Below are 274,153 nucleotides of genomic sequence, written 5' to 3' on the forward strand. Positions count from 1 at the left end.
CAACAAAAGTAACAAAAAGACAAAAATAATAACAATATTTAGCAGTGTTTTATGTTTTCTGGTCACTGGTTGCAGGACTGTACTTTGACTGATTCTAAATAAATAAATAAATATAAATAAATAAAAATGAACACAGGAATATTCCGTCGAAAAATAAATAATTACCTGCTGTGGAGAATTAAAAACACACACTGAAACTTGTGGTATTTTTAGTTGCTGTTGTTAAACTCCTCCTCGCCAGGGGGCGCTACTTGAAAGCTGGAGGGACGGCGGCTACCCGGGTAATCGAGGAAACTCGAGGGATTTTTTTTTCTCCGTAGCTAACAGTAGCTAGCCGGCTAATCTCTTGGACAACGCAGTCGTGGTTATGTTATTGTCCGCTTCAGTGTTCGTGTCTTTTTTGCTCGTTTTAATCCGGTGATTTTCTCACACGCCGTCAGCGACCAAAGGCGAGGCGGACACCGACGGACAAGTTTAAACCCACCGGAGGTTTGGCCGCTGTTGCTTTCTGTCAGGATGCTAGCGCTTGAGCGAGCCAGCTAGTTAGCAAAGCTGCTAAAGTAGCCGAATAGCAGCGCTGTCCGGATGCTCTGAGCAGCAACGCAGCGGATTTTGGGGAGTTTCTAGTCGGCCTCGCATGATGTCAAGCAACCGGCCACAGCAAAACGCTGGTGGGGCGAGTTCGGTGCCCAGCACGAGTAGCAGCAGCAGCACTGGAGGCACCGGGAACACAAACGGTGGCGGAGGCAGCAACCCCGTCATGAGTAATGGTAATAATTCTGGAAATGTTGTGCCCTCTCGGAGCCTGACAGCGGCCAGCGATGGCGTCTTGTCGGTGCCAACTTTGGCCGCCGTGCCGTCGTCCCGGGGCGGCTTTGCCTCCCTGGGCAGACCGTCTGCGACCTCGGGCAGCAGAAAGAAATCCCTCCATCAAGCACCCCTGTACAACGGCCTCTTGAATTCATACGAGGATAAAAGCAACGACTTCGTCTGGTTAGCTTCTCCTGTCATGCACATCGCAGAGTACTGGAAGCTTGCAAAAGTTTGGAGAGCTTAATTTTGACGCAGCTTTCTGTTTTGTTTTTCAGTCCCATTTGCTTCGAAATGATAGAGGAGGCACACATGACCAAGTGTGGACACAGTTTTTGGTAAGTGTGGTAAAGTTTCGTAGTTGTTGCACACATGAGATTGTTTGTTTGTTGGAAAACAATGCCACACCTGTTGAGCTGTTAAATCCCTATCTGAGCAATACAGGGCATAAAGCAACTTGTGTTTTGTGCAAGAATAAACATGCTAATTATATTAGAATCAGAATCAGCTTTAATGGCCAAGTACGTACACAACATACAACGAATTTAGTTTCTTCTGTTTGTGTCACCCTAGGAATAAGGAAAGAGAATAATGAAATAACTATAGAAAGAAGAACTGGGGGGAAATAGTTGTAATAAAAATAAATATAACGCTATATATACAGATATTTACAAGCAAGAAAGGAATATATAAACACAGTAGTGCAAAATAATTGCTACATGATGCTACAGTGCAAAAAGCAGAGAATGCTGTTCATCGTGCAAAAAGTACTGAACATATCCTTATTAGCCAGAAACTAGATCTCTTAGTTTCTCTCTTAAAAGACCAATGTCATTTGTGCATTGCATTTTCAAAAGCAATTACCGTACTCTGCAGTATTTGTGCAGTGGCGACTGACTGTTGGGCTTAAATGATCAGACTCTGCATACAGGTGGCATGTTGAACACAAAAAGTTGTTTGTGCACCAGGACTGATGTCAACCTGCAACTAATTTTAACTAATTTGCAACTATTTTGCAAATCAGTTAATTGGTGTCAGTGTTTATTTTCAGGGGGAAAAAGTCAGTCTTCACTGATTCCAACTTCCTAAATGTGACGTTTTTTCTGGTTTCTGTAAACTAAAAGTCTTTATGGGCTGGACAAAACAAGACTCTAGATGAAATCTTTCAGGGCTTTGGAAAACAATGGCATTCTTCAACATCTTCTCACATTTTATAGATCAAACAACTAATCGATTCAATGGGAAAAGATTTGAAAATAATCATTAGATGCTGCCCTCTTGTCCCTGAGCTGAAACAACAAAAATGCAGTCAAAGATGACTCGGCTTCAAAGGTTTTAGACATACAAAAGCAGTATGAAAATTGAACAGTCAGACTTGTCTGTGCTTGAAATGGCACCGTCAACACACTTACGCTATGGCTTAACTTAATTATTGGTAGCTCAGACTGTCACAGAGTTGTTTTTGTCCTCATTTCGTCATACTGCTACAGTTATTTCCACTACATTTCCATTTGTTTTCTCCCTCCTGCAGTTTCAAGTGCATCCGCCAGAGCTTGGAGGACAGCAACAGATGTCCCAAGTGTAACTACATCGTCGATAATGTGGATCAGCTCTACCCAAATTTTCTTGGTAAGTAATTGAAATCAGAAGCTTGCAGTTCATTCATTTCTGTTCTCACAAAAATAGTAATAATTGTGTTCAAACTACCGGTTCCTTTAACTGTCATGCTAAATTACAGTCGTATTATTGTAAGATTGTACTGCATTATTAAAGGAACATACTGTAAATTAGGACATGATACATAGATCCCAGTGATCATGATTATGAAACTGTTCAAGATATCATTGCTGTCTCTCATGTATTTACTACTAAAATGCCTCAACCAATGGTTCATTGCTTAACTATTGAAGTCACACTCTGGTCATGTTTCTGTCATATACTTACATAGCTTTTCCACCTCTGTCATTTACCTCTTCCCCACCACCTATTCCATCCCACCTCCCCATGTCCCAGTAAACGAACTGATCCTTAAACAGAAACAAAGGTCAGAGGAGAAGAGACTAAAGTTGGATCATCCTGTAAGTACACAACCCTGCTTTGATCTATTACCTTATTCTCTTCATGAGAAACTGACACACTTTTATCTAGATTCTCATATTGTCACTTGTAACTGAACAGTGTCTCTTATCCCCCAGAATGGGTCTCGGTGGCAGGTCTTCCAGGATGTTTTGAGTCCTGATCAGGAGAACTTGGACCTGGCAAATGTCAACCTAATGCTGGAGCTCCTGGTTCAGAAGAAGAAGCAGCTGGAGGCAGTAAGTAATTGTATTAGAAGGATTGCAATTCAGTTTTTCTGCATGCTTTGCTTGCATTTCTGCTTTTTGGATGTTAAGCTTCACCTACGATTGGGGAATATTCTTTGATAAATTGGTGTAGTTATGATCAGCTGAGTCACGGATGACTCAGAATTTGTTATAACATTGTCAAGGAGAAACATACAGAATCGCTTCCCAAATTCAAGATAGACACAGTCAGTAAATGTGTCTGTCCTACCTTTTTTGAAAGAAATCTATGCATTTTTTTCTGACCAGCTGATAAACAAAACTGTCTGTTATTAGTGAGTAAACAGCCTGATGAATTTCACTTGGGACTGGTCAAAGCTCTTTGTGGGAGGCATCAAAATTTCCTCATTGATGTTTACAATGACAATGCCCTCAAGAATTGTGTGAACTGCAGATTATGGCAAATGAATGGTAATGAGTTACATTGAAAAATGGGCAACACGATGAGTCCATTGTATCTGGAAATTGAACTCACTGAGAACTCACTGAGGACTTGAATATTTATTCTTTGTGCTTTAGACAGTCTGAAAGTTGGTGCACAGTAATCTCCTCTATCAGTATGACACATCCCCTTTTTGTTGTTTTTGTCAGACTGTGTGGTCTGAAAAGAGAAGTAAGAACCACAAGCTACCCTGTTGACTTGTGTTCTGACACATCAGCACTGTTTTGGAGTTACAGTGAGCATGAGTTATAAAATCGCTGTCAGTTTGGAACTTGAATCACGTGAGCTTCTGCTTTTCATTGCAAATTTAGTCACTACAAGTTTAGTAAGGAGCAGTGTGTCAGTTTTGTTACACTTTTCTGAAGGCACTATACAGCACTTTCAGCGTTCTCCGTGTTAAACACATGCTGTGTTTCTAGTTCTTTACTTCACACACATACAAAAACATGCAGTGGCTTGCTCTGTGTTTAGCTGTCATATAAACAGGCACACAAGCAAATCCTTGAGCCAGGAAATCAGCTGAGATTAGGCTATTACGAACATGTCTGCCAATTTGTAAATGACAGTGATTCCTCTGGGTTGTGGGGGCCTCAGTGGATTGGTCTGGTTCTGGTGTACAATCAAATTGAGATCTTCAGAGTTTGGAGGTTGGGTCAACACCTCAAGCTCTCTGTTGTGTACCTCAAGCCTTTTCCTGATTGCTGACAAGTGTATATATCAGCAGTGGTGGGACACATTTATTAGAAGCTTATTAAAAATACTTGTTTTATGTATGTCTTTATGGTAAAACAAAGAAAAAGCTGATGTAACCTTTACACATAGGCCTATTTCACCGACTCACTCCTCTTGCCATAGTTATATTCTTAAAATTACATTGGCCTGTTGTTTTATTCATGTATGTCTCTTCAATGATTGTCTCTGTTCGACCAATTAATTTGTTTCTGAGGTCAGTTCAGACAGTAGTAACTGCACAGAATGATCATAATGCAGCTCAGAAGAGTTCAGATTGTTGTGTTCACATTAACTTTAACCTTGTGGGATCTGAAACTATTTGAAGATCTGCTTCTTTAACTATGATATTGCTCATAGAACCACAATCATCAAGAGTTTTTAGGTTAGCGCACCTCAACTATGCCTTTGCAAAGCATAGACTTCACAATAGGGTGTTTACTAATGCACCAAAACAGTTCCCTCCCACCTGAGCTCTCTCATTTAGGGCCACATTCCTGCTCACTACACTCAGCCAACAAAAGGCGCCTAATACAACCACCACAACAGGGCTGGTTGATAGCTGGACTCTTCTCCTCTGTGGTTCTCCGGTGGTAAAACAAGTTACCAAACTCTGTTCGATCTGCAAAGTCCCTCTCAGTCTTTAAGAAAAGACTAATCCTATTACATCTGCACTGCCGTTATGGCACTTATCCTGGTTGTTTTCTCCTGACTAGATCCTTGCTTGTGTTTCATCTACTCTCAGATGTACATTGCTTTGCATAAAAGCGTCTGCTAAATGAATCTGTAAAATTGTATCAAGACTGATTGGTGTCTCTTTGGAGGGTAAAATCTGTTATTTCGAATTAAATTAAGTACATTGGAAACAGTCATATTCTAAGCCTCAGTGGTTCTATCTCAGTTATAGTGGGTGGAGCATGTGAGTGAAAGGGAGACACTTTTAGCAGACAGTTTCACAACTTTGACCAACCAACATTGGTCATACTGTAATGTATGTTTAGCCTTTCCTGCGAAGCCCCAGTTGGGATTTAAGTCCCATGTAGTCATAATTCTGTCAACCATGGAGCGATTTCCACACAGTCATGCTGTCACTGTAATTCTTGTTAGATGAGGCAGCAAGTGTGGTTGCTTTCAGGGCCTGTACGAACTCAGAATTTCATTAGTTTACTCAGATTTAGTGTAAAATGTTTTGCAGTTAGGGCAACAAAAGAAGGATACTCAGAAAGACCATTGAACAAGAGAAGGCTAGTCAATAAAAACAAAGGAAAAAGATCAAAAAGGTAAAAATGGAGAAATGGAGCTAAACGTGGTCAAAGATTTACAAAATAGATCAATCCAGCCACACCAGACATATAATAAAAGCACCAAAAATGCCATATCCAGTTAAGAAAAAAACACCAAGTAGAATAAAAGGAAATAGAAAATAGAACCATAAAGATAAGATATAGTATCTAGCAGTGAGACAATGCACTGGTAGGAGTTTCAGTGATGATTATGACCACATGAAGTCAAACACAACATGTGAGTCATAGAAACATATTTTTGACTACATGGATTTGCCAAATTAATGAAACAGGCAGCACACAGGTATTTCTGTTTAGAGAAAGCTCTTGTAGCATTTTTTTAAACAACTTATAAATGAATGGATTAAAAGATTTTGCCCATAACAAAAAAAGCTGACATTCACTTAACCATTAAGCTTTTTGCCATGTTAAATTGTGTGGAATGAGAAGCGAATTCTTGCACGCAGTGTCTACATTAAGCTCTGTTTGAGTTGTCCTTGAATAGTTCGAAATGCTGTCACGCTTTAGACTTTGTATGAGACGTAGCTATCCGAGTTTACAATCCACTACAGCTCAGATTTTAGCTTCTGCCATCAGTTAACCAGCGGTACATGTTGTCTTGTGGATTTTTCGTGGATTTTTTTACTTTTATTTCTAAGTTCCTTTGTAATGGTGTTCCTGTGCATTACTGTAAACCTGTTATTGTAATACACACTGTAATTAAAAAAAAGACTTGGATATAATTTGCCTCATCATCTTTTAGGGGGTAGCCCTAACAGGTTTCCTGAGTTTATGAGGACATCATGTGGCACAATTATGGTCAATAGAGACTCTTGTGTTACGTAAGTTTCTTGGCAGCATCTCCTTCAGTCTGCCACTGCCAGGTATAGCCAGGTAATATCCACTAACGCCCACGGTATTAAAGTGTGCTGCAGGCAAATTAAATGTTTATGTAAAAGGTAGCGTGAGGACAAACTTATACATGTGTCCTGACTTGACACAACAGTAGCTGAATGTGTGTCTGTGTATGTAATAATGTTGCTGTCTTGCTGTGTGTGGTTCCACCTCTGATGCTTCTGACGTGAGGCACTTGAGAAGTCATTTCAATCAGATAGTCTGGCTTTCATAGAAATGTTGTCCTGTCAGATGGTCTCTGTAAAGAGAGAAAGATTATATTTTCTAACTTTTGAGTCTAGAATCTGACAATCGAAGTTGTCTAAACTGCCAAAAGATCTTTTATTGCCTGTCTCATAGCTCCTTCCAATAACAGCATCATTTTGTATTCTGCAGGATTTTTGTTTTTCAATTAAAGCAGCAAAGTCAGGTCAAATTTCTAATTGACAATGCCATTTGCTCAAGTGTTGCTAGCACCACTCCTTGGTGATACAACCCTCCACTCCGTCAATTTCATGTCATTCCAGTTCATTTTTCTGCTACAATTTTTCTGCTTGACAGTGGCTGAATTTAGCAGCTGCTTTTATCCAAATGCAGGATATTACCAATTAATTGTCTCAGTAATGTGTGTATTCGCTTTCAGCTTTCTCCCTGTTAAACACATACTTTATTTCTAACTCTTAACTTCTCATGTATGCAAAAACATGCAGTGTCTTGCTCTGTGTTTGGCTGTCATAAACAGGCACACAAGCAAATCCTTAAGCCAGTTAATCAGCTGAGATTAGGCTATTACGAAAATATCTCTTAGTTTGTAAATGATAGTGGTTCCTCTGGGTTTTGGGGTGTGTATTCTCACTTTTCCCACATGATTTGACTTAGAACATATTTAGTTTTGCTGTTTTTATCTGATTGAACATATATTTGTTTTATTTGACAAGCATTTAGCTTAATTATGAGCTACTAATTTTTGTTGAATTTTCACTTGATTTCTAAGTGATGGAATGTAGGTGTTATTCCAGATATGCAAATCCAAAGCCTCACATAAATTTTTGACCATTGAATTGCACATGAAGTCACAGATATCCATCCATTATCTACTCAGCTTAATCCTCATTAGGATCGTGGGGTGCTGGAGTCTATCCCAGCTGACTTACGGTGAAGGCAGGGGACACCATGGACAGGTCACCAGTCCATCACAGGGCTACACATAGAAACAAACAATCACACTCACATTCAAACCTACGGACAGTTTAGAATCACCAGTTAACATCATCATGTTTTTGGACTGTGGGAGGAAGCCGGATAGCTTGGTGAAAACCCACGTATGCACAAGGAGAACATGCAAACTCCATGCAGAAAGATCCCAGGCCCAGATCGGGACGTGAACTGAGGATTTTCCAGCCATGAGGCGACAGTGCTAACCACTGATCCGCTGTGCAGCCCGTAGTCACAGATACTTTTTTTTTTTTTTTTTTAAATTTCGAAATATTGGCCTGTATGTATAGTCATTACTCATGAAGCTAAACCTTTAGCTTCATCCAAAATATATTAACAGCTTATGGTTAGGTTCGTCTCTGTGCTAAATTACTTGTCAGTAAATGTGGGAAAGATAACAGGTTTCAGTCCTTCTTTTCAGTGTCTGGGGGTGAGGCCACTCTTTGGTTTTCATTGACATTTGTTTCTTTCAGTAAATTTCTGCTTGCAAAATGACCAAATGTGAGCTTCAGTCCAAACTTTGATTTCCTTTTCGGTTCATTTTGTTATGATCGGCATTCAAAGCACGAGATACTTCTGACCACAGCTGTCAACAGTTGTCGTCTGACACCCAGAAACCCTTGTGTTTGGGATTGTTGAGCATTTTCAGGTGTCGTGATTGTGTTGTTTTGTTTCTTTTTGGAATGAAACTTTAATTAAATGCAACCGCCCTGTTCTGTGAAGCACTGCTTTAGTTTTGCAGTTCTTCAGCTTTAATGGAAATACGTTTGGAGAATATAAGGTTGTACATAAAAATCATAAATCGTGATCTTTAGAATTGCTTTAAACAGTTCCTTATCTTTGCAGAAAAGATGTCAACATTTAAAATGTTTGGCCACTGAGGGGGAAAAAAATTCTGTCCTAATGTTTTCTCAGCGGATCAACAAAAGCATTCTGTGGCTTCAGCTGTACTCATATTTGATCGTGTTTGATGTCTGTATCTCCACCAGGAATCCCAAGCAGCTCAGAGACAGATCCTCATGGAGTTTCTTAAAGAAGCCAGGAGAAACAAGAGAGAGGTACTGATGTTTTTATAGACATAAGATAAAAAATTCTCAGAAGGAGCTTTTGTACTGCTGTACAATAAGTGGTATTTGTAAAGCAAAAGACTAGAAATCAGAAAAAATGTATTAGAAAATTATGTAAAAATCTACCGTATAAAAGTACTTTTATCTGTGTTTTTTGTTTTGTCAACAGCAACTAGAGCAACTACAGAAGGAGCTCAACTTTCTTGAAGAAGACATTAAGCGCGTTGAGGTAAGTAAACTGAATTTCTCAACACCTTGCATAATGTAAAGATGCATTACCAAACCCCCATGCACATCATGTTCTCATGGGAAAAGTAGAGAGGATCGTCATGTATGTTTATGAAACCACGTTATGTTGTAAGCTACTGAATCCACTGCTCATCACAGCTTGAGATGGACAAACAAGTTATTTTGGTGTCATTTTCCAGGAAATGAGCGGGCTGTACTCTCCGATGATGGAGGCAGAGTGTACGGTGCCTAATGTTGAGGCTCCATCTCCAGCACCCAGGTAACGCTCATCTCAGAGTTCAAATAAATTCTATCTGTACAGGAAATGAGTTCATCAGCACCGAATAACATTTTCAGTATGTTTACAAAAATAGAAACTCATTCCAAGCACGGAAGTGTGCTGACTGATGAAAATGTCTTGCTTTATAAAAAACACGTTATATTTATGAAGCAACTGTGAGCTAACAGAAAAAACCTGACATATAATCAAGCCTGCATTACTGGATAGTACACCTTACTATCTGTCTGCTTGTGTGTGTGTGTTTGTTTTTTTATTGAATAGCTGTAGTAGTATTATTGAGCCAACAGACTACAGCCAACCTCCAGGATTTGGTGGAACAACACAGGTATGTCAGAGCAACATTTCTGTTTGTTTTTTTAATAACTTCAAATTCTGTTTGCCATTTTGTTAATCTTGTTAGAATTATGGAAATGCAGATCATTGTTTTCTTCACCAAGGGACTATAGGATCCCCTGCTTTTTCTAAAATCTCTTTGCATAATACATAACTTCTCCCACGTTATAGATGTTAAACAAAGGGCCTGTTAAGTTTAGCTGTAGATTTTAATGTGAACACAGAAATAATCAGGCACACTCCAAGTGAAGTTGTACGTAAGATTTGACAGAATAGATGTCCGTTTAAATTTAACCATACTCTGGGAATTGTTTGTCCAGGGAAAACGACAGACCTGGTACAACAGCACTCTGGCATCAAGAAGAAAGAGGCTGACGGCTCATTTCGAGGATCTGGAGCAGTGCTACTTCTCCAATAAAATGTCGCGCATCACAGGTATTCTTCACAGGTTGTTGTTGGTGAATGCTTAAACGTCTTTTGTTTGATATATAGCTTTGTACATATTATACATTGTCAGAGAAACTGGACTAGAGTAAGGAAAGACAATATTTCTCTTAGGATATTGTTTCCACATTTTCTTATCGTTTGGGCATCTACCACAACTGCTTGCTGTGTCAGGGCGCATATTTCCCATTTAAGGCCTTAAGTCGTAGCTCTGAGTGACACCATCCTTTGGTTTAGTGCTGCAAAGCAAACCACTGTTGAAATGTGACATGAGGCTTCTTTAACATTCAGCTGGGTTGTATATTGCCTCACATACAGTTCCCACGTATGAGTGTATTGAAGCTGTGTGTGTGGTGTTTTCAGACGAGGGCAGGAACTTGAACCAGCTGGATGATTTTATGGAGTGTTTGTCCAAGTTCACCCGCTACAACTCTGTGCGGCCCCTGGCCACCCTCTCCTACGCCAGCGACCTCTATAGCGGCTCTAGTATTGTCTCTAGGTAAGATGAAGGAATAACCTCAAACTCGCAGATCTGTTATCCATCAGGGTGTTTTGTCAGTGTCCTGCAAGTTTTCTTGATATCATATTATGACATTTTCCTTCCTTATCCTTCCTAACGTTGATCAGCACACTCACAACCTCTGACTTTATTCTCACTTGTGTTTCAGTATTGAGTTTGACCGTGACTGTGACTACTTTGCCATTGCTGGTGTTACCAAGAAAATCAAGGTGTTTGAATACGGCACTGTGATCCAGGATGCAGTGGACATCCACTACCCTGTCAACGAAATGACCTGCAATTCGAAAATCAGGTGAGGATAAGGACCTTTACCCGTAGGAACAGCACGTAAATGCATCCTGTAGGCCTCTCAGGCAATATTGCCAAATCTAAATCTTAAACTTAAGGCAAAATCTACTTGTTATGGCAAAAATCACATGCTAGCCACTAATTTTACAGCTTCACCTTTAAAGAAAAGTAAATATCTAATATTGTACTTTGACCTGGTTTGGATGTTTCCAGGTCTACACAAGGAAACATTTTCTCTGTCGTGTAGATTTGTTAAACAATGAGATGGGCAATGGGGCTGAACAGTTAATTGAAATATTATCGGCTTCAAATGTGTAAATTGTGTCACAACATACCACTGTAAATGAATCATTGTGATGCGACAGAGATGCCCCGTCCTATAAATTATATTTTTCAAACATAAGGAAACATGTTTGTACCTTAGACTTATGTTGCAGTGACAATTTCTGTCAAAATGTCCATAGTAGGATTTTTTAATACATATCCTTCAGCTGTAATGGTCAGAACAAAAATAATAGTGGATTGTGCAGTTTCTAAAGCAATGAGGAACTTAAATCTTCATGCGTAAGTGATTCCAACCTTGTTTGTTGTAGCTGTATCAGCTGGAGCAGTTATCACAAGAACCTTCTGGCCAGCAGCGACTACGAGGGTACCGTCATTCTGTGGGATGGATTCACTGGCCAGAGGTCCAAAGTCTACCAGGTGTGATGAGACTTTTAGTTCAGGCTCAGTATTTGAATTAATTATATTACGCATGTGTGTGCATGGATTGCTTAAATTAAAGTATCAACTTCCTCTGTCTTCTTTTCAGGAACATGAAAAACGGTGTTGGAGTGTTGACTTCAACCTGATGGACCCCAAGCTCTTAGCCTCTGGTTCTGATGACGCTAAAGGTAACTGAGGAACACGATGTCTGCGAAGACTACAGACATAATTAGCTTTTCTAGCTTCTATCACATCTTATTTTTATCTATGTTCAGATGGTTTTGTGCTATTTTTTTTCCTCTTTAGTGAAGCTGTGGTCAACCAATCTTGACAACTCAGTGGCCAGCATCGAAGCTAAAGCCAACGTCTGCTGTGTTAAATTCAGCCCAACCTCCAGATATCATCTGGCCTTTGGCTGTGCAGGTAAGATGAGGATGGCTTTAAAGTTTTGTTTTGTTATCTTGTTTATCTTGTCTTTGTCCTCATTTTAGCGGTAGTTGTATACACTACCAATCAAAAGTTTAGACACACTTTCTCATTTAGTGCCTTTTATTTATTTGTATTATTTTCTACATTGTATATTAATACTGAGATAATAACCTTTTTGTTCACAACATAATTCCATGTGTATTCTTTTAGTAGTTTTGATGTCTTGAGTATTAATCTACAATGTACAAAATAAATGAATAAAAACAATTGAATGAGAAAGTGTGTGTAAACTTTTGATAAAACCTTGGATTTTGGCATCTGTGTTGATGAGACTTACACACCCAAATATAACGTTGTCCCAGGACAAACACACTCCTTCATGCAGATGGTAATCCTTAATGTCACTGGCCTACCCTTGCAGGGAAATGCACCCCACCACATTGCAAAAACATTTTTTTAAAAATCAGGAACATCTTGGGGAACACGACAATCACTCAAAATGTTTGACCTCCAAACTTCCTAGACCCCATTCTGATCAAGCGTCAACAGGATGCAGTGGAACAAGTTTGATTCCCAGAGGCCCTACTGGACAACCCAGAGTACCTAAAGGATCCACTGCCAACATCCTGGTGCCAGACCCCATAGTACACCCTGATAGGCCCTCTGGTCCATGCCCAATGGTTCATTTTTGATGACATAAGGGGGACCAACACATTATTAGGCAGGTGCTCATAATGTTATCACTGATTGGTTTGTGTATAAATATATTTCACTGGCTTCAAAAGATGCTTTCAAATATATAACCAAGTGTAAGCTGGTTTAAATGTGGTAGTGCATGGTCTGACTTTTAATGCAATAAATCCATTCATTTTGTAACTTTAAAGTTCATACTGAATTCAAAAAGAGTTGAGGAATTTGTCAGCACACCCCACTTCAGAATCACAGGCAAAGAAACTTGTTTTTCTCTTATTGTGATGTATTATTATTAATGTATTCAACTCAAACCACTGCAGATTCTCCTTGTAGACTACTAAATTTCTCCTGCGGTCACCCAGACTCTGGTGGTCCAGACAAACTTCTGAAAACTTCATTTATTGCTCTCCCAACGGAGAAATAGGAATTATAAGAAATATTCAGCAGTACACAGAAATGGTCCTTTCCCGTAACTAACGTTGGATTAACAGAGGTCAAAACTAGCAGAGCAGAAACTCTGTTATCCAGTGGTGAATTGCCCTGGCTTACTAGAATTTACCCCATTCCCCTGTGTCTCTAAAGACCAAGTCCACTAAGCCTGGAAAAAGAAACCCCTCCTTGACCTTGGAGTGGTTGGTTTACTGTCTACTAAAAAACAGAGCTGATGGGGAAAACATTTCTTGTTAGAATCGCACATTTCACCAAAAGTCAACAAAGACATTGCACCATCTTTTTACCACGATTTGGTGGTTACTGGATAGACCTGACACTGAGTTGTTTTTATCTATGAAGGACATACAACAGCCCCTTTTCTTGAGTGCTTTTCATCTAAATACATGCATTTTTTTTCTCCCTTTTGCCCACAGACCACTGTGTTCACTACTATGATCTACGCAACACTAAACAGCCAATCATGGTGTTCAAAGGCCACAGGAAAGCCGTGTCATACGCCAAGTTTGTCAACGGAGAGGAGATTGTTTCCGCGTAAGTCCAGTTAGAATGATATTTAGCTGTAAGGCCTAAAAGTTTATTTCTCAGACAGTAATGCATTACATCAGAAATACTTTCTCTGCAATTTTGAATACTTAAATGTTCCAGGTACCTTTATTTTCACTTAAAAGTCATGCCACAAAGACACCATGTACTATGCATGGTACTGTCTATTTATGCTTATAATAATTTCTCGAGACAAACTGCTCTACTAGACATGACTAAGATATTCGATATTGTACGTATGTGGCTCTGTTTTTGTTTTTTCCTTCCTCAAGTCAAAATAACTCAAATTTGTGAAAAATATACTGTGGTACCAGCAAACAATATTCTACCAAGCTTTTGCTGTTACTCGAGGCGTTCAGCTGCAAGTTTGATAAAACTAAACACGCCTCAAAAGTTTCTTGTGTGTACATTTTCTTTCACTCATTATCATCTACGTTTAACAGCATGTACCCCAGGTTGTACTGAAAAAAAAATATTAGAGTACACAAGGTGAGATGCTGAATGCTGCTACACACAGGAGACAAATGAGACTGAAGCTACAGTCGCTGAGCCAATCAGTGCTGTACGCTACGTATTTTATTTCGATTAAATGTTCTTTTAATATGTTCTGATTATTATCTTTTATCTGTTTTTCTATATTATTTTTAATGTTTTTATTCTACAAAATGCTTTTACCGCTAAAATAATTAAAATAATGTAGCGGTCGCAGAGCTGGTCGCTGTGACTGAATTGTTATGCTGCACCATGGGAGTTCGAGGTGCTGGCAGTTTAAATGTCATTATTGTGGTTTATGTTAGTGTTACAGTGTTATTAGTGTTTGATGGTGTTTTTGTGGTTTAGTTAGTTTGGTTAAGTGTTATGTTGTCAGCACTGTGAGAGTGAAGTGTAGTGTGTTGGATGACTTCCTGCCACATTTTCCATCCGGCTGCTCTCTGTGTGTGTCAAAAATAAAAGCATCTGCCAGTTGCAGAGTGCATAAAAGGCAGATATCCTTTCTTCACCATCGTTCTTCAACACAGCTCACCACAATAATACTTACAAAAAAAATACCTATATACCGAAAAATCTGCGATACCAAATGCAATTTAAAAATCTGCGATACAGTGAGACTGCGAAAAGTGAGCCATGATATGGCAAGGGACCACTATACAGATGTTTTTAAACCTATTTCCAAGACGCTAGAGCGTTAACATTTCAAATCACAAATGCCCAAAAGCTTTTGACTCAGGATGCATTTGCTCTCTGTATTCTGCAGTTCGACAGACAGTCAGCTGAAGCTGTGGAACGTCAACAAACCTCACTGCCTTCGCTCCTTCAAGGGTCACATCAATGAGAAGAACTTTGTCGGCCTGGCATCCAATGGAGACTACGTCGCCTGTGGTCAGCAGTTACTTTCAATACTGTCCAAAAATAATCGGTTTTATGGCATTTCTCCACAGAAAGAAGTAATAACTAAAGAAAGAAAGAAGTAATAACTAACTTTACCTCTATAAACACCAATATGAAAGTGATTCTAATGAAATGTCCCCTTTTGTCTGCACGTGTTTACAGGCAGTGAGAACAACTCCTTGTATCTATACTACAAAGGACTTTCCAAGACTCTGTTAACATTCAAGTTTGACACAGTGAAGAGCGTCCTGGACAAGGACAAGAAGGAAGACGACACCAACGAGTTTGTTAGTGCTGTCTGCTGGAGGGCCCTGCCTGATGGAGTGAGTTTATCATTCTGATATACTGCATCAGCTACTTTCTACTATTACATTTGTGATGCTTTTGGAGACATTGAAAAGTCTTCGAGCCATAAAAAGTGTAATTCTCTTCTTTATGACTTGAGTTTCACACTGAGTAGTATTTTCACAGCACAGAATCTTCTTGGCAACTTGTAATAGTTTATAGTAACTTGTGTTTTGTTAATGATACTTTGTTTTGTTTTTTTAGGAGTCAAATGTGCTGATTGCTGCAAACAGTCAAGGAACAATCAAGGTTTGTAATTTTAAACTTAACATGCTTGTCACCACAGTCCTACTAGAGGTGCATGCTTCTTGTCATCGACTAGTATCCTGCCTGGTTGGAGCTGAATTAGTTGACAGAAAACTAATTTTTATTTGAGAACATTTTCCTTTTTTTGCTGGAAAAATGTACATTTAAATGATAATGAAATAATTGTAATCAAACTGTTAATTTTTTGCCTGTTTGCGGACAGTCAGCAAGAGCATTTGTTTTGGCCGCCACATTCTTGTTTGTCACATTGAAAGCAACAGTGTACTTTTACTAATAGAAGGATGTTTAGCACAGCTTTTAGCAGCAGGGTATCGTGATACTTCAGTAGTATACAGCGGTCCCTCGTATTGTCTCGTCTATTGCGGGGGTTACATTCCAGACCCCGCCCTCGCGTTAGACGAAAATCCGCCAAGCAGCAACCATATTTATTTTATTATTTTATTTATATATATTTTAAGGCTTTACAAACACTCCCCACACACATCGCACAACACCACAGAGCAACACTAGCTGCAGTCAGATGTCGATGTGAAACGGATTAAAAGATGCTGAACGTGTGTTTTTGTGGTTTAGTTAGCCTAGTTGATTTGGTTAAGTGTTGTATTGTCAGGACTATGAGTGTGAAGTGTGTTGGATGACTTCCTACCACATTTTCTATATTGTTCCCCTGTGTGTGTGTCAAAATAAAAGCAGCTGCCAATTGCAGAAAGTATAAAAGGCAGATATTTATTCTACAGCATTGTTCTGCAACACAGCTTGCCACAATAATAATAAATATTTTAAAATACCTTTTGACTGCAAAATCCCACGATATAGCAAAAAATCTGCGACACCAAATGCAATTTAAAAATCCACGAAAAGTAAACCGCGATATGGCGAGGGACCACTGTATTAGTATACATGCAACACTAGGCTAGCTGCCATACAATTGGGAAGAATATATTATTGTGGTGTGGGAGTGCTGTACCTTTAATTAGTTTCAGACAGGCTCGTTCTATAGACTTCAACACTAACAGTAACTAGGTTGTAGAAAACTTCCTTTTGTAGTTTCATACTTTTGTGTCTTCATTTCAGTTTTATTGGACCTTATGTAACATTAAACTTGGCTTCAGTTGTTAAATACAGCATCAAACCATTGATCATGCTCTTCTTATTGTTTATAACTCTGTGTTTCCAGCAACAGCGAGCCACAGAAAACATCACAGGTGCACCTTTTGTCTCTCTACAGGTACTCGAGCTCGTCTGAGGACTCGCCATGTCTTCAGTGGCCGTTAAAAACTACAATCAGCCTCTTTGTTCGGTGGTTCGATCCGTCTGATGCGGGGAGATTTCAGGCTGCCTGCTGAGCACCAGGAAAGCTGAAATAAACTGAATCTGTGTTATTTTTAACGAGCTACAAGTTTTTGGACGGCGGCAAAGACTCCGGACCAGTACATCTGCATAGCAGGAGAGGATATGCTGCCATTTTACAGCAACAAAATGAGGACCTAGCATGGGCACAAAATGGAACAAGAGACTTTATAAAGCAGTTTTGTTTCCTTTTCACTGAAGTTTTACCGGCTACAATAGAACACCTCTTTATGATTTTAGGTCAAATCAAAACTTGTACCTTTTTGTTTTTTTTAATTAAGCTGTTGCTCTTAAGGGTACATCCAGCCAAACGCTACTAGTGTGATGCATTTTCTCTTTGAAAGGCCAAAGCACAAGACAAAATAACATGCAAAAATGATGTCTTCTCATTAAGCTTTTAATACCCACTTGTTGTTTGTCAGCCACCTGTTTTTTTGGGTTTTTTTTACCCCCTTTATGTTTAGTTTTTATGTTTTTCAGATTGGGAGAAGCCAGTTTTAATAAATATGACTTGAATTTCATTCTGTCAAATGTATCATCAGTTCCTCTTCTGGCTTAAGAGTGCAGAATGTGAAGTAGTGTGTGTAAGGTAAGGAAGACCAATGAATTGTGGAGATGATGAGAAACTCCTCCGTGCTAATTTTTCTGTTGGAACAAATTGAGACTTGACACGTTTGTCTGTAATCACAGCTATTCTCATGTAACTTAAGGTATTGATCAGCAGTGCCACATGGAACTGGATTAATTTTTTTTTTTTTTTGAACATATGTGGGCTGTTTGTCGCTTGTTGAAAAATCAAAACCTTGCAGAATCAGTTTTAGTTCTTTTAAAGTAGCAGTGGAACTACTCTTCACATACTGTAGGTTTAAACTGTACCTTCTGAACTGAGCTACATTGTAAACTTGAGGCAAACTGCTGTCAGTTTCTGTGGAGTGGTGATCCATGACGACGCATCGACAGGGTTTGGGAAACACCACCAAGACCTGCCTATTTTATGATAACTGAGTGAGAGAGGTGTTTTGTATTTGTATAACTGAATAAATTATTTCGAAACAACTCTTCATCATATTTGTTTGTTTTTCTTAGGTGGTTTTTCATGTCCAGCACTATAATAGCATACAGTCAGTTTTGTGCTCAAAAACGGGACTTTTCATGAAAGCGGAATTTTTTTTTCATGTTTTAACTCACCCATAATCAGAGATTATTTGATCTACTTGTCTAATCTTGCAGATTCTAAATGAATGCCACAATGAGAAATAACAGTGAAAATGTGAGACTTTTATCTGTAAAAGTTCCTGACATATTGTTGTTCAAACAGTCTCAAATGGCAATGAGCGGAAAAGAAAATAGAACAAAAACAAACACACTCAAAGTGAGTCAAAGGGCAACTTTGAACAAAAATGTTTTTCAGAAAGTACTTGACATATCAAACAAAATTTCCACAGATGCTATGTTAAATTTCCACAGCTGATGAGAAAAGAACAGTTTCAAGCAAATCAGAGATGATTTTTAAAGCTTCCAGTCTTTAAGTTTAGTCTCACTTTTAACATTCCGGGTCCTTGAAGTCCATAGAGGTGGGTCCAGATTTATCACTTTTTAATGGACTTTTTCCATCATTTGTGAGCCTCAGATCTTCATCAGTACAGCGGATAGACACATGACATTTTAGGAGGAAGAACATGTCAGGGTTCTGCTGGGGACTGGCATCGGATCGGTTTTACATCTATCCAGATGTCACATCCTGAAGACAGTACAGAGTTGGACAATTTTGGATGGTTTTCGAATCATTTTGGACAGGATTTCAGGTTCTTGAGAACAATTTTTGAGTGATTTGGAGAAGTGCTGAGTCATGTTTAAAGGTTTTTGGTCATTTTTCGACAGGTTTTGATATTTTAGGGACAGTTTGTTATCATTTTGGACATTTTTTTCAGACATGTTTGACAAGTACTGGGACATTAGGGACGATTTTTGTGTGATTTTAGTCAAGTTTCATGTAACTTGACCAATTTTTACTAAGAGCAGATCCCTGATTATTTCAAATGGAATAACGCTTCTGCAATATAATTTTATTGTTGGCGAGCTCGAAGATGTGACTTTTCATGAAGGCCTCCCTAGTTTTTCATGCTTCAACTCACCAATAATGAGAGATTATTTGATGAACTTGTCTAATAGTGCAGATTTTGTAAGAATGGCATGATGAGAAATAAGAGCGAAAAATTTCATGAGATGTTGTTCAAACATGACCTTACATTTTAACATAAAAAAAACACCAAACACAAATCAGAGATGGTCGAACAGAAGACCACTCATGACTTCAGATGGAATAGCCCACATTAGACATTTTCAAATAAACTGAGTCACGTGACTTAAGGTGAAGTTTAAAAACGTGAGGGCGGAGCAGCGATTTAAAGTTCAGTGGATCACGAGTGGATGCTGCAGCAGGAGAAGAGGTGTGTAAAGTGTTGTTTCTTTGTTATTTTGCACATTTTAGAGACTGTTTTTGAGTTAATATTTAACTCTTTAATATACATCTTACAGCTTTATACTTCCATGTAACTTAGATAAAAGTTATTTAAGTAACTGATCGACTTTAAATCTGGTTTTCCTGCATTGCCTCTCATTAAACAAAGAAAAACACAATGGGTCGTTTGCCAGTTTACACGGCAACGGTTTTTTGATGAAACGCAAATGTTTGGTTGCGTTGCGGTCTCCCGTTGGCACAGAAACGGCGTTTTAGACGACCTAAAACGGAAAGTTTTGAATACGTCCTCCGAGGAGCCGGAGTTTTCTCCTAGAACGCTGCCGTCACGCTCCGCTTTGAGCATGCGCATTACACTTTTAGTCTAGTGTCCATGCGCGAACCGGACGACCACCGCAAAATGTAATGCGACCAGAAATTAACTTTAAATAACTCTCCCTTCACTTTCAAACTGGGATGCACAAAAAAGCAATGGTTTGGAAAATTTGTCTTTTTTTTGGCAAGCTAGAATTAAAAAAAAAAAAAAAACAAAACACAAAAAACATTAATAACTAAATTAAACCTTATCCGCTATTCAGAGGATTCAGTGTTGCAAATTTTGCTCTTTTTTTTAAAATATTCGAGCTAAATTAAATTTCATTTTTGTGCAATAGGAAAACCAAACGCGGGGCTGCACAGTGGTGTAGTGGTTAGCACTTTCACCTTGCAGCTAGAAGATCCCTGGTTCACGTCCCGGCTTTCCCGGGATCTTTCTGCATGGAGTTTGCATGTTCTCCCTGTGCATGCGTGGGTTTTCTCCGGGTACTCCGGCTTCCTCCCACAGTCCAAAAATATGCTGAGGTTAATTGATCATTCTAAATTGCCCGTAGGTGTGAATGTGTGAGTGATTGTCTCTGTATGTAGCCCTGTGACAGACTGGTGACCTGTCCAGGGTGTCCCCTGCCTTCACCTGAGTCAGCTGGGATAGACTCCAGCCCCCCATGACCCTAGTGAGGATTAAGCGGTGTATAGATAATGGATGGATGGACAGGAAAACCAAACGCACTCTGAAGTGACAGAAAATGTGGCCACCTGTTGCGTTCCTTTGCTAAATTGGACAGAATCCTGCTGATTAGATTAGGCTTCATTTTCAAATACTAAGAAAACAAAATAGTTTTATAAAATCGGTCGCATGTACTGCTGCAACTGCATATGGTTTTTGATAGACCATTAATTTATGAATACACTGTTTCTTATAGGTTTTTAGGTTATTTTTTTAATTTATCAGAGGTCTATGTTAGATATTTACTGCAAAATGTGATTTATTCTGTACACTGCTAGAAGAATTAATTCCTTGTGTTTTTAACATGTTTGAATAACAATAAACTGAATTGAAATTAAATGCAGTTCAGCGTCTAAGTGCAAATGAAGTAGTAAAATGCACTGAGTATATTCATCATGCTGCAGGATGAACACTTTGGTATGAACACACTAAGTACATTCACCTGCCACTTTATTAGGTACACCTGTTCAATTGCTTGTTAACACAAACAGCTCATCAGCCAATCACATGGCTGCAACTCAATGCATTTCAGCATGTAGATGTGGTCAAGACAACTTGCTGAAGTTCAAACAGAGTATCAGAATGAGGATGAAAGGGGATTTAAGTGACTTTGAATGTGGCTGGTCTGAGTGTTTCACAAACTGCTGATCTACTGGGATTTTTACACACAACCATCTTTAGGGTTTACAGCGAATGGTCTGAAAAAGAGAAAATATCCAGTGAGCAGCAGTTGTGTGGACCAGAATGCCTTGTTGATGTGAGAAGTCAGAGGAGAATTGGCAGACTGGTTGGAGATGATAGAAAGGCAACAGTAACTCAAATAACCACTGGTTACAACCAATGCAGACTTCAGTTCGCACAGCCTCATCAGAATTGGACAATAGAAGATTGGAAAAACATTGCCTGGTCTGATGAGTCTCCATTTCAGCGATGACATTCAGATGGTCACAGTTTAGCGTAAACAACATGAAAGCCTGGATCCATCCTGCCTTGCATCAACAGTTCAGGCTGGTGGTGTAGTGGTGCGGGGGGTATTTTCTTGACACACTTTGGGACCCTTAGTATCAATTGAGCACGGTTTAAACGCCACAGCCTACATGAGTATTGTTGCTAACCATGTCCATCCCTTTATGACCACAGTGGTCCATCTTCTGATGCTACTTCCAGCAGGATAATGCTCCATGTCACAAAGCTCCGATCATCTCAAACTGGTTTCTTGAACATGACAGTGAGTTCACTGAACTCCAACAGCCTCCACAGTCACCAGATCTCAATCCAATAGAACCTCTGGGATGTAGTGGAATGGGAAATTGGCATCATGGATGTGTAGCTGAAAAATCTGCAGCAACTGGGTGATATCATTTCAATATGGAGCAAAATCTCTGAGGAATGTTTCCAACACCTTGTTGAAAGTATGCCAAGAACAACTCAAATAGTTATGAAGGGCCAACCTTTTACTAGCAAAGTGTACCTAATAAAGTGGCCGGTGAGTGTATCTGAATATATCAGTTGTAGATGATAATATATAAAGATAAAATTGCATGTACGCGTAGGAAAAATGCAGCATTAATCGTATCAACAGTATTAATAGTATGAACGGTTGTCATGGTCTCACAGTGCAGCTTTCAAACTCTAGAATGAAACGGAATGATGCACAGATATCTGCACGACAACCTGTCAGTATTATTTGTTTTTTAGGGATCTTTTTCAACCAGTGCTAACTTGAGTTTTTCTTTTCAGCTGACCAGGTGGGCCTGTCCACAGTAAACCTCAGCTACACATGGCGACCTACAGGTTTGGAACCACCAGCAGTCCAAGCAGGACAGCTACAGAAGGGAGAGCACAGCCTGTAGAGGAAAGCGGTAACACTAAAGCTGTTGTTTCACAGTTTAACAGCTGAAGGTGCAGTTTTTAAAGTATTGATTGATAAGTATGCATTTGTTCTTTTCTTATTCTTTAAAGATGTAAAAGATGACGCCGATCCAAATCGACTTCTACAATGTCCTTATGACAAAAGCCACCAAATCCGGGCCAGTCGCTTTCCTTACCACATTATAAAGTGCAGGAAGGTGAGTCAACACACTGATGCTAGCAGGAGTGGGAGAAATATTATCGCTGTAACATGTGTGTGATGAAATTTGTGCTTCATCAGACCATTGTATTGCCAGTTTATTGAGTGGGTCAATGTATAATTGCGGGACTTTTTATAATATAGTTGACAGGTATCATTGACGTTTTGCTGTTTTCAGGCCTAAAATCAACATGGCCACCTATAGCCAAACATCACATGGCATTTTTACAGAAAGATTCTTCTAAATATTATATATGTAATTGAGTAAAACTGAAAATTATTTATAAAGATACTGCAGTAAAGCTGTTTATTGCTCAGTATTGCTCAATTATGTTTTATTTTGATCTCAGTCTCTTTGATTTGCTTCCATTCTTGCCTCTCTGCTCCATGTAAACACAACCTGCAGTTCAGTGGAAAGTTCACAGATTTTTTTTTGTCATGTCTGTTGGTCACAGCTGAGTCATTCATGGTTTCACAGTTGCACTGCAGACCACTGACTTTTTAGTTTTTTACAGGATTTGGAGCAAGCTGTATTTTTGGTGAATATTTAAACGAGACATGCAGATTAAAGGGGCTGCACAGTGGTGTAGTGGTTAGCACTTTCGCCTTGCAGCAAGAAGGTCCCCGGTTCGCGTCCCAGCTTTCCCGGGATCTTTCTGCATGGAGTTTGCATGTTCTCCCTGTGCATGCGTGGGTTTTCTCCGGGTACTCTGGCTTCCTCCCACAGTCCAAAAATATGCTGAGGTTAATTGATTATTCTAAATTGTCCGTAGGTGTGAATGTGTGAGTGCTTGTTTGTCTGTATATGTAGCCCTGTGACAGACTGGTGACCTGTCTAGGGTGTCCCCTGCCTTCACCTGAGTCAGCTGGGATAGACTCCAGCCCCCCCCCATGACCCTAGTGAGGATTAAGCGGTGTATAGATAATGGATGGATGGATGCAGATTAAAGTGATTTTGGTGAAATATTACAATTCTCAGCTTACATTTGTTTTTACATTTTTTTCTGATGAAACTGCGTCACACATGATTGATTCTTTCATTTGGAAAGATGAAAATCCTTTGATTCTATCAGGTTTTACAGTTTCTGGCTGGTGTCTATTTGGCAATTGCATGACTTTCAAACCCCCTGCCATGAGTTATGTTTGAAAGAATTACGGTGTTATGGTGGTTTAATTTCTTCCGATTGCTAGAATTTTTTTAGACCGTGCTTTGACCTCCACATCTTAAACATGGAAATGTTGTTTTGGTACCAAATATTTTAGGAGAGGACTTGGACTTTTCACTCCTGACAAATGTGATTTAACATAAGCAAACTTTTAGAAACTCACAAACTCTGCAAAAATCAAGACTATATACAAACTACACACTGCAACACTTTGTAAGATTAGGTTTCAGTATAGTCAGGTGTGGACAGTAGTTGTAATTCTTGCAGATTGTTGCTGGAAACTACAGTAAATTGTCACTATCTGATTTAAATTTTGACAAGGTTAAACCCCAGGATCTCTACCCACTGCCCAGCACCTAAAGTGATGACTTAGTATTGGTTTCTAGAAATCCTACTAAGACTGAGTGAAAGCTTACCTGTTGATCTCATTCCTCATTGATGCAGAATCATCCAGAACTCGCCAGTGAGCTGAAGGCCTGCCCTTTTAATGCTCGTCACCTGGTCCCCAAGCATGAGCTGGCACATCACACAGAGACCTGTGAGAACAGACCATCTGGGGACAGTCAGGATGGTGAGATTATCATATGATTGTCTCTTTCTGCATCTGAAGATTCAGAGTTGTGTGCGTTGTGGAAGCTCGGAGAGGATGAGGCAGACACAGAGACACACTGGAGACTCAGATGACTTAGATTGCGAGTAAGATTTACTGATATCAGGAGACGTGACACAAACAGAGCAGCAGTCCGTGCAAGCAACAGTTCTGAGGATTCTCTCTGATCTGTGGGTATATATTCCAGTTGGGAGAGGGGTCAGATTTAGACTATATGGAGACAACTTGTCTGCTGAGTCATGTCAGAATAGACAATATCTAACCTAAACTAGACCAGAGAGTTCTGGCATATCTTCTTACAGCATCTGCCTTTCTGAGGACCACATTAGAGTGAGATATAGTCCGAACCTGAAGATGGGCTCAGGCCTGCAGAGGTTAAAAGGGAACAGGGATCAAAGGTGGTAACCTGCCCTAACCTGTAGGACAATTTGGGATGATGTCAGCTAACAGCTGCAAGGAAATACCTTTAGAAAGGGGAAAGAGTCATTTTTCTATCACGGTGTGTCTGACGGTGATTAAGTGGAATGTTTCTCTTTTTACAGCTGGAAACTCAAATGAATGTTGTCAGTGGCATGTCCCAGTCAGTACCTGGGTAAACCCAAACATGACTGAAAACTGGGATGAAGGTATGATTGATATGTACAGCTTTTTGTCTTTGCATTTTAATTTTTGTATAGATTAAACAAACACAGAAAGATGTTGTTAAAGTGCAGATATGTTACATCTGTTTCTAGTCTTTTGCCTTAAAGGGAAGTAAATCATCTCATGTTGCATAACTGTCCCCTTAAAGTATCAATCATGTCTTGAGATTGAGACATTGAATCCACGAGAAATATTGTCACACATTTCTTTTCTTCCCAAACATACCCTAAGCCAGACCTTTACCACATGTTTTAAATGCAGTGTCTGTAAAGGTAACGGAGTATTTTGTCTTGCAGAGGTCGACAATGATGCTGCTCCGTTCGTGTGGGGTGTCGACAAGACCTTTACCCAGGAGTAAGTTGTCTGCTTTGTGTGTCTTCTCCAGCTCTCACCACTCATGTGTGTATGTTTTGTTTGCTCTTCAACTATGATTTTGTTTTTCCTCTGCAGACAAAAGTCGAAGCCCTCCAAAACACCTGCTCCTAGAGCGCCCAACACCCTCCCATGGGATGATAAGCAATAATTTGTACTGACTGCAGATCCAGATGGAAGCTTATTGTGATCTTACTATGTATATGCATGCATGGATATTTTATACTAATGTTTTTAACTTACATGGATCTCATTTTTAGACATTGGACATAGCTATATGAAATGTACACACTGACCTCATTTTGTAATGTATTTTATTATCTTACATCCTCCCTGTCATAAAAACTACATTAAAACTGTGCACATATTTTAATAAACATTTTATCTGCAGGAAGTTTGTGTTGTTGGAAATGATAATTAAATCATATACTGAAATATGAGCTGCTTGAAAAGACCACCAGTTTGGCAAAAATTTGAGACAATATAAAAGTAAAGGCACAACAATGATTCCAAAGGGCTTAATTGTAAGTAAAAGTCCAGCATTCATAGGCTTGAGGAAAAACAGACATTTATTTATGAAATGTTAAAGCAATCAAACTAAAAGTATAGCAGAAGGGCCCATTTTATTGTAATGAACAGTGTATAAATTCAATTTTTTTAGGTCAAGGTGCAAGTAATTTAAACTACTTAATATGCTGTTGGGATGTTCAGTCTTTTCATATCACAATAACCTCAATTTCACGAGGACAAGTTTGGTTCTAACCTGGTCCTGAAGACCATGTATTAGCAGTAATGATGTTTCAACATATCCTTCATAGAAATGAGCTCATCTTTAAGTGCTATCTTGTAATACCAAGGGGAAGGTGGGGTTTTGCTATAGAGTTAAGTAAAAGGAAATCTGATTTTAGAAAATTCTGGAAACAGACTGAAATATTCTTCTTGAGCTGTCTGATTATTTCACATTTTGAGAGATAAATTAGACGTAAATGGACTAAAATAACTTTATGAGGTCTTTGCATTCAGCAAATGCATCATTATTTCAAAGATCATGTTTCATGGGGTCTGTGCAGTGAGTAGCACTGTTACCTCAGCAATTTTGGTTGCTTAAATGTGTGTTACCTTTGTCCTGTATCAATTTATAATTCTTGATTTTATATTCTTTTGTAACTTTATAATCAGACCTCCCTTGAAAAAATGATTTTCATCTCAGGGTGCCTCCTGGTTGAGTAAACATTACATTTAAAAAAAGAAAAATAACCAAAGCAACGCCAGACTGATATGGAGGGATTCATTTAAATAAAATTTTGATGAAAATAAAAGTATGGCTTAACTCAAAATCACAATTTCAACATACTGTATTTATTAAAACAATATGATAGTTAATAAACACTGTTGTAATTGTGAGTTCTGAGTAATGCAAAAAAAAGGCTTTGTTACTTGTGGGGGTTTTTTTTTGTTAAAAATGTCAACGGTTTGGCTTTCTTTCTGTATTTTTACAATGCTCCTCTTCATTTGCTCATAAAAAAGGGAAGCTCAGATTTGAAATATGCAATAAGTTTATACTAAGACAAAACATGTAGTCAGTTCACAGTACAGCAGCAAATAGAGAAATGTGTTTCAGTTCGATAAATTGTTGTAACACTAGTTAAGACTGTGGTGAAGACAGAAGAAAACTGGACTGGGGCCAGACTAATTTGGAGGAATTCATTTCAAATGGAATTTTGACAAGAACATGAGTAACGATAATTCTGACTATTATCAAGTCGTTACAATGCTAATGGTATTGGACAAAGGTACACTGATCGTCACATAACTCTGCCAAGAAACGCGGTGGAGTTGTGTGACAATCGGCGTACCTTTGTCCTTCAGTGAATCTGTCTGTGCACAACATTACTCAAAAATGGGCAAACAGATTTTGATGCAATTTTCAGGGAAGGTCAGAAATGAAATGTTAAAGATTTCTGTATCATTGCGAGATAGCGGCACGCCGTCACTGTAACTATGACACCAAGTGAACGTAACGTCCGCTGTCTGCTGACGATCACATGATTGTGATCCTACTCCACCACTGCAGATGTATCCATTGGAAATGATACAAGGAGCAATTGATAGAATTGTGAGGGTGTTTCTGAATCCCATCAAGTCCTGCTGCCCGCTACATATTTAGGACACGTGATTCGGTATCCGTACATAACGTCCACATGCATAACACATGCCTGTGCTCAGCACGAGGTAATTTTGTTTGTAGGTACAGCTATATTAAATGGCCACATTCTATGTTGCCGTGATTTCTGATCATCAATAACTAGTGAAGAAATGCTGCATTTCTAAAAAAAAAAAGAAGAAAAAGCTGCATTTCTGATAATGCCATATGAACAGCCTTGGCGGAGTACTGCGCTCTCTGAGTGCTTGTCTTGTTGTATTTTTGTTTATTCCATTCAATAATATTTTGTTAATGTTGTTATATTCATGCCAGTGAAGCAGATTAAATTATATTCCATTTAAAAAATTATAATAATGACTGAAATACTTAAAGCAGTAAGTAAGACTATAAGGAAAAGCAATGATGTGAATGAGTTCTGAATTATGTTTAAAAAAATGAGCTTCATGACTTTTTTGTTGAAAAGTTTATACATATATTTATATCCATTTTTTCTCTTCTTTTTGTTTTGAATTTTTTGGTGGGAATGGGCTCCCATGTGAATTTCTGTATAGTGAGGAAGGAAAAAACTCAATAGGACACAAACACAACGCAGCGTCTGGACGCTTCTCACCACAATGGAACGATTGCTGTCATAGCGGTGGCGGACTGTTTTAGACGACGGACAACGGACAACTAGCTACTTAGCGGCCGCTGGAAACAAAACCTGGCTTCAAAGCAAATTCTCATGTTACCCAGAGAAGCCCTGGCTGTATCTGGTTCCCCGCGTAGCTAAACATCTCCTTTCAGTTTTAGACTGTCCGCTGTTTTCTTCCGGAGGCTGAGAGTTTCGCGGTGAAAATGGGAGTACCGAAATTTTACCGCTGGATATCGGAGCGCTATCCGTGTCTGAGTGAAGTTGTGAAGGAGCACCAGGTAGGAAACAGCGCTGACTGCCGTTAGCTTCACCCTTAGCGCTGCTAGCCGTTTGCTAACAGTAAGCTAAGTCTAGCGGGCCGGGGAACTTTTATTCCACGTAGCTTACTGATGTTTCCCCGGCAAGTGGACAGTTCTCTGGTTGTCAAACACATTTTACGTCATTGTTTAATCAAACACTAAGTAGACGTAACGTTATTTACCAAATTCCTGCACTATCTAGCGGGCTATTTTGGTCGTCTGCAAGCATATCTTCACATTGAACAGGTCAAAGTGAATATAGAAAGTATGTTACCACCAAGTATTTCTCCTCAGACAAGAACTTACTGAACAATAATAAACCCTTCACAGCCTGCTCGCCAAGTAACTTTATGCTCACAAGAGATGTCTAAAGGCTGCTGATAATTTACTGGTTTACATCCACTGTGCTTTACAATGTTTGAGAAGTAGTTTGAAATGCTATTATTATGTGATGGGCGTGTAGTTGAGATTACTTAACATTGTATTACTTTGTAGTTTAGGGTAGTTTACAGGCACTGAAGGGGACCCGAGTGATCTAGTTCCTTGTGTAGAAAGGAGGCTGGTATTTCAGTGTTTGAGCGGTAGTTTCATCAGCTGGACGTTGTTCAGTGTCGCTCTCATTGCGTAAGACAGCTTTGGTGTGTTTATGAAAGCAATAAAAAGACCTTTTCTTCTAGTAGCTCTGAATTAGATCACACTGGATATGGGAAATATGTTGCATGTTAGACTTTAAACACTTGAAATCATCCCGCAGGAACACTTTCAGAAACACAAAAACTATGTAGGTTCCCCTTTTTCTACATGTCTGGTGTTATGCAAAGTCTGGAGGACAAGATTGCTTTTGATGACTAACATGTACAAGTTCATCCTTACACTCATTGCAAACCACAACAATTCCAAAAACGTTTACACAGGAAGGTTTTTATTGTTAACAGATGGGTTTCAAAGAACTAAGAAATAACCAGTACTACAAATCAGTCACTTTACAGAAATATCACAGAATGTATTTTGCAATCCACACCCTCTGCCCTCTTATTAAGGTACATATGTGACATCTAATGCAAGCCAGTTCAACACCTCTGCCATGAACTCTACTTTTTTGCAACTATTACCTTTTTGGTTTTGTTTAAGTTGCCAAAAAGATGATAATTCTGTTTTATGTCAATTACTGAGGTCATAGAGGGCGTTGCAGATGTACTGGATTGCATTACAGTTGAAAGTATTCCTAATATTTTCTCCACTCTATTAACATAAATGACAAAGGTAAAAAATGTCTACAGCACACCAACAACAACAACTGAATTCAGTACTAAATATTAAGTACTCATTACCTTTGTTTATTTCAACAAAAACTGAAATCTACACGTTTCACAGAAGTAAAGATTGAATATCATTAAATTTCATATGATAAGGCACTGAGTGGTTGTGATATACACAGATAATGTATTTGTTATTTGTCTGTTTCTCACCTCAGATTCCTGAATTTGACAATCTCTATCTGGACATGAATGGCATCATCCACCAGTGCTCTCACCCAAACGACGAGGATGTCCACTTTCGCATCTCTGAGGAAAAGATTTTTGCTGACATCTTCCATTACCTGGAAGTGCTCTTCAGGATCATCAAGCCTCGCAAGGTCTTCTTCATGGCTGTGGATGGTGTGGCACCAAGAGCAAAAATGAACCAGCAGAGAGGACGCAGATTCAGGTTGAGAAGGATACATTTATTTTTGAAAGTCTGTCTGTCTGGTTTTGTTGTCAGATCGTTTTAATTATTTTTAGTATTAATAATAAATTGTTGGGCTGCCCAGTGACTCGGTAGTTAGCACTGTCGTCTTGCAGCTAGAAGGTCCTCGATTCACGTCCTGGGCTGGGCCTGGGATCTTTCTGCATGCAGTTTGCATGTTTTCCCTGTGCATGCGTGGGTTTTCTGTGGGTATTCCAGCCAGAAACCCACAATCCAAAGGTCAATTGATAATTTTAAATTGTCCGTTGGTGTGAATGTGAGTGTGCTTGTTTGTTTCTATGTGTAGCCCTGCGATAGACTGGAGATCTGGCCGAGGTGTCTCCTGCCTTCGCCCCAAGTTAGCTGGGATAGGCTCCAGCCCCCGCGACCCTAATGAGGGTTAAGCGGTGTATAGATATTGGGTGGATGGATAATAAATTGTTGTAGAAACATTTTACCCTATGAGAAATGTTGGTTAAAAAAAAAAACATTTCTGGCAGTACTTCTACATAATTGGTAAATATAGGATGTTGGCAGTAGCTTTTACCAAGCTGACCAAATTAAGAAATGGAATTTTATTAACATGCCTGCACTATTATGTTAATTCCGAACTGTAAATAATTCCACATTCTCTTTTTGTTTTCTGATTAGCGTGTCAGCTCTGCTTGCAAATATATTTATACAATGTCTGGTGGTATAACTGGAAGCCCAAGTAATATATGATTTCCTTAAAAGGTCGAATACGGCTCAAATGGACTCCCGCCAAAATCCTACATTTTCTGCTTTGGTTTAAAAGTGAAGGAATCAGCCTACAGGCAGACTGAGACTGTGAGTTTGACCTGCTGTCTTTTCTTTCTACCTGTGTGTGTGGGTGGTTGTCTGTGTGTCTAGGTCCGCCAAAGAAGCAGAGGACAAGATAAAAAAAGCTCTGGATAAAGGAGAGGTGCTTCCCACAGAGGCTCGCTTCGACTCCAACTGTATCACTCCTGGTAGGGACCATTTAAAGCATCACACAAAATGAACATCACACATTAAAACGGGTAAAAGGAAATCTTTTTCCTCTATTTTCCTTTTCTTTATTTACTGTTTTACACAATCAGTCATTACCACATTACTACAAATATGTTAACTGATTGTTTCTAGCCATTTAACATATTACAGTAGCAGACTATTCCATCCTCACAACCTGTTTGTATGCAAATATATTTGGTGGTGCAAATGAACCTTGGTGCATCCACCTGTTTGGTTCTATTCGTTTGAGTCGATGTAAAATCTATTAACTAAACTCAGTGCTGTTAGGTGATTTTAAAGTGTTGACAGTGACTAGTGTTGAATTGGTATTTTGTGTTTGCACATCTCCTGACTTGACAAACAAGTTTCAGTATGTCAGTCACTGAGGCCCTCCCTGCAGTCCAAATTACCAGTGTTTACATACTGTTGCATGTAGTATGCATACAATCAACAGTGTGGCTATAACTGACATTTGTGACACATCTTCTGCTGCTCAGACGATTGTGGATCAGGATTGCCAGAAAAAAAAATGCTGGCGCTGGCTTGCATACTGCAAAATGAGACTGGAGAAAGAAGAACATCCTGATATTTTTGGCACACTGTGTTTGACATACTATGTACTGGAACATTATATATGTTTTTCTGGCATGCTGTACAGTAAGGCTTTAGGGGTATTGGAACACACCCCCTGTTTTTGGTCCAGGCCCATTTGTTTAGTGAGTTTGATTGACAACTTTCACACTAACCAAAATAAACTGAACCAAACAGACTCAGATGTTTTGATTAGTTTAGGTTTTCTTGTTTATTGTAATCATTAACCGTTGTCAGTAAAATTACATATTTTTGACCACTGATCTGTTTTATATCATGCTGACATATCAGATGTAAACATTCCTTTCCTGTGAAAGTTGACCGCAACTCCTTCAATAACATATCCCTTTTCCAGGCACTGATTTCATGGCGAGACTTCAGGAACAGCTCAAGTATTTCGTCCACAACAAGCTCTCCAATGATAAGCTGTGGCAGAATGTCAGGGTCTATCTGTCCGGCCACGAGGTGTGTGTGTGTGTCTGTACAGCTGTTGATGTAACTGAACATTTATTCATTGATAGCATGAAGTTTTTGCCACCAATCAGTAACATTGAGATTCCATAACTGCTTAAGTCAATAATGCTTGTATTAAGTTTGTATTTATCTTCCTTATAGACACCAGGGGAGGGAGAACATAAAATCATGGAGTTTATTCGGTCTGAGAACAGCCAGCCGGGTCATGATCCCAACACCCGACATTGTCTGTATGGCCTGGATGCAGATCTGGTATGTCTGGGACTTGGATATGGAGGTACATTGTTAGTCAAACCCTCTGTGGATGCTAACTCTGTCTTTCGCTCTGTGTTGTAGATCATGTTGGGCTTAACCAGCCATGAGCCAAATTTCTCCCTGCTCAGAGAGGAAGTCCGCTTTGGAGGGAAGAAATCCCAGAAAAGGTTCTTTTCCTACTGATCATTTGAATAATTATCTTTTCCTTCTTGTTATTTGCATTCTGCCTTTTCTGTTCTGCCATTTTCTTTTGTGAAACCAGCTCTTTTCTCATTTTTCAGGATAACGGCTCCAGAGGAGACAACTTTTCACTTGCTTCACCTGTCGCTGATGAGAGAATACATAGATTATGAGTTCTCTGCTCTCAAGGTGAGACGCACGCACAGAAAAATCATGAAAACGAAAGATTTCAATGTTAACGGAATGTGTAGGTAACAGCTTTTGCCTTTGGGTGTTTTTACTTGTATATATGACATGGATTCATGGTTCCTAATATGTCTGTGGGTGTTTTTCAGAATCAGATGGGTTCTAATTATGACTTGGAGCGAGTAATAGACGACTGGATTCTAATGGGCTTCCTCGTCGGAAATGATTTCATCCCTCACCTCCCTCATCTTCACATCAATCATGATGCTTTGCCGTTGCTGTACAAGACATATATCAGTGTGCTACCCAGCCTGGGGGGTGAGCTGTACACACAGACACGAAAAAAAAAAACAGTATTTTATCACATTTTGGTTTGGTTTAAATTTAGTGTTTCAAAAGTGCGCTGTTGGTTTCAAGTATTAAATTAGTACTCGAATGGTTTTTACATGTTAAACATTATGATATAGAAATATAACCAGCATCTAAAATTTATATGATATACATTAAAAATCTAAACAGAATATTTTTTTAGGTTATCTGAATGAGAACGGCAACCTAAACCTCAGAAACTTTGAGAGATACATGGAGAAGCTTGCAGAGGTAAGACATTTATGCATATAGTATGAAATATAATCATTTTATAAATAGATCTTGCGTTAATCTGCTTAATTATAGTTGTTCTTATTATAATAGCTATTATTATTATTGCTGTTTATGTTTTATTCTCTTTTCTAAGTACAATATTTATTTATTTTTTGTTATGTGTACACAGTTATTTTTACAGACTTTTAATAAAAGGTGTGATGGCAGCATCTGTTCTAGAAAACACCAGTAATATAATCCCCATTTCCTTATTCCCTCCAGTTCGATCGGGAGCATTTTAGCGAAGTGTTTGTGGACCTGAAGTGGTTTGAGAGTAAAGTTGGTAACAAATATCTGAACGAGGCAGCTGGACTGGCAGCTGAGAAGGAAGCTGCCAGCAAAGACACCAACAAGAACGAAGTAAGGATGCAACGACTAAAAGAATCTGCATTCTTTCAAAATTTTCTTGTATAAAATATGTATTTCCTTTAATTGATGACTCCTATGTTTTGCCATGTGTGTAGCATTCAGCCCTTTCTCTGGCGGCTCTGACCTCATCAGAACAAGTGATTGGAGAAGGAAAAGGAGCAGACGAGGAGGAGGAGGAGGATGACATGTTTGAAACTGAGTTCAGACAGTACAAACGCACATACTATATGACCAAGATGGGCGTGGATGTAGTGTCTGAGTGAGTATATACACACAAGTACTCACACACACATAATAGTTACAGGATGAAGCACAGATCACAAACATTTAAGGCAACTGCTTCTATGTCTCAAACATAAAGACATCTGCAAATGCATCCTCACTTTACTTGAAGATAACCTGCAAAGGCTTCAGTGTCAAAAAGTGGCCACTGTAGTCATTAACATTCATTTTTGAGACAACTTTGTATTTGGTTGCTTCATCTGTCGGCTCTTGCAGTGAGCCAATCAATGTGTTGCTCAGCAAAACCATGCTAAATGCCTAAACAAAACCAGAAACAGTTCATTGTGTGACTGAGCAAAATTCAAACTAAAATTCTCATTTTAGTTTTTGTAATGGAGCTCCTCAGTGCTTTTATACACAACATTTTATACATCAAGAATCATTTGGAATCAGTAGAGTGGCAGTTCTAGTAAAGATTTTACTTTTAATGCTCATAGACATATCTTTGGCTGGTTGTGGTTCTCAATGTATTCACTCTCAGCAGGTCAGAGAAAGATTACTGGCCCTATTTTAATCATGCAAGGCAGTGGGTGTTGGCACAAATACTGAGTCGGTGTTTCCAAGTGCACCTGCTATTGTATTTCTTGGAGACGCAACAGCTCAGAATGACGAAGAGCTGGGTGAAGTGGAATATAGAGAATAATTAACTAACATTGTGGTAATAAACACACTGTCAGCACATTTACGTCACTGATCTTACAGTTCTGAACCGACGGAGCCGATCACAGTGATGCATGACGACGGTAGTGTCACCGATAAGGACATGTCTTCAGGAAACTGTATTGTTACAATGTGACAAGGGAACACAAATCTGCACCCAGAGGCAGGTGATACAGTTTAACCGTTGATAGAAAAATAGTTTTGTGATGCAGTTTTATTATTTCACATTGTAAACAAGTACATTAGAACAGCAGCATCTACATCATGCATTTCAAGACTTAAATATGAACTGTTCAACTCCTGTAATATAATTTCTTGCACAACAAAAGGCCAAACACACAGTTATTCTGTAGCAGCTGTGGCACACTTCCCCCTACTGTTTAAACGGTTTTATTCACATTTTAAGCATTATTGCCTTATAGATATTCATTTGCTCCAAGTATTTACTTTAATCTTGTTCTCAAATTCATCACATTAACACATTGGTGGGGACATTATGCCAGAAACAGACATGGTTCAGAGACACCTATATTTAGTATGTTCTTAGACCCAGTAATAACAGCTAAAAATAGCAACATCTCTCTTCCTCTCCTCCTACCTGTACACCATGTGCCCTCTGCCTGGCACCAGAACAGCACACAGGTGGGCAAAGTGAATTTCAAAGTCAGGAAAATCCAAGTGCTGCCACACCACAGAATTATTGCCCACATCATCACATCAATTTGCACTTCATAAGGCACCTTAAACTATGTTTTCATCCTCCATTTACAGCGAGTTTCTGGCCAAGCAAGCCAAGTGTTATGTGGAAGGTATCCAGTGGATTCTCCACTACTATTACCATGGAGTCCAGTCCTGGAGCTGGTGAGTACTGCTTTCTTTCACATCATTTATGCACTGTTCTTTGTTTCTTTTCATTCAAGGAGAGGTCAGATAGTATACTGCAGTTTTTTTTTGAGAATCCCTGGCATGTGGTGTAATGTTTGAGATGGGTAGCTTTAGTGAATGGTACAGTGTTTCAGAAACACAGCAAACCAAATCGGAAGAGTAGAATGTTGTCAAATGTCGTCAAATGTTACATTTTTTAAATCCGTCTTGAATTTTTCTGAATACATTTCTTTAGGTACTACCCCTTCCACTACGCTCCTTTCCTGTCTGACATCAGGAATATATCTGAGTTAAAGTTGACCTTTGACCTTGGAAAACCCTTCATGCCCTTCCAGCAGCTGTTGGCAGTCCTGCCTGCTGCCAGCATGGAGCTGCTGCCTGAGTGCTACAGGGTAACAAACTCATGTCCAAGTGTACACTCTGACTCACATACAGAAGATCTACGACGTGCAGATACAGTTTCTTGCAAATGTGTTTAAATTAAACTAGACCTCAACTAGAACCTAAAGCTACTCGTTTTTTGATACTATAGATAGTGTTTGGAATGCAGTAGGTCAGCTGTCATACCTGAACACATGTAGAAACATATGTAAAGACAGCTAAATTATCAAATTGTAAAAGTTGTGCAGGGTTTATACATGAATGGATGCTAATCTATTCTTTTTTTGATGTTTCAGCACCTGATGACCAGTGAAAGGTCTCCCATTATTGAGTACTACCCTCTTGACTTCAAAACTGACCTCAATGGCAAGCAGCAAGAATGGGAAGCTGTTGTGCTCATTCCTTTCATTGACGAGGTACACACGCAGACCTGGTGCAAAATAGTGCCACAGTTGCGTCACAAAAGTTGAACTCAGTAACCTTGTAACTGTGTGTATGTTTTGTGTGCATTGAACAGCGGTGCTTACTGGCCGCCATGGATCCCTGCAATGACAAGCTGACGAAAGGAGAGAAGGCCAGGAATCGTCACACAGAGTGTGCAGTCTACTCATATGACCACGAACTAGACTTCACATACACCTCCACCCTGCCTCAGCTGTTTCCTGACATCATCCACTGTCATGTCAGGTGCTGTCCAAACACACACTAATACTGCTCTGTCTGTCTTAAATGATCCTTGTTAATTCTGTGTTTAGATTGATGACACATTGAGGTGTCTTATTTTTTCTACAAACTTTTTTGTGCGCTTGTCTATGAGTCACCCAAACACGGGCAATAAAAAGCAGCTGTTATACCTGCTCAGTGCGCAATAAGCTTCACTGCAGGTTTATTGTATTGTGGTGTTTGGATGTTACAGGAAAGCAAACATCCCTATGGACGCTTGGCAAGTGCAGCTAGACCACGTCAGCAGGCGCGTCGACCGCTCGGCTCTGTACTTCTGCGGCTTCCCCACCTTGCAACACATCAGACACAAGGTGGGTGGGTGTGCATGAATGCACAGTGCAGCTGTGTTGAAAGCAAACCATTTAATACAGTTTAAATTGAATGCCTGTCGAAACCAACTTGTAAATCTGCTGAATTTCACAGTAACAGCTTGTTTTATCTCTCTGAAATGCAGTAATAAAGAAGCGATAAGTATATAAATGTAAATGTATGCAGCAGATTTTGACAATGCTTTCTCTTTGTGTCTCTCTTTCTCGGGCTCATTCACTGTGTCTAGTTTTATAAAAAGAAGAGTGGGGTGGTCGTTTTCCAGCAGAGCAGCAGAGGGGAGAACATGATGCTGGATATCCTCCATTCCCAGGACGGGGAAACGGTGAGCTTTTGTTTGTATTTATAGACCTGGTTTGAAAAAGCCTAAACAATTTATTGCTTAGACTTTTAAAAAAGAAGCCCTGCTCTATCATACCTAGAAGGTCTGGGACTGTCAATTAGAAGCCTTTAATTATCATCAGTTTCATTCACAGAAACATAAAAAAAGATCTTTTTGTGCCCACAAGTATATGTATAAGTATGCATTACCTATGTGTGTGTAGGTGTGCAGTCTATGGCATGCATGGATTGCTTTAAATGCTGTGGTGCATTTTTATACTTAAATCTATTTGTAAAAGGATCTTTAGAGACTGGGAGATATACATGTGTTTTTTACGGTTAATATTGTTGTTAACCAAGGGGAGGGTTTTAGAGACTGTGCAGGGATGGATTGGATTATAAATTATTGTAGTGCTTCAAAATATTTGAGGTGTGCTTCCAATTGTAGTCCTAATCATGCAGAAACCCATTCAAGAAATAACAGAAAAAGTAATGACTAATAGTAGCATGACTGGATCTCTACAATGGATTAGTTTTACTAGTTCTAACGTAGACCTGTTTATATCTGTGATGTACGGCTGTATTTTGTTGCCAAACAGATTTTGAACTTATTCTTGGCAGAAATCATTAAGACTTCTAAATCAGGTTTTATACTTTCAAATCGATCTGTGACAATTTCTAATATCATCTTGCATGAAATGACAGATACTTTAAAAGAAAAAATAACTTGTGGTGTCGACACTTGTCTAATTTGTCTCCTATTGCCTCCTCCTTCCTCTGCATCTTTAGATATGTGATGATGTTGCTGCACAAGTACTTGGGAATTCTGTGTTTGTCAACTGGCCCCATCTAGAGGAAGCTCGCATCATTGCAGTTTCAGATGGAGAAACCAAGTAAGAATTGCTAGTGGGCTTTTGGCAGTTGTGATGTATTGAATGTGTTTGACGGAAGTCTGCTTTTGTTTTGTCATCAAGCAAGAACTGATTACTTTTTGCCTGTGTATTAATCGTTAGTGTGTGAAGATAGCACTTTTTTAACTAATAAGAGAATAAATTAAAGGATTATGTTTTGGAAAGAAATAGATGAGTCTCACACACAGAATGTGTCTTTTTTTTTTTTTTTTTTTTTTTAACAAATGAAATTTTTTCCACTGTTTTTCAGGTTTTATCTGGAGGAACCTCCTGGTGTCCAACGAGTGTATGACAGACCGTCCACTCCTCCTCCCACCAAAGTCACCTGCCTGTCCGACAAGGAGCAGAAAGAATGGGTGAAAGATGTCCAGGGAATAACTGAATAGTAAGGCACACAAAACAATTCAACTAAAGACATGTATTAGTTAACAGAGTCAACACTGCGTATTTGTATGTATTTTCATAATTAGATTGTCTTGATTTATTGGTTTCATTTCCTTTAAAGCTGAAGGTTTCACTGTCTTGTTTTTTTTCCCAAAGTTGTCATTTTCTCTGGCTTAGTTTTAATGTTTAATGTGTATGCTTATTTACTTTTTTTTTCATTCTTTCAGTTTCTTGAAGAGGAAAGGCATCGTGGTGAATGAGACTGCAGTAGTTTTATATGGCCAGCTGCTAACAGGGAGGAAGTATGTTCCCAAAGCCAATGGGGTGGTGGAACTGGAGAAACAGTGGTCCAAACAGGTCCTCCCTTTCGCCTACCAGACCGTGGTTAAGGTACTTGCACACAAATATGACAGAAGAATGCACACACGAAACTCACAAAATCAGTTCATGGTTCAAACCTGATCACTTTGATTTGGGAAATATTGTACTCAATGGTAAAGAGCATAGTAGTATCTCACTTGCACACAGTGGAACCTAGATTTTATACTGAGCTGTTGTGTTTTCTTGCAGTGCCACCAAGCTGCAGACAATGCAGCTATGCTAAATAGGTTTAAACATTCAATTAAACTTTGCAAATGCCATCAGTATGTTTCAGTTTATCACATGATTAGTGTTACGTAAAACAAAACAGGTGTACCACATGTGATTTAGTCTCAATTATTATTAAAATGATTGTGAAACTAAGTATCTTTTATGCTTCATATTGGTATCAAAAGTCAAGATTCTAGTATTGAGACCCCACTGATACAGATGGACAATGATGTAGCCCCTATTTAGTCAATTGCACTGAGACTTTCATCACTTTATTCTGATTCTTCCCTCATCCTCTCAGGACATCAAGGCCTTCTACTCCTCTCTGACCTGCTTTAAGAGCTTAGATGAGCTCTTTCCTCCAGCAACCACTGTCTTCATGGTGGGAAACCCATACTATGGTGCCATGGGAGAGGTATGTTGTCAGTTCTCTGCTTCTGGAGAGGACACTGAAAAGGTGCTATCCTGAATGCTGTCAGAAGGAATCATCCTATGTCTTGCGTCCAAGCTGCTTTAATTTGGTTTAAACTGCAGATTTCAGAACTGATGAAAGGCGAACTGATAAAAAATGGCTTTTGGTGCTGAAGAAAAGCAAAATGTGAACTTGCACAAACAGTTGGGTCTGTGAATATCTAAAAATGTGGGCCTTTGGCTGGTTAGACTTCTAGAATAGTTGATCAAATGAGGGGAAGGTTCTCTATTAACAAGTCCTTTAGAGAGATTTTATGCCTCTTCTGTGCCAGTTGTGGTTTGAGGCAAAGGCTTGTAAGAAGACAAAATTTGGAATCCAAAATTTTCCTGAACCTTACCCTAGTAGTGCAGGGAGAGAGCGCCGGATTGGTGGCAGAAAAGCAACCAGAATGTCCATCCATCCATTATCTATACACAGCTTAAGTCGCGGGCGGCTGGAGTCTATCCCAGCTGACTCAGGGTGAAGGCAGGGGACACCCTGGACAGGTCACCAGTCCATCACAGGGCTACACATAGAGACAAACACTCACACTCACACCTATGGACAATTTTAGCGTCACCAATCAACTTCAGCATGTTTTTGGACTGAGGAAGCCGGAGAACCTAGAGAGAACATGCAAACTCCACACAGAAAGATCCCGGGAAGACCGGAACACGAACTGGGGATCTTCTAGCTGCAAGGCAAAAGTGCTGACCACTGAGCCACTGTGCAGCCCTGCAACCAGAATGCAAGGCATGGAGTATTGGTTTCCCAGTAGTTTACAAATAAATGAAAAATAGGAAATGGCATGTCGTTGCAGTTTTTAGACCTCTGTAGGTGGGCTTTACGTTATCAAGATTACTTGATCCTACAACCAAATCCGGTGAATTTAAAAAAAGATTTTGAAATTAAAGCTGCCACACAGTGAAATATAAATGTGCATTTATTTAGCCAGTATTGTCATTTATTTTAAAATAATACCATTCCTACTTTCAAATTTTCTTTACAGGTGCAAGATTCTCAAGATGTCATCAAAGACGGGCGGGTACGAGTCGTCTTCAACGTGCCGTATGAGCCACAGCTGGAGCACTTAATCCAGAATCAGCATGTGAGACACACACACTTGTGAAGTTCCTCAGTTCAGATGTCTCTTTAGTTCTGAGAATATTTTCATTTCTCCCTTCCTTTGTGTGTATTGTGTAGAAATACTGTGTGAAGTACAGTCCTGGATACGTTCTGGCCTCTCGTCTCGGCATCACCAGTTATCTCGTCTCCCGCTTCTCTGGAAGCATCTTCATTGGCAGAGGCTCTAAGAAGAAGTAAGTGTTTTTATATTTTGCTCCATTTGCTAAATAGGGTTTCAAGTTTAAGTACAGTGGTTTGACACTGCTTCATCTCTGGTCTGATCTTTCCTTCTTCTTCCAGTCCCTGTGGGGAACAAAAAGCTAACGTTGGCCTAAACTTGAAGTTCAACAAGAAGAACGAGGAGGTTCCTGGATACACGAAGAGAACGGAAAAGGAATGGCTCTACTCTGCTGCTGTTGAAGAGCTGCTAGCTGAATACCTGGACAGGTAAAAAAATAAGTCTCCTCATGTAGCATCAGGCTGCTGCTGATTGAAATCCTTATTGATGAATTATTAGGTTTGTTTAGCCTCGTTATGTTTAAAGTAGCATGTGCAATCATGCTATGAATTGTTGTACGGTGTGTATATGTGTAAAAGAGAACATGAATATCAAGACAAAAACCTCCAAAACTGATGATGTCTTTGTGTTTTCACAGGTTTTGTGAAGTATTTGATACAGTGTCCAGAAATAGTCACGATGATGTTTTCTATGAAGATGACATCTGGCCTGGAGAGGACCAGAACGGGTAAAACACAGATACATTCTCATCCAACACCAGTACTATAAAGAGCTTTAAAAGGGATTGTTTTACCAAGTGCATTGTTTCAGTGTTTAGGCTTTTTTTGTTGGTTAAGTTCAGGGATTCTGCTCTAATTATCTTATTTTTTTGATCATTATACAAACTTAAGACACTGAGTGTTTTGAACCTGGATTAGTACCATCTTGTTGTTGCTCTAAGACCTTTAGCCAAGCATGAATAATAAAGCATTTTCTCTAGCTTGACTTTTCTCTAATGAATGCTTTTTTTCATTCACAGAATAACATTTGAGAGTTTTTGTAAATGGTGAATTAATGAATGAACTTTATTTGGTCATCCCACAGGGCAGAGAAGGTGACTGAAATCACCTCATGGCTGAAAAGTCACCCAGTCAGCTCCATCAGCAGGACGTCATGTGACCTCCAAGTTCTGGACTCTGCCATTGTGGAGAGAATCGAGGATGCAGTGGACAAGGCCAAGGTGACTTGGCAAACAGCTTCAAACTACTGCATACGTCCACCAGTTCCAAACATCAGAAATAATCTCTGTGGGGCGACTCATTCACACATCTGTCTTTATACTCTCTACTTCCATCTCACTCTCATTGTCCATCTCTTAGGTTAAGAAGAGCACTAAGAAAGTCCGTGTGACAGTCAAACCTCATCTCCTCTTCAGGGTGAGAACATTTTGCCTTCATGTGTCATAACTTTATAGTTGCATGCAGTGAAATGGGCTCATTTTTCTTCTTTTACTGACTTTTTGCATACTTCCATGTTTGTGTGTAGCCGTTGGAGCAGCAGCAGGGTGTGGTTCCAGATCCAGATGCAGAATATCGACTGTTCGACAGAGTCGTCAACATCAGGGAGAGCTTCACCGTCCCACTGGGACTCAGAGGGACCATCATTGGCATCAAAGGAGGTGAGCACAGCAATTTCTTTTATCCATTGATTTCCTCGTATATTCTGCTAACATTTTAAAAGTATCTCATTTTAAAAGTAGCATAAGGTGTGTGCTTAATGTTGAGTCATTGAATGTCTTCAGCGGAGCGTGAGGCCGAGGTTCTCTATGAAGTGCTGTTTGATGAAGAATTTGCTGGAGGTCTCACCATCAGGTAATTAACAGTGCACTGAGTGAATCTGCTGTGTGATTATTATAGCTGTAGTAATTAGTGATGACAATTTCCACTTTCAGCTCAGAGCAATTTGTGATTCCTTATTAATGCAAAACTCATTTTTGTAATTTCCGTAAGTTTTAGAAGATAAAAAATGTGGACCCTTTTTTAACCTAGAGTTGTAATTGTCTTGTTCAATCCCAGTTAGACACTCCTCTAGTGCTTCTTCAAGAAAATTTACAATAGAAAACTGAAATCTATGGAAGTGCTGTGCCTTCATAAAATAAGAAGAATTTGGAAATTTTATCTTGTAATAAGGAGATAGTGTTCAGTTTGTCACATTTTATTTCACAGTCTTGTGCTACAATCCTTGTCTTCATTTTTTCCCAAGTCAAGCTACACTCAATAAAAAACAGAATATTAGAATTTTTTGGCAATTTATTTTAAGTTTAAAACTGAAATACCACACTGGCATTTGTACTCAGACCCTTCACTGTGATGAGGTTTAACACCTTGATCAGAGAAATAATATTTTCTCGTAATTGTCATGAAAACATACAGTCTCCAGTTGTTATTTGCTTTACTGAATACAGTTTTCTTCCAGAAAACTCCCCATATTGCATAAAATATATTTTTAAAAAAAACTCTAGCATAAAATATACACAGAGTGTGTGTTTGGCACAAAATAGCTTTCCAGAATTACACGTCCCTATTTGAGTAAAACCCACCTGCTCCACATCAGACTGGTTTCTGAGCAGACATCTCACATGAATCACAGTACAATTGTTTGGTCCAATACCTCACTAGGTAACACCAGAAAACTGCAACTGGTACAGAATAAAGCAGCACATGTTGCTCTTTCCTGTGGAATTCGGGCAAGCGTTTCTAAAATGCATGATAGTCTCCACTGGCTAGATGTGAAAAATAGATTGTTGTACTTATGCATGGTGTTCATTAGAAATAGAATCACAACAGAAATGCCAAATGTTTTGTATAATAACTTGTCCTTTAGTACAGAAATGTATAATTATTAAAAAAGACAAGCTGCTGGAAATTGTTTCACCTTACCTAAATCTAAACCTTTTACTCATACAAAGCAGTGAAAGAATAGAATTCACTTCCCGATTATGCAACTCAATAGAGGAACATAGTAAACTTTAAAATAAAACTAAAATATTATTACTTAGCACAAAATTTCACTTCTGAATATCCATTCGGTGTTCAATTCAATTCAATTCAATTTTCAATTCAATTCAATTCAATTCAATTCAATTTTCAATTCAATTTTATTTATATAGCGCCAATTACAGTCAAATTGTCTCGAGACGCTTTACAGAACCCATATGCCTGACGGGGGAGCAAAAGCTGGTAAAAATACAATAATCTAATAAAAATAAATTATAAACTCAAATATAGTGGCTGCAGATATTCCAATAGCAAGACAGATTCCAATTATACTGTATATATTGTGAATGTAATTAATAGTGAGGATGCAAAGTTCTATGTCTCATTGTTCAGGAGACTGAGATCATGGTTAGTTTCTGTGGTAGATCGTTCTTGATCATTATTATTGTTGGGTCATGGCATCTTTGTAGTAGAACAAAATCTATTTTTATGACGATTCAATGTGGGGGTATTGTGTGTTGTATGCTTTTTTTGGTTCAATATGAGTTGTGTATGTCATTTGTATTGTGTATGTGTATTCCTGTATGTATTGGTATGTATTGTTTGTGTAATTCTGATTTGTATGCATTATGTGTACATACTGCATTTTGGTGTTGTCACAGATGAAATTATGAAGACCCCAGGAAGAATAGCTGCTGCCTTGCAAAAGCTAATAATAATAAAAATCTGAGTGCTGTATTTCTGCTCTCTCAGATGTACGTCTCCTCGAGGCTACCGCCTCCCTCCCTGTGCTCTGATCAATCTTTCCCACGGATGCCGAGTGGACCACACCTCCCACAAACTCACCGCTATCGTCAAACCTCAGCCTGTCGCCGGCGCCAACTACAACTCACACCGTCAGCTGGCGGGACTCAACCACTCTCCTCGTTCACCCTTTGTTCCCACTCAGGTAAGAGGGAGGAGAATGCACACAATACAACCGCACAGTTTTACCAGTTTTAAATGACCAAAGGTTACTGTGTAAGGTAACCTGCCTCACCTTACCAACTTCTCTCTGCTCATCTGCAGCATAACAACAAACATGGTGTGATGAAGGCTGCATCTCAGGGCAACAGGAGTTCTCCTTCTAAAGGTCCCATCCAGAAACAACAGGGAAAGGTAGATGCAGCGTCATCGGTATTCAGCCCCTCTTCACTCCATTGTTATGTGTTTAGTACTTAATGCAGTGCAAGTTAATGACGGAGCATTGTGCACCACTCGCCAATGGGTGAAATATGTGTAACATGTTCTGTCTCTATCTCTATCCAGAGTAAAGATGAGTACAGCAGTGTGTGGCAGTCTCTGCAGAACTCTGGCCCGCCTAACAAACCTCCAGCTCACTGGCAGAATAGCGTAAGTCTCAGTGTGTGTTTTGGTACCTTTAGTGAAAGAAGTGTGACATTAACATATCTTACTGCCACCTGCTGATCAGGGACTGTATATCATGTCACCCATACTTGTGATATAAATTCAAATATTGGCCTAAACTCCACAGGGAAGCCTAATTCACAGTTTGCGTGAGTTATCCAATTAAATACGTAAAATCCTACATTTACTGTTAACTCTTGAGTCAAACTCATAGAGGACTCTGGGTAGTAACAATGCAAAATAAACCATAAACATTGTGATTTTCCAATTGTAGGAAGGAAATGCCCAACAAGGGAAGAACCAACACGGCATCAAATCTGTGAGTACACAGACACACACAGAGCATAAAACTACACCTGATTCAGCTCAACAGGTTGAGATCAGGGTGAGGCTTTCACGCAAGAACCAGAAGATTAGCAGCTTGTCAATTTGAGACAAAGAATTCTGTTGTCATGTTTTAGCATTTCATTAATGTTAGCTGCAGCCCGATATACTTACTTAGGTGTCAGTTTACAACACTGAACCCAGCAGTGAGTGCATTCAGAGCCTCTAATATTCTACAGCAGTAGCACCGATGCTCCCTACTGACAGTTTTAGTAGTGCTCCTTCAATCAAAATGCAACACATTACATACATATTTTTTCCATCTTAACTGTATTACTGATAAATGGTTTGGGAATGAATAGCCATTTTACAGAAATAAGAATGTGTTGTTTTGTTTAAAGGAAAAGTCTCAAAGTAGAATCATTTTTAGGGAAGTATTGCATTTTCATGCATGCATCAGTCCCTATACAATTTTTGTTTCATGCTAATGTTGTGTTTTATGAATGTTTCATGTTTCACGATATCAAACTTAGGTTTTACTGCAAATGTGTAGCCACACTGAGAGCAGTACTTACAAAACATGGTGTTCCTTTCTGTTTAATATCTCACCCACAAAAAATTGCATGGGTAATTTCTGTCAGAAAGAGCAGATTTTTAAAAAATGTTCCACATGAGATCACCTGTTGATTCCTCATCTGAATTGTTCTCATGCGATATTTGGGACTGTAGTTGCATAGGTGGGTCTGAATGATCTTTTTCTTTTTAAAAATCCATTGAGGTGGATGACAAAATGCATTCATGTATCCACGTCCTGTGTTTTTATGATGATGAGAGCCTTACTTTATCATTCTCTATCATTATTACACACACACACACTCCCTGCTGTTGCTTCACCCTATGTATGATAATGGTTAGCATAAAAATCTAACAAAATTTTAAAAATAGGGAGTATATTTACAAGTATCGCCGGTGCTCCTTGCTATGCAGCTTTGTAACAATGTCTCAAAAATATGGTTGAAAATTGCACCTCAGTGTTTGTAGTCTTGAGTCCTGACATCAGTGAATTTAAGGGGATTCAGGCTTTAGATGCAGGACAGATTTGTAGATGGGTTCTATCTGTGTTAATGGATACAGTCAGTTCTGTTGCTATGATTTTGGATGTATATAGATGTGTGCTGAATGTTATGTCATCGTGTGCATGACTCATATTGACCTGTGTGTGTAATTTGCAGGCTCCACCTGGTGGCATCAGACTGTTAAAGAAAAACGAAGATGCCAACTCGTTTTTCCCCTCACAGAACACAGCCAACAAGGTACACAAGCATCCAATGACCTCTAACGTCTTGTTTTCATGTTTGTTTGACCTCTCTGTTTATTTATTTTTTATTTTTTTGCTTTAAGAGTGTTAGCATTGACAATATGTAGCAGCTCCAAAGCTTTGGAACAGACTTCCCATTCTAATCAAATGTACTGCCTCCACTGATATTTACAAGAAAAACTTCAAGACCTTCATGTTTTCAATAACTTTTGGCTGCTCTTAATGATCTTTATAGTCGCGACCCTAATGAGGATTAAGTGGTGTTTAGATAATGAATGGATGGATCTTACAAGTTGCTATCCTCTTTTGCTAGTTTTAGTATTTTATTCTATTTTATTTACTTTTAGTAATAGATGTTACACGTTTTACACATATATTTCCACATACGTTACTTGCAGCCTGCCTGATAGCATATAGCACCGTGGTCACCTCAGGTTGTTTTTAAATGTGCTATATAAATAAATTTGATTGACAGTTCTACTATCTCCTTACATGTTTCTCCTACTAAGACTACGACTGAATTTGAGGACCTCATTGCCAGTTTAAAGATCTCCAAAGGTAATCAGCAAACCCCACCACCTCCTGTACCTCCACAAGCACCCGCGAACCAATCAGATGGCCCGTTGTCTCCACAGTCGTTCGCCATGGTGAGTATCCGAGGCACCGATTGGTTGAGCTGAGAAATTTTAGCAGGTTGAACACTGTGGAAGTTGTACTAGAACTACTTAACATAAAAAAAACTGTAGCTGAAGGATGTTGTTGTGTGCTGGTTGTTGCTGTAGAAGGGAACCCTGGTGCTGAAGGAGATGCTTAAGATTGACGGCACTGGATCAGGAAGCCCATCTCCCCAAGAGACAGGAAACACTACACAATCAACCGGTCAGCAGCAGAACAGGAGACGATCGTCCAAAAAACTAGGTACCAAACTGACACCACGGGAAAATTCAATGTGATCAGATTCACAAACTAGCAATGGTGTCTGTAAGTGGTTCATCACGTATGTTCTTTCTGCAGCTGCAATGATGAACACTCCCCACAACGACGCACCGATGCTACCAACACCAGCTGGGCCTGCTAAAGCCATGCTGAGTAGTAAGGTGTCAGAGCTGGCCTGTGTGTGTGTGGGGTTGGGTATGGCACCGCCGGAGTTCAGCTTCATACGCAACAGACAGGTAACACTGTGTATTAAGTTGGTCTTCGACAGCAAACACCTTTCTCATCTTGCACAACTGGCATAATAAATGTTAGTTCGCATTAATATTTGTTCCCGCAGGGTCTAGTCGTGTGTCAGGTGAAGCTTTCCAACGGGTTGATGGTTCATGGTCCACAGTGCCAATCAGAAAATGATGCCAAGGAGAAAGCAGCCTTCTTTGCCCTTCAAAGACTGGTATACACACATGTATATAAGCATTTTTGCATACACTTTTTGTAGGTTTCTGTATAAGGCATGAGCACAATTGGTCTTGTGCATAATACAATTTTAACACAGGCGGAAATACATACTTTAAATAATGCACAGAAGATTATAAGGACTATTAAAATAAAAAAGAACTAATAAAATTAAAAGAGGACATTAAAGAAAGAACAAAAAAGAACTACAAAATAGGAATCTAGGCTTAATAGACCAAAGATTGGGATGTCTCTTCCTGCTTTATGCTCATATTAAGCCAATGATGGTGGTACAGTTTTAAAATACACAATCAAGGTGCAGTTTCCTCATCAAAGTAATTTTTTCAGTGTTCCGATATCATAAATGATGTCAAACCAATCATCTGTTGTAGGTATTTTTTGGTCTGTGGCCACTTCCTAGTCATAGCGAATGATCTTCAAAATGTCAGAAAATGTTGAAAAAATGTTTTCCAAAGCCTTAGATGACGTCCTAAAATGTCTTGCTTTTTCCATAAACCAAAGATATCTAGTTTACTGTCAGAGAAAAAAGAACCCAGAAAATATTCACATTGAAGAAGCTGAAATCAGAGATTTATAAATAATTTCATATTTCTGTCCTTGTAATTCAACTACTGGTATATTGAATATGTCAGGTTTACATAAAGCAGCTGGCAAATTGTCCATAGAAACATAAAAAAGTTTTATTGACTTATCCTCTGTCTCTATCCTCCTGTTGATCTGTAGAACTCAGTGGGTTCGGGCTTCCCGCTCCCTCCTCCTATATATCCAGGAGTTGGTCAAATACGACCTCCACCCATAGGAGCCATGACCCCCGTCTTCAACCAACAAGGTCAGTGTCTTCTTTCTCAACTTGACTGTATGCAACTTAATTAAAAGTCTGTTTGCTGAGAAGACACTGCTCTTCAACATTGGTCAGCATGACTCCTCAGAAGTCTTTGCTCTTTATTTGAAAGTATTTCTAAACTTCTGGTATTTTAGTGATGTTTCTGACCAACTATATTTGTCACTTTTACTGTCTTTTTTCTGTCTTGGATCATTTGAGACATTCTTGGGAAAAAGAACCTTTTACATGCTGTGATCTCATAGATATGTTCTATGTTTATTTTTCCCAGGTGGTTTGCTGTTGCCCCCTCAGGGTTATGGTCCGGCCCCTCTGTGGGGAATGGCGCTGCCTCCTCACCACCACCAGAACCAGCCGTTCTACGGAGCAGCAGGGACCTTCCCCGGCGCCCAACGCCCTCAGCCTGCAACTACACTGCCCATCGGCTCCCACAACCAGTTCATCCCGTTACAGGTGACATTACACAAACACATGAACAGAGTGAGAATTTATATTTACTTTACTGAACACAAGGACAGTATTGAGGTACATGCACTAATATTGTACATTTTCCTCCACTACATTTATTTGATAGCTTTACTTACATTGCAGGTTTCGTTGAAGAATACAAAATGTAATCAGCGTATATATTATAATGTAATGTCTTAGATTCAAAATAAACTTTATTGATCCCTGTGGGGAGAGAGTCACAGGCTGCTCAGTAGATTAGCTGTATAACGTGGTTAAACCGACTTCGCCATCTATAGTTATAATCCAATAACATGATATAATATATGCCATTCTACGTGATGAGTACTTTTACTTTTGGTGCTTTTTGATGCTAATATAAGACAAGACAAAACTTGATTAATGCCGACAGATATTCTGGTGCTAGATATTGCTCAGAAAAAAATTAATTACATCACATGAGATAAAAAAATATTGTCACTACTTCACGGATTTTTGTCTATCGTGGGGGTTGCTTCTTTTACCTAAGTGCAATATTTGAGCATTTCTTCCACGTCTTGACTCTGCCAGGTGACTAAGAAACGAGTATCGGCCAACAAAAAGAACCAAGAAACTCGTGAGTTCTACAGCGCCGCCCAAATCGTTGCCAAGAACCAATCACAGAAAGCCCAGAGCCATCCGTCTGGCCAATCGCTAGCTCAGAGCGAACCCCAGAGCGGTAAAATGGACCAGCCACACCAACACGCCGCCAACAGCAACCCCTCCTCCTCCTCCCATCCTGGACTGCTAGACGCCGTTTCCACGACGACAGCAGCCCCGCACACACCGCCTCGACAGAACGTGCCGGCAACAGGCCACACCCCCGGCTCCGCCTCCAAGAGGAAGCACAGGAAGTTGGCGGTGAACTTCGAGGCGGCTAAAGTGTCGGAGTGATGAGCTCGTGTGTGTCTGTGTGTGTTTGTGTGAGGAGAGGGAGGTGTGTGTTGTGTTTTTAAGCTGCTGTTTTGTAGCCTGTCTCTGGTCAAAAACCTCGTCAGTGTCGCTCAACGTTTCAGAGTACAGCAGCTTCAGTCAGGAACGCAGAGCAAACTCTGGATTCTCCCAATTTTCCTCTGTCATCTGACCAAAACGCAACTCAAAAACATCAAACATACGAGACCTCCGTCGTCTCTCCGCCTCCTCAGTGGTGATCAGAGCCTGTCGTAGAGCTACATTCCCCCGAAAATGGCTTTTTAAAGCTGATGTACGACCAGTGTGAGCCCACAGGCTGCTGTACAGTTTGCTCACTGATGTGGAAGGGCAGAGTGCATTCTGGGATGCAGCCAGAGGTCTGTTTTGTTTTTCTTTCTTCTTTCTCTGGATCACATTATTAGTGCTCTCCTCAGAACAACTAGAGGAAAAAATGTTTATTGCAGCATTTTCTGTTGGTTGTTGTGGATATTCAGTAATCAGCTTTGCTATCATTGTACTCAGCCGGTCAGAACAGATGTACTGGTGGTGAACAAAGCTCAGGCTAGTGTTTAAAAGAGAAATCGAAGTATTGTATTAGCTATTAATCTTTAATTTCTCTATGAACTGGTCATCCAAATAGCAAAGATGCCTGTAAAATTCACCCACAGCCTAAACTAATGCCTTAAAATGTCTCGTTTTGTTGGAGCAACAGTCCAGAATACAGACACTTAGTTGTGAGAAGGAAAAGCATTAAAATGAAGAACAAGTTCATGGATTAATTTTCCTTTAAAAATGACTTGGGCATTTATTTAGTTGTCAGAAATAGCTGCAGATTATTTTTCATTTAGTACCGCAGCCACAGTTGTTGCTAAAACTGAATTTGTTCTCAACCTGATTATCTTAATGCTCGTGTTTTGGGACAGATATTAGCAGTGACGTTTACAGTGTTATCATAGCTGAAAAAAAGCCAAAAGCTACCAAAGTATAAGTTGTAATGAACTATTTCCTTTAGCTGCTTGAGCAGAGAGAGACTTTGAAACAGTCTTCTGACTAAATTTGCTTTACAGACTAAAAACGTCTTGTAGTGAAGAAGCGAAACACTGCCTTAAAGGTGCTTTGTCTTCATAAATATCTGTAAATATCTGTTTTAGAGAAAATCCCTAGCATGTTTAAACCAGACGGAGTAAATTAAAAGGAAGGAGGGTTGTTGTGGTATTAATTATGCAGAGATATAGGCCTTCTATTGTGACTGTTTGGATCAAAACCTATGAGTTCTATCACACCAACACTGAGGAGCTCTTTTAATGGTTCTTTTGCTTTTTGATCAGTGTTCTCCACAGCCTTTCTTTTTATTTTTATTTTTCTCTCAGAGTTTTTAGACTTTTTATGGCTCCAAAGTACAAAAGCTGAATGCACACTGCCTGCACACATGGCAGAATTATGTGGAAATAATTTGAATTTGATCTTACACACACACAAATACACACAAACACACAGCACATTTCCACTGCAGAGCTGTTCCACCAGCACATTTTCTATCCTTAAAACAACCTGATCAGTCACATTTCCTCTGTATCTCCACTGGACGTACAGAACGATTTTCACTGCCAGAGTTTCCAAAAGCATCTTTGTACGGAATCGATCAACTTTGAAAGGTTCACGTGGCCATCTGTGGTCGTGTGAAACGACCCAATGAACATTTATTTTCTGTTTCGACTCGGGCTGCAAACAACAAAAGTTGTCATTATTGATTAATTGATTCATTTTTTAATAGTAGCTTGTCCGAGGTGATCATGTCAAATGTTTTTTCCACCCAAAAAGACATTTTATTGATCAGTAATTGTAAATTATTAGGTTTTTGAATGTGGAACCAGTGAATGACACTGTTTTTTGGGAATATGGAAGCTCCTAGAATTAATATTACTGTTTGTTCTTGACGTCAGTAGAAGAGAAAAAATGCGAACAAACGATGAGAATTTTATTGATTTTTATGGATAAATTTCAAATATAGTTTGTATTTGCCAAAAGTTTTGATTCCACTGTGATACTTGTGTTGTAGTCGTACCTTAGTTGTCGATCAGTGGTGCAGGGCACAAACTGATGAGCTTCCCAAACGTATTGATCAGTTATTCTGATCAGGTGTAGACATTGATATGTGGAGATACTTATTTTTGAATCTGTAAATGCAGCCAAAAAGAAAAAAGTCTAACTTTAATCCAAAACATGCCTCTAAGATGCTTTTGGGAGCATTTTCCAAATCTTGAATTGGTGCTTTTCTGAAGACGTTTTAAATTCTGGCCTTTATTATCCACATTGACACAACACACACACTCATAATATCTTTCCATTTTAAAGATTTCTTTTTTCAAATTCTGGATTTTATTGACGCCCTTTTTATAGATGCTCTGGGGGTCTTTTGTAAGCAACCTGGCTTAATAATCTTTTCAATAATGTTTTTTGGCGATGAAAGCAGCCGTAATGTTTCCTTTGTCCTCGTTTTGAGAGACGCAGGCCGACAGCATGTTTTGCTCGTTTCTTTTTTTTTGTTTGGTTTTTAAGGCTGACACCCTGGGACTGAAGTCTACGAGGCTCTGGTGCAATAAGGGGAGGTTTTAAAACTGTTCTTTTTTTTTTGGAAATTGAAGCACACCTGTTGTAAATGTGTTGTTTTTTGGGGGGAGGGGAATGAAACAAAAGAAGTGTCTATGAAAAGATAAAGATAAATTTGCTGTTTTGATTCAGGAATGTGCTGTACAGATCCATTTAATAATAAAGGGAATCTTTTGTTACGACGTGGCTGCTTCTTTTACTCCTAGTGCTTTTGTCTGATCTTTTTTGTATTGTTTCTGTTGGGAAAAAAAGACAATTTGATCTCATGACTTTTGGAAAGAAACGCATGTTAGTAGTGTAGTTCATATGGGAGTTGGGTTCCATTTTGAGACAAATCAGTTGCCAAAGACTTTAAAGCAGTTTTACTTGCTAAATGATACCGTGTACCTATTAGAAACAGAAGCAAAATCGAATTAATCTAAATGAAAAGTTACATTCACAAACTCAGGAGTTTTGCTGCGACAAGCCCTTTAGTCTTTTATGACCAGTGGAGGCTGATGTCCTCTGGAATCACAGGAGTGCCATAATAAAATAGAAATCTGCTTTAAAAAATAAGGAAATAAATGTGTAACTATAAAGAGGAATAAATTAAAAAAATGCAAATATAAAGGTAAATTTTTTCTTTGCTTTTCCCTTTCCCCTTTTTTTCTTTTGTTTTTCCATTTTGTCATTGCTTTTTCCTTTTTTTTTTTTTGCTTTTACTTGATGGACTGAGCTGTCAATCAAATGGCTTTGGGTGGAGCTTTCTGTCGTGGCTAAAGGGAAGTGATGTCACCTTGGCGCTGAGAGGAAGTACATGTGCATGCAGTTTGCCCATAGACTGTATAATATCATTAATGATACAATCTATGCTTTAGCTTTGCTATGAGCTAGCGGGGTAAAAGCAAAGACAAAATGGAAAAACAGGGAAAAGCAAAGACAAAATTTACCTTCATATTTCCATATTTTTTTATTTTTTTATTTTAGTGTTTATTCCTCTTTATATTTACACATTTATTTCCTTATTTTTAACAGATTTATTTTTTATTTATTCTTTTATTTCTTTTTACACATTTATTTCCTTATTTTTAACAGATTTATCTTTTATTATGGCACTCCTGTGATTCCACAGTTGTCAGCTAATACAGGGAAAATATTGCTGGTTCATTTACTTCAGGATTATTTGACATTTTTAGCATTTAACATTATTCCATAATATCCTCTTATTACCAAAAATTGGCAGCAGTTGTTCGGCAAAAGTAACAAAGATTCACCGAAAGCAGGGAGAAACTATAGATATAGGAAAAGCCAAATTAAATCTACTAAAACAACAGATGGGAGCGTCAGTATTTCACCCCTTTAATAGTTTAAATAATTTAGGGACAAACTCACCTGTCAGAGTTTGTCCATTGTGGCGGCCATCTTGTACAGGAGCCACGCCTTAAAATCAGAACTTAGATGAGTCGGTGTGGTCTCAAAACTGATTGGATAATGGATGTGTGATGAAATTCAAAGTCAGTAATTCAGAAGGAAGCACAGATTTGCTGTTCATTTTGAATGAATTGAGTTCTGATGACTGATTGGATGTTGTTGGAAGAATCTTAAGAAAATCAGGTGTAGCTGCCGTTAACTGTGTCCATGCCTATCTTGAGCTTTGATCTGATTGGCCGGTTTGAACTGAGAAAGGCGGGAAATCATTCCTACATAGGTGAGCGAAGTGGGAGAGAAGCGGGGGACGGTTTGCTCTGAAGGCAGCTCAGCACCACTTTGACTTTGTTTCAGTGTTGGAAGTAATTGAATGTTTTACATTGAATTATCCCTTGATAGTTCATTTTTCTTTTAGAGACTGCGAGTGAATGGAATTTTTCTCTTGTCATAACATTTCATTCTCCACATGCCCCACCATGCTACCTCCACCTCTCCATGCAACACAGTGGTGACCAGTAGCTTCCTTCTTCATCCAGGTGAGATTTTGCACAGTTGAGAACTTCTTGGCCTTGCTGATTATGTTTTGTTCTGTGAATGTTTTGTTCTGTGACCACTGGCACTTGAAAATACTTCGAATCACCTGGTTTTATTGCCTTTCTTTTCTTGTGAGCAGCCGAGTTAACTCTCTGGTTTTAGCCATGACTTGCAATTGATTAGTAACTGGTAGAGAACTACTGGAATGATTATTTCAGTTTATAGTGTGTTCGAATGCTTTAGAACAGGGGTGTCAAACATGTGCCCCATGGGTCCTCGAGTCCTTTTCCTATTTCATTCTCTTTAAGAGTGGAAAACCCACGCAGAAATCAGCGACAGTTTGTCTTGCCATGGAGCTCCACCTTGCTCTATAATGAGAGTCAGGAGGTTCTGCATGGAGAAAAGTTTAAGAAGATCAATCATGTGTCCGGTGCTGATTTGGAGAGAGCTGGAATTTGTTCTTTTAACCACAGATGTTGTTTTCAGTGCCATACTTTATTAACTGTAGAATGTTGCGTTTCACTTCTGTGTGTTATACAGTCAGATCCGACATGTGGACGACAGTTTATGACGGGATACTGGTCATCTACTGGTGTTCCAGTTTAACTGGTGATCAGGTTAACTGGTGATAGTTTCCATCTCCAGATGTTTCCTCGCAAATTCGTCCTGACCAGACCTGGCTGTGTGTCAAATAAAGACACTAGATAAAGAAGACCGAAAAACGTTGTCATCACTACTTAATAAAGTCTATATCCATGTAAATAACATCTGCAGACAATAAAAAGAAATGTGCTGGACGCAATAAAAACACGTATTTTTATGAATGGTGAGAGGAAACGATGGAATCCAGAGATAAAATTAGAGACCACAGTCTGACTCATCATGCCACCGATCAGTCCGATAAACATCTTCACAAGGATGTAAAAAGCATTACATAAATACAACACAAACTACCTGCGTAGTTTAATCACTCAGACTGTACAGTACTGGAAGTATTCTGGTCTTCCTCTGCGACGTCTTTAAAAGTATTTTTTTGCCATTTCTATACCAGCCAGAGTTTTTAGGAAGACACAACGCACAAATGTATAGTTTGTTTTGATCAGATCGGGTCCCTTTACTTCCATTTTTATTTAATATTGTCAGCGGTTAACGTGGTCTGAAATGACGGTTAGGACGGAGGACTGAACGTGTTTTTATTGTGTTCTGAGTGACTAGTTTTGACAACGTGGTCTCAGTTTGTTCCGATGTATTTATCAGATCCAGCTGATGTTCTGCTGCGTGTTGTTCTGATGTATTTTATCAGATCCAGCTGATGTTCTGCTGCGTGTTGTTCAGATGTATTTTATCAGATCTAGCTGATGTTCTGCTGCGTGTTGTTCTGATGTATTTTATCAGATCCAGCTGATGTTCTGCTGTGTGTTGTTCTGATGTATTTTATCAGATCCAGCTGATGTTCTGCTGTGTGTTGTTCTGATGTATTTTATCAGATCCAGCTGATGTTCTGCTGCGTGTTGTTCTGATGTATTTTGTCAGATCCAGCTAATGTTCTGCTGCATGTTGTTCTGATGTATTTTATCAGATTCAGCTGATGTTCTGATGTATTTTATCAGATCCAGCTGATGTTCTGCTGTGTGTTGTTCTGATGTATTTTATCAGATCCAGCTGACATTCTGCTGGGTGTTATTCTGATGGGAGGCTGCTGAGGCTCTGAGTGTTTCTGAGAACAAACCCGAGTTAAACCTGAAGTTCTGCTCTGGATCTGTTCCACTGAACTCAGACTAACACACAGCAGTGGACGAGCTTCTATGTTGTGGGTTTTCTTGGTGAGACATTATAGTTTTGTGTCTCGCTGTTAACCAGGCAGCCTGTGTTAAGTTGTGATTATCCTCAGTTAACCTGGACATGATTCCTGAACAATCACCAGGTGTTAAACACCTGACAGGATGACAAAGATCTATGTGAATGAAGCGGGATGTTTACCAGACTGATCAGTGGCATGATGAGTCAGACTGTGGGCTCTAATTTTTTTTTTCTGGATTCCATCGTTTCGTCTCACCGTTCATAAAAATACGTGTTTTTTATTCCGCCAGCACATTTCATTTTACTGTCTGTAGGTGATATTTACATGGATATAGACTTTATTAAATAGTGATGCCGACGTTTTTGGCGAGGTTTTATTTATCTGATACTAACTGGCTATCGTCAGTTGACCTCATCATCAGTTAAACTGGAACAGGTCAGAATCGCCAGAGTTCCTTACATTTTAATACTTAAAAATATTTACTTAAAGCGATTCTGTTCACACTGAGATCATGAGCTCTCGGTGTGATGCGTCTGCTTCCTCTAAATAAGACAAACATGTCTTCGCTGTTGTCACAGTATGTGGTGCAGTTTGGGACAGAGAAGTGAAGTCAAGTCGCCACGAGTTATGACTTTGATTTCCGGTTCTGTCAGTAGCTTCCAAATGGGAAAAGGCGCTTTTTTTTTACCTTAAAATTTGTAAAAACACAGCGTTTTTTACTTTCTCTACTTTTCGTTTTTCGAATTTAATTTTTAAACGAAACAACAAAAGAAAACGATTATTTTTTTTTTCTCATTTTATTTTGAAACAGAAAAACGAATGAGCGAACCATACACCGATTCGTGTATATTTTGGCAATTGGATTTTCCGTTTTGAAACGGGTATTGAAAAACAAAAAAACGAGTGGTTATTTGATTTTCGCTTTAAAATACGAAAAATAAAATTGAAATACAAGGCGTTTTTCCTTTTCATGATCAAAAAGGGATATACGAAATAAAAGGTCCGTTTTTTCATTTTCTGAGACCGGAAGTGGTCATCAGCAAGTGTGGAGCCAAACAGAGTACTGTGCATAGACCGTATTTTTTTTCTCGTTAGTTTTCATCGTCAAAATGAGAGATCAGTTGTCCGATCTTAAAAGAAATCAATTTAGAAGTTTTTATAGAGCGTTAAAGTTTTGCGAAGCCAGGGGGCGGGACTACTTGATTGACAGTCCGGTCTGGAATGATTGACAGGTCCTGTGGAGGAGGCAGCAGAGACTCTGCTCTCCTCGTTTGGACTAACTCTGATATAATAACTGTTGGTTTATTTATCGGTGCAGCAGCAAAACATTTTCCACAGACAGTTTTCCTGCCCGTTGGCTTGTTTTAACCAGTTTTCTAACTTCGGCTGATTCTACCAGCAGACACTGAAAGGACTCTGATAGTTTGGTATGTTTATTTTCTTATTGGTGCTGCATTTAATGCACTTTATATGCAGCTTTAGTGTCAGATATAATGTGTGCCATGCACTCCAGATGTTGGTGGAGTTTGTTTCAGTGTGTGTTGACCAGAGAAGAGAGTTAGCATCCAGTGAATATTAGCTTTAATGTGAATTGGCGATGCTAACCGAGCTAGCTGACCAGTCCTGATTAGCAGCTAAATGTAGCATCAAGCTAACGATGTTTGTGTTGCTTCTTGTCAGCAGCTGAAGTGTGTTGTGCTCCTGTAATGTGGTTCATTAAGTTAATAAAACTGTGGCTGGTTGACGATAATGTAACGTTCAGGAAACGCTCTGTCTTCTGGAGTGATTTGATTGGTTATACATCACGAATAAAACTCCTTTAACTTAAAATCTGTAAACAAAACAAAAACGTATCAACGTTTTCTGTTAGAGTTTGTGTTCTTCTAAGTTTAACTCCAAGATTTTAAATACTTTCATTTACTGCAAATGAATATCTACTCCAAATGTCTCACTAATAATCATTATCAGCCTTAAAAACCCACAAAACACCCCTTTATACTCAATCACACTTAGTACAGTCTGGTTCCCCCTTCTATAAATCTGCTTGGAATCTTCCACTTCCTGTTTGTCAAAGTGGCCTTCTACCTGGACAGGTTTTGTTGGAGCTCATGCAACAAACATTTTGGGTAACTGCACTTTAATATGGATGGATGACACTGAATTACAGTCTGTTTTAATGAGACTGAGTTCAGATGTGTAGCTCTGTCATTAAATAGTAAATTATTTCTCAGCATTCACAGAGAAAAGTCTGAAATGTTTGCTAGGTTAGCGTCCCACATGTTCTTTGGCTCAGCTAAAGCTAACTCTCTCCAACTTCTGGATCTCTTGAGTTGCTTGTTGTTAAAATATCTTGCTAGAGGTGCTGAAGCTCAGAAAGTCTGAGATGTTTGTTCAAAATAAGGTCATTCTCAAGTCTTATCTGAACTGTCCTCTTTTGTTTGAACTTTCCCTAAACTTAGGAGTTAATGACAGAGCAGCACATCCAGACTCAGTCTCATTTATGTAGAGATTAAACTTCAGTGCCATTCATTGATGTTAAAGTGCCGCTTTTCAAATGTTTGTTGCACATGATCCTGACCAAACCAGTCCAGGTGGAAGACGATGTGAAGAGAAAGCTCCAGAGGATGAATATCACACATTTATGTTGGAAATAAATGTCCTTTAATTAGACATTGTCATGCAAAAGTTGGATTTCCCTTTAATCATGTTCAAATCTTTGTTGAGTGTTTTGTTGATGTTGGTTTCTAAATGTTTTTTGACACTCGGCCCCAAAGATTAAAACCTTTTATGACTCACAAGCTGCAACAATTCACACATTATCAACTATCTTTCTGACTAAACTAAGATAAAAAGTGAAAAACTTCCTGATTACTGCATCATGAATGTAAATCTTTTTGGTTTTTATGGCAGTAAACTGAATATATTTGGGTTTGACATTTTATAAACCAAAACAAGAAATGAATTACTGGAGAAAACAATCAACAGATTAATGGACAAAGAAAATGTGTTTTCCAACATATATGGCTGAATTACTCCAACATTACAAGATACATACAATTTGAATTCAGTTTTATTTATATAACGCCAATTACAGGACAAATTGTCTCAAGACACTTTATTATTCCATTTTTTGTCATATTTAAAATATGACAAAGTAAGAAATTTAAACCTCTTGACTAATCCAATTTAATATTTGGTTTTTAAGAGACTAATCGACAACTAAAATAACTTTCTCCACTAAAACTAATAAACATGAGGTCAAATAGAAGGAACAGTTTTAAATACTGCAGTCCCACGACGACAAGAATAAAGTTTCTCAACAAAAACTAAATGTGCTGATGGATTCCATTAAAGTCCTAATAAATGATAATAAAGAGTGATGCTAAAGGTTTGTGGTGCTAAAAATGTCAAAGTAAAGATATGAAGTTGAACATGTGGATGGAGGTTGATAAAAGTTGACCTTCCTTCATTTCTCTGGAGCGACTCCATGGATTTTATGGATGGTGGTTGAAGACCTGCTCTTCTAGTCATCTTCCTTCAAGTCGCTGTCAGTCCATCCTGGCTGACTTCAACATCCCTTCATGACAACTTCTTCTGCCTCAGCCCTGGTGGAAACTCCAGAAACTCGGGAAAACCCGTCGAGACTCGAAGAACTCGTGGAGACTCGAAGAACTCGTCGGGCGGGGGAAGGTGTGGTGGGTGGTGGGGGGAGGTGGGGGAGTAGAGGGGGGAGGCCGCCACCCACCTCCCCGCCTACTCTCCGCCCTGACTCCACCCAGACTCCGCCTTGGCTCCACCCATGTGGTCACTTGAGGAACTACGATGCCAAAGGGACGACGAAATCATTTCTTTTCATCTGATCTGTAGCTCAGTGAGTTAAGGATTTGCCTATGGAGCTGCAGGTCGCTGGTTCAAGACCAGACACTTCTTAAATTTTCTCAAAATTCTGACAAAGACAAAGAATGAAAAATGCCGGTGGTGGGTCTTGAACCAGCGACCTTCCAGTTGGTAGTCTATCTTCTTAACCCCCTGAGCTACTCGCTCAGATACTAATTCTTCTTTTTTTTGCGCATTTATCATCTATTTTTTGTCGTTGTCGAGGGTTTCTTTTTACTTTCTCTTTTCTCGACCGTTTTTCTCAGGAGGTTGGACTTCAGCCTTTGTGCTGGAGGGTTGAACCCTCAGTTCCAAGACTTTCCAAAGCCTCGAGACCCTCCGAGTCCTCAGGACCTGAGCTTTCAGACAGTCTGAGAGCTGAAATTTTCTAAGTCCCACAGAAGTTCTCTGTTAGACTGAACTTCCAGACAGTCCAAGGACTGATATCTTCTAGGTTCCTGAGTACTTCTCTGTTAGTTTGAACCTTCAGACAGTCTGAGGACTGAAATTTTAAAAGATTCTCAGTACTTCTCTGTTAGTTTGAACCTTTAGACAGTCTGAAGACTGAAATCTGAAAAGTTTCTTAGTACTTCTCTGTTAGTTTGAACTTTCTGGTTAACAGAAGCCTTAAAACTTGTGACCATGAGTCTTGATTTCACATTTAGACCATCCATCTGAGTTCTTGTCAGACCTTCACCTGTGGGTTTTTTAGAAACCCTCAACAAACTTTGATTCACTTCACTGAACAGTAACGTTTGTGGAGATCAGAAGGTAACATTAGTTTGATCAATGCCTTCAACTACTAGTAGACTTTATCTGGAAAGCAGTTTTCTGAAATGAGTTCTTAGTAAATCTGTCCACAATCAAACCAAGAACATAGAAAGAGGAAATGTTTGAAGAAACAACTTGATGTTTTCATTTCAGACTAGAAAACGCTTCAAGACCTTTATCTGTTTTTGCTCTTTTTGATAATTTTATTGTCTCTTCTGTTTAATTTGATCTAAAGTATAACTGGTGTATTTTCAAATGTTTTGCCTTCATTTTGATTCTTCTTAGTTTTGCTCTTTTCTCACCTTTTATTCTTTTCTGTCTGATTTGATTTCGAAATGTTTTGTCTTTTTAATGTTTAATTGTTGTTTTTTCAAATGTTTTATCGGCTTGTTTGAAAATTTTCCTTTTCTTTCCCAATGTTTAATTTTTCGATTAAATCTTTAAGGTTTTTCTTTTTAAATGTTTTACCACCTTTTAGTGTTTAATTTTCTTTTTTAATGCTTCATTGTATTTTCTGTTAAATTTCTATTTAAAGTTTTATTGTCTTTAAGATTTAATTTTGTAATTAAACATTTAATTAAATGTTTTGTCTTTTTAAAGGTTTAATTTTCTAATTAAATGTTTTGTATTTTTTTAAATGTTTAATATTCTTCTTGTTCAATTGTATTTTTTAAACATTTATCTAAAATATTTCATCTTTAATGTTTAATATTTTGTTTAACACATTTTGTTTCATTTCATAATTACATGTTTTGTATCTTCTGTTTAATTATCTAATTCAATATTTTGTTTGTTTAATAGAATTTAATTGTATTTAATGTTTAATTTTCCTTTTGAAAGTTTTATTGTATTAAATGTTTTTTTTCTTTTGATTTAATTGATTTTTTTAATGTAGTTTATTTCTTTAACCTTTTTTTATGTCAAGATTTTAGCCCCAACCTTAAAAATGAAATAAACCCTTAAATCACAATGAAAATACTTCTGTTGTCACAATCATGAGTTAGTCAATTATTCAGTTTATCATCCATCCATCCATTATCTATACACCGCTTAATCCTCACTAGGGTCGCGGGGGGGGGCTGGAGCCTATCCCAGCTGACTCGGGCGAAGGCAGGGGACACCCTAGACAGGTCGCCAGTCTGTCGCAGGGCCACATACAAAGACAAACAAGCACTCACACATTCACACCTACGGGCAATTTAGAATAATCAATTAACCTCAGCATATTTTTGGACTGTGGGAGGAAGCCGGAGTACCCGGAGAAAACCCACGCATGCACAGGGAGAACATGCAAACTCCATGCAGAAAGATCCCGGGAAAGCCGGGACGCGAACCAGGGACCTTCTTGCTGCAAGGCGAAAGTGCTAACCACTACGCCACTGTGCAGCCTTCAGTTTATCAATTCAACTTTATTTGTGTAGCACCTTTTACACAGATGACAAAACTAAACAAGCAAAGAGAAAAAACTATGCTAAAACTGTGATTAAAACTCAAAAACATTTAAAAAAAAAAAAAAAAAAAAATTTAACATGGTAATAAAATGTGTTGTGTCCAGGGGATGAAGGAAGTTTATTGAAGTCTTCTTGGGCTCACATGGGAAATCATTTAAAATATAAACTTGATATTCAGTCTAAGGAAACTGCAGAGCGACAGAAGAACCAACAATATCTCCTGTTTTCTCCTTTAATGAGTCGACTCTTCTTGTGCTTTCAGACCAAAGAACTACAGACTCTTCACAACCTGCTCAAACTCTTGGTACAGGATCTCACCACACGGGTCAAGAAGGTTTCTGTCTCATTTCTACTCTGAAGCTCACCTTCTCCTGCTCAAACTGCTGATAAATTTTTCTGCTGCTCTAAAGTCTGGTCTCCAGAACTTCCTAAAAACTCTCAAAGTCTCTTCTGCTGCAGGTTGCTTTGTAGAACTGTTCCAGAAAACCTCACTAAACCACATGGAGGGGCCTCAAGATAGTCGTTCAAATGAAACCATACAAAAACCAAACTAGCACAACCCAAACGCTAAAGTCTCCTGCAGCCTACCAGAGAACCTCTGAGAACAGAGAATCAGGACAGGAACTCTTACCTTCTGGACAACCAACGTTGGTTCTCAAAGAAGAATACAGAATGTGTCTGACCAAAAACCTCTGAAGACTCACTACAGCCAAGATAAAGACACAACTCAGCTGCAGCAAATCCACTAATCACTGCACACATTAGCACCATGTGCTAACTGTGGCTAAAGAACCACATTTATCAAGACAGCTATCCAGTACAAAACCCTAAAACACACCAAGAAACATATTAAAGACGATTTTACTGCTGGAAGCTGCAAACCAACGCCTAAAGAACAAACTAAAGAAACGGAACCAAACCCAGTTCAGTGGTGAACAGAAACAGAGGAAATGTTTGTCTGCAGCTAAATAAAGCAGGAAGACACTGAGCTGCTCAGGTGTTCCTGATAACACCAAGCAGTCACCTGGACAGCCAATAGGAACACAGCTTACTGGAAGTCCAGACGGCTGGCTTAGTGAAGGAAATTTAGTTTAAAGTTGAAGCAGAAAGTTAATAAAGAAAGTTGAAAACCACCTTCTGATCCCTGAAATCTCTGAGTTTTCACACAAAGAACACCTGAACATGTCAAACTGGTTCCATAGTAGAACCATCATTGTAAAAACGTCATAGTATGGTGTGTTGCTCAAAAAACATTACGACCCGGCTGTCTAGGGTCGCCGAAGAGCAACACAAAAACAGGACAAACGCTGGTTTCCAGGGGGTTAGGAGGGTATTTATTTGAAAGAGGAAGTTTACAACAACACAACATATGACATGTGACCTCGTCCTCGTAGGGCTCCTCCTGTAGTCTTGAGGGGACCACAGGAACATTCAGTAGCTGTTGGAGTTCTTCCTGTCAGGCTCGTGGTAGAACGGCTCTGAAGTATCTTGTACTTGTCTTATCTGGAACAATCTAACAGCCTAAACTGTTAACAGCGGTGTAAAGAAGCAAACACACAGGCATAGATTAGGACTCAAACTAGATTTATTTTAGAAAACAAATCAACTTAGAGGCATTTGTTCACACATATGGCTGAATAGGAGGCCGTCCAATCAGATTCGAGGTCTTCACTCTGTAGGTTGTTTGTTGGGTGAGACTCTTGGACCTCCATCAGCTGACGTGGATGTTTGATGGTCTTCTTCTCTAGTGCCAGATGATTCAACCATGAATTCAGCAGCTATAGACTGAAATGAAGCTCATGCTGCCGTTATTGAATTCCTGTTCCAGATCAAATGTTCAGAGCTCATCTTGAATGCAGCCGTCTGCTGTTTGGATAGTTTTTCTCATTGTAGCCTTCAATAGTCTTATGCCCTGAGGCATAGTGTTGTTGAAATTGAACAAATTTTTGTTAAGAAATTTCAGGGTTTGCAAAGACATTTCCTTAAATGTGAACATTTTCAGAATGTTCTTTTTTTGCACTAAAACAAAGGAAACATTTGGAGTTGTGGTTATTTATAGGTTTTTATGCTAAGATTTCACTGGTCCGGCCCCTTGAGTAAAAATGCAAAAAAACAAAATGGAAATGGGTAAAGTTCATCATTAACATCTCTAACACAAAGTCTTACTATCTTTTGTCACTTGTTGATTTCATTTCCAGCCAGAAGCGTATTGATCAAATAAATATTCACTAAAAGCTAAATATGGTATGAGTATGAATACTTTTGGGGTATTTGTTTCAATTCTAATCATGTAAAAGGAGCACTTCACTAAACTTAATCATGTATGAGACAGGAGAGTTCACATTAAAAAGGTTTTTGAAGCTTAAAGATGCCAATGTCACTTCTATGTCTTGTGAACTTCAGCACTATGCAAAGTCCATCCAGATTCAACTAAGAGCTGTCTGCATTCAATTGCTTAACCCTCCTGTTGTCCTCATCTACAGGCACCAAAAAATATTGTTTCCTTGTCTGGAACAAATCCAAAATTCAGCAAAAAAAATTCCCTAAATTTCTGAAAATGTGCAAAACCTTCAGGAAGAAAATTACAATAATTCCTTAAAAGTTTCCCTTAAAAGTTTTATTTAAAAAAAAAAAATCCCGCAAATTTGGCAAGAAAATTGGAAATATTTTCAAAAAATGAGTAAAAATCTTCCAAAAAAAATCCTACAAATATCTAAAATGATTACATATATATCAGTAAAACTTCTAATATTTTCTTTGAGTATTGTGAATGTTCTTAAGAAACATTTTTAACATTTCTTTTTTCCACCAGAAAATGTTCAAAGATTTCCCCAAAACGTTGAAAATGTGGACATCAGAAGTTTCACTGTGAAAATATATTTTTTTCCCACATTTTCAAACTTTTAAATGGGTCAATTTTGACCCGCAGGACGACACGAGGGTTAAAGGGCAAAGTTACTTAAATTACTGATATTTTATTCCTCATATCTCTGACATAATTCTAATGAATAAAGTTCCCATCTTTTTGTTCAATTCACTGTATAATGTCAAACTGCTAATAGCTCTGGAAGGTTTTCATGATACTGAAAGAGACACCTTTTTAAAAAAAAACACACACAAAATAAGACATTTTATTCAGTGAGCACCAGTCAGTCAGTACAAACCTTCTGTTTCCTCAGAAGCTCAAGTTTTGTTTTAACAGAAAACATCAGAATCGGACAGCAGAAACACTAACACTCGTCTTTACAGGCAGAGCTCGGCGACTAGGACTCAATCAAAGCGTGGTGAGAGAAAAACCTCGGTCATTTAGTGTGCTTCGTACAAAACCTACATCTACGGAGTAAAAAAAACAACATCTGGACAACAACAAAAACACACATATTTATATATATTTATATACATCTTTCGACTTCATCAAAATCTGAACGTGAACTCGCTGTCTTCACACTATTGCTGCTACAGTATAAATTAATGATTGATTTCAACTCTAACTCTACGCTATAAAGCAGACGTGTTAACGGTGAAACTAGTTCAAATCGCTTTATTGCAAGCAGCAGGACTAAAGTTCAGCAGATAACAGGAGAAGTTTGACATATTCTGCTGATAATTATTTGAATTTATGAGGACCCTGTTTGATAAATGTTGTAAACAAAACTGTCAGCAGGGGGCGCCATATAGCCATTTAGCCTTCAGTTTTAGGTCAAGCAGGCAGAGCTGCAGGAAGCAATAGTTTTTTATTAATTCAGCTTTTCACAATTGGTTTGATATGTAGTTAGAGAGTAGATATTAGTGGTAAATATTTTTTTGGGGGGGTAATACTGTCAGTTTTTTTGTGTGTTATTGGCGATCATAAAGAAATGGAGGTGAAGCTGTGATTGGAGTCACAGTATATCAGCTAAGATATGGCGATAAGAAATACAAAATCTGTATTATTGTTATCCGACTCAACCTGTTCTCATTAGCAGGGCATCACATACTGCTGCTTTACTTTTAAAAATGTCTTTACATGCAATTTTTTTAAAAAAAAGATCTTCAATTTTACAAAAAAAAAAGTGAAAGTGGTTTTCAACTTTTTTGAAAGAGTTCATACATTTCATGTGAGATAGAAACAGATTTCCTGAATAGGTTTGGACATTGTGAACATTTACCTTTTGTTGTCTTTGTCTCTGCACAGCATGAAACCTGATTATCAGCTAATCTGAAAGAATATGTCTGTCACGTTTTGTTTGTTTCTTCTGAGTCTCTTATGGTGCTTTTCCACTAGCACCTGCTCGGCTCGACTTTACTCGGTTTGTGATGTTTTCCATTAGGACGTAGCACCTGGTACCAGCTACTATTTTAGTACCTACTCCGCCGGGGTTCCAAGCGAGCTGAGTCCAGCTGATAATGTGACGTCTACAGAGTGCAGGCCACTGATTGGACAGGGAGTGACGACACACGACTCCTTCACGAAAACCAGTGAGTGTTTTGTGACTTCAAGAAATTTTTACATTACTTATCCCATTGGTGGCAAGCTCACTTTAAACAAACACGTATATTTTGAAAGTAACGTCGTTGTCTCCCGTATGCAGACAACAAGCTTGCTACCAACACTAACTCCATGGCCGGGCCGCCGTGCTATGACGACTCCACCCACGATGAGGTGGTACTCAGTTGTAATGGAAAACAACCTAAACCGAGTCGGGCCGAGTCGAACTGAGTAGGTGCTAGTGGAAAAGCGCCTTGAGGTTATTTTAGTGGTTGACTAACAACCGGTTTTGTTTCCAGCTCCTCCTATTCTGTTTATCACAGCCAAGTGTAATGTAGTCTACAGCGCCACCTTCTGATGACACTATGAAACTGAGGTTATTAGCTCCCAAGCTGCTAATAGTTAATAACAGGCAGTACGTGATGAGCTGAGAGTGAGACAGGGTTTCTCTGATGTTCATAAAGAGTCTAAGAAATACATCATTACATGTGTACAGTGTATCCAAATTCTTTTTTTTTTGTTATTGTCAATAAATTCCATTTTTTTAAAAACATGCCTTGCCAGCCTTCTTCTTGAAACATATGACTCTTATTTCTAGCTAGTCTTGATGCACAAGGCTCCAAAATATAACACTGTTGTGATATATATTTAAAAAAGAGGTTAAAATCCACACTAGTACTGATGACAGACAGAAAGAGGACAGTGACTTATTGGACCATACCTCTGATTTTGCAAGTTTTAGCCCATTTACAAAAAGATGTTGCATCTTTCACTGCAACCAGGTTGTTATTTTCTGCTGTTTTATTCTAGACTGGGAAAAAAACCCTGAAACACCAACTGTGACAAATGTATAGAGCACACAATGCAAAACCACTGGTATGGTGCTTTAAGTTAATCACTTCTACCATCAACAAATCCCATATTTCTCTGTAACCACAAGCTCATTGTGTTTAATGACTGGAAGTAAGTTAAGACTAGACATGGACGGATATGTGGCAGTAGATTAAACCGCAACTAAAGGAACTTAAATGTGTGTGCATTCGTCTTTCCTGCCTCTGCGTGTTAATGTGTGAGTATTTTATCTGCACGTATGACCAGAAGTGCCGTCCGTCTACGCCAACGGTGACATGTGGTCAGTGTGTGTGTATGTGCCTGCGTGTGTTTCCCATTCGTGCATCACATTTTCTACGTTCATCATGCCTGCATGTGTGTTCCTGTGTGTTCTCTCTGCCTCCTCAGTTCCTCCTTTGATGCGAGTTCCCCACGTATGTGTTCTCTATGCACAGCACGATGTAGTGGTTGGAGCAGGAGCGCACGTGTTGACCCAGCAGCCGGCCCGTCTGCAGGAGGGCGGCCTGGCCCGTCACCGCCATGTCGGCCGTCCTCCACGCCTCGCAGTAGTTAGTGGTCAGACGGATGCCCACGGTGCTGGAGCCGTGCCACACCAGCTTCTCTGGCCTGTGGGAACGAGGAGGCAGCGTCAGTGAGGGCGTCACACAATAGAATCGAATGCTTTAATTGTCATTATACACACACAATGTACAGGGTGTCCATAAAGTCTCTTTACAATTTTAAGAATTTATTACAAAGGCAGTTGATAAGATATCTTAACCAGATTTGTTTTATTGTGATCAGTGTTTACTAAAGTTTGTAATCACATTGAAATTGTGTGTTTCAGGTATCCTGTTGGTGAAAGAGGTACTGTTAAATGGATTGGAAGGGATGGACCAATTCCTTGGCCACCACATGCTGTGAATGTAGTTTGGAATATGGATGTGATCAGGGCAGGACTGCGATCAAACATGCAAAGTTTGAGACAGACTGGTGCATGCAGAGGATAATTACACAGCAGTTGATGTTTCATGGCGAAGCATCAAAATTCTGGAGGCCGCCATGGCCACAGACTTTTGTAAAACATTTTGCTAAATTTTGACTACTAATACCTGGTGTATATACTGGCCAAACTTGAGGTTTCTTGGAGTTACTCTGTATATGTTTATAGCCCTCTTGAGTTCTTTAGTGCCCTGCTCTGCTCTGCATCCACACTTCCTGTAAATATATTACATCTGTAAGTAAATCTTTTGTGTTTAAACTCTCTGTTGCTGTGTTTTCATTGTCTGCATCTGAGTCTTTGTGTCGGAACGTAACAGACAGATTAAAAGAGACGTGTTAAAGTCAAGAGCAAGCGATGAAATTCCTCCTTCTTCTTTAGACCTCGAGCTGCTTCTTTAGACTCTGTTGCTTCATAGAAAGAAGAGTGTTTCTGCGTGGAGTTGGTATATTCTTCTCTGTCTGTGTTCTCCAGCTGTTCCAGTCCGTCCACCTGCACACCTGACCAACACCTGTGCTTCACGATTTGCTGTTTGTTCGGTTTTTTTATACATTAATTTATGTCATTCTGGTAACATATCAAACACTTTTATAGGTGAAGTGTATTGCTCAATAGTGTATAAACTAGTTGGAACTGACTCCACTTAACTGTCCTTCCACATCAAATCAGAGCTAGTATTAACCTATAATACAGCTGGTAGGCACAGAGGTAAATATTTGACTGAAACTGCTATTTAAAAACATTTTTCTGACACCTCTACTCATACTGAAGTATTTGTATATTGCAGTGCTGCTTTTTTCTGGATTTGAATACTTCCTCCACCATCTCTTCTGCTGATGTAATGTCATAATCTAACACTAGTCAAGCGCATCCATCGTCTCCTGGAGTTTCCTCTCCATCTTGCGCCCAGCAATAATCTCTAAAACTGTTGGCAGATATTTGCTTTTCTTCTCGACAAAGTGAACTTAAGTGACGTGTCTTATTGTTGGGCAGCGGAATTCTTGTGTTTGTCTTTGAAGGCCTCTGATATATACTTATTGAATGTGGATCCTGTCCACCAAATACATACTGGAAAATGCTCAGGACTTTGCTGCTGTTTGTGACTTTGTGTTTATGGGATTCTTTATACTGACAGCTGTAGCATCATTATGGTTGTACTGGTCAAAATGACAGCCAGTGTATCTGAAGCTCTTTCCACTCTGCTTATATTTAACAAATCAACACTAGAACAGCTGCTGGTTATACTCCTATCTCTTTTGGTGAAAGTTATTGTCAATATGAATATGACATTTATGGACTGTAAGCTTTCTACTAGTGTGACTAAATCAGTATTTTTAGTCAGATTAGAGCTCATAGAATAACACTTTTGGAGGACTGACTTTCATAGTTGCTTCCCCTGCTTGCTCACTCCCACTCACCACGCTGAGTCAGTCATCACGTTGCGTCCGTCGAAGGAGTAGATGGGTGTAGACGGGTCAAAGATGCCTCCATTCCCAGAGAAGATGGACATCCAGCTACTGAACAACACTTCACCCTGAGAACAGCAGAGAGAGGAACAGAATTAACTTAAAAGAAGATTCCAACAGTTAGTGAGTGATAGTCTCTAACTCTGAAGCATAACAAAAACAAGGATACAAATGAAATATACCCCTATAAGGACAATCTGTGTTCTGTTTGAAGATCAATGTAAATCTCTCTTTACCCTCAGATTAACCACAGGCATGTCATTGCGGTCCGCCTTCCTCACAATGGTTGCCAGATCCTGGAGGTGTGAGGACAGGAAGGCCCTGTAGGTGGCTGTGAGCCCCATGGATCGGGCCTGCTGGTAGCACTGGAAGTCTGCCCCACGGATGCCACGCATGTCGCCTTTTAGTGGGGCGTTCAGCGCTACCAGGTGGAGCTGGAAAAGGAAGACCAGATGTGAGGAGACAACATACTCCAGCTAGAAATGACATGCTATCCATCACAGGCCCTTGTTGTGGCATTTTATGATTGGACAAATGATAAAATCAGACGAATAGGATGTGTGAATGAAATTTAGGAGCTAACGATGATAAGATTGGAATACCTAACGTGTCAGTTGAAGCTATGAATATAGTAAATAATGCTGTGGAACGCGGCAACCCAAAGGAAGGCCGTGGAGCCCATATAAGAGCGGAAGGGCATGCCTTCTGTTCATCTGCACTCTTGAATTAAAACCTAGGCTAAGTAGAAATAATGCCAACCTAGCAGAAGTAAAAAAAAAGAGGAAGTGGTCTAACTTTTGGTACAATTACATCATATACATCCTCACTGGGTCTTAAGATGATGAGTTATCACCAATCATATTCCACCATAGAGAAGGGTCTCCTTCTCTATGGTGGAATATGATAGCTGGTGCCCACCTGTCTCCCCAAGTATGAGACCGTGGGCCAAGGTCAGGTGCGACCCCTAGAGGCGAAAATCTCTGCCATTACTGGCTATCCGGTGCCTTCCACCCGTAGAGCCCTACGGCGTTTCCTCGGCATGGCAGGTTATTACAGGTGTTTCTGCCGTAATTTCTCCACAGTCGTTCGTCCGCTGACAAACTTGCTCAGCACCAAAGTTGATTTTGTGTGGTCCCCCGAGTGTCAACACGCCTTCGAAAGTGTAAAGTCTCTTCTTTGCCATGCTCCTGTCCTCTCCAGGCCGTTTAAGCTGGAGGTTGACGCCAGGTGCAGGTGGGAGCAGGTGCAGTCCTGCTACAGGAGGATGCTGCTGGAGTTGATCGCCCACTCAGTTATTTTTCCCGTAAAATCCTTAAGCACCAGCTATCATATTCCACCATAGAGAAGGAGACCCTTGCATTGTTGTTATCACTGCAGCACTTCGAAGTTTATATTGGTTCAAGTCACTGTCCTGTCGTGGTAATGACCGACCATAATCCACTTGTTTTTCTCTCTCGCATGTACAACCAACGCCTTATGCGCTGGGCGTTGATTGTGCAAGAATACAACCTTGAGATCCGTCATAAAAAGGGTACTGAACATGTGTTGGCAGATGCCCTGTCCAGGGTGTGATAAGTATAGGTGACAGTGATATTAGGATAAACATGTTGAGTGATGGTGAATCTTATTAAAAATCGATACGATTTTTAGCTTAAGAGGAGGGGTGTTACGGCCAGCGCCTCCTACCCTGTGTGTGTGTTTTAACTATATGATGGTGGCTATGCAAATAGGCCTGTGTGATCCCCACTCCCTGGTTGGACCACGACGGCAGAGGCGTGACTGCAACCAGGAGTCCTGCGATTGGTGCGGCGCTCACCAGGCTGACCAACCGGAAACTGGCAACCCTTTAAAAAGCGTTGGCAGTTTAACTGAACGGAGCAGCTGACTTCTAGCCATTCTGTGTGATCTGTGTGGCTGAGGCAAGATAGACTGTGTAGTTGGAATTGGTGTTAAAAACTGATACAGCAATATTTCATTTCACTACAGGTAGTTTTCTTTTGTCTAGTTTTCACCAGGGTTAGGGGTGCTGACTCCCATGTAGTTTTGTTTTGTGCCACTTCCCAGGTAGTGAGCCTTTTTGTTTATTTTTTTCTTTTGTCCACAGTGATTGTATTGTAGTGTAGTGTTAAGTTCTCCTTATGAGAACTCTTCTTGTGTTTTGCTGTTTTCTTTAATTTGAGCAGCACCCACCCAAACTTATAAAAATCTGAATTAAAAAGTATAAAAGTGTAAAAGTCTAAAATTATTTAAAATTTCACCTGGAATCTGCTATAGAGTTTAAGACATGTATGTGTGTGTATTAGTGCACATGCTACACTCACCCCAGGTACAGCGTTGAACGTCTGTGGCAGCACGTTGTAGCTGGGCTGATAACCTCTACTGCCCTCCTGCAGCTCCTGATCAACAAAAACACAAATTAGTATGTTTTTTTTAATTTTTCCATAAGTTCTAAATTCATGAGATGAGTAAAGGCATTTCCAGAGATGCACTTGCACCATCATTTCTCTGTTTGTGTGTTTATAGTGTGTATTTGTGAAACCTGGCTGTGGATCCTGTGTGGTCGACCCCAATCTCCAGGTCTGCTGAGAGCCTGAGATGCCTCTGAAGAAGAAGGTCCTTGATGGATCAACTCTCCGAGCTGAAAGACACAAATATGTAACAAATGGTGATATTTGGGACTTGGTCATACAGTGTATACTATAAATCACACACAACACACACCTGGATCTTGCGCCAGCCGTTGCGTGCTCTGATGTACAGCTCTCCTCCTTTCTCAGAAACATACGCTAAGGTTCCCTCAGCAGCTCGGTGAGCCTCTCTGTTGAGAGCGCTGATCGTCTTATAGGTGGTCACCTGAACACATCATCACCATCATAGCATCAGTGCTGAACCTTTGTGCCACTTTGGACAGTAACCTATGAAATCATTCAGCTATTCATCTCATAACATGAGCAGGCATTGGGTGGAGTTTCTTACCGGGTTGGAATATCCTGGTGAACCTGGCAGACCAGGAGGACCAGGGGGGCCGGGGACACTGACCACTGATGACAACACACAAAAATCACATTTAACAAACCAGCTGACCTCACCTGCACATAATTATACAGTTAGATCTATACTTTTACTTAAATGAAGCTGAGGAATATCACTTTTTTTCCTCTTTCATAGACATACCTGACCCATATGGAGGTGGAGGTCCTGGGGGCCCAGGAGGGCCGGGAGGGCCTCGGGGTCCAGGTCGTCCAAAACCAGCAGCTCCAGGCTCACCAGGAGAACCAACAGGACCTGGAGGTCCGACGATGGACTCACCTTTAGGACCCTAGAGGAACATATGAACAGACAAATTCAATGTGTCTCAATATTTCTTTTTCAAATTTGATATACCCAAAAACAAAATAAACCTCCACTAACTTATAGAATGGAATAGATACTTCAAAAAAAAATCCAACTCTGTACCAGGATCAGAATAATGTACATGATGTAGCTTAACTCACCACAAGTCCTGACCTCCCTGGAAGTCCTGGAGGACCAGGCAGGCCTGAGTCACCCTGTTCTCCCTTCTGCCCTTTGTATCCCTGATCACCCCGAGCACCCTGAGAGATCCAGAGAGAAAACAGCAAAACTCAGTCACACTGTTATTTAAGGAGTTTAGTAGCATCAAGATGATTACTTCATTTTCAATATTTAGTCTTTTGTTTCTCCCAAAATATAACGCATGTCCTAGCAAGACAATGAGAATTTCATCCAGTTTACAGCTCGGTCACTACATCTGACATGTTACGACCAAATCATGCTGTTATCACTGTCATGACGGTCATTAAACTACTTGCCATTTTCTACATCCAGCAGACACAGAGCAACTTAAGTCTGCATTTGCTGTCATGTTTCTAGCTTTCATTGTCATTTTAGCTCTGTTTTGGTCTCCAACAGCCCCTGAGGGAATTATCAGGCTGTTTAGCAGCAACTGTGTTTAGAATCTAGTTAATTCATTTTGTCTTATGGGGCTCAGCAGGGAGAGGACAGTTGGTTTTTCAGAGCTTTTTTGGCAGGAATTAGCTACTTGCTGCTATAAACAAGGCTGATGACAGTGGTAACATGGTGTAGAGCTGAACTGAACTACAGAGGTGGGTAAAATTTTCATGTGCATCTTTAACTTGATAAAAATCCACACTTTATAGCTCTAATGTACCATTTTATAAGGCTACACTTGACTCTTAACAACTTCCAGCCACTTGTCTCCTAAAAACAACGTCTTTAATTTAACAAGTCGATCGTTTTTCAGTCAAAAGTTTCTGCTTTAGAAATGTAAATTAATACTCACCACAATTCCATCTGGAAACCTGGGCGCTGAGAAGAAAAATGAAACAGCATAAATGCTATTATATTATTGTTACCATTATAAATATGAGTTGTCAAGCAAATCAGTAGCAGTAAGTGACATGTTTGTTGTTCATTCCTTACCTGGTGTCCCCGGCTCACCAGGTAATCCCTCATCTCCCTTGTCTCCTTTAGGCCCGAATGAATCTCCCCTGGTCATTGACTCCTACACACACATACAAGCTCGTTAATTTCAAATATGTGGCAACAACAATACACATCTACAGAGGTAACACAACAAAACAGCATATAGATTTAATTGCTTGTGAAAGTCAAGAAGATGGCAGGACTAAACACAAAGATGTCAAGGATAAAACATTGCTGTAAACACTGCAAAACGCCTGTTACATACAAGGGATGCGTGCTATATGCAGCAGCAAGAACAGCCTTCACACGACTGTTAAGGGAACAGGGATTTAGGTTAAAGCAGGGACATTTTACGAACGAGATTTGAGTACTTCAATTTCATTGCCAGTACCCACCTTGACAACTTCAAGCGACCGCTTAGACTAAATCCATGTAAAGAACTAATGCTATGTCGTGTTACTGCACATCGTTAGCTCCCAATAATCCCCTTTTAGTGCATTTTACCAGTCCGTTAGACTTCAGCCAAGCAGTCATCATGGTGTCCAAAGCCCACTATGTCTCCACAGAAGAAATTTCTAATAAGAGGCTGAATAGTAATACAGAACCCAAGCACCCAACACCATGAAAGAAGAGACTTTAGAATTCAGGAACCTCATTTATCTTCATAACAGCGTGTTGATCAGGGAAGGATTTATCTCACTTTAACTACAATTAAAAGAAATCTGGTTAAAATTGGAAGTGAAAGCTTACTATAGGCCACATTTTCAAAGATAGTAAAGAAGGAATTCCTTTCAGTTTGCATTTTAAATTATTTTAGCTGAAAAGTGACATGAAACCAACTCTGATCTACACACAGTATAGAGATGAGTATCAACAGCATCTGTTTGTTCTTCTCCCTGTCAGAGATTTACCCACTTCCTCTTCCCTGAGACGATGAGGAGGGAAAGGTCAGACAAGGTAAGCAGGATTCAGACTCAGACCCCCTTTGACACATGGCATTAACATTTGTTGTTAAATTGGAGATAACAGATACATAGGAACTGCAGGTAAATGTTTAAGAACTATGTGACACAAATTGATGTCTAAGTTGCTTGTGGATTGGAAATAAGAAAAAAAAGTGTTTTGTAGAGCTGCTGGTAACCTAGATGTAACCCAAGACAAATGTTAAAGCCTGATGAAATGAGGCCAGATCCACAGACACAAAGCCTTTTCAAAGACCATTAGAGGAACAAAGAGGGAGGAAATGAAGGGGAGGTGAAACAGGGGGAGGGAATGGGGTACTGTTTGTAGCCCAGGCCAGAGAGCTGCCATGCTGTGAAACCCACACACCAACAGAACCACCAGATGGCCCGATTTCCAGCTGAAACAGACCAATCAGGTGGTCCGACTCAGACTTACTCGTCCCTTTTTGCAGTGCGGTCTGGGGCGCACCGGGAACACTGTCTTTAAGATTCAAAGAAGAGCAGCGTGATCAGACTAAATGCTTCAGGTTAATCACCGATCATGTGAAAAAAGTCAAAAACTGTAGATTTTAAGTGGCGTGTAGAAACAATGTTGCTCCTAAACACTGTTTGTAAGCCAAGACAGCTACATCTGATGTGCTTTTGATTGCAGATTTTTTTCAAATTTGCTATTCTGGACTCAACAAATGATGTTATTTCAATGACATACACCTTTCAGTGTGTAATAACACCCACCAAAACTTTTAATACACCTAAATATATAAGATTGATTTTTTAAAATTGTTGAGTAGGCATTTGACAGCTTGTAATTACCTATGAATTTACCCTTATTCCCAAATAAATAAAGAACACAAATCTGGAAACTGTTTCTAAATTAAAATAGGAAGATCATTAATATTAATTCAACAAAACCTTCACATTATAGGAATATGTCTCTAGTCTTCATACCCAGATCTGCACTGATGGCCCGACTGTTTTCTGTTTATTCAACTGTGTAATAATTCGGCTACAACAGCTACTACTTAGGACTTACTAAGTATCTTTAATACTGTATTATTTTGATTTTTGAAGAACAAGCTATTTAATGTTTCAAATAAGCACACTTCTCAACAACAGATTAGTAGCAAAGGTGTCCATTAAATAACAGTTCTAATGAACAATTCCATCTTTCACAGTTTCATGTAAATGCTTCAGCAGATAAAAACTAGAAAAGCACTCAGAGAGTGCAGTACTCTGCCAAGGTCGCTCAGTCATTGTATCATTTCTGACGGATGAAATCAGTAAAAAAATCTGTGGATCCAGACTATAAGCCACATCGCTGCCAAAATCTAATCAATTTGTCCTTGTGTCATTTCTGACCTTCCTGGAAAATTTCATCCAAATCCGTTCATCTGTTTTGTGAGAAATGTTGCTAACAGTGAGACAGACAGACCAACACCGTCGCCACATAAGTAACAATCCTGGTTGAGGTCTGGCCAATGGCGGAGAGCATATGGTGTTGAATTAACAGCTTTCCATGACTCCAGAATAGCAGATTGTAACAAAAAAAATACACAAGATCTGCCTGTCTTGGTGATGCTGTAGATGCTAGTCGGTGATGTAAAGCTGTATTTTAAACACATACTAAACATCAAACGGCAGGAAAATGCAGATGTACTGTTTCCTAACCAATGCTGAACTGCCATTCTGAACCAGTGGCGTTGCCCCAGACATGATAATTTATTGAAATTCTATTATTTGGAAATATTTGAACTGTTTTCCTTATTATCCAATAATAAACCAGCCTCTGATATACTGTCATACTTACTCCATTCAGACCCAGAATTCTTCCTGAGGGTCCAGGTGGACCAGGAGGACCAGGAGGTCCCTGAGAGGAAGACAAAGTAAGAATATTTATTATGCACATTAAAGGTGGAATCCATACGTGGTGTAGACTGCGTCATTTTGTTCATGAGAGAACAAAACACATGTTGAATATCCAATCAAAGAAAAGGGCATGCATTCATGTTTTATTAAGCTGTTCTTTATGAACCTACAATGGCATATTTTTGGCCACCTAAGAGCAGCAGAAATAGACAGCACAGAACTGACTTATTATTCACTTACAAAGTTGATTTGGTGAACATGTCAGTGAACACTGCTCCATTTACTCAAGAAACAGACATGACGCCACATTAGTATTCATTTCAAGTTGTGTGTACATAAAATTTTCACCTTTTTTGTTTAATTTCCTGGCTATTACCCATGAGGTAAATGTAGCCGTCTTGCTGCTAAATCTTCCAGTGTGTTGACCAGCTAGCTTTCTAACTTTCTCTACTGCCTATCTGTCTTTCTTAGCTGTCTGATTCAGCTAGAAACAAGGCTGAGGAGAGGAGGGTTTGTGTGGTGGAAAACTGAGAAATGAGCTGAAAGATCTCTTCAGTAAAATGCTCATTTGAGCTAAAACCTGAAGGATCGGTGCTAATTACAAATAAATGTCATGTGAACCACTTTATGTAAAAATATTTGACTAAGACTATCACAGAATAGTTTGCCTGGTGGTAAAATGACTTTAATGGTCAAATGCATTGATTTAAAATATCAATCCTTTAACTGGATGATTGTGCTCTTAGCATTCACCCCTTTCTTCTTACCGGTAAGCCAACAGCATCTCCTCTGTCACCTTTCTTCCCAGGCATACCAGGTCGCCCCTGCAGATAGAGATAGAATAAAAGGACTTTTTTCTTTGCACTGACAAATATTCTTTTATTAAATGTATCTCCTACAGTGGCTTCATATATTTTTCTTATTGTCTTTTGTGTATGATCAATAAAAGCTCTCACTGGGCGCCCAGGGAAACCATATTCTCCTTTTTGTCCAGTAGGTCCAATTGGGCCCTGAAATAAACATAAACACACGTTAAATATTGTAAATAATTTGTCAAAGATGTTACCAAAAAAATAAATAGATTTGTTCAAAGTGTTTCCTTGCAGTGCTAATAAGAGATTTACCAGGTGATTGAAAGTTTGTAGATATAAACTCACCATGAGTCCAGCAGGTCCTGTGAAGCCACGATCTCCCTGTGAAATTCAAAGCAAGTAGAGCAAAGTGTGGCAGTAATGAGCATGTTTTTATAAAAAATCTTGTTTAGTATTTGATTTGTCAAGCTAAAACTACACCAATACCCTCATAAAGATCCACATTTTATGCAGTAAAAATGATAGGCAAATCAGAGATGGTCGCGCAGAAGCTCTTGTGAAAATGTAATAATCTGACGTGGAATGATCCCTGTAATTGGGACTGGCTCAGGTCTACATACATTTATATGTCATCATTGCATGACAATACCTTTGTGTCTTCTCTCTCCTTTGGTTTATATTTTGTCCTCTCTGCAGGTATTTCTTGCTGCGAAGATATACATTTCTGATCTGTGGTTACTGACCATGTCAACCTGTTTATTGTTCTCTTAAGCACTATTTCTTTTTTATGAGTCTCTGCTGTCTTGTTCTCTCTCTCCTTTACCTTCACTCCAGCTGGTTGAGGCAGATGTCTGCCCTCTCTGAGCCTGGCTCTGCCTGAGGTTTCCTCTTGTTAAAGAAGAGTTTTTCCAAAGGGATTCTTTGCATTTGTTAGGTTTCCATCTATAGTACGATACTGTAAACTCTCGCTGAGATAACTTGTGTTGTGAACTGGCACTATGTAAATAAAACAGAAGTCTTGATACACTTTTGGAGTAACCAGGACATACAGTATATGGTTCCAGTTATGGGTTCGTCACATTTGTCTTTGATCACTGCAGTAAGTGTAGGAGGAGTGTGTAAGTAGGAACCAGTATTTGTCTAGTCAGGTGTTCGACCTGGAAGAGTAAACAGTTTTCTGACAGCTGTAGCAACAGGTTGCTGTAAGAGCTGCATGTTCTGTGAGTACTTGTTTGTGGTGTATTATGAAATATGTTTGAGCTCAAGTATCCAGACGAATGACAAATGTTTACTTGCAAATAATTTTGTCTCTGACTTTGATTCACAGATAAGTTAGGATCATTAAGATGCAACATTTCAGTGGCTTTAAGTGTTGACTTAGCCTCTACAATAAAGCTATCAGCATCAATTATTCAGTGTGTAAATGACTATGGAGTGAGTTAAGGCTGAAAGATCATCTGTCTGGTACCTTCAGTCCTTTAGATCCCTGAGGGCCTCTTGGTGCAGATAAGATAGAGCCGTCAGCAGCAATCGTCACTCCTGGTTCTCCTTTTTCTCCCTGTAAGAGCATAAATAATATAAATAAGATGCATATTTTTGTACATGACAGAGGGTTTAAGCATTTTTGTCTAGATAACCAAATGTTTATTGAATGATATTTATTCCAGTGCATATTTTGCGTCACCTTAATCCCTGATGGCCCCTGGACACCTGGGAGTCCTAGGTCTCCTTTAGGTCCTCTGGGGCCCTGAGGAGGGATGAAACTATGGTCAGGCAAAGCTGAGACGTTCAGCAAAGACGGCCATGAAAATGTACATTCACATTTTTCCAGTATCCAGAAATTTTATTTAGGTGTCAATAGCTTTTGCAGTGCTTCAGGAACCTACCATGTTTAGCCCAAAGACAGCAAAAGCAAAAAGGGAAAAAAGCATGACATTGCTTTCAGATAATTGCATCTCTGTTCATATAAGCATTTACATCCAAAATTCTCTGAATTCAGTAAACTGATGGAACACAAGCTCAGCATAGAGTGGTGTAGCAAAGTGATCTTACTGGAAATCCAGCTCTGCCAGGCAAACCTTCAGGGCCCTGCAGACAGACACACAAATGGCCACATGCATGTATGCAAATGCATGCATAAGCGCACATAAAAGCGAAAGCAAAATGATTATTTATCTCATCAACTATTGATTCATGCCATGCTCATGCACAGCATCACCAAAAACAGTTGCAGCCACAATAACTCAAAAATGCAATGATAGCCAGAGATTGTGTCAAGACAAGGAGAGAGAATTACACATCCTATAATGCTGGTCCGTCATTATGTAGCTGTAGTGTACAGTATGTTTCACTGAAAGTGATGTCACAGGTGTTATCTTCTGTAATCCAATCATCATTCCTTTCTATCCTTAGAGAGGCATCAGAAACAGTCACTTTGCATTATTAGCTAAAAGCTACGCACCATCAGCCCTGGTGGTCCTCTGATCTCTGTAAAGTTGAAGATACCTTCTGTAACGTTGAGCAGCTGCAGATGGAACATATGAGGAGTAAGTTTCGGAACTTTTAGTACATATAGACATTTGTAAAAATCAGCATCTTTAGCCAACTGATTCTTTAACATTTTTTGTAGTTCACCCAATGAGTTACAAACTTTTAATTATTTTGTAAAATTATTTTTGGGGCTTTTTGCCTTTATTATATAGGACAGGAGAGAGACAGGAAACATGAGCAGAAGAGTGGGGGAATGACATACAGTAAATGGCCATGGGTCAGATTCGAACCCATGACCGCTGTGTCGGGGACTACAGCCCCCTCAGCCAGCTGAGCTATCTGGGCGCCTACACTGTTCATTTTTTAATTGTTGCACCTTTTATAGGTACAATCTGAGTTTTTGGTCATTTTTCTGTACTGTAAAAACTGTCACATCTCACATTTTTCTTGATAGGCTCCAAAACTACCACATACCATTCTGCTAAATGGCAGAAACACCATTGTTTGTTTTATATTAAGTACAACACTGTAGTGTAAGAAATTTTCCTATAAAATTATTCTTATTTTTACAGTGTTACAACTGTAGTTTACTTCAGCAGTTAATTACTGTGCAATTGATGGCAGTAGTCTACAGTAAAATATAAGGTTTGCTGTTTAATACTGTAAGTAGACTTTTCAGTAATATACTACATTTATATTGTGTTGTGACTACAATCAACGTTAACTGTAACTGCAGTTACATTTCTTCTTTTTGTCATGTTGTGTTGTTTTTTTGTTGTTTTGCGTCTGTTTTTGTCATTCAGAGCCAAATCTGTGTCATTTTGAGCCTTGTTTTTCTTTATTGTTTTGTTTATGTTTCATGTCTCATTTGTTTTGTCCACTTTGTGTCATTTTGTGTCACCTATGTCATGTGTTGCATTTTTCTTTTGTGTTTCAACTGTGTCACTTTGTCTCCTTTTATTTCTATTTTTGGCATTTTGTGTCTAGTTATTGTCGTTCTGTCTCGTTTGTGTCTTTTTTTGCCATGTTTTTTGCTCAGTTTACACCATCAGATTTTACAGCAGCCTGCTGTTAACTATCATTCTTGTTTCTGGTTCTGAAACAGCATGAGATTTTACTGTTTTTAATCGTATTTTAGTAAAAGAAAACACTACTGTTTGAGTGTGGCTGCATTTTTGCAGTTATTTATGAGAGTGTGTATTTAGATTTTTCTTTCAGCTGAATGTAATTTATGTGTGGTTTTGTGTGTTAACATACATCCTGTAGATTAACACCAGGCCCAGGAGGTCCAGGAGGCCCAGGTGGTCCTGGGATGCTGAGTCCATCAGCGCCTCGATCACCCTGCAGTACACATGATGCTGAATAATTAGTCGTTTATCAAAAAAGGATAGTAAACAGTTATTTGGAAGACACAGGAAGAAGTGTGTCATACATCTAAGATTTCAATATCTAGCATCAAGCAGTGTGGAGAAGGAAAAACAAACTGTACACTGCATGAGGCACAAATAATTTTGCTTTGGCAATCCTACCTGAGGTCCTGGACTGCCTTTTTCTCCTTTGGCCCCCTGTTTGTAAAGGGAAATACAACCGTTATAATGTGTGCTGGTAGCCACTTTCTAAAACCTATATTATACTTTAGGAAGAGATAAATGCTGACTTTCTGATGTATTATCACATTTTGAATGGAACAAAGGCATTCAGTTTAAAAAATGCTCACCAATTCACAAATAAAGAGATATCAGTGTCATACAGAGAGAGTAATATTTAATATTTTAACAAATGGCAAACCACACTGACAAATAACTTTTTAGGTTGATCTGGCAAACTTGTTAGCAAACAAACTCCTATTTTTACACTCAGCTGTTACAGAGAGACATGAGTTTTATTTGAAGTTGTATTTCACGCCAAATCTGGAGGGAAATATCCAGCTTTAGCTGCTAAATGCTCCGCTATGGTCACCAGTTAGCTGCACACTGAGCACTATCTGCTATATGATGCTGGGAAAGTTCTGTACAATGGATTTTTGCACTAACATAAGAGCAGAATTTTACATTATTCATGATGGTAAATGGTCCATGGCATTTGAATATCTGTTCACAACATCACTTGATTTCAAACATTTGGACAACCCTGTTTAGAGCCACATTACCTCCATCTAACACCTGTTACTTACCCGAGCACCCGGTAGTCCAGCAGGACCCTGAAGACCCCGTGGTCCTGGGTCACCTGCTTCACCCTGCAATCACAGACAGAGATAACACAAACGTTGCATAGAGCAAAGGTGATTACACTGTAACATGTTTAACTTGGACAGTATAGTTATATGAATTCCATTGATCGGAAATGTTTAAATAAACATATATAAACAACATTCTTTCACAAATGGAAGGAAATACTTTTCAAGGATTTTCTTCATCGTATGAGACCAGTGAGACGGTACAATGGGCATAAAAAGACTGGGAAGATAGTACAAAAAAACTCAAAATTTATTATCTGTTGGCTACAAAGAAACATGAAAAGTGCTATTTCAAAATAAATGTACCTTGACAGAGAGGCCTGGTGCTCCTGGAGCTCCATCCTCACCCTACAGAAGACACAAGGGAGCATCTTCATCAACCAAGTATTGAGAAACAATATGCAGCTCATGCAAATGCACAGTATGCATAGAGAAACCATGCATACAGTGTTATCAGCTGTTAAAAACATACTACCTTCTGTGAGCAGAATGTGTAAAATTACCACATATTCACAAATAAATTACCTGTAGTCCCTGAGGCCCAGGTGGACCCTGGAAAGCACAAAACAGAAAACATTTGCTGAATATAAAACAATGTACACAGTGCACATAAACACATACACACTTTCATACTGACCTGTGGGCCTCTGACACCAGCTCCGATCAGCATGTCGCTCTTTCCAGATCCCTCCATATCCTGAAAACAAAAAGGTTTGATGGTACACATTGGAGTGAAACGGTGTCGACCCATGTGATGAGGACAATGTCACCTTTTGCTCTTTCCTGTTCTACAGTAACTCATGATCTCCCCTCAACTCATCAGTTAAAGTGAGGCTGGAGAGTAGCCATGAGATGTAACGCAGGTGCCTGATATAAAATGGGGTCACCTCTGCAAAGAATTTGGTTCCTGGAGGTCCAGGTGGGCCAGGGGGTCCTGGACGACCTGCTGGGCCTCTCTTTCCTGGTGGACCAATAGGACCTTGAGGCCCTGGAGTTCCTTCTCCACCCACAGACCCACATTCACCCTGAACACACAAACAGGATACTATTATTAGCAACAGGTGCCTCAATAATATTTAGTAGTTTTTCTGTTTAGAACAAGAATGCTGTTTATTCTTGGGAAAGCACAAGAAGCAGATTTTATTTCCCTTACTCTTATTTGAGTACTATAAATTACCTTTGGTCCAGGTGGCCCAGGTAGCCCTTGGTCACCCTGAAGATGTAAATTTGGAACAAAGAAAGAAAATTAATTCTTGACCCAGTAATATCCTGACAAGACATTTGATCAGTACCGACAGAAGCAGTCCAAAACATGACGGAATGTGTACAGAACAGTATCAGAAAACCACCTGTAATCACTATCGTACATTAAAGTCACTAATTTGTCCTCTTCATTACAAAAAAGACCATTTAGGCCAATGACGTCCACATTTGGTAAACCATTCAGTAGGCTGACAATTAGGGATAGCTTTGCTTTGTGTATATAATCTAATGAGCTTCTCAGTTCATCTTGATGTTCATACCTTCTCTCCCACAGCTCCAGGTGGACCAGGAGTCCCATCTCTTCCTGCTGGACCCTGGACAGATGCAAGCAGAACGTACACAAATAAAGCAGTGCTAGGTCGCAGAAGCTAGTGTGAAAACTTAGCTCTGTGTTGATCCTTTAGCCAGGTAGCAACACCAAGTTTAAAGGAATAATCAAATTTCTGGCTCTTTAGTCAGCTTCCTTACATGATAATATCATCCACGCCAGTGTTGTTCTGAGTTTTCACCATGAGAATTACATTGAAACATTATAAAAAATGTGTAGACAACGTTAAGAAATTGTGTACTAGTGTAATTTTAAAGTAAGATTAATGTCATTGTATCGTGTTGTAATTTATTTCAACCTTGACAGGGCTGACTGCATATAAATGAACTAACATGTCTCCGATTTAGAGCCAAAGATTAAAACTTTGATTGCCATTCAGCTAAATATAGCAAGAAGCAGTGGTGTCAACAACCACAGAGGTGAGGAAGATTTTATCGTTTTGCCTTACCACATCACAGGAAAGCTGAAGTTTTGAAAAATTCAATGTATTCCTTTAACCAAAGCACAGCATTGTACCATTTCTGTACCATTTGTTTAGCACAAACTGACAGAAAAAAGTACTGCAGACCTGAGACGTTTTCAGAAAAATGCCAAGTTCCAAGGCACACTGAATTATGTTCTCCCATTCTGAACAAAATCTGAGCATATCAGTATGCCTTGGTGCGTTGAGAACAGCCGATATACAACAAAATACAAGAAGACAAAAACAGAGTTCTTCCTTTACCATGTTGGATGAAAGAAGCATCAGGCTCTGAGGTTATTAGTGTATGTAGATATTTGGTTTGTGGTCAGTTCCTTTCAGTTCAATCACTGGTTATCATGTAAAGTGCAACTTCAAGCTGTAATGTTTCATTTGGTAATGGCAATTGCTGAACAGAAAGTAAATGAACCACGGGGTTTATCAAGAAGCAAAGAAAGCAGTGATACCTATCACACACACATAGATACACATTCACACACACAGACTCTTCAGCCAGCAGTTAAGACAACAAGGTTGGAGGTAATGTACAGTCATTACTGCCTGAGCATTGAGGCAGTAAGCTCAGACTCATCTTCACTGCAAGTGTCACTGGTTTAATACAGAGAAAGCAAAAACTGATTTATAGTAAATTTAGACCTGTGACTGTCCCAGCATTCTATTTATTATCATGACTCTCTTCTGGATGAGCGTTGCCACCTCAATACTCTGGCTTTTGACTGTAATGCTGAATTTATTTGCTGGTTTTCAAGCAAACCAGGTAAGTATACCTCGCCTGAACCCCAAGCGGACCCGAAGTCAAGCCCAGAACCAGAACCAGAGCTGGAGTCAGAACTGAAACCAGAACTGAAACCAGATCCGAGGTCTGAGCTGAGGGCAGAGGACAATTCTGAGCTCAAACCTGAACCATCAGGTCCAGAACCACTAAACCAATCCTCAAACATCTGGAACAGAATAGAGAGGAGGAAGAGATGGTAGGAATGACAGAGAAAAAGTAGAAAAAATAACCAGGGAATAGAATAAAGAATAGTAATGGATATGAAGGAAGACATGATGGAGGATGACAGAAAACAAAAGGGAGGATAGAGGACAGACAGGTCATTGACTTAGACATACACACATACAAATCACTACAGTAGGATTTAATAAAAATATCAATAATAAAAAAGATTTAACTACATTGAGAATGACACCACATAAAATTGGTAAAGAAAAGAAGTGACAAGTCTCAGTGATCATGAAATGACAGAAAAACAACAACACTGCAACTAAAATGTGAGAAATAAACTCATAAGAAGACATTTAGTTAATTGAAAAGTCAACGTATCTACAAAAAACTAACAATGTGAAAACATGCTCAAATATCACCACTGTTATAAATAAACTGCAGATCATTGCTTCGTCTTGCATATTTTCACCATAATTTAACTTGGTTTAAGTGAAATCTAACTTACTGGTAGCCCAAGTACTCCTGGGGGTCCGTTTCTGCCTGGCATACCAGACGGTCCATCATACCCTGGAGAGAGGCTTTCTGGGGTGTCAGATGATGACATGTGGGGTCCAGGGAGACCAGGAGGTCCTGGAGGCCCTGGTGGACCAGGAGGACCCTGAAGGAAAGTGAAAGGTCATTTTTTCTACTTTGTCAGCTAAATTATATCAAACTATAATCTATTCTCTGTCTTTCTCTTACCCTAATGAGTACAGTATCACTGTCCAGGTCCTCCAATAGGGCATCTGGTCCATACTGAAACACGTGTTGAGATGTTTGTCTTTCACTCAGGTGTAATTTACATTTACTACATGCTGTTTTCATCAAAAAAGCAGCACCATCCACATAATTTGTACAAACAAAAACACAAGTGGTTAAAGCATAATCTGGTGTTACTCACAGGTACACTGCGTGATCTGGGGGGTCCAGGAGGTCCAGGGAGGCCAGGAGGTCCTGGTGAACCAACTCCTGGGTCTCCCTGTAGAGGGGAAGGCAAGAGAAAGGGGATAGGAGGTGAAGTTTCTCCTTCAACTGTACATTTACTGTAAAACTGTGAGAGGTGCAGTAAAGTTCCAAGTCTGTTCTTCTTGTGCACAAACGGAGCACACCATGACCTGCAACAGCTGCCAGCGACATCTACTGGGAGTCAGGATTCTTCAAGCTCAAAAGAATTAGCTTTACTGTCAAACTGTAACAGGGCAAGTTTTTTAAAAAGTGAGAAAGTTGGGTTATGTACATTAAACTGTACAACCATCATTTGTTAAGGTGATTTTTTTCATCCATTCCATAGACTGATATGAGAATCAGGAAGACAGTAGTTTTTTTCATTTCATTTGCATTTTTACTCCGCCAAGGAACACAGCAGAGTTATGTGGTGATCAGCGTACGTTTGTCTGTCTGTCTGTTAGCAACACTACTCAAAAACAGAATAACAGATTTGGATGAAATTTTGAGATTTTGACAGTGATGCAGCTTATAGTCTGGATCCATGGACTGGTTAAGAACTTCCGTATCATTGCAAGATAGCGGCACAGCGTCACTGTAACTATGACAACAGGTGAACGCTATATCTTTTTGTATTTAGACATGTCATCGCAGAACTTTCTTTTATCATAGCTCATGTTTGGCATAATAGTCTAGCACTTTCCATGGTTCATGAATTGCAACATGGGTGTTTTACTGTACCTTTTCTCCTTTAACTCCAACTTCTCCATTCAAACCTGGGAATCCTTGAGATCCTCTCTGACCCTGAAGGTGAAAATACAAATATAAAGTACAGCAATAACACAGAAAAATCCCTGCAAGAAAACCCCAAATAAAGTGATAATTAACTTACTGGATCTCCCTTTTCACCCTTGCTTCCCTGTGAAAAGAAACAGTGAAAGTAAAGGCTTTAGGATCCGGTTATCCAGCTCATAAAAGAATGGCGACACAAAAGCAGCTCTCTCTCTTTTACACAAACCTTCTGTCCATCTCTCCCTGGTTGTCCAGGAGATCCAGGGGTTCCTGGTGGTCCCTGTGGCCCAAATGGTCCGAGCTGAGCCTCCCCAGGTGCAAGGGTAGGGCCTGGGGGACCGGGTGGGCCAGGTGGTCCGGGATCGCCACGTTCTCCTTTTAACCCCGGCTTGACATGAGCCTGTAAATTAAAAAAAAATAAAAGTTTAAATCATTAAGATCTGTAGAGACTGTCAAGACATCCACAATTATGGTGTTCAATGCCGTTTGTTTAATTATTTATTTATTGAATCTCTTTTTTTTGTTGTTGTTTTTTTGTTTTGTTTTGGGTTTTTTTCTGTTTTATTGATGGGCAGTTAGTAGTTGGAATAACACACCACCTTACAATCTTTAATTGCAATAGCACTGCCTGTTAGTTCCTATCCGTGTTCATCCTGTTCGTCCTGTTTGTCCTGTCCAGTCTTTGTTTCCCCCACACATCACTGAGGTGTAGCACTGCCCTCCCTGGCTCATAATAGGGAATTCTAATAAAGAATGTCTGCTTAGCTTTCAGGGAGGGCCGGTGATGGTCACACACATGCACTAAATATTAAAATATTTGGCTGCAAGACTAAAATATGCATCAATCTCATATAATGTTGACACCTCTTTTGTGGAGTTAAACAATGAGAATAAATGCAGACAAAAAAAAAAAGATCTGTAGAGAAAACAAACTAATGAAACTTGTGGATAAGAGAGAAAATGAGAAGTCCATGTCTGAACTTACATCTCTGGATCGCTCTCCTGGCTCTTCAGTCCGCTGTGGCACTATAAACAACAAAAGACATAATCAAATTAATCAGATTTCCATGCCGTAACTCTGACCAAACTATAATCTGCCACTTGGCAAACATCCTGGTGGTTCAGATTCACACAGACAATAAGAAGTTGTCACTGAGATGATTTTGGTGCCTAACTGCTGTAATATACTCCATACTGTCAATTTTTTTATTGATTGACAAGGTTTTGATAATATGCTCTTTTGATGCATTATACTAATATATATACACTCTGTGTTTTTAAATTTATCTCAATAAACTTTTGTTTTTCTTCAATATAAATAAGCATAACTTGAAGCTACTACTAAAAAGATAATACAAAGATAAAAATCCTAAAAGTCCAGTTAATTACTAGGTCATGTCTGACACACATTAAATAAAGTTCATTCTGACATCTGACTAGCAGTTCTTCATTGGCGACCGTTGGAGTCACGCGACCAGAATATTCCTCAAGCTCCACCTCTGGAACCTCAGTGGGTGGAGCTCTAACGGGAACACTGTCCTCCCCCTACAAAAAAGATAAATATGAAGGTCAGTTGGTCAGTACGTATAAAAAAAGATGGCTTCTCCTGAAGTTTGCTCATCAAAGATCTATACAGCATAACAGGGAATAGTCACGAGGGAATCAAACTCCAAAACGGCTCTACTGAGTGAGTATGAATTCTGTCTGGGTTAGTCAGCTCTTCAGATTTGGTATGAGACAAGTTTCCTCTATTTATCTGTACACTCAGATTTGAGGTGTCTTTTCATGAACACACTGAAAAGCTTAAGTCAAAGCTGGAAACAAATGGACTTTCTGTGGCTCTTGAAAACTTAACTCACAAAGATTCATTCTCTGGAGACCAAGAATATGTGATAGATTTAACATAACTAGAAGTGAGACAACATCTGCTGAAGAGTACATTTAAAGTTTAAATGAGCTCCAAGTACACAGTAAATGCTGTATTGCGCAGTTAATAACAATAATATTATGTGGTCAGTACTGTTTCTCTTCTCTGTTGATAATGAAGTTCCCCAGACCCCACAAGAAACGCTGTGACTTTAACATGTAAGTTGTTCAGCTTCTGAAGAACAGTTTCCTTTGAAGCCTCAATGTCAGTTTTGATTCCGGGAGGTCAGACTGACTTCCAGTTTGTGGGAGGATGAAAGATGGAAAAGAAACACAGATATTCTTGTGCACAGGTGTTAAATGAGTAGGGGGATGACTTGGTCAGTGAGATCAAGGTCATAGATCTTGCAAACAGTAGAAACAGTTTTGTTTTTGTTTTTGTTCTTCAGTGGAAAGTGAGAACTACACATTATGTCCAATACATGGGGAATGCCCAGAGTAACAATTGCTCTTTTGGAAAAGGGATGGTGCAGTTGACTTTTGTAATTGCAATTTGTGATGCCACTGTCTCAGTGAAATGTCAGAGTCAGTTGTCTCAAATTAAATCTCACTATTTAAATCATCAGATACAAAGATTTAGATTTTTATCAGATTTTTTAATGATCTTTTTGGTAATTTGGATAAAACAACATTTCAAATGAAATTGAAGAAAAAAAGGTTAGCCTCCATGAAGATCTGTGAAGTCCCAAAGGACAAAACTATCACATCCCAAATATACAAGTCTATACTCACATACACAGTACACATACAGTACAGCTACTTATGAGCTCTGGATATACAGAAAACAATAGTCAACAGTGATTTGAAATGTAAATCCACAAGCTTCAAAGTCACCAGATTTCTTAGACATCATTTCAGGAAAATGTTTATCAAGCTCATGACATGTAGAATATATTAATGTAAATCTGTAAAAAGTGCTGTATCCAGTCACCTTTCCACTGACCTGTTTTCTCCCCTGTGTGATCTTCATGGTGTCTTCTTCTGTCTCTCTGTCATCCAGAGCATCATCTCCACTGGCGTAACCAGAGGCCTTCATCACAACAACGCATTAGATAGAGAAAACAAACATAGCAGAAATTATGTCACGCAATCCTGATGTAATGTCCCAGTTTGGCTCAGTACTGATATCAAGTGCAAACTCTCTTGAACACCAAAGTGCAAGTTGAGGTGTTTGGTTTGTCAAGAAATCCAGTAAGATTTATGTTATTTAAGTAATCTGAATATTACTGGAAATTCAAAGCAGTAAAAGTTTGTTTAATTTGGGTCACTAATAAAGAAAAAATAAGTCAAAAGTGCTAATCGGCTGTAGTTTTCAGAATACACCATATTAATTGAATGGACATGTGTGTTTCTGAGCGATCAGTTCTAACTCAGATCACTGTCCACACATTAGAATACATTCATCTTGACCACAGTTTTGACAGAACATGCTCTGTTTGATGTAGCTGTAGAAATCTGAGTCTTGGAAGTAATTACATGCATGTAAAGACATTTCATGAGCATTGGCAAACTCTGATCATCGTGCGTCTGAAATCACAGCTTGTAAAATTGTCAGTGCCTGATATTTTTAAGGAACTGTCTCATATTTTTGACTCCAGGAAGCAGAGATGCCTTGAAATAGTGTCAACATGCAGATAACGCCTGTTATATTTGTGGTGAGGTATCAAGGAAAATCCATCGATGCTTGCTGTGTGCTGTTGGAATGTGTCAGGGTGTGATCTTAGTGCTGCGTATAAGAAACCAGACAGAAATCACCATGTAGATACTGAATGAATGAAACTTAGTTGTTTTACGTGACGTTTAAGCTTGCATTCTGTAATATATTTAATTAGCATGAGTCATAATCGGTTCTTGTTTAATCTTTAACATTTTGGAATTTAAGTATTCTAATTAAAAATGTATAAATCTATTATAAAAAAATTGTATGAGGCCACGTATTTTTGTAAAAAAAAAACTATTGCTTGAATACATTAGTCAACCAGCACTTCAATGATTTGTTTTCCAATCCATCTCAACAAAGTATGTACAATTTTGCAAATTTTTATTTCTGAAGCACATATTTTCAAAAAAATTGAAAACCAGTGCAAGCGTAACCTGGTATTTTGATTCAGTGAAGTTCTTTAACCACATGGGGGTGCTGTTGATCCATGTTTTGTCACAGTATTTTGAACTAAACACTTCTGTATAGTATTAAGTAATCCTCCTCTGCTCAGTAAATGTTCTGGAAAACAAAGTACTGTGTTAATATTTGTGTCTCACATAAGGATCGTCGTCTTCACACTGCTCCTCGGCTGCTCTGGGGTCATCTTTTATGACCAGCTGCTGAATAGAACCCTAGAATGAGAGAAAGTGAGAATTCAGATTTGAAAGCTCTACCTGTCATCTAAAGGCAATGACTAGTGTATGCAATTATAATGACTCAGTTAAATGAACTGGAACAATCAGCATTCACAAGAAATGGGTAAGACGTGCATGAAATCATAGTGGTAAAAACCCTGCAGCCGTGGAGCGTAACAAAGTACATTTAAAGTACAAGAATATTTCCATTTCATGCTACTTAATATTTGCATTCCAAAGAACCAGTTCACTTTTTATCCATTATGATGGACAGTTTAAGACACAAAATAGTTGGCAGATTCTAATTTTACAAACAGTATATCAAAAATGGGGCACTTTTAGCATGTACTGTTTACTTTGGAGGATGTTTGTGTAGTATTCTGTGTATTCTGTGTAACTATTCTTACAAATTTGTACAGCATTCACATGCATCTGCTAATCTTGTGACTGATGTAGCTGCTCCACTGAGATGCAGCTACATTCAGCTTCTACTGAGGCCATTATATAAACCTGCACACTTTTTGATGTTTCATCGCTTCCTTTGTCTTGCCTGTACCTTTGCATTGTTTGTATTTATGTAGCGTGTGCTGAATGGGTCAGAAATGTCTTCAGTAAACCATTATTATTTAGAAATGATACCACTTATTAATATAAAATGAATTAATACTAGCACCTTAGATGATCAAAATGCAGCAGTGGGTCTTCTCACCCAAAACTCAACGTAGATACCACATTAAAAATGGCCTTTTCAGAATTCTTTTTCAGATTTTGATTTAAGTTCTTATATCTCTTAACTCACTAGCTGCCGACTATTTATCGTATATATTTCATAGGTATTTGGATCTCATAAATGTCCTCCAAAGCAAACATACGAAGCAAACATATGAAGATGCTGTATTCTGGTCCTCATCTCTGAAACAACCTTTCAGAGGTCAGAGAATCGGGTTCAGTAGATAGCTTGAAATGAAGCTTTAAACTGTAACTTTAAGGCTTGCACTAAGGTAACTTTTAGGTAGCTTCATGTAATTTGCTGGTGCATTTATCATTTGCATCATGGACTTTTTGTATTTTATTGCCTGATTTTTTTTATCACTATTATTTTTTATTTGATTTTGTTCTCTTTCATTAACCCTTAGATGCACAAGTGATTGGACCCTACACTCTTCCATAAGTGGGTCCAAAATGACCTGTATAAGAATCAATGTGTTTTTGTATCATTTTTGTCATTTTGGATAATAATAATAAGCATTTGTATTATTGTTTGTATTCTATTTTTATCCACACCAGAATGAGTTCATGTTTGAAATATGTTTATTTTTCCACTTTACAACAGATTTTGAACATTTTGATAATTGAAAAATAAGAATATAACACAGCAGCAATAGAAGAAAGTCTATATCCATTTTATTGACATTTTTCCACTCTTTTTCTCTAGCTGTTGCTGCTCTCTGTCTCTCCAACTTTGTGCACTGTATCACCTCCTGTATGATATTATCAGTGATAAAGAGCTTTGGGTAGTAATACAAATAATCCAATTTCTTTAAAAGCGAAAAATCTAACTTAAAATTTTAAATGGAATGATATCAAAAACATGTTTTTAGAGGAATAGCTGGAATATGAAATGATAAAAACTTTTCATTGCAAACATTTAACAAGAAAACAACCTCTCTGGGTCATTTTCGACCCAATTACACATATAAGGGTTAAGGTAAAGCACTCTGAGCTACAGTTGCTGTATGAACTATGCTAAACAAAAAAGGTTCTTCCTCATATTATTCTTACTGTTGTTGTTGTTGTTATAAATTGAATGAGGTTGCAACAGTTACATTGAGCAGCTACAACCTTTGTTTCTACTTGCTCTGTGTCCTCAAGAACATATATTTAAAGCGTGACTAACTCTGTTATTGCCTCTTTCTTTCTCTCTCTATAAGCACAGGAAACACAGGACCCCTACACACACAATGAAGTACAGTCCACTTGCTGATATCACCATAGAGACCAGATTTCCAGAGAGACACACATATATGTACACACAGAAACATGCACGACACTCACATTCCCCATATAATAGTAATGGCACTGGGTTTTATGGGAAATAGGAGGGAGATGTCCACTCCTTTGGTCAATAATCATAACATCTACAGCATTCACACACACAACACATGCTGACTGAAAAGGGCCCCATGGCATGACTGCACTCTTGTGAAGCCCAAGACAACAAATCAAGAGCACACGCACACAACAGACACACACACACACACACACACACACAGTGACCCAGATAGACACAACTGGACGTGACTGCCGCTGAGCGTGCATATATTCGGTCGTCATGCTTCAGATAACCCGTTCAGAAAGTCAGGCAACACTGAACAAAGCAGAATGAAGTGAGGATGACCACACTGTCTCACCATGGCAACCACAATTGACTACCAACTCGCATTTTTCTTTTGTGGGCATTGTTGAGGTGGAAAAGGACTGACAGTGATTCCTGTAGTAATGTCAGTGTCAAGAGCTCCTGGAGATGCTTCTACTGTAACGGCTTTCATTTATTCAGCCTGGAAGACTCTGGGTTGACATTTTACACATATTGCTTTTAATGGCAACCATGCAAACATGTTTTTGTTTTTTTTGGAAAACTGTTTTAAGTCTAACCTTACTGCACCATCATCCTTGGCATGGCAGCACACTCCGAGGCCTTGATCTAACCACAAATAAGCGATGTTGACATGTCCGACTTCCTCATCTGCTATCTATTTACTCCCCCATCCCGTCCTCCCTTCAACACCTCACCCTTCTTCCTCCCTTCTTCATCCTTTCCACTCCTTCCTCCCTTTTTACTCTCTCTGATCTTCACAAATATGTACAGAGTCAGCAAAGGTTGCAGTATCGGAACTGGTCACTGACAATAAACCCTGGCTGTATCCAGATCCAGATGATGTTAGATTTGCCTTGTAAAGCTGGCCATCATATTTCTTTTTGCTCATGCAAAGTGAAATATACTGGAAAGGCTCCATTAGCATGTGCAGGTCTCTGTAAAACTCTTTTCAGGAGAAGCTGTTCAGAAGAGGGGTTCAGGCCTATGGGTTCTCTAAAGCGTCTTGAGACAATTTGAACTGTAATTGACACTATATAAATAAAACTGTATTGAATTGAATAGAAGATCATGCCATCTTTTTTTTCCCCTAAATTATTTACCAAAATGAAATTTGCAGTAAAACTGAGATGAAAATAGTATGTTTTAGTTTCACAATCCTTCGATTAGTAATTGTAGCTGGCCCTTTCTTTAGTCTGCTCATAGTTCCAGTATTCAGCAATACTGTTTAAAGTTTTAAGCTTTAAACTGCAGCAAGTAAGCAATGAAAATGACAAGGATGTGAAGTGCTTTCATTTTAATTATGTTCTTGGCCGCTGTGTTCACTGAATTAACTTAAATCCTGCATCAAAGTATAGGCTGTATGTTTTATAATTTTCTCTGTGTTTTTACTGCCGCTGTCTGACATATCATTACCTATAACCCCGTAAAATTAAGAATGGAACATCTTAAAAACATTCACATGCAGCTTTTATACTTGCATTCATTTGCGATTCATAAATTTGTTCTTGAAAACATGGACAGCAATGTTTTTTGTTTTCTTTTTTAAACTTCTTGCTGGTGCTCTGTGCAGTCCAATGGTCAATAGCATTTGCTCAAAATAAATTGTTTCCTTAGTCTGAATGCTGGGAAGATTCCAGAGGAGACAGAGTGAGAGGAGATGATATTTCAACTCTTTTACATGCTAATGAGAGGCCAAAATGCACACAAACAAAGTCAAAAGACCAACTGCACACTAATATTGACACAAGCAGCCTCTCATTCTTCCTCCTCTTTTTTGTAGTCCACTTTTACAGAAAAAAAAACTTCATGGCATCTGCTAGATACAAAAACTACCACAGACATACTAAGTGATTTTTCCCCCCTCCACTTACCACAAACTTGTCCAGCCCCGTGCTTCCTGCATTGGCTACAAAGATGCCTGAGTTCTGTGAGAAGCTGAGCTTTTCTGGCCTCCGATGGAACGTCGTCCGTTCAGCCTCTCCACAGTCCATGTAGAGACGCACCTCGTCATGCTCCACCACCACCTGACAGGCAGCGCAAACACACACGTCACAAACATGATTCATTTCTTGTATTGTTCTGAAATTGCCTTTAAAGCACAACAGTTTAATCTGGTGTCTTTGTGCAGAGTGACTGACAAAAGGAACATTTCTGCTCTTCAAAGTCAGCTGCTCAAGGCACTTCTGTCATCAATATATGCTCCAGTCACACTACAGAGCCTGGTGTTATTAACCACTGGATAGTAGCAGACTCCATGGTCTGACTGGAGCATATCTTGATTGCAGAAGTACTTTGAACAGCTGACCTTGAAGAGTAGAAGAGGGCTGTTTGTAAATTAATCTACAAAAACTCCACTTCTACTTTGCGGTTGTCATTTTTTGAATGCATATATTGAAGAAAGAAGTCACCCAAAAAGATACACACCAGACTTTTCACACATATTACCTACAGTCAGGAGGGATCATGCTATATTTCTATTTTTATACACAACATTAAACAAACTGAATGTCTCATGTCAACAAATGTGACTTTACTATTTTGGTAGAAACCAAGAGCTTGTACTATGAATAGAACTATTCAAATGTGTGTTTTTTTGTGAGACGATTCTAATGTCAAGTCAGGAAAGAAGAACTATACAAGATGCAACCAAAATGCAACAGGTGCAAGCTTGATTGCATCAGGATTCCAAGTGACATTGCATAATCAACCTTGGGACCATTGTGTTACACGAGTTTTTGTCACCACTTGCAAGTGCGTGTTTGTAATTTCACTTTGGATCTGCAGAAGCTACACTATGTCGAAGTGTGCAAGGATCTAAATCAACAGGTATAAGAAACCCAAGCTTCATGTCAAGGACAATCACTAATGAGAAGAGTTGGGTCTACAGCTATGATCCAGAGACTAAACTGCTGTCTTTAGTGAAAGTCTCCAAGATTGAATAAGGGGATGCTTGTTCAACATTTACAATACTGTGCACTATGAATTGGTCCCCCTGGTTCAGACCATCAGCACTGAGTTCTACTGCAACATCCTGAGGCATCTGAAGCAGAAAATTCAGCACAACAGTGGGGTGTTCCATCATGACAGCCTAGTTGCTCACAGTGTGCTGAAAAGGTGCAAAATGCGCACTTTTTGGTTCCATGTAAGTTTAAGATCTGCTGAGAAAACAGGACTTACATGGAGCGTTATTGCAGGTTATTGCACTGTTATGTTTTTAGATGTTGAAAGGATTTTAGGACACAAACACAATTGCCTCTGTTGATAACAACTGGGCATAACTTCACCATTTTCAGTTTATCAGTAAGCAATTAGGCAATTAATAGCATTGCTTTTCTGATATCAGTGCCCCTCTGATTGCTGAGATTTGGTATGATACCAAATCACTATTGTACAACTGCAGATTTTTCATGTTGTTGCTGAGCATTTAGCATAAGTATATCCAATCAAAGGCTAGCATCAACAAATACTTGTCCTTGAATTTGCTGAGTAATATATGTGAGGCTTACTGTAAATCGTGCCCACTGGTCAGTCATATCTGGCACACTAAAGGCTGCAGCTTTGTGGCTGTGGGAGGCCTGCTCTTTGTCAGTGTAGTACAATAAGATGCTCTGGAGTCCTCCACGAACTGGAGTGAGGGCCAAACCCAGCTCCACCACCTTCTGACGGGCATCTGTGATGGCGAAGAGCACACCACCTCTCTGGTTAGCTGGACGCACCTGGAAGAATGGAAAGATAAAAGACATCAGATGCAACTAAAACTTGTGGCTTTGGCATCTTCCTCCTATAATGTGATCAGTGGTCACAGCAAAAGATACATATATAGAATAGCAAGACCCACAGAAGTCTCAGTATAAATGAAATGACACATTTCTTCTATGTTTGCTTTAACCAGTAAGGATTAAAGCTTGTACGAGTGTCAAGGTACATATAAAATAACCAGAAAAACATGAACTGATAATGTTGACTTGATTGATCATCAAGTTCCTAAAGGTGGCAACACATTGAGGCTTTATATTCAAGTTCATATAACTCAAAATACAATTTTAACTTTGACATAATCACAACTAAGCCTTTAAAAACTTTAATGATAGCATGAAAGAGGTTTAAAAGGTTGCAGGGTTCAACGCTGTAGTATTACCGTGGCAATGATAGCAAAGTCGCGGTAGAATGACCCTGGCACAAAGGTTTTGGTGAGTCGGCCGATGTTGGCTTCAGGCCCGAAGTTGTAGGCTGGAAAACCCTCATAGCCAGGAGTGAAGGAGACTGAAGGAGGCAGGGGTACGCCAATTAACTCTGTCAGGTCGAGATGACTTCCTGAGCCTCGCTCTGAAATAGAGAGATGGGGATAATGTAAAAACAGAAACAGAAATATATACTCCTTTCTGTGGCAATGATGCATTTTTACATTTCCATTTAGAGATGCATTTGGAGTTCATTACAGCATATGATATTTATGGCAAATGATCTGCACAGCTCCAGAAATTCAATGGGTAGAAGAAACTATAATCTTTTAATTCCACTGTTTATCCAATATCTAAATTGTTTTCCTCAATGGTGGGATAATTTAAATATTTAGCTACTGTAATTGTGTAGCTGAATTAGCTGGAGATTACACATAATGTGTGTTAATCATGTCTAAACCCCCATCCTCCCTCATCTGTCTACTACCTGTGTGCTGCTGGTTCATTCACCACATTAGAGTAAGGAGGAGATGTGCTTACAAATCACCCTGACACGGCTTTAATTTAACTTGATTTGATGTAGACTCTGCCCACGCCTCACTGCTCAATCTCATACGGACATAATCCTCCGAAACAGAAAAGCACACACAATGGCCGGCAATTAGAGTATTTAGTGTCATGTGAAGACATGGCTTCACATTCCCTTGATTCCCCACCACCATGGAGCCTGTCTCCTGTAGCGACAAACTCTCACCTCAGCATTCCAGCCACGCTCACCTCTGCTACCTATATCTCTGCCATGCACAGACACAAAAAAGATTTGCATACATTTAGGCACACATCAAACAGACATGTCACCCACATGAACACACACAAAGCCCAGACCGGACCAGACAGACCAGCATCTGGGGGTCTCTAATTCATCAGCCCGACCAACTGGAAACATACCTGATTAGAGGGTTTAGTGTGTGTGTGTGTGTGTGTGTGTGTGTGTGTGTGTGTGTGTGTGTGTGTGTGTGTGTGTGTGTGTGTGTGTGTGTGTGTGTGTGTGTGTGTGTGTGTGTGTGTGTGTGTGTGTGTGTGTGTGTGTGTGTGTGTGTGTTGTTAGTGCACCACTCACATCACTACAAGTGGACCTCTGCACAGTTATTGTTGCAAACACAGGTGGTCAGGTGGGCAAACAAAATACAGACACACACACAAACACACCAAAGCCCTCACACCTCCAGTCCAGATGTGCACTCATTAGCACTCTGTAATGACTGCAAGAAACAGACAAACTCTCCCCAGAGAGAATTAAAGTAAGAACCAGCATGTTGACCTGTGGCCAGTACATAACTTGAACTTCATTCCTGCACTGTGAGACAAAGATTTTAAAATAAAGGTCAATGTTACTGTTGGAATCTGGTCAGAGACTGACTTGGCAGCAGAGACCTGGTGGTGATTACCAGTCAGAACTTGGATGGCAGCCATTTCAAGATACAGAAAAACCAATGGTCACATTGCTGTGAAGGGTTCTCAAGGTCCAGGCTAGCCAAAAAACAAGGGGATTGAAAAAAAGGGGGAGTCAGTTGTACAGGTTTGTGAGAAAAGGGCAGCAAGCAGTCTCTCACAGTTTGAGGGAGTCAGTCCACTGTCAAAAACAGACTCACTTACAGCATGCAAATCGTGTTTTATCTTGTTATCAAACAGTTTTTTAAGAAGTGTGTTTGAGTATGCATGGTTATGTGTAATGTCAACAGGTTCAATCATGATGATGAAGTCACGGATAAATATTGCAAAACTAAAGGTATCAGCTCTACAAAGCAACTTCAAGCTAATTTTAGCTTATTTTCTGAACCTTTTCATCCCAGAAACTCTCATCAATGCTGTTCCAAGCTCTGCTTCCCTACAAGGCAGTAGAAATTGAGAAAGCTTTCAGGATGAATGGATAAACAGTGTAATAAATAAACGGTTATAATGCCTGAATTAGATGTCTTTTTTTTTTTTTTTATAAACATGCATAAGCCTCAATAGGACCATGGATGAAATGTGCTCATTCTTCCAGCAGCTGTTTGTTGACAATTACCTTAAAAAAACAATAGAATTTAATATAAATAAAGTATGTTAATCTACCAAATTGTGAATTTCATAAGGAGCTAAAGCTAAAATTACAGCTACAGCAACGTTGCATTTTTATCCTCTATCAATACCTGCAAGTGTCCAATCAATGAATGCAGCTTTAGCTAAAGAATGTTATCATCAAATGTTAAAAATTCTAAATGCAAAAATGAAAGTACAACAATAAAAATGTACTTCAAATTCAAGTTCAATGGTAATGTACTAAGCATAATTTGTTCATAAAATCTTCATTTAAATATCATTCTGTAATGTAATTTATGATACTTTTACTCAGATTCTCAGTTACTTTTCACCACACATACACTTGCATATACACAAATGTGTAATAATACTTTTAGCAGTGACTGTGGACAAATCCTATTCTAATGATTTGATTTAGATTAAATAGTGCACAAAGCAAAATGAGATTTTAAAAAAAAAATAAGTTGCCTAGATTCCTGACCTCAGTTTATTAATTATTCCATTGATTTAAAATTCCTTATTCCAATCACTGAGTTGTCATTCATTCACTAACTAAGCCAATGACAGGGACTTACACAGGTCCTAGTTAGGATTCAGGTCAACCAAACAATACTTTATCAGTTTCTGAAGTCATTTTTTTCTCTTTATTTTGCAGCCCCAATTATTTGAACCCCATATTTTTTCCCCCTCCTCCTAAACCTAATCCCCGCCACAGTGGCCACATGGATGCTTGATCAGCTTGTGCAGACTTATAAAACCAATATTACTGCCTCCCTCAGCGTTGCCACGTATAACCTTTTAAACCCACCTTGACCCTCGCATGCTACACAAAAGCTTCCCGCTGCTTGGCTCACACTTTCTCTAACTTTCTTAGAGTCTACAGGGTACGCCAGGGTAGGTAGAACTGTGTCACATACCAACACGCAGCAATAATATTAAGGGATTCTGTGCTGCCTGATGAGATGCCCTGAGACAAGGGAACAGAAAATTCAAAATGCAGCAAGTGATTTATAGACTGTCTGCTGAACCTTCTTCAGCATCACTATGGCATATTGTACAAATCATTAGTTAGTAAATGTTGTACATGTATAAAACTAAGTATTAACAGGTGCAATTCCTTTACATTTATGCTGGGCTAAAGCATTGTTTTCTCTGCAGTCATTAAACAACACACCAAGGTTGAGTGTCCTAATTAAAGCTGCACTAGTCATTTTTTTTATATCAATAATCAATAAAATGACAAATGTGAAAGCGGTCCCTTATAGACAAATCCACAGAGGTTGATTCTAGCACTTTTGCCTTTTGTTTTGATTCCTCCACCATGACTAACTTGGGTCCTTTCGCAACTTTTCCATCAACAAAACAGCTTAGAAATGCACTGCAGCTTACACCACCTGCCTACTTCTAAATTACAGCTAACAACTTGCACATTAGCTCTATCAAGTGGAAAAAACAAATAAATCAATGCAACTTTAAGCACATTTAAGAGAGATTGTGCAACCTTATTGTTACAGAATGGTCTAATACAGTCAGTTCCCAACCTTGGAGTTGATAATGATTTCTGATACACAAATTATGCATATGTGCATCCTAAAAAAAATTCTGACCTTTCTTGCTTTATTTATTGCAAAATATTGCATAGTGTGCATCAAATAGCATCACATTATTTAGTTAATTGGTCACAAGTTAGTTAGTTAAAGGGTCACAAGCCAAAAGATTTTGAACTTCTGGTCCAAACATTATAGAAATATAACTAACCTAAAGTCAAATGCTAAATATATGAAGCAATTGTAGCCAACACTGAGCTGAAATCTACCAAAGAGAGACATTGGGAAAGAATGCCTTTTAATCTCTGGACACTCACCACTCTTCCAGTGTTTCAGTGGTTTGTACTGGGACCTGCTTTTGCTGCCTCCACCTGTATTGTCCTCTGGAGGTATGATGTCAGGTTCTACAGTACTGTAACCAGGGACTGACACTCCTGAGCCTGGTGTAGTAGGAGCCAGCACAGACCCTTCTGTGCCCTCCACAGCTTCCTCCGTCACCCTGTCCTCTCCCATCCACTCTGTCCCTGTCTGCAGGGAGTCAGTAGGGCCTGAGGATGTGATGGAGGTGACAGAAGTAGCAGTGGAGGGAGGAGAAGAGGTGGTTCTAGGGTTCGCCCACAGCAAACTCCACCACTGGCATCGTACGGGAGGTGAGAGGATAAAGCAGAGCGCAAGAGAGAGGTGAAGGGCTCCCATCATCTGTCTGTGTGCACTGATGCACTCCGTTCGGTTTAACTGCAGAGGTTTGCACAGGTGCAAACAAATAGGCGAGGCAGGTGCTTGGTGTCCAGCTATGAGAGGTTTACTTGCACAGAAAGAGTCCGGCAGGGTGGAAAAGTAGTCCAGGAGATCCAGTGGCACAAAAAATATTGCTGGCCTCTCAGCGCATCTCTTAGTTTCTTCCCTTTTTCTTCTTCCTGTCCTCGTTGTTATGACCTCTCCCTTTCTACAGCAGTGCCTGTCTCCTGCTCTGTTTGTAACTCCCTGACGTCTCCACCCCCCACCCACCCACCCACCCTCGCTCCCTGTGTAATTATTGACTCCCTCTGCTCTGGAGGGGGCACTCTACAACACAGCTGACTTGATTTTCTCTCCCAGTTTTTCTCAGACAGGAAGATTAGAGAGTTTGTGAGCTGACCACTCCTCCATCCTCTTTCTTCTTTCCTCTCTCTCTCTCACTTTAGCAGAAAGGTCAAGAAGGAAGTAGCTGAAAGACCCCCTTTGGTAAAAAATGTTAATATGTCTTTATGGTGTTTTTTGTTATGATGGAAGTCATATCATGAGTGAAATAAGCAACCAGTATCATGTCTGATCATTTTTGCACTGAAACTGCAGCCTAACAATGACAGTTTCAAAAACACGGATTCGGGCTTCCAGGGTTTCAAATGAAACAAACCTAAGCCACCAATCCTGGTTGGGGCTTTATGCATCTTTTTTCTTCTTCAGAATCAGTTTCCAGTTCTAACATGCATGGTTAAATTACTCCAATATCACAGCTTGCCACTGTGTAGTATATAGTAGTTTTAACAGCGCTTGTGTAGAATTGTAGGTGAGCTGGTGTGCTTGAGTTGCAGCAAATAGGGTGGGAATAGAAGAAGGGACATGGATCCACACATTGTAAAGGAGTCAACTGTATAGCGTTGTATCGAACTCATTTTAAGTCAGGAAAAGGGTTATTTCCACAGAAAAGACCTTTAAAATGTAATTTTACTAGGTAAGATTTTTGATTGTTAATCAGTGACAGGAGAGGGTCTTTAAGAAACACACTGAGGAACTAATATCTTTGATTTTAAATTCATATATGTAGTCTGGCACTATGTGTTTAAGTTATGCATTTAATTTTGTCTAAGGTTGAAAACTACAAGATTAACTACTGTTTCGGTATATATTTTCCACTATTATAAGGGTTACAGTGTGTTTTGAGGTAAGGTTCAATACTCTACGCAGTAGAAGAAGCCTAGTCAGTACCATGATCTGAGCAATGTAACTGCATCAAGCTCCTGTGGTAACGTTAATTTTGCATCTTTTTGCAGTTCCTGCAAAAGAAATGCGTTGCACCAAGGAAGAGTTGGCCCATCTTTCTCAGCCATATAACAGTAGCCAAGCACTAAAGTCTGGATTGCACACTCAATCTCAGTGAATATAATTATTGTCAATAAGTCTAAACTTGTGTATCACTAACAAGCAAGTAGCGAAACCTGCAGTTCCTCACATGGCCACTTGAGCTTGGCCACAGAACGGAGTCAGTCTCCACAGACCTCCATGTTGTAATGTGTAACTTCACAGCAGAAATACATATATGATCAGTTTGGTACAAAAAACTGTCTTGGTCTCTGTGGCTATTTTCAATGCTCATGAAACACATACATGGGGTGATTTGTTTTATACTTGACCCATTTCAATTTTATAAAGGCCAAAACTTGAGTGTAATTAAGGGCATTGCTACTTTGGGTGACAGATGGGTGCTGTAGGAGAGTTCATGACCCAGAGATGTTTGCATGGCCTCTCTCAGCTCCACTAATGCTCCACCTCCCCTCCATCTTTAAATACAGGCTATGGTTAGTAATGACATGTTTTAAACACCTTTAAGAAAGTCTACACAGGTTGTAATAAGCCTTCATTACAAAGTTTTAAAGCTTTTTAGTGAATGCTTGGGCGCAGATTAATGTTCTGTTGAAAAATCAAGGGCAGGCGTGGTGTCTTTAAGGTTGAAATGCTTAAACAGTCTTCTTAATTGCAAGTACTGCATCAAATCAAAACCTGACTAAAGTTAAGATTTTTTTTCCGTTTGCTAAAAGTTGAATGGAGGCATTTATAAAGTGTGGGCCTTCTTCTCTGCTGCAGCTCAGTGATCATGGAGCACAGACAGGGGCCCCGTGTTGCCGATGACAAAGAGATGCCTGTTCTGTTGTATTGTGGGTCTCTAAACGTTTGGTGAGGTCCACGATGAGGGCTGGAGTGCTGCTGAAGATGGGGCATCGAGTGTTTTTTAGGCAAGTTTTAATGTGCTTCATTTAAAAACTACACTACATGAGGAAATCTCTGGTGGCAAGCTAGCTCAAATATGAGTCTTCCATCCTGTTCCATTTTAACATCAATATATTTGGGGTTGGAATGGAACCCGGACCAATTACAGGAACCCCCAAAATACATGGGTTTATAGGTGTAAGGAGATAGATGATGATGGTAGCATCGGCACTACCTGCCCAGATAATGTACAACATCAGAGAAAGAAAGGTAGAGTAAGAATCATTTGTGGTTTTTATTATTTGGATTTGCACTTAATCTGTCTTTTTTTTTTTACATGGAAATGTAAGAACAACAAAAACATGAGATCCCAGAGCTATATTCCCATCACATTTTCCCAATTGTTTTCGACAATTTGACTTAAATACTACTCTTAGATAATTCATATAATGCAGTTAAGCTTAATTATAACCCATTACATCCAAGTGGAAAACAAATGCCACCATTGGTTTATCTTGATGCTATAACTCCTGGTGTTTTGCACAACAGCAGGGCATGGAAATGCATTTATTTACATTTTCTTTTGGCCTTTGTCTGGAATGTCAGTTAATATTTGGCTACATTTGAATCAAAAGCCTGAATTTTAGTTAAGCCCATAATCACTCAATCTCAGCCACTTCTAAAAAGGCATTTTTAGGGGTTACATAAATCTCAGCTTTTCAAGCCAGGATTCAGCTGGAACAAACGATGGGGCTTTTTCCACACCAGACATTTTGACTTTTTATGCAGGAAAGTGGTAGTGCAGTAACAATGGTGAAAGTGATTCTGTTCAAAAATTGCAATGAGCCACACCAGCATGCATAATACCTGGGCCCTATAAATGAAGCAGTTGCATAGAATTCACCCATCCTTCAATGTATTATTTAAGTCAGAATGTCATCTGTAAAAAATACCTGTAGACAGTGGGTGTAGATCAGGATTACAAACTGAAGGATCATATTTAAAACAAATAAATCTGTCTTCATCACTAATGGTTTTAATATGATAATAATAATAATAATAATAATAATAATAATAATAATAATAATAATAATAATAATAATAATCTCTCTTTGGCCAATCAAACAAATAATCAAATAAACACCTAAGAACTCATCTCTTTGTATCAAAGTATTAGTTTAAATTTTTTTCACCATTAAAATAATCCCATCCACTATCACTACAAAGTCCCTGCCTCTATGTCCACCTATTTCTTCCTCACTTGCTGCAGCTCCAGCACAGCAGCTCACTTACAACTCTACACAATGGCAAGTTGTAATGTTAATTCAGCCACACATCTCAACCTGAAACAGATTCTGAACAAGAATCTGCAGGAGTTTTTTACTTGACTGCTTATTTTACTCATGTGTCTTTTAGCATATAAAAACACTATATGGACACATTTACAAGGCAAAAAACAAAAAAGACTTTCATTGGAGAGGAGTTTGTAAAAGGTGAACATCATCTAACACTGCAGCATCCATAAGGTTTTAGTTGTTTTAGTTCTGTGGCTCACAACTTTAGTGTAGAGTCAGTCTTCGTCTCTTCCATCATACCCTTAAGTTGGTTAGAAATCTGATTGGCTGATGACAATAAAAAGATCAGTCATGGCCCCAAGATTCTTAGAGGAAAGCTACTGTACAATGGTTTTGTTGTGCTTGTTGTTCAACACAAAAAAAACCCAAATCCTGTATGGATACTACTAGTGCATATCACATATTTAGCTCTTTGAGGATTGTTACTCTGCCAAGGAACACAGCAGAGTTATGTGACAATCAACATACATATGTCCGTCTGTTTGACTCTTTGCAAAATTACTCAAAAACGGACAAATGGATTTAGATGAGATTTTCAGGGAAGGTCAGAAATGACACAAAGGATCAAGTGATTAGATTTTGGCAGTGATGTGGCTTGTAGTCTGGATTCATGGATTTGTTACAGATCACTATAACTATGACAACAAGTGAACACTGAACACGTGAAGATTTCATCCATCAGAAATGATACAAAGACTGAGCAGCCTTGGCAGAGTACTGCGCTCTCTGAATGCTTTTCTTGTTTTTTAATGTGTTGCACTTCCACGTTTAACTTTCATTTCCATTGATTCCTTCTGATAACGTCCTTATCTGTTTTTGTTAGTTACAGGTACAGTGTTGATAAAATAGACCCCAAGAGAACATCTGCTGAGAGCATACTGATGCATGAACTGTTGTGGGAGAAAATGGGCAGGGTGGTCTCTAATGGAGCAGATGATGGGTTTAGGATTTAAAGAGAGGGTAAAGGATGAGGCTTGATTAGTCAGGGATGAGGGGGTGCAGAGTGGGATGGGGTGGGGATGGGTTAACGGGGTTGAGGAAGAGAGGCACTGGGGCAACCCTGACGCTTCATCACAATGAAACCTGCAGTGTTCTGCCAACAGGAGCACATATACACCACATCAGAGGTATGTACTGTATAATCATTGCCCCCTGACCCCCAAACAACCACCCATCCCTCTCTAACCCGGTTAAGCTGAGATGTTCTGACTGATGGTTAGCAATTACACACAACCAACAACAGGTTGTGTCTTTAAAGCAGTATTAATTGGTTTTGTTGTCACTTTAATGATACACCGTGAAAAATGTTAAATAACAGTGGAATACTTTGATGTTCATACACAGTGACAGTAACTGCCAAGGGACTACAGACAGAAATTAGCTTAAAGCTAACTCTGGTGCAATACATCAAATGGAAACATTTATGTTTAATATTGTACATGGTCCCTTTTTAAATAAACTGATAATAATAACTGCAGATATCTGTAATTGTGTAACAGTGTATTTGTGTGGTTTCAAAGTCAGTCGTTTGAATGACTCTTTTAAGTGAATGATAAGAACCAGTTCACAGTTGCGAGCCATTCATATATGCAAATATCCCGTGCTTTCTTCATGAGAAAGACTAATGACACCTCTGAGTCTGAGCTGTCCACAGCATTCACATCCATTCATGTAAACAGCTATATATGCAGCTAACTTAGAGGAGGAGGAGTGTGAGCGTGGCCTAAGTCCAACTGACTGAAGACTTGAACGGGGCCACATTTACTGTTTTATCAGGGAGGAGGAGATATTAGCGATGGAAAGAAAACACACAAAATGAGTCAGAGTCAATGGAAACGTAGCAGCATTTGAATGCACTTTACTGGGGACGACACACAAGGTAGAGCACAGTGCAATATCTGTCAGAAAAGCATCTCTTTCAAGTCCGGGTCAACAAACAACTACCAAGCCACCATATATCATCATATATGCATGTATGTACATAAAAAATATGAATCAAAACTCAATGGAGTATATATTGGTGGGATGTTTAAGTTTGAATTCTTTTGATCCATATCGTATGTTATAACTGCTACCAGTGATTGTTTCCTTGATAAAAACAACCCCTGGTTGATTTCTAAAATAAATGACAATGAGCCAGTCTTTTGAACGGCTCTTTAAAAGGAACGGTTCCTCAAGATCTGACTCCCTTCAAAGAGCCATAAATCCCATCTGTAGTTTCAAAACAATGAACAGAAATGTCAGTTTAAACTAAACCCAATATCAAGTTGATGAAATTACTAACATTAATATGTCAACACAACTCATCAGAACATGTCTAAAATTTAAAAGGCTTCCCTAAAATGGTAAATTACATTCTTTTTTAAAAATCTTGCAGCAATGCAATGATTGAGTGATAGGAAAAGTCCCTTGAATTGCTTTCTGGAATGTAGATGTCTTTAAGCTGTTACCTTTTTAGGGACGAATGATGTGGTGGAAAGGATGTGAAAGATTATCATCCTGACTTCACTACAGGTGTTACGGTGTCAACATGTAACAAAAAGAAAGTGGCCTCTTTCATGTGCAGCAGCTGGCAAAATGCTCCCACATTCTTATGAGTATTTTCAGACCTTTTTTTTTTCTATACATGGTGACCCCGTTTCGGGCCTCTGGATTCCAGGAAGAGTTACCCCCTCACCCTTCACCTCTCTCTCACTTCCCGCTCTACCTAGCAACCGCCCTGACAATAAACTCTAATTGGTTTACTGTCACAGCCAATCCCATGGGGGATGCTGTGAATTTATTCCCCAAAATAACTATTTTAAGTGGCTGGAGGAGACACAACAGGAATCACGAGATCAGCAGGCATGTATCCCTATGTGTCAAGACAGATTAACTCTAATGCAGTTTTAAATATTCTTTTGATGTTTTTGCTACCAAAATAAGCCGCTTTAAAACTAAGACGTGCCCTTGTTTGGTCAGGTCATTAAAAATCATAATACATTTGTGTGCTTTTGAGCATAAAAATGCCATTTAAATACAAATATTATATATGTGTGAGCATATCAGCTTATTTGTAATGTCAAAATCACAACAGAGGAAACATAAAGACACATGGCCATAAAAATCAACTGTAGCATAACTTTGTTCTCAACACTTTACTGCCACCTTGTGGGAAAAAGAAGGAAAACACAAAAACTAGAAAGAAGAATAGATGAAACCATACAATCTTTGGTACACAGACTGTATTTCTGGCTGAGATGATGAAACACATGACTTTTTAAAATTCACTGAGAATCTAAAAAAAAAATAAGATGTTAGGATTTGGTATTTCATTGGTGGAAAATAAATAGGATTACACGCTGGTATGGAGGGAATTCTTAATAAAATTATTATCACAATAACCGACAACTACCAGATACAACAGGATGATTGCGTCTGACTTGCCTCCAAAACTCCCCAAATCAGCTGTAATATTTTTAGTACAACATACTGGGGATTAAAGTGTTACAGAGAAACAAAGCAGAGAAGTTACAGTTAAAAGTCCAGTACGAGTTAAAAGTTGGTTAAAATGATAGAAATTCATCTTTTTCCACTTCAAATATCAATGCAAAACTAGAAATTGAAATGATCGCTCTGCTACTTTGTGTGCTTATAAATCCTATGTGTGTTTGTGTAGTTTCATGTGTTTGAATATACAAGGACTTTGCCAATTAGAGCGAAAGAGATTTTGGCTCACCGACCAGTGTTTTTGTGCCAGAATATCACATGAACTCATTTACTGTGGACTACAGATTCTGACAATGTGTTTGTTTTTAATGAAACAACTTCATTTCTTCTATTTTTCTGACAAAAAAAAAAAAAAACTAGAACTGGGTGAATATATAATTGAGGGACTTTTGAAGCCCATGGGATATATCCTGCATACGTTTTTATTAAAAGTAGAAAAACTAATGTTTTTTATGTTCATTATGATCATGTCTTTACAAATTCCAAAATGATTTATTATGGAAACAATCACTTATCAATAAAAAATGACTGGATATCACTAAATAACCATCTGAATTTAATAGCAACCGCCTTCTAATTAGCTAAACAATAATAAAATTAGCTTATTCAGATATTGTTCTGATTGTGTTCTTTTTATTAAGTTGAGATAATCGTGACAGATATTTCTTTTTTGGCAATATACCATGTGGTGTTTGGTTATAGGTGGCCTGAAAACAGCAAAAATGTCAACTATGATACCTGTCCACTATGTTATAAAAAGTCCCGCAATTATATATTGACCCAAATACAATTATCTTCAGACATTTTTAACTTTGCCTGACTGTCAGACATGCACAAAATTCTCTTCTCTAGTCAATATGTTATTATTTTTTGTTGTTTATACGCATGTGTATCTGTATATTTGACTATATCCCTGTAGTTTTGACTGACACACGGTTTTGACCAACCCTGAGGCAGATATCCAGGTGGGCGGGCTGTAGAGGTCAACAGAGAGGACCTGTTCTCAGGTAATGGCACACCACACATACACATTTTCAGACGCTCAAACACATGCACAGTGTAGCCGCCAGCCAAGCAGTCAATGAAGCCTGTGTTGCCAAGCTGTTTCTTTTTATGCACCTCCCCTCCTTCCCTCCATCCTCTTCCGCTCCTCCTACGATGTGTTTTCTTTTCATATTTCTAGGCTGTTTTCAACACATTTCCAAAAGAGTGGCCATATAAAAAGGCTGCTCAGACACTAAAAACTCCCACTGTCATCATGAGTGGTGACTCCTTACCCACATTAAGCTCTTATCAGTTCATTGGTGGCCAGTGGAGCCACAGAAAAGCATCAATAATATGACTAATAAAGTCCAAAAATGAACCTCGGGCTGAAAAAAGTTATTTACTAAACAAACTGCTTCAGGGAGGTACTGGATGAATTCTGTTACTGGTGCTAAATCAAGAGCAAAGACAAAATGATTATTTCCAAAGCTATTCAGTGACAGAGCATTTCGGGTTTGCAATTTCTAGCATATTTTTTAATCTAAAATGCTTCTCCAGAGCAGCTGCCTAATATTTGTGACCTCCCAGAATCATAAAATGGAAAAAAATATAGCAATCTTGGATGGATAAAAGCTGATGTTGCAAACAAAATACAAGTTTTAACAATGCATCTCAATAACAGAATGTTAGGGTGCATGTTTTTTTTTTGTCTGTCCCAATAAAGGTACAACAATGCCTCCCAAACAAGGACTTCTAAAAAGAAATACAGCTCTCACACTTCCTTAAGCTCATTTAAATCATTATTAGCCAAATTAATTGCACAAATTGCCACTAAGTTGCATATTGGAAAACAAATCACAGGTTATCTGATGTTAATTTGCACCAACATGTGTATTAATTTGAGAACAAGGAATCTGCAATATAGAGATCTTACTTGACCCAACCTGTAATTTACAACTACATCACTGAGGGGCAGCAGCACTTTCTAGCTGAGCTCCTGCTCAAAGCTAAGGTTCAGCCGTGACTGTACGAGCGTCTGTCCCTCTGATCGAATCTCTTTTTGTGTCCAGGACGGCAGGTGGGAGACTAAGAATGTCTGGAATGTGAGAGATGATGGTGGATGTGCACGTGTATAGACACAAATGGCGAAATACGCACACATTCTCACACACTTTGAACCTCTAGCTCAAGCTCTCGTATCAGCGAACACAAAGGGAAGACTACCTGCAGGCAAAAGGGCCAGCGTGGCCTGGGAATGGGTTAAAGTCTGTCTTCTGAATGAGTTCAAAGGACAGATTGTTGAAGCCAAAACACAGCAGACAGATGTGGTGGTGGCAGGAATATGGGTAGAAGCTGAGTTAATCATCATTACTCCACCAAGGAAGGCGGCGGAGTTGTTTGATGATCGGCGATGGTTTGTCTGTGTGTTTGTCTGTTAGCAACATTATTCAAAAACAGACTAATGGATTTGGATGAAATTTTCAGGGAAGGTCAGAAATGACACAAGGACCAAGTGACTATCATCTCCAAGACCTTGGTCAAGAAGATAAGCTTAAAAACTGGGTTACATTGTAAAGTTTGTTTAAATGTTTGGATCAGGAATTGACTTTCTGAGAAACGGGAGGAATTGAGGAGGAATTATAGAGCAAATAAAGAGGTTGAATGAATTCTGTGAATGTTTTTTTGTACAGTTGTAGTAGCAGCATTGGTGTATATTTAATTAACCCCTTAAACCCTAGAATATTTTGACATTTCCACCTGAAAAAACATCAAAGTATTCAGTAAGTTAGCAACTGCTCCAAAAGTGTAAGGTCAAAATGATCAACATTGCGCTACTATGGATGAATTTTGAAACACACTAAGTCTCTTTGTCCCCATCACCAGTCCAGTGTGACATCTGAACTTGTTTCGAAACTTCTCAGCTGCAACTCTACGAAATATGATGCAACAGGAATGAAGCACAACAATGCTGCATCCATTATAATCACAACAATACCAGGTGGCCTCTTCATGTCAAGCTCAGCAACCTTCTAAGACTGACAGCAGTTTGCATAAAAACAGATATATCCTGGCTCCAGCACACAGACCTCCAGGACGGAAAGGGTTTAAATACGGCTATTAAAATCTTTAGGACTATTTAATCTTAAGTGTGGGAAAAGTGGAGGCAGAGAAAAGACATGGACTGAGGGCTTCTTTAGAACAGAGGATAAGAAAAGAGAGCACTAAAGATAAAAGCAGGAGAAGAGAAAACTGGAGAAAATTGGGAGTCAGAGAGGTTATCTGGAGGAAAGTCTGACCTGAGGGTGGAATTAACCCAAAGAACTGACCTTCAAGCTCAGACTTAAAATCAACCAGAGGCATAGAAGCTACAGAAGAAAGGTTTGATTTAAGCAGTAACTTTTCTTGCATTTGAACAGAGCCATGTTTTAGTAGAGTCTTGATTGCATTGTACTGAGTGACAAATCTTGTTGTACTCTGCTGACTTGATCCTATCAGAGAAACAAATTAAAAACAAGGCCTGGATTACTGACAATAGATAACTAATGCAGAAACCCTGTACATACAGCTTCTTGTCGTATTTTATCCACTTGTTGTTCATGTAATATTGGCAGTGAACAATAGAAGTTGGCTGTCTGATTCAAAATCACAACAGGAATCTATGTGAAAGAAATGTTTGTCCAGCTTTGATATCAATTTCAAATCTGTGTGCTCGTGATGAAAGCCTCCATCGCTAAAGTTAAGATCATTTTGGATAATGACTGAGGCACACATCCAGCCAATTACATTACAGAAGTCACGAGGCCAAACTAACACAGTCTCAGTTTGAGACACAGCTGACTAGACAAATCTGGAACGAGGTCCTGGGTAGATGTAGTTTATTTAACGTTCATAATCTTAAAAGGTTTCAACCATGTTTAGGCGATCTGGATCTTACAGAGTGGACACACTGTGTGCTTTAACCAGATGACTCAAAGTTTGAAAGGCCTTGTGTTGGAAACTAAACACTATGTCCAAGTGCCCTTTAGCAAGAAGCCCTTTAAAATCAAGCTTTGTTTCTGTGTGTGACCTCTGAACTCAAAGTGGATGCCAGATATTTCTTTTACTGACATATTTATACAGACATGCTGCTATAACGAGCACATCAGGTAATCAAATCTATGAATAAGCTTATTTATGAATAACTGCACTCATTGTATTCTAGAGACAGCAGGCATTTGTGTTCAGCAAAAAAGGTCTCATAAACAGCAAATTTGTAAAACTTAAAAGTAGACATTTCAAAGTAGGTGAATGGTGGAAATTGGCCAAATGGCCAAACTTTCAATGTCAAAAGATGAAAATATGGTCATTTGCTGGATGTGTAAATAGAGACCAATTTGCTAATTTGTTTGCCATATCAGCTTTATAAGGTGGTGACCAATGTTCCCTGTAATTTTTCCTGAGTGTGAGCAAACACACAAACTCCCTGAGCGTCCCTTGGACCACTGTGAGCAACATCAGACGTGTGCACTGTGGTCACACCAGCATCACATCCATTCAAGTTACATGGTTCATTAAAAGAATCAAATTACAGCATTTACATTTCTGTTAAAACACTTTGTCAACAGGAGCCAGTTGAAGGCTGCAGTGATTTTAGTGACACTACAATGTATAAGAGTGAAGTTATTGAATATTTGTCTCTCTTTACTGTTGCAGCGGTTTTGCAAATTGCAGACGGACCCTGTTCACTCCATAGACACCAATGTTATTCCTGTAGCTTGAAAGACAGCTACTTTTGATAAAACTGGGCTTGTAGCACATTGTCTGCCTTGCAACAATGGGAAAGAGGCACCGTTTATGTTTTGACAACCTATATCTAATGAGTTATTGATGCTGGAAGTCCGAATCTGTGAATATCTTTCCAACTTTACTGAACTTGGGGCCACTACCACCTAAGGAGTGATATATTTAATTTTGAAAAAAGCATTTAGCCATACTTAAAGCTTTAAGTGCTTTATTAACATGGAACTAAAAATTTTGTATTGTTTTATTATCACAGGTTCTGTCTGAAAAGAGGTGGCATCATTTTAAACAGTGAAATCAAACTAATAAAATGTAATGAGCAACCAGTGTGAAATACTGGATTCTGCAAAAACATAAACAACTGAATGCAGAGAACTGGACAAAGAAATTCTCTACTTTTTTTCCATCTAAATCTTATCTTAACACAGTTAAGATAAGATTAATGTTATTACTTATTAACTTATTTAACATAGAGTTCTGAGTGAGTTTTTCTTTAGATAGGCAAAGGCCATTTATTGATTACATATAGGCTATTAAAGAAATTATTAAAAACTAAAAAGCATTTAAAAAAAAACAACTTAGGCATTTATTGAGTCACTAAAATAGGGTAGTCTATGGCCACATCAGCATTTCACAATTCACAACCAGATAGTGTAGGAAATCTAGCTGATCATCATGATGTCTCTCACCATATGGACTTCAGGAGATGATTAGATGATGATAAACTGTGACCTGCTGGTTGGGTTCTCTCTGTTCTCATGTTTCTTACATGTTGGTCTCCTGATGCTGCCTTACTTCAGCCAGTCCATGAGCAACAGAAAACACAGTTTGTATCCATTGCCAGGGGTTCCAGTCTTCCCACTCACGTCGGTACATTTGCAAACGTTTTTGCTTCTTTGGACGTGGTGGAGTTTCAGGTGTAGACATTTTTAAAGACGCAGGTGCAGCAGCGTCTGTAACCAGGCAACCAGAGACAGAACCATAGGACAGGACACACAGAGAAGTCTGAGGTCTATCCGCTGGACCTGGCATCGGGTCCTCTACAAAGGTCCTACGAAGATGAAATTGGCTGCCCTTAATATTTTCTGTGTTTTATTTTGTTCATGATACAGTTTTGATGAGTGTGTGACAGACGTTTATGGGACATTTTTGAAAATACGGATCAATTTGCGTCCCGTATTGAATCAATACAATTGATTGTGAAATAAAGGACGATTCCGTATTTTAAGGGACGGGTGGCATGCTCCGCATGGACACTGCAACAAGGACGCTGATTGGTTAAATGCTTTGCACTGTCTGTTGAGTCACAGGTTATCAAGATGACCGGCTGACTCGACTAATGCGACAGATGAACTTCTGACTTCGAACACACACATGCACAGCCATTACACACACACACAGTCCACTCAATGGCACAGTGTTAAGGCCTACAGCATTACTCAGATAGAGGAATGCATTGTTTGGAGTTATTAGGAGGTCAGATGTGGACATCTGCAGAGGGACAGTTTCCATTACATCAAGCGTCCGTGGCCACTGCCTTATCATCCTGTCTACTAAACACCCCCTGCCATCCTCTCACCCTTAATTCACCTCCGGAAAGCACAATTATACAAGGACACAGAGAATAAAGAGACATTAGGGTGAAGCTCAGAGATGAATGCTGAGATAAGTGGGACAGCTGAACAAAGATGTAGATACAAATTGACACCAACTGTTAAATCAATAGTCATACTGTAAATTCAAAAGGCTCATCATGCATCTACAAACATCATTAATATCAGTTTCAGATACTGATGTTTCTCGAAATTATTAAAAGCTCCTTTGAATACCGCCATTACAATATCTCTGAAAGAGCTACAAATGTTATTTACAACTGGTTCTTACTGAACTATTTACATGTCCTGCTTATGCATATATAAGTCAAAGGGCACTGAATGAGATTCTCAGCATGTGTGTGTGTCGGGTGTTTGCTCAGCTGCAACTGTCGTTCTCAGAGCTTCTCGCATGGCCTCATCTCCTCCTCCAGTACGAATGTTGATGAAACACAAGTGAGGCACAATAAAAGGGAATTCTTTTGCACGTACAGTCCTGCAGAAAGTGCCATTTCTGCCGTGAACTGTGTGGAATGAAAGACAACCTTCAGAGAAATGCAACAGGAAAATATTATCTCATGTTTGCTCCACAGTCCGCCTGGCAGAGTACCATCTATTGACAAGCTCCCACTGACTGTGCACCACAAAAATCACTATTGTTCAGAGCTGTGGAAGTGTTTAGGGCAGTGCAGTGTGGTGTTTTCCGCTCTCTGTTCTTCTTCTGTTGGTGTATCTATTGGCAGGGATGTGTGCAGGTGTAGTCAACAACACAATGGGAATCACCTTCTTGCAATTTGTTTATATGCAGAGAAGAAAAAAAAGCCATGCATGTTACAGGCTGATTTCTCTGAAAGCTTAGTTTATATAACTGGAACTAAATGCGGACTTCCCCCTTAAAAAGGATCTAGGGCATGTATCGAACAACTTCTCTATTCATGGTAGTAAGAAGCATTTTTCTAACCTTATTTAATCAAGTAAAGTCCTCCAGCCTGCATCAGGGCTTTTAGAAGAGCTGCAGAGCTGTTAAAACCTGTAAGAGGAGACTCCTGGAGGCCTTTGCAGCTAATAAATGTCCTTAACTGCAAGAAAATGCAGCTACACTGATTTGCATCTGTGTCTGTCATGGACATGTGTGCCAGGGTCTGCTTCCCATTTCTCTCCACTTGAGTCATTGGTATATCTTTATTTATAAAGCCATTCCAGACAATCTCTTAAATGGATTCTAAATCTTGGGAGGAATTAAATAAATTAACTTTCAGTATCCTAGAGCTTCTGTAAATGAGTTCATTGCTGCTTGCTTCTGTTTTCTCTTCATGTTGTTCTTCCTAAAGCTAGAGTTTGGAACTTTTAGAGATAAATAAATGTCCATTATATTAAAACACCGACCAAACAAGTTGCTAACGAAGCTGATCAGTACCATATGCATGCAAATCTCCCTGTATTTTGCAGCAGATCAGACTTTTTAATCTGCTTTCTGTGGCACCATTCCTGTGTTGGTGAGGTGATGCAGTAGCTGGTTTGCCAGAGCTGAAGAGATAATCAATCATAGCCACATAGGAAGACTGGACTACAGTAAATAGGAGCGTATAGCCAATGGCAGAAGAACCAAGAAAGCAATGAAGAAAAGTTTCTGATGATTCAGATAAAAAAAGAGCATGGAAGAAAAAAAACTGTATTAATTTAGATTTTAGTGAGGAATGAAACAGAAGTGTCATTTATTTTCAGGTATGCGCAAACAACTTCATAGGCTTTATAATGTTGGACCAATATACAGGCAGTTACATCTTTTATGACAATACAGCTTCGTAAAAAGTGATACAACAACAAAAGAGGATCAAATCTGAAGGAGATGAATGGAGATTATTTATGTGCATGTGCACAAAAAAGAAGTAAACCAAGTGATCTCATCCTTCTGTGGGTTTCATGAAATAATCAGATTGCTATAGCCTTGTTTTACACAGCTCGCTATACATCTATTCATTACCCATTTTTCACATATGTCATGAGAAAATTCACTCAGTCATCTGGAGTGCTGACAACCAAAACAGAGACTAAAGAGCTGATACTGAGCAGAATGTCCACACTGCCTCGGGGAATGATAGAAGCTAAGTGAAGGAGAAGTATCTGAGCTGACAAGTCTAATCTGAAGGTAAACAATAAACAGTCAGCAGTGGAGTGGGATGTCACAACACAGCATCTGTGAAGGAGCTGACGTGCAGAGAGAAATCTTTATACAATCAACCCAGAATGTCACATACAGCGTTAAAGAAGAAACTGTGATCTTACTTGAGTTCATGTAACTGCCTGTTCAGCATATTTTAACTGCTCAGAAACTAAACAAACTTGATGCTAATGTAGTTTTTGGTGAAACTTTTCAGTTTTTCCGTCTGATTCTCCAACCGGATTACGCATGAACTGAGAAAATGCCATATTCTTCCCCAGAATTCCACTTGGAGGTACAGCTCACAGCATCATGAAAAAGTTTTGTTTTGCTAGTAATTCAGAGTGTTGACATGCAGATTTGTCCTTAAAGGGAGAATGTGTGTGTTTATGTAACCCTCTTCGTCTGCAAACAGCAAAAATGGGCATAATTTCTGCAGCCACAGACTCCGAGTCAAATATGCAAAAGCATACCTATGTATACACACATACACACAGCAGAGGAACTGTGTACTTTCAACGTTTCCCTATAAACTTGAAGTTGTACTAGAAGTGAAAGAGTGATTGTGAAGTTGTTTGTCAGATGAGCAGTTTGTCACATAAAGTCAAAGAACATTAAAGAAAGCTGCAGACACTTGAAGGTATTTCTGTGATGTTCAGGATGCTGTTTATGGAACAGTTTTATGGACAGCTTGGTTCAATAAAACCCAGAAAAGATCTTTAAACATGAATCTATGATCCACATTTTACAGGGAATGGTTTAACAAAGGCAGTGTCCTAGTTTTTTTTGTTGACAAAATGTGGCAAGAAGTAGAATCACACTGCACACTGTTCTCTGCTCCCATAGTTTCTCAGTCTTGAAAATGTCAGTCACCATATTAATAGCTAAAGTCAAATTCTTCATTTTCACCACTTCTTGTGTGCTTTTATTGCCATCTAGTTGATATAAGCCTCAACGTTAGCTTGTGTCTAATTCTATTTGGTGTAAAAAGCAGCTGTAAAGAGCTCAATGGATGACTGCCTCTGTTATGAATGGGTTATGATGGATTTTGTAAATAAATCTGAAAGATTAGTGACAGAAGCTTCCAGGTTCATCTACTTTAATTATCAATTACATACCTCTTATAAGTCAATAATTCGTGTCTGCTTTAAAAACCTCACAAATGTCACTGATTAGTATATTGGTTGGACAAAACATACAATCTGAAGATTATTAGCAATGTATTCTACAATTATCAGATTGTTCAAGAAAAAAACTATCCGCTTAAGTGATGATAAAAGCGGGCATAGCAGTAATCATAGCAGTAAAACTGGATGACTAAAAATCTGATTTGATTTGTCATATCTTATTTTCTTATTTATGAGAAAGCAGATCAAGACATTTGTATATGACAGAGACCTCCTATTTGCTTTTAATTCCATTCCATTTTTGCCTGAACAGAATATTCTATATACTCATTTGTAGGTCAAGTAATAAAGGTATGTATTTATGACTCGGCTAACAGCAATGAAGTGCACAGAACATTAAATCTCTCCACATTTATACAAAGTATCAGATTTTCTCAGTTGATAAGACTTTCTTTGTATGCTTCATGTCCCAAAGCATAGCTGTATGAGATAGAACACATTCACAGTGATAATGACTCATAGTTTTAACCAGAAGCCATGGAAACAGTGTACCCAAACAACAACAGACAACCAGTGAAATTTCAGAGTTTGCCTTCTGAAAATCTTTACAGTAAGAGCTATAGATCTGGGTTTTCAGGTTTCAATCTAGCAGAGGCTACTGATTTCCTTCACATGTCAGTTTCTGTAACAGTACAACGTCTTTTTCTCTGAACCAAAGCACATACTGTTTTCCTCTAAAACCCTGGAACTACATCATCTGTTTGAGCATCACATCATGGAAAATATGAAAGAAAGACCATGTTCAACGGAAAGTCAAAAGACCCCAAAAGAAACACCCATTCTTATGTCTTGTTTCCATTGAGGGTTTTTTTCCCATTAAAATCCCATGGAGCTGACCGTTACACATACAGCAATGACACCTTTTACAGTTGGCCCATTGTGCCCAACTGTGTTCGAATCAAAGTCACTCTGGCTGAATGAGCACATTCCAGACAGGACGCCGCTGCAGCAAGGGCGTTCAGTCCGCTAATATACTGAAGACATTTAGGTACGGGCTCTTTCATAGAGCTCGATGTCATGCTCGCTTGCCAGGTTTCAGAGCTATAAAACACTAAAGGGCGCTGGGTGGGAGTTTTTCTTCCCATAATATCAGAGAGCAAATAAGGCCAGGAGTGGAAGTGTTTGAGAAGGTAAAACTGTTAAATATAGACAGGCAACTGCATGTGAATAAATGGAGAAAAACATGTTTTTAACTGCAGCTAACATATGGCTGTAACTGAGGATTTTAGTGGCACCAAGACTGAAATTGTCAACAGTACAATAATGCGACTTGGCTTTACTGTACAGATGAAACTCGTCAAAAACAGAGTCCTACTGGGCTCACCTCACAATCATTTATATTGGCTAAACATGGAATCCTTTCAGAGCTACTCAACCAACGGTAAATGGAAAGTGAAGGTTTCTTGAGTTCAGAGTGGTTCTTTAGAGGAGGGAGGGTTGGGGGTTGAGAAGCTGGGAGTGTGGAAAACACCCAGATGTCTAGAAAATCGAGATGCTTATAATGATGCACTCATAAAACTTAGCGCAATCTGTGCTAAATTCTAAACTGTAATCTATTGAAGATCTCAGCCCACACTTTAATAGCATTCCTGCCAAAGTCAAATTTTACTAAGTGTGAAGACTGTTTCCAAAATGCTGTCAAAGTTAGAGTTAATGAGATGGATGGTACTTAACGAGAAAGAGATTCTTGTCTGGTTCAGTGTGGTCGTAGTCTGAGAGTCCTCAGGGCTCAAACATCAGTTTTGCCAAGATAAGATTTCATACCAGATATACAACAATCACTAACAACATGAGAAACATCTGTTAATATTGTGCTGGTCCCTCTTGTGCTACCGAAACAGTTCTGACTTTTCAGGACATGGGCATGTCACCTCTGGGAGTGTTGGTATTGGATTCTTTGGGTTCTGCAGGTTGCCACCAGATCTCTTTGGATCTAGCTTGCTATGGTGCATCCCACAGATGTTTAATCGGATTGGGATCTGGGGATTTTGGAGGTGACACTTTATGCTCTTTGTTGTGTTCCTCAAGCCATTTATGAGAAGTTTTTGAGGTATGGTGAAGCACAATGTTTTTCTGGGGAAGACCATGGACATTGGGCAGAGCCGTTGGTCTGTACCAACATTTTGGTGGATGGTTCATGTCAAAGCAAAAGCCAATTAATGCTTATAGTGTACTCTCTGTGGATGTTTGCGCAGCCACACTGCAAGCGCAGCAACTGCATATGTGCCAGGAGAACAAATGGTGCTTAAAACAAGTGTTTGCTATGAGGCAGAACTGTATGAGGAGATTCTCCATCAGCATCCACACTTTTATAATTCACCATTAAAAGAGTTGGACTGCTGGACATTGGAGGTGCTTTGGTTTTTGCATTTGTTTTTATCCACGCAACCCAAAAACAGTGGGAAGTTCCAAATTCTCCAGATATCCCATGCTATAACCACCCACTGTGCTTGGCACTGCTACAGCCCCATTTATAGTCAAACTGATATATCCTGTTAAAAGCTCAAAATTGTAGCCATCACATCACTCCCGTTTTAAAAGAACTTCACTGGCTCCCAGTTCATTTTAGGATTCATTTTAAAATTTTAGTTATCACTTTTAGAGCTCTAAATGGACACTGGATTACTGATATTTTAAATTTCTACAAACCAAAACGTTCTCTGAGATCCTCAGGCCAAGGATTGCTAGTCATTCCCCATACCCGCTTTAAAACCAGAGGGGATCGAGCCTTTCAAGTAGTGGCACCAAGGCTATGGAATGCTTTGCCAATGTCTCTGCGCACTTCAGATTCTGTTGAGTCCTTTAAAAGACAGCTGAAGACCTGGCTTTTCAGTCAAGCCTTTAGCTAGGTGGTGTTGTTGTGACAATTTGTTTGTTTTCTGTGTTTGTGCTCATGGTTCTGTTACTCCTTGTTTTTCGTTGATCGATTTTACTGTGAAGCACTTTGTGAACTTCATTTCTGTGAAAAGTGCTATATAAATAAACTTTACTTACTTAAACTTTACTTACACTCTTTGAGAGATGTTCACAGGGAATGTGTTTTTCCATTTTCAACATGAGGGGCAATGCGACTGTTGGCTTAGTAATGAGTGCAAGTCCACAATCCTTAATATCCACAATGCCGGGATCCAAAGTGTCTCAGCAGAATATTGCTTTTGCATTGACATGATCAATATTATTCACTTCACCTACGAGTAGAAATGTCTTGGCTGATTGGTGCAGATCAGGTTATTTTCAGTCAACTGATGGAGCAGAAGTGTTTTAAAGGGGAAAGGATTCTAGTTAGAGCACTGGTGTGTCAGGTATGACTCTGTGGCAATGGCAAATGGATTGCATGGTTCACGGGTCATTGAAAAGGGCCTCTCAGCAGAATTTTGCTCAGAGCCCCAGGGAAGTCAGGACTGACTCAAGAACTAGTTAACCCAATACTTGGAGTACTGGTATTTTAAAGCAAGTGACTTTCCAATAATGGGGCCCATTGTATATCAATTTGGCTTTTTATCAGGCACAAAGTCACAGAACACAGTCATTAAAATGGCTGCAAGCAAGCAAGACACAGACAGACCAAAAGATGGACTGCTCAGCCAGCACATTAGCTGAAACTTTCTCTTATTTCCTGTGGTCAAACTTGGACAGGAGGTAACACAAGTTAACTTGATTGCTTCTCTTTATGTGACCAGTAGCATAGTTCCAGTTCATGCGTTCTCATCCAAGTTGTAAACACCGACACCTGCTTTGACGTTAAGAGTGAGGCAAGCTCTTTATGTAATTTGTGGGACTCTTTGCAACTTGCATAATGAGTGCCACCTGGTATACTGCCACATACTTTCCTGGAAGGAAATTTTGCAAATACATTAAATAGGCATGTGACTGAAATCAACGATTGCAGAATTGCTGACTTTGGTTGTGTTTTATAAGATTCTTGACTGGTTAAAGCATGTCACTCCAATCAAAACCACAGTTGACTCCATTAGATGGTCACAGTGCTTTCTATTTTTTGGTGATGTAGCGTCGCTTCAGATCATCACAAGAACTTACCATCAAGCCTATGGCAGTCCACAATGTCATGAGCTGTGTTAAGTGTGTGACTAATCAACAACTCAGATGAGACAACACAAATGTTTCCATAAAAGACCACACAAACGTCATTTCTCCACCCATTGTCAGAAATCATCTCCTCATACTGGATTAAACTGGCACATGATCAACTGTGCTCTCAACATCCCACTTCAAAGCTCAGTGTTAACCCTCCTCCCAGCCCAGACATCTTAAACACACTAACAGCCAGTGCAGTGCAGAGGAAGCCCATTACCATACAAACTGCACACTTCACTTCTCACCCTGGTGCAGCATTTGACTTGTCTGCCACTTCCAGCCACCTCATCGTACGCACACACTACAGATAAAGAGGGCAGAGGAAGCCCGGTATACTGCCAAACAAACAAACTATCAGTGTCCTGCAGGGCTGTATAAGAAGAACCCCACAGCGGGGAGGCACTGAATGAAAACCACAACAGCAGGCGGAGGTGTGAAAATGGAAATGGGAAGGAGGAGGAGTGGTGTTGTGGGTCTTGTAATGGCTCTGGGAAGCTGGAATGGATTCGAGTCGAGGTTCTTTTGTTGTAATTAAAGACTGTTAATGGCCAATTTTGAGGAAATTGGTAGCACAGTAATCAGTGCGTTCATTTTAAAGTCCACCGATTTAAGTTCAGAGCATTACAGTTTGGTATGGTGGGGATGGAAAGGTGTTCGGATTTTTTCATAATTAAAAAATAATGTGGGATTGGTCTATATGAACGCGTCCATGTCCACCTGTTGAAATGTCAGTATTTGAGATATATTAAGACAGACTTAAAACAGCCTTGATAACAACGAGTACACAGAAGATATGCAGGCTATAAAAGGTGCATTTTAATTTATATTTTTGTGCACATGGTGTTTTGGTGCGTAACAGTAAATGATGACAAGTCCAAATTTTCGGAGGAATACAAGATTTTGTTTTTAAAATGTAAGACAAGCAAATCTGAAGCAATGTTTAAATGCCATCTGGCTGCAGAATCTGCACTAAACATACTCACTTAACAATAGTGAATGGAGATGTTACGATGATTTTTTCTTTTTTTTTGAAAATGGGTTGAAACTTGCTCCAACTTCGCATGTGAATTCAGCCTGTGATGATTCAAACTGTGAAGAACCTCACAAAGATGAATGAAATGACCCTGACTTCGGAAGAACCAGCGGCTTACACATTATAGGTGATAACCTAGTTATGTGGAAAGCAAAACAGGCGAATCCATTCCTTATGCTTTTACACTTGTATTGTTAGTCACAGAAAGGATGATAAAAGAAACCACTATTAAAGCTCTTTAAATGCCAGAATAACAATACCTACTACAGCTCCATACACATGGCATTAGCGATACATTGCATGTTGTCTGCTTTAAACCAGTTTCCCTCAGTGCTTATGTGCAATCCAGCAATTACACACATCTAAAAAGCAGCGGAGACGCCAGATTGTAAAAGTTTATCTTTAAATAGACCGACCTTAGAAGCACATGATGGTTGGTGACGGATTTAGGTGTTAAAATACATTCGGCAAGCTTTTCCTGCTAAACTGCAGACATGACCATGAAATCTGCATCACATATATGTATCATCTGTGGGTAAATTTAAACTATTTTCAGACTTGTCCTGTGAACGTCTGAAACTGTGAACTTTGTACTGTGTACTCTGCAGAAGCTATCACATGAGGTACATCTGCAACTATGGGTCAACAATTCAGCCTTTATATTTAACTTATTCTGTGATCTACTGAAAAAAAACATTTGCACTCCACAGTCATCCATCACCATGAGTAAAGGCTAAATTTCACTCTTATAATAAAGCATCTGTTGGGTCACTGCCTTTCATTTTTTCCACTCAGTGATCCATCGCAGGAATATGTTTCCTTACAGAGAGGATTCAGATGAGGAATTGCAGCAGAATGCATCTTACCTTCTATAACCTGCAGGGCAGCAGCCAGCCAGCACAGCAGGGCGAGATGCAGGGTGAGAGACGACCTGAGGAGACACATCAGTCACAGAATGGAAGTTGCTAAAGCTCTAAGTAGACTTTGAAACATTAAAAAGAGTGACAAAAGACCATAACATGAAGTTAAAATAACTTAAACTGCTGCTGAAGTTGTGTGTGGGCTGAAAAGAAACCACAGGTCTGCTCTGAGGTGAAACTGAAATACTTTATGAAGATGTTTGTTAAAGTCAGTTATATTCCACCCTGCATTCTTTTCACACTGCAAAAGTTGATGGAATATACAGATAAAAAGTGTGTCTTACCCTTGAAACATTTTAGTGAATCAGTAAATAAAAATCCAGCTTTGGAAAGAAACTCCAAGTACATGTGTGTGTGATGAAACTGGGGCAAACTCCGTGGTCCTTCTGCCTCAGTGTGCAGACCTGAAGCCACACTGCTGCTCTCTCTCTCCCTCTCTCTCTCCCAGCACAAAGACTCTCTCAGTTCGGAGCTGAGTAGCTCTCAGGACCTACGGAGTTGGGAAATTTGACTCCCTTGAAGGAAAAAAACTCCCCCTTACTCACTCAGTAGACCTTCTCTCCTCAACTGCTACTTGAGACAATTTCCTTCCATTAATGATAACATGACGTACATCCTGGGCTATCATTTAAAGTTAAACCCTTCTATCAATTAATCAGTCTTTACTATCTGAAGTCCTTTCCAGTTTTACAAAGGAGAAAAGTGACAGGAGTGCACAGGGAGGGAATAATGCTAATCATGAAGGAGGATGGAAGAATTATAACTAGAAAATGACATAAAACATCCAGATGTGACATGCACTGGTGTGTTTGTTTATGTATCTGGTGCACTAAAATAAAGGTCTCTTCCTTTTCAAACCCACCTTGAGAGTATTCTATTCTATACTGCCAAGACATCCACAATTATGGTGCTCAGTACTGTTTGTTTAATTATTTATTTATTGAATCTCTTTTTCTTTTGTGTTGTTTTTTTTCTGTTTTATTGATGGGCAGTTAGTAGTTGGGAATAACACACCACCTTACAATCTTTAATTGCAATAGCACCGCCTGTTAGTTCCTATCCGTGTTCATCCTGTTCGTCCTGTCCAGTCTTTGTTTCCCCCACACATCACTGAGGTGTAGCACTGCCCTCCCTGGCTCATAATAGGGAATTCTAATAAAGAATGTCTGCTTAGCTTTCAGAGAGGGCCGGTGATGGTCACACACATGCACTAAATATTAAAATATTTGGCTGCAAGACTAAAATATGCATCAATCTCATACAATGTTGACACCTCTTTTGTGGAGTTAAACAATGAGAATAAATGCAGACAAAAAAAAAGAGAGAGAGTCTCAACCTGTTTATGCCATGTTCTGGTTACAATTCTTCCACTCTCCTTTATCACCTTTCCAAATACATTTAGGCTTTTTTCAGTTAATGGTGTCTACATCTATTATTCACCTAAAGTTAAGCCATTCCAAAATGCTTCTTAATGAATGAATGAAGGACCTAATGAATTCAAATAGCATGGCTGTATCTACCTGCCAGGAAGCCCCTGGGGCAAAGATTTGCTGTTGTCCCCTACAGACCCTCCCATCTCCCACCCCCTTTACAGTAAACAGGCCTCTGTAACCGCCCTGTAATCATCAAGCTTTCATTAAGAACTGTGGCCTGCAATTGGCCGTACAGTTTCTGCAACTTTCTCCTCCCTTTCTGCTATCTGCGAGCTTTAAAAATCCTGTTCACAATGGTAAATAATAACCATCTCCGGGTAGCAAGCTACTACACTGAAAGGTTTGGATTATTTGATAAGGCTGCCCTGCTAGTTTTGAAGGGTAAAACATCCATTTTAATGGCAATGCTCGCCTCCCTATGTGCAAATGTTCCATCAAAACAGCTTCCTCATCGCTATTTTGAGGGTTCTCTGTTGCTTAGCTCAACACAAGACAATGCAATTAGTTTAAAGAAATACAAACAAGCCAGAGTGTTTTTCTGTCCTGTAGCAGTGATGGTGAGGTAAAGTCAGACCATTCTACACAGCACCGAGTCAGCTAAAGAATGGTCTGGTCACATGAGACTAAAAGTTTGCTAACATTACCCACACAACAAACCTGACATAAGTTTAGTCTTACAGCTAGGATCAAAGCTCCTCTAACAATAGGAACGCATCAGGTGGTTGGATATTTCAGGAGATATCTTAGTTAATATTGCAATTTAGTGGATTAAATTTAAAGTGATTTAAACTAAAATCATATTACTATTTTCTCAGACAGCAGCAAACATTCTGCTGGAAAGGTCCGTTCATCAAAGGCAGAGCAAGATTTAAAGAACAATTTCCAAGTTCTAATTCTTTATATGACAAAAAAAAAAATATAATAAACATACATTTCAAAATGTAAAATTATAGAAAGGTCTGAAAAAGATGCAGGGTGAAGCTACCGGTTATTGTGCTGATGCTTTTTACTATGCATATCCCATTTAAAATCAAGCAAAAATGAGTGTCTTTTCTAATTCTTCAACAACATACTGCAAAGATCGCAATTATTCTGAGATTATGTTGGACCACTGGTAGCCAGGGCAGCTGTCTTTTCATTCAGAAAGGATCATGTGATAGAGGTGTGACAAATCAGGGAAGGACATGTAATGACTGATAAAACCAAATCAGGAAGCAAATGTGGGTGTCTGCATCATTGTTTCCAAAAGTCTCTTTTTCTGCCCATTCAGATTTAAATGCAAACGTGGAGTTTTCAAACTAAAACTGGATCAACAAAGCTTATAGAAGTCTCCATTTTAGAGATATTAAGCATCATAGTAGTGTGGATACTAGGCATGAATGTAGCGAAACTTATGCATCCTAAACAGAAACCTGTTATTGTGGATGTAGCTTGTGGTCTTTTCAGCAGTTTCAGTTGGTTTCTTGAAATAATGACATTTAAAATTTGTGTAACTGTCAGTGCAGTTCCACAATTGTTTTTATTACAAATTAGAGGGTTGTGTAGCCTGGTCCCTGAGTTCAGGCATGAGCAGATGATGAAATGAAATCAGGCATTTAATGAATAGCAATTATCAGATTAGTCTGTGTGGCTTCAGGCTAAATGAGTTTAACATCATTTCTGCTTTGATCTTGAATAAAGAAGACATGCCGTAAAATACTGCATAAAAGCCTTTCATAAAAGGAAGCACAGCGATATTTCACTAAGTGCACAAGTTTCAGAATTAAAATTCAACATTATCCCACACTTTCTCTCCTATGCCAACAGAAACAAAGCTTCAGGGGGTCAACAAGGGCAGTGGGAATCTGTGAAATAGTCCATGTTGTGATGTTAACACCCTACTATTAGCAGATGCTGGAATGATAATGACTCGGATGGGAAACAGAGGTACTCCCACTCCTCCTCCTGCATCCTTTCTGCAGAGTACATTCCCTTCCTAAACCTCTTGTGTTTTCCTCCTTTAGGTCTTCTTTAGGTCCATATTACTGGAATGTGAAGAACTATAAATGTCCCTCTCTGGTGACCGACACATTTTCACAGTGTTTGTGCTCAGCTCTAATAAAAAGTTAATCAAACCTTCTCAAAGCTTCTCTCCAGCGCTGGTCAGGAGGCTCGTCTCATGTTGATGATGTCCCATCAAGAGGCCCCTGCAGTTTAAAACTTCAACTTTTTTATTCTACTGCAAATATTTATTACACATATACATCATAAAGTGAATGCATAGTTTGTTTTGCACGTCCGTCATGCTGGATCGTTACTGTAGACCAGGGCTATTCAATTAAAAATTCACTGGGGCCGGATTTTCAGACTAAGAACATGAGCTGGGCCGGACGTTTTTAGCAGAAAGTGAGCAAAGTTAACCATTTAAAATAAACAAACAGATAACAAAGACACTGGATGTTTATTAACGTATTGCCACATCCAAAAGGACATAAACACAATAGAAGAGTAGTACTTAAACTAAACCTGTGCTGAAATACTGCTTCTTTAAATTTTACACTTCAAACACACAACTTCAACACATTTTGATAGGTAAATATAAGCACATGTTAAGGTGCATATGAACATAAAAACTAAGTGCAGATTAGAAACACCATCTTTTGTTTTGGTTACATCTGAAAGTGCATTAAAAAGTAACTTGCTTAACAGTAACTTTTCAGAACTTGAGACATTTTTCTTCTTTTGAAATAACAAAAAACAGAGTTTGTCCCTGTCCATATTTGGTCTCATCTGAGACAGTCACATCTTCAGTGCATATAATCAAAAAAATAAACAATGGGCACAGTGATAGTTACTATCCCTTTGAAATGAAATAAAGCTGACATCAAAGTGCATAATAAAGTGCAACTAAGTGAAATAACTGTCAAAACAAAATGTATTTCTTAAATATTAAACTTATCATAAGTGAACAAAAAATAGTCACATAAATACATAAAACTACCTTTAGTGTCTGCTACAGCACGCTGCTTTGTTGCACTTACCATGTCTCGAAGACATCTGTGGCCAGAATGTTTGACGTGTCAGACCTGTTTGATAGCAGATGTCACACTCGTCTTAACTTTATCGTCCGTTAAAACTTCATCCACGACAGCCAACATGCAGTCCTTCACAGTTTCTGAGTCTGTGAACGGCTTCTTTTTCGTGGCCCTTTCCTGAGCTGTGCAGGTCCGCTTCATTGTAGTACAGCTCCGGTTGTAAGATGCAGTCAAACTTTGAATTATAGCCGCTGTCTCATGACATCCCTCGGGAAAGTTTGTCCGAAACGCAGCATGTTTTTCAACGTGGTGTCTTCGGACATTATAATCTTTCAGCGCTGCAAAGCACTCATTGCAGAGTAAACGCATTGGTTTGGCGTTCGGACTTGGTGGTAAATAAATAAATACTTGTCAGTCCACGCAGGATTGACGGTTTTCCTCGCCGATTTGTCATTTCAGGATAGAAAAAGACATGCTGCTATTTTCGCCTGTATAGAACTGCTAATGTTAACTTTTCAAACGCGTCTCCTCAACACAATGCATTGTGGGTTAGTTGCTAAGTTACGGCAAGTGTTGCATTCAATGTTCGCAATAATGTTGGAATTTTTGTAAGAACTTGTCGTCTCGAGGGTTGCTTTCGGGACGCATGTGGCCCGCGGGCCGCTAGTTGAATAGGGCTGCTTTAGATGGTTGGAAAGGGGTCATTGGGGGGTGGGCCAGTTGTGAGGGGCCCGCGGGCCGGATGTGGCCCGCGGGCCGCCAATTGAATAGGCCCGCTGTAGACGGTACCTCTTTGCAATGTAAGTGACAAAACAGACAGACTCTAGATGGTAAAAATCTTTGGCTTTTCACGAGCTGTGTGAAGTGTTTTGCACAGTGACACTTATGGCCAGAGTGTTTTTTATGTGGATCCCGGCCAGCAGACGAGATTCATTTTGGGAAAACAATAAAGCGCCAAATTTGGATAACTGTGCTGATTGTTAAAGAGCAACGTGCACTTTAAAGTGAGCGCTGGTGGAGTACTAGTTACAGACAGTGGAGCAGAGTTGTAATTCAGACAGTGATCAGAGCATCGGACCGGTAGGTTTCTGTCGTTGTTCTGTGCGTGCTGACCCAGCTAACCGCTCTCTGGGACAAACAGGAAGCCATTTATCCTGGGCCAAGTTTCCCCACAGCTTTCTTACTGCGGCTCCAAGATTGTCTTTTGTTCTTTTGTGAGCCAAGAGACAATGATGATTTTTGGATGAAATTGATTTTTGGAAACTGAGCTCAGACCAGTTATGTAAGAGGTGACAGCAACCCGGCTCACCTCTTTTCTGGGCTGGACAAGAACGGACTCCATCTGATGAGAATTAATCACCCAAGAATATACCTAGATCACCTACACTCAGAAAACAAAGGTTAAGGTTCGCCAGAAAAACTAAGGCCACAGTTTACATCAGCCTTTTTTAGTTACGACAACGTGTAATGAAATCATGTTTAACCAGCAAATTATTAACCCTTTAAATGCCAGTTTGTTTACATGTTGCCACTGTTGATTTTTTGATCACAGTCTGGGACGCATCAGTGATTAACTCCACCGCTGATTCTGATGCGTTATTATTTTTAATGCACCGTTAGATTTAAAACTTCAAGACAAAAATGGGCTTGTAAAACATAAAACAACAAAAAAAATGCCTTAGAAATGTTGGAAATTAATGTTATTTTCCTCTTTCAATGATTAATGTATTTTAACCAACATCATTCCTGATTATAACTACTAAATATTATTTCATTTTCTGGGGATATTAACTGTTCAAATGCCAGTTTGCTTACATGATGCCAGTGTTACAATAAAGTAATCTATGGCTTTAAATAAGTGATGAAATGACAGACAGAAAAAAACAACATTGGGATAATAATAGGAGCCAGTTTTTCATGCAGTAAATTTTACCCTATTAGCTTAAAATGTTAAAAAAAAACAAACTCAACCTCAGCTCTCATCTTAAATTGGGTCAAAAAACAGGAAGAAAAATGAAATTGAGATGAGAAGAATGTAATTAGAGAAATCATAATAGTCTCCATCTGACCAACCGCTCATTCAGTCTCATTTCCTTTGCATACAGACTTCCTGCTTGGACATTTCCTGCCTTTTGTCTTTGTGTGCCTACAGATGTATGTTCCGTGTCATGATATGGGAGGCTCCTTCCACGTCTTCACAAACACTTCTGACTGTATATAAACTCATTATGGGAGTCATAGAAACACATCCTAGACCCATAAAACTCTGACTGAAAAGTAAGTATTTTGAAAAACTCAGCAAGATGTTAAACCAAACTTCCTCAGGCTGTTTTAAATGTCTAAATGAAATTTGCCACGTTTAACAACTTTGTGTTGCACATGAAGACCAAAGATTTATTCCAGTTCCACTGAGGCGATAATCCCAGATCAAAGTGGGTTACAAACCTTTCTTTTGAGTTTTTAAATAACTGAAGCTTGTTATTAGCTCTGATGAATGCAGTGACAATATATCAAGGTCACCACCTACAAAAACAACAATAACAAAAAACAATTATGCTCTAATGGCCTAAATGTGAAACAAAATACTGTACATCCATATTGTTCTCACAAGCAAACTGCTTTTCGTGCAAATGACAAGAAACAAAAGTCATTTGATGAAGTGGCAAACTGATTGTTTATGGTCAGTAACAAAGCAGGAAGAGGTGTCATGCTCTTATTCTGCAGCAAACATCTTTGGGAGTGGGATGTGATGAACATTTATATCCTGTTTCATTTTAACTGTGAAGATCTGGGACAAACAGAGATAATCCCTTAATGCTGCTTTTTGCAAATCTTGAGGCCAGTTTCTGCCTAATGTGACGCTTCATCAACCTCAAACTGTAGTTTTACTTTTTAAAAAGTTTTCTAAAATGGTGTCAAAGGACAGCAAAAGTCACTAATTTGTGCTATTTTTTTCATTTATATACGCAGAAACCAACTGTCCACATGATATTTTTAAGACATATGTCTTTATGATTAGTTCATTTACAGTGACAGAATAATAAAATAACACGATACACTACAGCATACAAGCCACACATACGAACTCCACTATATAGACCGACAAACTTTTTTTAAAAACCAATATTTCTTTTTTGATAAACAACATATAACGCATTCCACATAACTGTGTCAGCGGAAGACTAAAAAAACCTAAATTAAGTGAAAAAAATACTACATGAGCTCCATGTTGCTCAGTTTACCTCATAAACCAGACTACCACTGGCTTTTTATAAAATGAGTCAAATACAGCACAGATTAAGATTTAGCAAAATGCTACAACCACAGGAGTTGCAGTTCATCCATACAAACTGTCTTGTTTGATCAGTCTTGGCACATGGCACTTAATATTATCTATGACAACTAAAGCAATAGCCAAGACCATCTAAGTTACAAATGCAAGCAATAGTGCCACATTTGTTCACAGTAATCGCTGCATTTAGGTTTGATTAGATTACATTTTCCAAAATACATTGGCTTTAAAACACGTTCCAAAGTCAAATCTTTGTTAAATGCTGATGAAAAGTTTGACCATTGCCACTACAATAAATAAAGATACCATCCACTCTGTCTGCATTCCTCAGTGAAACCAGCGATCGGACTGTTGGCCAGAAAAACATGATAGAAAGAGTGTTCCTGTTTGGTGAAAGAATATCACCTTGAAATGTCAGAAAACAACTAGGGAAGAATATTCTCAAAAGGCAGGCACATCCGTGGCATCTGGCACTGTAAAGTCATTTCAAAGTCAAGAAGCTCCAGGAGGATGGGGGAGTAGATTCATGTGGACCCCCAGAAAGTGCAGCGAGCTCAGGCTGAGCTGCAGGCAGTGTCCCCTGTCCTTAACAGCAGCCATGGTTCTCCAAAATGTTGTGTGGCTTTTCTCCTGAAGTATGGTAGAAGGAATTTGTTCCACATGTTGGTCCCATCTTAGCATCCTGTCATCCACACCAACCCCTTCCTTCTGGTCTTCCAATGTGCGACCAGGTTTCCTCCCAGTGACCTTCCAAATGACCAGGAATCTCTTGGTGCTAGGAGTAGATAGTGATGACCTCCCGACCTCCTCCTCGAACCAGCAGGACACGGTCTAGACCTTCCATTAAAACCTCCAGGAACTCCATATCTGAGAGACACACTCTGGTTAAGGGCACACTAGACATTAAAATGTTACACAGTATGTTCAGGTGTACACATCTGGAGGGTTAGTTCTGTACAACCTTCATTTTAGTTAGTGAAGATGCCCTTTCCAATTTAACCCATACGGTTTAAACCTTTACATTTGTGTCTTCACATTGCAAACCTTGAACTACATAACTCTTTTGACAGTTAAACAAATGTGGTACTTATTTATTGGTAGTTAACTTAATGGGACTAAAAGATTTTTTGGCTTTTAAACTGTCTGCGTCCTAAATATAAGCTGCAGCTAGCCGTCGGTTAGCATAAAGATGGGAACTGGCCCAACCAACTAGTCAGCTCCTCCAATGCTCAATATTCAACATTGTATATTCAGTTTAACAAACACACAAACCCAGTCTCCAAATCACAACTTTTTTTGCACTTAGTTTTGGCACAGATTAAAGAAAATGACTGTAGAGGTGCTCAATAGTAGCCAGACTTTTTAACCTTTAGAAAGCGACAGGCTAGGTACTTCCCGGTTTCAAATCTTTATGCTAAGCTAAGCTAACTGCCTGTTTTGCTGTACCTTCATGCATAAAATACAGACATAAGAGTGGCATCCTTTTGTCCAAGTATTTCTCCAGTGTGCTAAAATTTCTTCCAGTAGCCGACTAAACAACTAAGTGACTTGTTGACAAAATGAACGGCTTTTTGCAGTGTAGCAATCATGTTCCATTGTAAAAGGATACAGTTCTCGTCCCCTTTCTTGTTCTTTGGTGGGCCTGGCATGTTGAGCAAGACCAGCTGTGAATTGTGGGATTTCTTGACCACCACCTCATTGAGCTTCACAGCTGTGTGCATCCTCCGCACGTTGGACTGGTTGCTATGTTAAATCAGAGACATTAATGAGCATTGATTGAACAAACAACATCCCATCCTGTGTAACAAAGCCCACCATAATTTTAATTACAATACTACAAATCAGCAATCTACAGGAAGCACACTATAAGTGATTATTTCTGATGATCTTGCAGGCAAATGCAGATGCATGCAGCTTCCGTACAAAACAGGAGCAACGCAAGCGTGTTTGTCATCATGCACTCTGATGTTCATGCAAACTGGACTACTTTCACACAAGCATGCCAACGGAATGATTTATACACACATGCACAGAGAGTTCATGCATATGCAAGCAAAAAGTTAGAAATTAACTTACAGATTCTCCCACTCACTACAGGAAGGGAGCAAAAAAAACAACAAATTCAACATTAGGACTAAATTGGGAGCTTATTGTCTCAAAGTCTTCACAAATGAGGGCAAGACTGATTAACAAATTGCAGTGTATTTATGCATATGGCAAAATAAGAGGATGATTCTTAGGTGGACAACTGCTGAACAAAAGAAAAAGATTAAGCAAAATCCAACTTATTGTTTAGTACCGAGTTGCATATTAACATCATGTTGGGACTTCAACAGAAGCCATGGTATGTGTATCTTTATGAAGTCTTGCAGCAGAGCAGATCTACGTACGGTTTCATATTGAACATGTCTTTGACTCCCATGCCTTCTCGTTGTTTGTTCCTCTCATTGATCAGTTTCTCTTTGGTCCAGGTCATGTGAACCCGATCTGGTGCAGCACCGACAGCTTTGTCATTCGCTGAAGAATGAGACGCCGTGTTCCTGTCGTGAATCAGCTGGGCCTAAATAAAGGAGTGTTCAGATGATTTAAAAAAAAATCTTTATCTAATACTGATCATTGCTTTACAGTAGACGGAAACATACAAATACGAAGAGATGCAAGTGGAGAATAAGTGTATGTTATGAAAGCAAGGGTGAGATCTATGATGATGGGAGTACATGCACGTTCAGACATGGACAGATGAACATCCTGCTCTGTTTTTGTGATATCTGACTCCCAAGTCACCACACTGAAATGAGCTTCGATAGAAATTAACACACATGCACAAGAATCCATAAGACTATACAATGATCCTTGGCGTCCTCAACTAAATTCATTCACCCATGTTTGAACCTCAGCTACCATTTCTGATGCTTACATTCTGTTTGTATATTTATTTGTTTTTAACTCTATGTTACCTCATTTGACAGAAATCTGTTATTTCTGACCATGTGTTAAACATAAATACCTCTTATGCATGATTAAATTAAACCTTAACTAACAAAATTGGTTAAACATATAATTTCTTTAAAATGTCAGTTTTAATCATTTCTTGGACTTTTTAACTGCATTTCTCTTTTTAAATTCAGTAATCTGGTAAGTAACTGAATTTAAATGTAGTCATTTTCAGCTGGTATGGGTAAAACATCTCTAAAAAGCTTCAGTAGAGGCAGTGAAAACTTCTGTGAAAGGTTTTGCAGTTAAACTCGAGTAACAAACATGACCAAGCCAAACGAACATCATTCAAACACCTGGATATTTCTTCTCTTACCTAGTCGCATGATAAAAAGAATTCAGAATGTATAACGTAAAATCTGTAGCATTAAATGTCACATTACTTCTCACCTAAATCAAGAAAAATGTCACTTAAAATCTTTCAAGTGATGGAAAAAAAAACTTCGTCCATGTTAACAACCATACTGCTTGTTATTGAGGTCAAAAAGTCAAACTTGCATCTTTATAAACCTGAAAAGTGCAGTTCAACCATTCTTGTACTAATAAATGGCTACTTAAATGTCATTAAGACTACTGTTGCATGATTGGGAATCTGAGGCACATTAACTCTGAAAAATTTGTCTTCCTCTAGTGGCGACTTTTGTTCTCTGCCTGCATCAGACAGTGTGAAGGGATGTGAATGGATGGAAGATGAACTCAATGAGTGGAGTTGAGGTGAAGAAGACGCCATGGAGCTTAGCTTCCAGTAACACCACTGTTTTAAGCATATTATATTTGTCAGTAATGGATTATGATGATGGCGAGGAAGGATGGCATGATAAATGGATGGAGCGGGTTGGTTGCCGTGGCTACCTCCTCCTCTGGAATGCACTGAGTGTAGAGCGGCGGGGCACACGAACACTTCTTCCTCTTTATGGAGCCGCGCGATACGTCAGTGATGCTCTGAATCTGAGTCCGTCGACACAAAATTGTTGCGGGAAGAGTTTCAAAGGTCAACAACGGCAGAACAGACGACGGGGATTAATGCTACACCTTTATCTCTGCGCTGCATGCGTGCATTATATAAGTTTTTCATCAGTTACATCTGATATATTCTAACAAAAAAGTGTTTGGGGCAGTTTTGCAGAAGTTTTTGCTCGTTTACATCAAGATCTATGTTTTAAAATGTTTGGACAAGTAAGTGTTGAGTTGTGCGTCATGGAATTCCACAGTAATGTATCAGAAAATGACAGAAATATACACAATAGGGAACAGTTTAGATCTGTATAATGCTTTGAGAAGTTGGTCATGGTGTACAGTGTGAGTAGCTATACCTCTCTTTCCCTCTCAGTGCGCGACAGCTGCATCTGTTTGAGCATCTGAGATCTCTGTTCCATCATCAGCGTCTTCTCGTAGGTGAAGGCTGAAATATCACTGTCGTGCTAGAAGGACGGACAGAACATCTGCAGATTCAGTATCAACGGGGACGGAAACATCATCATATTATGTGTTGTTAAAGTGAACAAGGAGCCAAGAAAACAGAGATTTAAAGATGGATCAGGAACTAGTAAGCGCAGACAGTCTCACCATCTCCACCACCTCCACCACTGCATCCAGGCGTAGATGGTAGAGAAACATCTGGAGATCTTTCTTCATCTGGATGGAGTTGTCATCCATCTGGGCCACGGTGAAGATTCGCATCTGGCACTTCCTCCACACCTACAGAGAGATGTATTGTTATTAGATGCAAGTGCAGGAAAACTACAAATTATCTGTGATCTTCCTCAGGAATATGTTTTATTATTTCACTGAGTGAACACTGGCAGCTTCTCCACTGAAATTCCCAGGCTACAGTTAGCAGAGTATCCCTCCTTATTTTATTTTGTGACACAAATAGAAGTTGCTTTACAGAACAAAACATGTCTTTATGTGCAAATGGTGCCAAAGATTTAAAACTGTTCTCCACAAACATGTTTTTTTTTTTCTTAAAACTGTGGAGATAAATGTCAGACCAAATAAAGCTGTGCAGGAAAGAGAAAATGTTTTTTTTCCCAGCTGAAAATACAAAAAATACATGTAATTTGAAAGTAAGAACCATACTCCTTTATGGAGATTATAAATATGTGTGTAATGCTTCGTAAAATAATTGCAAGTTACTTTTAATCATAAGTTCGAAAAATCTACTAGATTTTGTGTCATTTTACATTTGTATTGACTCTGTCCTTGCTTTTTACAGTCTAAATGTGTCTCCTTTGACTTAACTAAATAATAATGAATAAATTCACAGTTTTTATGTCACATCCCCATACTGTCTGTGCAGTGAAATGTAAAGCGACTGTTCTCAAAGCTGAGCAATCACAATAAGACATTAAAAAAACAACAACTCTTTCTAAATAATCGAAAATTAGAAAAAGGTCACAGTGTCATAAATGTTACAGAATTACAGATTTTTATACTATAATAACATTCCATTAACTAATCTAAGAGTAAAGTGAAAAGGCAGTTTAGGGAACAAACACACCTTGTGCTGACTGAGTAAGAAGGGCAGCAGCATGAGCAGTCCACCGTCGTGTACGATCCACCAGACGTCAATGGTTCCCTCCTTCAGGCGCTCCTGGTTTCCGGGGAAATGGTCGATGTTCTTCGCAACCATCAGAGCCTGATGTGCTGCCGTCGTCTCTCTCACAGTTTCTGAAGGGAAAAAGAAAGAGAAACGGGGCGATAGTGTTGAAAGTGTGAAAGTTATTTATAAAGATAATGTAGTAAACCTGCTGACATGCCATAAATCCACACTTGACTCACACACTACTTTATATTAAATAACTCAGAAAGACTTGGAATCTTGCCAGTCTTTTCTTCAGGAGGAAATGACATCATGTGGAGCAGGTCATGTGATCTGGAATTAAGACACTTCCTTGAGAGGTGTTTTTGTAATGGGGAACTTAGTGGAAAGTGATTTCTGGGACACAGATACAATTAGTTATTTTCCATATGGAATTTGATATATCGCCAAAAAAGAAATATCTGTCATGATTATCTCAACTTAATAAAAAGAACACAATCAAAACTATTTTGAATCAGCTCATTTTATTATTGTTTAGCTAATTAGAAGGTGGTTGTTATTAAATTCGGACGGTTATTTAGTTGACATTTTAGTGATATCCAGTCATTTTTTATTAATAAGTGATTGTTTCCATAATAAATAATTGTGGAATTTGTAAAGACATGAGTTTTTTTTTTACTTTTAATAAAAATGTATGCATGATGTGTCTCATGAACTTCAAAAGTCCCTCAATTATATACTGACCCAGTGATGAGCTTTTTAAACCAGGTCTGTCAGCTGTCATTCACTCTCATTGTACTTTTTCCTCTTGCACAGATAAAATCATGTCTTGCAATTTGTTATAGACGAGCCCCTATTAGGAATTAGCTTTCTAAATTAAGTAAATGTGAATAAAGTTGTGTGATTAAGGTATTCAAGGTTCTACATAAGAGTTCAGTTAGGGTTTTCTCACAAGGCTTCATTACACTTTATAACCTCTTTAATAATAGTTAATACGCCACTTACTGATGCTAATGGGTCAGTGGAAAGCCACTGACAAGAACAATGTGTGCTTTGCTTTTCTTTCAGACTAGATAACTCAAATTCCTCTGACAGACTGTTTGAGCACTTATCATCTGTAAAAAAAAAACAAAACAAAACAAAACAGCCTATGCAACCATCTATTAACTTCTCCATGGAGTTTTACTTGATGTTGACATGTACAATATTTTGAATACTTGAAATGTAGAAGGAGGAATTCAGCAAATATTTTTCCCCCCACTGTTAGTTTAGAAATGAAGATGTTTCCCCTCTCTTGTCCTGTTTAAATCATATGCTTTTAGAATAACTTGTTTGTTTGTTTGTTTCCATACAGATGTAATGCAGCAAAAATGTTGGTAAACCAAATGTCATTTGGAAGTTAATGTTATTTGTTAATAAGCAGTTTATTTGAAATTGGGTTTTGCCCTGCAGCACTTTCCAACACAGCACAGTGATCACACAGTCAAACAGAGACACTGCTCTAATTAATCAAAAAGCTGAAAATACTCAAGTTTTTGTGTTTTAGGGGGATTTTTCATGATCTGGCAACCTAAAAGTTGTCCCTGTTGATGCCGTAAAACTGATCTTGGCAAAAGATTTAGTTGTTTAATTATAGATCACACATCCTGTAACAATGTCGCCTTATCAGAATGTGAAGCTGCCTTATTGTGCGTTTGTGCTGGTGATAGCTGTGGCTAGAGGCTTTTTGTTTTTTGGGTCGCCTGTCTTGCCACCACACGCGATATCTCCTGAATGCATGAAGTGAATTTCCCCAGATTTGACACAAACGTCTACTTAGACTCAATAATGAACTTAAAAGCTAAATGCAATTCAAGATTTGTGTTCAAGGACACGTCTTTTTAGGTTTTACTGACATGGATTGCGTGTCTCAGGAACAACCAGACAGGAAAATAACATTTACGACAGCACTTCCTGTGGTCACCAAGTATCAAAAGGTGCTTTCAACTCTTTAATAAGGACGAACAGTCAACCAACTCTTATATCAGAAGCGAGGCTGATTATGATCAAACGTTTTCATGATGTTTTGATTTGTCTGAGCTATGAATTTTAAAGGACAAAAACAAAGAAGCCCTGTTGTACCATTCAGGACTGTTATTATCTCTCTGTACACATGCCTCCTATGTGAATATCATGCAAATAAATTAGACTAAATCGGTCTGAAGAAAACAAATGTCTCAAAAATTACGAATGACTGTTTAGATGGTGTAGCAGTTCCCAGTACTTGCTATGGTTTATTTGTTGAATAACTGCCCTTTGACTTCATTGAAAGATTTTAGTTTACTTGGTTTAAGGTAAAATGTTATTGGCCAATTCTCGTGTATATTTTCTGCTAAATCCCTGAATGTTAGAAAGGACCACTAGTTTGTCTTGTAGGTGTCCTTAGCACAAGTTTAAATGATGTACAGTTATGGAAATCCATGCATATTTTTTCATTATTATATTGTAACTGGCAAAGTCAGTCATTGAGGTTATATTCAGTTTCAATTTGTTGGTGTTTTGTGGTTGTTTATGGGTCATGGTGATCAACAGTATGTGAATTTGAGCACAAATTAAAACTCGTTAAATTAAATGGATGCTTTTCTTCTTCTCCTCTATTGAACAAAGATGAGAGAGAGGCCTATTCTAAATACAGGCAAATAAACCTGCCATTTATCTTTGTATACACACCGAGAAATTCCAAAAATATTCTCTGTGAAGGTCTGTCTTATTGCTTAATCTGCTTTGTCATAGACTCCAGTGTAACTCTCCTATAGTGCATTACTGTTGTTCAAGTGAGTGAACCAAAGTTTCTGGTATTTTTATACCTCAGAAGATCCTGCATGATGATATTTGCATGATGCATGAAGTTACTTTCTGAAATATTCCTTGTGAGTCCGCTTGAGGACACAAAAAGGGAGTTTTATTCTGACACCAACCAACTCACTGATAACCAGTGTAAGCTACATCTCTGCCTACTGGCGTAAAAAAAAGTGCAACACTGTTAAGACTCTTTGTCCTGGTGGAGCTTTTTCTAGTTCCTCTGGGATAAACCACCCAAAGCAGGGGAACACCTTCTGCATGTTCCACCACACAGCCCTCAGTCACCAGCACATCCAAAAGAGGAACAACTCCAGCTTTACTTATGTTTAGTAAGGGTTGGTGTTGAAATAATTAATAAACATCATCATCATTAGTTCATTAGTGTCTGTAGTTCTGAAGTAACTCATCTCATTCTCTTTCTCACAATTCGTTCATTTAATTGTTTTACTTTGACTCTTTGATTTGGTTGTTACTCAATTATTATTTGTCATTTCTAGTAGTTGTTTGGATAAATACATGTATATCAAAGGTAAACACAATATTTTGTCCTGTTTATGTCTTTTAAACAAGAAATCAGTGAGATTTAGAAGTAAAAATGACAGTCTGGGGTGGTGCATACAAGTGCATATATAAATAGTATATTATGTCTAAATGGATAAAATGATGAAGTGATGGGAGTTTATCCAAAACGCCGAATGTCATTTTAACTGTGACATCATAATGTTATGGCGAAACACTTTTATGGCCTTTATTTAATGCCATAACTCAAGAACAGAAGAGGAGATGGTGACATATTTCAGATTTTCACAGATACTGATTCAGTGACACTAATCTTTAATGCCCATTTATTAAATTCACTCAGAGTCTTCACAAATCATTTGAGATTCAGTATTTGGCGATAGTTATGCTGCAGTCTTGCAGCTAGAGTGTTGTCTGTGTAGTTTACCTATGAAGTTCCTCCGGGCTGAGGAGTCCTGGGCTTGTTTCCATCCTGCTGGCCAGGCCATCAGGACAGCATTGTGTTTCATTCCCCCCAGTCCTGCTGACTGGATTAATATGGAGAAACCGTCTCGTAGGTTGGACGACACCACCACATGGGAGAAGCCTTTGGTCCGCTCTGCAGCCATGGCGGATTTCAAACTCTGCAGGTAGAAAGTGCAGCAAAGAAAAGGTGACGTGCACACTATTGTAATTCATTTAGTCACTAAATAACATGTTGGCTGCCTGTTTTCTCTCTGCAGTTTGCATTAATGGCTTTACATGAATTGATAGTAGATCTAAGGTGAACATAAGCAGCATTAACAAATTCAAATTGATACACAGAGGAAGAAATGCTTCATTTTCAGGGTCACTTCAAAAAACAAGATCATATAACAGTAACACGTGGAAAATAGTTTGTTAAATATGTCCAGCACAGTTTTTAGATGACATGACCAAACCAATAGACCGACCTGCTCTCCAGCCTTGGCATCGTTGCCCCGGGTCATGTAGGTTCCCTCCAGGACTGAACAGACGATGGTCAGTCCTTTCCCTGCTTTGAGCTGCGTGGTGAAGGACAAGAGACGAGGATGTTTCACTTGCAGGTCTGAGTCCAGTTTACACAACACCAACACCTGAGGCCTGAAGAGAGAAAACATGTTGGTAGCATAAAAACAAACAACTGTGTGCAATATGTGCGTTAATAATTCTGATTACACAGATCCAAACTAGATGCAAGTGAAGTAGTCGGGAGCAGGAGCCGTTTTAGATTTTACACCATCTTGGTTGGATTCTGGTGTTGGTCATTATTTTGGCATTTTATTCATTGAATTCTTGACTGGCAATGAAAACAAGACTGTAAAAAAACAATTATTTTCAATCATTCAGCTATATCAGCAACTTAGAGTACAGAATATCACAAATCTGAAACACAGCTGAAGCAGAGCCCAAGATGATGTTTTCATATTGCTTGTTTTGTTCAACCAACAGCCCAACATGTTCATTTTACAGTTGTGTGAAACTGAAGTAATCTAATCCTTAAGTTTAAGAAACCAGCAAATATTTACCATTTTGTATTTTATTTAAAAGTTCATTTCCAGAAGACACTAACCTCCAGTTCTTGGTATGTGGTGGAGCTTCCTCCAGACGGATGAGAGCGTAGCGTGCTGCATTTAAGGACAGACCTCTGATCCCATCTCCCCATTCTTTCACTGCCCTGCAACAAAATGGTCCAAACTTTCACTTCTCTAACAGAATGTTGAAGAAGAAACTGACGGTCAAATGTTTATCCAGTCTCCAGGCATTTAAGAGGTTTAGCTTCCTCTACTGTCATGACAGAAATATTTGGTATTAGATGCACATCTTTGAGCACATAATTCATCAAATTTCATAGAATGTTTTTTCATTGGTAGAAGGTGATCTGAAGCTAATCTATCCATGGACAAACTGTGAGATCCAAATCTAATCTAATCTCAAATACAACAGAAGCATTTATCTTCACTCAATATTATTGTGTTCAGGGTTGACTTCTTGCTTCCAAAATAGCTATTTCAATGGTCCATCCATTTATCCATCCATTTTCTTCCACTTATCCAGGACCAGGTCGTGGAGGCATCAGGCGAAGCAGGTTATTCCAGACGTCCCTCCCCCCAGCAATGCTTTCTAGCTCTTACTGAAGGATCTCGAGGCGTTCCCAGACCAGATGAGATACATAATCTGTCCAGCGGGTTCTGGATCTACCCCAGGGTCTCCTCCCAGGCGTACGTGTTTGAAAAACCTTCAAAGGAAGTCTCCCTGGAGGCATTCGAACCAGACGTCCAAACCACCTCTACTGGCTCCTTTCCACTCGAAGAAGCAGCAGCTCTACTCCAAGCTCCCTCCGGATGTCTGAGCTTCTCACTCTATTTCTAAGGCTGAGCCCAGCCACCCTATGGAGGAAGCTCATTTCGGCCACTTGTACCCACAGTCTCATTCTTTCGGTCACTACCCAGAGCTCATGACCATAGGTGAGAGTTGGAACGTAGATGGACTGGTAAATTGAAAGCTTCACCTTGCGGCTCAGTTCCCTCTTCACCACGACGGTTCAATACAATGCCCACATTACTGCTGCTGCTGCACCAATCCACCTGTCCATCTCACGCTGCATTTTCCCATCACTCGTGAACAAGATCCTGAGATACTCATTTGCTTGGGGAAACAACTCCCCTCTAACCCGGAGGGAGCAGTCCATTGGTTTCCGTCACCAGTTTCAATGGTGCAACAACAATATGGAGGAAAATTTTCCATTTTTGCTAGGATATTGCCATTAACGGAGAGTTTAAGCAGTTCACTTACCCCCTGTATTCGATGTATTTGTAGATACAGCCAGCAATCACCACAGCAACCAGGGCATAGTACCAGGAGGAGACAAACATTAGGGAGAGACAAAGACTCATCCCCAAGAAGGACAGAGTCCTGCAGGAAGCAAACTCACAGTTCAGTTATTGCTGCCATATTAAGAGGCATAAACGTATCAAAGACATGATTTTATTGCAGTTATTTGGAGTCTGTTGTTACCAGTGATAAAACTTAAAACGAGGTCTCCAGTTGGGGGTTCGGAGCAAAGTCTGAACAGCACAGGCCAGGTTGACGAACAGATAGCACATGAGGAAAAACCTGAGCAGACAAATGATCACATCAGAACGTAGCAAAAATAGTAAGATGGTAAGAGCATGTGAAATATAAAGTCACGCTGGTTTTTATTCTTTAGTCTGCATACATGGAGAGGATGGGGGCCACATCATCCAGAGAAGCGATGAGGATTCCTATCTCACAGATCCCAACTGTCAGCAAAAGAGCCCATGTGGGTTCTCCATTAGCCTTCCCATGACCAAAGACCTGACAAATAATGAGATACAGATAACAAATGAATACATTTAAATATCTGTACAATGACTGCAATGGATTGATATTAATGTATCTAAATATTAACATATCTATGCAACAAAGAGTTCAATAATTCAAACTAATGTAATGGGTGTGCAGATGGATGCACAGCTGAATCCAGCTTGTAACTATGAATAAATCTGATGTAAATGATGATTTTTCTCATTGACACACCAACATGCAGCTAGCACAGTTGGAAAGGTGAAGTTGTGCAGTTTTATTTGATGTGCCACACCTCACTGCAATAAATACTTAAGCAAGAGCAATTCAACCAAGAAGAAGGGGTGTAAAATAGGACACAAAGTCCATCTGTCAGGCTCGACAGGTTAATCAGCCTGTTAATTCATTTATTATGGGATAATAACTGATAATCTTAACAGTCATCAAGCTATTTTTACAGTGACTTACCAAGCAGAATTTGCTGCAAGCACGCAAGTCATACATCAAAAAAAGGGGAAAAGGAACAGAAGCCAACAATGCATTTTGTGTTTGGATGAGAGTTGAAGTGAATGTAAAAGTATGGAAAAACTTCAACATAAAGAAGAGGCCAAAACTTTTAAGGCTAACCTGTAGGAATGGGATGATGCCATCCCGAGCGATGGCCTGCAAAAGCCTGGGGGCACCAGTGAGGCTCTGCAGTCCTGCCCCACAGCAGGAGAAAAACGAGCCAATCACGATCACCCACGGCGACGGCCAGGCCAGAATACCGATGACTGGGTTCTTCTTTACTGAGTAACCAAACCTGAAACACCCCCAAGCATGCATATGGATCACTGAGTGTTCTCAGCCTATACAGTATCCTAAAAACCAAACAAAATGCATTCTTGCACTATAGATAACCAGTCCTCTATTTAAAAGAACCTGCTGCCGAATATCAACATTTGCTTCTCCGCAAGTTGCAATGAACGAATGAATAAATATAATTCGAATATTCTCTTACTTGTCTCTCAGCACAACTCCCTCAATACAGGCACCAAACAGGACCACAAAGGAAATATCTGACCATGACATTAAGATGGAAAGAACAAATACAGCATGATCTGTGTCATTAGAGCACATGCAGGTGAAAATCTAACTGGCAAACTCGATCTGCAGTACAGAGTTTGGAGGATACAAATGAAAGAGGTGGTGAGAATAGCCAGTATTGTTCCTATTGGGATGGACCTCTGGGCATCTCTCAGATCACCAGACCTGTTAGAACCAGCCATTATACCTGAAAAACACACACACAGACACACATTTTACTTAGTTAAACATAAGAGAAGTATGTTTGCTAACTACTAACAACAGACATTGTTAGATAGGCTTTTTTACCTACACATTGACATTTAAGCAACATATTAAAGTCTGCTGATCAAACTATTGTGTTTTGCACTGCAAAACACTTCAGTTTGACAAAGTTATTATTATTATTGAGGCAATATTTCAATGTTTGACTCATTTACCAGTGTAAATCATGTACCTGTGACAGAAGGGAAGTAAATTCCCACCAGCAGAGTAAAGTAGGTCGTGATGTCGTTGAAGAGATAGTTCATATTTTTTTCTTCAGACGGGACCTGAGCTGCTACCGAAGACTGTTTTTGCTTCTCTATCACTGTACCAGCTGGGCCATAATCACCCCACAAGTTGTCTAACAGAAAGACAGACAGAAAAAAGCATGATCAGCCAGGTGACTGGGATCCAAGTTCTGGGAAAGAGTAAATAATTCCAAACGAAGGTCTAGGTGGATTCTCACCTTTGATAACTCCACTCAGCAGCCCTGGTATGGCCCGTATCTCTGTCAGGTTGTTTAGGGTGAAGTATTCATCACAGGTTTCATTATAGGAATATTGACCACTACAGAAGAGGCTCCAGAGCTCTGTGGGGATGGTGGTGTTCTTTATAGTGTCAGTCTTTGCACAAGTTTCAAAATTTTCATTCCTCAGTGAGCGATTCCCCAACAGACAGACACTGTGGAGGAGAGAGAGGTTAGATGGATGTTAAAGTATCTGTTCTGACTGACAGGTTTAGTTTTGAACTGAGTTTAGTTTTAGTGTTTAACATTCCACCACCATTTCACATCAAAACAAGCAATGATGTCAGCAAAACTTCCTCTTCCTCTTCACTTTCACTCACAGCTACATAGGTTGGGTACATGAGAGTCGAGAAAAATGTATCCAACTACAACCAATTATCCCAAACTTGCTAATACATTTAATGGCCCTATCAAGTCTTTTCCACTCTGCATGCGTCTGTTTCCACGATCTGTGAGACTGGAGCCGACTCATGGAAAAAGACATACAAAGACCAGAGCTGGCAGAATAAAGTGTAGCAGAGGAGAGTCTCAAAGCAGAAATTTTGTCCAATTCAAAAATAGCTAAAATCTCATTCTTATGTAAAATAAAGGATATATATGCTGTCTTTGCAAGTTATTTTTCTCAGTTAATGATCAAACAAACACCCAGCAGGTCATGGATGTCTGCTAACTTCATTTTACTGACTAACTAGTCACTTTGCTGTGGTGCAGCTAACAGCTTAAAGTGTATCAAAAAGCATTAAAAGACTATTATTTACTGTTATTCATCTGTTGGTCACTTACTTAAAGTCTGGCGGTTCGATGAGCGTCTTGATGACTCCTGCATACGTGGCCATGATGGACAGAACCACACATGACAGAAACACCAGGGCCAGTTTGTTCACATACCTGCAGAGAGAAGAGCAGCACATGTGATTCCATGTGCTGGTGGGTATGCTTATGCTTGTGCATGTTTCAGTGTGGACACTTACTTCACACCTACAAACACAACCAGCGCCATCAGGACCAGGCAGCACGTGCCGTAGACGCGCATGTTGTTGTGCATTGCTTCGCTGTTGTTTTCTTTGAACACTATTGCAGTTGGAACAATGTACGTCTGGTAGCGGGCGGACAGAAAAAAAAAACAGAGCAAAGGGCTTATTAATGTGCTACAGAAGTGACTATTGACCTTTTGTCTGAAGGTTAACCCACCAGCAGAATCTCAATGGTGCCCAGGATGTACAAGGATCCCGCAAATGTGGTTCCCAGGTACAAACACAGACCCACAGCTCCTCCAAACTCTGGACCCAAAGATCTGGAAATCATGTAGTATGAACCGCCAGCTGTAGACAAATGAAATCTCACTTAGATTACTACAGAATGGATTCCTTGGTGTTTTTATGACAGGATAATGGTATTTTCATGGGAGAAAAAACACACAGTCTGACAACAAATTAAGAGTCATGTGGGTTTAAATGGATCTCCATCAGTCATTAAGAGAAGTTTTTTAAGGAAATGTGTAAATCCTGAATCTAGATATCAACAGCTGCTTATAAACTTTGTGTTTTTCGTCACATGACACCATAAAATGAGGTTCTGTCTGGTTTCATGTACCTTTCCTCAGGTTACATACAGCGCATTATCTTCACTGAGAATGCTCCTACTCAGAATTGTTGCATTTTAATACTTTTTTAAGCGTGTACCAACCAACCAAACACCTAGATAAGTGACTGCAGACTTATGTGCATTGCCTCTATTTGTTCATTAATGCACTGGCTTTTTTGTGAATTGCTGTTGAACAAAGGTTTGTTTTTGGCTGGATGCAGCTGAAAAACATGCAGTGAATTACATATTTTACATATTTTTAAAATAATTTCTGGTCTTTCAGATCATGGCTTTTCAAATTAAAAGCAACTCAGCATTGCTCTTGAAAATGCAGCTGGAGTTGTAAGCTTATAAAAAATAAAAGCTAATAGACCAATTCATAATGTACCTGGGACGACTCCGTTGGTTGCTATGGCGCTCATTGATATGGCTGTGAGTAGAGTCTGCATGGAGAGAAACAGGAAAGATGTTCAGTTGTGGATGGAAAATGATCTATTTCAGGTAATACACAGTAATTTCACACAGTTTACATATTACTTTAGCCAAAATCATTCATGAGTGAAAAATGCTGAAATGACCTATACTGATATTTAACTGCTGATATAAAAAGATTCAGGAAATATATACCAAAACAACATTCTTTTTCAAAATTTGACTCAAATGTAAGTATATATTTTTGCTTTTAATAAACAAAAGAACACTAATTCAAGTCTGATACAAATAGACTGAACAGATGTTTGATTTGTTAAAAAAAAGATTAATAGAACACATTTAAAGCAGTCAAAATTTTCAATAATTATTTCACAAAAACATAAAAATAATTAAAAGTTTTCGAAATAAAAGCATCAACAATATTATTATGTTTTTTTTGCTTACTAATTTCTTGATTAAACAGTTGCTTGATTTAAAAAAGAAAGAAAAATATAACAAATTCAAAACAATCAGTCAATAATTACTTAACAAAATAAATAAAAATAATTCCAATTTTAGAAATAAAAGCTTCAAATTCTCACATTTGAGAGACAGAAGCCAAAAACTACTCAGCATTTTTAAAAATTAAAATGCAAATTGATTAGCAAACGGCAGCCATTTATTAGATAAAACATCGTATTTCAAAGGTTTTCTTTGTACAACCCAATAGCTGACCAGTACCACATGGGTGCAAACGCCACCAGGTAGGGAATTTCCAGTTACATTCCCCGCTAGTATGACCTTTACTGCATGTCATCCCCTACTCTCATCCCTGTTATTTTATTTCTTTATTTCATAAAATCTATAAAAGAAAAGAGCTAAACTGAAAACACAATCAGGATAAGTACCTATGCTTCATCTGCATATCTTACTACCACACTAACAGGCAAAATATTAAAACAAAGATAAATGGAATCAATTCCAGGTTTGTTTGTGTGGTTTAAAAGTTGTATCACATCCTTTCAAAAACCAACACTGCCCTATTCTGAATCAGTTAATGCCTTATTCAGAATGATCAATGATGAATTGTACGGTCATTTCAAAATATTTGGCAGAAGTAATGTATCTTCTTTTTGTGTGAAGCCATTAGAGATTTCTGAGGGAGCTAGAGAAAAGAAATCTAACAAATGGCCTTTATTCTACATTTGCAAGTGAGAATAAAAGTTAAGGATTTAAACTTTGATTGAAGTTTGCAATATACCGCTGATACTTTGTCCATAGCAGAGGTTTGATACTACAAATTAGGTCGATCCTGGGTGGTAAAATGCACATAAGTGCCAGCATCATATCTTTATTCCCCGTCATCTCTTCAGCGTAAAGGATCAGAGGGTGGCCGAGTGAGTACGTATTGTAGGAGGCTGTTGTTTGCAGATTCACATCACATGAGTGCTGAACATTTCAGTCCAAACTGCTCAAACAGTCCCTTCTCTGTTTGGCCATCTGGAGCTACTGACGTATGAACTGTGGCTGTAAATGAGATGTTAATTTTCTGCTTGTTTTGAGGTCTCTTTTTCCGAGCTCAGGCACAGAAATTATTGCTCGCCTCACCATAAATCCAGGAAGGTGCTTTAAAAGACGTCTTATTCGTTCACCATGTTGTGAAATTCTGTCAGGAACATGTCATTGTTCCTAGGGATTGTTACAGCAGGGCCAAGGGAGTCTACTACCTTGTCTGTCTATCATTTCTACTACGATTGATGGTCACATTTTGGCAAAATGTAGTGAAGTTAAGTGTTCTTCTGGTAGCTGAAGCTGTCAATTACTCACACAAATGCAGCACATGGAGACGATGGCGAAAGACCCCAGGATTCCTGCTGTACCGACAATCCAGGTGAGACGCAGAAAGAGAATCACACCCAGAATGTTCTGCATGCAGGGCAGGTAAACCCCGATAAATGTTCCCATCTGGGGGACCTGGGGATGGAAAAGCCACACATATGCACACTGGTGAGGGAGAAAGGTTTGTAAAAAAGGAACCTCAAGATGTCAGCATTTAGAGTCTGTGAGGAGAAGCTTTGATGTATATTAGAATCAGAATCAGAAATGCTTTACTTGTCCCTGAGGGGAAACTGCTTACGTTAGAGTTACTCCCGTTCAAAGTCTTAGAAAACAGGAAATACATAGACAAACAGAAGTCGAAAAACATGTCAAAAACATATAGAAATAAGCTGAAAAATATGGCCTAAAAATATAAACATAAGTAGAAAAGTATGTCCTAAAGATATAAACATAAGTAGAAAAATATGTCATAAAAATATAAACATAAGTAGAAAAATGTCATAAAGATCTAAAAAAATGATGTTGAAAATATGTCCTAAAGACATTAAAAAATAGGTAGAAAAATATATCCTAAAGATATCACCATAAGTAGAAAAATATGTACGAAAGATATAAACATGAGTAGAAAAATGTGTCCTACAGATATTAAAAAAATGTCGAAAAATATGTCCTAAAGATATCCAAAAAATTGAGAAAAATATGTCCTAAAAATATAGACATAAGTAGAGAAATATGTCCTAAAATATTTTTTAAAAATGTAGAAAAAGATGTCCCAAAGATATAAAAATAAGTGGAAAAAAATGTCCTAAAAATATAAACATAAGTATAAAAATATGTCCTAAAAATATAAACATAAGTAGAAAAATAGGTCCTAAAGATATAAAAGAAAATGTATAGAAAAATATGCCCTAAAACTATGAACTTAAGTAGAAACAGTATAAGTGTATAAATGTAAAATGTGCATTATTCTAAGAAATGGCACTGTTTTGCACAGAGATACGTAATTATTGCACATTGTTGAGAGTTAACTCAAGAAGTGAGTACTAGAATCCTTTTTCCTTAACGTGAGAGTGGACAGGCATAGAAACTGTTAAAAAAAAAAGAAAGATGACATGAAACAAATGTCCCTACATGTTTAGATTCAACCAAACATGTCCCATTTACAGTACACATAAAATCACTATCATAGATCTTGATATATTTGGACTCTTTTCATTTAGAGAGTTAAATTACAATCCATGTTCTGCCTTCAACACAACTGTACATGTCTTATTATATTATTTTTAGTAAAGCAGAATATTGTCACAACATTTTGCATGCTCTACAAATTGGACTTGTTTCCCTGCAGATAACTTTCGCTGGTGAGTATTAAACTTTGTTTTGGAAACAAAAAGTGCTTGTGAACAGAAACAGAGGAAAGATTATGCATTTTTCTAAACTACTGTATAGGAATTTCGCTCCAATTATTAGCTTCTTGTATTTGTAACAAATCTGTATTTTTGCCAATCATAGTGCTACCATTTATAATGAACTGGGAGACCCTGGAGCTGTTTCCAAGATCATTTAGATTTAAAAAAAACAAAAAAAAAACAAAAAAATGTTTTTGTGGAGATACCTAGAAAATGAATGAACGAAGTGATTGCACTGCTGAAAATGAAGCTGGTTTGCCTTCTTTGCCTTCGTTGTAATTGCGTATGGAAGCATTGTTTTTTTTAAAAATATCCTCATCCTCAAAGGAGCTTGCACAATATTGAATAAAAATAAGGGAAGAAAGCAAAAAGTTCAAATAATTATTTTGAAAATCCCTTTAATTTCACCCCTGGTGTAACTTTAGTGTCACTGTGAGCAGTGCATCTTCTATTCAAAAGCAGTAAAACAGGTAAAGTACTGTTCTTAACGCATAAAACAGCTTCAGGAGCAAAGCAACATCAATGCACTCGAGTTTCTGCGCTCTCATTGGCACTATCCAGCTTTTCTACTAACTCATCACACTGCACAAGCCTGCTGTAACACCTCTACCAGTTCCCTTCCACAGAAAACCAAAGGGTACGTACCATTTTTCGACTTACGAATGGTTTCTCCTGTGCTCTCTCCATCACACTCAGTTGTCTGTCTAAATGCTGCAAAGGGCCTGCTGTGGATCTCCACACTTCCCACATTCTCTCTCTTATGTGACACTGTCTTGCCTCTGTTTTCTCCCCCTCACTGCCTCCGCTTTATCCGCTTTATCTGCCTTGATCACTTTAGTCTCGAGCTTTAGATCTTCCTCTGTGCTCTCAGCGATCATTCAGGGGGCGTGTTCAGGAAAATATCATCAATGCTTCTACACAAAGCAACAGTTCAAGGGCCCACTGTATTTCACCCAAAGGCTCCCCCATGTTCAGAGCCAGCACTACAATAGAAGAGGCAACTGTAATCTGCAACATGTATACAACTTTTGCCACCATGAACATAATAACATTTGAGCAATGAAGTTCTGTCCTTCAAATGTATAAATGCTACATATTTTGCAGGTGGATTTCAGTGCATTTTTACACTCAGTGGTCCTTTTTTCTTGGCTGGGCAGCTTTGTCTGTTTACAGGAGTCTCATATCCAATTGTAATACTTCTAGTTTGGTGCTTATTGCTGCTACAGTGGAAAAGGATCTTGGACAAACCCTTTTTGGAAAGGAGAAGACAATCACTGTAGCCCACCTGTACAAAATTGCAATGTCTGTTTAAAACCATCTACTAGTATCTGTTCCTGTCTTGATGTAGATAAATAATAGCCAATAGGTTAGCTTTTGAGTTATTTCCCAGGTTACCAACCTATGTGTTGAGCAAAGCTGATTGGCTTCTTGCTGTAGCTTCAGAATTATTCAACAACCTTGAGGGATAACAATCATCTCATCTAATTCTGTTGTGGTATTTTAAGACTGAACAAATGATACGACTGGAAGACCTAATGTGTCAACTGAAGTCATGAATATACACTAAATAATCCTGTGGAAAGCGGCAACCCAATGGAAGCAAATGGAGCACAAATATAAGGCGATAAGACCGGAAGTGCATGACCTGTCTTCATCTGCACTTGTGAGTTGAAACCTAGGTCATTCTGAGCCAAGCAGTAACAATGCCAACCTAGCAGAGATTTTTTTTAAAAAAGAGGAGGTGGTTTAACTTTTGATACGATTACATCATATACATCCTGATTAGGTCTTAAGATGATGGGTTGTGGCTTTCCAGAACAGAAGAGGAGTGTTTAGAAGGAGTTTGCGTTGGTAACGCTTTGTGTAGCCAGCTAAAATCTCGAGATTTTGCTCATTTTTGTTCTTGCAGCCTCTGTAATGAATAAACATTATTCGCATCAGATTCTGAAGACTGCTTGAAGACTCTTTCAAACTTTTTGATGACTCCAATTTTTGATCCAGAACGGATTTTTGGCTATATGTTTGGCAAAGCTGCCTGATCATCACTGGCCCTTAGCAGGCAGACTGAGTCACAATTCTCCACAAATACTTCTGCTTCCCAACATGTTTGGAACTGATAATGCATAAACACAGTGCAAATAATCCCACACGTCAGATTTCACAGACAAGATGATATTTAAATTATACTCAGCTCGCTCTGCAGAGTTATAACACATAATTTCTGGACACAATTGTGGAAAAATGAACAGTGAAAAAAACTTTCTCTTTGTGTAGAACACTATCTGTCACAGTAAAGCTGTCTGAGGGCAGGTGAGCCAAGAACCACCTCCACTTCCCGCCTCTGGCTGGCGCTCAAACACAGCCTCCCACATCACAGAGTTCTGGACCTGGATCTCTTCTCTGGGGCTGAGGGGAAGTTCACTGTCCAGGCTGGACTCTACATCCAGCCAATTAGCAGTAAGAAGGTGCCTGGTGAAGGAGTGCAGGAGTAACACATCCTGCATAATACAGGCTCCCCAAGTTGAATTCTGCAACATCCTCGGCTGTGTCACATGAACCTCAAGTGATTAAACACGGATAAGTCAGGATGTCGACTCTTTCTTTCGTCTTGAGACGCCCTCTCTGTCTTGCTGTTTGACCCACTTCCATTTGCTCTTGGCTCAGTTCATATTCTACATCATAGCCTTTCACATGGCTTTCAGCTGCAGCCAAGTGGCGTTATCAAAGAACTTGAAACACTCAAGTCAAGTTTAGGGACGAGCAGCACCATGACAGAAGTTGTAGGAAGCCGTTGGACTAGCAGGATCCACAAATGAGACTCCTATATAAATAAGATGAAGTCTAACCTCAACGAAACCCCAAACCAATAACCAATAACTTTGACGTGAATTCATGTTATTTCTCCGCTTCACTGCAACGATCTAGCTGCTGAACTGGGACACAGCGCTGCACTGATGTAAGGAATTGTGGCTTTGCAGAAGCAAGTTTGAGAAAGACTTTGTTCATACAGATCATACTATCTGCCACGGGAGTTCACTGTGATCGTCACCATTGTTGTTTACATTCCTCCTACTGCACATGCTCAGACTGGAGAGACCAGGTCCACCATCTCCTCCCACCCTCCTCCTCCAACCCAAACTTCTACCTTCATCCTCTCAAGCTTGCCCCTCCTCCCTCCCCTACCAGCTCTGGGACCTCCATCAGTTCAGTACCACCTCACTCCTCCTTCTCTGTTCTCTGTTGTCTGTAGTCTCAGGTGTCTATGTTAACATGCTGCTGTTAGAAATTAATTTCCTATTAAGAATCAATAAAGTATATATTCTATTCTATTCATTCGAAATACAAGGTGAAATAAGTAGCCTCATCTGAGTAAGTTAATATATTAGTCTAATGATTTTTTTTCAAGCAAAATACTAGCTTTTTCAACCTGAGTATTTGATTGTTTTTTCTTCAAGAATCCATTTCTTTGGGCTTTCTCAGATAAAAACCTGTAACATAAAACCGTTATTCTGAACTCTGGGAAACTGTGGCAGGATTTTCATTATTTTTTGTCAGCAAAACAATGAATGGAGAAAATAATGAACATTACCTTAGTAACTGCAGGCCTGTTTTTGACCAGAAACTGCACATTACAAATTGCAAGCTCTAAAAGCTGCAGTGAAATAACATTTAAATTAGTAAAGATTTAATGAAATCATGTGCAATGCAGCCAAAAGGTCCTTAAACAGTAGCTGAACTAACTTCCAGTAACTTATTAGCTTGTCTAATTCTGCTCAGATTTCTAAAATTGCAGGTCTTTGCCAGTATTCAAACATTTCCTGCTTGCATTTTACATCTTAAACCTGAATGTGCTGTGTGGCAAAAAGGTGCAGAAGTGCAATAAGTCAAGTGAATACTTAGAAAATCAAACCAAATATGTCACTGAGATCTTTTTCATGTTTTAAGATGTAGTTTTGTGATTTTCCTTAGCAGTCGCCCTCATGTCATCCCATGCAGAGTGGATTTGCCACACAATAAAGACCCAGTAAGACTTTCCTGACTTTCCTCCTAATAGTCAGCAGATTACTATATGACTATTCTACTTTCAGTAAAATCCCAAAATCTACAAACGGATTCTCAGCAAATCATGAGATAACAGTCTTTCACGCAATGCCATATCTCTCTCTAACAGTACAGTCCATTCTTTGGCTATATTTATGAGCTGCTTTATCTTCTAGTGAAATCCCATCAAAGTCTACAGTGAACACTACTGAGCTGCATAAAAGCTCAAATTGTTTTCAGTTACAGCATTTTGGAGATCAAAAGATCATAGCAGGATGTAATCGTCTGTGCTGAAATACTATTTTGGATCACAATGATCTTACCAGAATTGATTTTTAGTGCAAGTGTGCTTCTTAAGAATCAGACAGGCTCAGAACACGCACACTTCCACTGACTGACAAACAGCCTCATACCATGACAGCGACCCTCCTGACTCCATCCTCGGCCTCCTCGTGCTCTCGGACGCCCTGGGTCAGGTTGGTGTAGTTGGCCAGCTTGTTGAGAAGAGATGCAACCATCGGGGTGCTGTCAATTTCTTCCTGTGGAGAGACAGAGAAAAACAATTAAAATTAAAGCTGCAAGCAGCGTTGAATGGGTTGTCGCATCCTTGCTGGTCAGTGAATCCAAGCATGTCTACCAAGTGCCGCTGCGACTGAGAGTGTATTTCGGCTTATGGCCTTTTTGATGATGCCTATCAAAACTGTCCACCGGGTGGCACTATCACTGTGAATGTATATCGGCCTAGGTGTGATATCAGGGCCGGACTGTGATCACACATGTAAAGTTTGAGGCAGATTGGAGCATGTACAGGCCAGCTACACAGCATCTCCTGTGCCATGGTGAATTGTCCAAATTCCACCACCCACCATTTCCACACACTCAACTTCTGATCACCCATGCCTGGTGTACATCCTGGCCAAATGTGAGCTCTGTCGGGGTTACCCTGTATGAGTTTATAGATTTTTAAAATGTGCAAATATTGGTCCAAAATCGTTCAAAATATGTCACATAATTCAAAATGACTGACTTCCTGTTGTGCTTTGGGCAATTACAAGTGTCGATTACATTTTTGTGCATCTTGATGAGTTACGTATGTCTACCAAATTTCATAGCTGTAGATGGCACGTCCTGATTGTTGAGCTTGTTTGAAATTTTCTAGGTGGCGCTATTGAGCCATTTTGGCTCACACCTATGCAGAAGCTTATCATTTAAAAATAAAGACATTTCTCAGTGACCTCAAATTTTTGAATGGTAGCGTATATCTAATTTGTTATAAAATCACATTTTATAGTTAAGAATAGATTTGAAGTTCTGAAAATCATATTATCAATATTTCTAATATTATCTACATTTCTGAAGGTTTGGAACCTGTGTCCATCTGATTTTATCACTTCATTATTTATAAATAATGGCCTAATATAATGGCCTAAATTTCCTATTCTATACAATAGATCATATAAATAATACACTTCTAGTGGAAAACATGAATTCGCTTTAAATATATATATTCTTTGTGAACTTCAGAAACAATTAATGTGTATAAAAATATGAACATATTTGTCTTGTCTTACCTCAAACAGGGCCATGTTCTTGCCTTCATAATAAGGCTCTCTGTCACTGTTGGAATTAATGAATGGACTGGATTCTTTGTGATTGTCGTCTCCTGTCGGGATACACAATTAAAACAACCATAAGATGCAAACCACTGATACAGCAAGATCATCACTGACTGTTGTTATGTACTATTGGTGACAACTGTGCGATAGATGAAGCTCAAACTGTTGCGTGACTAGTAAAATTTGAGCTAAATGCGGTCAAAGATAGTTTTTAGAAACAGAGACTGCAAACAAACACTAAAATGCTGTATTTTGTGGGTAAGGGTCAAAAGAGACCGACGGAGCCATGGGTTCTCAGTGGAACAATCTGCTTTTAGGAGAAGGCGCCACATGGTTTTCAGACAGGCAATGCTAATTAGCGGTTGGTAACACAGTTGTGCAATTAATATTTACAACTGTCAGAAAAAAAAAGATCAACAAGTTATTATGGTCGAATGAAACTGTTCAGTCCAGCAATGTTGTTAATGAGCTGAACAAAAACCTGTGAGGCTGCTAACATTTGCAAAAAATCCACTTCAGGAGCTAACTTTTGTCATGTGTCAATGTTATTATTGTTTTATTTTGACGTGACTTTTACTCTCGCGATATTTCTGTGACCTTTACCCTTTGGTGATGTCACTTCCTCTCTGTTCGTGCTCCGTTTTTCAGACGGTCTGTGAATCTGATAGGAACAGGTGAGTGAACAGAGCGCGCCTTCCATTTAGACCCAAGAAAAACACGTTACGAATGTGGTTTGAGGCTTGTTTTATTATTTTTGATTTATTTTGTTTAATGTGTGAATTTTATGTTGTTATCTTTTAGTTGTAGAGTACAGCAAGTTAGTGAGGACTTAGGCTAGCTGTTGAGGTGATGGTTTCTAATGTGGTACGTTTTCTTCTCCTGTTTAGAGCGGCTAGTGTGACATCTCGTGGTTTGCTGTACCAAAATTATTTCATTTTCATCAGGTATGTGAGCTCCCCCTTTTTTGTGTGTCTTGTATTTTGTTTAGTTGTTTTCATGGTTCTGTTTCAATGCTGGTATTGTGTTCTCTGTTTGATTGTTCAACACTTATGAACTATATATATATGCAATCTAAAAAATGCCGCTAGCTGGTAGAGTGACATGATTTTATGATTGGCCTGTACGTGGTTCTTTTATTGGCTGTATCCCTTTCTTCAGACAGTCTGTGAATCTGATAGGAACAGAGAGGCTAGTGTGACACCTCGTGGTTTGCCGTACCAAAATTGTTTTATTTTCATCAGGGATGGAACGGGAACAGAAATAAATTAGCTGGCGTGCAACAAAGTGGTCTCCCATCGTCATTCTCCACACACACACACACACACACACACACACACACACACACACACACACACACACACACACACACACACAACGCAGAGGAGAAAGTTAGGCCAGACCGGCTACACAAGGACCAACTGATTAGATTTTGGCAGTGATGCGGCTTATAGTCTGGAACCACGGATTTGTTATAAAGATTTCGGTATTATTGCGAGATACCGGAATGGTGTCACTGCAACTATGACTACAAGTGAACACTACGTCAGCTGCCTACTGATGATCACATGATATGCGATCTATTATCTTTACTGTATATTGCTGCCTTTATTGTATATTACAACTGTATATTATAACATGGAAAATTTCCCCTGACATGGGGAGTAAATGTTTTGACTGAGGTCCCTCTGACTACCATAAATGTCAACTTGTATGTAGTCCAGAATTTATATAATGATTTTCCACCATTTAAATTCCATACAGATGTTTATATTCAAGTATACGGATTATAAAAACATCAACATTATCATAAGTGTGGTGTGGTGGTCCGCTACAGCCAATAGCAGAGTTTTGTATTTAGAAATTGCGAAGCACAACTTGTTACATTTCTAATGATAATAATAGTAACTTTAGTCAGATGGAACTTTTTAAAAACGGAGTTCACAAAGAGCTTTACAGAGAGGCCAGTAAAAGGGGGACACTAAGAAAGACCACTGGACAACACAAGGCCAGTCAGACCAGAAAAGCAAAAAGATTTGCTAAATAAATCAGTACAAGAAACACCAATAGATACAAATAAAGTAATAAAAGAAACAGAAATTCCCTATCAATTTAAAGAAAAAGAATACATGAAAACAAGGGTGTATAGTTAATCATTCAAAAATAATTCTAAAAAATAATTGTAGTAATAATAAATGAATAAATAAATAAATCTGAATAGTTACATACAAATCTAAAAAACAAAGTATTATTTATGTTTTTTCGATTTTATACGACTCTAAAAAGTCATCTAAAACAGAATTAAATATTAAACAAAAAAGACAAATAAAACTAAAGACATTGCATAGAAGCAAGTCTATAAAAATGGGTTTTATTTTAGTAATTTAAAGAATACACTGATTTTACAGCCTCATCTCCTCAGGTAGGTTGTTCCAAAAGTCAAAGAGCCCTGATGCCAAACACTCAGTCATCCTTAGATGTAAGCCAAAACTTTAGAACAGTCAGAAGGGCCTTTTTGAAAAGCCATTCGTCACTGCATCGGACTTGGGATGTGCAAACATCATCATCTGATTCAGTTTCTATTTAAAATGTTCCTTTGTATCATATTTACCGGACGCTGCCAACATGATGTCACACACAGACTGTGCAGGGTGCATATTCATGACATTTATACATCCTGCAGATTTCTATTGATTTTACAGATGATAAAGGTTGCCATGAGAAAAGGTGGACATATAAGCACTTTTAATTAGAAAATTCAAAAGATATTTAACTTGCTTGTGTTTATCCTTTATTTGACTGGTTTGTTTTTGTTCATGCCTGTGTAAAAACAGAATGAGGTCTGAGCACAGCGAACCAATTAACCACAACTCATGAAACTATTTGTATCATGACAGAGAGACTACAGTCCATGGTAGACTCCGAATTCATTATCCAAGCTGCATGTTATTGAGCTGTTTCTTCTAAAACTTTATGATAACATGGTCTAATACTGTTCCTAGAACATCACGTGTCAGCTTTGACCGACAAATTTAGACTCTTTTTTTTTAAACCAAATAGCTCTTGTACATTTTTGAAAAGACAAAGCACAGTGGAGTAACAGCATGATATGCCTTCATCTTCTGCTTGTGAGTTTGGTGTGTGGTTTTCAGCCTGTTAGATTTGGTGTCTTATCACACTTGATCACACTGTTGTCAGCTCATCTTTATTGCTTGAAAGAATCCAGGGCCTAACTTTGCTTCAGAGATGACGAAGATTAATTAATGAGAACAACAGTGGTACTGTGGGTGCACATGACATGTCGAAGACATGACGAAAATGTACCACGCAGTAATGAAAAGGGAAGATTTGGGGAAACCCCTGTCCAAACTCACCACCAGGTCCTCTGACTTTCAAACAAACTCAGAGCATTTTCCAGAAAAGTAAAAGTCAAGAGTAGATCTGTAATCGGAGAATTTTGCTGCATTCTGTGACAACTTTGGATCAATCCTCAGCAGGCTGTTGGATAAATTGTTGTGGGAATGATGATGCCATGAGAAAATACATTGGATTAAACAAAGGAAATAGAGAAGCCCTCCTTTGCATTGGGGGTGCATGATTATTCAGTGACATCATCGAAAGAGACTGAGTCGCAGATTGCACAAACACTAATATTCCCTCTGCTATGTGCTAAGTAACATACAAGTGATAAAAATAGAATAAGTAATAAAGATCTTATGGATGTTTGTCACTCATATGGTTACTGATGTGTCTTGAGGATCCACAGAATTGACTGACTAATTCCACATGTTCACCTCAGTGATGTAAAACCACCGGGAGGCAGCATGTGGTGTGAAAACATAGTATTCACACCCTAGTAAACTTAAGTAATAATAGGTGGTTAAACACTGCAATGTATCATAGGCTGAGGCTAAAGTTTGCTCACATGTATACAGACTTTCATAGTAATGGACATGCATGTGCATGCCGTGCACTCATATAACAGATACTACATGAAAGTGTCAATTCCAAGCTTTAAGTTGAGTAGGTTTAGATCAATATAGAAAGAACTACAAGGGGTCCTTGGTTTACGAAGTCATCGACTGACGGCGTTTCGTCGTCACGTTGGAACTGGCTACGTGGAACTAGTTGACAAGCAGAACATAATAAGAAACGACAAAATGAACATAATCCAATTATGAGCAGAGAACATGTCGTCACGTGACGCTATAAGATGTCTTTCTTTACATTCGCCAGTTGTACACCACCTTGGATTGTGCTACATTCACTAACTTTTTGCCCTTCATTATGGCTCCCAAGCGTAAGTCAGACTGTTCTGATGGCAGTGCTTCGAAGAAAAGGAAAGCCATCTCCATGGAAGTGAAATTAGATGGAATAAAATGCTTGGAACAGGGCGAAACACCGATGAACATCGGTGAAGTTGTAAAAACAGTGCAACATAGTGTAGCGACCCTCTGTGATGAATGAGTGAGACTTTGTCTCGTTCTCTGGTTGTTTATTGAACCTTCACACAGGCTACTGTGAGCCAGAGCCAACGCCAAAATAACTATGAAAACTGATCGATATCGTGATGCATGCAACGGCTTTGTTTACATTTTTGCATTTTGAGTTCCGACTAACGTCGATCCCTAGGAATAGAACTCAGACGTAAGCCGAGGACACCCTGTATATGAAAGATGTAGCTGTTTTAATACATAGAACACAAAGGCAAGTTGTTCAAAATTGATGCGCATTGCATCTAAGTGATTTTTGTTTTTTCAAATTAAGTTCAATTCAGTTTCATTTATGATGCCAATTCACAATATACTGTATGTCATGTAAGGTCACGTCAAATAGTAAGGTGAAGAACTTACAAAATGTATACTTATAAACCCAACAAAATCAAGCACTTTGTGAAGCAGAAAGAAAAAAAAAAAACTTCCGACAGACCAAAGCTCAGGGAGTGTGGCAATCTGCCTCGACCGGTCGGGGTGAGGTTGAGGATTTGGTTGAGGATATTGTGGAGAATATCTTGCAGTCACCAGTTGAACTGTATTTTCCCTGGCCTTGCTTGTTGTGGGGGGCTATTCACTTTCAGTCTAAGCTTCAGCAGGTTCAACAGAGCCCCATTAGACTTACAATAAACTGGTTTAGCCAGGTCTTCACACTAAAAAGCTCTTATGTTACTTTGGCCACATGTTCAGGATCATTGTCATTCTGAATGATGAAATGTTGTTCAACAAGTTTTGAAGCATTTTGATTGAAATAGGCTATTGTTATACCATTACATTCATCCCATTGTTTCTGCCTTTTTGTACATTTTTGTGTGCATGAACTCAAGGTTAGGTATAGGTTGGTATGTCCATTGGTATGACTTTACTGTTTCCCTCCCTTCTTTTATGTGCTTTCCCCCCATAAATTTTGTGTTTTCACATTAAGCAGTATGTATAAGGAGGCAGCTCAGTTTTAGTGTTGCTAAGTCGTCTTTTGGACTCTGGAGTCTGGCTAATGTGTAGACCTATATTAAATTCATTCATTCCTTACAGCTAACCTTTGCTTTCAAAACTAAATATTTAATCTTAATTCCTATATCAACAAAGTCTAAGTGAAAGTAGGCAAGAGGCAAAAAGATTCATGAAAAAGCATGCACACAAACATACAGCCTGCAGAATGTGATCTTTTTCCCCCCCATTGAACTTCTGAACTGAATTCATTCGCAAAGTTTAAAGAAATCCCAAAATTCCACAAAGGCTTCATGCAATAATTGTGTTAACCAGCAGATGTCCATGTTTCTTTATTCACAATAGCAGGCCTCGAGACCCACTTCATCACACAGATTGTACAATTCAGAAATGTTGTTAACTGTTTAGGCATAAAACAATCTGACAGCCATGTATGTTATTGTTATTTGAAATGGTGCAGATTGATAAGGGTATCAACACCTCCACAACTCTACTTTTCTAAGTGAAGTAAATTAACAGGATTATTTAGAAGTCTGATAAATGGCACTGAATATATCATCCCTCAAGTTGTATCACTTGATTTTTGGTTTCCTTTGGTATAAAAATGAAAGATTGGTTGAGATGGTGAACACTAGCGACCTGCAGAGCACATTTTGCATGGTTTCTGAATAATTGTGTAATAGCAGATGGCAGATTTGAGGAAGTTTGAGTTGTATAAATGATTGACTTAACAGAAGTGAGCCTAAAATTCTGATGCCTCTTGTAAACATCCCATTGCTTTAACCATACATTCCACATAAGGGAGTGTCCCGCGTTACCAACCTTCAAAACTCACCTTAAACAGTGGCTGAAGGTGAACCAGTCTTGTGACCATTGACCTTAAACTTCTTTGTGTACTTTTTGTAATGTGCTTTTTTCGTGATTATTGTCTTATGTTTCACTGTATCTTTCATTGATATTACTCTGCCAAGGAGGCAGAGCTTCAGCGGAGTTATGTGACAATCAGCGTTGGTTTGTCTGTCCATCTGTCTGTTAGCAACATTACTCAAAAACAGATTTCGATGAAATTTTCAGGGAAGGTCAGAAATGACACAAGGAACAAATGATTAGATTTTGGCAGTGATGTGGCTTATAGTCTGGATCTACGGATATGTTAAAGATTTCCGTATCATTGTGGGATAGCACAGCGTCACTATAACTATGATTACAAGTAAAAACTACATCGATCACATGATTGTGATCCTACTACAAATCGACTGCATATCAGGACTTATCCATCGGAAATGATACAACAAGCAGTTGATTAACTTGTGGGGGTGTTTCCAAGTCCCATCAATTCCCATTGCCCACTACATATTTAGGTCATGCAATTCATACATAATGTACACATGCATAACACACGCCTCTGCTTAGCACAAGGTCATTTTGTTTGTGGGTACCTTGGCGGAGTGCTGCGCTCTCTGAGTGCTTTTCTTGTGTTTTCTAGGTGTACTTTTTGTCATGTGCTTTTATTGTGACCTATTGTCCTATGTTTTACTGTTACATTTTTTTTTTTTTTTTTTTAACCTGCCTCAGGACTGCGGATGTAAAATAGCATTGTTACTATAATCTGGCATATTTACGTCTATTGCTGTCTAAATAGACTTTCACTAATGTGCACTGTCCCTATCAAAAAAGAAAAAAATAAACATCCTGTGAGTGACAGTCTAACGAAACAAAAGTCACAGTGGACTGAGCTAAAAATATTCCACAGAGAGAAGTTGTCAAGCAGCTTTTCTCAGTAGTTCACCGACTCCATTAACACTTGAGAAACAATGCTATACACAATGATTAACATCCGTGCAGTGTGACGCTGAAGGGCAAGTACATGATGATCTCAGACTGGAGAGGAAGTGCCATGCATGTTCAGTCATTGCTAAAGCAGTAGATAACTGATTTGATTAGACTGGATATTAAATATGCCAGTTTACTTTCCAGTCACTGTCAGTGTATCTCCAAGGGTATTAAACATGGAGATAAAGGAATAGTTCAACAATGTCAGGAAGAATCAGATGAGACGATCAATGGCACTTTCATATCTGGGAACATGGGAAACAGCTACCCTTAGTTCTTGTGCTAACGATGCCATACCCTTACAGCATATTTACCATTCAGATATAACTCTGGTATTCATCTTCCCACCATAACCTTTTTTCTTCCGCATGTTTCATATTCTTCCTGTTTTCTGCAGCTTTCAGACAATTCTTCCCCTATGTGTGCTTCTTTTCATAGAGCTTTCCTGGTTTTAAGTGAACTGCTTAAGTTCACATAACATTCAGTTATTAGCTTAGCTTATTTGAATGCATGTAAGAAGCTGGAAGAAAACCCATCTTGCTAGAGCTACTGAGACACCAATATACTGGTTTGTGGTTATGTACACTGCAAGCAGAAAGTGGAACAACATGAAACTGGATACTGGGTTGGAAAATGATGGCACTGAGATGTTATTGTACATACAGATTGCATCTTGTCTAATCAGCATTGTGTGTGTCCTTCTGCACATTTTGTCACTTCTGCTTCCATCAGGAAAGATATGCAGGGTCAGTCAGTGTCATGTCAGATTGTGATGCTCCACTGTTTCCATTTGGGTTATTAGGGGTGAAAATATTGAAATTCTAGAGTCTGAAACGAAAGAAAATTGTCAAAATGCAGCCACAATGTTTAACAGACATTAGTCTTGGGTCACAAAAAAACAAACTCTGAACAGGATCTGTTGTGCAACAACTTATTTCCTAAATTCTGCCTGACTTCACATGAGCTGACCCACCAGTAAAATATAAAAGTAACCACTGTAATGACATTAATGTTTTTATGTAATTTACAACACTGTCTTTAAAAGGACAGTTTGGTTTTAAGGGATTTACCCTGATAACATCATCAGCCAAATGAAAGCATGCAATTGAGGTGCATTCTGGGAATTGTAGGACGTTTTTGACACTGAAGCAGTGGTAGAGAACTCTTTGCCCTCTGGTCTGTTACAACACCTGCAATACTGGGTCAATATATAACTGAGGACTGTTGAAGTCCATGAGATATATCTTGCCTACATTTTTATTAAAAGTAAAAAAAAAAAAAAAAAAAGTTTTTTTCATTATGATTATGTCTTTACAAATTCCACAATGATTTATTATGAAAACAATCACTTATTAATAAAAAATTGACTGGATATCACTAAAATGTCAACTAAATAACCATCCGAACTTAATAATAGCCACCTTCTAATTAGCTAAGCAATAATAAAATGAGCTTGTTCAAAATTGTTTTGATTGTGTCCTTTTTATTAAGTTAAGATAATCATGACAGATATTTCTTTTTTGTCAATATATATAATTTTATATGGAAAATAACAAATTACATCTGTGTCCGAGAAATCACTTTCAACTAAGTTCGCCATAACAAAAACACCTCTCAAGGAAGCGTGTCTAAATGACATTGCGACTTTCTACATGACCCCATTTACATCATGAGAATCTGTTCAGTTATAATAAATCAGCTCTTTCAGATGAGCAGTCAGCCTGCGATTAATGCTCTAAAGCTACCCTAACTTGCCTTTAACTTCACAAGCACATCAGAGCTTCTAACTAATAAACAAACCACCGCTGTCAGTTGGCGTGTGCTTGCGATCTTCATGTTCACACCGACACACAGATGTGGCATGCTTACTCTTAGCCAACAGCTAGCAGTTTCAGCTCTAGTAGTTCAACTATGAGCAACAGCAGGAACAGTGAAAATCAACCCAATGCTGGAAAAAGAGAAGCAAATGCGGCAGAACAGGGACAGAAAGAATAGGCCGTGTAGGTCTTTGGTTTCAGAAAACGGAACAGAACGCAACAACATGCAAATACTGCAAGAGAAAAAAACTAGTTGCAATGAACCACATCGCAGAGAATGTTGAGTGCATAACCACAAAAAAATCCATTACACAGGTATTTAATATCACTTATCCATCTTTTAAACTATTTTATTTCTGATCTTCTGAAGTCACTTCCAAGCAGCATGAAAAAATCTGTACATTTCATTGTTTTATTACCTCAAATGCTTCACAGAGTCATAACCAATTTGTCTGACATCCAAAAGAAATATGCAGAGAAGATCAGGGCATAGATTTTTGTTGTAGGAGGAGCCAAAACATAAAAAAGACTTTGTTTTTACTATTGAATGTTAAATAAAATGGGGGCACCAATCCAGGATTTTTGTGATTTGCAGTACTAATAATAATATTATTTTCATGTTTAAGATCGATTTTGTGCACAAATGTATTTAAAAGATGTGAGAAATGTGACAGTTCATTGTTATATTGATTTTTGGTCATACCACCTGGCCTTATCGCATATTTGAAGTTATAATCTTTAATATTTCCATATTAAAGTAGCCAATTTAACCTCTAAAAACTCATCTCTGATATTGTTAACCCATGATTTACCTCACCACATGAAGTCAGTACAATAGCTGTCAACTCATCTAATGGAAAGTTAGCAATTAACATAACATTAGGTAATGTTTTACTGTTGGTGTTTCATAATAAAATGAGCTAGCATGAAGATAGTTACATCAGACGGGATTTAACTGGAAATAGTGGTGAAGACATCATCGCCCATGATCCCACGCTACTTTATCACATCATCATACCACATTTTTGGTCATTGTTTTGATTGAGAGACCCCTTACCAGCAGAAATTACATAATCGACATTTAAATACTGACATTTTAAATTTGTTTATTGTCACCTAACAAAGATAGAATACATCCAATTCCTCTAAAATGTTCTGTAAATGATTAACATTTATTCTTGTTACTAAGCTGTCTAATTTTGGTACTTTCCATATTTAAAGGAATCTGTGCAGTATCTGAATTTCTACCTGGCTACTTGGCTTATCTTATCACATTTCTTAGGCAAACAAGCTTAAACAGACAAGAGAGGTCAAGTTTTGTTGGTAGCTGCTGCATTTTCTCAGCGCTTTCTGTGAAATGTATGCAAAAGCAGTGTGCCGTATTTGCACTTTTTAGACGTTTAAGGCAATAACTTTAATAATTTTAACCTTAAAGTGGTTTAAAAGTCTGTCTTTTGCAGTTTCCCAACTTGTTTCTGTACTGACTGTGTTGTGCTTTAAACATACAGCCCTGCAGTGCAGCAGTGATGAAGCAAAGCAACCATCAATCAGTCCTTCAAAGACGTAAGTAACAACACACAGGCCCTTCCTCCTGCCCCACTAAACAGCTGCCCTGCAAGTCCTAGCTAGCTTCATGAGTGTGCATTTGTTAATGTGTGTGCACGTGAGTGTGTGCGTGTGTTTGTAAAGCGTGTGCCTGCCATAACATGTACCTGTTTGTGTCAGCATGCTTCCGTTTGTGCATGTTCAATTACACGGTGATGTACACAGTTTATCAAACTGTCCTTCACTGAATGCATGCTGGGATATTTACACTAAAACACCGTAAATTGGACTTCCATTAGTGTATGTTAGCAAGTCAAAGGAGATATTTGGTTTTACAGTTCATTCCTACCTGAAGGAGGCTCTTGTAAGTGGTTTGCATCCTCTGCGTTTGCAAAGATTCTGCCCAGACTGGCAGGTTTGTTGGCTCCAGCTGTTGCCCCACTGCTGCTGCTGCTGTCCTCCACATCCTCCACGGGCACAACGGTGAAGTTTGTGGGCATCTTGGTTCCTTCTGTTACCCGGAAGAAAACACTAAGAGATCTCCGGTGATGAACAACTGGGATGATACTGGACTTTCACCCCAACAGCGAAGAAGGAAAAAAAGTATCCAAAGGAAGCAAAATAAAAAGACGAGCCCAATCAGTCCCCTGGTGAAGCAGATAAAACTTCAGTTTAACCACAACATGACACTTGAGATGTTTCGTTTGCTATTTGTGGTGTAATCCAGTGTCCTCTAAACTCGGGGTGAAAGTGCCGGCTCCTGCACATGGGGCAGGCCAAAGTCCTTCAGTGTATCTCTCTCTCCTTGTTCCTTTCCCTCCCTTTTTCCTTCACTGCTCCAAGACTACTGCCCCATGTGACCTTCTATTTACCATATGAACAGAGTGAGAGTCCATACATGGAGAGTCCTGCAGCTCCTCCCTCCACTCTGACGTCCCACTCCTCTTACTCACACCTTTGTAATGCCAAAAAGGTAGTGAAACAAACTCCAAAGTTTCTCTTAAAGTCTCCAACTTTTCTATAAAGTCCATTTAAGACAAAGCAACAGCTGGATCACACTGAACAACAACTCCTTTCTCTTTTGTTCTGTTGGCTGATTGGTTTTGTTTCCTCCTCTCCCTTCTTTCTGGTAGTTTCCGTCTTTGGCTTCCTCCTGCAGGTAAACACAGTGGGCGTTACCTTTCCCACAGTGCATTATGGGTAACGGGGATTTGCTGATGTTTCAGTAGAGACACGACACTAAACTCTCTCGTGTGCACACACACACACACACACACACACACACACACACACACACACATTGTGCCAGCAGAGGAAACACCTTGTAAACCTTGAACATTCCTCCGTCTTTCTGAGTACCAGCGTGGATTACAATGGACTGTCGCAGGGGAAGAGGAGTGAGCTTTGAGTAACAATGGACATGAGTAAACATGAATTGTTTTCAGTTTGTGGGAATGATGATTTTATTTGCACTTTTACACAATCCAAACAGTCAGGACATTTCATGTACTGTAAGCGAGCTGGAAACGTCCTTCATAAATTATATACACCAGTGTAAATAATATAAACTGAATGAAAGCCAGTTTTTGTGCATCTTCATCAGTCAGCATTAGTTTTTCTGTAGCATTCCCATTAAACCAAAAGGACCAGATGCTATTTTTGCTCTGGTCGACTCCTAAAATATCTTTTTTATTTTGCGCTTAACTGCTAATCACACAGCAAATCATGTGTTTCACTTTCATAGAATCACTTTGCTCTGCAGTCATAAGGCTGTGTGAGGGTTATTTGATGTATTTTTACACCAAGAAACTCTCCGCTTCTAACAGTAATTGTAACAGAAGCCCTGAGGTAATAAAACAGTTAAGCCTGAGGCCGCAAGAACAAATCAATAAATTGCTTTGTCACGATGTTCCCCTATAGGTAGACATCATTAGCCTCATGTTCATCATCTGTTTATTCAGAGGAATTTAGACCATAATCTATTAATTGCACAATTTTCAAGTTATTACACAGTAAAAATTGTTTAAATGGTAGGACACTGTGTGCTCCACATTAAAGTCACAGCAAAAGCACGCCGACTAGACCAGTGGTTTTCTTGTTTACGATGATTTACAGAGCTATAATCTTATGTAACACTGTGCCTTTGGTTTAAAAAGTTGTTATGCATTTTATTTTGGAGTAACTCATGTGAATGACTCTTTTAATAATCCCAAGAGAAGAGATGCAGGTTTTCACCCATAAAGTGCAAAAACACAACACCCCAAAATATGATTTGATTTCTGACAAAAAATACAGAATTTCTACCCATAGCTCAATAAAAGCTTGGCTTGCCCTCGGGTGTGAAACCGTCTGCTCAAGGTGTTTGTGTTCTGTACCTCACTGAAAAGAAGAAGAAGAAGAAACTGACTTCTAAAGCAAGAGATGTGCTGACCAGCCGACTCCACTGATGGGCGCCAGCCAAAGCACAAGGCCTTGGCTGGGGAGGTTTGAAGGCAACATTAGACGATCAACACAGCGGAGCTTTCCCTTTTCCTTCCTTGTTTACAGTGTGCCATCATAGTGGAAAAGTGAGCTTTAGAGTGGATTACGGTCATAGCGTGGTGCCTCCTGTCCTGCAAAGCTTCCCTTTAATGGTCAAATTTATCTCAAACTTAAGTAATTTAGCAAAGGTTTTTAAAGTTGTTCAATTCTGAGATGAGGAAATAATTGTTTGCTGGAAAGTGTTTAAATAAATTAAAGGCAGACTCTGTTGGTCCAAGACACTTTAATCCACTTCTAATGGCATCTTCATATATGGTTAGAGGTGTGAAAAGCTGCACTGTTTTGCTATTTATTTTCCAAGCCTGCCATGAAACGAAGGGGTATTTTATGTTTGTTTTTAACAATTTTGAAAAAAATTTTAAAAATATATTCCAAAGTACATGAAAAATTACACCATAAATAGCTTTAATTCATCTTTAGAGACTTACCAGCGAGTGGTGCTTTAACTAAGTCTAATTTTTTAGCACCACGTGTTGCTTGGTCAGGTAAATGTGTTGTTTATTTTCCTCTAAACTGCTTCATAATTTACAAAATGAACATCATACTGTATTGAAGGAGATTTATAACTAACTACTGAGATCATAAACTCATGAGGAAAATGTTCACTGAGGTAACAAATCGAGTCAGAAGAAGGATGATTTTCTCATAGACTTTTGTACAATTGGGCTTTTAATTCAAGCAGAGAAGTCACCCCCTGCAGGCTGTTTGAAAGAATGCAAGTTGAAGACATGTTTTGGTTTCACTCTTAAGACATGGAGGCTATATCTATCTTTAACTAATAAGTTCGCAATGAGCTACAATTGGTGAACTTTTACGAAAATGGCTCAACAAAATTGAAAATAAAAACATAGTGTTGTAGAAAGGCAACAGAAAACAACTTTTACTCAAAATAGAAGGCAGACTTCATCCAAAAGACTTCATAATCAGAACTTTGGTCCTCAGCAATACAACTGTCATGTATTAAGAAGACTGAACTCAATGTTGGAGATCTTAACCATGCAACAGCAGGTTCTTCCTCTTCCTAGTCAGCATCAGATTCTGGCTGACACAAATTACCCGTGGTAACGATATCATGTCAGGAAATTTGCACTATTCATTAAGTAGTAATCTGACTGGCTCGAGGCAAACCTGGAGGCCACACCTCCAGTGAATGAGGACCTGTGGTCATGAATAAAACAAACTTAAAGCAAATTTTATGTTAACATCTTCAGATAGAAACTGCTGGAGGCAAACTGTCAGGAAAGTTGGATGTAGAGAAATCTAAACAATTTTTAGTGAATAAAATGCCACAGATAAATTTAAAATGGACTTGAAAATTAATAGAATAATGATAGAAAAATAATAGAACAGGGATGAAAAGAAAAGCACCATAGTCTATTGTCATGCATTCACAAACAGCTGTCAATTTAAACATCTAGCAGAGACTAAGCAACATTAATGTTCATTTAGTGTCAACTTTATGTCCATCTGATGAATTTAGGTTCAATGTTCACTCTTATTCTGTCCTGTTTTTGCTACTCCATCTGTTCTTTAGTTGGTAAATGCAGGAATACTTCAGTTTTGTCAGGATAAAAATGTTCAGCAGAATCAGGTTTGTGGAAGGCAGCCATCTGCCTCAACTGGTCAGGGTGAGGGAGAGTAGATAAAACAAAGAAATAACAAACAAGATAACAATAAAACCGCCAGGTGAGTGAGACTAGTAACTGCAGATAAAACAAGTGCAGCTCTGGAACCAGAAATATATCCAGAGTAGAGGGTGAGAAAAGACAGGAAACAAAACCAAACTAATTTACATTGCAACATACATTGTATCTGCCACTCCTGGGGATAAAATCTGAAAATTAGTGAAATCTTCTGGTTCCACCCATGATGGATCCTCATCCTTTACTGAAGAGCCTTGAAACATTCTTAACTAAGCAACAACATGGCTTAAAGTAACTACAACAACAAACGAAATGAAAAGTGATCAAAAATGAATCCAAAGTCAATACTTGTAAGCAACCAAACATTGCAATACATGACATGATAGTGCAGATATGCAATATAGAATACATTCTATCAGGAACATACTATATTTACTTACCCTCCTCGCCTAGCTAAGAGAATAAGCTCACCTAGCCTAGCTTAGCTTCGTTTACATAACTTTCCCTTACTTATCTAACTTGCATCACTTTAGCTTAACTGTGAGCAAAAATAAACTACTTAGTGGTAAATTTCATAAAAGTCATAGCCTTGCTTAGCTTAGCTTGTGTTATTCTATGTTAGCTTTCCATAGCTTATATTTATTATTGTAGCTTATCTTAGAATAGTTCAGCTAAACCTTCCCCTTAATTCCACAGATTGACTTTATCTTTAAAATGCATCTTTTGTGTCTCAGAGTTATAATTTGACAATTAAACGGTCGCAATACCCTGAATGAACTTTAATTTCATGGGTAATTACCAAGCAGCGGGAAGATAATGAATTTTCATTGGGAAGGCGACATGGCTTCAGGCAATTTGATGCCATTTTCCACACATCATGTCAGCAAGAACTCCGAGAAATGTCACTCTAAACTCATGTCATCCTGTCACATTACTGCATATTTACTGTGATTGATGCTATATATAAGTTTCACATACCAACAACTTTCTCTTTGTGTGTTAGGTTTGGATTAATCTTATACTTCACCCTAGTTTTCTTTGTTAGTTGTTGTGTGTCTTTATTTGTATGACTCGACAATAAAGACGTATTTTTATTGTACAATCTAACTTGTTAATCAAGTTCAGGAGATTTTTTGACAGCACCAAACTAAATTCACTACAGTGACAAAAAATAAATACCAGATGTTTACCCAGACATTTGTTTTTTTTAAAGGCTGCGTATTCGTCTCCGGTTAGATTTCAAGCCTATTGTGCAATGAAATGTAGACTTCACTAGGAAAGAACCGGATTGGAACGGTGATGAAAGCCAACATGGCTGATGTTTAACCTGCAGATCCTTTCTACAGATCTCATATAATTCCCTTGTCACAAAAGAAAACTGCTGTTTGTTCAGCTTTGTTTAGGAAGTGGACAACATTATAGGAAGGCATACAATTTCTTGTGCTCTCTTTCTCACCAGCTATATCTTCAAGCAAAGAAAAAGCTGACATTTGTATTCCTTTCTAACCCTTTGGCCTCCTCTTTTAACCCTTCATTTTTTTGCATGTGACTTGGTCAATTTGTTCCGGATCTGTTTCATCAGAAGCAACAAATGAAAGTAGTGGGGCCTGTCCATATAATGCCAGCAGAGGGTGCTGTAGGTTCATGAGAACTGCACACATTTACTTTGACAACAAATAGAAGAAACTGAAGAGATGTTAGGTCAATGTCCAACACACAGGGAAGGGTATTTTTAGTTTTTAAGCAACCAGTGGGAGGATGAGTGCAAATAAATTTCAGCAATGGTTCTCAGCAGGAGGTAGAGAAAAGAAAAGATTCTGCACGATGGAATTTTCCTTCTGCAAGACACTTGGTTCATCTCTTGTGCTGTCCCTGACCTCTGACCTCCCTGTGAAATGTCTATCTGAATGCATGTGTTATGTCCAAGTATGCATGCTTTCTTAAAGAGTTGCATGGCAAGATGCACAAACCCTCCTCCCTCTTTGCTTAAAAATCCCAAACATTTCCTCCTATCAGCGGTGTGATATCACTTGGCCTGTAACTGAACCACCACAGCTTCTCCTTCCTGGACAAAACTTCCATTTTATCCTCCTCAGATGCCTCAAGTGTGAATGTTGAAAGAAAAAAAAAATGGTAGAAGCGAGAGAGGTAGAGGTGAAATCAAATCCCTTTAGCAAACAGCAAAAAGGTCAGTGCTGACGCAGACCCGGGAACAGGCCGACCTCCCTTAAGACTATATTCTTAAGTGGCTATAGATTCTATTTGTAGCATTTTACCTGTTTACTGACTCCCCCACTCCAAAACCATGTAGCTATGCAAACATAACTGGAGGGTTTGGACGACCCCTTGTGTCATCACACAGGAGGATAAATTTCAACTGGCCGTGCTGTCAGACCGCATAACGCAATATCAAGGCTACCAGGGCTCGTATTGATGAGGAACTTTTTATTCAGGCAGTGGATTGGATGATTTCTGGAATTATTTAATATAAGAATACAATTTCTACTGATTAGGATTGACAACAAATGAATAGCAGTTTTCTTTTAGATGAAGCAGGATTGTTGTTTGGGTGGTGTGTGTCAGAAATTAAACCCTATGCTCTGGGGTTTTTCAGAGTTGTTCAAAATGAAATTTGTTCTTTCTAAGCATTTTAGACTTTCATAAGTCAGATTAAAAAGTTTCCATGTAATCAAATAATCACAATAAAGATAATAGTACTTTAGGAATTGCAAATCGCCTTACCAGCTGACGACAGACGAACAATGGTAATGAATTTAGTTTCAGTAACTTCTGGCAAGTCGCTGTAGTCACTTCTTTAAGCATATATCATTCGTAGATCACCATTTTCAGGGTATCTGTTGAGCCTCTTGGGTTTTCTTTTTGTTCTTTCCTTGTGTTTCCTGTATTACTATCTTCTCTCTTTGAGTGGTTTCCCTCATTTTTGGATTGTCTCTACCCTCATTAGTTTCTCCTGTCTTGTTTTCTAATTAGTTCTGTGAATATTTAGTCTTGTGTTCTGTCATTTGTCCGTTAAGATGTTTACCTGCCTGCACAAGCCTTCCAGTAAGCCTCTTAGTGTCTCCACTTCTGTCGTCTTTCATTACTTTTCCGGTATTACCTTTAACCTCTACCTTGGATTGTAATTTCTTTTTAACCTGTTTTACTTGAATCTCCAGTCCCTGCCAGTTTTTGTAAACCATTCTATGGTTCTATGGTAATAAGGTAAACTTTTGTATATTCTGCTTGCCCATTAGGTGTATGTGTCTGCATGTCTGCAACACTTGGCCACTTTACTTTGTATATAGTACCTTTTTAAAAATTAAAAAAAAAAAAAATTTTGTATAGTATATTTGTCTATTTTTATTCCTATTTGCACTGCTGCTGATTGTCATGTTCTTCCAAACAAATTTCGCTGTACTTCTGCACAATGACACTAAAGTCTCTTTATCATTATGTGTCTTCTTCTTCCCGTACATATACCGCTAATTTAAAGTTGTAGTACGTTATGGGGAACAGAAGTAGAGATAAGACAAGTAGCGACCAGCTTCAAAGGCCTACTGTTGCTACAAAAGTTTGCTAACATTCACTATTTACTAAAGCTCTGGATAGTGAAATGCATCTCTGCCATCACCACAATGCAATGTGGTTGTGACCATGTTTTGGATAGAAAACCAAGAAATGGAGTACTGATATTTCACAGGTGAAAAGTTATTTTACATTGTTTTACTGTTATATTATTATTTTTAGAACCCTGTTTAATTTCATATTTTACAGTAAGCAATCATCCTCTTCAGCTGACAGAAACTGACAGTAAATACTTATAGATATATACAGCATACGTGTACAATATATATCCAACGTCGATGTAAGCTAGCTCACAATCAGGAGACCGAGCCTGTTATGTACTATATTTCCTAAATGTTTCCCCACTGTGGGAATAATAAAGGCTTATCTTATCTTATCTTATCTTATCTTATCTTTCCTTTCATTGACAGCTGCTATGCTACAAGGGTACCAACTGTGCAGGAATACGTAGAAGTCGATTTACTGTACATGTATGACATGTAAACTCCAAATGAACTTCACAGTACTATTATTCCAATGTTATACCTTCCACATCTGCATCCACGTAATGGGGCACTTGAATCTGTGGGGCAGCATTTTTAGCATTTGCCCAGTCCGTGATTGTCTGCGTAGCCAATTAGCTACAAGGACAATAGTATGCAAGCTCAACAGTAATGTAGTAATTGAAGATTTCAAACTAATGCACATGTATAGAACAGTGGCCTCCAAGGGGACTATAGAATAGTATAAAACCTTGATTATATGGTCCTGCAAATGTGCACATGTACAGTTGCGAACACGATGACCAGAGATTTCTTTTTATTATTCTTCTTCCTAGTTCACTTGGAGTCTGCTTGGAGGATGATGGTCCAAACGTGTGCTGAAGATTGGCAGCTACATATTCCGTGCTACTGCTGTTGTAGCTTGTAGCAAGTCTCACAGACGTGACAGACATGTATGTAAGTAGGCAACTTTGCTTCAGGCTTATTAGATAACAACTTGACTGTCATGACTTTGTGGGTGAAAATGTAAATACTAAAGTTAGCACATAGCTTTAGGTTGTCTCCAGGCTTCTAGGAGCATAATGTTCCTCCAATGAAAAACAGTGTGTGTTGTTATAATGTGTTTTTTATTAAGTCATTCATAATTACAAACCAAATTGTTTAATCAAAGCCACTTTACAATTCATTAAAGAAGAGAATACAAAAGAATAGGAGGTAATTAGAAATTAATAACCTTCGAAGTAAATCCTAAATATCATATTAGAAAAATGCTTGTAAAAGTATCTGACACCTTTAATGTATGTTGAGCATTCCTAAGAAAGACTGACTGGAAAATTGGTGGAAAATTTGCAGTTTCACTGGGGCATGCTGATGACACATCACTTCAATAACTGGCAGAAGCCAGTGAGGTATCTACATGTATATATGCGTGACTTTAGTTAAGCTATACTTTCTTGGCAAAAATACTTCTTATAGAAAGTTATTTTTATGCGAGGGCTGCACAGTGGATCATGGTTAGCACTGTCACCTCACAGCTAGAAGATCCCCATCCTGGGAGTGGGATCTTTCTGCATGGAGTTTGCATGTTCTCCCTGTGCATGTGTGGGTTTTCTCTAGGTTCTTCAGCTTCCTCCCGCAGTCCAGAAACATGCTGAGGTTAATTGATGATTCTAAACTGTTCATAGGTGTGAATGTGACTGTGATTGTTTGTCTCTATATGTAGTCCTGTGATAGACTGGCGACCTGTCCAGGGTGTCCCCTACCTTCACCCTAAGTCAGCTTGGATAGACTCCAGCCCCCTTGTGACCCTAATGATGATTAAGCGATGTATCGATAATGGATGGATGGATTGATTTTTATGCTAAATTTCTTAAGTGATGACCCACCTAGTTTGTTTAAGTTGTGTTAATTTTAAAAGGAAGTTTTTGTACAGCTACAAATGCCATGTTTGGTAGCTAGAACACTAGCTAGGCCTACATGGTTGCTAGCCTTAGCTGTCATTCAGCTAACAGGTCAGAGCATAATTTGATGAATGCACAAATCTTATATTAAAGCCAGAATGTAAAACTTTTACATACAAAGGAACTCCGGTTCCATTGAAGCCCTCACCAAATGAGTTTACACAATGCAGATTAGCTTAGCATAGTAGCTCTGGGAAAATCTCTCAATATTTAGCAGTACACCAGAACTTCAAATCTACTCTCTGTGGCAACATTCTCGCACTATAACGAAACGTTTTGCATCAGCCAGCAATTATTAGTTTGCCAGAGCTGAAGACTGGAGCAAAAATCGCAACTGAGACAATGTACACTACAGCAACTAGAAGTAGAGTTTGTGGTGGACCAACCCAAGAAGTTTACAAGAAAAGCTTCTAATGCTCCAGATATAAAAGATACTTAGTGTTGAGAGGCAGAGTTGCAGTCGAAAACAAAGGGATTGATGGGGAGGATGGGGAAGTATACGTCATAAGCACATATCAACAGTGTTTGTGTAAAAATGCCAAATAACGCTAAATAAACCGGCAGCATCTGAAAAACATAATAAGCTTTGTATTTAAATCTTTTGAGGCAACAGATTTGCAGACGTAAAGCCAGAGATTCCTGATTTTAAGTGTAGTACTTGTGCTGTAAAGGCAGCAATGTGACCTTAGAACCTAGTCTAAAACATATTATTTTTAAATGTTAGCTTTTGATTAAATAATAAATTGGGCATTTCTGACCAAGCACCACGCTGTATAGTAGCATTGAGGATCATATAGTGCCTACTTTGTCTCCATCCCTCAACTTTTTTTAAAAATTTTTTTTCGGAACATGCCCACTCTCTCTACATGCAACAGTGCCAGAACACCCGGCAGTATTTTCATTTATTTCACCCCACTTCACTCACTTGTACAAAAACTGGATATTCTTTCGTCACAGTGAGGAAAAAAACAACACAAACAAAAAATTAATGAATTTCCTCACTATTAAGAATCTCTGTGTGTACTCAGCTCACCGTAAGCGACAGGAGGGCACCATGCAAGCATGCCCAGCACAGTCTGACAACTATTTTTGGTGCGAGCGGAAAATTTTGTATTTGAAAGGGGGGGGAAGACGACCAACAGCAAAGGATCAGGGGGGTAAGAAGAAAGTCTGTGAATCTTGAGGAACTGTGGGAAACAGTGACCCTCTGCCACACTCTGCTGGCGCTGGAGGTCCACATATGGGCTACCAACAAAACACGAAGAGAGGGAGGAATGCCAAGCCCATAATTTGACTATGGGATCAGTGAGTGTGTGTGCGCGCGAGTGTGCGCGCGAGTGTGTTTGGCGGGTGGGAGGTGTGGAGAAGCCAGGATTCATCATCCTCAAAATGCTTTCCACCTGCAAAAAATAAGCCCAGTAGCACAGTCTTCAAGGGTGGAATCAAGTCGGTGTTCTCCGTTCTCCAAGACAGATCACTTGTGCAGAGGCAGAGAAGTGGGAAGAAAATGAGAAACAAAGACAGTATAGTATAAAGGGTGTGAGTAAAAAAAGTAAGTGTTAACTAAGACTGACAGAAGCAAAAAAACCCCAAAAAGACAGGGCTACAGCATTACAATCTCGTGGGCAATTGAAGGGACTTTTGAGCAGGAGGCCGGTTGTAGTTTTAGGCAGGACATTGAGACCGAACCAAACATAAGGGAAGTTTTAAGACCAATTACCTGCTTGGAAGTGTGACCTGTTACAGTCCAGTATTAGGAAAGAGTCTGGCTGAGTAATAAATCGTCCTCATCCATATTTCTGTCACCTGTCAACACCCACTCACTTTCCGGCAGAGTGGGCAGAGCATTGGCAGAAATCCTCTCTCTTGCAACCTGTAGGCGCAAAAATGAAAGCGCCCGTGGTGTTCTTGGATACTGATTTAGCTAAAGTAAATAAGTGTCTCAGCAATATATATAGCAAATGTAAAATAGACAAAAACAGTCATACGTAAATCAGGATTTAAAAATATATGTTGGTATCTTGAGGGTGTCTCAGCGATGGAGTGCAGGAGTTTATTCTACACAAGTGGAATATGCTTTACCACTACTAAATTGGAGCTAAAATACGTGGGGGAAAATATTATGTCTTTCACTCCTGCTTCCTAAGGACACCAACAGATTATTGAAGGGACATTCCATGCACAGACCCTGAGGGTTAGTGGGTCCTTGGCCCAAAACCTTGGATGGAAGCGTTTGTTAACAACTATTTGTTAAATGTGTGGTTATGTGTTTGAGCAGGAGTTGCTATTTGTGTGATATGTTTGATATACATGGAGGTATGTGCTATAGTAATTCAGATTCTGCACTTTACTCATGCTTCTATAATATTTTCTCAACTTTATGCATTATATTTAGTCTTTTAATGTAAAGTACATTCAGATTTAATGTGGTATATTAAAATATTAAGAGCAGTTGATGCTCAAATCAGCTAAAAAGTTATATAAACCGTCTAAAATAAGATAGGAAAAGAGATTCAAAATTACCACAAAACAAAGCAAAATGACTGCAGAGACACAGCTCCAAAATAGACACCAAATGACTACAGAGGCAGCAAATTTACTGCAAAGAAACAATCACACAGAGGAAAGGAATGAGCACAGACACACGCGAACACTACATGACACAAATGAACAAATTCATGAAAATCAACCACAAAAACATGACTTCTCTTTAATTAGGTGAGGTAAATACTTACACAATCACTTATTTTACATTTTCTATTTTTTATTAATTGACATTACTTTAACATAGGTCCTTTTGGGAATTATTGTCAAAAAAGCCAAATGACATTGGCAGTGATTCACTACTTCCAAGGGCAGTGAATACTTTTTTTATTGGCACTGTATAAATGAAATGGAAATGCACAATGAGCCATTTTAAAGGTGGGATGCTAATGCAGTCCTGTATTTTACTTTTTAAAAAAAAAAATTTATCTGCCATTACTTTGGAAAAATCTGTTTCTTGTTTGACCTGAAACTTTCTATGAATGATTCATCCTGAGGTGGGAGATTAAATTGGAAGTATTGAAGGAAGAAGCCTTGGTTCTGCCTCGCATAACCAACGCTTTGCTGTCATTGCAAATGGCAAGTTTAAAATCTGAAGGAGACACTTAGAAATAATTCCAAACCACAGACATGGTGTTAGTCAGGCACAACAAGCTTGTTACTGCAGCCACACTTGTTTACACGGTTGACGACGCAATTTGATGATTTCATCATTTGCGAACCGGTAGATGTTGGTGAAATCCAGGCATTATTTTATTGGCTTTCATGATATCCACAAAAACCCAATAACTATATTGACCGATATTACATTTTTATGCCAATATCAGGTCAATAATATCGGCCCATCTGACATCCCTACATGAAAGAGTCTTTTTTTGAAAATTTGGGGGGGAAAAAAATTTACATTGATATGAAGCTGATTCAAAGCTGAAAAGCAATGAAAGGGGAAAATTTTCAGACTCTTGTTTATCGACACTATATGGAAAAATAGGGAATAGCAATACACAGCTCTAGTACAAGTAACAGTGGTAAAATTGTAGTGTAGTGGTTGAGTAAATATACAGAATTACTTTCAACCCCTGAAGGTTCCCATCAGCCTCAGCTGTTCATTGCTAATCATAGATTATATGACCTTTAAATGCAGTCTATGGTGCTAACTAGCAATGCTAATGAACTAAGCTAATAATGTTACCACTCAGAGTTTAGCATATAACCTGCTGTAGTGCAAAGCAACTTAGTGTTGCCTCACAGAGCTGCTAGCTTAGCCTTTTTAAACAACCATTGCACTACAACATTTGACTGGTGGATTACAGGAGTAATGAGTGAATCTTTTTTTATTGTCAATACTGTCCTTAACATGCTCACTCAGAATAAGCTACACCAAATTATTCCAATTCAGGAGACTGACACGACTAACCAAATATGACTTGGAGAAGCTTCCAGACCTGTGTTGTGTCATGAGAAAGTAGAGCGAAACGGTCCACGGTTATAAATACGCCTCAACCGACAGAAAACCCCGTGGTGGGGAGATGATTACCGTGTTTCGCCACCAAAACACAGCTGCTAACTATGTTAAAATAATAACAACGTCTAAATCTATGAGAGGTGGAGGGCTGAGAGGAGGAAGTCCAACCACACAACTCACACAGCAGGACACACACACACACACACACACACACACACACACACACACACACACACACACACACATTACTTCTCATCCTGTCCCGCGGTGATTGTTAGCCCACATGCATGGTGTGTGTCCGCCCAGGAGTTTAACCGCCGGCGGAGCGGCCCGTAAAGCATGAGAGTGATTGCACGGGTCATATTTAGAAAGTGCCTCACTTCTGCACGTACACAACTACACATTTGTCTGCGGAGGTGAGTGCATGCATAAACACACATTCACACACGCATCCCGGTGTGTTTCAGGCATGACCAGCTGTGTCCAAATTTCAAACATATCTCAAAAAAACCCTCATAATTGCTACATCCATTTGACGTTTCTGTATTTTACTGACCAACACACACAATCAAAAAGGTTTTATCTCTAAAACTGGCAACACAGGAGTATGTTGTTAGACCTACACAAATACCAGCCGCGACTATTTATTCATTCGCTATGAAAAGACTCATACTTTCCCGTACAGTTAAATGGTATGGATTAAATGTTCCAGGCCTATAACTAGCATTATTTAAAGACGAGATGACAGTTATGACTAAAAGTGCAAAGTATAGCAGCAAAGTAGGGTGACTCAGTTTAGTTTGGGTTTAGAGTGGCTACTTTAAAGGCTCTGATGCAGATTTACTGAAGCATTGTTGAGAAGTGTGGCGTATGGAGGGGAGAGGACGTCTTCGAGCTTTATTGTGGAGGGGGGTCTCAGAGGAGCCACGTTATATTGTGTTAAGTTCAACACATCAAGGTCAAGGGGCCCAGAATTCCTAGCTGTGCACCTGGGCCCATTTAAATACTGCAAACTCTGACATGTTTCACAAAGCGCAGAGAAACATCTTGGATGTATTATACCCATTTTCACTGCAATATATGTGTTGTATTAGCTATTATTGAAGTAACAGTGATTGTACAATCAGCCACTGCAGACCAGTAGCAAGTGTTGTCATCACATGATTGAAGAATGAAAGAGGTGTGGGGATTATAATCATTGCCAATGCTCTAAGAGTGTTGTGAATACCCTTCATGTTTCTCTGGTCATTCACTGACTAATAGCTGGCAACCTATGACCTCTGGTAGTCAATTGTTTTGGTCTGGTGTCCAATGTCCACATGTTTTTCATCTCTAGGGTTCATTTGGTCGAAAATGTGACTTTTGTAACATTTTATAATGATGATCACTTACAAATCACAGAAAAATTCTACTGTCACAATGGTGTTTCCCTTTTTTAGTAAACGTTTTCATCTGATTGTTGATTTAACTCAGAAAAACTCCTGTTTGCACATCAACACAGAATTTGTTTCTGTGAAAATCATTGATTCCTGCCTTAAAATGGCTTTTACAACAGGATTGATTCCTTGGGTTTTTCACGTATGAAACCCTGAGACTGTCATCAGTACACTGTAATGTCCAGGTTGAAATACTCAGCTATGAAACTGACTTCTTGTTTCACTTATTATGTGTCTCAAAGCAAAAAAAAAAAAAAAACATCGTATAAATAAGTTATCAAGGTAAAAAAACAAAACCTTGATTTTCACCAGAGGGGGGGTCTTTAAATTTGGCAAAATTAAGAAAAAAAATATGATTTTAATGTGCAAGTCGCAGCTTACATGTTGCAAATTCCACTGAATGGGTCCCAGTTAGCTGCTTGCTGTTACAGTCCAGCTATGGAACTGAGGCTCCTGATGGTTGCAGTTAACTTAGCAGTATTTGTCATGGTATTAATTTAGGAAATCCACTTCTTATACCAACTGCACCGAGACTGAACTTGTACACCTGAAGCTGAAGCAATGTTTAATATATATGCGTATATAAATATTTTTGTGTGTGTGTGTGTGTGTGTGTGTGTGTGTTTTCAGAGACATTTAACAGGTCCAGTTCACTCATATTACAAGAAAAGCATATTTTTAATCTTTTTCCATTTTTTTCACACTGAACTACACTGACCATGCCTGAATGCTTTCTGTGTAGACCCAGACAGCCTCTTAAAAAAGCAAAGTTTATTTCTAAACATGGTGAACTGTTGCTTTATACAAGGAACCAGAGTCTAAGAATTCGCTGTAAATTCTTTTCTTGACTGACAGTCTGTTTGACTGCCTGAAAAAGCTGCTTTTCTGCAGTAATAGACTGCTTGGCTAAGTGGGTGGCTATTTGTCTGACCAAACTAGCTGCCTGTCTGAATGATGGAGTAATTTCTCACAAACTTGAATGCTCGAGTAAGCCTCTAATTGACTGGCATGAAGGCTGAGTGAGTGGATGGCAGCTTCTTGATTGACAGGATGGCTAACTGACCGGAGCAGTTCAGAGGGGTCTGGTGCCAATGGCCACCTCTGCAACAGGGTCCTGTGAATTTTAACAGCGCTGCGATGCTTGACTCTTTTCTCTAGGAAACCTGGCCCAAACCCAGCCGACAGTTTTAATCTCAGTCGCAGTTTCTTTATGTGATATACATTCAGCAAGAGGTCATGTCCACTTCAAGCAGAGTCATGTGATGGTTAAACTGGTCACTTCAGGCTGTATTTGTTTATTTAAGTATGATCAGAACCTGCTGCACCCAGTCTAAAGGCATCAATTCAAAATTTGTCCTGTTTTTAAGTGTTTTTCTTACATAATTTGTGCATCTTCATTTACATGCGTGCACTCCTGTGTGTTTAGAGGTGACTTTCGGCTCTAGCCTCGACACATCTGTGCCAGTCCAGAGGAAGGAGCGGAAGTGCATCCTGCGAAGTAGAGTGATAAAGATCAGTAAAACACAGTTGGTCTTTGTTTGTGTGCCCGTTGGCACAGCAAGGGATCCTGAGCACTTTGACTTCAGTTCACTCGCAGGACTCAGTTCAAACTCCAGAAAATGGAGATGAAACAGAACACCGCAGGAACATAAGTGGAAAATGAAGCCTTTAACACAGAGTGCAGGTCAGACCACTGTTATTAAAACTGCTTATTTTCCTAAATTAACTTTGGAACTGTGACATGTTTAAGACTTTTTTTTATTCCTAGAATGCAAAATGTTGTGAATCTCCAACCCAAAATCTGTACTCTTGAACTTAAACAAATTACTTTAGGCATTTAAGTCCACCACTTTCTACTTGGAAAAACTAAATCTCATGTCAGACTGTGAGCAGTTTATGTAGGTCTTGCGCTTCACTCAAAACATGCAAAGCCAAGTGGTAGATAAGATCTTTTCCCTGGACCTGGAACAAGCAGCTTTCCCTTCCTCTATGTTCCCCTCAGTTCCTGGAAACACCCACGGCTTTCTAGAAAGACATTTCTCCTGGAAGTTTGATCCGCAGCTGAATCTGAGATGTTGAAATGTTAATGCCCAGATTCCGCAGGCTATCTGGAAGCTGCGGGTGCTGATATTAAAATAGTGTGGCCACTCAGCCATATGTCTACCACCATATGTCCGCAAAAACTGAAAACAAGTGTAATGCAATACAATGTAAACCGAGGAGCGGATTCAAGCCTTTAACTTGAGGTTAGAGGAGTTGAACCGCTGCTGTAGCTAAATCATCAACTTATGGCTTTAATCCTAAGCAGAAAAATGCATGTTGCTGATTTTATGGCACAGAATCTTTAGTGAAGTGAAAAATGACACAAAAAATAAATATAAAAATTTGAAGTATTTTAATTGTGATTTCCACCATGCACATACCTGGCCAGCCAGGTTCCAGTTATACAAATAAAAGCTGGGAAATGCAGTATAACATAAAAAATACATATATATGTTACACACACACACAGTATTTACAAACGTCGGTTTTATGGCATTATGGTGGAATTTGTCCTTTATAAAAATAAAAGCTCGAGTGGCAAATATACGTTTTGCATGCAGAAGCTGTATCACCATCTATTGTTTATTGCGAAATGTTAGAAATGTGAATGAAAAGGGCAACAGTAGCAAGCATTTCAAGCATGTTTTCAATATTATTTACAGTAATATATACAAAAATATACAATTTGCATTTAAACTGCCTGCATTATTGCTATACTATATACTGTAATCAGACATACAACATATGGAGGTCCTAACCAGACTTTTTAGAAATAAAACAATTGTTCCATTTGTGTAGAGGTCAGTAAGAAAATGATTGTTTCCTCAGTGAACATTTTCCCACTGGGTTTATGGTCTCAATTGTTAATTTCAAGACTGTTTTAATTTAGCATGGTGCCAAATTTGAAAATCATGGTAACATTTAGAGTAAAATAATCAATAAAGCAGTTTTAGGGCATGTTCTTCAGTCACGTCCACCACACACTTGTTTCATCTGGTATCAAAAGAGCAAGACAGCCTCGGCCAAATTCTAATCTCGAGGCATGAAAACAGGAAAATGTAGGAGATTTTAAAGTCTCTGTAGTTCGTATACTTGAGGGAAAATAAATGAGATTACCATACTGAAAATATTAAAACAATGTTGTTAAAGTTACCTAATAAAAAGTGCTGTTACTTCTTTTTTTTCTGCCCTTCAGTCATCCAGTTTATTTCATTATTGTGATTATTTCTGGTTAATCACTTTTCCTATACTGTACATCCAGTTTGGGCCTCCACAGAATACACCAGACACCTGTTTGGCAAAGTGGGATGGGAACCTCTGACCACCAATAGTCTGATTAAATAAAGGCACATTGTACAAGAAGATATTATGAGTCACTTTGTGAATTAGCCCCAATGGAAGGGCTAAATTGCTGTGCTGTTTTACCTGGCGTACATGGAAATGATGTATGCCACGTCTTGAATTGCTCTGCGAAAAGCTTTGATTTTAGACTTTTACTTTTAAGTTCTGAAATTACAAGAGGTGGTTGAAATTGGTGCTAAATTTAGTGGTGTATATGCAACTTTGAGTGTTAAAAAAACATGATGTCACCACACCATGTCTGCCAAAGATGCATGGCAGCCCCATGTGTGTGTTACAGTAAGCTTTCAAATTTAGGGAACGATGTAAGGCAAGAGACATCCGAATGCATCATTAAACAAACATAATTTGCTGCTCTGTTATTGGACAGTGATTCACTCGTGACCAAAGATAGAGAAGCCTTGAATAGAGGCATGTTACACTTTTAGCGTCAGGAGCAGAAACGCTGATTTATTGACTGCAGGAACGAATGTAATTGTAGGTTGTAAGTTCATAATGAGTGGGTTTGCTGGATATGAAGTGGCCATGTTTGATGGTACTTTGTCCTTTGAGAGTGGTTTTTCAGATGACTGCAAACACTCTGAAGGCTTTTCCTCCTGTGGGGTTCACTAGGCTGGAAAGAGACAGAAGCAATGGAAAGTTAGAATGTAAAGATTTCTCACATGCATTGTATGGGCTGCAATACCAACACCAATGTTAGAATTTCATATATTTTAAGTAAATGATCGCATCTGGGATCCATAAAATGTTACCTTTCTGAGGTGATGGCATTCTGATAGCTGCCACTGTACTGCCTCCTTCTGTCGACTGGCATCACATCAAGGTAACCTCCTGATTCATTCTGGATCACTCCAGCATGAATGGCTGCTCTGCAGATACTGGATTTCTGGAAGAATGAGTGGAAACCACAGATATAAGAGAAGAACTGGATATTGGACTCAAACATCCCTCCTTGCTCACTTGAATAAAAATTGCTCAACTGCAACATAAACTAAAAGTTTCTAGCTTACAGGTTTGTGTGCATAAATCCTCCAGAAAATTCATCCAAGAAAGACTGAAAACTGTCACTGTTTGCACTTGGAGGTGTTTTGTCAACAGTTTTACAGGTTTTGTGTATATTTTTTTATTGCAGTACTGTACATGATGTCCACTGGGGACAATTTGGCAGTGAGGCTGAGTGGTAGAGCATTATCCAACACCTTTAATACATCCATGGTGGTACAATTAAAAATTGCATTATTGATTTTGAAAAATACAAGACATCTCTCTGTGTTCTGGAAAGAATAAATGATTTATGACTGGTGCCTAAAACTCAACACCAAAACCCAAAAAAGGGCTTTTGTCAATGATGTAAGAACTTACATCGGAGTAGTATTTTGTGCCAATGACTCGGGCTTGGCTATCCCGTAAACAGTTCCTGGGACAATACAACCTGAAAAAAAGCCAAAGATAGTTAAGAAATATTTTCAGTGCAAATTCATTACATACCAAACTTAAAAGATTAGGAGAAGTTAGAACCAGTGTAAATTTTAGATATAAATATGTAATTTGTCAAGGTAGAAATCAGAAAATGCACAGCAAATATATGAATCCCTCAATGATGATGCAGAAAGTTTGTCTACACTTTAATTTGAAAGGCTATTTATATTGGCCTTATATATTGGTTAAATAGCCAACCTGTAGTTCTTATGGTGTGTGTCTACAGGATCCGTCATTCCCTTCCTTCCCATTCATTGTCTATATCAGCACCTTTGCAATGCATTCAGGTAGCGTTTCATTTTGAGAGATGGGGCGTCATGTTGGCTGCTTCTTGTTTGCATAACGTTGAAGTTTAGATTACTGTGTGCAGATCAGGGTCATCCAATGCCCGACAAACCTCTAGAAATGCCTGGAAAATTTTTAAACTAACCGAACAGATTCAGCAGTTGCATGGTTTATCTCTCTCCTCTTCAAAAACACATTTCCATGAACTATTTTCATCATGTAAGAGGTTTCCAAACAAGTCACCATGTTGGTCCAGTTTGACATCCAGGTGTGAGCAGCCTACAAGTGAAGCATTTTTCCAATCAGGTGCAGCCAATGTCTGTGTGGTTGTTGGCAGGTATAGAATTTACTGGTGTGATGTTCATCTTTTCTGACACTTTGCAGCTGTACACCTATCAAGGGAAGCAGCGGGGAAACAGGCCTGTGGACACGCACCATTAGATGGACTGAGACTGTCTACATAAAAGCTCCATGTTACCTGGGACAGTGTCGTACAGGTTTCTTGAAAGGGCAGAAAAGTGCTACTGTGGTATCACATCTCACTGCCTTGACTGGGATAAAAAGTGGACAAAACACAGCAAAACATGACCGTACAGTATTTATGTACAAAGACAATGGGATGAAGTAAAATGTGATTGTGAAATCTTACCAGGCACTGAGTCTACTTTGAAGGAATTTGCACTTCGGTTTTTCCTGTGAATTTAAAGAGAATTGTGAGTGATGACCAATGTGAAACAGCTAAGAAATACAGTCAAATAGCCCTAACACAAAGGGTTAATATCCATAAATAGAGAGCAGAAATCAATATTTAATAAGTGATTCCTACCCAATGGATTGAATACCATTCTTGTATGACTTGCTGAACTGTTGTTTTCTGCCCAGTCTGGTCACATCCAACCATCCTCCATCATTATCAATAACACCAGAGTGCAGCGCAGCTCCACACACACTGGATTGCTGGAGGATTAGTCAAACACAGACAGTCTTTTCGTATAGTATACTATTGAATAAATACATGCATTGGTATCTGTTCTTGGAAATCATTTACCATGTCATAAAATGCAGTCCCAACTACTTTTCCAGGACTGTCAAGGCAACCAGGTGGACACTCATATCTACGGGTAAAAACACAATGAAGTGAACAACACAGTGGAGCTGATGCTATGTTTCAACGTGAGCTAATAATGCTAATATAACTCTACCCATGTGAAGAAAATCCTGTGTATAATATGTGTATATTATCTGGCCAGACGTTGCTCGTCTTTTGAATCAGTATCTACCTGTTGCAGGTTGTTCCCTTGCACTGATCCCTCAGTTTGGTCTCACATTCGACCTGTTGGGCTTAAGCAACAACACAAACTCATTGTAATACTGATAAAAAGACATACATTAATAGGATGTTAGTAGTACTAAGGGGACATCCTTACACATCTGCTCCGTGCTGACGACTTGGTTTCTCTCTAGGTTGTCGTTGGGCGAAGGGTTTGGTGACTGAGCCCTAGGTTGGGGCTCTCTGTCTCTTACTGGTTCTGGTTCGGGTTCAATGTAGTTGGTTTCCTCAATCTCAGGAGCTGGACGCCTGTCAACACCCCCATCTGAAAACACAGATGCTGGATTATACCATTGTGCTGTCTTGCTAGATTCTATGTGCACTTTTCCTTGACTGATGTACATATAATTCGACTAATTTGAATGCGGCAATAATTTTTTATGTGGAAATGAGTGGAAATGGAAACACTGGGTGCATGAAAAATGCACAGAATCATAGGAAGATTTCACAGTGAAATTAAGTGAATTATCAAAACAGATCATTTGGATAAGGTAAATAAGAAGAAACCAAGTCTGTATCTAACCTACCTTTATAGCAGAGGTTGTCCCTGCAGCCTCCTGCATAGCTGGCTGGACAGGCAGAACAGGGAGCTCCATATTTGTATGGAGCATGACCCCACCAGTTGCCCCTGAAAACAACAACTGTTATAACACTGACTTTGTCAAAAAGGAAAACAGCAAACACTTTTATTTGTCATAAATCTGCATTGTTATTGTCAATAATCTATACAACCTTTGGTTGGTGATTAGTTTGAGCAGAGACAATTGGATCATTGTATGCAAATTCACATTCTTGCATAATTATTGTACTTCATGTATGTGACACTACATCCATTGACAAGAGACATCTCATGTAATCAAGAACAACATGTGTGTATTAAGTAATGGAAGCATTTCTTGGTTAATGATGTGAGTTTCTTTCTTTAGTTTTGATTCTAATGCACAGTGTTCTAACATGTTGTCACTGGATGAAACTTACGGTGGAGAGTAGTTGCAGACCAAATAGACAGCTTTGGCCCAGATCATTCCCCATACATTCATGTTGTAACACACATTGATGGCACAGCCAATACGATTACTAGTCGCCCAAACCAACTGGAAAAAAGACATTCAAATCCATGAGTTGGAGCAGGTAGTTGAAATATTAAGAGACAGTGGTAAAGAAGTAAATCTCTTGATACATTTATTTTTTAGAATAAATTCAGCCAATTACATTTCTTCTTTGAACTTCAATCAGTCAGAATAGCATATCAAAAAAAGTGCTGAAATCTCAAATGAATATCAGTTTGGTTTTTTTCAAGTAAAAAAACAAAAAATGTAGGATAAGTAATATAACAGTAAATATAACAGTTCTTACCTGAGTGTAGTGAGTACAGACAGGTCCTGAACACCTAAACGGACAATGTGGGTTACACTCCTGGGAGTACGGATAGCTGTAGTACCTCACTTCATCATACCAGGCCTGGACATGGTATGTCGGGGGTCGGTCCCTAAAGTGACAGAAATGGTCTTCCACTGTATCCTCTCATTATGTCACCAGAAACAATGAAAACATACATCAAAGCAGCTAAACTATACTGCTTGTTGCAAGGTCAGCACTGGGCAATTTCCAGGTATTCTGTGTTAAATGAATACTTCCCTTAGAACACACACCATACTTGACATATGGCATATTATTGCCTTATAGTTACCAGAAGTGCTGGCTAACATGCACATATCCAATAGGCGTAAACATTCATTTTGAGCTTTATTTTCACTCTGTTTTAGTCTCCACCATCACCTAAGTAAAATGTCTACTTGAAGAAAATAGCTTTGTTTACTTACTGGTGTAGAAATCTAAAAAAATAAATAAAAAATAGGTGAGAAAATTGATCCCACTGTCATATATGTACAGTAAATATAAAGCTACAACTGGACGACAGTTAGGTTAGCATAGTTTAGCTCAAGCACAGACGAAACTGGAAATTGGCCACCAGCAACTTTGAAGCTCACAAATTAACAATTTAAATACTGAATTTGTTTAATCTGTACAGAAATCAAGGTGTAAAAACCATAATTTTTGGTGTTGCAGGTTTATGTGTCAAATCTCTTGGTTCTGAGCAACTGCTAGCTAAGAAGCAGAGACTAGAAAGCTACTGATCCCAGTTAAGAAACATCTTGTAAATGTAAAAGAGCAAATTGTTAAGCAACTCAAGGACTGACAGCACATTGTTTCTGGAAAAAATTAATAAATGAGACTGAATAGCTGCTTTCACCTGTTTCAGTCTTTGAGTTAAGCTAGCCAAAGCTAACCAGTTGCTATCTGTAGCTTACCAGCTAGTCGCTAACTGTTCACCATTAGGTGCTGGGCAGATTAGCTAACAGACTGTAAAACTGAGGTGAATTACACTGTGTTAGTCAGTATGAATACCTTTGTCATTTGATAAATTTTTAATGAAATTGATTCTAACTTTCAAAATAGTCAACAAACTATAAATTTATTACATTCAAACAAAGAACAACAGTCATTCTGGGTTGCAAGGTTTGGTGAAAAGCTTAACGAGGGAAATTTGTTTGTGGATATAAATATTTTGTTCTCACGTTGTGAGAAAATACCATTATTCTTATCACGTTAAACATTATGTAAATGCCACTCTTTCTTCCACTTCATTGTACGTACACACCTGCCCCAGTGTGCTCCGAGGTTTTGGCCTATTTGCGTCAACATGTGGCTTGGCCCATGTTCCCATCGACACGTATGAGCCCAGTGCTCCGCGCTCCTCTCCAACTCGTAGTCCCACACCTGACAACACAGACATACATGAACACACAAAACAACTTACTATGCTGTGGAAAGATGAACTTGAAAGGTCAACTTTTAAAGTTAAATAGGGTAAGTAGCTGATCTATTTTCAGTAATAATAATTTTCTGTTGGGCAGCAGGTAAAACTCAAACATTGCTTTGCTTTTGACGGATGTCTGCAAACCTGAAACTCCAAACTCCTGATTTAAGTGGCCACTTACCATAGTTGTGGCTGTAGTTGTTTCTTATTACAACTTGTTCAAATATCTCATAAGTCTCTTCAAGGGAACTACACTACCACAAATTCCATTGAAATCAATCTGGCAGTAACCGTATGCACACTTGAGGCAAACTGAACCTGAAAGATGAACCTGCTCTTTTACTTGAAAGACTGTATGCAGGCCTCTTGCAAATTTGACACAGTATAGTCAAAAGTAGGCCTCTCCTATTAAGCACACACATCCACTCTCCTACACACAGACACATACATGAGAGACCACCACATCAACTTGCAGCTTTGTGCCACTTCTCAGCGAGGTTGTTTCATAGCTTGTTTCCAGTAAGTTTTGGTCGCATAAAACAATCTGAGAGGGGAAAACAGCCTTCAATAAAAAAAAAAAAAAAAGAAAGAGCTTAAAAAACTAGGAACACAGAGGGTCTCTGTTTGGGAGCTTGATGCCTTCTTTACTGTAAAAGCTTAACACAATCTGATGAAGTGAGGTCCAAATACCTGAAAAGTATTCACACACCTCTTGTTTTGAACAAAGCAGACTGTTGGTCGTGGCCGAGCAATTTAAACATTGTAGCAAAGTTAATTTACTGTTGACTCTGTTGAGGAGGGAGAAGAATAAGTGCAGTGTGCTGTGCTGTTTGCCCACTGTTTAGTTGCATTACAGCTATCACGCGTCAAAACTAATAGGATAATGCTTAAGTGTGGAGCTGTAACTGCTTGACTTGACCGCCATAATGCGTTCCATATGTTGGGTACTGTTGCCTATTCACTGTGGTGCTGCTTACTGTTCAAGCCCGATTGGTAAAGTGATATTTTGACTGTTTAGTTCTTTGGCCACGAACCAGCTGTGGCCAATATAGCGGCGCAGAGGAGATTTTCTGCTCAAAAGTGCTTCGTGTTTGCCATGTGATGCTGTATTTTACAAGGATTTTTAACGCTATATTGTAGCTGTTGGGTAGAATTCTCATTGTGACCATTTTGATTTTATTTTTGCTTAATTTTTGTGAAAAGATTGCATAAATTTCCATTTCATGACAGCAAAGATGAGTGTTACATCACCTTTAGTGAGTGTTCAGAACAAAAACACAAACGCCATGTGAGAATGTTGCGACAGAGCTAGTATCAGTTCTGTATAAATATGTATGAATGTGAGTGTTTACCAGTAGGAGTCCACTGTTAGTGTTTTTTCAGGGATGACATTGATACTGATAATTAGTAACCAAGGAGACCTACAGTATAATTGGAACCGCTATGGATTTGCAGAAAAAAAAATCTTGGTGTCATAATTTAGAATAACACAAACTGCAAATCAAAACTGAATTAAAATGTCTTTGTTGATGTTTACATGTATTTCATTAAAAGACAGGTTTTCAGAATTCATACTTTAGTGTTGATAGGCTATTACAGTGATGTGGGTGGGACATTGATTGTGGCATTTGCATTAGAGTCTTAGTAGCAGGAATCGGTTAAAAAAATAACTATATTGATAATCATATGAATGCTGAATACTGGATCTGATATTCAGCGTTTCGTCTGACAACTCCCTGTTACCAGACAGAAAAAAACTGCAAATCAGTCAGTTCATTCTACAGCTCAACGAGTCCAAAATTATCGGTTCCCTTCCACCTAAAATAAGAAAAGCAACACTTTCCAGTCAAATGTGAAAACAGACACAATGTTGGATTATAATGTCGATGCCTTGTGTGATAATAGTTAAAGGAAATAGTCTGTTGGAATAATTTATCATGATTTCCAATAATTTTGTCCAGGTCATTTGGGAAGATCTTTATACTATAAGCAGGAATTCAGCTGTTTTAATAGCTTCTTTGTGTTATTCTATGGCAAACCAAAGGGAAACGGACAAAAGAGCCCTTAATCGCAACTATTTCAGGAAGAACAGATGGCAAGATTTTTGGCCATGTTTGTACCTTGCATTTAACAGTAGAAGAATTGTGGTAAAACAGCATTACTAAGAATGTGTCTTAGTACATATTTGACCGAAGGTGCATTGTGACTAAAATATCCAGGTCTCACTTTATCTGTCTTTTGCCCAAATCCTGTGCGTCAGTTGCTTGCTGCAACATGGTGGTCTCACTGAAGCTGTATAATTTCATAGAGCTAATCATAGTCACTTCGGGGCAGCAAGCAAATCATAAAGTGCATCTAAAGTGCAGGTCAAGTCATGTGTTCTTGCTTGTTCTTTGGATAAGAAGGACAATTTAGCAGAAAAGCTAACCTGGGTTTGTTGCTCAGGGTCTGTGACTCTTGTGTAGCAGCTACTGTTTGCTGATGACTGAAAAAAAATCATCCATTTTGGAAGATGATGCTACTCTGTCACATGAAGGCAAATCTGAACAAGAAATGCTATTTAATGACATTTTGTCTTTAACAATAGGGGTAGTAGCTGATAAAACAGTCACATAATTTGTTTTTGGAAAGGTAACTGGATATTTTCATACAAATCATACAGTTATTTTCGGTAGAAAAGTCCTTTCATCCTCTTAAACCAATCTCAGTTCAAGATAAGATAAAGTTGATCACACACGGGAAAGTTTGCATATTTCCACTTAGAAAGAGAAACAGAAATCCACATTAGAAAATGAGAGGTCAGGTTTAATTTTTACAAACGTTTTCAATTGTTTTTTGGTTAAGTTTACACACCTGAACTTCTGGGTTAGGTTCAAGAATAGATCATTGTTTTTGGTAAAATAAACCCCATTGTTATATTCGAGCAAAGTTCCATTTTGTAGGTTTTCAGGGTGATAATTTACATGCAGTTTTTCTCACAAGCACACAAGGTCGCTTACAAAATCCTGAGAGTTGGGGTTTGGGAATGAATAATATGATAGCAACTTGTAAACATCATTTAATGGGCTGATGATGATGATGCATCTGAACATTTCAATGCAACTTTCCAGAACTGCCAGTTTGACAAGCACTAGCATTTCACCCAGAAAATGGCAGAGTATGTGGAGGAGGGCGACTGTGTAGGATTTAAACAGTCTTTTTCATTCTTCACCACTGCTTTCAGTGATCTTTCATTCAGCACCACTGATGCTTTGGAGGAAGTATCCCTATTTCTGCACTGTATGATGGCAGAGTTTTCATCCTGTCTTTGGGTGTGGCATCCGCAACAAGTGAAACATTTAAACCCATTCTGAAGAAACCTCACAGGACCTAGTTGGTTTAAAACATACTGAACCCTTAGTCCTACTTACAAGGCAATACTGGCCACCTGCACGGCCCAAAACTTCACCAGGTTATTATGAAATCTGAGTTCAGCACAAAGCTTTCACTGCAAACAATCTACAGCGGATACTAATGATCTCTGCCAGCTCATTATTCTCTCCGTGTTCTTGTTATTCTTCCCCCTCAATTATCCAATGGAGGGGAAGATGGACTGCCCACCAGCCTTTTGGAGAAAGGTCACAGCAACAACGACCAATCTCCTTTTGCATTCCAAAGAGCATTAAGTTTCTAAAACATAGACCTGCTTCCAGCCATCTGCCAGGACCACCTCTGCTACAGAGCTAAGGGCAAAACGTGCGTCCTTGCAGCAAGAGAGTACTCAAGGCAGCGCTTTGCGAAGAAAAATCTTCAAGAAGAAAGCAAGAAGTTTGTATAAGTATGCAAAATTCCTACAGTATGGAAAGTGGTTGTGATTATGGGACATTTAAAGAGCTTTCTAAGAATGATCTGCTGGGCAAGAAGTGACGTGTTTTAGTTGCAAAAAGCGCTTTAAAGGCACTTACTGCATATCTTTTGTATGAAATTAAGGAGTCGGAGCTGCAGTGGAGGTGTAGCCCCCTTTGGCCTCCAAATCCTGCAATCTGAAAACCAAATACTTGGCCCTCATCAGCCCCCTGTCTTACCACATCATTATCATCAGTAATAGTATCCCTCGCAGAAGAAACACTGGATTAGTGTACATAACATACATTTGCACTACCATGCACACGCACTTCAAACGACGGGGCTCGCCATGTTTGAAATAGATTCACCACCGTGGCACCCGAAATGAGATGCGTGGAGGATCAAACAAAAGATAACATTGGCACGAGTTCGAGTGAGCAGAGATGGATGGAGAGAGGAAAAGTGGAGGAGGGTGAAGAGAAGCCTGAGGGAAGGTTTGTGAGGCTGAAGATCGAGCGAGGAAAAGAGTCTGCGAGAGGAGAAACGGACTGAGAGAGTAAAGAGAGGCAGGACAGGAGGAGAGGGAAGGCAGGTTGGTTGAGGTAGAGGGCAGGACAACACTGCGGGGGTGAAAGCTGGATCCGGGCCAAGGGCAGCGAGGGCAGCGAGCAGGAGCTGGCCAGACAGTGGCTTAGGCTTCCAGATCTCGTTTTCTCTCTTTCCTCCCCTAATCTGCTGTCCTCAGCTGGCAGAGCATCACTGGCAGAAAGTGCTTTCCACTTAGAAAGACTTTAGTGTCAAACTCCACCAATTTGGCCAAGGTCACTCGAAATTATTCAGTAGATAGTGTGAAGGAAGAATTACTCTTTTCCCCCTCATTGATAGATTTCCTCGCAGCTGTTAACTGAAAACATCCCAGGACATCATGCAGGTTGCATCTGTCAGCTACAGTCACCTTAACCCTCATGTCGTCCTGTGGGTCAAAATTGACCCGTTTTAAAGGTTGAAAATGTGGAAAAAAAGACATTTTCACAGTGAAACTTCTGATGGCCACATTTTGAACATTTTTGGGAAATCTTTGAACCCTTTTTGGTGGAAAAGAAAGAAATGTTAAAAATGTTTCTTCAGAACATTTACACAAAAATCGACCAAAATCCAGCGAATTTTGTTGGATTTTGGTTGATTTTTATGTGAATGTTCTTAAAGAAAATATTAGAAGTTTTACTGATATATATGTAATCACTTTAGATATTTTTAGGATTTTTTTGGAAGATTTTTACTCATTTTTTGAAAATATTTACAAGAATTTCCTTGCTAAATTTGAGGGATTTTTAAAAAACTTTTAAGGGAAACTTTTAATGAACTATTGGGGTTTTCTTCCTGAAGGTTTTGCAAATTTTCAGAAATTTGGGGATATTTTTTTTTTTGCTGATTTTTTCCAGACAAGGAAACAATATTTTTTTGTGCCCATAAATGAAGACAAACAGGAGGCTTAAATTAAGTTGTAGAACCTATAGATCACCTCAAATTGTCCTACAGGTTACACCTTTGACCTCTGTTCCTATTTGCTTCTCCCAAAGTGAGGCTGGGAACACATTCAGGTCCTCTCTGTCCCTAATATGACCCTGATAAAGGCAGATGCTGCAAAAGAAGATACATAAGAGAGAGACAACTGCCGTAGCAAAAACATGACTTGGTTAAGATTAGATATTGTTTAGTCTGACGTTACGGAGTAGACAAGTTGTCTCCATATTGGGTCGTAATCTAAATATCCTCCCAACTCAAAATGTACCCAAGGTTGAAAAGAATCCTCAGAATTGAAGCTGCCAGCGCTCACATCACTGTGTTGCTTGTTGTATCACTTCCCCTGATATCAGTAAACCTTACTGTCAACATAAGCCATCTGAATCTCCAGAGTGTCTCTATATCTACCTCCTCGTTCCTCTCTCGACATCGCAGACATCGCTTCTAGGATAGCGTAAACTTTGTTTGCATCCATGACCAGCTTTCTACTAGTACTTTGTATTTGCCACAAACTGACCTTTTTCTTACCAATAACCCCACAAACTAATATAAATAACTGAATCAGTCGATGATGAGTTCTTTTGTCTGGAAGTAACGCTAGATTTCTATTGCAGACAGTAGTGAGTTTGGCAAGGTTACAGCTGACAATAGAGCAGAAAGTGCTTTTAGTTTCAGAAAGTTAAAGCTAAAAACTATCTTTTGTACTACAATCCTTGGGGAACCACTTCACAGCATGTTTGAAATACCAGACGTTGACAGGTCTGCTGTGCCTAGTTTGAGCTGCTTAAGTAAGACTGGATGGGATTTAGTGAATGGTCAACCCAAATGAACTGATTTTGGAATGAGGAGTTTAATCCTGACGCGTTAATATTCAGCTACTTCCAGTTAATGTCAAAGTCTAACTAATACTGATTTTGTTTGCTATTTAGGTAACTGATTTTTTAAAATGATGTAACAGCTATGGTCAGTGGTTAGCACTGTCGCCTTGCAGCTAGAAGATCCCCGCTTTGCGTCCCAGAATGGCCTTCCCAGGATCTTTCTGCATGGAGTTTGCATGTTCTCACTGTGCATGCGTGAGTTTTGTCTGGGTTCTCTGGCTTCCTCCCACAGTTCAAAAACATGCTGAGGTTACCTGGTAATTCTAAACTGTCTGTAGGTGTGAATGTGAGTGTGCTTGTTTGTCTCTGTGTAGCCCTGTGATAAACTGGCGATGTGTCCAGGATGTCCCCTTTTCAATTTTCAAGCAATTTTGGTCAATTTTTAAAAATCATTTTGGACATTTTTTGACATTTTGCCAGTTTTTAGGCTATTTCAGACAGGTTTTAAGTCACTTTGGATGTTGGACAGATTTTGAAGCATTTTGACCGGATTTTAGAGTCATTTTAGACAGTTTTCAAGATGTTTTGGACTAGCTTTGTCACATTGGAAACATTTAGTATAATTTTGGACTACTGAACAGTCATTTTGGACAGGGGTTTTGACATTCAGACCAGATTTTGAGTCATTTTAGATAATTTTCACATTGTTTTGGACTATTTCTTTGTGATGTTTTGCACATTTTGAGTCATTTAAAAACTTTAGTCATTCTAGACAGTTTTCAAGTAATTTTGGACAGGTTTTTGACATGTTTGGTCAAATTTTGAGACATTTTGTCCTGATGGAGCCTATCCCAGCTACCTTAAGTCAGCTGGGATAGGCTTCAGCACTCCCACGACCCTAATGAGGATTAAGCCATGTATCGATAATAGATGGATACATGGATAACGGCTATTCTAGTGTGACGAAAATGACAGAGCGGTGCATCCTCAGCACTCACCATGTACTCCATGTTGGAGGCAGGAGGGTGAACCTGACCCCTCAGCTTGTTGTGCAGGTCCAGGATGAGGTGCATGTCTCCCTCACTGATGGCCCTCTTCCCTCTCGACCTGGCCCTCCACCACTCATCGTCCTTGTTCCTGTATTTCTCCAGGATGGACTCGAGCCTCGTGGAGTTGGTGAGGACCGCCGCCAGGACGCCCTGGCTCAGGCACAGGAGCAAACTCGCCGCTCTGACCCAGCCGGGGTAAGGAGGAGACTTTCTCATGATGGGGGAAGCACTGATGCTATGAGGGATACTTTTGTTTTGTCTGCAGAACAGAGAGAAAGAGCATGTGTTGAGGTAGAGCAGCTTGAGCTTGAATATCTGCTTTATCAGCCTAAATGCATGTGAGTACAGAGCTTTCATGCATCTTTTTGGGTGCTCAGACTTCCAAGCTATCAGAGTGCATATTAATCAACTCTCCTTCCAGCCTGCAACCTTGAATCTGTCTTCTGTCCCAGTTTAATAATGTTTTAATTATAGGGGACTTCACTTCAAACAGTGAGTCTAACACAGCTTTCAGCAGCCGGAGTGCATCTGCGGGTCACTGCATCACTACACACAGTAGGACCAGTGTAAACGGACTTTTCACACGTTATGTTACAGGGCACAAGATTTAGTGCGCATGCTTAAATTGCCATACTCTGTGTGCCAACATGCCCTCCAGGGAGACTTTGATATGGACTTTCTAAGATGCAAACAGAGATTCAGTTATGGTTGCATGAGAGCTAAAAATATAAACACTGTAGTGCATTTTACCATTAAAAGGATGAGAATAAGATTGTGAGTGTCACAGCACAGACTTGCACATAATGAAAGAAACGGTGCAAATTTACCTCTAAATTCCTTCAAAAGTGATCAAAAATATCCCCCAGGTTTAATATTCCAGATGCTGATCTTCCTGGAGATTACTGCAGAGTGACAGATTTCCAATTTAGGGCGCCTTTAAATCCATCCATCACACAGAGGGAGAAAAAAAGAGCGCAGGCAGTCGGATCTCTGTCAGATTGTACATCCACTGCTGCTGAGAGCTCGCAGATGTCTATAGGTCCCTGTTGAATTCCTCAGGTCGCTCAGTGCGAAGCGGGCTGCACGGGACTGCTGCTCATTTTGCGCTTATATGCCAAATTTGCGCTTAGCAACGCGCAACGCAGCGGACCACGCCTCTGCAAGCCCTCTGGCTCCACACGCACACGGACACACACACACACACACACACACACACACACACACACACACGCACACGCACACACGGACACACACGGACACACACAGGCCAGCAGATCCAGGGTTGATCTATTTGAGAAGGCACCTGATCGCAGTAGAAGTGACGCGAAGGTAAACTTTGGGATGTTATGAGAGCAGCCCACTCGAGTAACAAATATTGAAAATTTTGCTGTTTCGATTTGTTTTTAATATATATTTGACAGGAAGACAAAATTAGCATCAGCTATTGGTAGAGCAAAATAGGCTACAAAAGTTCAGATGCACCCAACTCAACTGGGCAGATATTTCAGTCTGTCTTGTGAATCAATATGTATTTGTGGGACTTTTTGTAACATAGTTGACTTTTTTGCTGTTTTCAGGCCTAAACTCAATGTGGCCGCCTATAACCAAACACCACATGACATTTTTATAGAAAGATTCTTCTAAATATTATATATACAAATGGGTAAAATTGAAATTGAAAATTATTTATAAAGATATTCTAGTAACACTGCTGACATGCGATAAATCCACTACTTTATATTAAATAACTCAGAAAGACTTGGAGTCTTGCCAGTCTTTTCTTCAGGAGGAAATGACATCATGTGGAGCAGGTCATGTGATCTGGAATTAACACACTTCAGGTGTTCTTGTAATGGGGAACTTAGTTGAAAGTGATTTCTGGGACACAGATACAATTTATTTTCCATCTAAAATTTGATATATTGCCAAAAAAGAAATATCTGTCATGATTATCTCAACTTAAGAAAAAGAACACAATCAAAATATTTTTTGAATAAGTTCATTTTATTATTGTTTAGCTAATTAGAAGGTGGTTGTTACTAAATTCAGACGGTTGTTTAGTTGACATTATAGTGATATCCAGTAATTTTTTATTAATGTGATTGTTTCCATAATAAATAATTATAGAATCTGTAAAGACATGATCACAGTGAACCTAAAAAACGTATTTTTCTTTTACTTTTAATAAAAATGTATGCAAGATATATCCCATGGACTTCAAAAGTCCCTCAATTATATATTGACTCTTGTCATATGGCGTCTTGTAGTATTATTTTCTCTATATCTGTGCAGTGTTGGTGCAAAAACAGTGGAAAATTCTCACAAGTGTATCTCATCCATCTGTGCTTGGCCTGTTGCTTTTCTTGAGATCTCCACGTCATTACTGTTTGTGAGAATAGCAGCAGCAGCAGCAGCAGCAGCAGCCAGCAGGGTGGCCAGTATTCCCCCTACAACACGACCACAAAGCACTGATTCATCTGCCTTAACACACACTAGAACATTTGTGAAAGTTTGTGGGCAGTGTGTGTGTGTGTGTGTGTGTGGGTGTGTGTGTGTGTGTGTGTGTGTGTGTGTGTGTGTGTGTGTGTGTGTGTGTGCGTGTGCGTGTGTCTGTTTATATACTTTCTCCCCCTCTGTATGCTTCCTCTACTCCAACATGCTCTGTACTGACTGTCCATCAGCACAGAAGAAGAAGAAGCATTTTCTTTTAAACTGCCATTAAGATACAAAAGCAAAATGAAGGAAATATGCATAAAATAATGCAAACAAAGGAGCCTGCATATGACGCAGAATCACATTTAGGTTTTATATCTCCAACAGGGGTGGAAATTTTCAACTAGGACTCAACCCAGACTTCAACTTTAACATGATCAAATGATCAGCTCTCACTTTCTAACAGCTTCATTGATACTTGTAGTCTATTTAAACTGCCCTCACACTCATTTCTTGCCATGCTGAAGTAAAGAGAGACATGAGAATGTACCAGGACACACCCACACTAAGATGTGAAAGCATCAGCAAGGATGTAGCAATAATAATAATAATAAAAATAAATAAAAGTAGGATACAGTGAGAAATATATGCTGTACCAAATCCAAGCACTGCACCCTGACAGATCTATGTTTTCGGCAAATTATTTTATCGATTTAGCGATCAAACACTGGGACCATGAAACATAAAAAAGTGCGAAGAAATATTAAGGTGGCTTTTTTAAATTGGTTGTTTTCCTTAAAAAGTTGTCTAAAACCTTCAGGTAGCAGACAAATGTAGCAAATCCCTTCAAGTCACATCACAGAGCTGTGGAATATTTGGTATTTTTGCTAAACTTGAAAGAAAACAAATGATCAAGTATCTGAATAGTTGCTGATTATTTTCCTGTTGATCAGCTAATCAATTTGTCATACAAAATTGTTTATACCCACAAAAAAAGCAAACTGTACCGGTTTAGTTCACACAAAAACATGAACCTCCCTGATGGAGATTATTTCAAGAATATTTGTGTCAATAATCATTTAGTTAGAACAGCCTTAAATGTGGACAGCAAAAGTTTTTAGTGATTACTTTCTGTGTTTTCAAAGTTTAAGGGACTTTACACTGTCATAAATCCAGTGGCACTGCCCAAGCCTTGCATCATTTGTTATCTTCTACTAGCATCTGCTGCCCCCTCTTGGATACTGCAGAGCTTTTCAGACCCCTCAAAAGAAAAAACCCTCGGCAAGCCATCAGTGACGTTTGAGCAGAGGATTGTCCATTAGTTTACAATGTTAAAGCCAGGTCTCCTGCATCTAGATGGATGGACGATACTCCTCCGTTGAGAGCTTCTTTTTGTTGCACTATTTTGTATCACTGTTCTATATGGAGTACTGAGAGTGCCAAATTACAAAAATAAATCAATAAAAGAATAAGCAAATAAAAGTGGAAATATAAAGACAAATAAAATAAAAATAAATCATGTTTCCATATAAAGAAATATTATTTAAAAAATGAATACATAAAAGAAAAGCCTAATAAAAGTAGAAATATAAAGACAAATAAATAAAATAATTTTTAAAAAATAAGAAGAAATGTGCTTATAAATAGATAAAAAATAAATAATGTGACAGTATAAATCAATATGAATCAAAAAATGAATCCATCTAAGAAAAAGCTAATAGAAGTAGAAACATGAAGACAAATAAATAAGAAATGTGCTCTTCTTTTGCTTTTAAAGGGACATTAAATGTCACTTTAAAAGCAAAGGAAAAGATCATCACCTTCTCACTGCTGCCCTCAGGAAAGAAGACTTTTCCCACATTTCTTATTCATTTGTCTTTATATTTCTACTTTTATTCGCCTTTTATGGACTCATTTTTTGATTAATATTTCTTTAATTAGCAACATTATTTATTTTTATTTTATTTATTCATCATATTTCCACTTGTATTTGTTTATTCCTTTATAGATTTATGTTTGTAATTTGGCACTCTCAGTACTTCATAGATTCACTCAAATCAAATGTTTAACAGGAAAAGCGTGGCGCTGCGACCTGGCGGCAGCTTCATCTAGCAAAACTAAATGGATGTTAGATGAAAAAACAGCCTAAAATACCACTTCCTGCATCAAAATGAAGGAACTGATTCTCCGACTCGTTGATTCCTTGAAGACAAGACAGATTAAACTTTCTTACATGCAGTGATTAATGGAGAACTTCGGCTTTGTGTGCTGTTCATCTACAAGGGCAACACAACCAAGAAGTCTGCTTCTGTAAAGTCACTATAAAGGCTCTTTTAGAGGTCACACAAAGCCATGCACTGTGCATTTTTATCGTGGAAAAAAATAATAAGGCAATACGACACACATAAGTCAGAAAGTTATACAGCTCCAACATTATTTGATTTATTTCTCATGTTTCTTACATGCTTTTTCTGCAATAAAATTTCCTGAATTAATATTTCGTGAGTGACAATTTTTCACTTACTGCTGTTTTTCATTATATGGGTGTCATTTAGATTATCAACTGTATGCAAACGTGGGAAATTTCTTGTGTGGTACCTCTGTGATGTGTGTAGAATATGAATCTGTTGTATTGTATATTAGGTGTGAGCTCAGCAACTGTTTTGAACACAACAATTTGGGCATTACATGAAATGTACTGCTATGTTGCACGATTATAGAAAAATCATGTTGACAACTAACAACAAAATCATGAAATCCCATATTTCTGCCAGAAAATGTAATCCTTGTGAATGTGACATGGATTCTGTCCCAGCAAACATATATTAAAATATATCTATTTCCATGGCATATGTGATCGCCATGGTAATTAATAAACAAGAACACTCCTACTACAATTAATAACAATAATCATAATAATAACAGCAATAAGGATGAGGATGAAGAAATGAAATGTGCGTTCTGGAAATATTTTATTGTGGTGTTGCTTTGGTAATGCTGATCATGATGGCGAAGGGCGAGTTAAGCCATCAAATCGTAAACACACACACACACACGCACATATGCACACACACACACACAGCTTTGTGAATGAATATCTTGTGAGAGGATTAAAGCAGCCCAAAGGTGGAGCAAAAAATTGTGAAGGTTTTGTGGCGGACGAGAGAGTAATCCTTTGAGCTGTTGGGGAGACAGAGAGAGAGAGAGAGCGAGGGATGAACATGCCGAAGTATTTACTCTGGGATTTGACGCATATTAAGAAGAATTGATGGGTTGAACAACACTTTTATTTATCTTTTTTACCCCAAAATACGGATGCGCAGGAACTGATTTTAGTCAAGACAATTTAATGGCAATATCTGAGAGCGAGCTGCTCATCCTCAGGGAACAGAAATGGTGCACAAACTTCTGCTGCCCGTCGGTGAGTTTATTACTGTGAACGTGTTTCATAGATGCATCTGATTAAAGAAACAAAACACTCGTAAAACCTTTAAATACCATCTATCTATCAAATGAATCATTACAAGGCAAAGGTTAATAATCCTACACTCCATTTGTTGTGTTTCCTCCCCTCTGGTACAACTTTTGCAATCATTTTTCTTTCTGTTTTTCTATATTTTTTGAGAAGTTTAAGCTGCTTGCCGATGGGTAGCATAATCTTGTTTTTCTTGTATTCTCTCAGCTTTAGCAGCAAGCCTCATCTCCCCCGTCCTGTCTGGTGCCACGTCAACCAAAACCAAAACTCAAGGTATCCTGTCACATCCCAAGGTCACTGTTCACCATTAACCAATCAGAGAATTTGGTTATTTTTCAGGGGAAAACAGCTCAATTTATTTACAAACTATTAAGCAGCTTGATGTTCAAATAATTAAGTCAAGCAAACGTGTGCAAATTGTATTCAAATGTACTAATGTATGTATGTATATATATATATATATATATATATATATATATATATATATATATATATATATATATATATATATATATATATATATATATATATATATATATATATATATATATATGTATTTATGCATGTATGTACGGTCAGACAAAACCACAGACATCACACTGAGCTCTTTAGTTGTGATGCACATTTTTTTGCTGTTTTCTGACATTTAATTGACTAAGTGACAAATTAATTAATGAAAATTTTAATGAAAAACAATAATTAGTTAGTGTGGTAGCTCATAAATATATTTAATCTGTGACTCTAATTGCATAATGCCTCACTCAGTATAATATAGTGATATTTTAAATGAGATTCCTTTGGAAAAAGTCATTTGGGAAACGTGGGTGTATTCTTTGGGTAGATCAGAGCGATGACAACCTTCTAATGAGCACTGACTGGAGAGTCCCATTATAGAATAATAAATAATGATCTTTCTGTTTGTGTTGTGGGTGAGTTTTTCATTCTGAGAGAAACAAAAATACTCATTATGGTTGGAGTCTCTCACAAAAGAGGAACTAACCCTAAGCCTAACTGTGACCCCTCATCTAAAAAAGTTACACCTACTACCCCAGATGTGAAGTAAAAGTCATGCAGCAACCAATTTAGTAAGATTTGTAGATGCAGAATGATAGAAGGAATTGCAGGCTGTGTAATTTTTTGCGCCTATTTGTACTGTTTGTGTGTTTCCAGTGAAGAACAACTCAGGTGTGACACCAGCCGGACAGTGTGGGACCTGGATAAAGGAGCCTGATGGAGGCACTTTCACTTCACCCAACTACCCCGACAAATACCCGCCTGAGAGGGAATGCATTTACATAATAGAAGGTGAGACTTTGTTTAATTTAACCTCACAGCTACTTTCCGCCTTTCCTGTTTTTAATCTGACCTCTCCTCCTGCTGCAGCCTCTCCCCGACAGTGCATCGACCTGTTCTTCGATGAGAAGTACTCCATCGAGCCGTCCTGGGAGTGCAAGTTTGATCACATCGAAGTTCGCGACGGCCCCTTTGGTTTCTCGCCCATCATCGGTCGCTACTGTGGGCAGGAAAGCCCTGCGTACATCCGCTCCAGTGGGAGGTACCTGTACATCAAGTTTGTGGCGGATGGCGAGCTGGAGGCCATTGGTTTCTCTGCACGCTACAACTTCACAAAAGGTGAGTGGTAGAAGATCCAGTTCTGTCCTGATGATAAAGAGACTGCAGAGAGCTTTGCCTTAAAACTGCACTAATCAGTATTCTTATGATAAAAATGAATACAATGTGTAATGTGAAATTTCTCATTGTCACAAACCCCTTTAGAATTATCACCCAATTTTGCAGTTCTCTTCAGTTTAAGGTAAATTTCTGCATCCTTCCGCTCCTTATTTTGGTTTTATGGCTCAAAAACTCAACTGTTTTGGTTCATTTTCACCCTTGTAATTTCAAAACTGGAATAGCCTTATTGCATGTTACTTAAAACACATAATAATAATAATAATAATAATAATAATAATAATAATAATAATAATAATAATAATAAGACACAAAAATAGCAACTATCCACAGAATACAGTAGAGCATTTAGCGAGGAAAAAGATATTTCTTTGTAGTGTGTATTCACCACATAGTTTAAAGTTGGGTAAATGAAACTTACAGTCTCTGAAGTTTTATCAGATGCAGGACCTGTTGTACAAAAACTAGATTTTGGTTTAGAAAATTGTGTCCTCCGCTATACAAAATCATAAAACATGGAAATTTTCACAAAAATAGCTGAAGGAAGAACAAACATGATATATTGCAAATATGCAACTGTATACTAACATGATTGACAAAGAAAAAGTCGATTAATAGTTCTTTAACTCTCCATCCAAAGTGCTTTTACTCAAAGCAACGAAAGCAAAAATAATGTCCAGTTTGTTCTATTCCACCCAATTTATTGAGGAAGATAATATTCAAATTAAAGTACACCTAATTTGTAATCCAGAGTCTCATTCTCATCAGAATTCCAGTGATTAGCTCATCAATAATCATGCTGAACTGCCATTTCATTGTCACATAATTAGTTCATTTCAGTAATTAAGAAGAATGATTGAATAATGAACAATTCCGCTTTGTTTTTTGTATTTCAATTACCGAACTATGTGGCTTACAGGAAATCATGTGACATCAGTGGAGGAAATTGATCTTCTTTTTTGCAAAAGTTCTAAGTACTTTACAAGATTTTATTGTCACAAATACATTTTTACAGCACTGTGAAATGTAGTTTTCACATATCCCTTTCGGGGTCAGCCATGGTACAGAGGCCCTGGAGCAGGAAGGGTTAAGAGCATTGCTCAAGGGCTCAGCAGTGGCCACATCAGGGTTTGATCCTCTGACCTTCTGATCAGAAACTTTAACCATTTCGCCACCAGGATTAAGATTAGGAACTGGAACCAGTCATATCTGATTCACCCGTGCTTATGGAAGAGATAGCTTTTGCTGGGCGTGAACTAGAGACCCTACGACTCAGAGTTCTGCGTTTTTCCAGGTGAGCTAGAGTGCTCTTGTCCTGGGTCCTTTTAAAATGTTCTTTGATTTTCTGAGCTTTTATTCAAATGGCCTGCTAATTTTCTGCCAGCTGTGAAGGTGTTAACATGGTCTGCCATCTTGTCTGCAGCGAGTTCCTCCTGGGCAGTTCAGAAGTTTGAGTACAGTGCTAATAGGGTCATTCAATTCAAAATATGACAAACTGCTGACCTTATAGCAGCTCTTTGTTTGATAAAAGCACTGGGTGAATCAGCACCTGAAACTGATATTTGACATCCTTTTAAGTTGCCAGTCAGTTCACATACATCATATATATTAACAATACAGGGATTTATTCTATTCTCACTGGTATACAGTGTACAGGAGGGACAAACTATTACACCTCCTAGTTCTACACAATGAAATTCAACAGAAACTCAGTCTGCCATAAGGATTTACAAAAGGATTGTTGTACTAAGAAGCTAGGTGTACCTAATAAACTGCATACTTTAGGACTTTATAGTTAAATCATAGCTTAGGTCCAGATGTTGCTCAAAATGCTCCTCACTAGACTTCACACTCTTGTGGTGGAGTGTCAAAAAAAGTGGAAAACACAGATCCATTTTCATAAATTAGCATTTCTGTAATGTTGTTGCTGCAGCTCTGTCTGGTTGGCTGGGAGGAGGGGAGTTCAGAGTATTACTACAGCTCTAAGCCTTTGCCTCCTCTCCTTGGAACTCTCTCCCAATCTACATCCCTGCTGAAAATCTGACATTGTTGTCTGCAGTGTGCCAAAGCCGGTCACCTTTTTCACCCTCAACATTTCAGTCTTTTTGTGTGCCCCCTTTTATTTTTAGGTCATATCCACTTGAAAATGAATTACAAATCAGTTAAAGTTTGTGATGAAATCGCGTCAGAGGTGCAGTATATGCAACATATGCAGATCTTTAACTGCGCATGACATGTTTAAGAGTGGCATATTGCAACTTTGGTAGCGATCTGGTTGCATGCTGCTGGGAATGCGCTTCATTTCCATCCGTAGTGCAGCTGCAGCTGACAGGAGGAGAGGCGTGCAACAAACACTTCCACTCACAAGCACATACACAGTCACAGAGGCACTTGTTCACTCCGTCTCACACACACGAGAGTTAATGAAAGCTTGTCTTCAGGGGAATACAGCTTGTCAGCGCTGAGCCTCAGCAGCAGCTTAAGGGAGTCCGAGGCAGAGGCTTTATTAACAGATTTTATAGGCCACCTACACTGACAAGGGCCAAAGATTAATCTGCATCCCTCTGTCCTTCCATCCATCCATCCATCCATCCATCCATCCATCCATCCATCCATCTTTTCTTTGTTTCTTAACATGATTGAGACTGCATGTTATTGTTTTTATTCCTCAAGTGATAGACTCTCCAGTCAGGATGGTGATGTTGATGATGATGATAGTGAAACTTTTTATTTTATCCCCAGAGGTCCATCTGAAACACACTAGTCTTTAGGTTGGCTGAGATTGTTTGCCAAACCTGCCACAGCTTGATGCTGTTTCTCTGAAAATAACGACATGACTTCTGTATTATTCTACCACAATTTTAGCAAAGTTGCCTCTTTTACTTCCAGTTTTAACAACTCATAAAGAAAACTCACTTATGTCTGTTTTCAGATTTCACATTTGAGCAGTTAAATCAGCTTTAAGAAGATACTTTATTGGCAGATCAGATCAGGAAAAGCTGTTTTCTGTGTGTTTACACCACATGTAATGAGTCCTTAATGCCAAATGTTAATCTCCTGTCTAATTCCGCCCATCATGGACGGCAGGAGGGAATAAATTCACAAACATGCATATATGCTTTGCACACATTTCTAAACACTGCAATGTCTTTTCTATGTAAGCAAGTGCTCCTTGTATTATCCAGCTCCAGACCCCTCAGTGACTTTGAGCGTTCAAGTGTCTTTAAGTTTGTTGTTTTGGTTCCCTTTCACTGTTTTTATCATAAACATTTTCAACCACAATTGGCAGGATTGTAATTTGAAATCAAAAGTGTACTCAGTGTAGCTGAGTTGATCACAGGTGGTACAATTTTGAATAATTAGACTTATAAGAAATATTGCACAAGAGCATACTTGTTTCTGCTGTATACTATATAAGATGTTTTTTTAAGTATGAATACATTAAAATTCATCCTTCATTATGCAAAGAAATCTTGGAAAAGTCCAGTTTAAACAATGTGGTGGTTATGATTGCCAGTTGTGGTAACTGGATCCTTATTCTTGTGCAGATGTCACATCACCATTACCACATAATGTGCAGTGTAAATGTAAATGTAAATGTAAATGTGTAAAGTCACCAAGATTAAACAGTGTGGATGTGAAAGCGCCGGGTGGAGCGACTAACTAAACCCGTAGGAATTACTTTGTAGCTTCTGATGTGAGTGATCAAACTTAGCGACTTTGTCTGTTGCAATCAGACAAAAGACATATGGAAAGAAAATCGGAAATATGCAATGCTGCTCTGATTGTAATCAAAACATGAGGATTACATTAAAAAAAAGAGACTTATAAAACTGAGCTCAATTTAATGGCACAGAGATATTTTTTTTTCAGTTTTTCCCCTAAAATTTTAGTTGGTACAGCAACTTGTAACACCAAACTGAAAGTAAACTGAAGTAAAATCCGTTGAAAAGTAGTTTGTAACTCTCATTTATGGCATCCCATGACTATATCTTTAGCATATAAGTGGTGTTACAGGTTCTTTTGGACATATTTCTTGACAGATTTCTTGTCAAATGCACTTCAAAATGAAATCTTTTACATATAATACAGTGTTATGTGCAGGTTTATATTAGATATGCATCTATCTTAAAGTCAGATTTGCCTTTGTAGACTAGTTGAAGTATAAAATGAAAACTTCAACTCTCACTTCTGTAATTTGGCGTTAGTTAAGTGAATCTTTGTATGTTGTGTTACACATCACTGTTGCTGTCTGTACAACTCATTTTCAAGCTGAATAACGTCAGAAGAGGATTTAGATAAACCATCTTATATCTTATCTCGCCTTTATCTGACCTTTATGTTTTGTTCTTATATTGGATACAAAGCCTGTGGGAATGTATTGTTGCATCACATGCACACACACATGCACATGCACAGGAATGAATGTGAATAATCTGGCCAAGCCTGAAGCAGAAACAGTTAAGAAACATGAGAGGATTAATAAGACTTCTTGCTGATTGGAGCCTCAGACAAGTCCAATGATTGTCCACTGTGCTGCATTAATAAAAATTAAGAAAATAAAATAGCTCTAAAATAAACTTTCATTTAAAAAAAATCCTCACTGTCTACTCCACATTACTTCCATTTAAACATCGTGAATTTTTATGTTACACTGTTTGGTGTTTTACTTCCATGAAACTCTTAAATCTTAAACTGTGTGCCTCCAAGAGAATTCAAAAGCAGAAGCAACGTTTCTATCGCCAGGTCATCCCTGCTGCCAGAGTCTAATCTCTCCTGACCTAAGCTGGTGTATCAGGATTTATAATCCACCTAGCAAATAGATTCATCAGCACAAAGGTTTAGAACACAATATCTGTTCCCTTTCTGATGCTGAGTGAGTTTTTTTTCCTTTTTGATGAAGGGAATCAGGGTTTCAGGGAGGTTGAAATGAGGGCAGACGCAATGTGCTGGTACAGAGATTACTTAAGCTTCCACCAGCTGTGTTTTTTATTTTGTTTTTCCATATGTCTTTAATATTGTTATTTTTCTTGCACGGCATTTCTTTCTTTGTGTTTAACCCACAATCTAACTGTAGGAGACTTATGTTTTAATCTTTGTCTTTTTTCGTCTACAAAATTTGTTGCAGTGAATGTTGCACGCAGGCATTTTCCATTCCACAGAACAGGAGATGACATATTTTTATTCTGAAAACATATCTCATTATTTTCTTCCTTCTATACTGTAACTATGAAAAACAAATCTACACATACTACGGCTAAATGTACATATTACATGCCGACATCCATCCATTCTCTAAAGTATGGGGTCACTTAGAAATGTCCTTATTTTTGAAAGAAAAGCAGTTTTTTAATGAAGATGCCATTAAATTAATCAGAAATACAGTCTAGACATTGTTAATGTGGTAAATGACTATTCTAGCTGGAAACAGCTGATTTTTAATGGAATATCTCCATAGGGGTACAGAGGAACATTTCCAGCAACCATCACTCCTGTGTTCTAATGCTACATTGTGTTAGCTAATGGTGCTGAAAGGCTAAATGATGATTAGAAAACTGTTTTGCAATTATGTTAGCACATGAATAAAAGTGTGAGTTTTCATGGAAAACATGATATTGCCTGGGTGACCCCAGACTTTTGAACAGTAGTGTATATATGCTAAGGCTAGTTACCGATCAGCCACAACATTAAAACCAGCCAAAGTTTCCAGCAGAACATTACATTATGAAGAGATTATTAATGTTATTCACCTGTTAGTGGTTTGAATCTTGTGGGAGATTATATATAATATTGTATATATTATATGCATCTATTCAAGTTATTGGTAATAATTTCACCAAGTGTTCCTATACATTTTTCACCAGTTTTTGCACATGAAGCCTGTCTTTAAACCAACTTAATTATGTTCTGCTTTTAGATCCCGAGTTTAAAGAGCTTGGAGAACTGCCAGCTCTCCCATGTGAGTATTTTCTTATGTGATAATTCTACACTAAGCAGATGTCATGAAGATAATGCAGAATTTAATTAAGAAGAGACTTTAATATTGATAAGTTGTTGAATCACACTTTTATACTGCAGGAAGGGCATTGCTTCAATGTAGGAATGGAGATTATTACAACCTCAGTTTATAATTTTGTTGCATTGTGGAACATGGTGGCTTTCCTTAAAAAAAAAAAAAGAAAATAGTAATGAGAGACAAGCTTACATGTAAGTAAAGAAGCTAAGAGTTTAGCCAGTTTGGCTACCATGTTGTTTGGAGGTAAAACTAGAAGTGAGATATTCAGAAAATGACAATGTTGACTACAATGCTGTCGAAACCAATTACTGGAACTACAAAAATATAAGAGATGTTGTAGTAAACTGCACACATAATTTTACTTGAAGTCCCACTCCACTCAAATGTGTGTTTTGGTCAGTGTTACCACTCGTGTAGTATAGTCATAGTATAGTATAGTGTGTTCACTTAGAATCCAGAAGGCTGTTTTAATTTATTTTGTCAGTTCAGATAAAACCTGAAGGTGTGTACCTCATTATGTAGTATTTTTTACACATCAAACATACCTGGAGGAGATCTATAAGAACTGGCACGAGCCAACATGCTAATAAATAAACAGTAACAGGCAAACAGAGCAACCTTCTTTAGCAGTGATGTGTCTGACTGCCATGTATAGAAGTCAAATCAAGCAGCAGCTATGACACACAATGCTGGACATTGTAATGGCCACTTGACTATAAAAGTATTCACTCTCCACAGTTTGTGAGTTTGAGCTGGGCGGTCCCGAAGGCTTTGTCGAATCGGCTCAGATAGCCACTGAGGGCCGAGCGCAGCAGACTGAAGCTGTGGACTGCAGGTGGTACATCAAGGCTCCACCAAGAGCAAAGGTCTGTATGTCAACCCTCTGTTGTATAGAACATACTGTGACACATGACAAATTAAATCACATTCATTTAAAAACTTCAGAAACTATCTATATACTGACTACCTGCCTAAACTTTCTTCTGGATGGAGGTTCTTGAGAAAATGACCATTTTTGCAGTAATGTGGATGGCCATGGCGAGCCCTTCAAATAGCTAACACACTGTGACTCTGCGAGAACGTCTGGGAGCGGAGAGGCCTCAGCCTTACCACCAAGCTGAAGGTCTACCATGCAGTGGTACTCACCACCCTCCTCTACGCCAGCGAGACCTGGACTGTCTACAGCAGACAAGCCAAAACGCTCAACCACTTTCACTTGAGCTGAATCAGGCCAGCATTCCCAGTGGCTACACCCTCCTTCATGTACCCGTCTTTACTGCATTCGTTTCAACACATTTTAAAGTCTTCCCTTCAACCATGACTGAATTCCATAAAGTTTAATAAGACCCATCCAGTTCTATCACTTCTACAAGTTCTCATTTTTATTTATAGGTAGACCACTGGTCTGCAATAATCAGTGTTAAAGTGTCAGCATGAGCCATAAAGCAATTAAACCAGGATCATGTTGGTGTGAACAGGAATAGCTCAAAACATGTTGCACTCCTTTCAAACTACCTTTAAAATATCCCTCAAATGTCCTAAAATATTAGCCATTAATGACCTAAATATATATCACTCTAGGACAACAGTAAATGTGTTTCTTAACAGTAATTCCATTTGCGTTCATAAGGTATTTCTACTGTGATATTTTTACAGTAGAAAAGTGTTACTATGCGATGGACAATAAAGTGTCCAAAAAGATGTAGAAAGGAAAATTTATCCTCAGATTACAGAGAAAAAAATGTTTGAAGGTAGATGTTAATAAGCTTTGCTCCATTCTTTGCTCCCTCTTTCCTCCCCAGATCTACATGCGTTTCCTGGAGTACGAGATGCACAACTCAAACGAGTGCAAGCGCAACTTTGTTGCCATCTATGACGGCAGCAGTTCGGTCGAACACCTGAAGAATAAGTTCTGCTCCACAGTGGCTAATGACGTCATGCTGGTGACGTCTGTAGGGGTGGTGAGGCTGTGGGCAGACGAGGGGAGCAGGAAGAGCAGGTTCAAGATCCTCTTCACCACCTTCCACGAACGTGAGTGAATCTCTCTGTCAGACATTAGAAGATCGGTGTTTCTATGGAGGAAAAAAGCTGAATGACTATTTTTGTTTTGACTGTTTTGACAGAAAAAGAAGTTTATCACATCAGATCAGACTAGCTGGCTTTAGCGACCATAGGGATTTTGTTTTCATTAGATTGTGAATGTTGCCATTATAGTAATAATATATACATTTATCTAGTGATTAAATGGGTCAATATATAATTGTGGGACTTTTTGTATCATAGTTGACATTTTTGCTGTTTTCAGGCCTAAAATCAACATGGCCGCCTATAACCAAACACCACATGGCATTTTTAGAGAAAGATTCTTCTTAATATTATATATACAATTGAGTAAAATTGAAATTGAAAGTTATTTATAAAGATATTGTAGTAAACCTGTTGACATGCCATAAATCCACACTTGACTCACACACTAGTTTATATTAAATAACTCAGAAAGCCTTGGAGTCTTGCCAGTCTTTTCTTCAGGAGGAAATGACATCATGTGGAGCAGGTCATGTGATCTGGAATTAACACACTTCCTTGAGAGGTGTTTTTGTAATGGGGAACTTAATTGAAAGTGATTTCTCAGATACAGATACAATTTGTTGTTTTCCATCTAAGATTTGATATATTTCCAAAAAAGAAATATCTGTCATGATTATGTCAACTTAATAAAAAGAACACAATCAAAACAATTTTTGAACAAGCTCATTTTATTCTTGTTTAGCTAATTAGAAAGTGGTTGTTATTAAATTCGGACAGTTATTTAGTTGATATTTTAGTGATATCCAGTCATTTTTATTAATAAGTGATTGTTTCCATAATAATTATAGAATGTGTAAAGACATGATCACAATGAACCTAAAAAACATATTTTTCTTTTACTTTTAATAAAAATGAATGCAAGATAAATCCCATGGACTTCAAAAGTCCCTCAGTTATATATTGACCCAAAGAAAGAACACAGTATTGCATTTTGAAAGGTATTATGGAGAGAAAATGTCTCATTTGTGCTGTCAGTTGGTATATTTTAACCATGCAAGTGACAAAAAAGGCAATGTACTTGGCTGGACATTAATAATAACACTGCAGAATATTAAATTACAGAAAGAAAAGCAGCAAAAAACTCTAAATAGCATCTGTTTGAAATGTAGTGATTTGTTTGGTTTAGTCTATAGCTGCAGTGTCTCTTGTGCTTTTCAGCTCCGTGTGAAGGAGACACTTTCTTTTGTCACAGCAACATGTGCATCAACCACACGCTGGTCTGCAATGGAATCCAGAACTGTGTTTACCCCTGGGACGAGAATCACTGCAAAGGTAAGCTGACTCACAGGCTGAGAAACTTCAACCACCAGCTGTATTTACAGCATATGACTGTGATTCTTTTTTTCTGTGTTGTGTCCCTAACTAGAGAAGAGGAAAGCTAGTATCCTGGACACGCTGGATAACACTAACCTCACTATCATTGGAATAACCTGCGGTCTGGTTGTCATCCTGCTCACCATCTCCGTCATCATCCAGATTAAACAGCCTCGCAAGAAATACATCATCCGCAGGTGAGAGCTTTAAATTCATATAAACATAATGTCTCATTGTCGCTTGTAGTGTGAGCATTAGATTAATGTTTAGTCAGAGTTCTTTAGCCTCTTTTTACTCAATACTTTGGTTTGGTTAGGTGGAGAATGAGTGGATCAGTGGTGGCCATGGACTGTCCAATGACTGTCACACCACCTTAGTTATGCATAACTTTAAGCCTTAATACAAATATAAATGAGAACATTATAAAACAGTTAATTCCCAGTATAGTTGTCCTGAATGAGGAAATTAACCAAGAGACCAAAAGCGGTCTCTGTACCGGGCTGTAAACATGTTCATTTCTATTGTAAAGTTAGGAATTTTAACATGGGGGTCCAGGGGGAATTGACCCACTTTAGGACTCAGCTTCTAGTGGCCATTCAAGGAACCTCTGCATTGACTTCGTTTTTCAGTCCCCTTTGAAAAAAATATAACCAGTGTAGCCAGTTTTGCTTTGGGCAAATGCATTGTCCTATTTCATTTAGATGACACTGGCTGGGGTATGTTAGCCAAGTATAATAATATAGTTCCCAAATGCATTAGTATATTACAATAAGAAGCTAAATGAGCCAGAACATGTCTTTGTATGACTATAAATGAAGAAGCAAAGTGATTTGTTCAGGGATTTAAAAGGATTCTAGTTTAATTATCAACATGATTTGGCAGAGCCAATAAAATGCAACTGACCCCTTGCCCTAATTGGAATTATTATACCTAAACATCAGGAAAGGGGTCAGATCACAAATTAGAATTTTTTTTATTTAAAGTACAGCTAAGCAAATTTAAATGCATTTGTGTGTAAATGTATCAATCAAAGGCCTTCGAGTTCAAACTGCAAGTGAATAGTAATGCAGAAAAATCACATATGTGAATATTTTCATGTGTTATTTAACTACATCATACTGTTTATTCAGGGCTGCACAGTGGCGTAGTGGTTAGCACTTTCGCCTTGCAGCAAGAAGATCCCTGGTTCCTGGGATCTTTCTGCATGGAGTTTGCATGTTGTCCCTGTGCATGCGTGGGTTTTCTCCGGGTACTCCGGCTCTTTACCACAGTCCAAAAATACGCTGAGGTTCATTGACTATTCTAAATTGCTCGTAGGTGCGGAATGTAAATGTGATTGATTGTCTGTATACGTAGCCCTGCAACAGACTGGTGACCTGTCCAGGATGTCGCCTGCCTTCGCCTCAAGTCAGCTGGGATAGACTCCAGCTCCCCTGAGACCCTAATGAGGATTAAGGGGTGTATAGATAATGGATGGATGGATGGATGGATGGATGGATACTGTTTATTCATATACATGAGAATTTGTACATTTGTACAATTTGTATTTGTTGGCATCTAGACACCTGAAATCAAAGTTAAATAGAGTTTAAAATCAGTTTGAGAAATGATATGAGCTTTTTTCTTGTGCTTTCCTGAATATTCACTGCACCTGTATAGTATGTTTCATGTGCATTGTCTTCTACTCTTCGTTTCCACAGAGACGACTTCGACCCTGCCCTCCTCCACCCTGGTTGTGAGCCTCCTCACTATGAGCTCTGCACTCTGCGTCGCGCCCCATCGGGTGAGCTGACCGATCCCGCCCTGGCCGAGGACTTCGAGAAGTTCCACAAACTCCGACGCTCTGAGAGCAAATGCATCCGTGACCACCACTGTGGCTCCCAGCAGGGCAGCTTGCACGGGAGCCGCAGCAACCTCAGCATGAGGGACGCCACCATTGCACCCGAAGGGGCGGCTCTTTTACCCCCGGTGCCACCTATGATGGCGAGCCAGCAGTCGCCACATTTGTCTCACCACAACACGCCAACAGGTCGACGGAGCATCCTGGTGATGAAGCACAGCTACTCGCAGGATGGGGCTGAGGGGTACAGAGCGGAGGAGGAGGATGATCTGATGATGGATGATGGTCCCACCACCAGTCAGCACCACATGCACCGACATCCCATGTACCACGGCATGTCAGGGCTGGACCACGCTGTCCATCGTACACTGTCTAATGACTTCTAATTTAAGACAACAGAAAACGGTTGGCCAGGATGGAACTGCTTTCAAATGAATGGGGGGAATAGGCTGGATGATGTAAATTTGATGAAACAGTAGCAGATCTCGTAATCTAACCTTTAATCTACTGAAACTTAAGTTTTAAAGTGTTACTGCTGATCATTACAGCTCTTGTTTGAGTGTTTATTTGTGTTATATATTCCAAGTGAAATCCAGGTTTAACATTATATGAACTTGCAACTTGAGAAACACACAATAGTGATTTTAATAGTCGTTCCCCCAAGGTGAAAAGTTTATGAGCGGTCCTAAATCTTAAAGGAGGATTTATAAGCACACATAATGAGATTAATGCCTCCCATTCCACTGGATCACACTTTCCTTTTTCCTTTTCTGTTCCTTGTTTAGTTTCAAATCTGAGATGTATGATTACACTATATTTGAAATTGGTAAATGTTAGATGTCATATTTAATATGTAATTCACATGCAGGATTAATTCAGCTCATATAATGTCGTTTTTCACCTGCCAAAAAGTGATTGATTTCATTCATTTAGGTTATTTTTAAAGATTCTGGCCCATAAGATCATTGCAAGAAAAAGATCATTTCTGTATTTCACGTATAAGCCATCTGTAAATTAAGTGAATTACAGTTTAGTTGAAAAAAACAAAACACATGCCAAATGCAACACTGGAAATAATACTGTTGTATTATCTACAAACTTTCTTTAAAAGTTATAAGGACATATATTTCATACTCTAAAAATAACAAAAGCATATGTGTATTTGCTTGTTATGACTTCCTGATAAAAATAAATAAATTAATAAAAAATAAGATAAAAGTAGGTGTAAATGTTTGAGCACCATAAACTGGGTGTTTTTTGGCAAACAGTCACTTTTTGGCACTATGTCTGATGGTGAATGATTTATTTCTTTGTTTTTTCATTTAAATAAATAGTTTCCCTTTATTTGAATTCTTTAATGTGTGTATTTGCTAATGCATCGCAAAAAATTATATGAAAAATTTTAACATTTTCGGTCATTTATTTAGAAGAGTAAAAATGTAATATATTTTATTAAAATGTTTCAAGCACTTTTTTATTTTTATTTTGATAATTATGGCCTACAGCTTAAAAAATTATATCTCAAATTATTTCAATATTTAATTTTGAGTATAAATACTGTGTACCTCTTGATCTAGTTCAGAAGACTGCCGACTTGAAAGTTGTCCAGAAGATGATTATCTACAGGGTAGGCCACACAAGGTCATTGCTAAAAAGTATTAACAAGTTATTAAATATTATTAAAGGCAAAAGTGTGGCAGGAAAAGGTGCACAAGCAACAGGGACAACTGAGGATTACCACATTGTTGCAGTAACTGGTGGTAAAAGAAGCCCCATCTAAGTATTGAGTGTATAAGTGAGCATACTTCTCAGAAGCTGGGCATTCTTGTAGTATAGTTTTTTGATTGATCTTAGGAAATATAATAATTTAAGCTACAGGAATTCTGATTTCCATGATCTATAAGTAATAAACATCAAAACTTACATTAAGATAAGATAAGATAAGATAAGATAAAGTTCTTTATTTCTCCCCACTCCAGGGGAAATTTACATTGTTACAGCAGTTTTATTTACAATATATACAAGGGTGGCAAAATTTTTAACAGAAAAAATAAAAATAAAAATAAAGTTTAAAAGTGCAAAGATGTGCAGTGCAAGAATGTCTGTGCAAATTTTATGGTTTGGGGTGGTAATGATATAGTCCAGTTTATGTTAACATCAGCCAGTGATGCTGATGTTGTAAAGTCTTATAGCAGATGGGATGAAGGACCTGCGATAGCGCTCTTTCTTGCAGGGTGGATGTCTCAGTCTGCTGCTGAAGGAGCTGCTTAAAGACCCCACAGTGTCATGCAGTGGGTGAGAGGGATTGTCCATGATGGATGTGAGCTTTGACACACATCCTCCTCTCACCCACCTCCTCTATGGAGTCCAGGGAACAGTCCAGGACAGAAACCAGCCCTCCTGACCAGTCTGTTTAGTCTCTTTCTGTCCCTTTCAGTGCTCCTGCTCCCCCAGCAGACACTGCATTCGAAATAGCAGACCGCTACCACAGAAGTCATAAAATCGTCTGAGCAGAGTCCTGCACACTCCAAAGGACCTCAGTCTCCTCAGCAGGTGGAGACGACTTTGGCCCTTCTTGTACAGGACCTCTGTATTGTGTGTCCAGTCCAGTTTGTTGTTGAGGTGAACACCCAGGTATTTTGTATGTGGTCCACCATGTCAATGTCCAAAACCCTGGCTGTTCACCGGTGCAGTCCGGGTGTCCTCCTCCTGCGGAAGTCCACGACTCATCTCCTTCGTTCTTACTGGCGTTGAGCTGCAGATGGTTTCGCCTCACACCAGTCCCACAAAGTCAGAGATGACCATCCTGTACTCCGCTCGCTCCCTTCAGATACGCCCAACAAATGGCTGTATCAACGGCAGAACTTCTGGAGGTGACAGCTCCCAGAGTTGTAGTGGAAGTCCGATGTGTACAGGGTGAAGAGAAAGGGGGAGAGCACTGTCCCCTGTGGGGCCCCCATGCTGCTGACTACCACATCAGACACACAGTCCTGAAGCCTCACGTACTGTGGTCTGTTGGTGAGGTAGTCGATGGTCCAAGCAGCCAGGTGACAGTCTACTCCCGCTCCTTCAAGCTTCACCCTAAGCAGAGAAGGCTGGATGGTGTTGAAAGCACTGGAGAAGTCAAAGAACATGACCCTCACAGTGCTGCTGGGTTTCTCCAGGTGAGTCAGTGATCTGTGCAGCAGGTAGACCACTGCATCATCCACTCCAATGTTCGGTTGGTAGGCGAACTGCAGTGGATCCAGATACTGGCTCACCTGGGGACGGAGGTTCTTGAGGACGACTGCGTGTAATCAATAAAGAACATATTAAACATTAAGCTTTATCATTAAATTAAGAAAAAAATTAACCTGTTTACGATATTTTAATATTTTTAGATTGTCAGAGTGAAGGAACCTTAATCAGCCTGTCTTTGTCATCCAGCCGGACTGATAACAGCGCTGCACAGGTCATCTTACTGAATGCCTGTGTTTATGAATAACTGGACGACTACTCTCAGTTGCTAAATCTTTGCTTTATAATATTGTTTTCACTTGCAAGTGAGCAGAGCAAACATTTGCGGTTTGTTTTGAATAATATTTAATCTTATTTACGACAGTTTAACCTTGAAAAGCTACTAGCTTGCTAGCTTTAGCGGCTGTCATTCTGGGAGTCAGGCTAACTATTTATTAGCTTCCTATAAAGTCAAACGTTGTCGTTCCGCTAGCATCATGTCACAAGATGAGCTTTTCCTGGACTCGGGACAGTCCACCGGGGATGTGGAGGAGAGGAAAGGCAGAAGCCGGCTCGGTCTGGCGGTCACCGGGGTGGTGGGAGGGTCGCTGGTCGCCCTTTACGCCGTGGCTGCTCCGTTCGTGGCTCCTGCTCTGAGGAAGATCTGCCTCCCGTTCGTACCTGCGACCACAGCTCAGGTGGAGAATGTCCTCAGGGTGCTACAGGCAAGATCAGGGACCCTGGTGGACATCGGGAGCGGAGATGGAAGGATTGTAAGTGAAGAGAGGCTCAGACATACCCACATTGGGTTTAGCAACTCACTGTTGGTCAAATAGTCATTTTCTGGGTCTTTCTTATCATTTAAATAACTGCCACGTTGAAAGACATGAGAACTCATCAACAGTATAGTGATCTTTTTATGCAACCCTTAATTTAGTTTAAAAAATGCTTAAAATTGCTTAAATTATGCTTTTTAAATTGCTTATAAAACTCAGAAGAGAATGCAATTTATATTATATCAGATAAGAGCCTATTTTAGACATCACATTTTGTCCATCCAGCCTTTTGTTTCTTTTTTTTTTGGCTGCAGATTTTGGCTCAGTCTTTACAATTTTCAAAAGTTTGTTTCCACAGTAGGTTTAACAGTCTGCACAAGAGCTTCGACTAAACCCACAACTAACCCTAAATCATACAGGCTCTAGCTGATACAAACTTGTACAAACACGTTATTTAGAAAACCGATGCATTTTACATTGTCTATACACTTTTCAATGCCAAATGAAATCCCCTGAAATGCTACAAAGTCAGTGTGAACATTTTCTGGTTGATCAAATGTGCTTGGTTGTATGTAGTTGAACGCAATGGTTGTGCTGCTAAAAAGGCCATTTAAATTTTAGTTTTTGGATGTAACTCCAGTTCTTTAGGTACATGCATAACCTTCTAACAGGCTTCACATTCGGTTGTGTGAGGTGACCAGACTTTAGTCCAAGGTGACCACCCTGGTACACCTCTGTTTTGGACCTTTGATCTCCTTCAAAACCAATAAAACTGTGCTGTTTCTAGAACTGGTATTGATTGATGCTGCAGAAGTTACACTTCACACTTAACAGCACTGATCCTGGTGGTTTGTGTCTCCTTAACAATGAACCTTTCTTCTCCTGTCATCTCACCTACACTAGAAAGCTGAACCATACTTTTTTTTTCACATCCATGTCATCTTCATGTTTAAAAATAATACCACTTCCTCAAATTCCAACTTCAGCAATATGAATCCTCAAAAGAAAGAACCTTTCAGTCTTCACCAATCTACCTGGTTTATGTGCAACGGCATGTTGTCTGGAGTTTTACTGCAGAAATCTCACAAGTATTACCAGACTTTCTATGCATCAGGCTGCTGCTACTGCTGCTGTGCTTACTTGGTTTTCTCTCAGGTGATCGCAGCAGCTAAACATGGGTTTCAAGCGTCCGGCTTTGAGCTAAACCCCTGGCTGGTGTGGTATTCTCGCTACAAGGCCTGGAGAGAGGGAGTCCACTGCTCCACCTCGTTCCACATCTCTGACTTGTGGAAGGTCAGTGGTACTGGAGTAGTGCAGTATAATGTGGAAATGTTTTTGTTGCATCAGATTTCACTGAGTAACAAAATGAAAACACACAAGGTGACTTTTCACTATGTTAATCAGAATGTTTGCCATTCTTTTCCCAGGTCAGTTTTGCTCAGTATTCCAATGTTGTCATTTTTGGGGTCCCTCAAATGGTGAGTTCTGATACTTTTATAATTATGGTATTTCTTAGCATATAATCCCAAATTAAACATTAAAGTAATATTACTTCGTAGCCTTAGACTGACTTTGTTAATCCCCAGAGGGAAATTCAGTTGTTAAAGCAGATGAATCTTCAACAAAGGGGTAAACAATAAGACACAGAATGTTAGTTTTGTTGTTTTGTGTTTCCTTTTTGTCTCTTTTGTGTTTTGACTTATTTTTGTCAGTTTGTTTCGTTTTATTCGTTGTTTTTTGTCTGTTTTGTGTTTTTTTTGTCTCGCTTGTGTCTCATTTTTCTAATATTTTGTCGTTTTGTCTTTTTTGTCAAACTTTTGTCATTTTGATTGATGTAAAATACTATATTGTTCAATTCCAGATATCTGTGACTCAATGTTTTGTGTCTTTGTAGAAACTCTGTGATCTGTAGGTTGTAATGCGTAAATGATAAACTGAAGCATAATATTGTTGAAACTGAATTTATTTTTCTGAAGGGTATAAAGTGAAGGTAAAATAAAATCTAATAAAATAGATTAAAAGATCAAAATATAGAAAATACAAAATAGAAAGAAAAATCAACAAAATGTACAAGAATATACAAGAATGACACAGAAATGTGCAAATGACATAAATAGGGGCAGATAAGTTTACAGATATAATGAATGACTTTTAGAATGTAAAGTGTCTAGAATGTACAGTGGTTTAATCAGCAGGCAAAGTGATCCTTTTGTGATCTGCCAGATGCAGATACATTGAAAAGAGCTCTTTTAACAACAGTTCTAATATATAGCACCCTAAGTTTTAGTTGCTTTTTTAATCTTACAAAGGGTGCTTTTAGATCCCCAAAACTTTCTACTAATCGTTGCTGTCTGTGTCTGCAGATGGACCAGCTGGAGCTGAAGTTGGCGAGCGAGCTGCCGAGCACAGCCAAGGTGGTGGCCTGCCGCTTTCCTTTCCCTACCTGGGTCCCTGAACGCACCGATGGGGAGGGAATAGACACTGTATGGGTGTATGACGCCAAAACGTTTAAATCACACCTGCAACACGGGATGACAGGAAGAACGACGCCAGATCAGCAGGAGACGCTGGATTCGCACACATGACATGTTTTGTTGTTGTAATCACATGCTGCAATCTGGGGATGAAGGTTTTTTTAAACCCCTGTAGGTGCTAAAAAGTGCATTTTTGGATGCCCAACCCGACTGAGCATGAAGAAAGCAAGAAGGCCTCAGTGAGTGCCGACACTTATGTTAATGTCAGATGAATGATCCAGAAGACATTTCATATTACACACGTGTCAACAACAGACCAAGGATCAAAGAGAATGTAAGATGTGACAATGTGGGAAAGTTTAAGTCCTGACAGGAACAAATAGTACTGGCCATTAGTGGTTGCAGATGCAGTTGAAGTTTTATTCTTATAAAATCATTTAAATCATGTTGTTTATGGACAGATAAGAGGCTGATAAATGTACTATACTGTATGCTACTTTTGTATGGTGTTACACAAAAAAACCCCCAGCCCTGTACCACATATTTTGGCTTATTTTGTATGTGCATATAAATAGATGTGTGTATTTACTGGCTGGCTCGCTGCTCTTAGTCTCCATCTAGTGGTGAAATCGCCGCATAATCACGTGTTGTTGCTTTGACTGTGTCCTGACCGCTAGCTGATTAACTATGAAGTAAAAGGAGGGGAGAAAAAACTTTATCTAAATAAGAAACGCATGGTGACGTCAAAGATAACCGCAGATTGAACTGAACGCCTGCTTGAAATGTTTACATGCAGATAGCAAACGGTCATCGCTTCCATACTGGCTGAATAAGCGGTCTGCTGTGGAGCAGCCAGTCAAGATGGACACCGCTGAGGAAGGTAGCTAATGTTCAAACTTGATTACCCTAATTGTTGTCGTTAACCGGAGAAATCACTCATACTAGCATTGCATGCGTCTAAATCTCGGCCACTTGTTAATGTGGTCGGTGGTGTTAAATTGATTCTACGTTTTGTTAAACTTTGACAAAGGTTCACCAGAATTAAAGAAACCGCTAGCCAATTAGCGTTAGCCAGTCAGCTAACTGGGGTTAGCTTCCAACCGTTAGCAAACGGTTGTAAACAAAATCGTTAGGTTTTCCAGTTTTGCCTCCACACACATTGCATGACCACAAGAGGGTTGTACCGGCAACGTTATAAATACCAGAAGACGACAATTTCACTTAAAAGTGCCACGGAAAGTAGCCAATTATGTACTTAAGAGCTAACGTTTAATAAGTTTAGCGAGTGCAACCGTTATCACGTTACATACAGTGTGTTAACCTGCACACGGTTCTATCAGCTCACTAGCCTTGTTTACTGCCTTACACTGATTAATTCTGAAAATAAAATGTCATTAACAACATAAAGGCTTCGATATATACTATATAATCTGGCAGTTGCTATTACTCTTGGATTGATGTGTTATTAAACCACAACACATTCTGGCAATAACAGTTTGTGTTTATGTTCTTCTCATATGTAAACAGTAAAGTCAGTCACCAGTAATCAGAGGGGGTATCCTAACCACTCCTTCATCCTGGACTATTTATAGTCGTTTTATTTTAGTTATACAGTGACACAGGTAATCCATGGATTATACAGATACCTAGTCCGACCTGTCCTGTATACACACAGACGTTACCACAAAAAATAAAACAATTTTCAATTCTGACACATCTGAATAACGTAAATCAGCTACAGCTATTAATCAAGTAGTTGTCAACTTCATCTTCAACTATCTGTGAATGGACAAATCAGTTTGAGTGCGTTTTTAAGAAAGTGCATCAATATTCTCTGATTCTAGATCCTAAATGTGCATAGTTTCAGTTTTTCCCCTCCTGCATGACAGTAAACGGAATATTATTTACATTTGATTATGTCATCTTGGCCTCTTGTTGTTGTTTTTTTACCCTTTTCTGACATTTTATACACCAAAGAACTGATTTATTAAAATAAATATCTGACAAAACAGTCAACAATGAAAAAAATCATTAGTTACAGCCCCGTTTTTAATTGTTTTCACGGCATTAAGCTTAAGGTGTGTTGTTACTAGGGAATAAAGATTTGAAATGTAAAGAAACACATTGCCAGGTTAATTAAATGACATGTCTCAGTCTGTACTAATTTCTGTTATTGTGTGTTTGCTGTACAGCGGACATCTGTCGGGTCTGTCGGTCAGAGGGGACCCAGGACAAACCGCTCTACCACCCTTGTGTTTGCACAGGCAGCATCAAGTTTATCCATCAGGAATGGTACGTCAGTGACCAAGCTGTTAATCTAAAGATGCCTTTGGTTCAGTTATTTTTGCTTGCCTTTTAAGTTAAATATAGGATGTTGTCTGAGAAGATCTGAACAGATAATTATGCACCTGACGAACAATATTAACAGTCAGATACAGACTGAAAAGGGAGATATTTTGGGTTAGGGAGTGCTTAAAGTGGGAAACAGTTGTGTGAAAGAAGTACAGTTTTCTATAGAATGTAAACCTACTATGTGTTCTTTGCTTTTCACAGCTTACTGCAGTGGTTAAAACATAGTAGAAAAGAATACTGTGAATTATGCAAACACCAGTTTGCATTTACACCAAGTAAGTTGATTATTTTTCCGTAATATTTCAAAAGTGTGTTCATTTGTTTTGAGCTCCTCTGAGCATCTAACTCTGGCGTTCCTCTTGTATCCAGTCTACTCTCCAGACATGCCATCTCGCTTGCCTGTCCAGGATATCTTTGCAGGGCTGGTCACCAGTATTGGAACAGCCATTAGATACTGGTTCCACTACACACTGGTGGCCTTTGCCTGGCTCGGTGTGGTGCCTCTCACAGCATGTAAGTCACAAGTTAGGTTGCAGCTGCTGATTACTCTTATTTTTGAAATTGCCAATTAGTTTCTCAGTTAATCTACCATCTTTCCATCTCAGCTCAATACAAATTCTGAATATTTCCCAAGGATTCCCCCCCTCAAAAAAAAAAAAAAAAAAGTACAGTTGCAAGATAAAGTATGTGAACCCTTTGGGATTACTTAATCCAAATGAAAAAAAAACAGACTGTAAAGGACACAAAGATAGAAAACATAGTACAAATGTTGACTTATAAAATAAATCCACTAAATGTAAAATTACAGCCTATGAAAAATTAAAAAACAAAACAAAAAAACAAAAACAAACAAAGAAACAAACAAACAAAAATATATATATATGTGCAATGAATCGCAACACTTTACTATAAAAAGTTTCAAGGAATGTAAGTTATCCTTATTTGGAAAATGAACAGTTAAAATATCTTAAAATTTTGTGTTTTTAAGCTCCAAAGTTGTAAATATGGTGACCAGTGAGTTTTTAATGCACTACCAAATAACTTCTATATATGTATAACCATATTAATACTTATAATATGCAAAATTTGGTTGAAAACTAATGGACTTTTTAATTTTTGAAGAAAAAAAATATGTGTGTGTGTGTGTGTGTGTATGAATGCAACATTACTATCTTCTTTTGATATTTTTTTGAATTTTGATTTTTTTTAATCTTTCATTGGCTATAATTTTACATTTAGTGGATTTATTTCATAGGTTAACATTAGTACTATGTTGACATCAATGTTTTCTATCTCTTTTTCCTTCAGTTCAGTTTGTTGCATACTAGATGATGTCATCTTGTTAGAAACACAGACTGGGGGAAAGTTGATGTTTCAGAATAGTTTTTGGATTCTTTGACGTTTGGTCAAACAAAACCTGATATTGAGAATCCCTTAAATTATACAAATTTGTGATTTTGCAATATTTTCCCAGTTTTCTGTTGCTTCATATGCCACACAATTAATGACAAAATAATAGGTTAATCATGCCTGTGTTAAAATCCTCACAATGAAAACAGCCCTGCTTTTAAGCCACAAGTGACAGCTTTGAGAGATAAATTAATTTCACTGTGTTCACTGGCAAACACTACTGCTTTGGAAACCTTGGTAACAATTCGAGCATGTGGCATTGGGAAACATCCAAGGACATCTCTAGTACAACTTCAAAACATTGTCTGAACTTTTGGGCTCACTTGCTATGAGCAGATTTGCAAAAATACTCGATGGCCACAAGTAATACGGTTCAGTCTTAAGAATGGATTTTTAAGTACAGCATGTTAACTTCGTTCATTTTGAGTGCAAGTGAATTGAATCACTTATGCTCCAAATAAATTATTTAGCTCAGCATGAAATGCAACAGAATTCCAAGAATTTAGTTTCACCCCATCTGGCACTTAAAGAAATGATCCTCATGATGTTGTTGTTCTTGACAGTGTTGGCTTTTTTTTGTCTGCTTTCATCACAGGTCGTATCTACAAGTGTTTATTTACTGGCTCCGTGAGCTCTCTTCTTACCCTGCCTTTAGATATGCTTTCAACGTAAGTCTCTGGTCTTGGTTTTGTCCCTTCTCACCCATTGTTGTGCTTAACTATGTTGTAGTTCTGTTTTCTTCATGCCTTGTACATTTAAGTTGTTTAAAACAGTGGGTCCCAAACTTTGTTGTCTGATGTATCCCACAGCCCTGTTAGATGAGTTGAAGTACAGTGGTCCCTCGCCACATCACGCTTCACTTTTCGCAGTCTCACTATATCGTGGTTTTTTAAATTGCATTTGGTATCATGGATTTTTGGCTATATCATGGGATTCTACGGTATATAGCTGTTTTTTTGTATGTATTATTGTGGAAAGATGCATTGAAGAATGACGCTAGAGAAAGGATATCTGCCTTTTATGCACTCTGCAACTGGCGGATGCTTTTATTTTGACACACACAGAGACATTTAAACCCCCAACACCCCAAACTCCCATGGTGCATTGCAGCACATAGCGACCGGCTCTGTGATCGCTACATCATGTTGATTATTTTTGAGGTACAATAAGCATTTTCTAGCCTAAAAAATGGAAAACAATGCAAAGAATAATAATTAAAACATATTAAAAGAACATTTAATTGAAATAAAATGCACAGCATACGACATTGCTCGCTGATTGGCACAGCCGCCGTAGCATCATTTCCCTGTGTCCTGCGTGTAGCATGTGTTCAGCATCTTGTCTTGTCCATTTCACATATCACATATGTATTCACTGATCGCTGCATAGTGTTCCTCTGTGGTGTTGTGCGGTGTGTGGGAAGGGTTTATAAAGCCTTAAAATGCATATAAATAATAAAATATATATGGTCACTACTTCGCAGATTTTCATCTATCGCGGGGGCGTCGGAAACATAATCCCCGCGATAGATGAGGGACCACTGTACACCTGCATTGGTAATAATTTGAATTGATTTTAAACTTCTGTTCATGACATGTAGCTCTCTCAACCATAGACTTGCAGTAACTTTTTGGCTCACACTAAACCCAGCATCATGTATGTAACGGTTCAGGATGAATACACATACCATTACACCACTGATGTTAGGTAGTATGTGTTATGTGTCTATCTAGCTATCTGTATATGAACTCTTTATTCTCATAGACTGCGTCTGTTCATAGCTTCTCAGCTACTATGTTAGCCTTAGGTCGCCCACATGTCAGAAAATGGATTAGTACACGTTACTGCAGAATAACCAGTTCTGTATTTTTTTTTTTTTTTTTTTAGCAGACCATGACAATCACACAGTTAATGCGAGGGGGGATGGGTTCATCTGTGTCAGCGATTTATGTATTAACTTTGTTCTGTTCTTTGCTCTTATTGCTCACAGCCTCACTAGTTTTCATGCACTAATTTTGCAACACAAGGTGTTCAGGAGTTACAGGTTATTATGTAGACTATCTTTGTCAATGACTTTACCATTCTACTCTGTACCCTTTGAAATCTGCTGAAGTCCCTTGTGGGGTACAGTAATCCTGGTTAATGAGTGGTTTGATTAATCACATAAAGGTGGTTAAGGTTTGATTAGTGATCAAAGTGTGGTTTTTCAAAATATGTCCTTTCACCTATCATGTAACCTTTTCTTCCCTTTTGTTCAACTCTCTGCAGTTTTTGGAGTGGACTTAAAATACAAGATAAAAACACAACAGTGTCTTTCTTGCAGGCAAAACCTGCTTGCCGACTGCCTCCAGGGCTGTTTTGTGGTCACATGCACACTGTGTGCCTTCATCAGCCTGGTGTGGCTCAGAGAGCAGATTGTCCACGGTGGCGCCCCTCAGTGGTTAGAGCAGAATCAGCCCCCTCTGGTTCCTAACCAGCCCAACGGCCCGGCACCAGCTAATGAGGTAAGCTCAGGTTCTGCTGAAGACCAGCTAGGTTCTCTTTTTTCCTACCAACACTTAGAGGGAGACAGATAATGACTAACACTATAAATCACCATTTGCCATTGGTATGAACAGTTGTGGGCTTCACTCCCTGCTTAAATGTCTGACTGCAGTGCCACACAGGACTGATTATAAGTGACAAGAAATTTACCCACCCTTAGTGCCTGTATTGGTTTGCTCCAGCCTTGTGCAATGCAACCTGTTGGGGGTTTTTTTGCCAACGACTAGCATTTTTTTTTTTTTTTGCTTCAGTGATTGCTACAACTTTAAGCCACCTTCGGCACAATTAATTTTTTATTCCAAAGCAAAAAATTGGAAAATAGTGATGTCAAAGCATTTTCCAGCATACATGAATTCTGTTAACCCTCTAATCCCCTAAACCTGCCAGTAGATTTGAAAGACATGTTTTTTAAATCAACAAAATTACACAATTGATCAGAGCCAGAAACTGTAAAAACAGGCAGAATCTGCAGATTTTCAACTTGCTGACAGTTTTCCAAATGAAACCCCAAGTTTCATTCAATACAATTCAAATCTAAGTTAAAAATTGTGATGTGACAAAATCACTTAAATCTACATGTCTCATTTAAATATTTGCCAAAAATAAACCATTCACTACCCAGGTTCACTTAAAAAACATAAAACTCTGTGAAAATTCAATGCAACCAAGACATTGTTATTGACTGAGCTAACAGTCGTGATAAAAATTCTGGTCACCTTTTGGCTGAACTGGGCTGAACTGCAGGCTGTGCGTACAGATAGGAGACAAGGATGTAAACAAAAGAAAAACGGAAATATTAAAATATCTATAGTATGTCAAGCCAAGCTTTTCTTTTCCAGCATTGGTAGCATCTGTAAGTGTTTTTTCGGCCTCAAATTCAACTTTGTTTTTCTTTTTGTATGATTTATTTTAACATATTACTATTATAACCACATAACTGTCATACTGCACAAAGACATTTTCAACATCTAGTGCTGTTTCTATAAAGGTGTAGGACTTTATGTTGCAGTGAAAAATTAACAAACAGAGTATGAAAATATGACAGGTGCCACAGGACACCCACAAACTACTTGGGGTTCATAGTGTTAATATAATCACATTTACAAATCTTTAAGCGATGAGTAATCCTGCTGCCAAATTAATGATCAAAACTTGACGTGCACAGTTTGTTATTGATTAATTAATTGAAAATATGCCTTTTAATAAACACTGATCACAATAATTACCCAAAAATTCCCGGTCAGAAGAAATCTAAACCATGTAGGCAAGCCTACATATTAACACACTGTAAATTTGAAAATGCTACCTGAACATAGTTAATGTCCTAATTAGGACAAGATGTATATTTTTTATTTCATTATAGCATCCTCCATCAATCCATTATCTATACACCACTTAATCCTCTTCAGGGTTGCATTGAGACTGGAGTCTATCCCAGCTGACTTAGGGTGAAGGCAGGAGACACCTGGACAGGTCACCAGTCTATCACAGGGATACATATAGAGACAAACAGTCACACGCATTCACACCTACGGACAATGTAGAATTACCAATTAACCTCAGCATGTTTTTGGACTGTGGGAGGAAGCTGGAGAGCCCAGTAAAAACCTATGCATGCACAAGGAGAACATGCAAACTCCATGCAGAAAGATCCCAGGCCCAGGCCGTGACACGAACCTGGGATCTTCTAGCTGTGAGGCAACAGTGCTAACCACCGACCCACAGTGCAGCCCCATTATAGCATCATTGTATACATAAATCCATCTTGGGTTATTGTTTCTAAGTTTTAATGTCTGATTTATGTTGTAGTTGGAAAAATAGTCACTGTGCTCCAGTTTTCTGCAGTATGATATAGTCCAAATGAAGACAGAAGTGAAAGACCTGTTTTACCACAAGAGGGAGCAAGTGCCTCTGTCAGGAGTAAACAAAGACAAGGCTGTAGAGAAATGTGTAACAACACACTCACATCTACAACACTCATATGGCCACAGATCCTATTGACAGCCAGCAGTTGCCTATAATAGCCTATGTGCCCTATGATCAGACATGGACGTAGTTAACTGAATGTCTTTAAACATATCTGTCAAAATGCAAAGATTAGACTGTTGAAAATATGAATCTCTGACCACAGAATGAGTAAATAGGCTTTTCTGTGTGTGTTTTTTTTTCATTACTGTTGAACAAAAAAATGGACAAACTTGTGAATAGACTAAGCAGTTTACAACCATGTTGACAATGTAATAAGCTAGTCTACAGTCAAATTAAGCATGCTTCCAGAGTGCACAATGAAATGCAAAAGCTGCTCTGCGCTGGTTCACCTTTTGATAACAAACATAATTAAAAAATGGTCACAATTTTGCACTTTGTGTTATTGGAAACTGGATTTTTCAGATGTGATTTATTGTATGATAGTCTGTGATAAAGAAACAATACAAAATTGAGTTTTCAGGATAGAATTTAATGGAATGCAGCTTTATGTCTATTTTTGAAATATTTCTAACAACATATAATTATCAAAAAAGTATTTTTTTTCATTTTCTTACTCAGAAATGGAAATCGATTGCGACAAATGTGCACAGACGTAATGACCTACTAAAGCCGTAGCTTCCTCCATAGTTTACCACCAATGCTCTCTGGCATAGTTGGCACAGAGACACGTTCATAAATGTAAAAGATAAGCTGCTGGAGTTTATGGTTACATAAGGAATTCATTTGTTGACTTTCAAAACAAAGTTTATTTAAAATCAGACTTTGTGCCACATGAAGGTTGATTAAAGCACTTGAAACAGTGAGGAATAATTAATGCATGTTTATCTCTGCTGCTTTTCTGTGTTGGGTCACATTTGTTTGGCGTGTGTGGTCTGGCCAACATTTCTTCTCTCTGGGGAAACTGGAGGACATTTATCTTTCCTGATAGAGAATTTGCTTGCCAAGCTAGCAATGACATTTGTCTACATTTAACCACACGAGTAAAGCAGCACATTCCAGATAATGTCAGTCTTCTGCTGTCATTATTGGAATGAGAAACACAGTTTAGGGCTGAAATATCTTCACAAATGACTACGCATTTGCTGATATCTTCTTTCCCATGTTGTAAGTTTAAGGAGCACCAAGCTGTCCTTGGTAACTGCCAAATCAAAAACTATGATTGTAGATAATGAGCAAATAAGAACACTAATGTTACCTCATTAAACTGAATGCAGGTTTCGCTGCTGTTAATGAACTGTGAAATGTCTTGTTATGATTTGGTGGCTCTGCAGGGTGGTAACGCTGCACTCAATGCCCAGGCCGGTGTCGATGCCGCAGCTGCCCAGAACCCTGCTGACCGTGCTCCAGACCAGCTGGCACACGCCAACCCACAAGAAGCCGGCAACCACGGAGATGAAGCCGAACTGGACGATGATGAGGATGACGACGACGGGGAGGATGACGACGATGACGACGATGACGATGAGGAAGGCAGGGAAGAGGATGCTGCTGATGTCAATAATGCAGGGCAAGGTTAGTGAGCCGTAAAACATTACTGAAGGTTGATGCATCAAAAGTAGTTGTTTTAAAAGCTGCACTGTTGGTACTGTTGTTAAATAACATTATTGAGTTACTATGATCATTTAATGAGGTTGTTGTAATTAAATGGAAATAACCATTTTCATGCTTTAAACAACCTACACTTAATGCAACAATGGAAGATTGTTTTATAGAACATTGTGGTTGTTCCTCACTGACTCTGCTATGTCTGTTTCCTCTTTGTAGAAGATTTGAACTGGAACGCCCTGGAGTGGGACCGTGCTGCAGAGGAGCTGACCTGGGAAAGGGTGGGAATCTAGTTTTTTTATTCCTCTGTCTCCTGCTCCATAAAGCGGAGTGATGTAGCTAGGACGCAATGCTAAAAAAGCAAAATGTAAGGAGGGTAGATGGCAGATAAATTTGGGCTAAATGTTCTTCTTTGTGTAGTGTGCATACACAGCACTCTGAATTCCTTCTGTTTATGGATGTTGTTTGTAGTAGACCTGTAATAGCATCAATAAGGATCTTCTCCTTTGTGTTTGTTGTAGTTGCACTTACATCGACAGTATCACCTTGTTCATTCAGATGTATTTAAATGGTGATTATGACACTGCAGTCTGTTGTTTTCCAGATGCTTGGGCTGGATGGTTCCCTAGTTTTCTTGGTACGTATATGCTCTCAGTGTGACACTATTTCAACTGTTCCTCACCAAAATTAGAGGACCTATATGTTGATATACCTATCATTTTTTGAAATATGAACTTACATTTGGACCTTAGAGCAAGTTAAATCTGACCTGTTTGACATCAAAAATGATGAAATTAACACCAAAGATAAGGCTTTTTGTAGACTTTGTTTAAAGGCTGTAGTTAAAATTCTTTCTAACTTTTAGAAAAAAAAGAGACCACTATAATTTACACTTAAGTTTCACTCGAACTGTATTGCCAGAAACTGAATAATATTAACAGAAGGTCCCTTTTGTTTGTGTCTTTTCAAGGAGCATGTTTTCTGGGTGGTGTCTCTCAACACGCTCTTTATCTTGGTATTTGGTAAGTAAGTTGTGCATCTACATGCAGACACTGCTTTCCTTTTAGAAACTACATTTAGAATGTTTCTGTTCATTATGATATGAAGACATAACCCTATTTAAGCAGGAGACAGTCCAACAGTATGAGACAGTCTTGTGAACCTTTTTACACTATGCTAACATGTTTCTGTTTCTCACTTCAGCTTTTTGCCCGTATCACATTGGCCATTTCTCAGTGGTAGGACTGGGCTTTGAAGACTATGTAAGTGCTTGCACAGTTTCAATTCTATAGCACTATTTGAGTTTGTCCAACACTTTGGTGTGCATTTGACGATGATGATGTTTTGTTTGACTGCAGATCAAAGCCTCACACTTTGATGGCCTCATCACCACCATCCTGGGGTACATCCTCCTGGCTGGAGCTCTCATTGTCTGCCATGTATCCTCTAGATACTACACATTACCTTATGCGCTTTAAATGATGTAGAGTGTATCTGTCACGAAGTGTGAACTAGCACCAATGACGTGTGGTTTGGTGTAATGTGTTCAGTATAGTTAGTGATGAGATTTTTAAAACCACAGTAACATTTGTATTACACTCATTACATTTGTGTGATTCAGGTCTCCACTCATTAGAAGTAATATACTCAAAAGAAACATTTTAGTTACTCACATTGACACTGAGACCACAGATGTGTCTCCACAAGATGTTTTTCACTTTAATAATACTAAGAGCTGCAGGTTGTTGGTGTCAAACTATGTATGAGTCCTTAACTGTCCCTTTTTTAGGCACTGGCTTCATTAGTGAAGTTCCAGCGGTCCAAACGCCTCCTGGGTGTCTGCTACATTGTTGTCAAGGTAAACTAGAGAGACGCAGCTCTGAGGCATTCTCTGTAATCGCTTTGATTTTGAGTTTATCAAACTAGCAAATCTCTCAGTTAAAACGGCAATTAGGAAAATGATGATTACATGAAAACAGCAACTAAATTGCAAGTGTTTTTTTTTTTTTTTTTTTAAATATGTTGCAGGTGTCCCTGCTGGTTGTCATGGAGATAGGCTTGTTCCCGCTGATTTGTGGTTGGTGGCTTGACATTTGTTCGCTGGTAAGACAAACATGCAGAGTGAACTCAGCTGATCCTGTTGGTACAACCACGCACTGGCTCCTAATGATACCCAAACAGAATACAACCATGGCGATGTGCAGCGTCCACATTTGATCAAAAGCAAAAAAATCTCAAAATGTTGCACTGATTGGACCAATTTGAAAAACGGATTTAGTTGTGGTTCTTGACATTAAAAAGGCTGTCCCTTTATTTGTTGCAGGAGATGTTTGATGCCACTCTCAAGGACAGGGAGCAGAGTTTTGACTCGGCTCCTGGCACCACCATGTTCCTCCACTGGTTGGTCGGTATGGTCTACGTCTTCTACTTTGCCTCCTTCATTCTCCTGCTCAGAGAGGTAAATGGAGGATGTCATCAAGTCAAAGTTATGCACCATGACACATAAAACCTCAAAAAACACGGTATTCAAGATCTTAACTGTCAATATATAATTGAGGAACTTTTGAAGTCCATGGGATATATCTTGCATACGTTTTTATTAAAAGCAAAAAAACTTGGGTTTTTTATGTTCATTATGATCGTGTCTTTACAAATTCCATAATTATTTATTATGGAAATAATCATTTATGAAAAAATAACTGAATATCACTAAAATGTCAACTAAATAACCATCTGAATTTAATAACAACCTCCTTCTAATTAGCTAATCAATAACAAAAGGAGTTTATTCAAAAATTGTTTTGATTGTGTTCTTTTTATTAAGTTGAGATAATCATGACAGATGTTTCTTTTTTGGTTGATATAGGGTGGTTTATCTTTAAATTTTATATGGAAAATGACAAATTGTATCTGTGTCCGAGAAATCACTTTCAACTAAGTTCCCCATTACAAAAACACCTCTCAAGGAAGTGTGTTAATTCCAGATCACATGACCTGCTCCACATGATGTCATTTCCTCCTGAAGAAAAGACTGGCAAGACTCCAAGGCTTTCTGAGTTATTTAATATAAAGTAGTGTGGATTTATGGCATGTCAACAGGTTTACTACAATATCTTTATAAATAACTTTCAATTTCAATTGTATATATAATATTTTAGAAGAATCTTTGTCTAAAAATGCCATGTGGTGTTTGGTTATCGGCGGCCATGTAGATTTTAGGCCTGAAAACAGCAAAGTGAAAACTATGATACCTGTCAACTGTGTTACATAAAGTCCCGTAATTATGTATTGACCCTTAAGCTTTTGATTGTGTGTGTGTGTGTGTGTGTGTGTGTGTGTGTGTGTGTGTGTGTGTGTGTGTGTGTGTGTGTGTGTGTGTGTGTGTGTGTGTGTGTGTGTGTGTGTGTGTGTGTGTGTGTGTGTGTGTGCGCGCGCGCAGGTGCTTCGGCCAGGTGTACTTTGGTTCCTGAGGAACCTGAACGATCCAGACTTCAACCCGGTCCAAGAGATGATCCACCTGCCCATCTACAGACACCTACGGAGGTTTATACTCTCTGTGGTCAGTCAAATATCCTCCTGCTTTATTCCCTCCAGAGCCAACCTCCAGTGACATGACAGCCAGCAGATCTCTGTCTGCTGTGATGTTAAATACAAAATACAGAAATGTTGGTTTTGTCGTGACAAGCTAAGGGCATTGTGTAGGTTTTCACAAAAGCATTCAAGTACTTAAATCAAAGAAATATAGCCTTAGTAGATTTTCTTTCATTTACCTGCAGTATAGTGGTATCTACTTATCCACAGTGTTTTGGCTTTAATTTCCCAAGTTTTATAATACCAGTACCTGAGATTTTTGTTTCCACTTTTTGCTCACAGCACTAAATCTGACATTTAAATAATTCAACACTAATGTTCCTCTTTTTTTTAGCAATATCCTGGTTATTCTGGATAAGAGTAAGACTTCCATAATTTTTATTTAATGTATTCTATCATTTTAATGTTCTTCCTATGGAAATAGTGAGCTAATCTTATCTTACAGCAACATTGTTTCTGTTTTGAACCCATTAGGTGAAATTTAATTTGATTCATTACCACTGTATTAGTGGGACTGCACAATTCATACATATCTCATAACCTGTACACATATAACCAAATCTGTCTGCATTGCAAGATATTGTAAGGGCATTGTTTCCTTTTAGATACAGCTATATCTGAGTAAAATTATGCTGACTGAGTATTATGTGTGACAGTTCCTGTATCGGCGTATTTCTGGTAACATTCTATACATATATGTGCCTGTAAATAAAACCAACATGGCTAATGTACAAATACAGAGAGACATTTTCTCTTTCAGTATTTACCTGAGAGTCTGACTGTTTTGTGTATCAGTTTTCTGTTTGGTAATCTTGACACTCTTGATGAGAAAATGTTTGTTTATAATTTGGGTGAACTGATCTTATATTGTTTTTGTGTCGTATTCTTACTAGTAAAATAGAAAAAAGATTGAAATTTCATGGGTAGATCGTAAGTGCAGCTTTTGTGCACAAACTTGTCACACATTTGAAAGGAATCAAATGCATTTTGAATATTACTGTATTTCCATGTGATAGCACAGGGATATTTAGCATGTTTGCTAAAAAATGTTGGTATGTGATTGTTTTTGTCTTGTGTTTTTGTGTCAATTTCCAGGTGGTGTTTGGCTCCATAGTTCTGCTGATGCTTTGGCTTCCCATCAGAATCATTAAACTGTTTTTCCCAACCTTCCTTCCCTACAATGTCATGCTGTACAGGTACGCTACATAATAATTTAACATTCACTATCTGGAAGCTTAAGATGACATTCTCTATTCAGGTAAAACTAAAATCGGGAGCTGCTTGAGAAAATGAGCTGCCATCTGTACCAATGTCTATATTATACAGTGAATGTAAATTGAGTTTGGCTTCTGTGATGCTTCTACAGTGACGCCCCGGTTAGCGAGCTGTCGTTGGAGCTGCTGTTGCTTCAGGTTGTTCTGCCGGCGTTGTTGGAGCAGGGTCACACTCGCCAGTGGCTCAAACGCCTCGTCCATGCCTGGACATTCACAGCTGGATACGTGTTGTATGTATACACAAGAACACACACTGCAAATTTCAGCAGCTTTGAAGGTCTTCATCTATCATAATTGGTGAAAAAAAATAAGATGTAGAATAAGGCAACAGTGTTTGTTAATCTTCTCTGCTTGTCGTTTGTCCTGTGATTTTTCTTGCATAGTAATAACATATTTGCTCTAATGGCCCCCCACAGTGACCTTCACTCATACCTGCTGGGCGACCATGAAGACGAGGACAACCAACCAAATAACCCTCCCGGTCGCCATAACAACAACCGGATTCCCGGTCTGGGGGAGGGGCTTCACGCTGCCCATCAGGCCATTCTGCAGCAGGGCGGTCCAGTGGGTTTCCAGCCGTACCACCGGCCCGTCAACTTCCCACTCAAGGTGACCCACAGCTGGACAGTTGACCATATCAGAGTCATGGCGATTTTGAACCCTGTGCTCATATTAATCGTTATTTTGTGTTGTCTTCTTGTTTAGATCGTTCTGCTCATTGTCTTCATGTGTGTGACACTGTTGCTAGCTAGCCTAATCTGCCTTACTTTGCCGGGTGAGTCACAAGCAGTCATGTTACCTTCGTTGTTCTCAGTTAGACAAAAATATTCCCCTCTGTTATTGTCCTTCACTTTACTTTGTCCACTTCCTCTGGCACAGTGTGTGTTGGTCGATGGCTGATGTCTTTCTGGATGGGCAGCGCCATGGTTCATGAGCTGTACACGGCAGCCAGTGGTCTGTATGTGTGCTGGCTGTCCATTCGAGCCGCCACAGTGCTGCTGTCCTGGATGCCACAGGGACGGACAGTCATCATGCTCAAAGTCCACGAGTGGGCGCTTATGGTAATTCGGATGAGTCTCTTTTGTCAGTTAAAGACAAAACTATAACTGTCGGTGTTTTATGCTGACCTGCTGTGTTTTGCGTTGTGTAGATCCTGAAGACCGTAGTGGTCGCCGTGCTGTTAGCCGGGGTGATTCCTCTGCTGTTGGGTCTGCTGTTTGAGCTGGTCATCGTTGCTCCTCTCAGAGTCCCACTGGACCAGACACCTCTGTTCTACCCCTGGCAGGTAGGACTGTGTGTAAATATGAGTTACATGTGTCTTTATTGGATCCTTCTGAGAAACCATAGAATACTTTAGTTCCTTTGTCAGAAACTGTTGGTGCTTACATGTTTTCTGTAGGGCTAGAGATCAAACTTTGGTACTCTTTTGGAATCTACAAAAATGTTTTTGGAGCACATTGTGCCGAAACTGGTGTGTTTCTTTGAATTAAAAAATGTTGTGGTACCTATACCGAAACATTGATCTCACAGCCAATTAATTACCAGTAAATTTTCTTTTAAAAGAGGCAGCCATGCTGCATTAAAACTGGGCAGATAATGAACTCTTGTGACAGCTTTATTGTGTTGGTTGTAATTTGACTGCTGCTCTTTGTGTGCGTGGCAGGACTGGGCCTTGGGTGTGCTTCATGCTAAAATCATTGCTGCCATAACATTGATGGGGCCTCAGTGGTGGCTCAAAACTGTTATCGAACAGGTCAGTCTCACATTCTTCCAACTGCATTCAGTTAACAAAACAAGATGGAAACTTCTCTTTGCTATCCGAATGTCGTGCAGCACTCTAGTTTGTAATTGAACATTTCCTTTTAAACTTACAAAAGATGCACATTCTTTCCAAATTTTTTTGGAGCTCTCATTATAAAGGAACAAAAGAACTGAACAGGCACTGGAATAAGGTCAAATAATCACTATATCTGTGTTGTGCAGGTCTATGCAAATGGTATCCGAAACATCGACCTCCATTTCATCGTGCGAAGGCTTGCTGCCCCAGTCATCTGTGTCCTGCTGCTGTCTCTCTGTTTGCCCTACACCATCTCTAAAGGCATCACACCACTGCTGGGTAAGCCTAAATGTGTGTGTGTCTGGGTTGAGCATGGATTTTCTGGTACCTTAGTGTACCCTAACATTGGTTTTCAAGGTAAACGAGTAAAAGAGGACCAATTTTTGCTCCTCTCTTCTCTCCACCTTTTCCCCCTGTTGTGTCTCTTTCGCTCTGCTCCAGTTTGTTCTCTGTGAGTGGGATCAAAGATGTTGTAATGAAGAATAATACCTCTGTTTTTGTTCTCCCTGCTCCAGGTTTTTTTCAATTTTCATTGGTAATTTACACACGAGAATGCTTGATAGGTGCTTCCTGGCTGTATTATTTTCGCCGTCTTTTTAAACATAACCTTTGAGCTGTTTCATCAGAATGCATATTGCCTTTTTATCAAAAGCTGTCTTGAATTCTTTATGCTCCAATAGAAAAGGTGTATAGAGTGTTGATGAACTGGTCAAGGATTTATAGAAATGTTTTCACTTTTCTTTAAATGCTACAGTATAAGTAGTAATTTAGCCACAAGTAGTGGGGGGGAAAACTTTACCATGTAAAACCCAGTGTTGCAGAAATACATCATCAGTTAAAATGTTTTAAAATATTACTTTTATTTTGCGGGTATATATATATATATATATATATATATATATATATATATATATATATATATATATAGTTCTTTTTGTTTTTGCTTATTTTCTTTCTATATTTGTTTTATATAAATATTTTTGTCTTTTTTGGTTTTTTTGCTCATTTTCCTCTATGTTTGGGTTTGTGTTTTTATATATATATATATATATTTTTTTTTTTTTTGTTGTTGTTAATTTTGCCCTTTTTTTCTATATTTGGGTCTTACAGGGTTAATGGGAAGTAAAGTAATTTAAGTGTAATTCTGAGCCTGGGTAACAAAACGATAGTGAAATGTACTGTTGACTGGTTGAATGAAACATTTTTATTATGATCGTATTTTAGGCATGTCGCTCTGCCGTAAATAATTCATCAAAATTGAGCTGTGCTCGATGTTAATTTGTGAACAACTTGAAACGAGTCTTCAGCTTTGATTTGTGTCTCATTTTGTTTGGGTTTCTGATTACATTAGGAACAGATGAAATTCAGGCACAAAGACAGCAGGCACGCTCTGACCACAGTGCCAACAGATCCTCACTAATTTGAACACGGGGCTCATCTGAGAGCTGCTTTTCATGCAAAGCCCACCCAAGGCACCAATTGTTGTTCAGACAAGTGTTTTTGATGTTGACTTGGACAACAGTTGCATTTAAACAACTAGTCAATTAAGATTCTCCATCTCTTGTGGAAATAGAGATTGTAGCTGTTGTGCAAAGTAAAGTGCAACTGGTCCAGTCATGCCATGTGGTTTTATTAAACTGAATTATTTGCTTTTTGCCAACCACCTGCTGTCACTCTCTCTATTCCAGTCCATCAGTTCCTGTAGACTTTACAGACATGCACAGTCATTAAGAGGAGCTCCTGTTATTCTCTCTGTCTTCACTCTTTGCAGGAGTGCAGCCAAAGATGCAGACGCTGGTGGAAAGGAGAATCTATCCTTTCCTGCTGATGGTGGTCATGCTGTTGGCCATCCTGTCCTTTCAGATACGTCAATTCAGACGCCTCTACGAACACATCAAAAATGACAAGTCAGTAGACCGTTATAATCTTAAATGTGACCTTACATGCATACAAGCAAGACAAGTTCTAGTCGTTCTGTTTACTGATCCACAGAAACTTCAGGCTGTGGAATATGAGAGAAAAATATAATTATTTTTATCTATAATTTGGCTAAATATCAGTAAGTTGGTATTTCTATTGATCATTAAGATTCTCCTCGATTTAAGATTTCATTAGAAGCACATTGAAAACCCAAAAGTCTCACACAAATTTACTGTGGGTGTAATAGTCTGTTTATTCATCCTGCTGTCTGGTACACAGTGTTTGGTTGTGGATGGAACTTCCTGGGTTTGATAAACACTAATTCAAAATAATGCAAATAATGACTTTACAAGTTTACGTCTACATAGTTGCATGAAGTAGGTGCCACGTAGAGTTGCTCCCCAGATGTGTTGGCAGGGCACCAGTCGTTCATTTCTATGAGCTCTGGCATTCTAGCAGTATTAGCATTGCAAGCTGGGGAGATACTGTGCCGCTATTGTTAAACAGATATGATGAGTGAAGTCACGCTACACATTTTTATTGGCCTTCCTGCAGCCAGAATCTCTGACTTCTCTGCTCACACTGTATGGTTTAATCAACAGTATGCACTATTTGCATTTCTTAACTGTTCTTGTAAGAATAACTAGATACAATTTAATGTTTCATTAAAAAAAGAAATTTTCTCTGTTTTATCCAAAAGAGCACTGAACTGTGGCCCCGAAACCAGAGTTTATAATGTTCTTTGACTTTTATGCACCATTACACCCCTAATATTAGCTACAGTCCAGCAATGGAAAAAAGAGATAGTACCTTCCTGTCAATGCAGGGGAAGCAGGACTGCAAAAACTGAGAGTTTTGGAAAATGCTGTAGACTCCATTTTGATATTAATGTAGAGTTTTTTGGGGTTTTTTTTTTAGAAATATGATCACAGTAACAGATGTAATATGTTCAGTTCAGTGTCAGATTACTTGCACTGTGTAGGAGAAAGTGTGAAATGCATTATAACTGGTTAAATTTGTCATTTTATTAGCTTTTAGTCTGGTATATACATTGCCCAGCCAAATAAAAAAAGTCCCACTCTAATATTTTGTTGGACGGCCTTTAGCTTTGAGTACGGCACTCATTCTCTTTGGCATCGTTTCGGTAAGCTTCTACAATGTCACAGCATTTATTTCTGTCCAGAGATACATAATTTTTCACCAAGATCTTATATTGATGATGGGAGAGTCGAACCGCTGCATAAAGTCTTCTCCAGAACATCCCAAAGATTCTCAATGGGACTGAGGTCTGGACTCTGTGGAGGACAATCCATCTGATGCTCCCTGATCCACTCATTCACAATGTGACCCCATGAATCCTGGCATCATCATCTTGGAACAAGTCCATGCCATCAGGGAAGAAAAACTCCATTGATGGAAAGACCTGGTCATTCAGTATATTCAGGTAGTCAGCTGACCTCATTCTTTGGGAACATAATATTGCTGAACCTGACCAACCCCAGATCATAACTCTAACCCCCACAGGCTGGTAGACACTAGCCATGATGAGGGCATCACTTCATCTGCCTCTCTTCTTACCCTGATGCCCCCATCACTCTGGAACAGGGTAAAGCTGGACTCATCAGACCACATGACCGACCACATTTGTTCCTCAAAGATGATGGTTCTCCACTATCCTTCAGGTTTTAATAATGTTGGACGGTTCTTAACCTGATTTTAGTAGTTTCATCTCCTTAGTTGTTTTCTTTGCTTGATGCAGGCCAATAATTTGACCCTTCTGAGGCAGATTAACATCCTTTCCATGACGACAGGATATGTCTTCCAACATGGTTGTTTAAGAAATGAGAAGCTCCTCACTGCATCAGCTAGGATTAAATAAGTTGTTGCAGCTGAAATGTATTCATCACTGCAGTAATTATCCAATGGAAGGCTCTTACCTATTTGCTTAGTTAAATCCAGGTGGTGACTTTTTTTAAGCAGGCGGTGTATGTTCTAACAAGTGTATGCCAAAAGTGCCTTTTTTCTTACTGAAGAAATGTTTCTGTCATGGTAAATTGAGGTATAATGGATTATAATGGTATTGAATTATGCTTGTAAAATACAAGTAAACTATGTTTCCCGTTCCTCCTCCAGATACCTGGTTGGACAGCGACTGGTGAACTATGAACGTAAGACAGGAAGGAGCACGTCCACCTCCTCCTACAGCACCTCCTCATAGACCTGACACCGCTGTAGGATCAGTGGAGCCGACTCGCTCTGCTCTTGCAGTGAAAACTCCCTGCTTGACTGTCAACTTAAAACACAACCTGTAAACTTTTGACTACAGCCTGATCCTTTTGTTCACCCACATCAACATCTGCAGCAATCACAGGTGGGGAGACGTTGAAGATGAACACAGAAGTCTTCACAGAAAAAGAATTTCTGAACAAGGTTGTTAATCAACCTTCAGGAAACTGTCAGCATGACTGAATCTCAGCAGAACCACAAACTGTCCGTCTTTTTACACGTGTCCGGTTTTCGCCTCTGATGCAGCTGACATTTTCATTCGTATTTACTTTGTTTTTACAAAGGTTTGGGTTGAAGTCGGGTCACTCGAGCATAGCTTTTACCTCAAATTGTGCTTCCCTTTGAATGTTTGTTGTGAAATATTGTCTCGGTCGCACTGAGCGTCTTTTAGACATTTTTAGAGCAGTGGAGGAGATATTTGGACTATAACGGAAATGCCTCCATGGTCCTATTTCCATTGCTGATTTTTCTCAAATGACACCCTTCATCAACTTGAGGCTGTCAGTGATAAGGAGGGACATAGATGATGTAGCAATGTGATTGTATTGTTTTTAGATGTTAGGTGTGTTTTCATAGATTTTTTTCGTGTTATATTTCTGGAGTGAGCTGGTAGATAGTCCTCTGAGGATTCCTTTGAACTGAAGATGTAGAAAAAGAAAAGAAGAAAGTGACTTTTTTCTGTGGACACTGCCCGGGACATGTTTTCTTTTTTAGGGGGGGGAAGCGGGGGGGAAGCGGGCGGGCGGGCGGGGGGGGGGCTTCGGCAGACATTTTCCGAGTTTTTTTCCATTTGTCATTCTCATCCCTGTACATCAGAGTTCAGTTCCTACGGTGTGACATAATTCGATTTTCGCTGTAAGTCGGAACTGAGGTGAAAATGTAAACAAAGTCGTTACATACATCATGATATCGAACAATTTACATATTTGTACAACTACAGTAACAAAAACGGTCATTAGCTCACACTGAAACACAACTCGGGAGGAAAATACCAGCGAAAATGTAAACTTTAAATCTGACTTGCGCTTGGGAGCCATAATGAAGTTCGCGAATGTAACATAAACCAGTGTGACAGCAAATGTAAACAAAGCTGTCTTATAGCACCATGTGACTACTGTACATACAGTATTCATCTGCTCCACTCGCCAACTACTTCCACTAAACCAGTTCCAATGTAACGATGAAACGCCGTACGTTAAACAGAGGACTGGCCCGTAATCAGTTCGTAAAACGAGGACCTCCTGTATTTCAACCTGTACTCATTCCCAGGGAGTCAAATGCTGCCATTTTGTTGAAGCTGCTAGCATCTCCGACACACAAGCTGCACTTTGGTGTCAATGCCACCCACATCAATATTCAAGACAGACAGATGTTTAAGACCTTTTACAGAGTTTGAGAGCCTCATAAGGAGGTGGAACTTGTACCAGAACACTGGGGTTCATTTTCAGTCTCAGACCATTACTTTATTCATCTAGACTCACTTTATTTTGTGTCTAGAGCTATTTTGTGTCTGGTTTTTACTCGCTTTTTGGTTTTAGGAAAAGTCTATGGTATGGTATGGAAAAGTAAATGCACCCTTTGACAACATTAAGCATTTTGCCAGGACGACTTTTCATTCCATCAAAAGGAGCGATAGCTGAGAACATTTGGCTGTGGAGTCACGACGCTTATTTCTGAACTTGTTTTTGTTGGTGTGTTGGAATGTGACATCAAAACGACAAACTGGCAGTATGTGATGAGGAGCAGGAGTCGTTCAGGTTCTTGTACACTAGACAGCTGAATCATAGAAATTCTTTAAAATGAATTATGCTCTTTCTCACAGCTGCTTATGTGATTTATCTGAAGTGTATCGATGACACTGGTGGTCAGGAATCATGTTCGGGTGTTTGAGTTGGTATTGTGAAATAACAGAACTGACTCAGTGAATACTATCCACATCCAATATCCACGAGTAATAACAGAATTGTTCACTAAATATGTGCTTTTAAATCAACACGCTTCCAGGATCAGACAGCTCAGAGGTGGCTGCTCCTCTGCTGCTTGTATAATAGTCTGACTGTGTGCTGCATGAAGAACACAGCTGAGGATTTTTAATATAACACCTGGCTTACTCATTATAGACATGCATGAAACAAACAGGATGTGTCTGTGAAACGGCATAAATGCTGCAAATTTTAGACCTGAGACGCTGTTTGGACATAATCAGTGACACTCACATGGTAATTCTGGCTCAGTTTGTGCATTTGCAGATGAGGGGAATAGTTCAACTTTCTGTGAATACTTTAATTTGCTTTCTTGCTGATACTTAGATGAAAACATTGGAGCCACCGCCATGTCAATACAAGAAAGGGCAGTTCACTAGTTAACTAACTGTAGAAATTTGCAGTTTCAAGAGGTCAAGTACTGGAAGTTTGTCTTGGCTGATCTCTGAAGAAATTTCACTCTTAGTCCATTGAAGTTTGCTGTAGTGGGGTGTTGTTGTAGTGAGGGTAGGGAGGGGGCCGTATGTAAATACAAGGGTGAATGGTTAATGGTTGCTAATCAGTGACAGGGTAATACAACAAAGAACAAAAGGTAGTTGAATCAAGGGGGCTGGAAGACAACAAAAGGTAAGAGGGGGGATCTGACAGACAGTAACAAATAATAATAGAATTGTGGATAACTGGGAAATGGAATGAAAGGGTGACGCTAGAAGGTATCTGTAGCAAAAGCTGTGCTATTTTCTTCATCATGTCAAGACTGTAGAATGTGTGCTTATCTAACTAGTGGCAAGAAAATGTATTAAACCAAAATGTCAAATTCCCCTTTCTCCAACCACATGTACTCCCCTAAATCCCTCTTTGCATGCGAATGTAAGAGTTCTGTCCAGGTGTTGTACTCTGTGTCCACATTGTCATCTCTGCTACTCTCCACACGATGACAGAAAGTTCCTTCTTTCATGTTTCAAAGTTGTTGGAAGTCAAATGTATAGACCCAGAACAGAACAAATCAGGACAATTAAATGAAAAGGTTAAAAGTTGTTACAGAATTTTCAATGAGAGAAACAAGCTCCTGCCATTCTTTTAAATCTTGCTGCCAATGAGAACAGAATCAAATGCTCTGATGGGCTCTACAGTCCTAAAAGAGACATTTGAAATTTTATTAGGTTGGTTTTGTTTGTGTTTTTTAAACAGTAATGGTCAGGTAGTTTAGTTTTTTTTTTTCAATTATTGTTGTAATGTGTTGCACTTTATACCACTGTTTTCGATCATTTCAGAATCCACTGTAACAGTCATCATAGCCTGATTTGTGTGTGTGTTTTTTTTTTTTTTTATTTAGCTCCCACTAAGACTGTCAGTATTTGGCTGTGGTGACTCTGTACAATGGCTTTTGCTCAAAGGACGTATTGAAGGTTTGCATCCTTTTTTCACAATGCATAATTAGGAGTTTAGTAAATAGAAACTGCTTTTCTGTTGATATGGATTGTGAATTACATTAACTTTCGCGTCGACAGCTGTAGTGCTGCTGCTGTGTGGAATGCTCACATTATATGATGCTATAAAGTGACCTTTTTAGTATCTTTGAACCTTGCTGGACACTTTGAATTTTGCTGTTGAATTTAAATTTCTAGGAGCAAATGATTTCTATTTTTATATGTCCAAAAAAAAAAGGCAGCGGCATGTACTGTAACATGAACCTAAGGGTCTTTTGATTGTTGGTTCAGTCATATGAAACAATAATAAATAGTTGTAAAGATGCCTCAAGAGTGCCGTCTCTTCACACTGCACACAATATGCAATTCTAATGAATGATACTCATCTCCATTTTGGCTCACAGTTGTAGCTCCCGCTGTCGTCATGGCACCCAGGGGATGCGGGATAAATGTCAGGACTGGCAAGATGGAAAGTCCTGCTTCACTGTGTTTTTTCCATTTCAGATTTCCTTATCTGGTCACTACAAATCATTCAAAATACTCTTGCAGATGTATCCTGTGATGAGGACCATATTTTCTGAAATATTCTAATCGGGGTGACCAGGTAGCTCCTCCAAACTTAAAGGTTAGTCCTCAAATGCATGGATCGCTTTTCAAACATGGTTATATATCAACCAGGACTTCTACACAGTAGATTAAGTTACATAATAAAGTCATATTTCTTGTAGCCTTTTTGAAAGTATGCTTGCTTATTCAGCATTTACAGCATTCGCTCTCTTTAGATACAGATAAATCCTCTGTGACGTTACCCTATTCTGAGCAGTTACTGTCTTGGTTCTCTCACATTGCCAGCCCATTCTGTTATAATAGTCCACCTGCACTGTCATTCTCTAGTGATATTCTGCAGTGAATTCTGGGGATTAAATACCCTCTGACAGGTTTGTATATCTTCAAACCAATCACAGTTGTCCTTAATGGGGATAAGAGAAGGATGCGGCGCTGGGGTTCCTTCAAAATGGTGGCAAGTTGAATTGTTCTGGTGGAAAATTTGCATGCACGAAGATGACCACAGTGATTCGAACAGATAATCCACCATAAAAAACTAGCAGTGCCCTTACTGCAGGATCTAAATCCTCTCTAAAACTTGGAATTTTCAGTGTAGTGAGTTGGTGGCGTGGTTGTTAGCAGTGTTGTCTCCCATTGCGAGGAAATGTAGGTAGTGGAAGGGAAGGATTGCACCAAATGGCCGGCTAATAACTGCAGCCTAGACACTGTAAACTGGGCTACCATCTTGGTAGTACTTGACTCTGGTGGAGCTGAGGCTGACTATGCTGTGAGGACACCAACCTATCACTCACAACAGCAACATCCTTAGTTATGCATAACTGCATAATGAGCATAAATGTTCTCCAGGGCTGAAAAAATAAGCTGACAGTAGTGTCAAAAACTGCAGTTCCTCGAATGTTCACTTGAGGCTGACTCCAAGGACAAGTCAATCTTTGCAGATCCCCATGTTAAAATGTCCAACTTCACAGCAGAAATAAACATGATTACACCCTGGGACAAAAACAGATTTAGTCTCTATAGCTAATTCCCCCAATTCATGACAGCTTTTACAGGTGGTGATTTTTAATATAACTAACACATTTACATTGTATTTAAGGCTTAAAGTTATGCATAATTAAGGGAAGCGTTATCTTGAGTGGCAGCTAAGTGCCATCACAGGACAGTCCATGACCCCGAGACATTCACGTGGGTCACCTCAGCTCAACTTACTCTCCATCTTATATCTGGATTACCCATGAGTTAGGAAGAGTCAGACACTGCCAAGATAGCAAAGTCTGGAGCCACCACATTGAGGGTCAAAACCAGTCCTCAGGAAACCTACGGGTTATGTAACGGTGGGTTCATACACCTCTGAATGCAGTCACTAGCTCTCACTGCACCTTTTCTCCCAGTCTTCTCCCCCACCAGTCTCTATGGACCATGAGGACATTTACTGAGTTTGATATTATTTTGAGACTATAAATCACATTTGGCCTGGGAACACCTTGAGATCCCGCAGGAAGAGCTGGAAAGCGTCGCCTGAAGTAGGGACGTCTGGAATGACCTGCTTCGTCTGCTGCCTCCACGACCCAGCCCCAGATAAGCGGAAGAGGATGGATGAATGGATGGATGGATGGATGGTTTATCTTCACTGTGCTTCAGTGACGCTGTGACCTGAGAGTAGTGTTGTAGTACTCGAGATCGGTCTCGGTCTCGAGACCGGTCTTGAGACCACTTTTTGAAGATCTCAGTCTTGTCTCGCACTCGACCGCATTTTTACTCGGTCTTGTCTCGGTCTCGGGCACAGAGGACTCGGGATTTTTACTGCGAGACCAGCCGAGACCATGGCTTCACCGACAACATCGAACTACCTCTCAACTGTCTCATTTGTTCAGTAACAGCTTTGTTGTGATTGGATGCAAAACTCCCCGCCTCGAATGTAACCAATAACTTAACTGATTTTTAATTTGGATTATTTTTACGGGCTGTGACCTGTCACCTGCCCCGCCCCTCTTCACACGTACTCCGCTACAGTTAATGCGGGAGGCGGAAGAAAGAGTCCGTTCCCTGGGAAACATGTCAACTAACTCTGCTGTAATAAAGTTTGGCTTTTCTAACCATAAACAGTTTATCTGTAAATCAACGTCAAAGAGAAAACACAGCGCTATATGCAAATTCTGCAACGCAACGTTCACTGAGGCGGCTGGAACCACACCAAACTTTTATCGACACTTGGAGAGGAAGCATAAAGAAAGGTAAGCTAACGCTACATGGCGCTAGCGAAGTTAGCAAGATAAATTTAGCAAGCTGTAGTTTGTGAATATATATATGTGTGTGTTTGTGTACATGTATATATAGGGAAAAGGCACGTGGTAGTGTTTTACGTTGGCCTTGCGCTTCTCATAAACGATAAAGAGACAGGCTACATGACGCTTTGTTTATGTTCCATCAATGTTAGCTAATGTTAGCTCTGACATAGCGGCACATACCGCGGTACCGCTGCTCACTTGGATGAGAGCTACTGATGTGACAGAGGAGTGTCCACTTCAAATTATGCACCCCGTCTATGAAAAAGTTCCATCTCACGTATGCAACTTGGCCTGGCAATGTACACACTTAATTTTAGTGCCAATTTTTAGAATTAAAACACACAATTGCATAATAAATGTGTAACTTAAATATAAATTAAAATAAATATGTGTATAAGTAGAGGGGGCATTATAATGAGACCCCATCGTACACGTTTAGGTCACAAAATGTTGCAGTCTCTCATGCTTCTAAAATGCAACCAAACTCTACTTTAAACTCACTTCCCATGATGTAATTTTTAAGGGCCATGTTGTTTGTAGTGTTTATAAACGACCCTTTCATGTGTTTATCCTTGGTGGTGAGCTTTGAATAACAAAGTATTTTGCGTCAGCAGTTTGTCAGGGAAATATTTGTAGTTTGGCCTTTCAGTGTCTGACCTCTTTGAAGATACATTGACATGTTATATTTCATTGCATTTTAGATGCTGATATTTGGCATTGTTTTTTCTTTCTGTTTTATGGAATAGTGGTTCCAGGTTTTTTCTTTTACAATAATACACCTTTAAAAAAAAATCACCCAAGTTCAGTTATATCCAATTTATCAAACAAGAAATATTTGTGTTGTAATAGAAATAAAGAGGCCACTGTTCTAGATTAAGATATGTTGTAGAAAATTGTACATATTTGTGCATGGCTTGATATTGTTTTGAAAACAAGACAAAAATGAAGACGCAAGTATTAAATATTTGTTTGATACGTTCCATATTGAATGGTTGTTTGTCGTTGCAGACAAGAGTATTACAGGCAACCTTACACTTGCCTAAAAACTACATTGAATAAGTACTGAATAAAATGGTTAAGTTAAATTTAATATGGTCTCTTCTCGACTCGGTCTCTCTTTGTCTTGGTCTCGGTCTTGACTTGGTCTCGAAACCTCAAAGTCTTGGCCTTGTCTCGGCCTCGATACACTGTGGTCTCGGCCATGTCTTGGTCTCGGTTTAGGTTGTCTCGACTACAACACTACCTGAGAGTATACACAACTTCCACATGCAGATGTTTCCACTATGCTGGTTGACTTGTGAACTCGACATCCCTCTTAGCGATTATGCACTTCACCAACCGAAACCTGTAAACTGCTAGCTTAAGTGATAGTATCTGTATTTTTCTGGAAATCAAATTACCCTGTCGGTGTCTTTTTATCTGCTATTACCTACGATAGTTTAAAATATTTTGAAATGAAGAGCAGTGCCATAAAAACATACCAACCAAACCCCCATAAAACAGTCACTACATTCCAAATCCCATACTTTATCCTTTCAGTACATGCTACAGCTGCCCTTACAAGGTATGTACTGTTGCATAAGACATCCATGCGCTTGCAATATACTACTTCATCATAATATTGCACCTTAAGCTTTGAGACATTCTAAATCTTTTTTTGGGACGAGACTTTGGTGTCACGGCTTCTCTTGGTATTGCAGAATCACATTCCCACACTATCTTTACGCAATAATGATTGTGAAACTGTCATTATTTGAGCAACTCAAACACATTTCACTCAGTAATTCAGTTTAGTTGTATTTACATGGTGTCGATTCCCAGCAGACACTAGAAATCCAATAAATTTGTGTCAGGACCTGAGAGTCCAAGATACTGCAACGTAAGAAAGCTCATGCCAAATTAAGTAAAGGCATTTGATAACACGTCCAGTGACTAAACGCAACCAAATACAGAAGCCTGCATGTGTCACAGAAAACTTACTAGTTATCCAAAATGTTCAGCAATGATGTGTTGCCAAAAACAGACACATAAATTAGTGTCAATCAGCTCAGCTCTAATTTGAGATCATGTCTGGTGCTGCTGGAAAGTGCAGCTCTTGGAAACAGGATGTGAGGTTATTTCTGCTGAATCCAATTACCTTTCTGCTAATGCACAGTCTTAGCGGTTGGTACAGATTAGGAGCATATGCAGCTGAGACGAGATTTCTACTGTCAAGCTAAATCAGATTTTTCCAACCTGCATTTCATTTTTCTCGAGCACAATGGGATCAACTTTTTCATGGCGATCAAATCATGGAGTAAGTGCCTGTGGTTTGTTCCTCCTTAAGGAGCTCTGCAGAGATTAGTGCGGTGTCAGAAAGAGTTTCTCCTCCTGCTCTGTTGTGGAACCAGACTTCAGCCATTAAACGAGTGTAAAAATCAGTATTGTCTCTGGCACAGATTACTACCTTGCACAAGGGTAGTTTCGCACTTGGAGAAAATAAGAGCGTTTCACAGCGAAGTGTGTGGTGCGTCTCAGGAAAGCAGGATTTAGCAGCTGCAGATTAATGTTTCTGTGCCTGAAAACATGTTGGCTCACTGCGAACTGTGTCCTCATGTTGGCACATCTCACCTGCCAGAGGTACTCGGCACAATACTGCAGAGTTAATCCCAGACTGACTGATATCTGCTTGGAGAGAGACCAGGTGAACTAGATGAGTTCAAACTGCACATACTGTATCAGTGCAAACTCTGTGGAAGCAAAGCAAGCTGTAACAATCTGAAAGGCTATAAGCAAATGAATAATACTACAAAATGTGCTTTTTTTCTTGGAAAACATTGGTTTGGGTGTCAACTCACACACTGTGGAGTTCCAATATTCACTATTGCAGTGGTGCTCAAAACATCACAATTGTTGGGGGTACAATAAATAACTGTATATTAGAGCCCCATAGTGTGCAAGATCTTTTTTCTACTTTGTTGTTGTTTGCAGGATTTTGCCTCGGTACCTGCCTTTTTTTGGACTGGGTGTGTGTCTACATTCCTAGTTGGTTTTTAGTTCGACTAAAAAAAAAAGCCTTCAGAGTTTACAAATTCAGATAGAAAATGTCAAAAGAACTCCCTAATATTTTGAATGAGAAGGAAAATCTGCAGCTGTGCTTTCGGCTCAGCATTACAATCGAATGACTGCAATTATTTTGGCAGACGTACAATTGCGATATGAGCCACGCTTTTAGTGGGAGTAGTAATTTGTGCATTTCTTTTCCACAAAATAAAAAAGCAAAAAATAGGTGACTTTTGCAGCAGTCTACACCAATGATTTAACTTTGTTACACATTTTGCTTTTATCAAATCTGCAGCTTCTGTGATTTGGATATTGTACTTAATTCTTTTCAGTCCTAGACAGCAGCTCACAGTTACAGAGTTGAAAGTACCAATGTTGAGCAGGTGTAATATTTACCTTCTCAATTTTGCATGTTAGCATGGTAGCGCAGTTAGCAGGGATACCAAAGCTACCAATATGTGTGTGTTCTAAATTCTATTACAATCCATCCAATGGTTCTTCAGATAGTTCATTTGTAATGACATTAATATTGCAGGAATGCACCGGTCAACTCCTGATGCAGGTTTACACAGATCTGTCCATATTTACCAGACTGAGCTCCGTTAGACTTTTGACTCTCATGAATGATTTTAATACATGATTTTCATGTGTGTTGCCTACCTTGCAGACAAAAATAAATGTAGGAATGTGTCTTGTCAGTATTCATTTATCAAGGAAAGAGCTAGATAGTTAGATAATACCCCTATAGACCGATCAGGCATAACATTATGACCACCTGCCTAATATTGTGTTGGTCTCCTTTATGCTGCTAAAACTCCTGTGATCCAGTGTGGCATCGAAACAGGACCTCTAGGGATGTTCTGTAGCACCGTGGCAGTGATTTCTGTGGGTCCTGTGGGTTGCAGGGTGGGACCTACCTAGATCACGCTTATCCTGGACCATCCCATAGATGCTTTGTAAGATTTGGATCTGGGGAGTGTGGAACCTGGGTGAACAGCTTTGCTCTGTTGTGTTCACCGGGCCACTCCTGAGCAGTTTTTGCAGTGTGTCTGGGTGCATTGCCCTGCTGAGGGTGGCAACTGGCATCAAGGACTGCTGTTGCCATGGTGAGGTTGGAGGGTTGCTTGACCTGCAATGTTCAGGTGGGTGCTACATGTCAAACATCCACATGAATGTCTGGACTCAAGGTTTCCCAGCAGAACAGCAGCAGGTGAGTCCCCCCATATGAGCCGGGTTCTGCTCAAGGTTTCTTCCCGTTAAAAGGGAGTTTTTTCTTGCCACTGTCACCTTCGGGCTTGCTCTGGGGGTTCAGGCATATGGGTTCTGTAAATTGTCTTCAGACAATGTGAATTGTAATTGGCGCTATATAAATAATATTGAATTGAATTATATTGAAATGAACATTGCATTTTAACAAGACGACTGATGTTATTCACTTCATCTGTCAGTGGTCATGATGTTGTGAATGATCAGTGCATGTCTAATATCTATTTATCAATCTTTCCAACAATGATGGTCTGCCATGTTCTTCGCTAATTCCAAAAGTCACTTATTAATCCAGGTCATCACAGCTCATACAGGTATTTTTAGGGGGCTGCATTGCACCCAACAAAAACTTTGGCTTAGGTGCTGATGTAGGTGTCAAATGTGACCTTTGTTGGTTTCAGGGGTTCCCGTCCTTCCACTGTACCCTCTATACAAATAAGGTCACATGGCTGAGAAATCCAGGTAAGCAGGCAGCATTAAATGCAGCAGAGATGAAACCTGAGGGGGGTGGAGTCAGCTTGACCAGCTGAACTAATGACATGAATTCACTAATGAGGATATCGCTGTAAGAATAAAGGTGGTAAATGAAGGTTGGTATAAATATTGGTGTAGTTTTTAGGGCCTGTCTATATTTGTTGCATTTTTGTTTATATTGCCTGTGCTTTTGATATCTCCTGGAAATAAAATGCTTCACTTGCTTATTTTTTTCTACTGTCCCTGTTTAAAACACCCATAGACATAAAGAGAGACGATTCTCTAAAGTTACAACATTCCCTCTGTGCTTGTATCAGTCAATTTTACAGTTCATTTTATTTCAAGAGAAAACATTCAAACTCATCAGCCACTGGGGAGGGGAAAGCAGTAGAAGGGCTGGAGCTAAAGAGAGAGAGAGTCTAAACGGATTACCATGAGGCGGTTCAAGAGAATGTTTCTCATCCCATTGCTGGCCATCATCAAAGAAAGACCAGTGTTCCTCCACAGGGAAACACAGGATTAGTTGCTGTCAGTTTCACACCAAGAAAGCTGCCTGTTCTTCTGCTTTCAAGGGACAACTTCTGCTTCAACTTTTCATCGGGACATCAAGACTTTTTGGAAATCAATCAGCCTGTTGGGTTTCTAGTGCGATGATCTTACAATGTGACGGACGGCTGTTGGGAGTCACGTAGAAAGGTAGCGGCTCAGTGGTATTTCAAAACTCAAGGATACTTTGGGACTTGTCTCACTCCATTTAATTGAAAATGCAGTTTTGACACATTCAGTAAATGGGAAAACTTGTGGCGTGACTGCGACAGACCATGCATGTGATCGAAGCTTTGGTGTCTTGTGGAGTTCAGGGGAATCTTAATCCTTACGGCATCCCGCTGAGGTTTATTCTGCAATGACGGAGGAGTGGCAACAAGTGTGATGATCTCATGCCACCCTTTGACCTCTGTAGCCTCTGTTGACCCTGTGGAAACCCATCGTAGATGTAAACTGATTTAAGTCAAGAACCTAGCAGGTTTCAATCGTCTGGGCAGAATGAGGTGCCATGTTGCGGAGGGTTGATGGACATAAACTCTAGGTGCTCCTGGAGTTGTCCTGGAACCCCACAGAAATTGTATGTATGTGGAGACTGGGGAGTATTTAAATGGTGGTAATAACGGAGGGCCAAAGAGAAGGTTCAAAGGTTCAAGAGAATGGAGTGGCGAGAGGAGTTGCTGTCAGCGAGACTGAGTTTAGAAACAGTACAGTGGCTATGGATGCGCCCGTCATCACCACGGTTGATGAAGATGGGAAAGAGTGTGAGGTGTCAGAAGAGGAGAATGATGAAGAGAGTGAAGTTGATTACACGAGGAACTACTGGGAGGATGAGGACGATATCTACCAGGAGTTTGAGGAGTTGGATTTCGAGTCCCTGCCGGATCGCTCGGACACCCGGAGCATCGCCTCGGATGATTCCTTCTACCCTCCAGACAGCTCGGTCACTTCTTTTATCATGTACCGCTCGCCGAGCCCTGACAGCCCCGAGCCCATCTCCTTTTTCAAGGCCTGCAGCAACAACAACGCCATCATTGTCAAAATAATGATCAGACAGGGAGTGACCGAAGAGGAAGTGAAGGAGACGGACAGGAACAGAAGAGTAGGTGTCGAGGTTCAGTACATTTTAATGGTTTGGTTTTCAGGCACCTCAAGAGTTGTTTACACTGCAAAGTTAAAGTCAGGCAAGTCTACATTGGTGGAACCCAAGGAACTCCATGTTTTTTTCCACAGGAACAACCAGTGTGCTGGTGATACACAATGTTCCATTAGCAACAATCTGAAAGGGCAGCACCAGTGTTTAGTTGTGTGCCACATGAACCACACATGCTTTTTCCTGTCCATTTACCAATTAATTCTGTAGAGTCTGAGGTCGGTAGTCCAAAGATGGGTGACAAATTCTGAAAAAAAAACAACAACAAATGTCTTAGTAAAGTGTTGGTCCACCTTGTGCTGTCAGAACAGCTTCAATGTGTCGTGGCATTAATTCTTCCCATGTATCTAGAAGTACTCTTCCAAAAGATATTCCTTCATTTGGTGTTTTGATTGATTTGGTGAGAGTACTGTCAAAAACTTTGACCCAAAATCTAGTATAGGTGTTCAGTTGGGTTGAGTTGTAGTGACTGTGAATGCCACAGCGCATGATTCATATCCTTTTCATTCTCATCAATTTATTCAGTGACCCCTCGTGCCTTTTGGATGGAGAATCGTTGTCCTGGAAGGTCAATTTCACATTCTGACGTAGAGAAAGTTTATCATTTGTACTCACATTTTTCACAACATATAGGTACAACAATTTACCTGAACTTTAGGTGAACTAAGAAGTCACTTTTTTATAGTAGAAATATACAGCACAGTGTTGAAAATATATATCAAGTACTCGTCATTTGGCGTAAACTGCCCAAAATTTGTTCAGTCCTTTGAAATGCAGTTATATATTTTAAGGCATTATGTGCACATTTTGTACCTGCAGCATCACTACCACGAGCATCTACTGTGACATGAGAGTGATTCAAAACAATGGAGTCATGGAGCCAAGATGGTCAAGCTAAGTTACACCCCACAAACTTCAACATGTTCTGGTAACATAAAACTAAGATGAGGAACAAGAAGTACTAAAAAGTGAGTGGATACAGGTGTTTGTTTGGTTTCAAACATCAAGTTCCATTTTAGATTCAAAACATATTATTTCCCCAAGCTTTGACACAATGTTTCCTTTATTTTTTCAAATCTTTTTCTGTTTTCAAATCTATTTGACTTTTCAGATCTTCTGCTCATCTTAATTTCAGCTTAGAGCCAATTAGACCAGCCTAATTAATGCTAATGTTAATTAATTTAGTAGCTACAAATAAAAACTTTTCAAATTTCTTTTTGCGAGTTGTGAAAGCTAAACTCAATTACAAGCGGTCAGCATATTTAATTAGTGATTTTGACACTAGATTTGACCTCATAAAATGCTATCAAACCCTCACTGAAGCAGGTTTTGCAGTCTTGTGAACCAGAAAGTAACTTGAAGGTCACATGCTGGAGGAAGGTTCAGAGCAGTTGGTTAAGCCTCCAGTGACAGATGGACAGAATAAACGGCACGGTGATGGTGTCAAGGAGCAGCTTGCCACCAGGGCTCAGCTTTTAAAGGGCTCACTAAGACACTGACCTCAGCGCTGGAAAGAGATACTGTATGCTTATGGAGTTGGAACAGACAGAGGATTGTCCTGGAGGACTGACAGGGTAACGTCCTCATGTACACCTACACTGTAAAAAACAAACTAACAAAACAATGGAAATCTGACAGCAACAGTGCCAGAAAAATATGTTAAAAAAGGTGGAATACTCTAGCATTCCAAAACCTTACAAATCTAAGAAAATGCTGAGAAATATCTGTGAAATAATGATTATGTATAGCTAGTATAGCTAATTTTTACTATTTTGCAGATTTAAATACAATAAAATTGTAATTTTACCATCACACATTGTGAAAGAACTAATTAATATTTATAGAAAAACTGATTTTTGGTGTCAACATTAATTACAGTTTTCCTCTTTTTTTTTTACAGTCAAGTCATAAATATATACTCTTTTTCTGAGATTTTACTAGATATCATCTTTAATGTAAGAAATTAAGAAAAATCTATATATTAACAGTTTTTAAATCCCCAATATACAAAATGTTTCTTACAAATACATTCAAATATCTGTACATTTGTATTTATTTTATTTATTTTTTGCTGATTTAAAAACAGTTCAAAGGAATGTCATTTTATGGTAAAACAGTTTAAAAGAATTGTATGCCATTGCTAAAAAATACAGACTTTTTGTGTGAACATTAATTACAATTTTGGCCATTTTTTTTTTTTTTTTTAAAAACGGTTAACCTGTAAATTAATACTTTACTAGTTATGTTCTGTAATAAAAAATGCAGAATCTGTGAAACAGCAGTAAACTGTTAAAAAAAGTTTTTTTTTACAGTGTAGGATTGTGCTGATGTAAGAAACTGTCATGGCAATTTTTTTTGACAGTTTATGAAAAAAACATAATTGATGAATTAATCATGAAAACAATGGCCAGATGACGGACTACAAATAAGTTCTCTGAACTGATGTCACTTCTGTCGTTCAGGGATTTTAATTGTCTTCATGGCCTGCTTTAAAATCAAGTTTCAGTACAGCACTACAAGCTTCTTTACTACTCAGAAAAAGCAGAACAGCAAAATGTTAAAGGCAAAATAGTGTTTTTTTTTTTCAGATAGAATGTATCATTTATTGTTGTCATAACTCATATGGGAGTCGAAAGTAAGGTATGTTTAACTTTTCTGTAGGTGGAGGTGTAATAATACAGCTAGATGATACCAGAAGTAATATAAAAAATATGACTGATTGCATTTCATCAATTTCATATTAGTTTGAGCCTCCCAAATATGCATCTCCACCTGATGTCGGGAAGTTTAAAAGAGTAAAACATTTCATTAAAGTCAACCTTGGTGTCTCCATTAACCCTGGAGTCCAACAGCAGAGTGGGAAAGATACAGTATGCAATGTAGGAGTCAAAAAGTTCACAGCAGGCCATTCTAATGCAGGGATGGATTGTAGGTAGTTCTAGAAGTGAACCAAAACCCACTAGATGACAATGCACAAGTGGTTCAAATAATCAGAGGTGTTTACTGTTAACTGTCGCCCCACTTTGGCGTTAAAATGTAGTCTGTACCTGATTAACTACTTTTAATCCATGGGGTGCTGCTTTTGCATTGTGATTTCATCTCAATATGTGATTTATTTGATGAGGCTGATGATGATGGGAAGATGCGTCATGAATCGATGTCTCTTGTGAGAGATGACTGCTACTGCTTCGGTCAGCTAGCAGCAACAGGTGGACTTAGATAACCTTTAATCCTGCAGAAGTGAATGTTTTGTCTTAAGAATGTGCTCTGATTGGATTGCATTTACACCTGGGTGAGATCCCAGCAGAGACTACTAGCGAATGGAGCCTGACTGCTCCAGCCACACTTGATCAAAAGGTGTTCTGCAAGCATGAACACCTCAAATTAATAATATATCCAAGATGTGACTGTCTGGCATCTCTTGTAATTTGCTTCACTGGACTTTTCTTTCAACAGTGTTGGAGTACGACTAGATCTCAACTGTTATATTAGTGGTTAGGACCTGTTGTCATAACTAAAAGACTTAAATTTAGTCTTGACAAGTCGGCTCAAACTTTAAAGCCAGTTGGACTAGAAAGTGTGCTCCTTAACATTGCATTAACTTATTGCTTAATATTGCCTGTACTTATATTTCTACTGCTTTCTAAATAGCATTTCTGTTACAGTGTGCAAACCTTTGTTGATGTGATGTTCCCCAATGACTGCTTTGTCAACTTTTCATGAGGATATCTGATAGAAAAAGTAACAAGAAAAGCACTAAGTGTCAGTACTCCACCAAGGCTGCACAGTCGTCGTATCATTCCCGACGGCTGAAATCCATATCAGTTCTTTTTATAAGAGTCACTGCACTGATTTTGTTGTGTGGAGAAAGGATTTTCTGGATCCATAAAAAAAATGATAATCTAACAAAAAGCTTCACTGAAGCACTGAACTTCTCTTTTTGTGTTTCAGTCTGGCCTCATTATGGCGTGTTACCATGGCTACATAGACGTGGTCATCGCACTGTCTCAGTGTCCATACCTGGATGTTAACTGGCAGGACAACGAGGGAAACACGGCTCTAATTACCGCAGCACAAGCAGGTAAACACACCTCACACCTCTGAACTGAATCCCTACATTTACTACGGATGGTAGATTTTTTTTTAAACCTGTGTTGGAATAATAATCACAGTCAAATGAAATAAGGATCTGGAGCACTTAAAGACCCTGTCTAATTAAAATCAAGTTATAGTTTTACTCTATTTTTTATATACTGGAAGACACATCGTGAGCGAAATAAACTGTCAACACCATGGCTATGTATTCCCATCTTGAAACTGTAATGAACCGATAACCATCACTAATGTAATTTATATGATTTTTTCGGGTTTAATCAGCAACCAGAGGGGGGCTTTAATCCACCTGTTGTTCTCATTTACGGGCACCAAAAAAAATTGTTTCCTTGTCTGAAAAAAATCCAAAAAATCTGCACAAAAATTCCCCAAATTTCTGAAAATTTGCAAAACCTTCAGGAAGAAAACTCCAATAATTCCTTCAAAGTTTCCCTTAAAAAAGAAAAAAAAAATAATCCCCCAAATTTGGCAAGAACATTCTTGTAAAAATTTTCAAAAAATGAGTAAAAACCTTACAAAAAAATCCTAAAAATATCTAAATATCTAATATTTTCTTTAAAAACATTCACACAAAAAAATCAACCAAAATCCAGCGAAATTCGCTGGATTTTGGTTGATTTTTTTGTGTGAATGTTCTTCAGAAACATTTTTAATATTTCTTTTTTTCCACCAAAAAATGTTCAACGATTTCCCAAAAATGTTGAAAATGTGGACATCAAAAGTTTCACTGTGAAAATATATGTTTTTTCCACATTTTCAAACTTTAAAACAGGTCAATTTTGACCTACAGGACGACACAAGGGTTAATATGAGGGACAGTGTAGGTTCTGGTGTCTCTTCGTCATTCTCTTGACACTTTCTGACATTTTAAGAACTGTGCACTTATGCTAATTTACCTACAAGATCGACGCCACTCCAGTGTATGAATGGAAAAATAAGTTAACCTGATGCTAAGTTAGCTTAGCGCAAAGACTGGAAACAGCCCGCCTCTCTGCAAGGGGGACCATCTCTGGCTAGTGATGCATCTACAGCAAACTAAATAACATGTTTATCTTGTCATTTTACCAAACAAATTCTAAAAATGATCATTCATAGTGTTAAGGCATGTTATTTATTTTGTTTGGTGGATTTTCTTACCTTTGACCAAAGCCAGGCTAGCTGTTTCCTGTCGCAGTTCTAACTACCAATAGGTAAAAATTTACCGTACGGAAGTCTCACTAGCCAAAAGAATTAAAAACACCTGAGCATGAGCGTGCATGGCTTTTAGAAATACTGTCACATACTCGTGATTGGTAATTATTGATGTATTTAATAATTACTTAATAGTCCAATACAATCCACATTTACTTGCCAGTCTTTTCTTCAGGAGGAAATGACATCATGTGGAGCAGGTCATGTGATCTGGAATTAATACACTTCCTTGAGAGGTGTTTTTGTAATGGGGAATTTAGTTGAAAGTGATTTCTCGGACACAGATACAATTAGTAATTTTCCAAATAAAATTTTATATATTGCGAAAAAAGAAATATCTGTCATGATTATCTCAACTTAATTAAAAGAACACAATCAAAACTATTTTTGAAGAAGCTCATTTTATTATTGTTTAGCTAATTAGAAGGTGGTTGTTATTAAATCTGGACGGTTATTTAGTTGATACTTGAGTGATATCCAGTCATTTTTTTAAAGAATAAATGATTGTTTCCAAAAATAAATAATTATGGAATTTGTAAAGATATGATCATAATGAACATCTTTTTCATCATCACCCACATTTTTCTAAGCCATTTTTGTAATAATAGAATAACTTTATCTTACTATATCACAAACATACAGCAGATCTTATGTAAAATATGGACTTGTTTGTGAACTGACATTTAAAGTGTCTAGTTTGGCATTTGGCTGTAGCCAACTTTCTCTTTTAAAATCAGTCAATAATGCAAGAGAGGTGGATGTGACTGAGAACACAAGAACACTGACATTATAGTGAATAAAATCATTGCTGCAGTAAAACATAACTTGCTCTATCATGTATTTTACACTGGAACCATTATCTACTAACATCATGTTGTATTAAAGCAAACTTAGAAATAATAAATAATAATAATAAAAATAGCGATCAAAAACGATTAAACTCATAAGCAAAATATTTACTGAGGAAACAGATCATGTGAGAAGTACCATCATTTACTCAGACTTCTGGACAATTTAACTACTATTTGCAACCAGAAGAGTCGCCCCCTGGTGGCTGCATTCTTTTTTTAATATATACAGTCCATGGTCACAAATCACACTTGTTAATTTCAGAAAAAGAACCTTATTCATTAAAACAAGCTTCTATCATTCTATCATTATAGCATAGTAGGTATATTGTAATAACAAGAAACATCTATATGTCATGTTTGTGAGTTAAGACAGCAAATGGCTACCTGCTTAAGTTTGAATATTTGACACTGGCTGGTTTATATCTTGAAATTAGGTTTTGTTCCATCCCTCCATTTTTCATCTAAGTTCACACACCAGCAATACTTTACAATATACTTTATTATACTTTCTTAAAATTCTTACAGTGAAATTAGAAATATCACCAAAAACCTCTTTGCTTAGAAGGTAATCATTTAAATTTCCCTCCAGTACAAAATTAAGCTTTAAAAGTAAGGCTCTGTGGAAAGGAATTATTTGCTCTTGTCCATATACTGAGGAGTTTCACTGCTAAAGCTGTGGAGGAACAGAGTAGACTAGTAGCTAATGCTCAGTAATGTTGGATTATTGAGAATACTGGGTCAGTCTGCCGACTTTGTGACTCTCAGCTTGTGACACTGAGGCGTCACATTTTAATATTTCAATTACTTTATCTCAACAGGAGAGTTGGTGCTTATTTTCTGCTTCTGAATTTACTCTTTTCACCCTATATGTCAGAAACAAGGCTGCAGAGAAGAACCTGTACACTCATTTAATTCCAGGCTGTTGAATTTCATCCACATCTGTATCATTGCATATGCATTCATATCACCATTATTAGCTTCAACTCTTGTATTCCAATCTGTTTTTTTCTTCATTACTTTTGATATATATATTACAGTTGAAGAGATTTCCCTGCATAGACCTGAGTCAGAGACGTTTCTAATGGGCCCAAATTAAAGCTCATGGCACATTATGAGGTCTGCTGCTTCCAATTGCAAGAATCACTGTTATTTGCTGGCATAAGAAAGTACCGTGATAAGTAATTTCATCGTGATGCAGCCACATGTATCAGACATAGCGTCCCAGCCTCTCGTCTGCTAACGATGATGAATGACTCACTGTGGACCGTGATACATAGCTGCAGACTGCTCTTCATTTTCTGCTTCATTAAAAGAAGTATCGATCCCCTTTCACAAGAAAATACTCTACAGCACCTCGAGGGAAACAGGTGACAAAGACTGTGAGTCCACAGAGCCGCAGCACACTGAAAGGCTTTTCCTAAAAACCCTTAGCTGAAGGTAGAAGGTGTCTAGACATGGTTTAGGTATGCAGAGGTCAACCTCCAGCATTAACCGGCCTCTTCAGACTTCCATTCAAGAATGCCTCTGTTCCAAGCTGCATCTTTTTTAATGAATTCCTGCATTGTGCTCACTTAAAAGATTATCAGGAGGTCAGACTGTTTAATTAGCCTCAATTTAGACAGTATTTACTCAATGAGGAACTAGACTGTGAATATTAAAGAAGCTTTGCTGAATGACAAACAGCTGCAGTTTGAGTTCCATCAGTGAAATTAATAAGTCTTGAAATCAGGTTGCAACTTCTGCACAAAACTCTAGACATGCACTCACATGTAGAGAACATATTTATTTAACTTGTGCTCTTGAATTAGTAATTTGGGCATTAACAGACCACAATGTAAAGCAAATGTTAAGCAATTGTTTAACAAACATGCATGAAACCCTAGTTCATATCTATAAATGAGTCTATATATAGTGGAGGGACTTTTGAAGTTCATGGGATATATCTTGCATACATTTTTATTAAAAGTAAAAAACTAATGTTTTTTATGTTCATTATGATCATGTCTTTACAAATTCCAGAATTATTTATTATGGAAACAGTCACTTATTAATAAAAAATGACTGGATATCACTAAAATGTCAACTAAATAGCCATCTGAATTTAATAACAACCATCTTCTAAATAGCTAAAACTGAGCTGATTCAAAATTATTTTGATTGTGTTTTTTTTTTGTTTTTTTTTTTTAAGTTGAGATAATCATGACAGATATTTCTTTTTTGGTAATATATCACATTTTTTATGGAAAGTAACAAATTATGTCTGTCTGAGAAATCCCTTTCAACTAAGTTCCCCATTACAAAAACACCTCTTAAGGAAGTGTGTTAATTCCAGATCACATGACCTGCTCCTCATGATGTCATTTCCTCCTGAAGAAAAGACTGGCAAGACTCCAAGGCTTTCTGAGTTATTTAATATAAAGTAGTGTGTGAGTCAAGTGTGTATTTGTCGCCATTTATGTCAACAGGTTTATTACAATATCTTTATAAATTTCTATTTCAATTTTACTCAGTTGTATATATAATATTTTAGAAGAATCTTTCTGTAAAATACCATGTGGTGTTTGGTTATAGGCAGCCATGTTGATTTTAGGCCTGAAAACAACAAAAATGTCAACTATGATACAAAAAGTCCTGCAATTATATATTGGCCCAAGAGGGTCCGGACAACATTAATTTCTCATTTTGCACTCCATTAGACTATAAATCAGTGAATGTGTGGAAAAACTAGCAAAACATGATCAGTATTTCTAAAATGCGTGTAAATAAACAAGAACACGATGTCACAGTGACTACTGCCATTTAATGTAAACAGTCTGTGTTACTGTAGGACAGAATTATTCAGTGCGTGTCCAGTTACTGTACCGACAATATGTTTAAATAAGAACATCATATGATAGAAATGAAGTGGAGATTAAGTGTTTTGATATTGATGACTAATATGAGTGTCTGCTTGAATGCACAAGTACTGATGTGCTTTAAGATCTATAAGAAGAAGCTATAACTGTTAAACTGTAGAAGCCATGAGCGTTGAACCATGTCTCTGTTTTTGGTGTGCAGGTCATCTGTTCATCTCCAACTATCTGCTGAACTACTTCCCTGGTCTGGACATCGAGAGGAGGAACTGTCACGGTTTCACAGCGTTGATGAAGGCTGCCATGCAGGGCCGAGCTGAGTGTGTCAGAGCACTAATGCTGGCAGGTTTGTACAAGTTAACCCATTACAGTCAGGACCACTTCCATCAAGGAAGCCTCTGATCAGTCTGACGGCTGAGAGGAAGCACGGAACCAATTACAACCACAGAACTGTGCGTATTCTACCCTTAAAATAACAGGATCTTTTTTCCACAGTACTCTATGTATGAGAGCAGATTTCAGCTGTGACCTTCAGACCTTGAGACACAGATCTTCCCTTCATACCAGACCTCCTCCATATGTCTTCATGTTTCCAGGAGGTGATATCCAGGCACGAGACTACAGCCGCAGAATGACACCCAGAGAGTGGGCTCTCTTCACTGGTCGATACGAAACGGCCGCCCTGATGTATCGAGTGATGGCCAGACCTTGTGCTGAGCAGTTCTGTGACTCCTTCTCCCTGGAGTGGCCCATGTTAGAGGTTAATACGTTCCTCTGGACTTCAGCCCTGCTATTGAATACTCTGTCAAAGTTTTAAATCATGTTCTTTTTCAAGCTGATTCCTGTAAAACTACAATGTTTGATCGCCTACAGGAGCTGGTGGCCCAGGCCCGAGAGCCAAAGTCCTGCTGGAGGCGTTTGCTCAACTTCATCTCCTGCTGCCCTTATAGGTTTTACCTCAACAACAAGGTGAACCCTGTGGACGATGGCGTTTTTGACCACATGGTCCGGATCACCACTAGTATCTCCAGTCCCTTCATCGCCACAGGTTGCCGTACGGTCTGTCCTGGCAGCCCGCCGTGCATCGGGAAGCGGCGTCACGCCGTTCAGGAGATCCTGAGGAGGCAGCGGGTGGCCGACCTGAAGCGCCTGGGCCCGGACAGACTGAACAACTACAAGAGATTATTCCAGAACTCACGGGTCCTTCTCATCCCCAAGCCGAGGGATCGGAGAGCCAGCCTCCAGCCTCAGCTGCTCAGCGAGGTGGCGGCGGCGTCCTCAGTGGCCATAAGACGAGCCAGTCTCCTGCCACTCAACATGCTGAGGAGAAGCAGCGTTCGGCCGGGACTCGTGGTGCCCAAAGTAAGGCTCTGCAAGGCTCCTACTCCGAACTTTATACCGGAAAAACTCAGAAGGAGCAGCAACCATAACAACCTCCAGATCCCCAAGTGGGATTACAAGATGAAGAGAATAGAGAGGAGGCAGGAGGAGGACAGGCAGAGACTGCTGCCTCTGACGAGGAGGAGGTGAGGGGAAGAAGACAAAGCAGCACGACAGGCTGCAGCTTCAAAAGGCTGCAGTGTGTCTAGCTGAAAATCCCTCACAAAGCTCCCACTATGCAGTGTTGCAGTCCTAGAAAAACTCTTCTTCTGAATAGAACTGCTAATTTTCACCTTGGTTTGTCTGATTTTGTTGCCTTGTTTCTACTTGAATTCACACACTTCTTCTGTGAAGTGTACTTTGGGGAGCACAGGAAAAGAAATATCCACATACAGTCCTATGTTGGTGGTTGCTTACAAAATAAATGTTTCAATGCTGGCAGCGTTTATTATGTACTGTGATACATTTTCTGGCATGTGGCAGGAGTACAAGTAAAATGTTTGGCTGTCAGAATTCTCACACTGATTTGCACAACCTTTAAAGGTGCCCAGTGGCAGACCTGGTTCTACAGGGGTAAATATTTTGCACCATGAGCTGAAATTTGAAGAATAAATTTGTGTCATTTATTTGTGAGTAGTGAGCGGGAACTCCTGCTGAGTGCTTTGCATGGTTAGTCTATCCATCATGCAGAACTGTATCAATCAAAACTGTACTGTGTAGCTGCACTTTGGCGTCTCTACTGAAGTTTACTATGTTTGCTTCCTGTCCAGATATCATGACATGATCAGCCATGGTTGGTGAGGCTGAAGTCAAACATCCACAGCAGCACAAAGACTGAGCATAGACACAACAGGAACATTAAGTTGTGATAAAGACTCCAGGAATAGTTAGCCTAGCCATCTCAATTTTAGCGTCTACTATACAGATTGGCCCACAGCTTCAACAGATGCGAGACACAGTCTATATATACCAAACATTTAACACAGTTAGGTTTTTAGTTCATGATTTAAAATCGAGAATGACTGGAATATACCTGCAAAAATTATGCAATATTTTGCGATGCTTGTAGAAATTTTGGGTCCAAAAGCATGCAGATGTTACGTTAAAATTTCACGAAGATATACCTTTGCTTTTACCACACAGGGGCAAAAAAGTGTATTTGCACATTATGATTGTCTGATCTACATAAAAGCAGCATAAAAACTTAAAATATGTTTGCTAGATGACCATCACTTTTAGATGTCTTTTCAAACAGATTTTATACTACAGACTGGGGAGTTTCTGGCCACTAGTAGTAGAAGCAAAGGGCATGTTGGGTAAAAGGTGCAGCATGGTGGAATCTGACAGTCAGATTTACTGAAGAGGAACTTAAAGAGAGCAAGTGGGCTTGAAGAGACAGGAAGGTAAGAGCCAGGCAGAGGGATTTGAAGAGAACGGAGTGAAGAGCTCCGACACAGCCAAATGAAGATTGGTGGCTGGCTGCTGCAGCAGATTGCTGCAGGAAAAGGACCGCTGAGCACGCAGGAGGAAGCCAAGAAGCCATTTTGCACAAATACATAGTACAACAGGTATTTTCATGGAGGGGAAGAGCTTATGAGCAGTATTTGACAGCTGAGCTGAGCAGCCAGCTCACACAGGCTTTGTAAAGGCTTTGTGGAGAATTTGAAAGGCAGAGCCAAAAATACACAGCTTAGTGCTTGACTGTAGCTTGTTGACTTCCCAAATAATCACAGGAGATAGTCTTCTGTCAGGAACTGCATATATTTGGTGCTATGAGTGCTGGAGATGGCATGAAGGACACCATTAGCTCTTCTTGAGTGGTTCTATCCAGATATGAATTTTGCACTGAAATAGCAGTTATAAAAACATTTTGAACGAGTGACTGTCCAGTGAATATCTCACTGTACGATGTTTGGAAGGAATAAAGTATGAAATATGCTACTTTTAGGATTAAAATCTAGTTTGGGAAAGGCTATAATTATAGGGACAGTCATTGGATATAACCTTTATTACTACTGGGCACACATCTGAAAGTTCCTTTCACATTTAAAATTACATATTTTTTCCATGAAAATAATCCCTTCCTATCTGCAGCTCAGCACACCAGCTCACCTGTGACTCTAATTTAAACTACTCTGTGCTACACAATGGTCTTTTGGTGAGGTAAAACTCTTGAATTCCACCAAAGGGGCTCTTTAAACTAGAGTCAAAGTCCAAACACAATGACCAAATCACATTTTTGAGTGAAAGGGAACTTTAAGTTTGGCCTGTCAGTGCTTGACCTTAAAAAGCAAACAGATCAGTGCGACACTCATACAAAATATGGCATAAATGAACTACAGTTTGGAGTCTGGGTGTGAGCTGTTCAGAGCAGATTTATTAGAGTCATTTGCTGCTGTGAGGCAGGACAAATTCTGCTAAATGCCCCTTTAATATTTAATCTGCCAAGTCCTTTGGTAAAATGCAAATTGGAGCCAGTAAACCATGAAACACACAAGCGGTGAATGAGCTCCGTTCTTTTAACTTTGGACTGGTTTTACTGAGCTGAACTGTACTTACTGTACTGCCTCCTCCTATGGATCTCTTTACATCTCTGCCAAAGTCTGGAACTTGATGAAAAAAATACAAGACTTTTGCATTATGTATCATTTTTGACACTGTCCTGAAACAACACTTGCGTGGGATTTAAACCCAGCAATGACTCAAACAGGAGCCACTTGGCCTAAGTGCATTTCATTTCCTAAATGCATTCACACTGAAAGGACAAGAAAACCCACATCTATCTGCCAAAGTCATTCCACACTCTGCTGCTGGCTGCTGATGAAAATACTGCAACTGATACTTGAATGTTGCCCTTTTTTGTACCTTCATGTACATTTGACTGTGTGTCACTGAACATAACTTTCCTTTGATAAATCTATAAATACTGATATGTATTTTTGAGCAGGGCTATTTTAATCTAAGCCACATTAAAGGACTTCCATATCAGTTTCTTGCACGTCTTTCAGGGGGAAACTGTAAGAGGACATTTTTGCATAAAATTGTAATAAAGCCTCTGACTGTGTGATGTTGTTCTGTGTGGTTTGTCATTACACACAACTCAATTACTGCTGGTTGCAGTGAACATGCTCAGAGGCTGCCCAGCTTGAAAAATCACTTTAATATCACTGCAGCAGTTCACTGTGTAGTCGTCCTTCCAAACTGTGCAAATGTGCTTTCTTGAAAATTGCTGCTAAAATGAAGAAAAATATTTGTTCTTATCATTCAGTGATGCAGTGGCACTGGGTAAACTGTAAAATCCAAGACCTAGATTGTAAGAATTGTCCAGTAAAGTGTTTCGTGTCCGTAAGGAACTGGCACAGAAATTGTGGGGGAAGCTCTGTGTCTTCCAGACTCACAGTTCAATGAGTACAGAATCATCACAGGACTCTCCTGTGTGACCTGAATCTGGGTTGTTTCCAACAGAAACATTTAGAAGCATCCGTGTTGGTAACCATGAGAACAGTGAACTTTCTCTGAGGTAAAACTTGCAGCCTCCAGAGTCTGCAAGATGCTTTGGTTTAGCAGAGGAGAGAGATGTCCACGTCTCCTCTCTGGTTCTGACTGAAGCTTCGTTCTGCACATGTGA

The 274,153-nt window shown here is 38.9% G+C and overlaps 10 protein-coding genes across 20 annotated transcripts; 7 read left to right on the plus strand and 3 right to left on the minus strand.

Moving 5' to 3' along the window:
- The first annotated feature begins 328 nt into the window (after positions 1-328).
- cop1 (COP1 E3 ubiquitin ligase) lies at positions 329-18,126 on the plus strand. Its single transcript, XM_023261634.3, has 20 exons — positions 329-993; positions 1,089-1,148; positions 2,342-2,439; positions 2,824-2,888; positions 3,006-3,125; positions 8,705-8,773; positions 8,952-9,011; positions 9,211-9,290; positions 9,573-9,636; positions 9,965-10,079; positions 10,452-10,587; positions 10,757-10,900; positions 11,490-11,598; positions 11,708-11,789; positions 11,908-12,024; positions 13,590-13,707; positions 14,975-15,099; positions 15,271-15,431; positions 15,658-15,702; positions 16,949-18,126. The coding sequence occupies exons 1-20, from the start codon at positions 638-640 to the stop codon at positions 16,964-16,966; spliced, it is 2,142 nt and encodes a 713-aa protein (XP_023117402.2). The 5' UTR covers positions 329-637; the 3' UTR covers positions 16,967-18,126.
- Positions 18,127-19,461: 1,335 nt separating this feature from the next.
- LOC111562869 (gametocyte-specific factor 1-like) lies at positions 19,462-25,840 on the plus strand. Its single transcript, XM_023261646.2, has 7 exons — positions 19,462-19,520; positions 22,332-22,453; positions 22,554-22,660; positions 24,273-24,399; positions 24,981-25,064; positions 25,377-25,434; positions 25,531-25,840. The coding sequence occupies exons 2-7, from the start codon at positions 22,372-22,374 to the stop codon at positions 25,601-25,603; spliced, it is 531 nt and encodes a 176-aa protein (XP_023117414.1). The 5' UTR covers positions 19,462-19,520; positions 22,332-22,371; the 3' UTR covers positions 25,604-25,840.
- Positions 25,841-28,262: 2,422 nt separating this feature from the next.
- On the plus strand, positions 28,263-53,504 carry xrn1 (5'-3' exoribonuclease 1). Its single transcript, XM_023261638.3, has 41 exons — positions 28,263-28,528; positions 30,024-30,256; positions 31,166-31,263; positions 32,232-32,341; positions 32,492-32,602; positions 32,687-32,772; positions 32,887-32,974; positions 33,121-33,289; positions 33,504-33,571; positions 33,836-33,973; positions 34,078-34,241; positions 35,696-35,785; positions 36,045-36,201; positions 36,487-36,606; positions 36,708-36,877; positions 37,107-37,224; positions 37,470-37,565; positions 38,351-38,454; positions 38,723-38,857; positions 39,084-39,246; positions 39,749-39,862; positions 40,908-41,006; positions 41,102-41,217; positions 41,324-41,470; positions 41,680-41,769; positions 42,126-42,261; positions 42,401-42,457; positions 42,567-42,699; positions 42,823-42,892; positions 44,771-44,966; positions 45,086-45,175; positions 45,326-45,409; positions 45,699-45,743; positions 46,981-47,061; positions 47,576-47,713; positions 47,849-47,984; positions 48,081-48,238; positions 48,340-48,453; positions 49,200-49,305; positions 49,589-49,770; positions 50,335-53,504. Exons 1-41 carry the CDS (start codon positions 28,454-28,456, stop codon positions 50,695-50,697), a joined length of 5,148 nt encoding a protein of 1,715 aa, XP_023117406.2. The 5' UTR covers positions 28,263-28,453; the 3' UTR covers positions 50,698-53,504.
- A 12,776-nt stretch (positions 53,505-66,280) lies between these two features.
- On the minus strand, positions 66,281-126,733 carry col15a1b (collagen, type XV, alpha 1b). 7 transcript variants are annotated; one of them, XM_035944166.2, is made up of 45 exons: positions 126,573-126,733; positions 126,235-126,299; positions 99,054-99,241; positions 98,422-98,631; positions 96,787-96,939; positions 92,740-92,814; positions 91,424-91,510; positions 89,985-90,099; positions 89,540-89,580; positions 88,781-88,954; positions 88,655-88,681; positions 88,504-88,566; positions 87,719-87,796; positions 87,520-87,573; positions 87,284-87,436; positions 86,600-86,773; positions 85,284-85,337; positions 84,938-84,973; positions 84,648-84,785; positions 84,398-84,457; positions 84,286-84,312; positions 84,067-84,108; positions 83,698-83,760; positions 83,054-83,089; positions 82,782-82,865; positions 81,496-81,558; positions 81,087-81,122; positions 80,719-80,781; positions 80,503-80,592; positions 79,380-79,415; positions 79,179-79,232; positions 78,990-79,046; positions 78,164-78,223; positions 76,793-76,837; positions 75,392-75,473; positions 75,252-75,277; positions 74,425-74,523; positions 74,105-74,249; positions 73,907-73,971; positions 73,652-73,783; positions 73,470-73,568; positions 73,252-73,326; positions 71,167-71,364; positions 70,883-70,998; positions 66,281-69,091 (listed from the first exon to the last, which is right to left on the minus strand). In XM_035944166.2, exons 1-45 carry the CDS (start codon positions 126,581-126,583, stop codon positions 68,869-68,871), a joined length of 3,972 nt encoding a protein of 1,323 aa, XP_035800059.2. In that variant the 5' UTR covers positions 126,584-126,733; the 3' UTR covers positions 66,281-68,868. The 7 variants fall into 7 exon arrangements, with proteins under 7 accessions (XP_035800059.2, XP_035800056.2, XP_054870523.1 ...); XM_035944163.2 differs by lacking the exons at positions 126,235-126,299; positions 126,573-126,733 and adding an exon at positions 103,043-103,669; XM_055014548.1 differs by lacking the exons at positions 126,235-126,299; positions 126,573-126,733 and adding an exon at positions 103,043-103,669 and having other exon boundaries at positions 78,164-78,213; positions 78,989-79,046.
- A 6,369-nt stretch (positions 126,734-133,102) lies between these two features.
- LOC111562867 (solute carrier family 12 member 7-like) lies at positions 133,103-170,799 on the minus strand. Of its 5 annotated transcripts, XM_023261642.3 has the most exons (27): positions 169,985-170,799; positions 158,958-159,049; positions 157,800-157,925; positions 151,925-152,071; positions 150,075-150,129; positions 149,294-149,424; positions 149,074-149,198; positions 148,886-148,990; positions 148,043-148,257; positions 147,770-147,937; positions 147,422-147,520; positions 147,248-147,305; positions 146,875-147,049; positions 146,141-146,259; positions 145,939-146,037; positions 145,717-145,836; positions 144,494-144,598; positions 143,856-144,024; positions 143,351-143,546; positions 139,522-139,691; positions 138,588-138,719; positions 138,335-138,442; positions 137,874-137,969; positions 136,418-136,587; positions 136,104-136,118; positions 135,637-135,770; positions 133,103-134,894 (listed from the first exon to the last, which is right to left on the minus strand). In XM_023261642.3, the coding sequence occupies exons 1-27, from the start codon at positions 170,133-170,135 to the stop codon at positions 134,803-134,805; spliced, it is 3,372 nt and encodes a 1,123-aa protein (XP_023117410.1). In that variant the 5' UTR covers positions 170,136-170,799; the 3' UTR covers positions 133,103-134,802. The 5 variants fall into 5 exon arrangements, with proteins under 5 accessions (XP_023117410.1, XP_035800054.1, XP_023117411.1 ...); XM_035944161.2 differs by lacking the exon at positions 136,104-136,118; XM_023261643.3 differs by lacking the exon at positions 137,874-137,969 and having other exon boundaries at positions 169,985-170,798.
- A 16,364-nt stretch (positions 170,800-187,163) lies between these two features.
- LOC111562859 (cysteine-rich secretory protein LCCL domain-containing 1-like) lies at positions 187,164-202,442 on the minus strand. Its single transcript, XM_023261633.3, has 15 exons — positions 202,152-202,442; positions 201,274-201,583; positions 193,950-194,068; positions 192,644-192,776; positions 192,266-192,381; positions 191,815-191,915; positions 191,385-191,552; positions 191,238-191,298; positions 191,006-191,072; positions 190,784-190,914; positions 190,607-190,650; positions 190,436-190,508; positions 189,556-189,625; positions 188,946-189,079; positions 187,164-188,806 (listed from the first exon to the last, which is right to left on the minus strand). The coding sequence occupies exons 2-15, from the start codon at positions 201,538-201,540 to the stop codon at positions 188,755-188,757; spliced, it is 1,536 nt and encodes a 511-aa protein (XP_023117401.2). The 5' UTR covers positions 201,541-201,583; positions 202,152-202,442; the 3' UTR covers positions 187,164-188,754.
- A 4,496-nt stretch (positions 202,443-206,938) lies between these two features.
- Positions 206,939-221,523, plus strand: LOC111562858 (neuropilin and tolloid-like protein 1). The gene is made up of 10 exons (XM_023261632.3): positions 206,939-207,178; positions 207,440-207,505; positions 208,403-208,537; positions 208,616-208,864; positions 214,839-214,880; positions 215,676-215,803; positions 216,740-216,968; positions 218,184-218,297; positions 218,392-218,536; positions 220,040-221,523. Exons 1-10 carry the CDS (start codon positions 207,151-207,153, stop codon positions 220,563-220,565), a joined length of 1,662 nt encoding a protein of 553 aa, XP_023117400.1. The 5' UTR covers positions 206,939-207,150; the 3' UTR covers positions 220,566-221,523.
- A 2,087-nt stretch (positions 221,524-223,610) lies between these two features.
- On the plus strand, positions 223,611-227,233 carry atpsckmt (fATP synthase c subunit lysine N-methyltransferase). Its single transcript, XM_023261637.3, has 4 exons — positions 223,611-224,168; positions 225,327-225,464; positions 225,599-225,649; positions 226,535-227,233. Exons 1-4 carry the CDS (start codon positions 223,893-223,895, stop codon positions 226,754-226,756), a joined length of 687 nt encoding a protein of 228 aa, XP_023117405.1. The 5' UTR covers positions 223,611-223,892; the 3' UTR covers positions 226,757-227,233.
- A 59-nt stretch (positions 227,234-227,292) lies between these two features.
- LOC111562861 (E3 ubiquitin-protein ligase MARCHF6-like) lies at positions 227,293-248,083 on the plus strand. The gene is made up of 26 exons (XM_023261635.3): positions 227,293-227,525; positions 228,838-228,937; positions 229,199-229,272; positions 229,367-229,510; positions 231,003-231,075; positions 232,731-232,911; positions 236,212-236,452; positions 236,705-236,766; positions 237,090-237,122; positions 237,456-237,507; positions 237,689-237,747; positions 237,844-237,924; positions 238,275-238,343; positions 238,514-238,588; positions 238,809-238,943; positions 239,925-240,044; positions 241,172-241,272; positions 241,443-241,580; positions 241,767-241,959; positions 242,056-242,125; positions 242,230-242,411; positions 242,501-242,635; positions 243,014-243,103; positions 243,334-243,466; positions 244,959-245,094; positions 247,241-248,083. Exons 1-26 carry the CDS (start codon positions 227,507-227,509, stop codon positions 247,323-247,325), a joined length of 2,781 nt encoding a protein of 926 aa, XP_023117403.2. The 5' UTR covers positions 227,293-227,506; the 3' UTR covers positions 247,326-248,083.
- Positions 248,084-258,901: 10,818 nt separating this feature from the next.
- ankrd33bb (ankyrin repeat domain 33Bb) lies at positions 258,902-270,971 on the plus strand. Its single transcript, XM_023261641.3, has 5 exons — positions 258,902-260,087; positions 264,090-264,219; positions 269,351-269,491; positions 269,742-269,905; positions 270,019-270,971. The coding sequence occupies exons 1-5, from the start codon at positions 259,596-259,598 to the stop codon at positions 270,673-270,675; spliced, it is 1,584 nt and encodes a 527-aa protein (XP_023117409.1). The 5' UTR covers positions 258,902-259,595; the 3' UTR covers positions 270,676-270,971.
- The last annotated feature ends 3,182 nt before the right edge of the window (positions 270,972-274,153 follow it).

Source organism: Amphiprion ocellaris, chromosome 10 (genome assembly GCF_022539595.1).
Source record: "Amphiprion ocellaris isolate individual 3 ecotype Okinawa chromosome 10, ASM2253959v1, whole genome shotgun sequence".
Classification (NCBI taxonomy): Eukaryota; Metazoa; Chordata; class Actinopteri; family Pomacentridae; genus Amphiprion; species Amphiprion ocellaris.

What these genes read in the sequence shown, in the direction of transcription:
- cop1 (XM_023261634.3), top strand. Translation starts at nt 638, where the DNA reads ATGATGTCAAGCAACCGGCCACAGCAAAACGCTGGTGGGGCGAGTTCG. An exon ending in TGGAGACTACGTCGCCTGTG is followed by an intron (nt 15,100 to 15,270) that starts GTCAGCAGTTAC and finishes ACGTGTTTACAG; the next exon opens with GCAGTGAGAACAACTCCTTG. An exon ending in GGAGGGCCCTGCCTGATGGA is followed by an intron (nt 15,432 to 15,657) that starts GTGAGTTTATCA and finishes TTGTTTTTTTAG; the next exon opens with GAGTCAAATGTGCTGATTGC.
- LOC111562869 (XM_023261646.2), top strand. Translation starts at nt 22,372, where the DNA reads ATGGCGACCTACAGGTTTGGAACCACCAGCAGTCCAAGCAGGACAGCT. An exon ending in ATCTGGGGACAGTCAGGATG is followed by an intron (nt 24,400 to 24,980) that starts GTGAGATTATCA and finishes CTCTTTTTACAG; the next exon opens with CTGGAAACTCAAATGAATGT. An exon ending in GACTGAAAACTGGGATGAAG is followed by an intron (nt 25,065 to 25,376) that starts GTATGATTGATA and finishes TTTGTCTTGCAG; the next exon opens with AGGTCGACAATGATGCTGCT.
- xrn1 (XM_023261638.3), top strand. Translation starts at nt 28,454, where the DNA reads ATGGGAGTACCGAAATTTTACCGCTGGATATCGGAGCGCTATCCGTGT. An exon ending in TCTATCTGTCCGGCCACGAG is followed by an intron (nt 32,342 to 32,491) that starts GTGTGTGTGTGT and finishes TCTTCCTTATAG; the next exon opens with ACACCAGGGGAGGGAGAACA. An exon ending in AACCTCATCTCCTCTTCAGG is followed by an intron (nt 42,458 to 42,566) that starts GTGAGAACATTT and finishes GTTTGTGTGTAG; the next exon opens with CCGTTGGAGCAGCAGCAGGG.
- col15a1b (XM_035944163.2), bottom strand. Translation starts at nt 103,424, where the DNA reads ATGATGGGAGCCCTTCACCTCTCTCTTGCGCTCTGCTTTATCCTCTCA. An exon ending in CCGCTTGGGGTTCAGGCGAG is followed by an intron (nt 85,338 to 86,599) that starts GTATACTTACCT and finishes GCATCTGTCCAG; the next exon opens with GGTCCAGCAGGAAGAGATGG. An exon ending in TCCACCTCCATATGGGTCAG is followed by an intron (nt 73,972 to 74,104) that starts GTATGTCTATGA and finishes TGTTGTCATCAG; the next exon opens with TGGTCAGTGTCCCCGGCCCC.
- LOC111562867 (XM_023261642.3), bottom strand. Translation starts at nt 170,135, where the DNA reads ATGCCCACAAACTTCACCGTTGTGCCCGTGGAGGATGTGGAGGACAGC. An exon ending in GCACCATTGAGATTCTGCTG is followed by an intron (nt 149,199 to 149,293) that starts GTGGGTTAACCT and finishes GCCCGCTACCAG; the next exon opens with ACGTACATTGTTCCAACTGC. An exon ending in AGTGCATTCCAGAGGAGGAG is followed by an intron (nt 136,588 to 137,873) that starts GTAGCCACGGCA and finishes TCCTTTATTTAG; the next exon opens with GCCCAGCTGATTCACGACAG.
- LOC111562859 (XM_023261633.3), bottom strand. Translation starts at nt 201,540, where the DNA reads ATGAGAAAGTCTCCTCCTTACCCCGGCTGGGTCAGAGCGGCGAGTTTG. An exon ending in CTCGGAGCACACTGGGGCAG is followed by an intron (nt 192,777 to 193,949) that starts GTGTGTACGTAC and finishes CTGTCACTTTAG; the next exon opens with GGACCGACCCCCGACATACC. An exon ending in GTCTGCAACTACTCTCCACC is followed by an intron (nt 191,916 to 192,265) that starts GTAAGTTTCATC and finishes TGTTGTTTTCAG; the next exon opens with GGGCAACTGGTGGGGTCATG.
- LOC111562858 (XM_023261632.3), top strand. Translation starts at nt 207,151, where the DNA reads ATGGTGCACAAACTTCTGCTGCCCGTCG. An exon ending in AACCAAAACCAAAACTCAAG is followed by an intron (nt 207,506 to 208,402) that starts GTATCCTGTCAC and finishes GTGTGTTTCCAG; the next exon opens with TGAAGAACAACTCAGGTGTG. An exon ending in CTTCACCACCTTCCACGAAC is followed by an intron (nt 216,969 to 218,183) that starts GTGAGTGAATCT and finishes TGTGCTTTTCAG; the next exon opens with CTCCGTGTGAAGGAGACACT.
- atpsckmt (XM_023261637.3), top strand. Translation starts at nt 223,893, where the DNA reads ATGTCACAAGATGAGCTTTTCCTGGACTCGGGACAGTCCACCGGGGAT. An exon ending in ACATCTCTGACTTGTGGAAG is followed by an intron (nt 225,465 to 225,598) that starts GTCAGTGGTACT and finishes TTCTTTTCCCAG; the next exon opens with GTCAGTTTTGCTCAGTATTC. An exon ending in TTTTTGGGGTCCCTCAAATG is followed by an intron (nt 225,650 to 226,534) that starts GTGAGTTCTGAT and finishes CTGTGTCTGCAG; the next exon opens with ATGGACCAGCTGGAGCTGAA.
- LOC111562861 (XM_023261635.3), top strand. An exon ending in TACAATGTCATGCTGTACAG is followed by an intron (nt 241,273 to 241,442) that starts GTACGCTACATA and finishes ATGCTTCTACAG; the next exon opens with TGACGCCCCGGTTAGCGAGC. An exon ending in AGGCATCACACCACTGCTGG is followed by an intron (nt 243,467 to 244,958) that starts GTAAGCCTAAAT and finishes CACTCTTTGCAG; the next exon opens with GAGTGCAGCCAAAGATGCAG.
- ankrd33bb (XM_023261641.3), top strand. Translation starts at nt 259,596, where the DNA reads ATGGTGGTAATAACGGAGGGCCAAAGAGAAGGTTCAAAGGTTCAAGAG. An exon ending in AATTACCGCAGCACAAGCAG is followed by an intron (nt 264,220 to 269,350) that starts GTAAACACACCT and finishes TTTGGTGTGCAG; the next exon opens with GTCATCTGTTCATCTCCAAC. An exon ending in CAGAGCACTAATGCTGGCAG is followed by an intron (nt 269,492 to 269,741) that starts GTTTGTACAAGT and finishes TCATGTTTCCAG; the next exon opens with GAGGTGATATCCAGGCACGA.